This window comes from Anser brachyrhynchus (genome assembly GCF_964034855.1).
Source record: "Anser brachyrhynchus genome assembly, chromosome: 19".
NCBI classification, from domain to species: Eukaryota; Metazoa; Chordata; class Aves; order Anseriformes; family Anatidae; genus Anser; species Anser brachyrhynchus.
The window spans coordinates 2,135,594-2,379,417 of NC_137712.1; the positions used below are offsets into that span (position 1 = coordinate 2,135,594).

Below are 243,824 nucleotides of genomic sequence, written 5' to 3' on the forward strand. Positions count from 1 at the left end.
TTACCCAAAAGTGGAATGGCTTATTACAGACTTAACAGTGTCATGACTATCCTCAATCTTTGAGAGGCTGAGGGGTTGTTTTGCTCCTTTATACAGACAGAAAGCTCTTAAATGCAAACTGTTTCATTTTTCTGTTCATCTTGTTTTGTTCATCTCCCCTCACCCTTTTTTTCCCCCCCTTCTCCCCCTCCTTCCCCACTATCTTGTACTAGTACTAGATAGTAAAGCAATAGATCTCATGAATGCTCTGATGAGGCTGAACCAAATCAGGCCAGGGCTTCAGTATAAGCTGCTATCACAGTCCGGTCCAGTCCATGCCCCAGTCTTCACAATGTCTGTAGATGTTGATGGTACGACATATGAAGCATCAGGACCTTCTAAGAAAACAGCCAAGCTCCATGTGGCAGTGAAGGTAAGGCAGCCTAAAATACTCTGCTAACCCCAGATCTTGGAACATAGAGCATGAAATATGGTTAGAACTAGTAATACTGGTAAAACTCAATAATGAATAAAATTTTAAAACTGAATTTTAAAAATGGATGAAGCTGAGGTGCTACCTGTGTACTTGAAACAGAGGTTCAAAGGTTCAAAGGGCACCAATATTTTTAGACTTGTGGAGAGGGACAATGTGGAAATGTGAAGGAAAAACGTCCCAGGGCTCTGCTCATGTGCCAGAGAATTGAACGCAGTGTTTAAGTTCTGGATTGGGGGGGTGTACGTGCTGGTTTTGTTCTGTTCTCCTCCTCCCTCCTGTTGGCTAGAAAACAGCATGTTGGTGGCTCCCTCTTTCTCCCCTTCCTTCTCTGTGTCTGTCCATTCCTGGGTTGTGAAACTCCTTGACACATGGAGTTGTTTCCTGTCTTCAGTGTTTGAAGAGTACCTTTTGTGCACTGGGATGAACGCTGTACATAAATGATTGGTCTCCAGTCAGTTTTTCAGTAAGACTAATCTCATGCAGTCGCTAGTCAACCTACTGTTGCTTCTTGTAGGTGCTGTACATGGCAGAGCTTTTGTCTGTTAAGCAGTAATAGACTGGAATGCCCAACATGAACACCTTTGTTGTATGGCAAGAGGACAGTTCAGACTGCTAAAGCAGACCGAGCCTGCTGGGTTTCTGGGAAGAAAGGAAAGTTTCCTACAGATTTTTCATGTGAAAGAGAACCTCTTCTAATAGAACTGCACTTATGATAGGAGCAAGCGCATCTGTCATTCTGTGCTTCGTTTTGTGTTTTTAAGGAGAATTGCCTTTTTAGAAGCTTCATCTGGCAACTTTCTGCTTTCTTTTGATTTCAGTTTCGAAAATCCCATTGTCCCTCGTGCTTTCAAGTTCAAAGTGTCCAGAAGTATCTGAGGGATGTGTTGTTCCTCAGGAAAAGCAGCTCTCTGCATGTGTGTCCTTCCAGACCTTCTTCCTCGTACTTTTATTTTACCTCACTCCCTGCAGTTGTTTGGAGGAGAAAAAAAAAAAAAAGATCTATATATAGAGATTTTTTATTTTTTTAACAAAACTTGCCCTGAAAAGCTGCAACTTCTCTGCCATTGAACCTCTCTGTATCTGCGCTGGTACACACCTAGCTCTGTTCTCTCTCAGTCTACACATACACAAATCCTTGGTTGAATTTCAAAACATCCCCAATTCAAGCCAAGGGCAAATGGATGGTGTGTAGATACAATTTTTTTTTTCCCTGAGCAAATCTGGGGCCTTTTTTCCCAGGCTTACAAGAGAGCTTAGTGTAACCATTTCGGTTTCCAGACCTGATCTTTTTAAAACACAGAAGCCTTGAAAATTCACCTAAATACACAGCAATTGTATGGGAGCTGAGTCTGGGATGGCTTCTGTAGTTCTCAGTTCAGTGTTTGAACAGTGATTTTTGCAGGCTTTCTTCTTGGGACTACGTTTTCAAGGGAGCTTCAGGTTGGTTTCAGATTCCCTGGGGCTGTGTCTGGTACCACTGTCCAGGTAGGTTAGGTAGCTGGTTAAAGGAGAGGCTGACGTTGCTAGCGGAGGATGTTTTTGAAGGAACCGATTAGTACCTTAATCGGAGAGTAAAATTTCATTTGGCGTACAGCTGCTGGAAGCAACAAGTAGGAAGTTGTGACATGCTCCACTAAAACTTACTGCAGATGGAGTGGTTTGTTGCTGCCAGCTGGACCCTCCCTCATCTCACAGCTCAGCTCAGGATACCTGAGTTTGTTCCCTGTACACCCACTTTGGAAGCATCTACCCTCCCGTGTTCTGAAAGATGCAAGCAAGGAAGGTGATGTCAGCCCTGTAGCTCCAGGGATACACTTTGCATGACCAGCTGTCACTGCACTTTTCTAGGAAGCTCCAGAAGTGCCATCTTCTAGAAGTGTAGTGCTTTGATTCTCATGAGACTGTTTGTCCTGTTTGCCCCGCAGTCAGTCTATTCATCTGTCTATATACACAGAGAGAGAGGAAAAAGTATGCAAAACAGTCTCCTTATCATACTGTTAAGCAGTACCATGGAGTGGATGAACTTTTTAACTTTACCCTATTATTTTGCATGGAATTATCAAGATGAACGATGTTCATGAGTAATTGCCGTCTTTGAGACAAACATTTCTGTTTGTGTTGATTCCACTTTTGGAAACCTAGGACTATTTCCCCCATTGCTGCTGTGCTTTTCTCCATTTCAACACAGGAGAAAATGCATTTTCTAAGCAATCTGCCTTTATTAAGTGTGTGGTGGCCATTCTTTTGTGTTGTGATTAGCCCTCTATTTGTTTATATTTGTTTTGGTAGCGTTAACCTATTTTACAGTTCATTTCATGTGGTTTTGTTGTAGGTTTTACAAGCAATGGGGTATCCAACTGGTTTTGATGCAGATGTCGAGTGTGTGAGTTCTGATGAAAAATCAGATACCGAAGGCAAAAATGAAACAGTGTCTTCAATCTCAAGCAATAATACTGGAAATTCTACATCTGACACCTCCACTACCCTAGAGGTGAATATTGCATAGAAAAGTACAAGTGATGGAGAGGTGTGGGGTTTTTGTTTTGTTTCCTGTCTTGGAAAAGGATGATGTTTTCTTTATGGCAGCAGATGAGAAACTGAGTCTCAGACCTTCCATAGGCTTTGTCACTGTGCACAAATAACTTGATTTTTATGCCTCCTTTCCTAAAATTTAAGGTGAAGTAGCCATATTATGCTCTTAAGACCATAAACTCTTTGACAGGTGTTGTCTCTTCTACTTTGTTCACATACGGTCCGGTCCTAGGAGTGGGACAGCATAATCTTTTGTTACCTTTGGGCTTTGGTAATGCAATTTTGGTATTTTCTCTCTCGTAATAGGTTTGTCAAACAGGTATAGTTCTGCAGACAGTATTTTACTGATACACCTGAAGACCAATGAAAATAAAACAATTCATCAAGGGATGTTAAGAAATGTAAAACCTAATACCTCTATACATATTGAATGCCCTAGAAAAAGCCACATTGAAGATTACATTGAAATTGGATCATTTATGTTAACTTCAGCACTTGTAGCTGACTGAAGTCGGTTGCTACAAAGAAGTATGCAGTGCTTGTTTCCTCACTGAAGTTGTAAGAAATATGGTATTCCTCAAAGGACAAAATTCCAGTAACTTTAGCAGTCTTGGCAGAATGTCCCCAGAAATCATGCTAGGATGGGTCTGTAGTACATTATTTGCATGTTTTCTTAAAGTATTTCTGGTATTTCTTTTCACAATTGAGAAAGCAGGAGATTTTGAAGTGGTGCTTGGATATCTTCTCCTTTGCCCTTCTCTTTCTGATTTCCTTGACCAATCTCCATAATTGAAATAAGGGATTTTAGAGAATTATTCTGTGTAAAAAGAGAGTAACAGCTTTTATTTATGTATTTGTTTGCCTGATTGTTCTGTGGCAAGCTCTCAAGGCTGTACAGATAAACCACTGTAGATATCTGCTTTATTTTTAGTCGTAATGCTTTTCTCAGACAATGGGGAGGGGTTATACTATGAAACCAGTAATCATTCAGTTCAAGTATTTGTCAACACATTGAAACATGAATTTCTTCAGCTGGAGGTCACTTTCTTTCCAGACAGTGCATATTTACTGATGACTCAGTTTATATATGTTTTTAGTCCAATGACGTATTTCCAGGGAAAAAGTGCACTTGGATCTTAGCTCTACCTTCCTTGCTTCCCGAACAGTTGCAGATACATTTGTTGTAACATGTGACCTGGGTGGAGAGCTCTGCAGTCAGAGCTCAGTAGTGCCAGGATGTAATTAGATCGAGGAGCAGAGATGTGCACAAGGTTGAGAAGGCCAGTCTCCCCTTTATCAGCATTTGATGTCAAGGAACTTGACACCATGGCTTCAGCTTTGGAAACCTCAGGGTTGAAATTCCAAGCACAGCTGGTGAGAAGTTCAGTGATGGGTAGACACCAGACCAGGCCCTGAAGACCAGGCTCACTTCTGGACAGAAACACAGGGTATAACTTCTTTTATGGTATTTTTGTCCCCCTGCCATTCTCTAGAGAAGAGACTTTGTCTGGTATTCTAGCGCATCATGTTACACTGAAGCCAAGGCAGTGTTATCTGTGATACAGGTCTGTTACTGGAGTGTCTACTGAGGCACACGTACTAGGAACAACAAGCTGTTGCGGAAGCTTGACACGGTGATAATGCCGGCCTTCTCTAAGGGGCTGGCCGTTTGACGCTGTAAGCTGTACTGCTGTAGATGTTTGCCATTTGAAGACATAAAGGCTCTAAAGCAACACCATAAATGTGTCTCTAGGTAAGAACTCAGGGTCCTATACTGACAGCAAGTGGCAAAAACCCAGTGATGGAGCTTAATGAAAAAAGAAGAGGTCTGAAGTATGAGCTCATCTCCGAGACGGGTGGAAGCCATGACAAGCGCTTTGTGATGGAGGTGAGCGAAACAAGCTTGTAGAGTTGGTAGGTGGTTTTAGCAACAATGCTTCAGTCTTTGGGGTTCTTGCTGCCATGATTTTAGATTTTTTGTGTTTTGCTTTTTGCAGCGCACAGCTGTAGTGATGTTTTTCAGGCTTTTGTATCTCTTATTACAGCTGTGATGATTAGACTGGGGAAGGGAATGTCTTTTATGCTGTAGGAAAATAAAAATGAGAAAACTGGATTCTGACTGCCCCAAACCACATTAAGTCTTGTCACAAGTAGGAGAAAAGTAGATGATCTACAGTCTGACAAACAAAAAAACCTGATTAGCAAATTTTGCAAATATGCTTGGTAACCCCACAATTTGAATCTCCTGTTGGAGTCTTAGGGGGGTATTTGGAATGACTGTGACAGAAGCTAAACTTGTGCGTCTTCTCTTCTTCATCTACTTGTGCTATCTCTGAAGTAGCAGCTAACTTGGAAAGAGTTATGAGGTAGTGCTCCAGTTAAATAGTGTATATATAGTGTAAGCAAAGGTGTTGTTGTTTGAGGCACTGATAAAGTTGAGGGGGACTCAATATTTGACTGAAATGCCCTGTTTCCCAGCAGTATCGTTTATTTGTTGAGAAGCCCTCACTGTGAGGGTGACAGAGCACTGGAACAGGCTGCCCAGGGACGTTGTGGAGTTTCCTTCTCTGGAGATACTCAAAATCCACCTGGATGCCATCCTGCGCAACGTGCTCTGGGTGATCCTGCTCAGCAGGCAGGTTGGATCAGACGATCTTCAGTGGTCCCTTCCAGCCTCGGCCATTCTGTGATTCTGTGAAGTTCAGGCATACTGGTTAAATTCAGTATCAAACAGATACACTGGTCCTCTTTTAATTGTACTTGTAGTTTCCAGGTTCCTATTATCAGTCATGTAATGGTTCATGTGATCACATGCACACGCTTCATCAGCTTCGTGTTCTTGAAGCTGAAGAAAGAAATTTGTCGTATAAAACACGGAATAGTTTTTGTTTGTTGTTTTTTAACTACTGAGGCTCTCTCATCACTGACCAGTAGGTGCAGCATGGTACTCCCAAGGATAAAATACTAGACATAAATTCATATCTTAATTTTCAGGTAGAAGTAGATGGCCAGAAGTTCAGAGGTGCAGGTCCAAATAAGAAAGTAGCAAAAGCAAGCGCTGCATTAGCTGCACTTGAGAAACTGTTTTCTGGGCCTAATGCAGCAAACAACAAGAAGAAGAAGATTCTTCCTCAGGTAAGAATTGTTACTTGCTTTTTGGACTACTCTGTTATCACAGCTCTTGTGTGGTTTTATGACGTGACTTTCTAGAGGAAGCAAGTAATTTCAGTTTCTTGTCTTGTGCACACTCTGTAAGGTTTCTATTTTTATTCTTATATAGTAATTGTTGTAGTATAGCCATATAGTATGATAGCTGGGACTGTATTGTGCTAGCGCTACTACAAAATATTTTCCTATTATTAAGGGGTTTAACCTAGAGGACACAGAGTAGAAAACGAGGCACAAAGAGAGGTGGTGATTAGCCAGAGGAAATACAATGAGGTCAACGGTTCACTGATGACATGGAAGTCTCTTGTGTATAAGGCCAGAGCCATACTGTGCTCCTCCATTATCTAAGATACATAGACTTAAAGAATAAATCATTTATAGCTTGGCAAAGGCATTAACTCTATGTTCTGGAGTAAGTTGAGATTTTTGCACCAGACTTTTCGAATGAGACATTTTATTTAGTCAGGACGCTTCTGTAATAAAAAGCTTGGTCTTGTCCATTAGGTTTAATAGCCACAATGATTTCTCAAGTCTATTAAGTTTAAGGTTGAACAGAGCAGAAACTATCAACAGTGTTCTTCCTCCAGAGAACTGTTATCAGAAAAAAAGAGAAAAAACCTTGAGGGTTACCATTTGGATCTCTTTTGTGCAAATGTGTTAGAATTAGGATTTTCTTATTTCACAGTAGCAGAATGTATCCCAAAATACACTTACAAAAATTAAAAGTCAACTCTATTTTTGTCTGTAATTACTAAGTCCTCCTCAGTTCACTAAGACTTTCGGTTAGGAGTATTTCCGTTTCCATTACTGTATTGAAAGTCTAGTAGATCAGAAGAAATGGTACCTCACAGGACAATGTTCCACAGGCAGCTAAAATATGAGAATGACTTCTGATTCTGGCACTTACTAAATCTTTTTTTTTAACTTTTTTTTTCTCTGTGTGTTTATGGCCAAACTTGTCTTTGAAATATCTAGATATGCTTGATTTTACTGTTTTCAGAAGGTAGCCGGGGGGTATGTAGTACAGCAAAGCTCTGCTCTGATGCACTGAGCAACACCAGCGTCTGCAGCTCCTTGCTGTGCTCTGAGTTCTTTCACTCTTGACAATGGCAAAGGAAGGTGGCGTTCTAAAAGAAGCTGGTCTGAAGTAATCCAGCATTGTCATGAGGTGGTTTTGTTTTTGTGGTGAAGTCCTCGCCCTGCTGAAGATTTGTGGATTCAGAGTTGTAGGAGAAAAGCAAAGACCACATTGTAGATCAGGGAGAGGCAGTTTGTAAGGATGTGGGAAAGACAGCGGCGAGGCACGTCAGAGAACAGGGCAGAAACTACTCATGTTTGATCATGCCCACGCAACCAAAACTGAAGGAAATAAAACATGGCCTGACTATGCCAACTGCCAGGACAGAGTGAAGTGACCATGCTCTTGGATTCAGAGTGCTATGCAGTCGGTGAGAACAGAGAGCTTTTCGTCTCAGAAGGGACTCGCTTGGTTTCTGTCAGTCTTTTTTTTTAAATGTTACTTCTCCATTTTGTACTCTGTGTTAAATAAGGCTTCTGCAGCAAGCATTCTCAAAGAGATTTGGGAAAGGTGGTGATTTAATGCAGATGGCCTTGTATTTCCAGCAACACTTCAACCTTCTGAATTGCTATTGTTTTTATTACTCTGAGCAGACTAAAGGGGTTGTCAATACAGCTGTTTCGGCAGCAGTCCAGGCTGTTCGAGGTAGAGGAAGAGGTGCTTTAACACGAGGGGCATTTGTTGGGGCAGCTGCTGCTACTGGATACATAACACCAGGTAAGGCATGGCAATAACAGCTGATACTTTAATTCTGACTACCGGTGTGCTCTATTCCATTTGTCAGTCAACTATGCAAGTGACCTCTTCAGCTTCAGTCATCTGAGATGAAGCAGAAGAGAGAATTCATGGGCGTTTTAATAAATCAAAGAGCTGAAAAACTGGCAGTACCTATCCTTTATAAGTCTGCAACTTAAAACTCCATGTGCACAGGGCACGAGTACACAGTTATCCCCATAATGGCTTTCCTGGCTTTATCATTCTATTATCTATCTGTGTAGTTGACTGCCAAACAATTTCCCAAACTTTCTTCCTAGGTCAGGAACCTCTTGGATCACGTGTCCTGTAGCAGTAGGATTGGCTTGCCCAAGAAACCCTTGCAGGGATAGAACTGGCAGTCACTGTGATCCCAGAAACTTTCCACATGAATTGGGCATGTGGGCACAATATCTATCAGTAGCTTCTGTGCTGGCCTAAAAAAACAAAAGTAAAAGAATTTGTGTTCATACTCTGTTAATTCATCATCTGTGTTGTATTGTTCTGAGTAGCAAAGGATCTTTTGAAATCCAAGGGCCTTGTGGTTCACATATGTGGTACTTTCTGTACACAGCAGGTGAGTTGCTAATCAGGTTATTTCACTGCTGATTCCTCAGGGCAGATCTGCAACCATCAGAGGCAAAACTATTTGAGCTTTAAGAGCTGAGGTGCTCAACTATTAGTGGCTGGTACAAAATAGTGATGATTTTTATTAACCAGTAGGTTGCAAGCAGATATGAAAGGCGTACAGAGTGTAAGCTGTTACAATCCCCAGACAAGAAACTTTTAATGAAATGTTAACTTTCTCGTTACTTTCCAAAGTGCGTTGTTTTTTGTGACTCTGCATCATATCTGAGGCTTGCAAGTAATGTGAAGGGAGTCTAGATGTTGTTTTGACTTTGAATATGAATCACAGATTTTTAAGAATGAGATGCTTGGAGATCCCTTAGTCAAAGCAAACCCAATAGCTTCCAAAAGTAGTATGTATACTCATACTCAAGTTTTTAGATTATAGCAGGAGCTCTAATTATACCCTTCATCCATTCACACATGCTAGTAGCGTAGCCCTGTTGTTTGGTAGACCTGCTTTCTGGCACAGTCAACAGCATGATGTCTTCATTGTTCCTGTATGTTGATGTAATTATAAATATTAAAAACCAGTAATTCATTTTTAATAGCTGTTAACATTGTTTTTGGAACTGTCTTGCTGCCTGAGGAGTCATTTATGAGACATTTTAACCTGTCAAGGGCATTCTCATTGCCAGCATGGAATTACTCCAGAAACAGGTTTAATTTCCAAGTCATTGCAGTTGTTAAGCTTTTATTGGTCTTGGCCTACACAGATTATTGATGACGTGGTATCTGCCACAGGCACCTAGCATTCCCCTCTTTATAATGCAAGTTGAGGAAGATGACTGTTCTCTTCATCAGACTGTATTTGTACTTCAGGGGTAGTATAAGCAAATACGGGATGTGTGACTGGATCATGCCAACTCCGTGCTCCAACATTACAGACTCGAGAGCTGAGGTTTAAGGAAGTCATTGGGTAGCTTGTTTGTTAAGACACTGTGTAGAAGGATTTTAGTGTTTTCAGCAGTTTTCACATGCATTAATGTGAGTTTGGTTTTTCCGTGGTCCTTCTTTGTGTACCAGAAAGGGTCCCTGTGTATTGGTGTGCGAATACCAATTGTCTTCAGGTATCACAGGAAATGAAAACCCATTCCCCATCTGTTTATATTGCAGGCTATGGAGCACCATATGGGTATAGTACAGCTGCGCCAGCTTACGGTATGTATAGCCCAGTAATTAACAAAGTAGAAGTTACACAGAAACCATTGTGCCAGTCCAAATGTGGCAGTCCAAGTTGGTTTAGGGTTTGCAGGAGAAACTAGAGATTAAAGCTCTTAAACCATGATGACAACACCTTGCCATAACCTTGTGGTTCTTTTTTGGTTGGAGTAGTTTTTTGCCTATGCTTTGCCTGATCTGTGGAAGGACCGCTTGTTCTAATTGCCTGTTCCCTTTCATACTGAAACTGAACTGAAGTAGTTTTCTTACTTTTTACAGCCAATCTGTGCTCCATTCAAAGACTACCTAAGGGCCTATGTCAGCAGCTCTGAGCAATATTTATCTAAATGGCTTTACAAATAATTGGCAATGTTTGTCTATAAGTTTAATTGGCTTGTGGACCAAGCTCCCTTAGTGCTGTCAACTCTATGAAATAATCTCTGATACAGTAAAAGTCTACATGCGTACAATCCCATCCCCGCCCCACCCCGCTCCCCCTGCTGCAGGCTAAACCACTGCTGCTTGGGACAAGCAGAATGATTTTGTGTAGTTTATATCGCTGGTGATTAGACTGCAAGGAAGCTAGGATACGGTAATTTGCCACAATGATTTTACGAAGAAGCATAGTGAAATTAGGCTGGCAAAGCATTGGTTTTGTTAAGACTGTAAAATAAACTAAAAATCAGCAATGATGGAAAGGTTTTTCTTACCTCAGCTTCTCCCTACCCCCCTGCTTTTTTTTTTATGCTAGACTAACAAAGTGTATTTACCTCTAACCGGCCCTTTTGGTTACTTTGAATGAGGTTTATGTGGCAATGGGAGCAAAGCAGTTTGGAGTCAGTGATATGTCCTGGCACACACACAAAAAAACACACCTGCGCCTACCAGAACCCATCCCACCGTCCTCTCCTGTCACAGGGCTGGAGGGAAATCCTGATACTCAAATGACAATAAGTACATTTCAAGGCCTGCAGTTTTTTCATATGGGAAACTGAGCTTGCAATTTCCTACTCATGTTCTAGCTTTTGTAGTATTTGTAATACTTATTCCTCTCTAATTTGTATAGCTTTTATAGCTTGGGCAATACCAACTCCCCTGATAGCATTATAAAAGTTAGAAATATTTTCAAATGTTTATTTCATTACTTTCTTTTAGAGGTATGAGCTATAAACAACAGAATGCTGCTACTTTATTGAAAACATTCCCTTTGCTTGACTAAGACCAGCTGGCCCTATTCTGTACTCCTGCAGTGGAGAGTGGAAGTACAATGGGCCAATGGGCTGCATTTAACAGTGGGAATTCTCCCTTCAAAATATAAGCAAACTTCACTAGTTCTGCAAATCCTGCCCCGTTGACCGGCCAAGTGCTTTGACAAAATGGCAGCTGACAGCTGTGCTTTCCTACTGAGTGTGCTCTGCATTGTCTTCTGTGTTGTATTACTGAAAATAGAAGGAATAGCTATTTGTTTTTCAAGGAAAAATCAAAGGAAGTTTAGTTTATGGCTTACTTCATGGCATGGATTTTTAAAAAACCTCTTTAGTTCTTTCCAAGCTGTAGTGACTGGCTATAACCAAGATCAGTGGTATATGCACATGCGTATTTTTACAAGCCAGGGACTTGCAGTGACGTAACATGAATCCTTTTCTGGCTGAAGAAGACAGTGCAACTGTTATCAGTGCTCCTGCACCATGAGTTTTACTTACAGCTTTTTTTGCCTTCCTTCACTCCTCCTACTTTTTTTTTTTCTCATGATGCGTATTTTGGGAGCTAGATTTTAATCAATTAACTGTGTATATGTGACATATCACTGACTTCAAAACACTGTGGAATTTAATGCCCCCATTTTTCACATAAAGAGTTTCTGTTTTTAATGTCTTATTATTGTGATGCAAAGTACTGGGATAATGCTTTTTGGCTGTGAGGTAAACATGTCTCTTTGCCTTTGTAAGCTGTTGCATGTTGGGAAACTTCACTTTGATCATCTGGTGCTCTGGAATACCTGCTGTTGCTGCTTTGTGATTTCTAAATGGACACATAGGATAAATACTAGAATTTAAATAGGAAAGAATTATTAAAAAAAAAAGCATTTAATTGTGCAGAAGCTTGTGAGGCCACAAGAACTCTGTAATAACCATGAAATCAGGCAAATATTAATCTTTCCAGATTTGCCACTTCAATACAGGATAGCAAAAGCAAAATAAAGCAGCAGATACAAAATTTACTGTAGGTGCTGGATTATTTGGCTGATCTATGTGGATGCTTATCAAAACTGCTGGACAGTTTCCCTATGAATTTTCTTTTATGCATAGCAGTTCCTGTCAAGAGTATCTGCAATTGTTACTGGCCTGTGAAATATGAACACAGAACAAGGTAGTAGAGATTAATTATCATAAAGATTATGAAATAGCTTCAAGTCCAATCTCTTTTTAACAAAACACACTCTATTTTTGAGACTACTGCTTGCTTTAATTTTAACAAACACTGGGACAAAAATAAAAGCAAACTTTAAGCTAACCATCTGTCTGAAATAGTACAAAGTGTTGAAGTGTTACTGTTTATGGGGCCCTGTACCCTAAAGTCACATTGACTGATTTGGAAAAGGTTAATGAGAACACTACTGTAAGCTCATATCTGACTTTCTTGGATCACTGAACTTATTTGGAGTCCTCTCCCTTTTTTCTCTCTGTAGGTTTACCCAAGAGAATGGTTCTGTTACCAGTTATGAAATTCCCAACTTATCCTGTTCCCCACTACTCATTCTTTTAGCAAATGGCAGAAGCTAATTCCTATTGATTGAACAACACAGTACAGTGCAGAATGTTAGAAGAAAAAAAAGCCTTTTTATCCTGTTTTCTTTGAACACATACTTGAGCAAACTCATTTGTAAAGAAACATCTTTTTCCTACTTTTTGATTTTAACAAAATGCAAATTTAGTTCTCTAAAACTTGAAAAAAAATGTTCTGTGAAATGTTACCTCATTTTCAAATAACTTATACCAGCCTTCTGTTATAGGGAAGAACTAGAAGCTTAAATCTTACGTTTTAAATGAAGTATCCGATTATGTAAAATTAAATTTGTGAAGGATGTATAGAATATAAAACACTGATCACAAATAAACTGTTTTGTTGTAACACAAGAGTACTGCCTGTTTCCTAATGCAGTCACACAGATTCAGTTAGTGACCTGTACTTGTTGTAGGGTTATTTAATGCAGGGCATAGTTCTTTAAAAAAAATATAAAAATAAAAATAAAAAAATAGAAACTTCAGTTAAAATATAACTTTGTAAATATTATGGTGTGTAATAAACTTAGAAAAATATGGGTTAAATATTGTTTTATTTTATAGAGCTAAGCATCAGTATGTGAGTTTCCTTAGAATCTTTAAAATCAGCATCCTGTAACTCTCAGTGACTTTAGAGTCTTAATCATCAAAGAAGGCTTTTCATTTGTACACAGAATACTGAAAAAACAAACAAAACAAAGGGAATTAATCCTAGACTGTCTCTTTGTATTAGGTTACATTCTGTGAAATACATATTAAACAAAGGAAGTTCCCACAGAAGAGCTCATATAATTACAGGGATACACAGTTAAGTCCGTATTGCCCAGAGAAAGGACGTCAATAATGTTACAATCTTGTTCTTTAGAGCTCAAAAGCTGCTTGTTTTCCTTTCTTTTGTTTTTCACCAAAAAAAAATAAAAATAAAAAATTGCACTTGTTCTTGTGGCCTTCTTCACTTTTAAGATTGTCTGCCCACCCTTGATTTTCCATTCACCATTTTTGCAGAAAGCATTTTAGTTGTCAATCTTGTATTAAAACAAAGGGTTCTCCTTTTTCCCCTTACGTTTACAAGAATCTAAAGCAGCAACAAGGTCCCCATGAAAACTTGCTATTTAATTGTCCCAGTTCTTGTTGAGTGCTGCTGTGGAAAGTGACACACTTCAGCCATAGGCCAGTACTTTTCTTAAGAGTTGGTGCTCAAACCAAAAGAATTTCCTTTCAGATAAGGAGTGGGTGCACCTGTCAAATTCCAGGACAGGCCCCAGCTCCGTGCTGGCTCCATGTGTTTTAGACTTCTGCAGAAAAACTGCTGTGGGCTCTACTGAGGGATTCAAGTAGTCTTTATTAAGGTATCACCCCCACAAAATAAGTAGCGTTGCTGGTTGTACTTCTCTACTCTTTTAAGTTGCTTTTCAGGAGGTTTGCTTTAGTTCATGCTCTTTTCAAGACTGCCTTTATACACTGTTCTCCAACAGATTTTGCTGTCGAGGCAGGGGGGAGCTATATTTATGAAGAGGGTGTAAGAACAGTGCTTAAAGCCATGTAAAGTTCCTCCTCCCTTTCATCACCCATTACAGGGAAAGAAATATTAGAACAGCATAGTAAGGGGCAGCTTATTTAGCAAGCTGCTCTTCTTGGAATTAACTGCACCTGTTAAACTAATATGCTTAGAACTGTGTTCATATCTTACATGGTTTTCCTTCTGACATAGCTCTCGCTTTTGTTTGGTGTTGGTGGTACTTTAATAAAAAATGCAGCTCTACTGACAAGTAGCGGTGAGCCTGCTGTTCTCATCCATGCGACAGTGCTGAAATAAAGAGCAGGGTCTTGGGGATGTAATCAAATTGAGCAGTGCTCGTAAGTCACCAATACATTTTGCTGGCCTATGGATGAAAGGAAGCCATCACGGAGCAGAAAAAGCATGGCTGATAAGAGCCCGTTTTTGTTAATAAAATATTCATTAAAGGAATCTTTCCTCTGCACACGTTCCACCCCCTCCCACCCCTCTTTTGGAGTTCCCCTGATTGGCAACTGTTTTCTTTTTTCTTTAATCCCCAGATTTGTAAAATTTCTAACAAAATATTGTCTGAACCAATTCTCTACAATAAACATTTGTATGCCAAATAACTTGTTCCTTATTTCAAAAACAAGGAGGGCGCTATGCTCTTTTCCAACATGATGGCAGTCATTTCAGATGATTGATAGAAGTCTTTTTTTTTTTTTTGTCATTTGTTGGGAGTTACTAACCACATTGTAAACTTGCCCCCTCGCTGCATATTTTACATTTCTCTGCTTTACTGAAAATATGAATGAGCTGTCAGTTCTTTGTTTAGAAAGTGGTAACCTTGGAAGTGTTAGATATTTCAATACCTTCAAAGAATTAGAAGTGCCCATTTTACAATGAAAATTCCACTTGCAGCTGAAAGAGCAGAGAAATTTAAATGGAGCTTTAGCTTCAGCCATTCTCTGAAATTAACATGAAATTTTTGCTTCTCTGCTCTTTTCCCACTGTAGGTGGTTTTTTCATTGACAGTCCCTATTGCCAGCCTCTCAGCATCGCACCTTTTATTATTCACTTGGGCCCTCAAGATTTCTTCTCTGACTTCTAGAACCATCAGGTTGTGTGGCTCCAAATGGCATTTTGTACATGTCTTAAAAGCAAGAACAAAAGTGGCTCGTTTTGAGGTTTCTCAACTTCAGACATGGAATCTGAGGGTGTTTTTTTTTTCTTTTTTCTCTCAAAAGTGTTTCTCACTTCTTGAACTTTGTTCCATTTACTGAAAAGCAATACTTACTTCAAGCCACAGTCCTTTCTTTGGGTACATAGCAATAGATGTGTATATACTTCTGGTTATTTCTTTACACTAGAAGGGAAGGGGGGGGCAACAAACCAAGACTTTAAACCTCACAGGGTGCTTGCTTTAAGCAGTGAACCCACATTTACTTTCACTATTGAAGTATTTTAGAATTTTAATATTATGACTGTATTTGCATGTTTCCTATAAAAACTGCTACAAACAGTTGCAATGGTCACTCTTGAAGCAGTAGTGCTTTGTACCATTGTACATGTCAGCAGACATGAAATGTAGCAAAAAGCTGGAAGAAAAAAAGTCTTTTTTTCTCCAAAATATAACTAAATGTTATTCTTTCTCTCTCTCTCTCTTTCTTTACCACATCGTTAATATGAGGCACAAAAAGGGTAGGCCTGAATTTGACTTTGAAATAGTTCTTCTGTGTCTCTTAAAATCATCACCAAATGATAGGAAATTGTAGTATTTGGTAAATCTTCAATTCAAAATCCTCACTTCTCTAAATTTACTAGTGTGTTTGTTTTTTTTTTTTTTCTCTTAAACTTGTATGTTGATATTCTGAGATTGTGAATCAGTAATCAGCAATAACTGAAAGGTAAATGTCCTTGTTTATTTAAATGGTATTGGAACATCTGTATGTTGCAGTTAAGACTTTTAAGCGATTTTCAGCAGGTTAATACCACTTTATTCTCATTCTCTCCGGACCTCCATAGCCATATGCACTTGTATAAAATAAGCAGAAATGTAATGACTGTAAGCTGAGATCGTGATGTAAAAGGTAAGAAATTTTATTTTAAGCTTAAAGAATATTTTTATTGATTTTTTTCTAAAAATCTCACATACCTATGACAATCTTGTATATGGCAGATTTTTATTATGTTTTGTTTAATTCTAAACATTCAAACAAGTAATATGCAGTTTTGGATTCCAACTTCATGTTTTTCAAGGCCACTTCAAATATTCCAGTTTCAGTTAAAAATATATATATATTTCTTAACACTTTTAAGAAATAGTTTGGTTTTATCAACAGACTGTTCTTCAAATATCTTTCTCTAGCATAGCCTAAAAAGCTGTTTTGATACTGCTGTGTATCAGGCACCGCATTCCTTGCATACTTGTGGAAAACATTTAGGTAGGTACTAAAGCCTGGCCATGGCCCGCACTGAAAGCCATACCATGGTTACAGTTACGTGAAATAAAAATGTGAAGTGTAATTTGTGGTATTATCTAACTAACAAGAGAGAAATTATTTCCCTAAACTAGTAAAGCTGAACTCCAAACTGAGAATGGAAAGACTTTGATGATGTTAGAGTTTAAATCTGCAGAGATCAAATTACATTAGGCCAAATTAATTCATGAAGCAGCCAGGTTTGCTTTCCTCTTGTGGGTGCAGTGGGAGGAGAGGAAGGCAGGCAGGAAAAGATTTAACTCTGCATGAATAAATTGTTTGGCTGTAGTTTTCTAAAGCTAGAAATTAAGATAGGGGCATCCGTAAATAATTATTTTCAGTTCTGTAGTAAATGTTTTAGATGATATTTTACTTGGAGTAAAATGATTTTGGATTATGACTTATATGGTGCACATGATATGTGTAGTTTTAAAATACTTGTTTTTTTAATTTGCATTTATATAACCTTACATTATGCAAGATTGCATAGCACAGTACTGCACAACTGCAGTACCTGCAGTACTTGAAGTTGCTGGAAACAACTCTTTTATATTAAAAAAGAAAAAAAAAAGAAAAAAAAAGGAAAAGGGGGGGGTTGATGATGTATTAGCGTTTTAGGGTCTCAATTCAGACATGAAAGCATTAAAAAACCCTGACTGATCACAGTTTATACTGATGTAAAACAGAAAAATACTTGGTATGAAATATGTAGTAAATCAAGCCTAAACCTTGTTGTTTTGCATCAAAATATAACAGCAAAAATAAACTATATTTCTTTTTCAATATTGAAAATATCAAATTCAGTAAATAACTGCATGTGTAGGTTCTCCATAACTCAGGATATGTCTGGATAAAATACATAGGTTGATGTAGAAAAATAGCTGTCAAATATTGTTGGTTTTAGTAATGTTGGAGGAAACCTGATCTTGCAAGTGGCCTATGTATCTGCACCTGGAGAAATTAAGTTCAGGAACTTTACCAGTGACTTGCCCACTAAAGCACATAACTGATTACATTTGCAGGTGCAATTGACGAGCCATCAGAATGACCTTTCTGTTTGGTGGTGCAGCTTTTCATCTGCTGTTATCTTCAAGGTATAAATATAGGGTTTGGTCTGAAGCTCACTTAATATTCAATTATTTGTTCAGCCTGTAAGGCAAAGTAATCCTGATAGTGGAGCAGCAGGCTGCTCTGTTTCCTCTGAAAGGCAGTGTTTTATATGCTTCAAGGCAATATTAAGGCACATTATAATGAACTTCTCTTGAGTATTCCTTTTGTAGGTTTAACTGATGACAGTCTGACAAGCAGCTTATCTGTCCAGTTCAAGGACTGATTAATAAAATGTCTTGTTGACTTCTTTGATCTCTCTCTTTGTGGCCTGGATTTGGCAGCCTAATCCATTTGTATTGGTTTTCATCAGCACTGTTTTGACTGTGTATTTCCATATTTTTCTGTCATTACCCTCTTAACTCTTACAATCGTAAGCATTCTGCCCTTCTGCTTTTTTGACATTTTCACTTTCTTGGATCTTCTCCTCTTTTTCAACGAAAAGATACTAAATTTCTTTGGTATATTTTTGCTCAGTAGGCAAACACGGCCAAAAATTGTCCCCTTGACTTTGCTGCACGCCTTCGCAGTAGGATGGACACCATTTCCTGACATGAAGTACATGTTGTACTTAAAACTCCTAAATCCTGGTTTTGAAGCCATTTGGAATCAGTGACAAGACCCTACTGTGGGTGCTAAGACTGCCTAGGACTGTCTCATTCACGGTGGTACTTGAGCAAAACATTCACATGTTCTGAAACATCTTTCATGTAGGTTCCACAAGTGCCTAATACATTGGCATTTGAGAGAACTGTTACGGACTGCATTATAACCAGTAGGTTTTAACCAAACCAAAATACCAGGCTATTATTTGATGACTGATTTGGATAACATCTACTTGATCAATGTTGTAACAGCCACTGTTTTGCTAAGGCAGAATTAGAAACTGCTTTCTTTTGCCTATAACACTTGCAGGTTTCCTTTTAAAATCCAACTCACTAAGAGAATGGTCTGAAGTGCCTTTTCTGTGAGATTGAGGTCTGCTATTTGATGGCTACCGAGCTTTGTCTTTCTGGATATATGCAGCAGTCAATGTGGAAACCTGGTTCCATGTGCTTTGTGTAGCTGCTGCTATCTTTGCCAATTCTGCAGTACCATTTATGTGAAGCAAAAATATTTTACAGTTGGAACTTCTGGTTCATGGAAAAGAATTCTGAAAAAGTTCTTTTCAACTACTACATATAAATAGGACACTCGGGAAAGTCTGTATCTATTCACTTCCCACCTTAACTCTAGTTTTAGCTAACCAGATGCCAGTATATATTTTGGGAGATGATGTCTGGCACTTAAAGGATTAAAAGAAACCAGAGCTTTACAATGAAAAACTGACCTGCTTAGTGTGTTACCTGGACTGGAGATGAATGGCATTAACATTGACTTTGGACGAATAAATGTGAGCTTGGGTGGCCTGGCTGGTTGACATGGAGGGAAGTGAGGCTATTTACAGAATTGCGAGATTAAAACACAGGCTGTTCCATTGTTCCAATAGCATTTGTTTGCTTTTAGCTGTTCTGGCATACAAATCCACAATCACACACAGTGGCTTTCCCTTTCTAACAGTTTGGATTTTCTGGAACGATGTGAGGGAGAAATGTATAAGCAGCCTGTTGAGTTGTCAGATTGGTATCTGACGTGGCCGTGCAGGACAGCAGTCTTCACAGATGGAAACATCTAAGTACAGTATACTGCTAACCATAACTCAGCATTTTTCTTCCTGATGGTTGAGTGGCAGCTGGAATGGTTGTCATTTTCCCAGATAGGAAACTGTGACTTTTGAAGAAATAACATATTTGACAAGGGAACTTAAATCCTCCTTTGCCAGCCACATGAAATTTCTACAGGTATGTTCTGTCTACAGACGGGTTTAAGGCAACCAGATCGGTTTGGAAGAAAAGTGTTATCTTGAGCTAGTGTCTTAATTGTACATGATACAAACACCATAGAAAAACCTGCCTAAACCTTTTGAGACATAATTCCATCACCATCCTTTGCTTGAAAGCCTTTACGTTAAAGCACCAGGGTTGAATGACTGTGAAAGGCCTTGGCGAGCTGAAAGCATGGCACATGATGCTTCCTGCCATCGTATCCTCTCTCTGCCAGTGCTTGCTGTCTTCTTTAAGTGTGCATTCTGGAGCTGGAACACGGTGACCTTATTCCTGGGCATTGAGCCATACGGATGGAGGGAGGCCAGCCTATACCCATGAAGGGACTGTGTAACACATGGCCTCTGTTGCCCAAGCAGTTTCTGTTGGACACAGTACACAATCCAGCCCTCACACAGGCAATTTAGTGCCTGGGTAGGTGGTTCCTAATCTGTCTAATTTGCTGTCATGCAGCCAATGTGAGTTAATTAGATGATTCAGCAATTGTTGTGGCTCCCAGTTAATGTGCTGTAAACCCTGCTGCCCTAAGTTTCACTGGAGCGGAATACCTTCGTTTCTGTGAATGCTGTGCTTCCCGCTGCCTTTTCTGATCTCCTCTAGCGTTCCAGTAAATAACCAAGTCTCTAAAGTTACAGAATCTTTATGTAGCTGTTTCTAGATTGTTGAGAATTTCTAATCAGCCAATGAAAAGCTTTAGGGAACAAGTTTTCCTAGAAACTTATTAATGTGCCAATGGACTATTTTTACTCATGTGCAAACATCTGTGAGAAGTATTCTGGTATCTCTGGTCACTTGAAAGGCCACTAGTATTCCTTCTTTAAGAATACTTGCCTTCTGGCAGAAAAAAATAGATTTAATGTTTGTCTTAATTCTAAGATTATTTGTGCCTTTTTCCTTTCATTGGACTACTAAGAGAAATTTCCCTGACCACAAGTTTCTTGCATTAATAGGAAGTAGAAAATGAAGGAGGAGTGGCATGAAGACTTTTCAGGTGTTCCAGGAAAAAAATCTCGTTTGTTGGCTGTTCAACTATGGGACATCAATCTCCTGGCAATTCTAAAATGCCAAGATAGCAATAAATGTGAGCAGCTTCAATGTACTATCCTTGATCCAATCCAGCAATTCGGAGAACGAGTCTGACAGTCCCTGTGTTTTCAGTCACTGATCTCTGACAGAAAGTGTAGAAACACACGGATCCCTTGCTTCATTTTTAATTCTCCATCTGTACTTCAAGAGTCCATGGGTCATCACAGTCTAGTGATGAGATTCCCAAACATCTCACCAGAACTGTGTAAATTAAGAGCTAGCACAACATTACAGTATTTCAGTCTTGGACAAAATTCCAAGTTTCCCTCTGCATCCTTTGCTCTGTAGGCAATACAATACAATCATTCTGTATTAGAACTTAGTGCCTTTAGATAAATCCTCTGTAGTCAGTTGCTTGCTAATAAATAAAGGGAAAAATATGTCTTCCACCTTCAAATGAGTTCCAAGTCACATAAGCAGCTTACAAAAAAAGGCTCCTACTTCCTGAGGCTCTGGGAAACAGCACAAGAACTCTGCCAGGGCGGACTCTTTTGGATACATGATGAGATACACAAATATAAAGTTCAGACTGCTGTTCTCAGTCATGAATCACACTGGGACCTCTCCTCTGGCAACAAAAGAATGAAAGTGAGGTCTCTGCTGGCCTTACAAATTCTGTTAAGTACAGTTGTACTGTCTTAAGAACCAGTAACTGAGCTTGAATTTTCAGGACACAGACCCTCTCAAGCATCCTGCTGAAAAAAACTACGGAAAAATGAGATACTTTGCTGACTTGCTTAAAGAGATGCGAAGGTATATCATAGTTGCAGCCGCTATCCTTAGTATATAGACAGCTTGTCTAACAGTTCATTGGTTCCAGTCTTCTGTTTTAGCAGATCTGGTTTGCTGTGAAACTGAGCCCTACTGTAAAGTGGAAATTCTGTCGCAGTCATTTTAGAGCAATTCACTGAAGAAACTCAACACTGGAGTCCTACACTTACAGGTTGTAGCAGCAGTTTTCACCTCTATTTTCTTTTGAACATTAACCACTTAAGCTGGTAATTAAGTGTTTGACATTAAGAGAATTCACACCACAAAGCTGCTTTATTAATTAACCCCTGAAGTTATGTCTCCTTAGCTTAACTTCTCTCATCTAATTCCATACCTATCTGTGTGCAGGTTCTTTAGTGCCCCAAAACATCTTCCTGTTTCCCATTGTACTCACAGAAACAGGAGTGATTCAGTTACTTACGTGCAGCTGATGCTCAAGATAATAAAACAGCATGAGTGGGATGCATACAGACCTGTTCCTCTAGTCTGGTGTTTTCTAGGAGAGAAGATGCTCTTTCTGCTAGACCTGTCTAATACTGTGTAGGCAGTGCAATGCCTTATTAAAAGAAGTTCTGTGAGCTTTTTAATAAAAAAAAGTTCATCTTATATTAAGATTTAAGTTCAGTATTTTTTTCTCCAATTCCTGTGGCTATGTGAAAACATTCAGACTAAATGCTTACTTTGACACTTAAGAGGAGTCGAGTGATCTAAAGTGCTAAGTGGAGATGTGCAGTTCTAAGTCAAATTTCTTATGTTGTATGTTGTTTTAACTTGTATTTGGTGCCTTAACTCTGTACAATCTAATGTTATCTATACTGTACCACAGGTAGTTTAGTGGGTAAGTGTATTTTAAGAGAAGTCATCAAGCTAGGCTACAGAAACTGTAGCAAGGACAAGCCTTCTCAGTGTGAGCTGTCCTGCATATTTAATTAATAATCCACTGATAAACAAAACCTGAAGAATTTAAAGAACATATAAAATTTTTAACTACAAATTGAGACTGAATGTATCCAATTTCCAACTTCAAAGGTTTGTGGCAATGAGATAAAGGTACAATCTCTTCTATGCTGTGTAAGTAAACATCAAACTGGCCAGAAGTGTGTGTTTGTGAAAACCTATGGACTCTTATCTTTACTAGAACAAATTGCACTAGAAGGTATTAACTGAATGTAGTTTAGAAGGGTATTAATAGAATGTAGTCGATTATCCTTTATCCACTGGTACAGGGGGCTTGGAGTGAGTCAGATTTGCAGTTAATGTTTAAATCCAAAATAGCATGCGGACTTAAGCCTCATTCCTCCCTCTTACCTGAATCTAGAAGCTCCAGGTGCCTTATGCTGCTTTGCAGTTTGCAAGGTGTAGCACAGCTTCTACTTGAATACACATTTGCTTGCTGAATGCACCTGGTCCTGGTAGAATGGACTGAGGCAAAAGAGAGAGAGAGAGAGAAGAAAACAATGAAGGTAGAGTGCTCTTCTCCAGTCTTAGGTTAAGCAGACAAGGAAGTTGCAGGGAACGTTCCACTGCCTTTTCCAAGGCCATAAATACAGTCTCTGGAAAAAATAGGTTTGTCTATTGTGGTAAATCAGCAGCCTTAGTATACTAAGAGCAATGAGGAAATGGTATTGTTTTTTCAATAGCTTGTAAGAAATTAGGTAAGAGATTTAAGCTACCCATATTACAAGCTAAAAATCTGCTAGAGCAGATTATACTTTTTTCCTGCTTCAATAAACAGGTACAGGTTGGAAAGAGGAGGAACAGGAGCAATCCAATGAATCACAGAACAGTTTGAGTTGGAAGGGACCTTAAATATCATCTAATTCCAACCCCCTGCCATGGGCAGGGACACCTCCCACTAGACCAGGATACTCCAAGCCCCTTCTTTATATCTAATCTAAAGCTACCCTCTTGTAGTTTAAAATTGTATTTGCTGATGCAGCGCTATCCGCAACAGGGAGACTCCTCCATGCAGTATATAAAGCATGCAAATGAATTTTGGCAGGGAAAGGAATACTAGGAGTTTTCTCTAAAGGAATACTAGTAACTTATTGATATGATGACCACAGTATTCCAGACAACCTGCTTTTGAAAAGAGCAGCACGGTAACAAGGGAAAGCCGATACTGCTCCCACTACTACATGTTGTAATGTACATACTGCAGGTCACTAATACTGGCATAACTAGTTATGACAAGATCGGTTCATCTTACCAGAAAAGCTTATTTTGGCATTCTAGCTGCTTCTATTTTTTAAGCTACAAGGGAGTTAATTATAGCACAGATCTTTTTCTAAGGCAGTAGAGCGGAAGGTAAGTTTCAGCTTTGTGCTTTGAAGCTGCTGCGAGTAAGCTGATTAACAGTGTTCTGTGGAAACAACCTGACGTACTTATTTATTTTCTTTGTGCTCATTTCTATGTTCTTAGAAAAGCACAAGCTTCTATAAGCATAATCAACACAAAGTTACTCAGGGTACCGTGTCATCTCAGCAGTGGACACCAACTTGCATCTTCAGTCAACAGGCACATATAAATCAAGCTTAATTAAGAGGAACAGAACATCTTGGCAGGTTTGCTTTACTACTGGCACTGTTACAATTTAATGATCTATGCATATGGAAATGTGTGTATTCCTGCACTCCCAGTATAAGTAAGTTATAGTTCTGCAAGATCATCCTGTAACAAAGTAAAATGTGTTTAGTGTAGAAACAAGTATTATTCCTTCATTATTTCCACAAAGGGCTGTTTATAAGCAGTTGCAAAGCGATACTACTCAAAGCAGAATAGCTGTGCGCTGAAGAACAGTAGTCAGCTTTTGGAAATTTAGCAGTGATATAAATTTAATAATGAAACAACTGTACCATACAGATAATTTCCTGTGTTTTCAAACTAGTATCCCTGCTTCCCTGCTCAAAGTAACAGGATAAAGACAAGTGTAGTTTTCCAATAACATGTATTGCATGGAAATGTACTGGATGAAAATGGAGGCTGTACTGCTGAGAGCATATTCTACTATACAGAGCCATTCTCTGGGCAATGCTGCATAATTTAAGAGTGGGTAAATATGCCTTCAGGGACAACACAACACCAAACAGATGTTTGTTTTTAAAAAAACTACACAAAAAAAGTCCAAAAAATCAAAAACAAAAACCAGAAAAAAGCCTTGAAGCTTTGTCCAGTCATACACCTATTCTTCCCTGAAAAAAAGAGACAGGTACATCCATACGTGCTTAGTGAGTTACAAACCAGGTAACACAAAGGCCCTTAAGGATGAGTGTTTTACAGATAGTCTCCTTTTGGCCAGAAAAGAAAGGAAGTTGACGCCGTCTTCCAGTTCCCACAGAGCAGTGTCTTATTTCTGATCCTAACCCTAGAGCAGTATTTATTGATCAAACTGACTAAGCCTTTTAGGTCGGTGAGCTCTCCGCAAAGCAATTCTCTTCTCTCAAGCCTCTGCAGGGGCCAACAACTGGTGCTTAACTACTGCTTCCACTGCAGAATGTCACCTGTCCTCCAGCTGGCCCAGGCGTTCTGGGACACTTGCACTTCTCAGAGCAGCGCTGCTGTGGGGGCACCCACCAGAAGTGCTGCAGTAACACAGCAGCGCAACCCCCGGTGGGCTGTATGCTTTCGCAAGTCCCACCCAGGTCTTAGTGACAAAGTTGAGCATGAAACCTGTACCGCCAAAACTCCTGCCCTTTAATGAGGACATCTATGGGAAGGAGATGTGAAGCTGGCGACTTTGAGGAAAGGTTGGTGTCTTCCAAATCCAACTCATCTTACAAGCCTTTTTTTCCAAACGGTTGAGCTTCCATCCACCGTCCACCGTCAGTCTAATCAGTTCAAACAATTACTGCTAATTTGGGCTAAAATATCCCCCTTGTGTAACCCAAACTACCACCACCAATCCATCTGAAGAATTTTTTTAAACAAAGGGTCATCTGGCGGCAGATCACTGCTAAGAGTATGCATACTGCAAGGCAGACAGGAAATCTGGCAATGCAGTGCAATGCTTCTTTTCTGATGACAGTTACTCCTACAAGACAAGAAAAAGACTGAGGCAGTGCTTTGGGGCAGCGTTTCATGCTCAGCAAGTTTGCAGAAGGAAGGAATGCAATTCTATAAATCACTTGTACTGTATTTCTGTTTCTAGACTTGAATGAATTTCACTTTTCCTTTGTGGGTCAGCATAGTAAACATTAAAGAAAAGGACTATTTTTATAAATCTCTTTCACCAATAGAGAGGTCTGACCTGCAGCCACCAGATGGACTTAATTATCCATAGAGGACAGAGTGTTTATTTTTACACTAAGATTACGTATGATATTGAATAATACAAAATATGGCCTTTGAACTATCTAAACCTTAAATCCTATCACCAAATTCCATAAATAAGTAATATGGTGGACAATTCCATCTTCCTTCCTAATAAATCTCCCTCTCAAAAGAAGTTACTCAGAAATAAATTTCCAAATGAAGTACAAGAGATCCTTGTGGTCTAATTACAGAATACTTTACAAATCAGGAGGCATCTTAAATATTTTTAATAAAGTGAGCTGTATGTACTCACTAGCTAAAAAAGCCTGCAAATGTAAAGTAACTGGAATGCTCTTTGGACATGAAGTTGCTTCCTCATGTGATGCTGTACCCAGTACACTTGGCTTCATTTGGCTTCTGTGTTGTGGTTTATATGCCAGCCACTGTTCTGAACTGTACACAACACCGATATTTGCACTGTAATCTTAATTCATTTGCCACTGATTGTAACCCAATGCTACGGACTTCTCTGTATATAAAACTATAACCATGTCCCATTTGCTTCCAATAGCACACAATAAAGGCTTATCTCTGTAAACGGGAATTATGTCCTTATGACTCTTTTTTTAATTAGTATTTTTGTCTGCAGTGAGGAAACTGGCTTTAAGGATTTTTTGAAGCCTGGGGAGCCAAACCACAGAAGTCTGTTCTGCTTTAGGCAGGAGGCTAAGACAGGCTTCCAGGGCTACGGACTTATCAGAGGCGACTGTTAGCAAAGCTGTGTCCTAGAGATGGAAACGTAAAGCACATTTACACCATCTGTACAGAGCGGAATGCCTTCCTTCACAAAGGTGAATAAAGTATGCAGGACTAATGTCTGACACGCACTGACGCTGTGGAGGGCTGCTGCACAAAAATACTGCTTAGTGTTAGCCAGTGGAAGCAGTAACAGAAAAGCTCAGGAAAGGCTGCAATGAAACTAGGCAGGAAAGCAAGTTGTACTGCAGAATAAACATTGATTTTCTAGCATGTAGTTAATTGGTAAAGCGGGATGCTTATTTTCTTAAAATATAAACTATACAAATGAAAAACCAGTGAAGTTCTTTCTCAAACTTCTATTCTCGTTCCTCTCCCTTCACTGCATTTCCTAGAACATTCAATTCCTGTGGTCCTGGTTTGCCCTCTGAGGTCTGGAGCAAACCCAAGGCACTTCCCTGTCCAGGGCCACTGAAGGCCCAGCTGAGGACAGCGGGAGAACCGTGTGCCTGTTTGCTTGAGGCTGCATCCCACAGCAGGATTTACTGAACATGCGTATGTCCAGGTGCCTGCAGTTAGAGAACATGCTTTTAGTCTAGAAACCAACATAGAGAAGGCGTTTTATCAGATGGCCTTACCTTTCCTTCAAAGTCTTTTTATGGTCCTTAATTCAGCTTTTCAAGTCTAAGTGCAGAGCTCATTAATCGAATTCAGAGGAGCTCAACCTCGAGGAAGGTTTTAAAACCACTGTGAGCTGACTATAGTTGAGAGCGCTCTTAAACATGAGAATTCTGGAAACCCACGGCTTAGCATGTATGGCAATGGGGGTAAGACTCGGTGTGTGACTCCTGTTCTCAACAACACAGCGGGCAGCCAGCTGAGTCTGCTGTTGTGAGGCAAACCAGTCAGTTGTGCACATGAGCTGTTGAGGGACCTCTGTGCCAAAACTGACTAAACCATGTTTCCTTTTAAAATGCAGAGCTGCATCAAATATTTAGCAAGTAAGAGCCATAAAGAACCAGCCTTAGTTAAGAAAACACCATTAACACTTGGCTGAAACAGAGGCCCGCTTTACCCTATGTATTGGCATCATACCGTGCCTCTGTACATGCTTAGTGCTGGCTGGCTTACTGAGAGGTCATTCAGAAAGCTACCTCAGGATTAGCATCGCAGAGGTGCCAGGAAGGCTGACAGCTCTTCAGCCGTAGCCTGACAAGTGCTGTTCAGTGCCAGCTAAAGAAATGCACTGGGCCCGCTCCAGGAGCTGGCGGATAGCTGTGGCCTCAGAGGAATGACAAAAGGTGTAGACAGGAGAGTGGCACATGGGAGGAGCAGTACGATTTGGTTCCAGATCAGTAAGAGAGGCTAGCACGCCATCTTTCCTCCCTGTGAAACTGCCCGAGGTCACCGACTGATGTTTCCTGTCCTGCTGTAGCTAACCTGAACTTGCTGAGGTGGCTGCACGGAGCCTTGCTTAGAACAGGAGGCTGCTCGTCGTGGCCCCGTGCACACAGTACTGCTCCACCTGCTCCCCACCAAACAACCAAAAGGAACCACAAACGAGCACCCAAGTCTGTCTGCTTTCTCTCAGGATAACGCAATGTCTTTACCATGCCAGCACCCAGTGCCACCAAGCTGGGGCTGAAGGCAGGCAGGGAACTCTTCAGCAGCCCACAGTCACTGGACTGCACCAGCCCCGTCCCTTGCGGGCACAGCACCAAAGGGACCATGTGGCAGGAACCAGCCACTTAACGAGCAGGAAGCCCGGTTTCTCTTGCTGCAATCAGCATCACCTTGAAAAACTGTATTTGATACAGACAAAACTGAATAAATGATTTATTGACTGATGTCCATGTAACTAGCAACCCAGCTTGTCGCTTCCACGTGGCCTGATGCATCTCTAAACCTGCCCCAAAATTCAGAGAACCAGCTCTAGTTTCACTGTGCAATAAGCACACAACAAATAACGCACATTCTGTGTCCTACTGCCTCTTAATTTATTGATGCAGTTTGATTTATCCAGGCATCAGTTCTCTTTCCTCATGAATACAGAACAGGTCCCAGCTGCAAATTTTTGTCCCAGGCAGTGGGGATGCTGAAGGCTCCTATTTACTCCAAAGCACGCTTACAGCCTGTGTACAGCAGCCACCCCTCACGGTGGTCTCCTCTAATGCTGGTCTGTTTCAAGAGAATTGGAAAACGGTAAGGAAAAGCAGTTAATGCAGAGTGGAAGTAGAGATCTTGACAGTGCCTCAAACAAGGATGTCTATCTTCCCCAGGCTCACAGATACCTCCCACAAACCTGTTAGAACACAACTCATGCTGCCAGGTTTCCTTGACAAAAGATCAGAAGGCTCTTGGTTCGGCGTTCAGGTCTCTGAAAACCTCCAAAGCCAGCAGTCTGAGCCACACCTCCCTGCCAGCAGAGACAGGCAGCTTGGTTACAGCCCCCACGTGTCACTCACTGCAGACATCAGCATGGGAGCAACCCGTATTGTTGCACAGGGAGCACGCAAGAAGCCCGACCACGGAGCTCCCCGCTGGATGCCAATGTAGCGCTCGAAATGTCATCCTCCATACAACTTCTGCGCTCTGCGTCAGGCCCACCACCGAGCCCCTGCTCTCCCCAGTGCCACGCAATCTCCCTCACCGCTGCACAACTCCTGACCAGAATTTGAGGCTTACTTGAGTACCACCCATCCTCACAGGGCTAGCTGTCAATAAATCACAACTGTAATTTCTTCACCACACCTGTCCCCTCTGCCAAGCTAGCACCAATTCTTTCTGAAGAGCACCCCTGCTGCGAGAAGAGAAATGTCACCTCACTTAATTGCTCACTACTTAATGCTGACTTTGGTCCTCTGCTGCAGATTGAATTCCAGCAAGTCAGCTAGAAAGAGCTCTTTCCCTCTTACCAAGCTGTAAATTATCTTTCCCTTTTGTCAGCCCAGTCCTTGGTACACTCCACTGAAAGAAACTGGAGCTGCTAACATTTTCAGGGCCCTGGATTCATCCCTGCTTTGGGTTATATGTCCCAGCAGATTTGTAAAGGTACAAAAAGCCTGTGTGCGCTCCTGTCACAGCAGTACAAAAAGGCCCTTTATTGCTCCAGACACGAACACAGAGCAAAAACCTAAAGAGGCCTTTGGATCCCCAAAAAGGGTCACACACCCTAGCGCAACTCACACTTCCCTCTACTGCCCCTTCCTTAGGTGCTGACACACACCAAAGATGGGATGTCCTGCTTGCAGGAAGAGCAGACTCAGCCCCCTGCTCATTATAAGTTATTCAAAAAGGATTTTTTTTAAACTGGGCAATTCTGATTACAGCAGAAGACAAACTACAGCTCAAGTAAATCAAATGACGTTGCCCTGCAAAGCAGTTCCAGACTCCTACATTGTGACACTGCAGGGCTTGGCGTAGCAGAATCACTGCATGCAGCACAAAGGAAGCCTGGGGACAGGGCTATCAGTTGCAAAATGCAGGTCAGTTATCCCGGTTTTAATGAAAGATGCTGCTAAATGCTGAAGATATACAGCTTCCTGTGCCTGCAGCCTGGGGACTGCAGAGATCTGTGGGTGCCTCAGTTTCGGCAATGAATAAACAAATCTGAAAGACAAAGGTGAGACCAAGTCCCAGTGACCGGAGTAAGTATGAAGAGAGCTTTCTCCATCTACTGTTAGTCACATCTACTGTTAATACAGTTATTCAAAAAACCTTTCTTATGCTGGTTAAGATGAAAGGTTTAAAACCCCAGACAAGTAGCCTGGTCCAAAGTGACTTGGAGGGCTCTGTTTCTATGTGGTCTGAGAGGAAAGGTGCTTCAGAGAAAGCCAGGAGCCAGTCTGCAAGCCTCAGCTCCACCTGCCAGCTCTCATTCAGGTCAATTTATCTCAGGAAGAGCGAAAGCAGAGCCCTGCCTACACTATGCCTGGCTGAGGAGTGATTGCTCCTACACAACAGCTTTGTACCTGGAGACGGAAGGCACAGAAATCAATAAATCATGTCAGTGATACCACAATGTACAAAAATAAAATTAAATAAATAAATAAAATCTGTCCCTCATGGCTCTAGCTGTACAGAAAGCTGAGCATCACAACTTCTTTGCCCTTATACCAATCTCTCGTTCTCTAATTTTTCTCTGCATACAGCTGAGCTCCTTAAAGGAGGCATCTGTTTACAACACCTAACAGAAGCCCAATGGAACTGGTCCGCCAAGGCTGGGCTGCATGTCCGAGCAGCTATCTCAAGATATTTTACGCTCTATTTATTCTCTCACCTTGCTTGCTATGTTCACAAAGGGCATAAGGATTACTCAGGGCTGTCTGGGACTATGACCGCCTTGTTTCATTACTGGAGCAAAGTACAAATTAAACAGCTGAACGAAAAGACAACATCCTCCCCGCAAAACTTACAGAACAGGCCAGACTAGCGCACACTCAGACTAGGAAAACGAAGCAGTGTTCAAGTGAAAGATGATGAATAAATTAAATTCAAACATGTTACACAGATCTGCCTGGGAACAAATGAATGAAGACTTGGACAAGATTTAGAGCTTTCCAGTTATGCTACTTACCACTGGCCTTCTCACTCTGCCCTAACCATGCGAACCAGCAGAACCTGCAACATCTAAAGACATTCAAATGAGCTCAGAGCAGGCTGCTGAGCACCTACCTGACTAAACGCAGTCTGTTACTGTACTGCTGAGACTGACGGCACCCAGGAGCTCTACAGTTTGCTGTTCATGTCTGTGCTAGCAGCAGCCATCTCATTCATAATTCACAGAAGTCTGGCATGGGCTTCCACAGCCCCTCTGGCATGCTGGGGTTTTCACCGTACCATGCAAAAAGCACTTTAAGGAGATGCACAGCCATCACCTCTTAGGAACACCGTCCCTTCCGCTCCGTGCTAGACGAGATCTTGTTCCACAAGTGATTCCCAGTGGGATTATGCAGCAGCCTTACTACGTCCTGGGCAGGTGGAGAGCTCAGACGCACACTACTCTCTAACAGCCTTCATTCTCCTCCTCTTCCTATCCATTTGATCTGGCACATTGTTATTAAATTACCATAAAACCACTTCTTTAAACTAGCACAAGCCTTCAGGGCACAGAAGGCATTAAGTCACTTCCCTCTTTTCTTGTCAGCCAAGAACTGTGCCAAAACCACAATGGTTTTCTACAGTATTCTAAAAGAACTGATAAAAAACTTTCACACTGTGAAAGCTGATAGCAACACGGCTCTCAGCCTCATCTCAGCAAGTATTTTACTATCTTTTCTCATGCACAGAAGCTGAGTGAAATCTGCAGTTTTCTTTTCCCTACATGGGATAAACTGGCCACACAATAGATCAGAAAACCTCATCAGGAATCATTCCAGTGTCACCTCCCAAAGTTCATTTATCAGCGTGGCTCTGAGGCTCCCCCTTACCCTGATCACAGACAACTCTGTGCATTAACAGATGCTCACAGCAGGGAGTTTAAACACACAACTTTGATGTATTCATGGTTTTACACTAACTGCGCACTCTGCATGAGGGCTTCTGCTTCCTATCTGGCAGGCTGCAAATCTCATCACTTCTGCACCTTTTGGCATCTGAGAGTCCGCAGCGGCTGTGATTCTACCTGAAGTACTACAGAACCTTGCTAAAAATCAAGACATTTGTCATACGAGCTGTTGATTAGGAGAAACTCTGCAACCTTGGAACGAAAACAGTGTGCTCGTTTCTATAAAACAGCCTATACTCTAAGGAGTTACCACCTCTGCAGACAGCCACGTACAGAGTTAACCTGCTCATGGAAGGCCCATACGGCAAGATCACGGTAGAGCAAACAACTTAGGCCACATCACACTAACTAACTCATCACTAAAGCTGATTAAAAAATACTTTTGTCTTAACATTTTAATTAAGCTAATTTTTTTATCATATTCTGTTTTTTCACCATAACGTGATAAACTTTTGCTCTAGTATGCTCTGCCTCATATCTCAAGCAGTACTATTAAAGCAAGAGAGCAGCTGAAAGACTTACCATACTCTAAGCCAAGTCCAAGATGTACTACAAATACATCTCACAGATTTACTTCATACATACTTAAATTTAATCACACTCCATCCCAGCAGATCTTTTACATACAGGGATATAACAACACAGCTTTCAGAACAGAAACTCACAGGAGACTAACATGGAATGCCCTAGTCTTGTAACTACCCCAGGTCATCTCACAGATTGTAGATTTTGGATTTGCTAAAAGGAAATGAGGGTTCACACAGAGGCTTTTGTTAATGCTGGGCACCTACTATCCTCAGATTCCTTGGAAAATTCCAGACCTAATGATTTGAGCCTTTGAGAAGAGCCTAAGCACACATTAAAACTCTCTCTGCTGCTGCAGACTAAGGAACTGATTCCATAACAAATAACCATCAGGCCACAGTTTTCTTTCTTTACCTCTTCTCTGATATCTAGAATTAATATGACATGCCAAGCAGGCTGAATAATACATGTACTAAGGACAAGACAGCACCAAGATAAATATTATCTTGAAATCTGCATCTCTGGCTGGATGCTGTTTGGCATCCTGACAGATCCTGTCTTTTATAGTTCATTGCTTGAATTGCCTAATTGCTGAATTTTATTGAAATAGATTTTAGCTCCCTGCAAGTACGGCAAACTTTTAATTAAGCATTAAAAGATCATTTAACAAAGATTATTTCTGTTAAGAATCTTGTTATTTAACACTGCTCTTTCGAAGTCTTGCAGGGTCCGGAATTTTTACAGTACCATCTGCAATAATTTCATCTATGCCAATTTGGGCCAAGTCTCGTAATATAATTACTCAATTAAAAACAAAAATAATTTCAAAGAATTGCTTAACAAACCGCTTCTGCAGTTCTCAGAAGAAGATCTGATAAATCATATTCGCCTCCCATTACCTCAGGATCAGAAATGAGAGACGTCCTGTCTACAGCAGTTTGTACCCTATAGAAATGCATTTGTATGCATTAGACGTGAAAATACATAGACTATAGATTTTTTTTCTGTACAAAATTAGCTTCTGCATAGAAATAGCTTCCTTTTACACACCCATACAAACATTGTCTCAGTGATTCTAAGATTTACAGAGGTAGAGTTTTTTCTTATTCCAGCTTTCTCTACATCCAGCCTCAGAACACAGCTGACACTCAGCGGAGCCCATGAAGGGAGGAGGAAACCAGGATCCACCTCAACTTGCACAGCGGTTAGCGACTTCCCTGGGTTCTCGTCGTGGGCAGCACAGCACAAGACACCGCTCATCACATCACGAACCAAACGGTTCGAGCGCAAAGCACCTTGTTAGTTCTCACGTCCTAGTTTAAAGCTTGTCACATTAGGAGGCCTCAATTCACCTCTCAACAAAGTTGGCGCCAGAGAAGAACAAACCTGACTGGAACTGTGACAAAATGACATAAAAACAACCCCCCGCAATAGCAGGTGCCGATCCCGCACCACACAAAGACCCAACCCCTTCCTCAACCCAGGGCGCCTACGGCATCATCTGCAGAGGACAAGCACGAGGACAAGGCAATATAAATGCCATGTAAGTTAGAAAATATGTGCATGTATATATATATACCTGTCTTTTCCACAACAGCCATAATGCCCTGTCAACTTCAGCTCGCTTTTCCTCTTTGGTGCTATCACCCCCGGCCCTGCCCCACAGCCCCCACAACGCCCCACTCACCCCGAGGCCCGCTGCACACAAAATGGCGTCGGAGCGAGAGCCCCGTGGGCACCCCTGCCCCGCGAGCCGCTGTCTCCCATAGGCTGCTCCTGACGCCAATCACCGCACGGCCTATCAGGGGCCGCTCTGCCACCCGCGGGACACGCCCCCCTCCTCAGGCGGGAACTAGGAGCGCCCCTGACAGGGCGGCGGCCCGGGGCTCTCACGGCCCCTCAGAGCCCCTCCGCCAGGCTGTCGTAAAACGTCAGCCATGTGCGAGGCTCCAAAGTGAGCTCGGTTCCACTTAGCTCGTGTTCAGCAAGACCTTACACCATTGCAGGAGAACACCTGACTTTAAACACTACAAATACTAAAGACGCTTTCTTAAAACATAGTCATACCCAGTCCATGCTTTCCCACCATCTTAGTGACTGGACTGCAGCTGTGTGCCCACATTATCCTCAGAACAGTCCTTCAGTATGGGATTACACTTTATTTCATTAGCATGCAGAAAATGCAGCAAAATCAAATCCTCATTCCTCAAAGTCCTTTTGGACACATAGCTGTAAATTCCAGTAAAACTCTAAAGGTTTTTGTACAGTCTTGTAGTCTTTTGCCCTTAGCGATAGTGTTAGGGTTAGGAAAGATAACGCACAATAAGAAAAAAAAAGGGGGGGATCTAAACTAGAAAGCAATTCTTGCTGTGCACACAATGCCCTATTTTCATTATTATTTTTTGATTTAAGAAGGGCCTTCATGCAGCTGGTTGCCATTAGCCTCCTCGCTCAGTCACAGCGCAGCACGTGGGCCGGCGTGCCCAGGGACTGCCGAGCAACCCAGGCCGATTAAGCTCTTAAGTGAGGCACCTCCGTGAAGAGTCTAAAGTTAGGTTGGATGAACACGAGCCAAGCTGTTGAACAGATGGAGTGAAATCCTCCTCTTGATAACAGGAACTTTATATCACTGCCATGGATAAGAAGGGCAGCTAAAAAAAGTCAAGGAGATGGTTATATAAATTTCAAGAAGGCTTACCAGCAACACTTAAAGGTAAAGTTTTTGATAGATCTAGAATATTCACTTCCATCTGAAGACCCTGCACAGCCAAGAAGTAGATCTGCAACAGAAAGGAGATTGTAACACTGGAGCTACCAATGCTACAGAACCCTGGGAATGCAATAACACAGCACAAAACACGCAAAACTCGAGCCTGGGCCACACCAAACTCTTAAAAAAAGAAGCAGCATTTGTTTTGAGTTTTGTGCACAAAGCCAGCTGAGAGGCATATGTGAACAGAAAGGTAATTAACTACCAGGAGATAACTAAACATCTTATTAATGCCAAAAATGCTAGTACATTCATTCCTCTTTGCTGACATGTCTGCAAATACCCTTGCTTATAGCACCTTTGACACAATGTTTTTTTTTAACCTTGCTTATACATAGTTTCAAATATCTGTAAATTCATCTTCCTCATCTTCAAAATGACCTGTTTCCTTGTATTTCACATGTAACTAAGATTCTGACGATATGCCTCTCATTGGAGGATCCAATATTCTTAATTAGTAGTGAATATTTTAGATGGAGTCAGATGTGAAATATACTGGTAACATTTATTTCTGAGCATCAAAATCCATGTTCCATGGCCATACTAAAAGGAATATATGCTGCATGCAGTTTTTAGGTTATGTTTACTTAGTGGAATAAAGCAACTTTTCCCCTCCTTTAAGCACCTAATTTTTGGAGGAAAGGAAGCTATATTATTTCCCATTCCCCTTGGGAAAGGCAAATGGATGAATTGCTTTGGTCTTTGGTTGTTTCTTCTTCCCCATCTTTCACCTATTTGCCTTCAAACTTTCTCGAAAAGGTGTAATTACTGAGAAACTGCAGAGCTGAAATTGCCAAGGGATACCAGTCTGCGAAAGACAAAGCAGCAAAGACTACACGCAGCGTTATAATACCATTCTCTTACAGCAAAGTATGGTTAGAAAAATGACAGCGTGATAACAGCTTCCCAGAGTAGGGCTGCTTTCAGAGTCACCTTTAGTCATTTTGGTGACAAAAATACATTTTTACTCCTTGTTATCTCTGCAGAACACACGCAGTTAGGGGAGCCTGATCTGCACTGTGACCCAATTAGTGCATTCATCTAGTTGCACTGCTAAACCCTACATTCAGCTATGACTAGAAGATCCTAGCGAAGATGACGTGAACAACACTTGACCCCACAGAATTTATGTTCCTGATGATAAGCAGAGCTAGGCTACATTTATTTTTGCAGATCCAAGCAGAATTTGGAGGGTCATGAAAAAAAGCATTCTAAATTGGACATATTTGAGAAATACTGAGTCACAAGCCTCAAGCTGCACAAGGTCATTTTTGCAGTTTCTTTTTTCTAAGCAAAACCTAGATTTTATTATATAAAGCAGTGTTGGCAACATGAAGAACATGCAGTCTTTTTTAGCAAAGCCCTTTGCAGCATGAATATAGCTTTGGTCTTACAGAAGCTTGCAGATCCTAATGCTTCTATTTTAAGAAGAAAATTGGTTTCATATTGCAAAATATTTAATGAATTTCCTGTTAAAATGAAATGAAACGACAAAGTAGTTATACAATTTTACTAGTTTATATTTCAATTCATAAAGTATACACACTGCAACTATGCTACCACAATGTCCACGCATCTAATATTGATGGAGTTACAGGTTTTGTTTTGTTTTGGTATTAAACAATAGAGATAATGTATGCAGTTAAGGAAAAAAGCTTGGACATAGCATGTTCTATTCTGTAGTTACAGAGTACATTAGCTAGCATTAGTACAGTAAACAAGAAAAAGGTAGAAATACAAAATAAACCAAATATCTTTATATACAAACCAGTGCCTCTTATTGTTACCAGCTTATACTCACACTGCACACAAAATTTATCCACTGATGCAATAGATACTTCAGCATAACACAAACCATTATAAATTAAAAAAATTACAAGGTGCAAACTCCATTCTACAGCTTTCTGGTGAGAACTCAAGACAATCCAAAGAATAAGAAATCCAATCACGTTTAGCACCTATTAGTGCAACTGCATCGAGCGTGGAAAATGACCTACACAACCTCTGAACATGTTAACAGGGAAGCCAGTTGGACAGCTATAGATGCTCGCAGCTACACTCACGCAGTGATTTTTGCCTCATATATATCTCAGTTTATTGTTTCTTTGTCCCATTCATACCTATGTGCAAAACTAAATCCTGGAAGCTTTCTCAGAGCTTCACAGAAGGCCTGCTACAGCCAGTTAAAAACAAAACAAAACATCAACAACAACAAAACAACAAAAACAAAACAAAAAAACGGACAAAAAAAACAAACAAAAAGACTTAATTGTCAGACCATCCACATAATTAGTACTTATTAGCAGTTCTGGTGTTGGGGATTTTAACGCTGTTGATATGTGGATCAAACAATATGACACAGAAGTAAAACGGAAATTTGCCAAGAATTCTGATTATTCTTGTCTAGCACTTAGACAAGGCTCCCAACCTCAGGTTGTGAATTTGTTTGGCAGTCCATGCCAAAAAAAAAAAAAAAAAAAGCCCAGAGTTGCATAGAATTGATTAGTAACAGAAAGAAATGCCAAACACAGAGAGATGGATGCTGCATCTAACTAAAACAAAGTGGGGTTGCTCCGACAGGAATGCTGAAATCATCATCCCCATTCATAAAGCAAAACATGTCACCTCCTACTCTCCATATCCTACCTCTGGGGACTGCTTTCTGGCACTGATGTAGTTCTTGTTAAAGTTATCTTTTTTTTCTTTTTTTTTTCCTTTTTTTTTTTTTTAAACTTTGTTAGTGACACTTTTCCTTTCAAATAAAATATTAAAAAAGGTTATAACTGTAAAAAAACCTATCATATGTAAACTTAACGATTAGGGTTTGGTAAGTTCTCGTACCTAGTCTGTGAAAAGCCTCCAGCCAGACCGCAGAATGGAGTGTTTCTCTGAAGAGCTTCAATCTAGCTACATCACCTGTTAAATATCAGTAGTATGAAGATCCCGTGTCTAGCAATAAAGCCATTTTTGTGTTTCCATCCTTTTTATCACTGACCTATTGAAATCCTGACATGCTGTGTTTCTATTGTATTTACATTCTGGTCCTCTCATGTCACAGAATTAAACATCTGGCCAAGGAAGGCAACAAAAGGTGTTGTGTTAAGAAGGTGTGTTTGACCGAACTGCTTTTCAACAAGTCTCTTTTCCTTGGACTCCAGTCACTGTTTTTATAGAGCTTATTGTTCTGTTGAACCATGTTTTCTTTGCAGCTTGTACTTCATTCAATGCCAGACCCAAATGGTGTTCCAAATCCTGCAAACAGAAGAGTAATTTCTTTAATTTGGTATGCATTCACAACACAAAGTTACAGGAGTTAAACTTAGAAGGATGTAGGACATCTACAATCTCTTGGCTACTGTAGAAGCTGAACAAGTCTTACATAAATTAAAAGTAATATAACAAGCAGGTAAAAAAAAAAAAAAGCTTTGAAAAGCAAAACAAGCCTTTGTTGTTGCCCACAGTGAAACATTCAGCTTTCTTTAGTACATGTAAATCCATTAATTCTTTCTATCTGAGAAGGAGGTGTTCCCACAAAAAGTGGACATTCTACAGACTAAGTTTTAAGTTTCTGTGAAAAGCACTAACATACCAGTTTTAGGCTAGAAGAAGAACACTGTCATATTTTACACTAGTACCTCAAATATCTGTAGTGCTTTTCATTCATGTTTTAAGAAATATGTCTAACATTTGTCACATTAGTTCTTCATTTAACATTGTGAGATAAAGAAATGCATGGTTCAGTAGTTTGTCAGAACTTGGATTTCTTCCAAGAAGCTGCAGAAGGTCAGTCAGTAAGTAATGCACTGCAGCCAGGCAAATGTCTGGAAGTTGTGGTAGCTGGTAAATACAGTTCATGCGATTTCAGTTATTTTATCTGCATACACCAAGTTTCAGACAATATTTGGTTAAATAAGCCATACAGGAAACAGCAGGTTACAGTTTCAACCACAAGGATCTGTTCCAACCCCTCTACAACAAACACGCTTTTCTAGGAATGCAGACACACCATATACACTACAGAATAAACCCCCCAAAATATTACCTGTATTTTACATTCTGCTTCCACAAGCTGCAATTTGGTCTGGGCCAGCTCAAGCTCCATCTCCCTCAGCTGGTTTTTCAGCGTTTCCTTCTCCTCATCTGTGTCCTCATCTGAACCATCCTTGGCTGAACTAGCAACCTTCACACGGCCTTCTTTATTGAAGAACTCCCGGCAATGTTCACAGTCATCCACTTTTTGCTAAAGTAAATACCTGATTGTGAATGCTTGTACTGAAGCACTGACGATATTATCACAGCCTTTTCCTGCCTCTGCTCTGGCAGAGCAGCACAATGTGAGAGGGACCACTAATGGCCTGCAAACTCTTAACTACAGGGAGCACAGTCAAGTAGGTTGCAGCCATGTGGGCTGTACAAACACTGCTGTATTTTTGGTAAAACTGGCTAAGATAGTGGGCTCTGTAAAAGACAGCCAGAGCAATCTCCTCCAATAAAAAATAAATAAATAAAAAAGACCCCTCAGAACAATTAACATTTATTACTGCCCAGCATGAAAATGTAACCAATATGACATTGGAAAAAGATGACAGCTATCCATCTCTCCTCCAAGATCTCCCCCTCATAATCTTAATTCCAAAACTGTAAGTCAAAAATGAATGCTCTTTCAACCATCATTTTAGTAATGACAAACTATATTCTTTCTGTTATGATTTGGCTAAAAGACTTTAACAATGCAGACTGTGGTTCTATCTGGTCTCTTACCCGTATTTTCTCAATTTCAGCTTTATTTGCTGTTTGTTGCTTTTCCAGTCGCTCACTCAGCTGGGAACAAATCTGAAAGCAAAATTGTGTTACCAGACCATTTATAAATGTACATTTTCTCCAAGATGAATGCTAAAGCACAGATAAGTGCTACAAGAATGTTAATATGGATTGTTTGAGGGCTCTGAGAAAAATCGGAAAATTGGGATACTACATTAAGCTGTCTCATTCTATACATATTCTCCTATGCCTATAGGAAAAGGTGCAGTTTCAACATCAGTTATTGGCCTTTTGTTTGGCCTTGCTAAAGGAATCCAAAAAGATTATGAAAAGCATGGCTCTTCTTATTGTCTTTGGGACAAAAGTCACCAGCCAAGACACCAAAATAGTACCAAAAAAAGTCTAAAAAAAATAAAAAGATGCATGGATTCACTCCCTTGATAACCTGATGATCAGGTGCTTGAATTCTAAAGCAAAATCTTTGAAAAGAAAAAAGACATCTTATTTTCTTCTTAACTGCAATTACCATCGGATTGAAGAAGTGAAGATTGGAGAGCTTTTAGAATAAGCTACAACTTTGATACATGAGAGCCAGCTTGAACAATGTTAGGCTGTCATCGAGGCTGTGGTGACTGGTGATCTACAAATACCTATGTCAGGGGTAAACAGAACGGGCTATCACTATCTCAGCAAAATAAACATAAAGCAAGAGCAAGTTTCCTGCTTAAAATAGCTAAAATGTCTCCTCAAATGCATGGTGGAGAAGTCTCCTAAAGTACCTGAGAAAGTCTTGGGATTAGATTGCAAAGCACATAATCATTAAGTTGTTCTTACCTGTTTGTAGTCACCAATAATAGAGCTGTTCTTTTTGATCTCTGACTCTGCTTTATCTAGTTCCCTACGACACATTTCCTTCAGCTGTAGGAAAAAAGGTAAAAGGTTTGTAATATCTGTACAACCTGAAAAAATAAATGGTTGGTATTTCCTCCTCCTCCTTAACCTCAATACTTTTCGCATAGGGCAGTATTCTACAGGGAACAAGGGTCTATCTCACCTACATGGAAACAGGGAAAAGCTGGACTTTGGTGGCTCTCATTGCTAGAAAAATGACTAGTTTAGAGAAGAAAGTATTAAATGTACTGACAGGTGAAGTCCTATGCTGCCTCTCTGTGCAGTAATCTCTGACACAGTCTGCGCCTTCGCAATTTCAAGTTAAAAATTCACTACTCTATGAAGCACCTGACAGGAAAGCAAAGAATTCTGCTTTGCTGACGTCCTTTACACTACAGAAGAGGCACAAACATGACTTCGAACATTACGCTCTTCCCACGCTTGTCACTTTTTTTTCCCTCTCTCTCTGTACTGCACAGAAATGTGAAAATGACAGAAATGCCCCTAACCTGAGCTGATTCTTCTTCTAGGCGCCTCTTTTCTTCTTCTGCATCAATCAACTTCTGCTTGGTCATTAGCAGTTCCTTATTTAGAGCATCTGCCTTCTCCTCCGCCTGAAACACAGAGAAGTTTATAGCACTAAAGAGAGGATTTCTTGCTGTGCTGATGCTGTGAGGCAGCCATGGGCGGAGGCTCCAATAGGACACAACCAAGAAAACAGTCTTTTAATTCTTATTAATAAAAGTCTGTTCATTGTTACTAATAACAATAGCTGGATTATTGTGGTATTATTTTTATTATAAATAAATAAACATTTAATTGTATTTATTTTTCTGAAAAAGTACCATCTGCAATGGCAAAGCAGCAATAAATTAAAATTAACAGAGTACACCACTATACTCCATCACCCCTAAAGTCTCTCTTGAATTCAGTGATTATTTTTAGCAAAACTGGAGTAGGGCTTGCTCCAAAGAAATCCAATTACAGAATTAAGCTTTGTTTTCTCATCCAAACTGGAAGCTGACCAATACATTTTGAAGACAATGAAAGGTACAAAACAGCTCACAATGCGCAAGATCAATAAACAACTATAATCAGCTTAGACCTAAGTCCAATTTGCAAGCATCCAAACTTGTAATGCAAACAGAATTCATGAAAAATGTCTCTATAACATTAAAAACACACCTCTCTGATGCCTACCAATGGATTTGATACCACCTTTGTGTCACCCAGAAAATGCATGAAAAAATTTAGCTGCCAAAATAAATGTCAGGCTCCTCTCTTTTAAGAAAAGAGATGTCCCACCAGAAAGCATACATTTTTTATTTTTTAACCTTTTTTTTATATTTAGATGTATAGCTGAAAAATCTTTTGCTCTTCATAAGCCACTCAAAACTACCTCTGCAAAGTAAGACATCTTTTTCCAGTCTTGTACACGGCAGCTCGGTACTTCCCAACAGGTGTACGAATTCTACATAAAAATAGATCAATAACTAAAATGATATATAAAATGTTCAGAGAGTAGCTGTACCATTTCCCTTCAAAGGAAGAAAGTCAGAAAGTGAATTTTAGTCCCTTAAAGTCCTGCTGATCCTTTAAAACAGACGGCAAAGGCAAAGAGAATATCCTTTCATTATACATGGTTTTTAAGGCTGTTTTAAAGTTAAAGAAAACTGGGATGGTGAGAGTCTAGCAACAGCAAAAAAATGAAGCCTATTTTCTGGTCTAGTGCAAAGGTTATTAAGGAAATTCTCATATTCCCAAATGCTTTGCTTTGATCTTTTAGGCTGCAAGATTTCAGACACACCATGAAGGTATTAGAAAAGGTGTATTAAACAATGTCCTTTGGTACTTTTCTTTCAGGACATCTGGCTAGTAGAATGAAACTTACCATTTCAGGTTCCAATTAGAAGAATTAATCAGGGTCCTAAAGTAGGATCAAACCTACCAATCTCCTCCTGGGGGATAACCTGAATGCTACCAATCGTTTACCACCTTTGAAGGCATCACTGTTACATATCCACTGGGGTATCTCAAAGATTTTGCTTAATTTTGTTCCTCTCTTAGCTCTCCATTTCAACGAATCAATATAAAAGCGTAACTGGGTTACATGTACTGAAGCAGCCACAAACAACAGCTAAAAACAGATACAAAAAGCTTCTTCAGCACATTTTATTTGCTACAGTCCACCCTCTGAGTGCAACTACCGGGCAGTCTGCGTAGCCTTCTATGAGCTATCTTTAATGAAATAAAAAAGCATAGGTAATAGGAATTGGACATAGCAATGCTTTGTGAAAACCCTGTATGGAACATACTTCTATGATTTCCACATTTTAACATTATAGAGCAGTAGATGTAATAAACCTGAAAGTCACAAAACAAACCTCATTAAGAGCAACATTCATCCATTAGCATCAACATTTACTATGAATATTTTTCTAACAGCAAGTTTCCAGGAGACCGAGGGAAACCTTAATGTTCTCTGCAGCAGGTAACCTGAAACGCTTTAAAGCCTGTCAACTCTTGCACTATAAGATTTTTGAAAGTTATTTTCCTTTGAGATTTCTGAAATGTACTTATCTCAGTACAGAACGAAAATGCCAAACTCCAAGTACTTGAACTCTTCTCTTCATGCCTCTGAGCAGATAGACCAAACGTGTTCTAGCCTACTACATGCAATACAAATGCCAGTATCTTTCTGCCTCTGCATGTCTTGTAAAAAAGCATAACCTGATAAACTCTCTCCCAGACATGACTATGTAAAGAAGGGAATGGGAGAGCAAGCTTAAAAAAAACAAAACCTACAACAAAGCAAACCTGAAGCTTCCTGAGAGCTCTACTGATACGGGAGACAACCACTGACAGTGAGTTCAACATGGGCAGATTTCAACAAGCCAAACCCAAACCACAGTAGCTTTTTCAGAGTTGCCTGAGGTATCTAAGAGCCAGACAGACTCAGGCTTTCAAGTTTATTAGCTACCTTAGAAAAGCCCATCTCCTGTGAGATCATACACATTAAAATATCAGTTGAGGGAAAACAGAACACATGCTATTATTTTTTGTAGCAATTCAAAGACTTGGCTCCTGCTATACTTTCTTTCAACATACATATAGCAGAAAGTAATTACTCAAGTACAGGTTTAGAACCTGTCTTCTTCCTCAAATTACACTGAATGCTTTTCAGAGCAATCAGTATTTCAGTCAGAGGTCCTGTTTCTTGTGGATATCTGACACAGGTCTATATATCACTGTTCTGCAGTAGGAACATGGAGGAGGAAAGAATCCTATCCCACCCAAATCAATACTATCACATTCTGCAGCGCATCAGATACCCTGTAAACATGCCCCCCCCCCCATGTAATGTGAAAAACTGCACCTGCTCAGCCTATGGACCTGACAGGACTACAAGTAGCCCAGTAGTCTCAGAAATAAACATAAAGGCAATCCCTAAGCCCGAAGGCAAGACATGAGTGAAGATACATCCCATAAGGCACAAAGAATAATGGATTTATCAGTCCTGTGAACAGAAAATGCAAATCTACAAAGTGTGAAAACATTCTATGATACCTTCAACGAGAGGAGTAACTAGGAATTAGCCCAGTACTTTGTCTCCACTACAGAGCATAAAAAAAGTCTTACATTGTCTAAATCTTTTCGCAGAGCAATCTTGCTGGTCACCAGTTCATGTGCAAGATCATCATTTTCTTGCTCAAGCCTCATGTTTGCTTCTTGCAGACGACGGTTTTCGCGCTATGGGGAAAAAAAAAAGAAGTCAAGAAAAAAGTCTTACCAGGTATTTGTCTATAAAACACAATGCCTACAGTGCCTGAACACAAAAGCTACCTTATATCTCCAGTATTGAAAGAGAACTCTACCTGCATTAAATTCATTGAGGACAAAAGCAGCTAGCCGTATTGTTAATATAAATTAAACGTAACTCATCTATTACTTGTTTTCCCAGAGAACTGGTTTTGAAGAATGCAATGATAGGGGTGTCTTTCTGCCATCAATATCTTGCAAGGAGGTTCCTACAAAAACTGATTTTCTTGGCTGAAAATAAAATTTGCATGCTAGAAAAAGGTGAGAGAGGATGGTCCTGGGAAGGCCACTCTATATTCTCCTGATACAATTTCCAGCACACAGACAGATGTTAAAGTTTATATACAACTTTTCAGCTTAAAATATATAAACGTATGTATGTGTGTTGATGTGTTATGTATAAGCATACAAAATTATATATAAAATATATTCCTATTTTTTTTGCAAAACAAGTATTTATAAAATTATATACTTACCACAACATACATCATTTAAAATCAGGGAGAGGAGTAAAGGCAAAGATTATAATCAACGGAAAATAGAGTTATAATCAACTAGGAGTTTTCTTTCTGTTCCTGATATTTGGCACAATCAGCACATTATATAAGTGCCAAAACCTGGCTCTAGTGAAACAGTTCTATAAGCCCAAATAAAAATTCACACTATTCCTTTTTCCACTGAGAAGCTGGGCTCACAAGAACCCTGCCACAATTAACACTGCCAGTACAAAGAAGTGTACTTGATGTTCATGTAGTCTATTTTCCTGCTACATCAAAAACTGGTCACAAAACAAAGAAAACAGCTTAAAGGAGAAAAAGACGAAGTAGGAACTTCCTGCAGGTATTCTGTGTTAAAACAGATGGCAGTAGGTAGGCATTACCTCAAATCTTTCTATAGGATCCTCCTGTTGAGCTTGCTGCTCTCTCATGGTATGATATTCCTTTTCATATTTCTTCAGCTTCTTCTGGCTAATCTAAATTAAAGCAGCCCATTAGTTCCTGTCCAGAACATCAATAAAAGAACACACAATTCACAAAGGGTTATGGTACAAGCTTTGGGCAACTCCTGCCTTCTACAAAACACAGCTAACATGTTCACTCAAATTTTGAGTGTCAAACCATTAGACATAGTCAAAAATTCTATTCCACTCAATAGAATCACAGAAGTATTCCTTTCTCTTATCCTTTTGTGAAACAGAAAAGTTTTTAACGGGATCCATTAGAGCATTCTACCCAAATTTTCCTTGGTACTTTACAGCTATTTGATGCTCCAAATACTACAGTGGCTTAGCAAAACAGTTTGCTTTGAGGCTTGTGTGTTTAATTTCTGACTTAGCATGGTGGCGAGGTTTCTTCAGCTGCTTTTTCAGCTGCAACATTCATCATCGTGCAGAAATGTTTGCTTTACTTTGCATGAGGCTGCAAATGCTGAAAGGGCAAGCGCAGGCTCAGCTGACTTTTCTGCTAGTGTTGCTCAAGCCCAGTAGAAAATAATCCAGTCCTAAAGTTGTCTAGGTGTTTTAGGCAAGCAGCAACACCTCAGAAGCATATATGCTCTGTCCCCTGCTGCTCTGGGATTCGGAAGACAGGAATTCTGTTCTTATCTCTGACAGACTGCACAACACTAGGCAAGTGACTCCCTCAGGGTCCCAGTTTCCCTTTCTGTGAGAAGGGAGAGAAAGGTGGTGTTAAATTCAGTGTTTTGTGCACATTGTCCAAGTCCTACAGGGACAGAGAACATGAGATCTACAACAGATCGTGACCAACCTATTTCCGGGGGTCCGCAGCCAGGTGCGCCGTACACCAACATGGTTTAGCAGTACAGGCTATGCTCACACTGCTGCAAGCATTTCACATGCAACGCAGCACCCATCTAAATTAAATTGCTAGTAAGAAAAGCTGCTGAGCCTTTATTGTTATCTTAGTAAACCAGGAAAATTGAACAGCTATGGATACATTTTCCTCTTAAAAAAAGGTTTTGTCTGAGAAACATATTAAACAAACTTTCCATGCATAAATGGCAGACAATGGAAAGCATGCTTTAATTTCTCTTATCTGTGGTTTTTATCACTAACACTCTCACTTGAAATGAGCTGTAGAAAACTGGTAGGTAGGCTCCCCCTAGTGAGAGTTGCACAGAAACATTTCACTGAATGTATTTCAGGTGACAATTTTTTGGAGAAGCCTACCCATTTAAGTGCAGTCAGTCAGCCCCATCACAAGTGCAGAAGGTATTCTTACTAAGCAGCCCAGACAAATACTGAGAGTATTAACCCTACTGACAATACAGCCAGTGACTTCAGGAGATTATTTCACTGCTCTGCTGAAACACTGCCCGAATTGTTGGGTTTCATACACCAAACCTCAAGCTGTGTAAAGGTTAGCTCTTGAAAGTGAGGCATCCAGCTGTGCAAGAGGAAGAGAAGGAAGTCCCACCACTATAATTTCATCCTCTACTTTTCTGAGTGCATTAAACCAGTTTTGCCTCTAGATACTAATAATGAGGTGATCAGGAGAACATTTGCTGTTGTCACCAGTTCTTGACTCTGGAGCCCTAGAGGAAGCCGCGCTCTGGGAGTCAGCAAGGCCTTTGGGTGTGCGTGGTGACGGAAGGCAGAAATGAACGCTGGAGTCCCACCGGTTCTCCAGGGGCACAGAAGGCAGCAGTAACTCTGTTAACATTTGACTGCACCACTGAGGAGTGACTTTAAGAAATTAGTGTTGTCTCAAGCTCATCATTTACTGACCTCCTTTTCAGCAGAATGCTGTTGCAATCACAATGCCTTTGCCAAGCTACTTCTCCCTTCCTATAAATGATTTATTTTGACATCAGACCCTTTTCTGCTCAAAAACACTTCCAGACACAGAGCTGACGATTTCTACTGACAGCAAAGGACTTGTATTTTAGGTCAAAGAAGGCGATTATGTGCAGCACTCCAACCAGAGGCAACAAACATGGATGAGATACAGAAGTGTGCAGCATCTGTGCAGAGCCTGCACAGAGTAGTACAGCCTGCACTTTCTCCATAACTTTCCATTTAATCCCCTGAAAACATGAAGCACTCAAGAAAGCAGTGTACAACCTTGACTGTTTGCCTTAACTACTTCACACAGCACTGAGAACGAAGGGAAATTTGGCAGTGTGGGAAGAGGAACAAGTTATTTGGAAACATGAAAAGCAAATGCACCCATTACACATGATCTTAACCAGATGTATATGCAATGTCTAATCTGTGGCTAACATCAAATGATTGGATGAGCTGAAACAGCTTGCTTACTTCTTGATTATTTGCTAATTTCTACACTAGTGTCATGGAAGACATGCTTGAATTGTATGGAGAATATTGCTACTACTACAGGATGTCTTGAATGTTAACATACTAGGGAAGATGTGTACTTATAAACTGACGCTACAAAAGAATTTCTCCAGTGAATTTTAAGAAATATAAAAATAAAAAAATTGAATCATACCAGTATACTTGACCAAAAGTTAATCTATGTGAAACTATAAAGAAAGAATCACACCTTCCTTAAAATATACAAAATAAATTACCAAAGTTCCATTTTAGAACTCAATCATCCCATCTATTAAGAGGAAACGATACATTTCTTACAGTAACTTCATTCTGAAGTTCCATTTTAAGGGCCTATTCCAAAACGCCAATATAAAGCTTTAGTTAGAATATTTATTGACTATAAAAGCAATTGACTTTCAGCTACAAGATAATGCAATACTTGATGTATGTAACTAAAGTCTTAATGTCAAAGGCTAGAACTTTTATTTCATGTAGTTATACTTAATAAATAGGGCTTAATGGGCAACTGAAAAGTAACAAAAAACATCAAACAAAAAAACTCCACTGCGTACCTCAGCAATTCAAACACACAAGGAAGCCCACAGAGCTCTCTGAATAAATTATCTCAGAAAACAGGAACTACTGAGATTAATTCATTTATAGAGAGAAAATTTCTGGGACAACATCTCTCCAGTCTATAGTACATACTGAACTCTAGTTTCTATTCTGTTCAAAAGAAGGCTCCTATAAAGATCAGAAATGACATATTTTACTATGAAACATGATTTCTGTTCTTTAAGTCAGAAGGCTAATCATTCTCAATATTTTATTACAGTATCACGTGTGCCCAATTAAAAATAGCCACACTCTGAAAGATAACATTTTGTTTGTGCATTATATACTCTGTTTTAAATAAAACCTCCCCCCTTCTTCTCAGTTACAGATACTAACTACCCTTTTTGTGCCTACTACTAGATGGGAATTTCAAAGAACTGCAGCTGTGTCAGTATTTTATTTTAGTGCCATTAGCGATGTTTTTGTTGTTGTTATGTTCGTTTTTTTGTTTAAGTCTGATTTTAGTAGCACTAAATATTGCTCTCTGAAAGCCAGTCTCTCTTATTTCTCCAAGTGGGCCTATATCACTGAAAATCTCACGGCTTTACTGTATTTCATTGCAAAGAATCTGCAATTATTTTCATTTGGACAAACAAATTGTAAAGTTACATATGGAGACTGAAACTGTACCCATTCAAGACATGGTCACAGTTGCTATCACCACATCTTTACCTTCATATTACAGGCTAATTCCATCAGCTTTTTTGCATTTTCCTCTGAACGGTATCTCTTGGGCAGCTGTACACGGAAGAATTTTAAAGCCCCTTCAAAGTCAGTCAGTAACAGATCATCCTTGGTAGTCTAGAGACAAGGAAAGAAGACCCAGTAGTTGCAAAGCAGATTTTGAACGAATACTGAATTCCCAGAGACAACGCAACAACAGTTTTGTAAAGCTCCCAAGAAGATATTTACTTTTTAACCTTCTAAAAACTTTTTGTGTCTATTTCTGCAACCTTCTATTTCCCTGCCACCCCATCCCCCAAAAGCACTCTGTTGCACTCAGTAAACCAGACAACAGCATATGTAATACAGGAAGTTTTTAGCTTTAAAATATATATAATAATTATTATTATTATTAAATAGTTTTTAATAAGCATCTTAAATTTTGATAATGTGCATGATGAAGTATAAAACACTTTAAAAATGGGATACTCACTTTTAATAATCCCAGCGCAACATTAAAAATAACACTTATTCCCTAAAGAGAAAAATAATGAGAAAATAAATTCATTTCTCAGTATTTACAATCCTAGTTATTAAATTATTTGGTGGGTTTTGTTGTTTGTCTAGTTTTTGTGAAGTTGAGAACCAGGATACAAGTTTACACTTGTAGGTAACTACAGGTACTACATTAAATCAAAGGCCCAGAGAATGACTTTGCAAAAAATGAGGAAGGTATTTTTACTGGATTGCCATTATGTGATAGCAAACCAATCTTTCAACACAGGTTTTACTATCTCCTTAGTAGTTCGAAACTCCAGAATGATAAAGCACTGTACTTTATTTTTTAATGACTAGTTGGTCAGCTCAAGGTCATTTAATTTTCATATAGCAACTTCAGAAAACACTGGAGTCAAACGCAGCAATATATGCATGAATATATCAATTTCTGGTATTCAAAAGTTGGAATAATTCTTTTAATGACAAAGAAAGTGACTCACTTTAGGACAGAGTCCTACGTCATCTAACCTTTGCCACTACGTTTTAGAAGTGCTTTATTTAAATTGCCCAATTAATTATGAAAAGTCAACAGTAGCATGCAACTTAGGTGGTACCTTCAAAAATCAAGACACACTGCTGGTATTGTTTCAAGATTGTCTTTCACTTCCCCAATGAATTATTTTTTCACTATTATTTTTAAATGACAAAAAAACCCCTAAACCTTCACTAGGAACACATTTACTATTTATTAATTTAAAATGTGTTTCTAAACAAATAAAACTGATTTTCTAGGTACCATCTGTTACTTCCTATTTCATTGGCACATGGACAAATCAAGCAGCAGACAGATAACAGCGGAAGGGTAGAAACATTGACCAGGAGGTTTATGAATGCTGAAACCCTTCCGTGTAGGAAATGCAGACAAACTGTGCCACTTCACAGCAGCAACTGCAGATCTGGTGAAGAATGCATGAATAATGTTAATCAGCAAGTAAAAAAGTAAATCATTAGTTAACTCAGGGATGCTTCAGTACAAAATGTGAATTGTTCATATATTTTAATAAGCTCCAACTGAAACTACACTACTTACCAACATATCAGCAAATATACTGTTTTAAACATGATTATGTACAAAATCTCAAAGTAAAGAATTTGCTTTCCTCCTTATATGCTGGGAAGTATAAAGAGACTTCAAGTCTCCTGGAAAAAGAGCTCCAAGCTTGTGAGATTACCAGCACAGAAGTTAGCTGAGCAATTTTATATGCAATGACCTTCTTTCAACAGTGTTCTACAAAAAACATTATCATGTATAATACAATTTAACAACCAAAGAAATCTGGAATCTTTCGTCCACATATTCGTAAATTAATTTCCATCCCATGAGCACTGTATGGAATTATACATACAGATTAAACAGTATTCCATGAAATGCAATTTTATAATCCCATATGTTCCCAGTTCATACCTTTAAAATGCTGAGATCTCTTTTTCAGTGCAAAAATGTAACACTTCTACATAAAAATAAATATCACTTGCCTAGCTCTGAAAGAACAGATAGTAACAAGGACATGAACCAAGATAGTAAAAAACTGTCAAAAGTTACTAGTAGTACAAATCTCCAATTATAACACCTACCTCACATAAGAGTAAGTCGATAATATGGAAGACCATGTAGAGAGGGAATTTTGCAGTGAACAATGTAAGGAACCACTGGGAAGCATACATGTGTGCTTCAAGGCTAATGTCCAGAAAGTGGTTATAGAGATCAGGAATGTATTCCTAAGAATAATATTACAAAAAAAAAGTTAATTTACAGTATTTTGGAGCATTAGATAAAATCCCAAAGTAACAGAAGTTGGGTAGAGCCCTTACAGTGACAATCAGTGCAGATAGGCAGGCTTCTGTATCTACTCGTGCCTGACAAGCCAGCTGTCTGACATGTTAAAGAACCTTGCAAGGATGCTGAAGGCATGTCCCAGTGCAGATGCTCAAAAGGCCACTGTATTACATGCACAATGAGCCCAGTCTCCAAGCTCTCACCCTAGCAAGAAACCCAGACAGGAGATGTGCTGACCCTGCAAAGCCACTCTGCGGCGTGCCCGCAGTGAGCTCAGAAGTCACTGGCAGGACAGTCTGTACGAGCGCCACTCCAGCTGCTCACACACCTCTGCCTTCAGACTTACTGCATGCGGCCAGTGCTACCCGACGGTCTCGGGTCAGCACTCTCTAGTCTCAGAAAACCTCCAGTATGGGTAATCCTCACTCTTCATCCTTACTAAGAGGTTACAAACAGCATTCATGGGTAAAACACATTGCCGATTTTGCTAACGGTTTGAGTTGCAGGCTCTGATCCATTCAGTTCACACAAGTTTGAGCACCTACCTGCATGAGGCGCTCCAGCTGGTAAAACTTGCAGTGCAAATCTTCGAAGTTTTGTTTGAAAAGTTCCCTGAGTCCGTAATCAAACATGATTTTGACCAGAACACTGAAAGCTTGCTCTTCAGGCATCTGTGAGAGGAAAGCGTATTTATCAGAGAGCATTTAAATCTTTCATACTGGGTCCATTTGCCCTTGCTGTTTCTCCTCCCTCTTACAGAAAGGCCAAATTATTACTACTATTTAATCTGGCCCAAACCAGTTTAAAAGTAAACAAGAGTATTAACACACAAAATGAGGCCTAGCATTGGAAACTGCATTTCATTCTTATTCTGTCGAATAAACCATCTCCCAATGCCCAACTAAAAACACATCTTTCAGACATCGAGACCAAAGAAGCTTCTTGCCATATTTTTTCTGAATCATGTCAGAATCCTACGGATTTTAAACAGCCTAACTCTGTCACCTATGTAACTAAGACAAAAGCAATACTAGATGATGTTTAACTGGATCTTTCCCTTATTTTTAACTATATATTTACCTTTTAAAATGACATTATTATATTTGATGTTTATTTTTCAGATTCCATGAATACAAGAGCCCAGTAACTGCTACCAAAAGCTCTATTTATCACAACTCAGCATTGGTTTGGGAACGTTCAATATCCCTTTCCTGCCAAAAGCTGAAGAAACACTCATCATGGCTTGTCAGTGTTTAGACATTTCCCCCGAACATCAAAATTCAGTAATAGTAAAGTCTGACTTCAGGTCGATCACTTGTTCCTGTAAAGGCCAGAACATCCATCTCAAGTATTCTATTATTAATCTGCAGATGGAGTCTGTTAAAAATGAAAACTTTGCTGAGACATGCCAAACTGGTAGTGAAGGGCTCCTTTTCTGCAACACTGTCTTAATATTTATTTTCCCTAGCAGCCACACTCCAAAGACTGATTTCAAAGAGAATCAAATAAAAAGAAACTTATTTCAAATTTAACTTTTTTTAATGCATATTCCATTCCCACAGGCAATAATTATCATTAAGAAACAATTCTAGAATAACTCATGGTCCGTTCTTGACAGCCACTCTCTCTAATGCAATGGATATTCAAAAAATGGACATAAGACAATGAAAAAGAAAAAAAAGAAGGCACATATGTTTCAGTAAAAGGGTTCAATTTTGCTATCAGAAAGTATCATCCTTCTTGATCTGTTTCAGGACAGTAGTAAAGGATTAATTGGTCATCAAGCAAATGTTTCAGATTACAGTCACAAAGAACTAAAAGGTTGCTCTGCTTAGTCATTTGCCTAACGTTTGAAAAGAACGGAGTTTACAGGATCTTTGACATCCTCCACCGACTTCATAACGTTGTGGAAAACACTACACCGAAGATCAGACTTCCACTGAAAACTGCAGAGAAGGCTTCATGCTCAGTTCTCACTGGTAGCAACAGGCACTAAAAATCAGCTTGGGAAAAGAAATCTCAGAGCTCTGCTGGGCTTAGGAACTGGTCAGTTTCAACTGCCCATGGCTGCAATACACACACTGATAAAAAGCAGACCTTCCTTTAAAAAAGAACGGTCTATAAATAATTTGTACAGATTTCTAATCCTCTCATATTTCCCAAGCATGAGTGAATCTAAAATTTTTGCTTCTGATTTACGGTAACCATAAATCTCTTGGCTTCTGAACACGCAAGCAATTAAAGGGTATTACTCTGCCGAGGTCACTTTTAGCAACAACAATTAAGTTAAAAAAAAGTATTCTTGAGTATATTAACAAAACAAATATAAAAACTGTTTTATCCTTCAATAACCTCTAAAACCAAGAAGCACAAAGGCCTCCAATGCAGTAGTCCAAATAAAGGCAGCATTTGTAACGAATATCCCAATAAGTTTTAAACAATTTACTCTTCTCAGTCCAAAATCACATTATTATTAACCAACATTTAAGTGGATAAGCAGTCTGCAATCCCGCTAGTTCAGAAGTTACCAATGTCTGTCCCAGACATGTGGAGCAATATTTATTCTTAAGCTTAAGACAAACTGGAAAAAAACCACCACTTACATGTAGAAGCAGCACAGCAGCAAGAAACGATTGGCCTTGACAGTAGCCAATCTCTTCATCATAGACAGAATAGGCCTAAAAAAGGAATCAAAATTTACCGCATATCTGTCTTAACCTAAAAGCACAATGAGAACAAAATGCTACATTAAACACAGCTCCATGAAATTTTCATGAGGCGTTCTGGTGCCAGTGAAACGAGGGGACAACCCATGTGAAGAATCCAAGCGTGGCATGTAGCGGCAGTGGCTGATTACAGCGATGCACCAGGACTACTGCAGCCTCTCCAGGTATTTATCCGAGCGCTTTTACCTCTGACCAGCTGCTACAGGGGTGTTAGGAGATCAGATGTGGAAGATGGAGAAACACAAGAAACACAAAAGAAAGGGTGCTGGAAGCTTAAAACATTCTGGTTGAGACACAAACAACAAGCTGCCCACTTGTGCTGCTAATTTCTGCCTTTTAATAAACGACTCCAGTGCATGCCTGTGGCTTTATAACATAGCTATCTCCAGTCTTAAAGACAGACCACTGTGTATTTTTCCCCAACATCTTTGCACTTTGCTAGACTAGTGTATCTCAGATGACATCCTACAGCTTCATTGGTCATATTTTGGAAAAGTTTCACCCCCTGTTTGGATTTCAGCAGGTTTTTTCAATGCGGAGGTGTGATCTATAGAAAGGCGGTTATCCACATTTGCCCTGTTCTGATAAAAACTCTAAGATGTCTTATTCTTTCTTCAAGGCTGCATTTTGCCTGTGTTTGATGCACTCAAAACACTCAGATATTTCTGTTAGAATAACCACCTGTAGTAGTGTTGGCTGGGGAGGCCTGTCACGAACACACCTACAGGTTCCTTTCACCATCTCTAACCAACTACACTGCGATGAGCAGCCTGCCTGCTGCTATGGGGATGGGCTCTCCCAACTCTCTTTCTCTCACTGCATTTTAACCTTTACCTAAGGATCTGTTGTGTCCCTGTCTCTGCATTCCTCCTAACGGGGACAGATTGCTCCAAATTCAACACAGTATGGCCTGTGTTTTTGTACTTCATTTGAAGGAAAAAACTACACAACTTTCAATGTGGATATAAGGAAAAACATGATGATTTCTAAATTGAAGCTCACTCACTCACTGTAGTTTTTATATCTCCTTTTGAAAAACAGTCACCTGGCCACACAAACTTCGTATCACTCAGCAGGAACAAAGCTCAGGAACACACTTTGTGAAATTACAAACTGATCTCTCGAATTAATTTGCAAATGTTCACTGTCTCCATTTTAGATCCAAAAATATTCGTTAAAGAATGCAGAGAAAGCTGAACAGAAGAAATTCAACATCTTTCATTTATTTCATGTAGATGTTGCGTTCACACTTGCTAGTATACATTAATGTAAAATACATTAATGTCAATCAAAATCAAATTCAAGAGGCAACATCAGCATGATTTCCTGCATGTGTCCCCGGTGTTGCCGGAATCATTTAGACAATATTGACAACCAGGGAGCATGCTAGAGTGACAAGCTGTTCTTGATCACTATGGAATTAGTCCTCATCTCCAGAACAGCATATAATTTGTCCAGCCTGATCCAGGCTGACATGATGTTTCTGTACAAAACAAATTAGTGTTCAGGAATCCAGAGGGCTTACTACTTTAGACCTCCTACCTGAATGTCACTATAACCAGATAAACATCTGCAATGAAGGACCAACCTGAGCCTAGCACCAGTCTGTCTCCACGATACAGTTAACTATAATACCCTACATATTCTTCTCAAGTAACAGAGTTACATCTGTTAATGATTTTAAACATAAGTTACCAAAATAAATGAAGAAGAATTTAAAGAATACCTTGCATATTTTATACAGGGAGTCCTGACCATCTCCCCCAGTATCTTTAAAATAATCATGAGCAGGGAACGTTCGATTGATGTCTCGGGTGATAGCGCTGTCTTGTGGAGATTCCTATTAGACAAAAATAAAAATTCAGGTAACGTAAATGAAAACACATCAAAAGAGACTAAATTACAATATGCTAGGACTGAGAGTTAGGAGACTGGCATTGTGTTCTGTGCACTGTTCTAAATTTAACAAAATACAGTCTACTCAGCCAGAACAGCCTGCCTGCAGGCTGGCAGCTCCAGATCACAATCTTGATAGATTTGGTTACCTAAGCACATCTGGGAACAGTCAGTGAGTGGCAGAAAAAGCACACACAGAAAAGCGTTCCAGGACGTTGCAGTGCAGACAGCAGCCTTCCCTCGCAGTCTCCTGAACACAAATGCTGCCTAGTCACATCTCATTTTTCTTACAACTGCAGAGGGTAACTACCAATTGTAAGCAGCTGCACGCTGCCATCCTAAGGTCTTTCATTCATTCTCTTAAATGTTTTAGCTAGAGAAACCACTCTCCATCCTCCCCAAAAAATTAGGCAAAACAAGAAAAGAAAACTCAGTATGAGCCCAAGGAAGACACTAACCATCCATCCAGAGCTTAACACATGGTGCAACAGCACCACACACCTCTCAGAAGCTACTTCTAAATTCACAAAGGTCAGGAAGGTGACTGGGAGCAGCAACATGGATGTAACAACGGCAAACCACTCCTAACCAACCTCCCAGCACTAAATGGTGAGGTGACTGGAGCTGTGGACAAGGAGAGGCCAGCGGATTGCGAGGCCTTTGACACAATCTCCCACTTTCTCCTTAAAATCAAATTAGTGAGACGTAGGCTAGGTAATTGGAGCAGAAAGTGGGTGGAAAATTGCCTGGACTGCTGGGCTCCAATAGCTGTGAGCAGCGGTGCAAGGTCCAGCTGGAGGCCAGTACCTGGCGAGAGCCCTCAGAGCAGCGCTGGCACCAGCACTGCTGGATGTGGCTCAGGGACGTGGATGATGGCAGGGGATACCCCGCAGCAAGTCTGTGACCACCACCAAATCAGAAGGAGAGGCCATTATGCTGGAAATAAAACAGAAACAAAGCCCTCTGTTTATCTGTAGATACTTCTTTTTTGCCTATAACTGGCCCCTCTTTCTACTGCCAAAAAGAGGGCTTTTTCTAGGCACGGAGCGAGAGCTCCTTGGTAGGGGGATCTCGGCAGTGAGTAACCGCCTGAAAAGATGCCACAACAATAAACCAGCAACCACTGCTACGGGAAGGATCCAGGCTCCCTTACTAGATGGCACTGCCGACTGACTGAACGCTGAAATAAAACCCCGGTCAGCTTCACACCTGAGGCTACCACAGAGCAGCGCGCCAGGCTGCGGCTGCAAACATCCACGCTGCCCCGCGGAACCACACTGAAGAGGTGGGTGTTCGTTGTTGGTCGGTTTACTACAGCCAAATCGCTTGTGGGTTTGTTCGACAAAGGGAAGAAAGTTCAGAAGTAAAATAACTTCAGAGTGCGTGAATTAATCAGTGTGAATACAGATTTTAGTTGATCTTTTTTTCAATGTTGCAAACAGGAACAAAATTACAGCTCTGAACTTGATTTTCTCTTCAGATTTTATCCAAGTTTAATGCTCCTCTCTGTGGCTTAATACAGACATTTCATTAGGAAAGCATTACACTGCTATTAGAATCAAGTTATTGGATTGTTTTGGAAATTATATCAAAAGTACTGTACAGCATTTCAATTTGGTAATAATTAATATGCCAAAGAGGTCCATTTCATTACAAGGAAATCAGAAGCAAACAAAAGCCAATACCAAAGAAATTTCATACATATACACACACACGCATTAAAAATCCTTTTAAGTCAAAGACATTAAGATGATGGCTGGCTGTCAGCTTCGGCTAGTTTCACAAGAAGAGAAAACAAATGCTCAGAAATAAACCAAGAATTTTAAAGCATGTGAATAATGTCTTTGTGATAACTTCCAGTTTCTTAAAAGTTTGCAAGGCTGAATTACAGTGAAGTACCCTTCTTTGCAAGAGCGCAGATAGTGTCCACTGCTAATAGCAGTCTGTGGCACCAAACAAGGGGATTTCCTGGGAGTTACCTGGGGTCTGCTGCAAGGGCAGAGATGACAGAAAATAACCTTAAATCCACCTGCCTTTTAATTCACTTATTTAATAGCAGAAGCAAAAGCATCTGGTTAGAAACTCTTAGGACAGGCTTGTCAAACAAATCACTCATTTTGACTAAAGAGAGCAATTAGTGGTCCCTCTGACTTTGCGTGACTTGTTGAGCACTTGACTCCTGTATTTCAGTACAATTCCTCAAGTAATCTGGAAAGCTAGTTCCTGCAGCTCCAACAGAGCTTGGTGAGAGAAAAATTAACGGAAATGATAAGGTTTTAAAAATGTTTTTCAAACCATGGCTTTGAAATCTCTCCATTAGTACAAACTGCTGCAATCCAAGCATTGTGTAACCTTTTCTTTACTCCTATTTTTATACCTTGCTGTGAGAATTGGCTCAATGGGCAATTTCTCATGCTTTCAGGGGACTGGGAACTGAAGGAAACCCTTCTGAACCCACACCCTTCACAAACTGGGATTGAAAAATAGAAAGCTAAGAATGACAGGAAGAAAAAGAAAGTAATAAAGAAAACAGAATGGAAAACAGCCATGAGAACTGAGGCAAGCGCAGTAAAGATTAAAATTCTCACAACAGTTCACTGCTCTGAAGGAAAGCAGGGAAATATGGATGCTCCGAACACAGCCTTCCTCCCCCTTTCATGCACTTAATAATATTAGTGGGGTTATACTAAAAACTTCCTCTCCAGTTGATGGAGCGTCCCAGGATCTGCAAATTGCATCATGTAGTTACAATCTCGATCAACATCTTCAGAGTGAGACTGTTGCATTGGAAGGCTTTTTCAGTAGCTTAAGACACTTAATCTCGAAGAGCTGGAGTCAGTAGGACCTCTTCACAGGGCTGAAATACTTGCAGATTTCAGCAGGTCGGATTTATTCTTCCTAATCCCGTACATAAAACTGGAAAGACAAAGCAGCAGCAGCAAAGAATTGCTGAAGGGACAAGAGCTGTGATGAAAAAAAACTGAAATAAACCATTTCAGTAGAGGTAGTTGCCTGCTGAAAATGGCTCGCCACTCGAGGATCAACTCCTGTCACACCTGGAGAAATCAGGTGTGGACATAAAACAGAGCCCTTACTGAGACACAGGCTGACTTCAAAAATGACATAAAAGTGGAAAAATGGTAAGGTCCAAAACTTAAGACCATCTCCCAAAAAAATTCAAAATACAGTTTGTTCACTGGGGTGACACATCCGCCCAATAAATGATTAAAATCCTAAACATTTAAAGCTTACCAAAATTAAACCGTTAAAAAAGTTAAGAGAACTAAAGAAATCAAGAAGAATTAAAGAAAACAGTCCAAGGAAAAAGCCGTCTGGACACGTCCCGGGCAAGCTGCTCTAGGTGTCCATGCCTGAGCGCGGGGATGGACCAGATGACCTCCTGGGGTCCCTTCCAGCCTCAACCATTCCATGATTCTGTGAAATGCCAAATAAAATACAAAAATGAAGGAAATTAAGAATTTCCTTGGCATAAACCTGAATTCAAACACCATTCCCATAAGAAAACGAAACCCAAATTCTGCTCAATTCTCACTCTTGGCACCATGGAGTAAATTTTCACGCTGCAATTGCTTCTCAGGAGGTCGCACTGACTTTGCCGAGTTTTTGCCATACAGGCAGAGATTACTGTGGAAAGAAAGGCCTAAAGATTCCATCTGTCGGTCACATTTCAGATGCTTCGGCCAGGGGCTGATCAGCACGCGGCACAGCATTGCAAGGCATTTCGATGCAAGGCACACACAAGACATTGAAGGAAGCAGCACGGCAGCTGACAGCTTCCAGCAGCTCTAACGAGTGGGGGAAAACGAAGCTGTCAAACTTCCATGGACAGCAACAAGGGCAGCGTTACACGCTATGGGTACGTTATTCGGAGATCTGTGCATTTCCAATACACCCTGCAGTATTAAAAGGTCTTTCAATGGCTATTTTGGATGTTCGTAGGACACCACGTCACCAAATTCATTCTGCAGGTTAACGAGGTTAATGGCATTCCCACCATTACTTTTGATAGGGAACATTTACAGCGAGTGTATCTCCTGCGTGTCCTGGACCAAAGCGCTGTGAGGTTTTAGGAAGAGGAATTACACCTGTTACCGAGACCTTGAGGAAGCCCCACAGAACCCACTTTCAAAGCAACACACTGGTTAGCTTCCCATAAGAAATGCTGCCCCCAGAACACGTGTGTTACCTGCAGTCAGCACTCACCAAGAACGCTCCCAAATAAACAGTAGTATTTGTGGAAAACAAAAATTGAATAATGTAGAGAAATTCGGAATGGGCAAACAGCTGCAATTTGATACAATAGTGCATTGATACAGCATACTTTCAGTCCAAATATGGCAATATAGTGCAATTCTAAAAATAAAAGTGAATCCCTTGTGATAGCCAGCCCTTTAGCTGTGTTCATTTCCTTTTAGGGCTCAAGTTTCCCACAGGAAAATTATAGAGAGAAGCTTGCCTACAGTGCCCTGCATCATGTATGGATAAAGCATAAACACAAAACGTATGATGGAAGGTTTTCCTGCTCTTGGCAGTTACGTAAAAAGCAGAATATTTGGAGCAGTAAAGATAAGAGGGAAAAGCCACCCACTCCAAAACGAACACACCTTTATCAGCCCGCTTACATAAAAGTCATCGGAGACAAGACATGAAAACATGTGACATATCATTTATTTCTTAAATGTATTTATGATCCATTCAGACCTTTCAAATAAAGTGTACAAGTGCATTTCCGAATAAAAAACTACACTCTTCACACAGCTCTGTAGAACACTACATTTCATCAAGAAACTTGAAGCAAAAACTTCCTATTAAACCACCCATGCATCCTTTGGCTACAATAATATCACTGATCAACGAGTACTGCTATTCAATTCCAGGTTTCCCTTTAAAGAGAAGGAGCATCCTAAAATATGCTACCCCTTCCGACGAGCTCTCTTTAAAGAGAGAATGTTAAATAAATTAGCTAGGCTTTTAGGCAAAACAGTAAGGCTACGTAGTACTGTTGATGCACGATCCATACATTTGGAGAACAGGCAATCCCAGGCTATGTGAAATGCGTCAACAGCCCTTGAAATTTTAGTAGTATCGAGATTACATCAATCCAAAACGAATGGCAGACAAAAATGTAACCAGTGGAACAATCACTGAAATATGTGCAGTTTTTCTTAGGATGGGAAGTGCTGATAACAGATTCAGAAAAGTGTTTATAAAATTCGCTAAGAACCACATTGACATTCTTAAAATTACATATTTTACAAAGCCCTAAACTGTGTGACTGTACAATTACTGCCACGTTAAATCACTTACTTTGAGATACATACATATCTATGTATGTACATCTACAGCAAAAAGGAAACAAACCAAGAGATGTGTGACACAGCTAGAGTACAGGTCAGCTCAAAGGGAATAATACATTTCTTTGAGTTTTAACAGCTCATAGCAAAATTATCTCTTGGAAATAATTATGCAAAGATTGAGGATCAGATATGTACATACTTCGCTTTAATGCAGTTCCATTTAATTTTTAAAAATACGTAGGTTATTTTAAATCAGTAACATCTGTAATTTTTGGCTTAACTATAGTTTTTCCTATATTAGCCTTAGCTGAAAAATCAGCTACAGAAATGTCTATTAAAATAATTGGGCAGAAGTACCTCTCACCCCTCTATTTTAACAACAATTCTGAGTTGGCACAAAATACACATTTTTGGACTCACAACAATAACTGTTCCTCAGCTGCCGTGAATATCAAAATGCCCATCTTCACTACCTCCCCCTTCCCCTGCAGGGTGCAAAACAGAACAAATCAGGCAGAGATCACGGACATTAAGGGGCCTAGGCTGACACCTTAATATTCCACCCTTTGTCACAACTACACGCAGCATCACCGAGTCTTAAGGGTTGGACTGCCTCAAATTCACCTGTTTTCTTTTCTAATCTGCTTTGGTGGATTTTTTTTTCCCTGTAGTTTTTCATAGCAGGGGTTTCACACTCACACCTCTTTCTCATCTTTTAATAAAAAATAAAAATAAAAAAATTCCAGCATTAAAAAGGTGCACAAATTTCTTACAAACACACATACACACTCTTACGTGTGATTTTGTCTATTCCTGGCCTTTTCACCGACGCTCAAAAGAAAAGTACCAGTTGTAACACTACTCATGTACAGAGCTGGATCGTCTCCCCCAGAAAAACTCCTCGTGACAGCCCTCAGGCAGATGCCCCATCCTGCAGAACACTGAAATTATCTGACCGGTGGCTTCTGCTGTCCCAGTGACTGTGAAGGAGCAGACACAGGTGGAATGTAAGGACAAGAGAGCATCCGTAAAGTAAGATCGCTCCACTGCATTTTGTTCAGCAAAGCAACCTAGAAGCACATGCATGCATAGCCTCCCATGCTTGCAGGTTAATTGTAAACAGCATGTGGAAAAAAAAAAAAAAAACAATTAAAAAAGGTACTAATACAATTTTGAACTCCCTGAAGTAAAAGACATACCCACGAGTATTAAGAACAGTAAGAAAGCTCATCATTAGCAATTGCAAACTCATTTCCATCCTGTTGCATTCATTAGAGGAATACAAAATTGAACCTAGTGTTTACATGCTAGAATTACAATAGAAACTTGATTTCAAAGGTTACACATGGAGAGAAATTTATCAGCATAGCAACTTGCAAAACACTGTGCTGTACAGCATTGCTAAAGACATCAGTCTATGAAGACAATAAATGCGATGGCAAATCCTTTCAGACAGTTCAAAAGCATGGCTGGAGGTAATGCTGCTTCCTGTTGCTGAAAGGATTAACTGCACCATTATTTTTAGTAGGTTCTAACAACAAAAATTTATCCCAAGAAATCCCTAATCCCTCAAAAACTGAGGTGATCAGAACCACACATGTACCTTACAGCCCTCAGGGTTTTATTTCTTTGTACACTAAACATCAACTCCTTTGACAGCATCTACAGAAAATGTTTTAAAAAAATGTTTTTATGAAATACTTTTAATACCCAGTAATGCTAATATTTAAAAATACTTCACAGTGTTGTACTAATGTAACTTCATAAAACAAGCAACTTTAGTCAGCTAAAGCTCAAAGCCTTACATTATATTAAAATTGTCCAAAGTTTTCACGCACACAAATATCACTAACACTATAAATAATACCTAAGCCACTTTAGTGCAAAGTCTGTTTTTGCTTCCCCTGACAAATCCCTCTATATTCCTGCCAGCATATTAAAACATCATCCTTTACTAATCTAATTATTGATTTTCAAGGATTCATTTACAGTTGAAATCCTGAAAGAACTTTTGTTTCCCCCAGTTTGGACAAAAAGCGCCGACTTGTTTTGCCACGCATTTGGCTGCCTGTAGCACGCGACCCTCAGGACGCCTGAGGATGACCCACATATGCACAGCAAGACTTGTCCGAGTTCATCTTTAGGAGGGGCCGCTTGAATTTGTGTAACCTTTTAACCGAAGGACCCCCAGCAACGCCTGAGAAGCCTAGGCTTTGAATTCCAAAGCTCCTGTCCTCGTCTTACACGTTCACACAGAGAAAGCAGCCCAACGAGGAGCGCAGGCCGCCCTCCCTCGCCCCTGCCAGGATTTGGTGCCGTGGCTCAGGTGCCGCCCTCCAAACCTGCCCCTCTGTCGGAACCCCCATTCTAAATATAACCTAACCCAACGCACAGCCCCCCAGCGTTTCTCCAATCCTCACGGCACACACAGCCCCTGCGTACAGCCCCGTGCCCAGGGAGCAGCCCCACGCCACCCCCGCTCCGTGGCACCAGGCCGCACCCAGCTCCGTGGCACGAGGCCGCCCCTCGCGTTCCCAGGCCAAAACAAAGACGAGTACCAACTCGGTTTCTCAATGCCAGTAAGGGCAGGTTCACGAGCTGGAGGATCCGTTCTGACCGGACAGATTGCCCAAGCCCACCACAGGTTGTAAACAAAGAACTTGGGGCAGGACGCGAGAACAGAAGACTTAGGGTAACATTTTCACTGAGTGCCAAAGCCCAAGAGAAGCAGATGTTCCACGGGTGAGATCCGCAAACATTTCCTCGCGACAGCCACTACGTGCACAGAGAGCAGGCACAGGCTGTGCACGGGAATGGGGATAAAAACTGGAAGGCAACAGAAGTCAGTAACGAGCAGAGAACCATGAGTGTAGCTGTCTGTGTAACCGACATCTCACACACCTAGAAAACCCTGTGTCACAGGAAGGAACTGGGAAGCTGGCTATGCCCACCCAACTAAATCGGCCCCTTCTCTCTGGGCAGAACACGTCGGTCACCCAGCACGGCACGGGCCCGCCTCAGCTGCCCCCTCCTCCCCGACCGGGGCTGGAGCAGCCCAGGCCCGGCACTGGTGTGGACGGGATCCGAGCGCTGCGGGTGCGGGGAACCCAAGGCTTACACGAGCTGCCCCTGGAGCACAGCCCAGCAAGAAGGGTAACCTCCGTCTTTAACACGTGTGCCATACGGGATACACCCAGGTTAAATACTCCATTGTTCTAACCCAACTTACATCATACCACCAGCGCAGACACACTGCTGGCCCGCAGGCTTCTTTTGTTCATTTCCAACAGCTTTCAGTTTCTTTCTCTAAATATAACGGCACCTGTTTTTACATATACTAGATTTTAATTTAGAAGACCTTTCCTCTTCCAAAAGCATTTTACTGATATAATTTTAGTATTAAATCATCTGCCTTTGCTTATCTGCAGAAAACGTCTTTCCAAGTGGTAACCCTGCAACACCAAGGCAGTAAGGGAAATAACACGAAAATAAGGACCAGGTCAGCCAAAGTTTAGCAGGTGCTTCAAGTACCCAGAACTAAAGATGTGTTAGAACAACCATAAGATAAAACTTCCAAAATCTCTACCTCCTCATAGAGAATTATAATTACCTACAACAGATGAATAAGGTCACTAGAAAAATTTTAATTGGGCGTTTTGTTTGTAATGTCTAAAGGCAGGCTCCTATGCTCAATTATTAGTTCCTAAGAAAAATACTTCCTAAAGCACCAACCTGAATTAGGAGTAGATGCTTAATCAACTTCAAACCCTGATGTGGAATAAGAGCAGACTGAAAAGTTTCAGGCTTCCTGGCTCAGGAAGGTTCAATACTGCTGTTAGCATCCAGTAGCTGGTGATGCCACAAAACAAATACAAAAAACTACTCATCAATTTCGCACACTGAATATTTCCACCTGACCTTACATATATGCTTTGGAAGTGTCTTTTTCAGAACAGACAAGCTTCTTACAGGTAAAAGCTTTATGTGAAGGGGAAAGGGGCGCTGCCACAGAGATGCAGGGCAAGACTAAAATTTGGGAATTCTCATTCAAGTCTTTGCTCTATGAAAGACCCTTCATGCAACCTTGCACTACTCCTGAGATTCTCAGTGCCTCAGTACTTTACACCACTTTCTTCTTGTAGATTTATGACAAATATTCAAAATTGTGGCACTCAGACACTGAGTAACGTCAGAACTGCAACTAGGAGAAACAAATTTCTGAGTAATAAGCAGCTTAAAAAAACAAGTAAAAAATCCCTAACAGCAAATAATGACTGTAGAAACCAGTAATATTTAATATTAAAAACTAATGGTAGACAACAACAAAACTTTTGCTTCACACAAATTAAAAAATATTGTCACCTGATTCAAGATTACAAAATTAATACTTCACAGATCTTCTCCCAGCCTATTTGGAAAATGACAATACTATCACTGCCTCAACACCCAGTAAACTTTTTTTTTTTTTAATCAAGAGTACTAGATGAAGCAAATTAATCACACTGAGAAGTTGTGCGTATAGAAATCCTTTCCCATGATACTAAAAAAAATGCCACTGAATTCCGTCCTGTAAATTGAACCTTCTAGCAGCTTAATTTGAAAGTAAGGCAGATAACCCTAATAAGAAATAAATGTCGAGTCTGAGATGGAATTTCAAGATTAGTTCGTTTAACTATACTACAACATGCCATTTTTATGAAGACGGAATTTGATTTCTATGTTCTCTTCATCGTGGCACTCATATGTGCAATGCTCTTGATACCAATTTCTAAATCACTAGGCACACTCGAATACAAATAGAGCCAAGAAAGGATTAGCTTCATATGTACAACGATGAAAGCGATCCGACTGGAAAGTTAGCTGCCTAACAACTCATAGCACATATTGTGATGAAAAGGACTACAGTGCCTCACGTTAAGTCCATGGCAAAGGATGTTGAATGGAATGCCGAGCAAACAAGGTAATTCGTTTCAAAATTATTTCTTCCACAGCTGGCACAGTGAGCTAGATCCACCCCCGTGCAGTTTCACTGAAAACAACAGGCTCAAATGTTATGAATATTTAAACCATCTAATCACCTACTGAACTCAACCAACCTTAAATTAATTGACAGGGGAAATTAAAAAAAAAAAAGATAAATTAACACAGACAAAATTAGAAATACCTGAAACTAAACGAACGAGGCTACTGAGGCAACATTCCGAAGTGCCTCTGGACATACCGGACGGAACCTGACCACATCAGCTGGCTGCAGCTCTGCCCTTCACCTCTCAGACTTCAGGTTCTGATTTTCGCCTCTTATGGAAAACACCTGAGCCGATGAAGACTTTGAGATGTGTATGGCAACTGAAGAAAAGCCTAGCTGTTAGGAATATTGACTAGAACTTTAGCTGCAAAGCAACAACAGCTGCAAAAATGCATCTACATCCGTAACAACCACTGCACTGAGTACAGCTCTAGGCTTACAGCTGAAGTAGCAACTGCTTCAACTCGAGTTAAATCTCCATGCCATCGTTTAGAGCCCTTGATTTATTTTAAACTTCCCAACTTTCTCAAAAAGTAACATACAATACTCCTACATAAATCTTTTACTCATGTCACAAAAACTGAAATAAAAGCCACAATATTTGTAGTCCAGCTCCCACTTAAACCTGGAACTGCCATTTTTAGGGTTTTAGGCCCTAGCAGATTAGTTTCTTCTATTAAATTTAATCAAATGTTATTTTACTGCGGGATTGCATCACTTCAAAGACGTGGAAACGTTAGCTCAGGTGAAGAGTCAGAGGAAAGCTACTGAGGAGTCTACCTGAGATGCTGTTCCAAAAGATGCCACGCAGAAATGCTTTGATATTGGTGACTCAAGCCCTTACATTGCCCCCCCCATGCCCTAATACCTACAAAACACTAGGAACAATTAGCCAGCTGGTGTGCCGCGAGCTTATTACACCGTTTACAAGTGACTCACTACACCGTTATGCTCTGCTCCCCCACGGCTGTCTGGCATATTCAGGTGCCTCTAACCAGAAGTCAGACTGCAAGAACTGCAAGAACCACCTCTGCTACGTCTGTGGGAAGGCCACGGCGAACGCCCTCGCTCTAGACGCTGTCTTAATACAGAAGAGCACAAGTAACGTCGTGAAGGCATCAGGATTTAAACAGCCTTCATCCCTAAGATTTCAGATGAACGAAGGAGGAAGCTTATTCGGAGAGGTTTGGGCGATGGATGAAATACTCTGAATGCCGACCACAACGTGACTTAGACACGGTTTGTAGCAGCGGCTCTCAACCCAAACTCAGCAGCAGCAGCCGGGGTCTCCCCAGGAGCGGGACATGTGCTGTGCTTGCGGGGGGACTCGTGCATCAGCGCTTGCTGCTGAGCAGGACCAGGCATGCCGGGAGCGCCCTGGTGCCCTCCTCCAGGCACAGCGTGGAAGACCAGGGGCTGGAGCACGCAGCACATCAGAGCAGGGTATGTAGATGCTTGCGGGAGGGGCAGTGTAGACCACTTTAAAACAGATCATCTCAGTCAATGACAACAGTAGAGCTGAAACCAATTAACAAATACACAGAGTCTTCCCTTCGGCCAAAAGAATTACCCTGCTTCTAAAATATTCCTCTGAAATTTATTTTCCCTATTTTTTTTATTCCTTTCTCTGTATGGCTAACAGCGTCCACCAACAGCAACTCTAACACAAGAGCTCCAAGAATTCCCCCCGGTCACAGCAGTCGAGCACAGGGCGGGAGCACAACGCGGTGACCGCGGGCGGGCGGGCGCAGCACCAGCTGCAGAGCAGAGCTGTGCCTGCCAGGGACCCCCCGGGCCGCAGAGCCGGAGCTACAAAAGGTGATGCAGATGTAATCCATTACTACAGGAAAACGTGGTTCACAAACACTTTCCTATTCCAATATGGCATCAGTAAAGAGACAGAGATATTCTTTAGAAAAACCCATCAAGTGAGGGCCGCACTGCATTCGAACAGCACTACAATACTCAGAAACACCTCACCTAAGCTAGCTTGGAAAAAGTCGTGGTCAATGAGACTTTGTTTCTCAGATACCGTACATTGTTTGACCAGTTAAATATGCGTTTGCCAACAGGATTTAGCTCCTGCTATATTCGAACCATCTTTAATCCCCTGCAGCCTAAAGAAAAATGTCTCTGATTTAGCTCTGTGCACTTATGAATAACTCAAATACTACAGTTAAATTTACAACATAGTTCCCTTAGCTGTTTAGAAGACAATTGTTTTCTTTCCTTTCCCCTTAAGTTCTAGTATGTAAAATATCAGAAGAATTTAGATTAAAAAAAAAGGGGGGGGGGGGAGATGTTATTTTTAAAGTTGTTCTTGAGAAAATTTCCACACAAAAATGTGGCATTTCTCCACTGTTTTGAGAATAATTTTCACATGTTGGCATCATCCTCGAGTGACTGCCACAACTCTGCTATCATAAAACGACAAGTATTTTCTCTTAGCTTATCAAAACACATTTTATTTAACTGCTAGATTTGGTCTGATCCAAGTTTTTCTTCCTACTTCACAACAAATAGGAGAATGCAGATGCCACGCTGATCGCACGCAGGCAGCCTACCAGAGGAAGGGGCACAGAAGCCGGATCGCTCCCCCTACGCGTACGACTGCCCAGACCAGGTTGCTGCACCCATGGCTCAGTAAGACTTTAAGTTCATGCTGAAATGTTCACATTGTTCACTACTGTTCTAGAAATCCTGTCTAGGTAGCACTGAAAAACAAATTGTTTGGCCCCTTCTCTTACGACGCTGGAAAATTGTGTCGATATACTTTGGCATATATTAAAAAATCCCTGTAATACACCATATACCGTGACATTTCCACTTCAGATCTATCATTTACATGTGAAGCACGAATCTCCAAAGAACCTAGTAGAGCTGTAAGAAAGACTACATTTTGCTGAAGCTCTCAGACACCCACTCCATTCAGTCACACCAGCTGGAGAGGTAACTGTCAAGATACAGCTTTATTCTTAAAAATGAACATGGAGGTGAAACTCCACGGCCGCCTCCACAGCAATAAATTTTTAAAAGTGAAATCACAATGATATGTGCTCCTGATTCTTCTATGTCAGCAGCATTTCTCAGAAACCTTTTTGCAAATCTGGACATCTTAAAATCATATTTAATTTTTTGCAATTTACAGAGTTGTCCCTGCACTTCCCAGTCAAGCCGATAGGTGTCTTAGACATGACATCCATTGGAAGATCTTTTGCTCCTAGAGGTAGAGGAGTCCTTAGCTACCCTCTGTCTAGCACAAGAGGCACAAATAGCCCCCGAGAGACGCTTAAGCCCCTTCTGAAAGACACTGTTGGAGAGACTGTAAATGACACAGTTGCAGAAACTGTTGCTAATGGCAAGCCAAGTGGTCAAGAAGGACGCAACGCGGTTACTATAGACATTGGAGCTCTCCAGCAGAAAATAGATGATGTAGGGCAGCCAGAGGATGTAGAAGACACTGGTGATACGGAAAAGAACCATGGCGTAGCGCTTGTCCGGGCAGGGCTGGGCCTCCCCAGTCTCCCCGTCCTGAGAGCTGAAGCGCACCCGCCTCTCGTTGATCTCCTTGGTGTGCTGCTGGCAGATGCGGAAGATGTTGAAGTACGTGAAGCAGACGGTGAAAGCAGCCGGGGCGTAGAGCATCACCACGATGAAGAGAGTGAAATAGGGATCGGTGTTCCAGGAATTGGCACACCACTGAAACACATCCCCGTGATATCCAGGCTTTCCCCAGTGGAAGGAGGGTAAGAAGACGAGGCAGGAGTACAGCCAGATTATCAGGATGCAGATCCGCAGTCTCCACGGAGTAACCAGCGTGTTGTAGGTCAGCGGCTTTGTGATGGCGATGTATCTGTCAATACTAATGCATGCCAAAGAGGCCATGGAGACGCTCTTCAGCACCGACACCACGTAACCGAAGATTTGGCAAACCAAGGACTCACTCAAAACAATGGGATAGTGCAGCAGAGACAAAGAAGGCACCAGACAGCTCACGCCCACCAGGAGGTCAGCATACGCCATGGTCTGTATGAAGTAACTGGTGGTGTGGTGGTTCAGCAGAGGTGCACAGTGAAAGACAAATATCACGATGATGTTGCCCGAAATAATCAGCACCATGAGGAACACGATAACGACCACTTCCAGGAGGCAAAAATTGATGGTCTCCAGATAGCTAATGGCCAGGAGGCAGAAGGGCCGGCCACTCTGGTTGCCGACCAAGGAGGAGTTCATCTTGAGCACTGCAGTGGTCTCCTCACTTCATGCTCCTGCCTGCTGCCTGCAGCCACTCCAGGCAGCCGCTGTCATTGCGGCTGGTGCCGTGTGTGCAGCAATGTCAAAACCGGAGCTCCAGTCCCCGGGGCTGCTCCAGATGCCGCCGCGCATTGTCTGCAGCACAATCCCCCTCGGAAGCCGGCTCCCCGCCGCTGCCGGCGCACCGGGACCCGGCGGCGGGCATGGCAGCAACTTCGTGCAGCCGCACCGGGGGGGCTCTGCCGGCCCCGGGGGGCTGCTGCCGGCCCGGGGTTGGGGGGGGGGGGAGGGCTGCGGGGCCGGGGGGCAGCAGGAGGGACGTTCCCCGGGCCCGGGCGGGACTCCTCCCGCAGCTGACAGAAGAGAAGGGGAAAGCGTTTTACAGCATCATCCCCGCCCTGCTCCCCCGGCCCCCCCCCCGGGCGCCCCCCGCCGGCCGCCCCAGCCCCCCCCCCGGTGCTCCCGTTCCCGGGATGCGCGGCGGGGCGGGGGTCCCGGCCCCTCTCCCTCCTGGCTCCATCTTGCCCGCCGCTTTGTTCCCGGCTCCCCCCGCCGCCGCCCGCCGCCCCGGCCCCCTCCCCCGACCCCCACCCCCACCCCGCTCCCCCCCCCCTCCGCCGCCGCCCCCCGCCCCTCACCTGCCGCCGCCACCCAGCCCCGGCGCGGCCCCGGCCGAGCGCGGCGGCGGAGCTCGGGCCCGGCACTGCGGAGCCGGGAGGGAGGGGAGGGGACGGGAGGGAGGGAGAGGAGAGGAGGGGAGGGCGGCAGGAAGGGGAGGGCGGCGGCCAGGAGCGCGCCGAGGGCGCGGCGCCGCCGGCGGGGACCCGGCAGCCCCCCCCCCCCCCCCCCCCGGGAACCCCCCCGGTCCCCTCCCGCACACGGAGCGGCCTCGCCCTGCGCGCCCCCGCGGCTGCGAGACGGGCGGACGGACGGACGGATTGATGGATGGATGGACGGATGGAGGGATGGACGGATGGATGGATGGACGGACGGACAGACGGACGGACGGACACCTGCCCTGCTCCGCGCCCCCCCCTCGCTGCGTGCCGGGTGCGAGCAGCCCGAGCCCGGGCGTGAAATGAGCGCCCAGGGCTCCGTTGAGGCTCTTCCCCGGGGAACAAACGCTCATTCGGGGGGAGAAAGGAAACCCACCCTGGGTCTTCCTGCCTGCCGCGGCCCGCGTTGCTCAGGAGACACCTGAATGCGAGGACACGAGAGCCCGGCGGTGCGTCTCACCAGCTCGGGGGGGCTCCTGCACCCTCACAGCCACACGCCCGGCTCTCCGACCGCTGGCGGTGCCCGAGAAAACCCAAACCGACCGCTGACGGTGCCCAAAGCAGCTGCACAAACTGGAAAACCTGAGGGCATTCCCGTGGGCAAGCGTGCAAGGGATTCACAGCAGCCCTTACACGTGAATTCGCACCACAGACTAACGCGTCACGCACAGGTAAGCAGAGAAACCTCTTCTGCGCACACCGGCATAGGTGTCACAACAGGATACGGGCACCTTGTCTGCAAAACCAGGGGAAAACACCCAAGAGCCCTCTGCTCGCTCAACGTGCTGGAAAACACATCCCTGCAAGATGCCGAAGCTCACTTTGCAACACCGGACCGACTGCTCCACAGCCACGACGCGGGCAGGCCGTCCCTACGGGAACTGGGCTTTGAGCCCATCAGCCAGCAAGGGACTGGAACGAGGCTCTTCAACAACTGAAGTCCTTTCACCAAAAACGCAAGCACACAGCTGTTGTGTGCCAGTGCAAGTCCACACACCAAATTCCATCGGTACCAACAAGCCCAAGGTTTTGGCTAACGCAAGCCAAGTGTTTGTCGCACTGTGGGATTTCTAACGGGAAAGGAATTCGCCAAAGGGATGAGTCTCAGGGCAATCACACTGCTGCACTTGGGATTTCAGTTGACCTGTAGGCAGAAAAACCATTCTACAATGTATTTGCACTGGCCAAAAACCTTGGTTGGACAACACCGTGACTTGGCAAATCTATAGGCAGTCTCCTGCAAAACTCTGAAAACCAAAATCGCATTTTTGCACCTTATTCCACCCCCCAGCCCCCAAAGATCACTTCACTGTTGTCCTTCATTTCTGTTATAATTTATGGCATTTCTACTCATGGAAAGTTAAGTACTAGAACTGTAGCTAGGAAACATAAACTTTGAATTAAATTTAGGCAAGTGTATTGTGGTTGTACAAAAAACAAGCTCTGATTGAATTACTGCTGGAGAAATGATCTCCTATCTTTCCAAAGCAGGGAATGATTTACATACCAATTGATTCACATAGTATTTCTGGATCCTTAGGCATGAATAGGCACATTATAAACATCTTTAGTAAAACAGCACACATTGAACCTTAAATATATCTCAGATATAAAAGTAAGGTGGTATTGGAAATCCTGAGACTGCCCAAAACAACATCTGCTTGCTCAAATTTCAAAACAAAAGATGTCCCACCAAATCAAAAAGTCTTCACTGTTTTATTTTTATTACTATTTTATTAAGTCCAAGCTTAACTCCTTTATAGCTGACAGGTATTTCTATGTCAGAGTTTTCTCCCTTTAATTGACAGCCTATTGGTTCTTCAACAGTGACAGCTCTGCCCAGAGTCCAAGCCAACTGCTCCATGACGTTACAACGAGAGCTCCTGGGAGACCTACTGCTTCTAAAAGATAATTAAACTTTTATCACCACGTGATCAAAACTAATCAAAGGGAGCTACAAGTTCAGGCACACCAACACCAAGACTGTCATACTTCTATTACGCCGCGATTCACAGATGTACATTAAGTTTAATTTCGACGGATCACACACAGTTGTGGCTCTCTGTACGCCTGAAAACTCAATGGATACTTCTGAATTTAAATGAATATATGGAAACCTGACTGTGATACACGTGGAAAATAAATGTTAGTCACCCACAGCTAAAGTACTGTTACATTTTATGCCACTGGTAAAGCAACAAATTCAGTCAAATAATGGTAGTGACACATCAACCTATTTCTTCCTTAAAAATTCGTATCATTTGCTCCAAGACTCGGTGCGTTTGGTAGAACTTCCATGTACTATAATCCTCTGCTCATGGAGACAAAATAGGGGGAAGATGAGAAAGGGAATAGCGAGAGTCCCGCTCTAAGAAAAATTGGAATAAACTCATCTCTAGCTAGGCCTTGATTTTCTATCACAAATGTTATTGCAGGGTAACATCCCAGGATACTCATTCTGCCACTGTTTTATTATTATTATTGTTTAAATTTGTGCCACCAGATGTCCCTCTCATGTTGGATTTTTCTTAATGTAGTGCATTTATCTGGTTCAACAGTTCATTGTTTCTTTTTTTTTTTTTTAATTATTTTAATCTTTCAACCTTATTTCCTCCCACACAGACCTATATCCAAAAGCTTTTAGTTTCTCCTCAATATTGTAAATGTCAGGTTTTTAAAATTTTGGTATTATGGAGTACTTATCCACTAAAAGACCTCCACTGATCTGAGAGATTCAATAGCTGTATTAATCCTCTTTAAAAACATTGTCTGAAAAGTAGGTGATGCCTATTTTGCTTTGTAACACGATTTATTTATTTTTTTAACTTGTATGGTAGTTTTACAAGTCTTCCATTCAGCACCACTCCCCATCCATCTATGACTGTCAAAAACACAAAGTATTTTTCCTTCAGGTACCCGTTAACACCTGGAGCAAGTCCCCATCTCTCCCCTCCTACTGTTCAATGGCTGAAAGCCTAAAGATTAACAGCCATAACCACGACTGCCAAAGTCCTATCAGGAACAGATGCCTCTCAAAGGATTGTCTAGATCATTTTACCTAGAGTTTCCTTTCTGTCCCCAGTAGGGACATGACCTTAATTCATTGGGCTGGCTTTCATCCACACTCCCCATCACGAGCATGGCAATCTGGAGTTGCTAAAAGCTTTGTTATTGCACACAGATGGTGTGCAAATTCTCAAAAGTAATTTGAAATACCACAGTGGTGCAACACTTCTGCAATAACGAAAGCACAGAGTACAAACCCAACTAGTGCATATCAAAGAAACGTGGAACAAATAATTAATACACGTTGTCACCACGACCAGAACGCGGCACTGCACCTTGAGGCCTGGTTTCAACGCTGGCTTTTATGCACAAGTCAGATTCAAGAAGAGAACTAGATACAGCCTTCACTGGTGAAACCCATTGCAAGACACTTCTCTTTTCATCATTCAGTAGTCACACTTCAGTAGTAAACAAGAAATTATTCTTGCAGCAATTAATTTGCAAAAGAAAGCTAAAAACAGTTCTCCAAGCACCAGAGGCCAGAATTCCATTGGAAAGCATCAAACATCAAAAGAAATACTGGGGAGCCTGCATCCAACACCCTGCTCACAAGAAAAAGGAAAAAAAAAATCACTGAAAGAGACCAGAAGCTTTTGAAGCAGCTGTCAACACAGATCCTTATTAATTTGGGACTGTTCTGCCACATGGGGTCGTGAAAAGCATGGCAGAAATCAAATGCAGCTACAGAAATAGAGGTCAACATTAAGAGAGCAGGGGCACGGGATTAGGAGTGCTCAGACTGGCTTACTGCACCTCCTACCTGCACTGAAGAGCAAAGGTTTTGCATCAAGTCATGCTTCAACTCTGCGCCACAGCAGTTATTTCCTTACAGAACATTTTCAGTGGACATTAACAGAAATAAGTGCACTCCTGCCAGAGCAGGATTAGCGTTAGTGACATGCAAAACATGACGGAGCGTTACGAGGCCAGCGACACAATAGATTAGAAAAGACCCTTGCCTTCACATGACTCATGACTTTCTTTTTTGGACATTCTCTCTTGTGCATTGGTGCATTTTGACTACAACTGAGCTGTTATTTTCAGAGCTGTTATTTTCAGAGCTGTAAGAATAACCAGTCACATCAGAACTCCAAAATTATCAAATAATCTATGAAAGGCATGAAAACAAAAAAAAAACAAGGCCAAGATGCTATTCAGCATTATTATACTGTTGGCGTACACTATATACGATGGGTCTGCAAGCATCATCTTCCCAGGTCCTGAACTCATGTCCTCAACAGTATACGACAGAAATCATATGACTGCAGCAGAGTCTGAAAATAGACATTCAGTGCTTGTTTTCTTTAATTCCTTAATTAGTTTATATGCTGAACGACCACTGCAAGTATAGCCAGTTCTTTTGCTGATCAGTTCATTTGCTCTCCCTTGCACTTGGACTCTAGAGATGCTTCCAACGCATTAGATCCAGGTTATTTCCTTTGTGTCTGCTAAATGTGAGTGAGTGGAAAGGTTTCACAGATTTAAAAACCGTTACACAATTCCTTTTTAGATCACACAGATAGCACCAGTATGTGTCATCAACTGTGCTACAGAGATCACCTCTCTGATACCAAAATACTGAAACAGGAACAAGTGACATGGTCACCTGCTCAACAGGCAATTAAAACAACACAGCAAGAGTAACTCTGGTATGCTCCTTGCAAGAGCACTCAACCTCCGTAATATTTGTATGATTTATGTACCACAGATACAAGTTACAGTTCTACTATGCAGGTACCAATATTAAGGAATTCACATCAAGTTTCTCCTACGTTCAGTAAGCGTGTGTGAGTATTTATGGCAGAACATTTTTAGCTAATCTAACATGATTCATTTGAATCATGTAGGATCCTTCCTACAGGATGCCAGCAGAAACCAAGTTTAAATTCAGAAGCCCTCTTACCCTCAGAATAAGATCTTTAATTGCTCCCCATGAATCTGTGCCATCAGAACATAAATATACAGAGACTGATTCAGTTGTTTTGCTTTTTTAGCTGGTGAACAATTAGTTTGTTATTTTAATACTAAGCCTGCATCATTAACAATGTCTAATATAGTCCTTCTAGACATGAACATTTGATGAAAGTAGTAAAATACAGCTTATCTATAAAGATAATGATCAAATCCAAATCAGCGTATTGGGAGGGAAGAGAGATTTCATTTTGTGACACATTTGTTACTCTAGAACTCTGAGAAACACTGAATGATGTCTGTATCTGTTTTTTTTTCTTTTCCTGTATTATTGAGGTCAGCATTCAAGATAAGAAGTTAAAAAACCGCTGCTAATGCAAAATGTCCAAAGTGCTCTGCTTTTTCTATCTAAAAAAAAAAAACACAAAAACCAAACCAAACAAACAAAAAACCACCCTGCAATTTCAACTAGCACTGGATTTTTAACATAAACATTAAGACAACGGAACAAAATTCAGCCTTCTTTCAGGAAATCCAAACAAGCAAAGGAAATGAGCTTCCTGAATCTGTCAGTTACGAACGCAATTAATAGAATATTAATTTCTGACAAAGTAATTCAGAACCAATCCAAGTGTAACAGAAGCAGAACTATGAAATGAAAGTGTTCTACAAATACTGTAACAACTAATTTTTCTTGTTATTTTTGTTGTTGTCGGGAGGATTGAATTATCCTCACTAGTTCACATATATTCAGATATACTCATGAGCCTTTAAACAAGACGTTACATACTTGGAATTCTCTGTATTTCCATTCATTAACTTATGGGGGTGGGGAGGAAGATGGAAAATAAAATAGCACTCTACCTTTGTGATGAGAATTCGGTACTTCTCCACCAGGTGATCGTTGTTATGACACCCTGCCAGCAGCTGCCACACTTCTCCTCTCAGGGCCTCAGGGACACCACTTCTCACGAGCGCTGACAATGTCTTTGGCCTGACGCTCAGATTGAGGTGCCTGGGTGTAGAGGAAGCCTTTGTTACTATTATCCAAGTACATATAAATGAGCACATGAACAACAACTGAGGTGCAACACCTGACATGACAAATGACAGGAAGCTCAAGATACTCCACATATTGTCAAGAGTAAGTGAAATTCTTCTGAAGAGTGAAAAGTTATTAAAAAAAAAGATTTAGAGAAGCACTCTGCAAACTCTTTCTTTGATTCCTATTAAATTTAAATACAATATAAGCATAAGCTATAAAACACTCAAGAAAACAGAAGTCCACAGCAAAAACTACAACTGGAGGACAGTACCACATTGTGTAAATCCCAAGTGCAAACTGCACGAACAACAGAAAGAGCTTGCAGAAGCACGTACTGCGCTCTGGTCCTTCTATGCCAGAGTAGGCAGGTGACCAGCTAACCTGTTTTGGTAGCAGAGCTATCAAAACATCTTGCAGGGCTTTCTAACTGCATCCATACATTTGAACAGCTTTCACTGTTACACAAGCTAGTCCCATCTAAACATTTTTTTTGAGTGAAACTGGTTGACAGCCCATAAATTACAGCACTGCAAGTTGTAAAAACTAAACTTAATTTATGCAGTTACAGAAAGTGAAGCCGAACAGTCCATTTGTGGCTCAAACATTAAAATCCCAAAAAACAGAGTCCTTCAATCAATCATATTTTTTTCTACAGTTACTGAAAGAAAACTTCTTAGTAAAATGATTAAGAGGACTGATAGACAAACCAGGCAAAAACTGAACTTGTCAACATTGACTGCATTCTATTAATAAACTCGTGCTTAACAATCTTTATTAACAGTCTAACATACGTGGATGATAATTTTACACGTGCTGGGAATCCTTGTTGCCTTCCTCCCGTCTACAGTGTTCCCACACAATAACCTGGAGCCCAGCCATCCTGGACACTTAAATCAGCTCGTACCATAAAGTCCACCTTCACTTTGTTTTCTCTAAACAAAACCAACTATAATCAAGATAATATTTCTATAATAGTTACACTCATATTTATATACATTTATATTTACATACTTATATTTCCTATTTATATGAATATTTATATCAAATACTCACTATACAAAATACTCAAATCACAGAACAGTTTGCAAAGGCCTATTAAATGAAAGATTTACCTTAATCTTAGACCAAAATAAGTACAACAGTAGCTCTAATGAATACAGCCATGAGCTATAAGGCTGTGATCACACACTACTAGATTTTTCCAAACTATTTTGAGATAAAAAACCTGACTCACCAGTTATAAAACAAGCCAGATATTAAGAAATCACAAAATACCAACACATTTAATTGCTATACAAATCGAATGATAGGATTCTAAAAACCTAGCATGAAACTACCTGAACTCTGATTTTTATGATTTTCAATCCTCTTATGTTAAAAGCTCAAGGATCATTACTTCCAAATGCTTATTGTTGGTTAAGAAGGAAAGCCCTTTAACACATATTAAAGCTGTTGTTGCCAGCATTAGCAAAGAAGCACTTCATATCCTCTTAAAGCTGCCAAAACATTTTCAATGGGAGTCAGGTGGCTTAATTATCTTTCAGCCCTTGGAAGAATTACAGAAAATGCAAGTTGAAAGAAACTTTCCCATAGCAGCAGATGCATAGAGCTCATCTGTTAACGATGTTCTTACAAGTCTAAGAAAGGGAAGAAAAAGGGATCATGTATCTTTTTAGCACAGCCTTCCCCTTCTTACAAAGGTGTCCATATCAGACGTGCCCTTTCCTATCAAATTAGTGCAACACAGTAGTGCAAAACCAAATGGTAGCAAAAGCACTTACTTAAATAAGCACTAAGCAATAGCAAAAATAAGAAATAATACCACGTTGTGATAACCTTAAATTAAAGGCTGATGTGACCTCTTAGCCTGGTCATTTTCCCTCATTTAAAGTGCATGACTTCATTTAATCTCTGCTCTCCTACTCCTTAGATCTAACACTCTGTTAAGACCTTTGGTTGCTGTACACTCCTTGTCCTGCTCTTCAATAACATTAGGAAGCAGAAGGCAACAACTAAAGCAAGAGCTGAAATGTAGCACACTGGAGCTCAATCCAATGTTGTGCTTGTTGTCCTGTTTTGCCAAAAAAAAAAAAAAATTTCAGTAATTAGCATCACTTTCTTAAAACTGCTCAGGCTACTTCAAGGCGACTAAAAGATCCTTCACGAAGGGAAGGCAGGTGTTGCATTAGCAACTTGACTGTTGAGAAACGTGCTTCTTGTAAACTGGCATTTTGGAGGAAAAAATAGAAGAACTTATATACTTCCTTCTTGGCAGGCTCTGGAGCCATCTCACTTCAGAGAAGGGAGGAAAAGCATCTTCTGTCCAAGTACAAATCTCCTGTACTCTTAAGCTGCAGTTACTAGGATATGACAGCTGCAGGAAAAATGGCTGTGAACTACATCAGAATTACAGACAGGAATGGAAGTGATCTATGCAAAATAAAGACAAAAGAGCTGCATTTTCTTTATATTATTAGTTTAGATTCTTCTTCCAAAGAGTTTTAGTCAAGCTTACATATAAGTAACACACTTATTTTAAGAGATACAAGAAGCTAAAGAAGCAGCATAAGTGAATTTCTGTGCTGTATTTAAACATGCACTCAAAATGAAAATACTTGAAACACTCTGAAGAAATCAGAAAACACAAAGCCAGAGAATATGGAGTGTTCTGGGGATAAAAGAGGACTAAATCCATAGTCATCTTAACTGGCTTCTGGAAATACGAAAAAATCCAGGCAGAAGGAGCAAACAGGCTGAGAATATTCAGAATTTTAATTTTCAGAATGCGATTTTGCAACTTACCATTTGGACAGCAGCTCTCCCCACGTCTCAAGAATTTTTTCTGCACACTCTTTGGAAACATCTCCAGAACCACTCAAGAGAGGTTCATCGTTGTCTGCCAGCAGAATAAAGGAGATGCTATGAGATCAAGAACCATAACGCTACCTCTGCAGGTATAAATATTGCTCTCCTAAGAATTCCTCGTTTGTGGATGCGCTGCTTGTGCACTCAGCCCAGAAAAGCCAGAAGTCTTTTCAAAGGAGCACAGATGTGATAAAACACAGAAGGCAAGCTTTAACGTGAAATTCTGGTTAAAAAAATAAGGTAAAAAAATTACCACAAGGGTGTCCAAACACCTGGACACAAGGACCCAGAGAGGCTGTGGAAACTCCATCATTGGAGGCTGTCAAAATACAACAGGACAGCCCTAAACAACCTAACTAGCTGGATTCACACTGAGGCAGGACTAGAGACCTCCACAGGTCCTCTCCCATACAAGTACTTCTATTATTCTATCCCAGACTTTTGGACGATTACAAAAATTGTCCAAGAGCACAACTCTCTGTATATATATATATATAAATAAAAAACACAAACTAAAATAATAAAAAAACTAAAAAGACAATAAAAGCAATATGGTTCCACTGACCAGCTGCAGGCTCAGCCCCGTTGTTGCAGATCCATGACAGTCCACAAGCTGTTTTAACTGTTTTGTAGTTTTACTTTGAAACCTGGTACTTTTTGATAACATCCCTGACTTAAAGTAAACAGCCTTTTGAACCAAACATTTTCAATTGGGGGTGGGGGGTGTACAGATTAGCATAATCGCAGTAATTCTTTTCTTTTTGAAACCAATATTAAACTGATGTACTCCCAGATATTTTAAAATGCTAATAGCAGGTATCACACACAAAAACTACATTTCATCAATAGAGTAGTCAATATTGGTTTTGTGTTATTCAGGAAATAGCATAGATTTAGTAAAAAAGACTGTATCTCAGCTGACACCTGAAATTGTCAGCAAACTCTTGCAATACTGCAACTTCTGTCTTCTGCAAACAAAATACCTATGTTCCTGGTCTTGAAAAGAATGCCACTGTGGTAACACACAGAGGTTGGAGAATCCTTATGAATAATACTTTGCAAAAGGAGTTAAATTTCAAACCTTTTTTTATTTTTTTAATAAAGGGAAGGTAAAGCACAGAAATGAAACAATTCACCTAAGGTCACACAGAAGGTCAGCAGAAAAAGCAAAAAAGCAGAAAGTCATCTGCACTTCAGCTCAAAGCTGTAAAGCCAGATGTTTATATACTCAGAACTAGTCCATATTTTGGCTTAAGAGAATAAAAAAATAAATAAAGAAGCCAGAAAGATATATTGAAAATGCATTAAGGTTCAGACTAGGCAGCTCCTGATAGAGTTTTATGTATTACAGATGTCTGTATTTTTCTCTCCACTAAAAATGCTGCTTGCTTACATTTCTAAATATCAGCTTCTCATTTTCACTCTCAAATCTTTTCACAGCTGCTCAGGGAGGGGCAGAAGCTACATGATAATCCCAAATTTTTAGCAGCTTCTTTTCACATTGTTCCAAATATATCACACACGAGGCTTCGTGAGGCCTGTGCTGAGCAAAGCACAGACAGCACAGAAGCGGCAGACAGGGGAGAGGCCGATCCAGGAATGCAGGGGTACTGGTTACTGAATACTCACAGCATTAAAGCAAGATTTAAACAAGAAAAACAAAACAAACAAACAAACAACAACAAACTATCAGCAGGACAGAGTCTGACTGGAAAGTATTCAACAAGTTTCATAGCTATTACTTAAAAGCTACCCTTTCTTTTGAAGTATACAAAGTACGCAATCCACTTCTTACCTTCCTCTTCATCATCCTCTGGAGGAGAAGGAATCATCGAGCCCTGCGACCCAGACTGGGGCAGGCGAAGAGAAGGGCTTGCTGTAGTTTTTCTTCTCTCCCTCTCTGATTCACTTTCTAGACACACAACTTCATACAGCGTGTCCGAGTTATTCTTTCTGTCCTTTTGCTTTATCTAGGAAAAAAGAAGTTTCCTTTTACCAAGAAAAGGTATACAAATCTCCATATTACTTCATAAGGCTCTACCTCCTCTTTTTAGAATAGGAGAGCTGAGACAGAAACAATTTTCATCACATTCTGCAGTGAAAAACGTTCAATCTGTGCAGCACCCTCAATGCATCATGCCAGCCTGTAAATGTTCCCATCCCTAACGTTGTGTAACAAACCCTAAGCATGCTTTCATACCTTTCAAATGCAGTCTAATTTCTCTTTTCTAACTTTCTGGGCATACTGGCAGGAGCAAAGGGAGAATTCTAATAAGAATTGTTCACATTTAGTTTCCCAACGTGACGATGTCCTTAGCAATGCCTCCAAGTCAGCTATCTGTGCATATGTATTGCTGTGGACAATACAGGCACACAAACTGGTGGGTCCCCAGGTTTATTACACGGACCTGTTTCATCCTTAATTTTCAATGTTTCACACCTTCCTTTCTTTTGAAATGAAGGTCTTTCTCTGTGAAATTGTTTCAGATTTTTGATGCAGTCCAAGAATTTTATTTTTTTTTTGTCATAAAGTAATAAAACGGAAAATAGAAAAGGAAAGGTGAAGAAAAGAGGAAGATAAGATTTATAATCATTAAGCTCCCTGTGCTCAATTTTATCCCTTGTAGTACTTAAAATGAAGAGAAACGCATCAAAACTAAACAGGACTAAATCACTAAATGTACTCTGAGAAAATAAAATCCCTCTGCTTTCACCATTTCCGAATAAAGAAACACTGCCAAAGTAAGATAAGCCAATTCTACACAGCTGTATTTTAATAGGCTAATCATGACTCCATAGAAACAGGTTTCCCTTCCAGGCTTATCAGGCAGTACATTCTATATTTGTTGCTTCCACTATGAATTTTGATAATCTTCCATTAGTAAACACTGGAAGTTGGACAGCCTGACAGTGCCTGTGGAAAAAAGAGAATCAGCTAAGATAAGTCACAATGCCTGTGAATTTGGTGAGACAAAAGATACAGAATTAGCTAAGTAAGATAAACTTCCTTTAAACTACCAATCCGAGAAGGTGTCTGCTGGAGGTAGTAAATTATTTATAGTTCAGCAGCCTTATCAGCTCAACATCTCCATGCTACACCTCACAAACGTTCCAAGTAAAAAGACTGATCTCAATCACAAAGATTTTTTCCACCTTACGTTTTGAAGGAAATTTTGAAGGAAAGTTTCCAAAATATTTATTCATATTTTACATAAAAGATAGGACATACCCAAAAAACGAATCCTTAGCAAACCTCATCTTTGTTACTACCAAGAAATAATGCCACTATGTGCTAGCACTGTAAGACAAGTGCACACACAGATGAAAAAAAGCTCACAAAAGCATCTTATTTCATTCAAAACGTCTTTAAAAAAAAAAGAATACTTATCAAGAAATCAGATGGACTCCAACCTTGCTTTTTCGAGATTCACTCAGAATTATTAAACCTTGAGAGAGTACATACACCCACACAGATGTTTGCTTCTATCTTTCAATTCCTTTAAACAGGACTTTCAGTTCAGAACAGTGATTTCTAAAGCAGGAGAACTTCAAGTACATCATCTCCTTAGTAATGTGGACCTTCAACTTTCCAGACTTATTTTGAGACTAAGTTATTGCCTTGTATTGTTATTATGAATATTATAGACAGAAATATCCTTTCCTTTTTAGTAGATACGGTTAAAAAAAAAAGTTGGAAGAAACAGTAAAAATTTTTAACAAGTTCTAGGGATTTTTTGTGGTTGCTTAGATTTTTTTTTTCCCCCAGGGGAAACTTGGGGTATGTGTGAAATCTCTGCTCTCAACCATGTACAAGTGGGAAAAGAGACTTTCACATATGTCTTTTTCCCCCCTAATTTCAGGTGGATGTTTGCTCATAAAAAGAAAAGTTTAGTTTGTATGATAAAATAATTTTAGTGTCATATCAGATAGCATGTCACCAGGATTATGTTAAAAGCTTTTTCTCCCCCATTAACCCTTTATTTTACATGTTTGCCCTATGTAACCCAAACACAATCAACTCTTGGCACAGCATTGGACTGCAGATAAATCCTCTGTTCCTTTTATTTTTGAGGTTTTGCTGGAAAATCCATAAGCCTATGTATAACTTCACAGCCTCATCAAAGCTGTCAAAATTTGCTTTGAAATGAAGACACCCAGCTCTTTATGGGAAGTTTAGATAACCAGCAACAATTAGTGTGATGATTTTAGCTTTTCTAAAAAACGAAGACCATTTATTACATCTCTATTTCAGGAGAAAAATGCTGAAATATAAACATTATATTAGCAAGGGTTTTACCAATCCCAGGGAGAAACAACCGTAGTGAAATTTTGATCTGCTAACAGGCACCAGTAAATACAATTCTTTATCTTCAATGCATTTGCATTTATTCAGCATTACACCGTAAGTTTACCTCTCAAGTTCCCAAACAATCTAATTGACTGCACCACAATTAACCTTGAAAATCAACCCAGCAAAATCCCAAATTAACTGTAGATTATTGTTTTTCAAAGTGTTACCTGTTTCAATTTTAGGAAAAAATTTTCAGTCGAGCTACGTTTGCTGAAGGGCCAGAACAATCTCTCGTTAGGTGAGCAAACTCTGACTTTAGTCTCCAGAATGAATCGAACAGGTTCCTGAACCTCAGTTATCACCAAATCCACAGCTGTAGTCATGAAAAGTACTTTATCTAGAGAGAAGAACCAAAGCATTAGTATTAAGAGAAATATTTCAAACAAAGTACTCTGTAATCTCTTTCCTAGTAACATGAAAGTACAGAGTAAACTTTTTTTTCAGAATTCTATTTTTTTTGCGTAGATTAACATCTTCAAAACCCAGAAGTTTCAAAGAAGATGGAACAGGAAAATACAGTGACTGCACACTACTCATTAGGGAGTAAGTATACTTAAGTCTTCAAGCCAAGAAAATGATCTTGTTAAAGAGAACAAATATTTTTGGTTTTCAAATCCCACTGAAATGTATCGGAAGTTTGTGGGTATCAAGGTTTTGATTTGTATATTAATGCCACAGCGCAGATTTCTTGCCACCTAGCCTAATTACATTTTATCTGTTTTTGAAAATAAGTTACTTAAGTCCCACCGTACTAAACAGTGTTTAAGACCACTTCAGCTGCGCGATTTAGTACATTGGCTATATAATATGATGCTCCAAAAGGAGGCAACTGGACCCAGAGACTTATGAGATCTCTTCCGGTGCTAAATAATACATGATGTCCTTTAGGTAGGATGGCATCTCATCGAGCAGCAGACTGTACCCAGCTGTACCAACCAGCTGACTTTTATGACTCTGCTCAGTCAATTCCCAAGAACTTCCCCAACCATCGGTACCTACCTGTGACAGGATTAAAAAGATGATCAGTCAGCTGACATCTTAACAACAATGACAGATCTGTTTCAGATCTCTTCTTGGGGTACAGTTGTTCTTACAAGGGATTATTGCTAAACACAGGACTTTTCTTCTAGCCTTCTATTTTGTTTCTGAGAGTATATTACACAATATGAAGAAAGTTTTTTTTTGCAGGATTCATCTTAAAAGAAAGGAGAATTGAGCCAATGCTCCCTAGATAAGTCATCTGCCCTAACTAGGAATAAAATCTGGCAAGGTTCATACCTTTTGGTGTTTCTTCATTTACAAACTGGAAGTGTGGAGATTTTTGATTCCAGCTCCCAGTGATCACGTATGATTTCCCATCAGAACTTTTACCCATGGACTCCTGTAAACAAGGAATTTTATGCAACTTTATTTAAGTCACAAGAACCTCTACATTACAAGAGTCTCAGCTGCATAAAACAGCTCCTGCACTAGCTAGAGAAGGGCAAGCATGTGTAGTCCATTTTACGTAGTCCTGTAACAGAGATCATCTCTGAAGGTAAGAGCAGAGTTCCCATAGAGTCTTTGCTCCTTTGCTGAAGACACAAAAAGGCCAACTACTGATAACTGTTCTGTGTGTGTGTAGTACGAACATCTGTCTAGTGACACCTGAAGATCAATAGCTCATTTTGGAGGTGGCTATTTGACAGCAACTTTAAGCTCACCAAGCTGTAGGTGCAAGTACACCAGTTCCCCAAGCTTCACAGGTTTTGCTCTTTCTTTTTTTATTTTTCCCCTGTTGCTGCTGTTGCTTGGGGAAAAAAAATCAAAAACAAATAAAAGCTTTTCAAACTTCTTTTAAAGTTCTTTTTCTGGAAAATCCAAGGCAATCCAGTTATTCTGGCCTCATTTTGCATCATGAGTCTCTGAATGACAGCTGCCTGACTGGCAAAGCATTTAAACACATAAAGCTTTAATCACGCACTTAAGGAATGTAGTTCATTGCTTTTAAAAGAACAAAATAAACCAGAACACTGTCCTACAAGCTACTGAACTTGTAAACTTGGCAGATGTTTCACATCAACATCCCTCTACTTCGCTATCATGTTTTAATAAACTAGCTGTGTTTTATTTTATCCTAAATAGCTATTTTATAAAAGTAAATTTTACTCTAAAACATCTTGAGATCCAGCTTCATTCAGCAAACAAAACATGTTGCTCAGCTATTAGGAACCGAGTCAGTATTTTATCTTTAGTGTTCAGTGTATCTGTCTTCCTATCAACCTTATTTTCTGAGCAACTCAAAGCCTGGTAAAAAGTAAAATCATTCATGAAGTATGGGATCATTTTGGGTGGTCACTACTGCAATAAGTATGTACTTCATAAACACTAACCAAGTTTGTTTTTACAACACACTAGTGAAGTCAGACAATTTCTAACATCATTTTATAGATGAAAAAGTGAGTTGTAATAACAAAGCACCCACTAATTCTCAGAGTTATAAGTGAAGCTCTCAGGCCTTGATTTTTACAGCAGTAAGTATGCTGTAAAACTTTATAAGTTCAAGGCACAACTCTTCAATATTCAGTACTTCCAAAATAAAATGTATCATGGAATGGCTCAGTTGGAAGGGACCTTAAAGATCATCTAAATCCCCCCCCCCGGGGGGATGCTTGCATGTTTCTTATTCCAGGCCCCTAAACAAGAACAGTCATGGCTGACTGCAAAATTGGGCAACTCCCTTGACCAACATTATGTCATGTCATATAACTCTGTAGCAGTAGTGATTCATCCCAGTTTCACAGGGCTACACTCAAGAGCATACACTACAGCATCAACCCAAAACAACAAGTCTGCCTAAGAAGCTCAGTCTTTTCTGTCTATCCTGAGATCACAAGCAATTGTAATAGAAGTTGTTATAGAATTTTGTTAACAAGAGATCCTTACCAAATCTAAAAGGTGCATGTCACCACTCCGAACATCTTTCCCACGGCTCAGGAGGAGGCCAAAACATCTGCAAAACCAGACAAAAAATTAACCTGCAAAAATTACTACTTATGAACAAACCGTTAGCATTCCTTATCTGAATATTCTGTCATACACCACAAGCAGCCCATGAATGCAGTAACAAATGTCAACAACTCTTGACATTTGAGAGTAGTATCAAGCATGTACACCAAAACAATGTTAAGCCAATATTGAAAATGTCAAGAAAGATTTCATGAACATATTTACAGTGTGATTGTATCCTGCCTGCAGTTGCCTCCAAACAAAGATAACTGTCAAACAGACTCTGCTCATGATCCCTATCCTGTAGGTAGGGCAACACTGCCACCATTTCTCTTCCCTTATTTTATTTTATTTTTGTTGTTGTTTTGTTCTGGTCTGATACATATTTGCATACAATTTAACCTTTTAACAGACAAGAATCAGGAAATTCTACATGAAGTGCACGGACCTGTCTTCTACGGGTTTAATTTGGAAAGACCTTTGGCCCACAGAGATATTCCACTTCATCCTCTGGTTTACCACACTTTCTGAAGTTCCTACATTTTGTGTCAGACTGTAGAGTCTGGCAGAAGATGCATCTTTTCTCTGTATCGTGAGCAGCGCAAAACTCTGGCAGTAATCAAAAATTGCTAGTTTATTTCCAAGCAGCAAAAGATTTGAAGTCTGAACTCTCCACTCCCTACACAGGTGCTTCATGTTCTAGAATTCCACACTGCAGCAGATTCAAAGTGTACGTACCAAGATATTCTCAGATGCAACTGAGAAAAAAGGAAAGCAAAATACTTTAAATAATTCAGTCACTGATTACAGCCTCTGCATTTTAGACATATTGACCATTTAAAACGGAAATAGTACATTTTTATACAAAGTTTTTGAATGGGCTAGAGTAGATATGACACTGACTCAACAATCAGATCCACGCAGATTCCACTGCACCTGCACTGTGCCCTGCCACACACGTGTTGAACATACCAACGAAATCTTCCGCACAATCCCGCTCAACACAGAGGTGTTGAACTAAATTACATAAACAGAGTATTCATGGAACAGGCAGTAAGCTGCTGCCTCAGAAGAAAGAGCACAAAACATCAATTAAAGATATATTTTTTTAAATCAATAAAATTACCTCTCAATAGCAAGTTCCTTATTAGTTGTCTGTTGGACGTAAATCACTATCTTCTTATCAATTCCTTGGCGGAGTTTAAAGCATTGCCTGTCCTTGTCTTTGGGAACTGCGCTGTTATTTACCAGAAAAGGAAAAAAAAATAAAATAAAATTCTCAGAGCATCATTTAACTGTATTCTTTTTATGCATTAAAAACAGCATCACACACTCGGTGAAGCCAGCTTCTTACACTAAAGCACTTAAGACCTTTCTTCCTTGCACACTGCTAACAGTTACTTGGAAGCAATAGCCACATAATAGGTGTCGGTATTTTATCGCAATTAGGTGAAACTTTCAAAATAAAAACTGTATTTTTTTATATTGCTTGGCTTATTCTTGTGAGACCTCCAGCAGCATTTAAAAAAAGTTTCCAAATACTGACTCCCCATATAACATGGGATTATCATCTGTTAAGTAATTGCTTACAAGCGGCAGCACATCACTTTCTTTCACAAGGGAGATGAGCACTGGGGCACGTGATAAGTCAACAAGTCAGGAGAACATTATGATCTTTAGGCCATTTTTTGTACTCTTTTTCAAGAGAGAGCACCTTCTCCTAAATGCTACCAAAAGCAGTGATAGTGCATTGTGGTGGGCAAACCTAGAATTATATTTCCATCCCAATATTGACGGTAAAACCTTAGCATCTGTATTCTCTACTGAGCAGCACAGTCACAGTAAAAGCTCAACAGATTGAGACTGTTGGGTTTGGACTTTCTTTCAAGACATCCACATGCTCACTTTTCCCTTGGACATAAAAATATTCTTTATTTTAGTTCAGACTTCTCAAGCTAAGTATTGTGACCCCTGAGAGCTGCAAAATGGGATATGCAGTATTGCCCGTAGTTTAACAACTCCAAAAGAATTTGGGTTTATTTTCTGACAGCAGGTGCTTACCCAGGGAACAGCAGACTACCTTTAACTGGAGTACTCCGGAGTTTTGTCTTGGAGCAGGACAGTGGATTTACACTTACGGCCAGTACATGCAGTCTGAGCTCACGTTCCCAGTATGACAGAAATGCACCACTACTATTGACCCATGGTGAGCAATGATGGTAAATGAACCAGGACAGGCTCATCTCTGATAGCAGACCAGTTATGTGAAAGAGTTCTCTTACTTTCCACGTGAGTATGGGTCTGCACTTGAAGGGTCATACAAGGATTAGTGTCAAACAACTAAAGCTAGCTGAATTAAAGCTAAAGCTAGCTTAAATTAAAACCTTTACAGTACACCCAATGTAGGTAGGACAAAAAGTCACTTCTCTTTATTTTCTGTAGAACGGGTACATAGCTTATAAACAAATGCCCTGTTCCACCCCTAAAGCAACAGAACTGTTGCGGCTGAAGAGATCTTTAGGCATCTCTCCACAGCAAAGGCTGAGGTTCAGTGCAGTCCATGCTGGCGTACCTGAGCTGGCTATGACTGAAGCAGCTCTTGGCAGCATGGTTTCTGAAAACCACTGCAAGCGCCAAATCCTAGGGACGGCTTACACCACCCGCACAGCTGTGACTACACTGTTACTGGTACCAGGCCAGTGAGCCTGAACATCACCTAGAGTACCGCTGTGTGCTGCAGCCACGCACCCTGGCAGCTGCTGCTGCTGCGCCCAAGAACCATCAGTATCTTTCATACTCAGGCTCTGAGCTAAACCATTTTTCTGTTGCTAGCACATGAGCAGTCTTTTGGATTGTCTACAATGGAAGGTGCTGAATAAATATTGGATTATTAGATGTGATTTATTTATTTATTTAATAAATAAAGCATGAGCTGGATGCAAATCCAAGAGGAGAAACATTGCTGAAGCTGTGGCTAGGAGCCAATGTTCTCAACAAGTCAGAGTATTTGGCAGACATGTTGTACTGTAATAAAGACACTTCAGCAATTACAGAACACTATAAATGGTTACATAAAATATCTAAGGGCACTGTGTATAGGCAAAGCAGAAAAAAAACTTCTAGCAAAAAATTTAAAAAGTCTTTTTAGAAACCAAGGTTATCCATTAGCAGACTTCACACGAAAATGGCACTAACTAAAACAATGTTAGAGACACCCTCACCCTATACCACTTGCCATAGCACCTGGATCAAGAAACAAACAAACCTACCTGGGAAAAGATTTATGGTATTTTGAGAACTGGATCAAAAAACAAAAACATTCAGAAACAGAAGCAACATTTGTTTGTAAAGCTTTTTTGATACAGACAAGGAAGCACTATTTTACAGATCAGAACAAGTGAGTATTTCAAATAAATGGATCACAGCAAAACTAAGGAGAATCAATATTGGTGATTTTTTATAATAAATTTAATTTCTGCCTTCTTTTCTGCTTTCAATAACTAACATACAGATCAGCCCTAGGAAATCACAGGGAAATGGATAAGGATGACCAATTTAGCCTTCCTAAGCTTAAAAATGCATGATGTAACTAAAAGTTGCAAGCATGAGGGGAAAATAAGGAAAGCTGGGTTCTTCCTAGGATAAAAAATAACAGCACGTCTACACAGGCCATGTCATTCAAGACATTTACCTTTACTAAGCAGCACTGGAAGATCAAATGTTGGACTAGATGATCTTAGAGGTCTTTTCCAACCTGAATGATTCTATGATTCTATGATTTCGGCTTGGACTACTCAGCTGAACGCAACTTAAAACACATTGCACAGAAAAGGTTTTAAAGACAAAAGAAGAACACAAAATAGAAACAGCACGTTGCAAGTCGCATCAGGTTCAAATGAATGAAGAATCTATACCTGAAATAACCTTTGCCATCGTCTTCTTTGATTTCCAGCGACACAGAGAAGGTGAAAATATCACTGTCTGGAGTCTGTGGGGTGGCGATGGCTGAGAGTGGAGTTTGTTTGGCGGAACGACGGAAGGCAGTGGCAAAGCTGTACAGTATTCGGCTCACCTGCATTTAGACAGCACCAAAGAAAGTTCAGAAAGATACAGGTATGCAGAATGTAGCAGCTGAAAACCTACCTGAACTTTCACTATATAACACAATGAGAAATAAAGATGCTGGCAGCTTTAGCATCTAACTGTTTTTCTACACTTTTTTAAAGAATAAACCATTAAACGTGTTCTCATTTCATATCCAAGATTTCTAAAATTATCTTAACTTGGGGTATAAAAGAAACAAAAAGTCATGAACTGAATTACTTCTGAAGTGCCTGACATAATTCTGCTCTATCTCAGTAATAACTTTTACGTTTACATAATAATTATTTGACAAAAAGATTCAACTTACAGCCTCTTGGATTTCACATCGGAAGACATGAATCCTAAAGAGTTCTGCATTGTAGTGGCTTTCAGTGAAAGCAAAGCAATCACTTTCAGGGGTTCCATCATGCCCTCGTACACAGAAAAGGATTTTATAGATTGGATAATTTGCGATTTCTGTGTTTGTCTGAGGATCTAAAAGTCTGTTAAAAGAGAGAGAGAGATTGGATAATTTGCGCTTTCTGTGTTTGTCTGAGAATCTAGAAGTCTGGGGGGCAGGGAGAGAGAGAGAGAGAGAGAGAGAACCTGCACCTTTAGACGAATTATTTCAGCCAGCCAATAACTTGCAAGCCTCAACAATTTCATAGCTACTGGAGAATGTACGTCATGAATAAAATAACTAATATACAGCAGTGGATAGCCTCATCCCTGTTAAGCCTAATGTACCAGCAATATTCCAGCCCTACAGACTAAATACTTCTCAGGCTATTTCCAAAGTGTTCATCAATAACCACTCCCACTGTAGCTTTTGGGACACCCTGGATCATCACAGTATTTCATACTGATTCTTGGGCAAAAAAATGTCTTTAGGAAACAAAATCAAAGCATCACTTTTGACAGATCTCTTTAAAATCCACTTTTTCCACTAAAAGAAATGCTAAGTTGCTCATGACTCCTCACAGATAAATTGGTAAATTGTTTCTTTTGCTAAAAGAAAGTAATATTAAATGCACAAAGTCAGAGTACGCTTGAATTAGCTTTGTACCTCACTGTTCCTTCAGAGACATTAGGCACTGACAGAGTCACATCTAAAGAAATCTGGCACTGGCTTCGTAAGATGCACATCATTCTGAGGGCTTCCACTTCACTCCGAGGAGCATTCACAGAGGCACAGCCTAAGTAGGTGAGCTTGCTAAACACCACACTGTCCTCATCAGTCACAGGTGTAAAAGGGCTCAAATCCTCACAGTCTAGGGTAAGACACAAAGTTGAACATAAGAAGCAAGACTAGGTTTACAGCAGTAAATTATCAGAGACTGACTAACTGCATGCAAAAAGTGACTAAGAAACATATTACAGAAAGTCAGGTCAGGCCAAAATACTACAGCAAAACCTGCCTGAAAGGAAGTTACTGATTGCTAACATTGCTACCCAAACTCTATAATCACTTCACTCAGACACCTTTTCGATATGAGTGCACCAATTTTCACTACAGCAATAAGATGCATAGACAAACTAAACAAATTAGTATTTTATACAGCCAGACAAATAACCATAGTATTTTTGCACAAGGCCAGTACAGCAAGTGTTTTCAGAAGAGACAATGTTTCAGCATATGGTAACTCTTGCATCACATAACCTGCACTAGGTGATTATAGTGGGAGAAATGGGGAAAGGTAGACGGACACACCTGTACCTAAATCCTCCTTCCTTTCCCCAGATAAAGCTAGTTCAGAAGATACCACCAGGCATTCCCCATTTTTTTCTAACCTCCCTGGGATGGTTTCACCGGCAAACTCATTTCTGGTTTCTGGAGTCCTGCCACCGACACTGGGTTAATGGTAGAAGATGCTGAAGCTTCAAGGACAACGGGTTCTTCCCCATCGCCATCAGTCCTAATTTCTTCTCCATGGTCCCGGTCACTTGACTGATCTTCTATGGGTGGATCCATCAGCACGTCCTCAAGTTCCCTCTGCAGCTGCTGTTCGCTTCCATTCCCCACAATCTAAGAGCACAAACAGAGTTGGGACACACACACAAGAAAAAAGACTGTTCAAATGAAAAAGAAAAAAAAGAAAAAAAAAACAACAACCACCTTTGGGGTACGTGGTCATTCATATGGCTGCCTCCATCAACCAAAACAGCAGTTAACAAATTTCATCTAGTTACAACCGTAAACACAAATTGCAATGAGAAAACGTTCACCAGTTCAGATTCTATCCCCCTCACTTTAACAAACTAACAAAGGGAGCTCAAAGCAGGAATTTTCTAGTACTACAAAGACTAGCTTATGGCAGAGGAAACTTAGAGAAGTCCACAGTTCACTGGTCTATTACAATTCTCAGAATAGTACCAGGAAGGACCAAATATAGTTAATATGCAACGTGGTTCATGGGGAAGATAGCAAGGTTCCACAGGAAGAGAAGAATCTGGAACAAGATGATGCCACCATGCTGAGGAGCAGTGTTGGTTTATTTCCTAGCACTCATCTGCAGCCTGACCTTGCACTTGCTGAAGTCAACAGGAAAGAGTGCAGCAGCCCAGGTGGTGCAAAATCAGGTCCTAAGCTAGAAAGAGGATGAAGATATTAAGTGCTACTGTTTTTGTTCGTTTTTTTTGGTTGGTTGGTGTGTTGTGGGGTTTTTTTGTGTGTTTTTTTTTTTTTTTAGTTTGTAGGCAATATGCAGGGAACTATTCGTGTTCACTGAAGAGAGAGAGAGAACTGGAATTCCTGCACTACCTCCTGTTGACAAAGACAATCCAACTCTATTGTTCTCTAGTCACATCTGGGCAGAGATGTTCAATCTTTGTGCAAAAAGACCAAAGAGGCTCGAGATATACGAGGTTCTGTCCCTTACGGAAGATCAGCATAGGCTGTAACAGTGGGCTACACTAACAGCAGCATAGGCAGCAGACACAGGGATGTGGCTTTCTCCTCTGCTCAGCTTTCCTAAGACCACATCTAGAAGGCCACATCCAGTTTTGGATTCCCCAGTGCAAGAAAGATCCCCGTGAGCTGCAGCAGGTCCCAGAGAGGGCCACCAGGTTGGACAGGGAGCACTTGCTCTACGAGGAGAGGCTGAGGGAGCTGGGCTTGCTCAGCCTGAAGGAGAAAAGGCTTTGGGGGTCCCCAACAGCAGCCTTCCATAGCTGCAAAGGATGAGAGAACCAGGCTCTTCACAGTGCTGCACAGCAAGAGAAGGAGAGAAAGTGGCATAAACAGCAAGATGTTCCACCTGGATAGCGGGAAACGTTCCTTCACCATGAGGACAGTAACACATCGAATCGTGTCACCCAGAGACGCTGTGCAGTCTCCATCCTTGGAGGTTTTCAAGACCTGACTGGGTGACAGCCACGACAACCTAACCTGGCCTGACGCCACACTGCATGCTGCTTTGAACAGGAGGCTGGACCTGAGGCCTCCTGAGGTCCCTTCCAACCTGACCCGGAGACCTGTGCTCTGAGCAGTCTTCCACAAGCAGTCTTGGTCAGAAACAGGCACTGTAGCAAGCGATCCAACTGGAAGGATGCAAACATTTCTGTCCCAATGAACAGGAGCTCTTTAAGAGCTTGCGTACCGAAGTCACATAAATGCAGGACACCAGTCACAGCAGTAGGACCCTGCGTTCCTGCAGTTCCACAGAATCACAGAATGGCCAAGGTTGGAAGGGACCACTGAAGATCATCTGGTCCAATCCCCCTGCCAAGCAGGATCACCCGGAGCACATTGTGCAGGATGGCATCCAGGTGGGTTTTGAGTATCTCCAGAGAAGGAGACTCCACAACGTCCCTGGGCAGCCTGTTCCAGTGCTCTGTCACCCACCCAGTAAACCTCTAATTTCAGGAAGCTCTCAGATACTGGATCTAAGGAAATGCTTTGCCCATTCCTCTGCAACTAATAGGAAGTGAGTGATGCTTTACACGGTTTAGAAATTAAGCACGGAAATGGAGTTTACTGGAAGTATTTTACCAGATGGCAGCCAGAGCAACGCACCTGATTCCAACACTACAGCTGCTGGCTGCTGGTTATTGTTGTTGGCACCAAAACTCACCCTACAAGCAGATACGCATTTCTATGTCCTTATGTTTCCCTAAGCTTATTGACTTAGGGCGCTACATGCAAGCTAATAAAATCCAAATTGTGCAACCACCTAAAAAGACTGCAAGACAAACCTTATTAAAGAAAATCTGTGTTCTTTCTTTTCTCTTTAAAATAAGATAGTAAAAAAAAAAAAAAAAAGAAAATGGTTAAAAGCAGGAGGAAGAATGCAGGGCAAACAGACGTCTACCCATAACACAATCTCAGTATTAAAGCAAACTCCATCTGCCTCAAAACCCGCATTTCATCACAGAAAAATAAATTATCTTAAAAGTATCTGAAACAATGGACAAGGTTCTCATACTTTAACAATAAATAAATAAATAAATAAACACTTTAAAAAACAATGAACATTTATCCTCCTGAAGCTGATGCTCGAACAGAAACTAACTTCCTAGTACGGATTAAAACTTATTGACGTGCTATCTGGGATCACCTGCCAGGAGTAGAACAGAGGAACTGCTTTCCTCGACTGTAAACACACAGAAGCACCTGTAACCTGTAGCTAGTTACAAATATGGATTCACATTCCCCCCCACTAATGTCAGGATTCTTTTCTGTGATTCACCACAGAAGCAATGACAAAATCTTGCACAAGCATGTGGTCAAAGACATAATCTCTGTAAGTATCAAGTTTATTATTCAGGTTTGTGCAGGCTTTCCTCAGAAAGATGACGACGATGATGGAAGATGCTACATGTTGGTTTACTGCACCCTGTTTATATGGCTTGCAACAAAATATAATGAATCAATTAGAGAGTTCCACCAGTCCCGTTAACGCCTGTAACTTCTATTTTACAGGACGGGTATTCTAAGGAACAGGAATTCAAAATTCTGGCACAAACCTGCTCCTCACATGCTTTTGTTCACAAGGATTAAACAGACTACAGTTTGGGGAGGGATGGTGGGGAATTTATATCCAAAGAGAATTAAATATTGTAATGGCCTTAACATAAAACGCAGGTGAAAAAAGTTCCATTCCATCAGGCTTACAAGACAGAGAACTCTGAATGCTGACCTACTGTATTTGGTACAACAAATTGTATTAAAAAACTATACCTCGATACTGCTCTATAAAACATGATCTAAAAAGTTCATGAAAGCAGCAGGGACAGGTAAAACGTGAGTCCAGGTTGTTTACAGCGCGACAGTAAACAGGCACAGGAAAAAGAAGAAAGGGCTAGGGGAGATTTACCTAAAATGCAAAGTAACCAAGAAGCAACAAAACTCGACTCCGAGGCACTGCTTGGATCCAATTTAATATTTAAGCTATGTAAAGACAAGCAAAATCACTGCCTGCTTCCATATATTTTAAGATCCAAGGTAAGTCTAGATTTAACTGTTCTAACAAAAACATAGATAAGTAGACAAAAATAATACAACAACATACATGTGAAGCCCACAGCATCAGCAGAGAGCAGCACAGCCCACTGAGGAGACTCTATCTAGCAAATATTCTAAAAACTCCAAATCCTCATTTAAAAAGTAACTCAAAATGCCTCCAAGAAGGCCCTCCTTCTCAAGCCAGGCACTACTTTCCAAAAACAACTCTAAAAGCAACATCAGTGACACTTCTGGACTGGAGGCCTTCTGTTCTCACAGCTTAGCAGCCAGTTGCAACAAAGGAGCTGCCCAAAGGAGACCTAACGTCCGAAGTACGGCCGACTTCGAGTGAAGCAGAGCCTCTTCCGCAGCCGTAACAACCACCACCTCATGGGGAAAGCGAACGTTAGGCGAACAGGCGAACCTGTTTGAAGCTCTGCTGCAACCCCAAAACCGGTAAGATGCGGCAGGACAGAGTGCAGCAGAATCAAGGGCAGAAGGGGAGAAGAAACCAAGTGGATCTAACAAACGCCTTCACGTAGGTCCGCTTGAGACGGAAGAAAGAAACCATTTAGCCTAGACAGCGTTTCCTCCATTTCTCACAGCACTGAAAACTAGTTTGACTTAACTTTTAAATAGTATGCAGCCTCCTTCAAAACTTCCTTCACAACAACACAAAGGATCTATTAGAAGTGTAGTCTATTCCCTTCTCCTTACTTATGCACTGCTGGCCTCTGCTGTCAGAGAACTTGAGGAGTTAGTGGGCTCCAGAAGCAAGGCTTTTGTAAATCCAGTTCAGTCCCACTCGCAGCAAGCAAAAGCAGACACAGAAATAATACTGGAAAGCAGAGACAGCTAGCAAATGATATTTCTGGAAACATATCAGTGACAAGCCTGTTCTGTAATTGTTGAATCATGTTTCTCTGTATAAAAAGGCAAAGAAAAAATACAAATTACAACCAACTGAAGAAAAACATCACTATTCAAAAGAAATATTTATCTGTCTGGACTTGAGAAAGACCAAGAATAAAACTGTGCATTAGTTCAATTCACAGTGCTATTACTTACAGCACTAGGTTAGCAAAAAATGCACAATGAAAGGCTCAGATTTGATCTACAAATCTGACAGCCTACTGCATTCAGCCAACACAAGCCTAAACTTCTAGCACCATCGTCAGACTGCATTTAGCAAATGTTTTAGGATCCTCAAACTGCTCTTCTAAAGCAGCAGAAAAAAGACAAAAGCTCAAATACAAACCTCAACTTATTTTCTGCTTTTCTTGGTGGGCTCATCATGGCAAATGGGTTTTGACATCTACAATTTAACTTATTCTACATACCAAAGCAATTGCTTCTCCTTGAAGGACCCTTCTCCCTGTTTGTCCCTATGAAATGCATAACCTCATGCTCGTTTTGTAGTCACGTTAATTTTCCATATACCACTGAAATACTTTTACCTATCACTGCGTCAGTACTTTTAACACACCTGACAACCTTCAAAACTCCATTTATCTATTCACAAACAGTTCAATAATACAGTAAAAGTGTCTACTGAATGGTTATCAGCAAACTAAAACCAAGAAGATATCAAGAACAAAGGTGCTTTCCGGGGCAGTATCTCTTTTCTTGCAGAACAGTACCAGAAGACAATTTGTGTCCTTAAGGCCAGCTAAAAGATCTTCCATTTCTGATGGTAATTGTTTTTACAACCTTAACCAGAAGAAAGGAGGTTAACAGGAAAATTCCTGCATGAGAGAACTTACACTGCGCACTGCCTGCTTATCTCAGGTGTTACGTTTCCACTAACCACGCCGACTGCAGCCACTAACAAAACAGCACGCACTCAAACGGCAGAACGTGGAAAGGCTCAAGGTGAATCACTCTGTTCAGGGATTGTGCTCAGTCTTGGCACCAAATTCATAAAGAAGCTTATCTTTAAGACCTGTGAAGCTCTGTCACATTCAGTGCCAAGCCAGGGAACAGCGTAACTTTCCTGCTGGCTGCTGATCAGCAGAGGCAGCAATGGTAACGGCCTTTCCTCATCAAGAGGAACAGCGTGCCTGCAGCCAGCATTGTGTAACTGCTTTGAAAGTAAACATGCAGAAAATTTTACTAGTAAGTTTCAGGAGTCAGTCTGAAATTGATTAAGGATATTCTTCACAAATATCCATGTGCTTTAATGAAGATGGTTTCACATACGAGTCTCTTTAATGTCTTTGATTGTACTAAACAAGATATGTCCTGTCAAACTATCACAACGGGACAGCCACAACAAGGCAGTCATTAGACCAACAATAGACCAACAGCTCCCTTGTGGAGCAAGGAGTGTTGCAGACTAAGGCATTTCATGTTTCCAAACCTTCTTTGGGAATAACAAGATGAAATGAAAACTCTGGTAGACCGTGTCTATCTCCTGGGGTCTCAAATGATGCATTTTGACTTCGGGAGCTGGACCACACACAACTACCACATAAGTATTCTCGAGGTAAGGAGCACTGTGGAGACTATTCTGAACTCTTAAGTACTTATAGCTGCTGGTACATGCAGAGTCTAGAAAGATAAGCATGAGGTTACAGTCTTCCAGCAGGTTTTACAGAACATCAGGCTGATTATTCAAGAAAATTTCAAACTTTCGTAGACTATCCTTCTATGATCTTCTGCAACTGCAATAAAATATAAGTGAACGTTTTTGCCAGACTAAATAAAAGATCTTGAGACTTATCTCACAGATTTAGCTGGAAGTCTTATGTAAAAGAAAACAGACCCTATAGTGGCCCATCTTGTGTGGGGCTCAAATCAATGCACAAAAAGCAAATACGGCCATTGGAGGTAAAAGCAAGATGAGCACAGACATCAAGAAATGTTCAGTAAAGTCTCTGTTCCAACTACTGCTAAGGAAAAGAGGAATATACAGTCTACCAGCAGAACACAATTTCTTATCATCTTTGAAGACACTATTTTGAAGACATAGATGTGACCGTAGGTTTCAGTTTCTTGCAGTGGTGGAATGTCTTTTCGTCTCCCACAAAGAACACACCAACTTGACTCGTTCTAGGAAACATCTGGTTTTGAACAGGTTAAAAAGACAGAATTCTGAGTGACCACCTTACTGGCGTCACTTTGCTTAAGGGCTGGTCAAATACATACTGGAATGAAAGATTTTCTTTAAGTAGACAAAAAAAGGAAAAAGAGTAACAAGGGTCTCTTTCCAGAACAGCACTTTTAAAAGCGAGAAGACGTCAATACCCTTCCAGGTCACACAAACCTACCCACGTAGGTTTGTATTCTCAGTTTCATGCCAAGTTGTTAGTTATAACTACACTTCTACGTTTCTTAAAGAGAACATTTCACATTGGGGAAAACTTTAATATATACTTTGAATTAACAGATACGTTCAAATCAAGCGTATGTTAATATTGCTTTCTACCTGAAATCTGTGAGGAAATCACAGTTCCAAGCTCTTGACAGTCTCTTTCATCCTAAGCACTTCATGAAGGATTAAGCGAAGTGGGAAAAAAAACCCCACAGGTAGTGATGGAGAAAGCTCTTACTCAAAACCTAATTATCACCTTTCACATCAGCAAAAGTAAAGCAGAAACTACTGGCAAAATCAATTCTTGAATAAGTTCTCCTTTCTGTCAAGTTTTCCACAATAAAGAAGTCCCTCTTTAAGCTCTTCTATGGTTAGTTAGGTTTAGAAGAATAGAGAACAAACTCAGATTACTGATTCTTACCTTCAGTCCTGTTTTTTCATCATCACTACCATTATTTGTAGATGGTGTTTCATCCCCTTGCCTGGAAACCAAGACAAAATCTTCACTGTTAAGAGTGGATACCGAGTCTGATGAGACACTGATTTTTCCAACAGAAGCCTTGTCATCCATGACTTAAAAAGGAAGTTCGACTCATGAATGAGATTAAATATTTTATAAACTCCTGAAAAACAAAAATCATAAAAATACTTATATAAAACTTCATGCTAAAATGCTCGAATGTTTCTTTACAGAAACCTGCTGACTAGTTAAAAAAAAGAAAAGGAAAGCAACACATCTGACAGCATAACCACGTTACAACTCTCCTGCCAGCGCACACTCATTGTCCTGCTTTGATTTTGCTAAGAAGCACACTGCTATTAGATCACTGGTTTCCACAGCTCACAGCTGGGACGTTAATAAACCTTTTTGCAGCATTTCATGATTGTGTCAGACACCACACACAGCACAAACCAGGCCCTCGGAGCACCTGCTACACCTGGTGACAAAGGACTTGTCTTAGGGCCGGAACTATTCAGTCCATTTACTTTCTTCAGAGAATTTGTCTGCCTTCATCTACGTTCCTGCAAAGTATTTCTGTAGCTACTGGAGCACGCTGCACGTACAGTCACATCCAACACCCCTCCCCAAAAAAAGAGTTAGATCCAACTCGTGACATTTTGCACTGAGGCTGCTCTAGAACCTTGGGCCGAACGGTATGCTGTGAATCTGTGCTGAATCTTCTGTACTGGAAGGAACAATAAAAGATTCCAAGAAGCAGGAAGAACAGCGTAGGCTGGATCAGTACTGAGAATCAGAGCCAAAAGAGAATTTTAAAAGCTGGAACTGGCACTGAGAGGCAGCTGAAGAAAGGAACAAAAGGTGAAGTTCAGCTGCACACCTTGAACTCTACAGCACAGGTTCTCAGAATCCGTGGCTCAAAACAGACTGCCGTGATAAAAACGGCTGATTAAATTTCCCAGAAACCCAATTACACCCTTATTGCGATGGCTTGGGTCTTTGCTTGCTCCCGAGCACGACCAAACCCAGAGGCCTTTTCAACCTCAAGCTCGGCCTTCCACTCGGGGAGCGCTGTCCCAACCTGGCTCCCAGCAGAGCAGCCAAACAACAAAGGCACCTGGCCTAGCCACAAGCACGGCTCATCACATTCCTCTCTGAACCAAGAACAATGCATCTGAAAATAGCAAAGCCTGCTTTTATTTCTGTCAATACCCTTCTCCACAGCTACCAACAGGACTTGAAAATCTGCCAGGACGACAACAACATTTTTTTTCCCCTGGGTTATTTTTAACCTGATTACTTTCCCAATCGAGTCACTTCGTGGTCCTGAAAACGTTCGGCTGGACATCTGAAGCAGTGCGTAAGATGAATAATGGATGTGGGTTGTTCGTGAGTAACAACATACCTGTGATTACTGGCTTGCCTTTTCAATTGCACGATGTTCACATATCCCTTTCAAAAACATTTTAAGATGCGCTGGCTTTCCATGAAAGTTACTGGCTGAGAAAGATAGACAGTTTGTAAAGTTTTACGCACTGCGTGTGTCTCTGATATTACGTGCAGCTACCTTAAAGGTAGGGCATCGTTCTCATTTTTAAGTTGGTATTGTTTAAAATGTTAGTATCAAAACAGTTCTCAAGAAGCTCCTTATCGCTCCATCTACATAATACACAGATTATCTGATGCTAAAATCAAACGTATTGAAACACAGAATAAAAATAAGCTTAAAACACTTTATATGCCCCCAGCTTTACTGCTTTCATTCAAACAGAGCAAACTCGTCTGCCACACTAAGACGCACGAGTAGAAGAGCTGGCTTTGATCACAAGTGGCGCTGAAGATCACCCAGGCAAGGATCAATTCAGCAATTTATTTTGGCACAGAGTGCCTGTCTTGAAGCGTTAATTTCACCTACTTCCAAAGTCCTTCAATCTGTCACCTTTCACCAGCATTAACCTCAATTAAGGAAAAATTATGCTGTGCTTTTGCGTACTCCTTTTTGTGGTAGTGTGGTGGAAACAGACGGCACCCGTGGTCCTGGAGCACAGCTGGCTTAGCCTAACCCCCGCAGCGGTTTCACAACACAGAATTGCAACAGCAGAAGGTCCTGATTAGCCCAACTTCGCCAACCTCACGTTGAGCAAAAGTCTTACAGAGATTACACAAGATAAGAAAGCACAGGAAAGGGGAGAACGTAGTAGGTTGTTGGACGAAGCTTCTGTCCCGTAGCGACGTACCGGCAGGCGAGGCTCGATTACCCAACCGCTCTGGAATCAGCAGCAGAGGTTCATCAGATTGACACCCAAACAGAGGAGTTGCAAAAGCACTGCCTTAAATACTAAAAATACTGCAACATTGCCTCAAGTTAACCCAAACGTGCATAATCCCGTACCTTCCGCACGGACCGTTTTACCCGAATCAGGAAACCGACAGCGGCAGCACCCACACCCCAAAGCCCACGAGCTCATTAAAGCACACCGGTACATTGGGGCGCGCATCAAAGACCAGCAGCAGAGCAATTACGTGCAGCAGGCTTATGGCTCCTCTGGAATCAAAAGAAGAGCAAAGGACAGTGACAGCGCTCATTAGTGCTATCTGCAGCTCGTGACGAACCGAAGCTTTCTCTGCTGGCAGTTTTGGGAGTTAGGAGAGAAGACCTCCAGCCCACCGCAGGCCTCAAGTCGTAGCGTTTCCCAGAAGCCAATGTCTCATCCTCTACAAGGAAAGGGACTGGTGCGTTTCAACACGAGTAAAACGGGAGCTTTCAAGTTCAGCGCAGCTTAGGCCCGGACACAAACCTACACCTCAGCAATGTATTTGCCCGAAGGTGTCTTTACACCTCCGTGGGAGTCAGAATGTCTGGGCAAAACGCATACCAAGAGGCAAATTTTTATTAACTTCTTTGCTCACCTGTTAATTAAAGGGGTATCCCGGCCCCTCCCCAGGTGAGAGACCATTGGAAACAGCTGCGAACTGAGACAGGCACCACGGCCGGCTCTTGGGCCACTGCCTTCAGCTTTGCTTAAAATTCTGGTTCTCAGGACAACTCACCCTCACTCTGCGCTTGCTCTCGTTACACAACGCGCGTCCAAGAACCAAACTCTCTTTTAAGCAGCAGTCTCGTTTGCCACCAAAGCAACCAACCAGCTGAGGCAGCCCACCTTACTCTCACTATTTAAGGTAACGTGCAAATGGATATCAAAGACGCCCTGCACCGTGTAAGATCTCAAGCAAGGGGGAGACAAACCTACGAAATTTCAACAGTAGTTCAGCAGATTTATAAGACATTTATCCTTTACTTTCCTACCGTCTTCCCAAGTATTTGCCACCTGGCCTGCAACTTGAGATCAAAATTCTCCTCGCAAGTACTTCAGGAATGAACTTAAAAGAGCTTCAAGCCAACAGGATATAAAAAATAAAACCTTCCATCTTACATTGCTGTGAGACACGGAGGCCTGAACGCCACCGTGAGAGCCGAGCACTCGTAACTGCAGCTGGTTTCACTCCACGGAATGCCAGCTTTCCAGTGTTTAGGAAGTCCAGAGCCACACCAAAAGGCAGGAGAGCAGCAAAATCAATGCCGCAGCTGTGAGCTTCCCTGGCTGCTCAAAGCAGCAGTTACCTTTACGGCAACAGCACGCTCAGCACCGAGTTTAGAGGCGAACACAATACAGAACAATTTGGGGAGGGGGTTCAGGGCAGGAGAGAGAAGCAGCATGAGAAGGGTGTGCAAGCTAGAGACAAAAGGTGATTTTTTTCCCCTTTCCAAACCTCTCGGCTTTTATCCGTCAGCAGCAGCTCCTTTAGCAATCCCATGGTTAGAGCGCAGCTGATGAACGCACCAGGTACAGAAGAATGATACAGTAACGTTAATTAAATTACTGAAGAAGATTTTAATTCAAGAAGCTGCCTGAAACAACAAAGCTAAAAAGCTCCTCATGCAGAACAAACCTATACCCTCTGCCCCCTACAAATAAAAACCCAGTAAGTGTAACATTAAAAAACATGAAAAAAGAGGTAGCTTACAGCCAGGAAACTGAGGTGACTGACTCAGTACAAATTCATTCACTGAAAAGTAACGTCTTTTCTGCTTCTATTTCTCGGCCTTCGCTTTCCTGGTTTGCAGCAGCAGCAACTCCGTGCAAGTGAAATGTGGAATTTGTTGTAGAGTTCAGAAGCTTTAAGGTACACACCCCAAAGCTGGTTTACGACAAATAAGCCTGCATCCTTTAGGATTTCTAGCTCCTTACAGGCTTTGACAGCTGTGATTTTTTCTCCCGCCCAATTCAAATAGGCCATAATTATTATCTTTATAAATACAGTGAGTGAAAGAGTGTGGAAAATGCTACAGCAGGATGCTGTCACTGCAGGCGGTCATCCAGATGTTTCTGTCTGAGCAGCCTAAGAAATTTTCAGAACAAAACTGGTGTCGCACTGACAGACGTGGGAAAGGAGCTGTGGTTCAACTTTTCCTGAGCATATGCACAGAGCCTGGATTTTACTGCAGCTCTGGGAAAAAATCATACAAGGAAGATCAATCACCAGCAACCTTCTTCTTCTCACGTATCATATGATTAGTCTGCATAACCTTACGTTTGATCTTTACCCACCGCTCTTTCAAGGAGACAGCTACAGCCTTTCCTTCCCCGGGCAAATCATTCTCAAAAGCACCGAGAAGTATTTTAGCGCTCCAAGTGAAGCAAGAGAGTCGGTGGAACACTGCGTGTGAAAAACCAAGATTTAGGATAACTGAAGAGAGCAATTAATTAACAAAATAGCAACTGCAATACTAAATTTTCTGTTCATTTTAAAAGACTGACAGCCACAGATGTTCCCGCTAACCTCAAGAGACAGGCGGAAAGAGGTTTTTATCTGCAGATAACGCTGCCTCCGATGTCACCACCGCTCCTCGAGAGCAGAGCACACCCATCGCGGGGAAGCTGGCGGAATCACTCCGCATTTTACGCGGAGCCAGGAATCGGGCAAGCACAAGAGTTAAGCTAACGCAATCTTTGCTAACAATCCTTAGCAGATTCAAAGTTGGTGCCAAAACCATTTTGCTTTTACTCTTCCTTTGAACTATTTGCTCAGAGGAGAAAACTGTCATTTCAGGCTCTTGTTACAGGCCGATTCGCAACCCCAGGAACATGCTGCAGGCCCTGGGAAGCCGTGGCTGGTGACAGAAACGCTGACGCTGCCTCAGCTCGCCCGTCACAAGAACGTGGCCGGGATGAATTAACCCCAACATCCACACCCTGCGGCCGACGCTTCGCCAGCATCGGGCACATCCAGGGGCTGCCTGCGCGGGGCTGGACACGCGGGACACACGGACGGTCTGGTGGCCGGGGCAGAGCGAGAGGCAGCGCAGCCGGTGCTGGGCACGCTCTGATGATCACAGTCCGCATACTTCCGTGGCTCGCTCTCGCCAGGATTCAAAGAGAAACGCAGCGTTATGCTTACCGGGCAGACACAGCGCTTTAAAAACGCGCTGTGAAAGAGCTGGAACAGGAGTTAGGTGCTGCCAGAAGCTGCCTGCGCTTGGATGTGGAAAGTGAAAGGAAAGCCCTGCGCCAAGCTCAATTTGTTAATTTATTTACTGTGTACACAAAACTAAGTTTGCTCAAGTCCTTGACCTTTTAACGTTCAGTAGAGACCTTTAAAAAAAAATAAGTGTTTCTGTAATTTAACCAGCAACGGGGAAGTCTGTGCAGCTCTGCATTTTTTAACAAAGCAGCTACAAATCCCACCCGGGTTTAATACAGCCCCGTGAGCTGGGTGGATTTGGGGGCACCGATGGAGCTCTACCTGCACACCAAGGCAGCCAAGCAGCACCCGATCTCCAACGCCTACTTCAGAAGAAAGGCGCTGCTTCCCTGCTCCCAGCCGTCTCGGTGCTTCAGCTCCCTCTCCTCTCCCCAGACGACTGACCGGGCAAAGCGGGGTGAGGGACACCCACCGATTTTACTTCCACCGCCCCGCTTTTCGCTCCGTTGCCAGCAGCCCGCGGTTCGGGGTGGCCGCGCACGGTGCGGCCGGTGACCGTTCCCCTCCCCACCCCTCCCCGGGCGGACCCGAGCGGCCGGGATTTACCCGCGGGGGCCGAACCGAGCACGGACCCGCGGCCAGCACGGGGAAGCCCGAGCGAGGCTCCGAGATTGCGGCCCGCGCACCGAGCTCGGCGCTGCGGAGGCCGAACGGCCCCAACGGCCCCACCGCCCCCCACCGCCCACCCGCCCCGGAGGCGGCCCCGGGGCGCTCGGCGCGGCGGGAGCGGGACGCGGGGCTCGGGGCACGCCGAGGCAGGGGCGGCTCCGGGAGCGGGGCGGGGACCCCGGAGCCCCGGGCACGGCCCCGCCGCCACCCGCTGCCGGGCGGCTCCCGGGCCCTGCCCCGTGCACGGCCGGGCTGGGGCCCGGCGGGGAGGGGCGGGAGGGGGCGCGCCGGTACCGGAGGGGGGAGAATGGGGAGGGAGGGGAGGGGGCGGCCCGGCGGAGCGGGCGCGGGGCGCGGCCCCCACCTACCCCGGCCGCCGCCGCCGCCGCCGCCTCCCGGTGCCGGGCCTGGGCCGCCGCTGCCGCGCCCCACGTGACCGGGCCGAGGGGCGGGCGCCCCGCGAGGCGCTTCCGGGTGCGGGGGGCGCGGGGCGCGGGGCCGCTTCCGGCGGCCGAACAATGCGGGCCCGCGGCGCGGCGGCGGGGGCAGGCGGCAGCTGTAGGTGCAGCCGCGGGGGCGGCGCTGGGGGCAGCGCTGGGGCCCGGCCCCGGGCCCGGCGGGCGCGCGGCGCGCGGGGGGCGGCCCCGAGCGGGGGCCCGGAGCGGGGCGCGGCCGCCGCCCCCGCCGCCGCCGCCCCCCCCGGCCCCGCCGCCGCCGCCGCCTCCCCTCCCGCCGCCGTCCCGCGGGCGGCCGGGCCCGGCCGGGAGCGCGGGGGGGCGCGGGGCCGCCCGGGGGTTGCGGCCGGGCCCGGCGCTGGGGCGGCGCGGTGCCGGCCGCGGGCGGCGGCTGACGGCGGCTCTCCTCCTCCTCCCCTCTCTAGGTCCGTAGCCGGAGGCCGCGGCGGGGGCGGCGGCAGCGGGTGCCAGCGGGGGGACGCGGCCCGACGCTCCAGGTACCGGCCCTGGCCCCTTCCCTCCGGCCGCTGCCCCGGCGCGCTCCTGCGGCTCGGCCCGGGCCGGGTCGGGCCGTGCCGTCGGTTCCCCGGGCCCCGGGATCCGCGCGTGTCCGGGCCCGGCCGCGGCTCCCCGGGGCGCGGCTCCCCGAGCGGGCAGCGGGCCCTCGCCGGGGGGGCACCGGGGGGAAGGGGCTGGCAGAGCCGTGCTCCGGCAGCGTGACGGCACCGTGCTTTGACGGTACTTCCACTGCCTTATCCCGCGTAACCCGAGGCCGGCTCACTTGTAGGCTCCGTTGCTTCCTACAGAATAATGAAAAGAAGTCGTTTGATATTTCTTGAAATTCACCGAAAACGTTTGCTGCAGCCTTTTTGCCCTGCAAAGCAGATGAGTCAGGCAGTGCTGGCCACAGGGTGACCAGGAGGCTTGTGGCTTTACCTTCTGTAGATCTAACAGAATTGTGCTACAAACAGCACTGCCGCTGTTTCTGAGCGCTCAGTGCCTTGTTTCTGAAAACTCTTGAAATCCTTTTGTGGTTTTTGTATGTCACGCACTGGAAGGTGTGCTTGATGCATTTGCGTAGTAAGGCTCAGAATGATATCTGGTCAGGAAACTGAAACAACTTAGACAAAAGTATCACCAAATACTGCTAAAAATGTTCTTGGTACCCCGTCTTGTTCATTCGTTCATTTACACTAGGCGTGACTCCATTTCCTGTTGTGTTCATTGACCTAATATTTCATGCCCCAAGAGAGCAGCATCTGCTTTTATCTATAAACTTCAAAGCTTCTTGTCAAGCTTTATGTGGTGTTCGTAATAGTGGTGAGGTGTAAGTTTTGCTTTGTTTTGTTATTTTATCTCACCAAACCTTGCATCATTTAGTCTCCTGTGATTTCTTCACTTCCTGCAATCCCAGTTCTCTGGCAGGATTATTTAACGATTTCATCTGAATCAGTGTAGCCTTATAGGTTCTTAAGAGAACTGTTGAAAGACAAAATATTGATACTTGTCTTATGGAAGATTACTGTTCTTCATTCCCAAATACTATCAGAGAAGAACAAACTTCCTAGAGGAGTGGTCTTTCAAAGAAGAAGACAAGAAACAAGACTTCCTACATTCCCCAGGTATTCAAAATAGGGAAGCTAGAAGATGTGATTTATATAATGAGGGGTCATACAGCAGAATTTTTCTTAAATCTTAAAAAACATCAGACTTATCCCCCTGCCCTCCCCCCCCCCCCCCAAAAAAATCCTCAAAAAAACTTCAAGGCAATGTAAAACAGTCACTTGAACCCAGTGCTGCAGATACTGAAAAGCTTGTGTAGTCCTTTCTGCCAGAAGACAGGTTAGCCAGAGTTAGTTACTTCCAGTGAGACAATTTCTCCTATGTCAATACTCCTGAAAATCATGAAGTGTCTTAGAGGAACTGTAACTCTTAGGAGTAGTAGGTAGTAGATAGACAGTTAAGAGGGAATTCTCTGTCTGGCAGGTTCCAGGTTCCATCTCACCTTGAATTAATGTGTTATGAAAGCTATTTAGCGCAAAAGTAAATCAAGCTAAAGAAGCTAAAGGAACATTGTTGTATTTGGTAAAGACAAAACCTCTGAAGAGTTGCAACGTGGAAGCAAAATTTAAAAAGAGTTAAGGCTGCTAAAAATACTTCCAGAGTTTCCTTTTAAATTCCGTACAAGGAGTGTGGAAAACATCTTAAGTCTTTAAGATACTGCCTCAAGAGGATTTCTGTCATCACTTCTACTTCGTATTCAGACTGCATCAAATTTAAAAAAAAATGTAACTGCAAGGCAACGTGCAAACCTGATTTTTTTTTTTCAGTTTTAAAGTCTAACATGCTTGACTGTTTACCTAGGGCAAAACATGATGTCTTGTTGAGCACGCTTTACTTTAGAACCTTCTGACTTGCATTCTAGAAACTAACAAAGTTCTCACTTGTTTTTTTTCTTTGCTGCTTTTCTCTAGGTGTGCCAAAATGTCAGAAAGATCAGACATTCTTCACTTCAAGTTTGACAATTATGGAGATTCAATGTTACAGAAAATGAACAAGCTGAGGGAAGAAAACAAATTTTGTGATGTTGTGGTCCATATAGATGATGTTGAAGTTCATGGGCATAAAATTGTATTTGCTGCTGGCTCTCCCTTTTTAAGAGATCAGTTCTTATTAAATGACTCCAGAGATGTAAAAATCTCTATACTGCAAAGTTCAGAAGTGGGGAGGCAGTTGCTTTTATCCTGTTACAGTGGCATTCTGGAGTTTCCCGAAATGGAACTGGTCAACTACTTAACTGCTGCAAGCTTTCTGCAGATGAGCCACATTGTGGAACGCTGCACACAGGCGCTCTGGAAGTTCATCAAACCGAAGCAGCCATTGGAGAGCAAGGAATGTGAACAGCAAAGTGACTCCTCTGAGCTGAAGGAGCATCCAGAAGACGAAGACTCTCTGCAGCAAGATTCACCTTGTATTCAGCCCTCAGAAGACAGTATGGACATGGAGGACAGTGATATTCAGATCATCAAGGTGGAGTCCATTGGGGAGGTAACGGAAGTTAGGAACAAGAAGGATCAGAACCAGTTTATTTCTTCTGAACAAACTGCTTTGCATTCCTCAGAGCCTCAACACTTTCTAATCAACTCCACTGTTGAAAACAGAGCAAGTGAGATAGAGCAAAACCACCTCCACAACTATGCCCTTTCGTATGCCGGCAGCGATAACATCATTCTGGCCTCTAAAGATATGTTTGGGCCTAACAACCGAGGTATAGACAAAGGCCTCCAGTGGCACCATCAGTGCCCAAAGTGCACGAGAGTATTTCGTCATCTGGAAAACTATGCTAATCACTTAAAGATGCATAAACTATTCATGTGTCTACTGTGTGGCAAGACATTCACTCAGAAAGGCAATCTCCACCGGCACATGAGGGTGCATGCAGGCATCAAACCGTTCCAATGTAAGATCTGTGGGAAAACCTTCTCTCAGAAATGTTCCTTACAGGACCATCTCAACCTGCACAGTGGGGACAAGCCCCATAAATGTAACTACTGTGACATGGTTTTTGCGCATAAACCCGTTCTGAGGAAACATCTTAAACAGCTACATGGTAAAAATAGCTTTGACAATGCCAATGAAAGAAACGTTCAAGACATAACAGTGGACTTCGATTCATTCACTTGTAGCGCTGCTACAGACAGTAAGGTCTGTCAGCAAGCTGACGCAAGCCAGGTACTGGATGCAGGGAAGCTGCCTCAGGCTGTGCTCAGTTTAAGAAATGATAGCACCTGCGTCAATTAAGCAATTAAAAGGAGCCCTTTGTGGGGATCATGACTGAGAGGAGCAAACAGTTGGCTTGGGCTCTTACCTAAACTAGTGGTTTGCTCTGAAAGGCTATGGATAGATGGATGGATGGAGGGTTGGATTGCAGAAACTGGCAGGTCTTCAGCCATCGTTCTTAGTCTTACTTGATATCTTCTGTGAATAACAATCTTCCTTCAGGTTTCTGTCTGTGTCTCTACTGTGGATTAAGAGGTTAATTGTTTCATTTCTCTCTGATCAGGAGACTCAAGACTAACACCTTTTGAAAGACTGTTGCTGTGGGCTGCAAGTAAGCCATCTGCTGTACAGTCAGAGGCTTCTCTGTGTCTGGGCAGATGGAGGAAAGAGCAAAGAGGACAAGTCTGTGAGATAACCCAGTTATTATTTTTTAAAGCACTGGATCACTGAAAAAGCACTCCACATAGTGCTAATTTGTTTTAAACTTACCTCTTAAAATGATCTTTCACCAATCTTACCCCTAGACCCCTACAGTTGAAATGAAGTATTTTTGCGTCACTTTTTTGCCCTTCCTACACTATTTCAAGAAACTACTACTGCCAATCAACACTATCTTAAAAGCTCTCAGGGTTTTTAATGTTGGCATGTGTTTTGAAAAGGTAAAACCCTGAATGATTTGGCAGGGTTAGCTGATGGTTGCGTAGAACTGTTTGAAGTAAGTTGCAGCTCTGGAATCTGCGAGCGCGGCACCTGGAGTGCCGGTATGACCTATTTCACAAGCCGTCATACCGAGGGTCGTTAAAGGGCACTTACCGTTGTATGTACTGAGACCAGCTAAGCACTTCAGAACTAGAAGTTATTATCTATCTTCCATAAATTTTGCTTCAAATAACCACAACAGTTGCTACTTTCCTAATTGGTTTTAGAGCAAAGTTGGAATGGAGAAATACTGCTTTTTGACACTGTGAAAATAATCTGTTTTTTAAAAGCTGCAATGTATAGTAACTCCGTGCTTTTCCTTTTTTTTTTTTTCCTTAGTTCTTGTATATCTCTCCTCGATAACTAGTAAGGGCCACATGTCAGTTAAATTAAAAAAAAGAAAAAAGAAAAAAAAAAAAAAGAAAAGTACCTGCCACAGGAACATTAACATGAAGTTTTTTGATTTCTTGGATACTCAAAGAACACTTCTTTTTTTTTAAGTGACCTACATAGTTCATGACCATTAGTGTTTTACAGAGCCTACGATGAGGTATAGGTAGCACAATTTCTGTAGTTTAGTGTATCAGCTATTGACTGTACTCAGCAATACCTCTTGTATACCGCCTTAAACATCAAATGTAGCGGGAATGGCATATTAATTGGGATTCTAGGATGATACTGTATTACTTCTCAAAAGTGCCGTGGAATTATCCACATCCCAATTGGGCTGAAAGAAACTAATTTCTCATCTGAAGGACACCATTCCCAGTAGAAAAGCACTCATTCTGTTGAAGTGTAGCATAGACTAATAATCAAGTGGCAGATCCTTGGTGGAGAACTGCTGTTTGTATTTGGAATAAGTATTTCTTCCAATGCAGCTCTTTTCCTCAAGGTTTGCCATGAGGCTGAGATGATGCTTCCTACCTAAAAGTAGTACTGTCTGTGTGTCTGAATGAGGGGTAGGGGTGGGGGGAGGCTGCTACTGTATGGTTAAAAATGCTTAACAGGTATGACCAAAGGTATGTTAGAGCAAAAAATGTTTTGTACGTAATTATCAAAAGTTGGTCTTGGTCTTCAGATACGTGTATGTAGAAACCAGGATTTCTTTATGCAGACATTACACCGATGGACAGTAGAAAGTGTTTATCTTGCAGAACGTTTTCAGAAATCCACATACCTTCGAGTAGCAAAGCAAGGTGATTCTGTGAATCAGTTTTTGCAATTGAGTTTTTAAACTACTGTACTTGACTGTTACATTAACTATTATTACATGGACAGCTATGAAGTAAGCAATGGAAATGGAGTCAGGGCATTACGTCTTTCAAGTTGTAGCAAATATATTTAGGCCTAAAATACAACTATTTGAGACTTTTAAGAATTATTGTTCAGGTTCCAGGGGCAGAAAATGGGTAGGCATGGGAAGAAAAGCTGTTTTTCCTTTTCAGTAACCTGCTTTCAGAATCACTTTGAGCTAAAACAGACCGTGACAGTTGCATCTGACCCTTGTATTCTGACTTCAGGCAGAATCTTCCGTGGCGTTGTAACATTTTTATAACGTTATCTACTACATGGAAATAAGTTACAGCTCTAATGTCAAAAAGAAGATAGAAACGGAGAATAAGAACTTGCAGGGCCAGGTCAACATACTGTAAGGATTTAGTGACAAATCTAACAATATATGGATACAGATACGATAAAGAAAATGGTCTTCTGCTAGAGAAAGGAATAGAACTGCAAATGCTAGAAGAAAAGTGGCAGCAAAATGGACAGTATTGAGAACTTTGTCTGGGAAGTTTCTTCATGGAATTACTGAGCTGTAATGCTACTGCAAGGAGGACATAGCTTGTGGAAGTAGCCATGGGCGACCTGAAGTTGATTTGAAGAGACAAGGGGTTATCCTAAGAAACAAAAAATGATTTGATCAGGACATCCAGGTTTTCCATCCACCCTGTGCTGTGGTGATACCAGCTTCTGAGAAGGCTGAGACTGTTGGCTGTTCATTTGAAAGGCTGCTTGTGTCATTTGGTGAGACCGTGGCAGAAATAAATGGGAAAAAGCAGAAATGCAGAAGACTGCTTCTTCAATGAAGGCAAGACAGATCCGTTGGATGAAAGGTGTCTTCTTGCAAATGTCTGTGCTTTTGGCCTGGCAAAAGGGTGCAGACCAAAAGATTTATTCAGGAGACAGCGACGTAGCTCCAGAAGCACTAGAGATTAAGAAGGCAACATGCTGATGGCACAATGTGAAGTGTGCCAGTGGTAAGAGTTCATGTAAGGTTTGCCCCTATATGGAACAGATGAGTGAAGAGTACAGAAGAGGCATTAGAAAAGCAAAATCTGGCTATTGCCTCTTCACTGAATTAAATTAAAATGGAGTGAAAATTATTATAAATGGAATATACAGAGGCAGTGTGATTATAGAATAAGATGAACTTAATTGTCCATGTATGTAAAATGTTGTCTTCATTGCAATGTTCCAGTTAGTGAAAGACTAGATCCAGTGGTTGTTGCTGCTGATGCTGCGTATTCAGACAAGGACTATGGCAGTTATAATCTGTGTGTTAATGTGTAGAATACTATTTGCTGGTAAGTGGATAGTCTCACAACTTAATGTGCTGTACAACTTCCTGCATATCCTAAAAATAACTGGTCTATTACAAAAATATTTTAATAACTCCTCGAATATAATAGGATTTTTTATGTTGGCATTTTATTTATTTGATATAGAAGAGAATTCTTAGAACTCTTAGATTTACCAGAGGCTGAGGCTCACCGCCCTGCTGAGGGGTGGTAGCTCGTGCAGCACGCGTCCCCGCTGAACGTGGGGCAGCTGCACGGCCTCCTGTAGAGATCAGGGATGAGTCTTTCCGTCATTTTTCGTTCCGAGGACGTGTTTTGCAAGTTACTAACTGATGTAATCGAAGCGTCAGTCTCTCTTCCCCAGCTTTTTGGCAAAACTTGGAAAGCTGCCGCTGAACTCCTGCTGAAGTAACTTTAAAATGGTGTGGGGCCGGTTTTGGTTCTGGAGTCGTTGGGAGGAGCGAAGGCGAGGAGGGAGAATCAAAACTTGATGCGGACCGAGCCGTGAACGGATCTAAGGTCGCGTTAAGCCTCGCTTACACAGAGAGGAGAACGAAGGAGGACAACGGCCGGCGCTCGTCACTCGGCGAGGGCGGAGGAGGCCGAGCGACGCCGTGCTGTGGGACTGCCCCCGCCGGACCGAGCATCAGCTACCTCTTCAGGGACCGGGCAGGAGGCTCGTCCCCAGCGGCGTTACCAAAGCAGGCGGGCCGGGGCCGCGGGAGGGGGCCGCTGCCTCGCTACCTCTACCGGGCGTGCCGGGCGCTGCGCCCCGCGGCCGCCGCCGTAGCAGTGCCAAGTCCCGCAATAAACGTGCTGCTAACTCTGCCTCCGCCGCCTCTCGTTTGTCCGCCGGGGAGGGGCGGGGCGGGGCGGGGACGCTTCCGGCGCCGGTACCGGTACCGGAAAGGGCGGGCGGCCGGGGCGGGGCCGGGGGAAGCGGTTCCGGCGGGCGGGCGGGCGCGAGGGCACCGGGAGCGGCGGGGAGCGGCCGGGGAGCGGAGCGGGGCGGCGCGGGGCGGCTGGAGTGGGGCGGGCGGCTCCGTGGGGCTGCGAGGCCTCGGCTCAGCCCGGCCCGGTCGTGTCCGGTCCGGTCCCGTCGGAGAGAGGCGGCCCCGGTGCCGGCGGCCCCCCGGGAGCGCCGCCATGGCTGCGGACTCGGAGGTGCTGCACTTCCAGTTCGAGCAGCAGGGCGACGCGGTGCTGCAGAAGATGAACCTCCTGCGGCAGCAGAACCTCTTCTGCGACGTCTCCATCTACATCAACGACACCGAGTTCCAGGGCCACAAGGTGATCTTCGCCGCCTGCTCCACCTTCATGCGCGACCAGTTCCTGCTCAACCAGTCGCGGCAGGTGCGCATCACCATCCTGCAGAGCGCCGAGGTGGGCAGGAAGCTGCTGCTCTCCTGCTACACCGGCGCGCTGGAGGTCAAGAAGAAGGAGCTCCTCAAGTACCTCACCGCCGCCAGCTATCTCCAGATGGTTCACATCGTGGAGAAGTGCACCGAGGCGCTGTCGAAGTACTTGGAAATCGACGCTTCCATGGAGAACGGCGGCCAGGCTGCGGAGAGGTGCCATTCTTCAGACACGGAGCTGAGAAGTAGGGACGAAGTTTTGGATAAAGATTGCGAAATAATCGAGATTTCGGAAGATAGCACGGCTAATTTAGAATTCTCCATTAAGGAGGAAAATGGGGATGTCTCGCAGCCTGCAGCACAGAGCTTGGACTCGGAAAGAAAGGAAACAAAAACCCCAGAAATATCAACAGTTGAAATAGGATATAAGGATGACGAAATTTGTATCTTCAGGATGGACTCTGTGAGTGTCCCTAGCGTAGAAAACGATCACTTTCCTCAGCCTTGCACCTCCTCTAAAACAAACTTATACTTTCCAGAAACCCAGCACTCCTTGATAAATTCTACGGTTGAAAGCAGAAATACCGAAACGTCAGGAAATCACTTGCAGGCTTTTGTCAATGACAACCCAGAAGGGACTTCGAGTCTGATGAATGGGTTTCAAAGTCTGGATGATTCCGGTAATTCATGGCGGCACCAATGTCCAAAGTGTCCGAGGGGATTTCTGCATCTTGAGAACTATCTTAGGCATCTAAAAATGCACAAGCTCTTCTTGTGTTTGCAGTGTGGTAAAACGTTTACACAAAAAAAGAATCTCAACAGACACATCCGGGGGCACATGGGTATCCGCCCCTTCCAGTGCATGGTGTGCTTGAAGACGTTTACTGCCAAAAGTACCCTCCAGGACCACTTGAATATACACAGCGGTGACAGGCCCTACAAGTGCCATTGTTGTGACATGGACTTCAAACACAAGTCTGCTCTTAAAAAACACTTAACGTCTGTTCACGGGAGGAGCAGCAGCGAAAAAACAAACCTGAGTGCTATTACAAAAATTAAAATAGACTATGATGAATAGATGGATGGCTGTGGAGCTGGGTTACACCAAATGCTCCCACCTAGTGAAACTCTAGATGTTTAACAGATTCCCACATAATGGAGAGAAGGACAGATATGTGACTGGTGAGCAAAGACAGGTCCTGAGAACAGCGATCTTGCCTGTTGCATTGAGGCTGCTATCGCTGTAAGTGTTCAAAATGCGTTTACTGGTTGAAAGTAAACCATAAAATAGGGGAAAATGTTTCATGCCTCTAGTGTCCCTGAAGTATCTAATTTTTATGCAGCTAATCCTGTTTTGTGCTCTCTTGTTTCATGGGTGGGCACTGCCAATTTTCAGACTCTTACTGACATTGCAATAATTTGAAGCCTGAGCTGTGACGCTCCTGATCTATAATGGCTAAGGGAAGGAGATATTTGTACTTATTCAGCGAGTCAGTCGCTCCCACCCTGTTCGTGTGTCACTCACTTATGGTGAAATCATCTCCTTAACTTGACCAAACTTTGCTGGATCTTTCACCAGAAGAAAGGCACATTCTCATACTCAAATCTGTGATATTTAAGAAAGAACATACAACAAACAAAATAAAGGAAGCTTTCAAGTTGCCTTTTGCAAATAGGGAGCTGGTAAAATAGGGAAAAAAAAGTATTGCCTTGCAGTTCATTTTTTTTTAAACTGGATAGTCTCATTAGACTGACATGCATTCAGTTTTATGAATGAGTTCTGAATTGTTCTAAACTTTTGGTTGATTATTTTTTCTGTCATACCAGTGTTTAGTGCCTGTATTTGACTTATTAAGTTAGTCCTATCTACTGAGTTACAACATTTGTCTTTTTTTCTTTTACAGATCTTAGATACATATACTAATGTGAAAACTTAAACTGTATGCTGTTACATAATAACGTTTGCTATGTTCATTTTGAAAAACAATTCTTTTATATCTTGAAAGGAACAACATAGACATAGAAGTCTTATATACTCTGGTTCTGTGATACAGTAAAACAGTAACTGCGTGTGTTTGGATAGCTGTGTTTGTACTTTGTCAAAGGTCATTTCAGTTTCATCATAAGTATTGAAAGCTCTGTAATGCAGAATCTTTATCCAGTACCTGTCTTTGACTGGCATATGTTTCTTTCACTTAATGTGATATGAATAAAGAGTCAATTCAGTTTCTATTACAAGATAATGGTACTTACATTAGATTCTCTCCAATTAGCAAAAAGCAGTAGTTCTTAATCTTGTCTGTATCACGAGGGTACACTTTCCTTCAAATTTCAGAAGTGCTGCTGTGAAGTTCTTGATGAGTCCGGAAGTGTGACGCTTGTGCTCCATAGCTTGGCTGTTTTGAAAATAAAAAACAACAATTTTTAATGTCGATTAACAAGTTTAACTTACTTTACTGTGACTGTACCAGTTGTTGTTTGGGGTTTTAGTTATCAGTTATGTGAGGGGTTGGGTGCAGTTTCCTGGTACTACCTGTAATGGGAACAATCAGCTATGCCAGCGTTAGCATTGTCATCATGTATTAGAAACTTTCATTGAGGAGATTTTAAGAACTTGCTTCACAAGGTGTTTTTTAATCTCTTAATTTGATATTATTCACCACTTAAAGTACGTATTAGTTGGACTGTAATATTTGCAAGTCCCAGTTCATAGTAGGCCTTATGTGTGTGTGTGCCTTCCTCCAATATCATGGAGTCAAAACAGGCAAGTACTGTGTTCTGAAGCTGAGTGGGCCACCAGTGCGGTATTCCTTCAAAAATTCACAAAAAGTTTAACTTGTTTAAGTTTTCTTGTGAGTGATTCGATTGTATTGATCCGTTGGAAAGTCAAGTCACACGCATGCTAAGTCTGCCTACCTGGGTGTCTGTATGAGTAGGGACAAAAAAGATGCACCCAAGGTAAGTAGCTGTGTAACTGGATTAAAGTCACCTGTTTTATCAAGTACTTTGAGCATGAGGCCCTGCCTTCAAAATCTCTGTTCTTACTTAACGTTAAAAGGTGATCGTTGGTTTTATTTTGGTGATTTTTATCTACAGTAATTGTCATGCTGAGATTTGGGAGCCATCTTGTTTACAGTGCAACTGCCTCACATTTTGGGGAAAAAAAGCATTTCTGAGCAATGTCTTTTGTTTGCATTTGTTACACTGTCACTGTCAGCCTTTTTGACCTTGTGATTAATATTGAGTTTGCTTGTTTTTCACAGAATGCCATTAATTTCTGGTTCTTAATTGCATCAAAATTACGAGCCTGACCTTGAAAAGCATGCTAATACCCTGCACTCACCCTTCCTGTATTTACAGGTATTAACTTGGGTATATGTACAGGTTTGTATGTAGCTTTTCCTTTGTGTCTACATTCTTATTTTAAATAAACTTCTTTGTCCTTGAGAGAGGTCATAAAACAAGGAAAAAGTTTATTTCTCCCCCACACCCCAACCTTTTACGCCGGGCTGCCATTACCCTTCAATAAATGTGCAGTTATGGGACAGATTTGGTTCAGCTGTGCTTACATTTGTGCTGTGCATACTCACTTTTGACAGACGCATGATTATCATTGGTAATCAGACCAACGAAATACAAGGAATGATGAAGTGTTCTCAGAGGCGTGTGAAGGGTATTTCCCTGCGTCAAAGGGAAAACAGGCCGACTTTTGAGGCGCACCTTTGCGGGGAGCGGGACTGTGAGGTTTTTGCCCCGCTGCTGCGCTGTGTGTGACCGTGAGGGGCAGTTGTGTGGGGCCAGGGGGGTTCCGTGAGGTGCCCGCAGCGTCCCGGGGAGCGTCGTGAGGGAAACATTTTGCGCCCGCCTTCACACGGAGGGCCTTTCCGGCCCCTCTCCGTACCTGTAACCGCCAGTCCCCGTCACAGCGCCGCAGGAGCCGCGCACACGGCGCTGAGGAGCGGCGCCGCCATTTCGCGACGCGCCGCCGGGAGGCGCTGCCGGCGGCCGCTCTGTGGTGCCGCCCCCTCCCCCGCCCCTCCGCCGTCACGTGGTGCCGCGGCGCTCTCGCGAGAGGGGCGGGGCGGGGGCGGGGCGCTCCCGGCTGTCAGCGCGATGAGGCGGCGCCGCCGGGGCCCCCGCCGCTGCCTCCGCCGGGCCGCGCCGCGCTGCCCGCCCCATGGCGTCTGAGAGGCCGGCCCGGCCCCCAGCTCCCGGCCCCGCCGCCGCCCGCGCCTCGCAGGTAGGAGCGGGGCCGCTTCGCCTGGGCTGGGCTGGGCCGGGCCGGGGCGGCGGCGAGGGAGGGGGGGGACGCGGTGACCCGGCGGGGCCCCGCCCGCACCCCCCCCCCCCCCCTCCCCTTCCCGGTTCCCGTCGCTGCGGAATCCGGGCCCCAACCGCCGCCCTCCGCCCCCCCCGTGAGGCGGCGGCGGCCATTTGGGGGCGGCTGCGGAGCGGGGCCGGGCCCGGGGCAGGTGTTGGGGCCGGGCCCGCGGGCGGCGGCCTCGGGGAGCGGGGCGAGGCGGAGCCCGCCCGCAACGGCCCCGGCACGGCCCCGGCACGGCCCGCGGAGCCCTCAGGTGCCGGGGGGAGCGGGAGCCGCCCCCGCGGCGCCTTGCTGCGGGTAATGGTGGAGGAGCCGCGGTGGGAGGCAGGCCCCGGCCCCGCGTCGCCATTCGGGAGCCTTAAATAAATAAATAAGTAAATAAATAAATAAACAACCGCGGGCAGGAGCGGCGGGGCTGGCCCCGGGGGGGCCGGGGGCTGGCAGCCAGCTCGGGGGGCCGGCCCCTGCCTGCCGTGAGGTAACGGCACGGCCCCGCTGACAGGGCTCCGGCGTCGGCCTCCGTCCCCTCGCTGTCGTTAAACGCCCGCTGAGGGTTTCTGTGGGGAAAGGTGGCTCTGATCGCAGCTCCTGTAGTTGCTCTTCATGCCCGTCACAGCCGTGTCACAGTGCTGGAAAGAACGTTTAAAACAAGCCTCCGATTCACACGTTGTGAGCTTGTAATAGTGGCAGAATTTTCATTTTCAGTAAGAACGTACAATTTAAATCTCCCGAATCAAAATGCTGTTATTTGCCCTTTGCTCTGTGTTAAACATCTGTGGAATTTCTAGAAATTGAATCGTGTATTGGTAGCACAGGTATTACCCTGTGAAGCACTAAATTCTCAATTTCTGTAATTAATCACTTTCCCAAGGGCTGCGTACGTTTTTAATGAACTTTTTCTTATATCTGCAGCATGGGCAAAGCTTTCCCCAAGAAAAGGTTTCTTATTAAATCACGTTGCTGTCTTGTTTGAGGTCATGGCCGTTTCTCTCACAAATATTAAATTCTAACAATTTTACCGACAGTTCTTGGGATATCCTGAACTTAAGGCATGGCGTTGAATATTCATCTTCTTTTATTTAAGGTTTTGCTGGTTTGCAATATTTACAGTGTCCAGAGGGTAATAGTTAGTAGCGTTTATTTTGCCAGGTGTATGATACCGAAGCTTCCCCCCAAAAAATGTAATTCTCTTAGTGGGATGAATAGAAGTGGGCTCTCTTTACTGGCTGGACCTGATGAAAGGAATAAAATTTATATCCATGGGAATATTAGGCCATTCTGTACAAATTTAAAAAGGCTTTCTGCCCCTTATGGAAACCCTCTGTTTTCTTGCTAATGTCTCAGAAAGGAATTAGTATTTCATTAAAATTATAATTGAAAAATGTTAGACCATGGAACCTCTTTTGTAAATTTATCGTTGAAGCATTGCAATGGAGATGGTGTTTAAAAAAACAAACACCCCAAGGATTTGAAAGACCTGAGGAACTAAGCCACACGTGAGAGTCCTCATTCTCTGAAATTACTTGTGAAGAATAAGGAATCCTTCAGCATATCTCTTACTGGAGTAATTGCGTCAATGTGGATCTGCTTAGAAACAGATTCCCTTAATCTGCCTTTGGTGCAAGTTCAACCAATTTTGGTGGCAAAGAAAATTGTTTGTTTATTTGCCCTTCAGCTAGTTCTGAAAAGGCGATACTGTTACAGGAGCTGAATTCATCTCGAGCTTGTGGCAAGGGCAAGCTCTCCTCTCAGTGACACCTACAGAGCACAAAAACCCCACGGTGGCATTACATAAGTATGTAGGAAACTTAAAATCCAGTAGCAGGACTTCTGCTGGCAGCACTTGAACAGGAACGAGCAGGTGTTGGCTGCCAGGGATACGCCGACTCCAGTGCTGAGCAGGGTGGGGAGATTTACATCGGAACCGAGTGAACTTTGGCCACCACTGAGTATCAGCGAACCGACGTTTCTGTTGGTGAATTGTGCTGCTGTTTGTTGTGAATTATTCTTCAGCCACGCGTTTAGGGAGGGCGAGGCGATCTGTTTTAATTTCTTAAGCTGGCTAGTGAAGCATCTGGTGGGCGTTTTAGCTAAACGTAGTGTAGGTGAAGTTACAGGTTCAGAGATGTCACCAGGTCTTCTTTTGGTGATAACTTTTCTGGAGTTGAAGGTAGGCTGTAGTATTCCCAGTACCATTAATGTTCAGTGGAAAAAAAGGATTGAAATACCGTCTCCAATGGTCGCTAAAGACTTTCCTTCATATAGAATCTGATGTGATATGAAGAGATTTACCTGTGACAGATTTTATGGAATGTAGAAATAAGTAAGTCTGCTCTGCAAAGAGGATTTATTTTAATTTCAAGTCATCACCGCTGAATGGTGTAAAGCTATTATGAGGGTAGCCCTTTTCTAAGCCTTTAGTGAAGCTAGTTTTGTAGATCTGTAGATGATGGCTGCTGAAGAGAAACGAACAAAAGATTCTAGCCTTTGCAGAGAATAATGCCAATAACTTAATTATGTGGGCACTCTAATTTTTTGACCCAGGCAGGATGCTTTCAGAACTGCCTAACTTGGGAAGGAAGGCTTGAAAAAGTTGGTCCTTGCAGTGCGAGCAATCTGCATAAATGGAACGTTAAAATGGAGATCTTTAAAAAAATAAAAAATAAAATAAAAACCATGATCTCTGCAGTCAACATTAAGAGCAAGTCAATATCAAAGACTATTTAATTTAGAGATTAAAAATCAATTTATGTCTGAGATTTGGGATTAAATCCACAGTGGGCTGTACCGCCTTTGTTTGTGAAAGCTCCATATAATGAGCCGCCATAAGTTTTTTAAGATTTTCCTTCATCTGCAGAGAAGACCCTCCTCCATTCAGCCCTGTCCATTCTCATACAAGATCTGCTTTCGGCACCGTCCGTTGCGGGTGTTCCACAGGGGACCCGAAGTGGCAGGCCAGGGCAGACCTCACGTGGTGCTCCCAGGCTGCTGGTCAGAAGCTCGGCAGCTCCCAGGCTGCTGCTCTTTTTTCTTTCCTAGGCGTTTGCCTGGGCTGTGGGGAACTGAGTTCAAGCCTTCGACCTTTCCTTGACCAGGGCTGGTACTTGCACACCCTGTGCTTTGGTAAATGCGCTGCCCCGGTGGTGTGCGGCCTTGCAGGGGAGCACCTCGGCCTCGTGTTGAGCTTGAAGAAAATAAAGCAGTCATAGAACGAGACGTGTGCTCACCGTGCCACCCAGGAGTTGGGGCACCTAGCTGGGGAGGAGGCGCTGGCTTTTTTCTTCCTTGCTCGACGAGCTACACCTCGATTTGGTGCAATGGCTGGCTGGTCAAAATGCACAAAAAATATTTAAAATGAGGAAAATCCAGGTGGAGGGGCTGAAATTGCTCTGTCTCAAGGCGTGTGTGTTTGGCTGCTTTTTTGGAAGGTGGAAATGTGGGTTAAAAGCATTTAAAAGGAATTGGGTTTGTATCTCTGTGTGGGTGAGAAACCTAGTCAGTGAATTAAAATGTAAGGCACCAGCACCGCTACCTGAAGCGTGTCCCTTTCTCTTCCTGTGTAATGGTCGGCCTCCTGAGGTCGTTAACGTCTGCCTTGGAGAAGTGAATGGCTTCTGGTGTGAGGGCTCCCAGCCCTGGATACGGATAGACTCCCAGATAAAGCGCTGGCATCAGAGTTTCTAATTAGCTAGCCCTGAGCCTGCTGCTCAGCGCGGTGCCTCGCTGTCCTCACGGTTTGAGTCCTGTTCTGAGCACCAGGCGTTTGTTGCTGTTCTCCACAGATCCGCCCTGCCTTCACAAAGCCAGAGGTCGCCAGTGGCTCTGCGACAGGGCAAACGTTGGAGTTCCCGCAGAGTTGTCCCAGCCCTGCCTTCCAAATGGTCCTGCGCCGTAGTGGGCAACGTGGGCTGGTGGGGGCTGGGTTCTGGCTGGTAGGCCAGGCAAGTAAGAGCAGGCAGAGAGCTGCTGCGTGTGGTGCCGTCGCCTGTCCTGAGATGTGTGTGGACCTGGACCGGTCTCTGGATATTGACTTTTATGAAATGTGAATGCATTTCAGATGTGAAGCATCCCTGTCGTGTTTACGTGAAAACTGCCCAGCGGTCCCAAGGCTCCTTTGGGAGGGGAAGATGCTGACAGAAGTACGGTCACCCAAGCTTGGCTTCCCTAGGAAGCCAGGCCTACGTGCTGCTTATGGGGCTGCTTATGGGGCCGTATCGAAAGGTTGTTGAGTCAGTACGATGGCTTTGATTAGTTGCAAAGAGTGTCATGGGATTAGGATTAGGTAGCTAAAAGTTAATGTAAAATAACATCCGAATCTTAAAACTTCCGTTATGTGAAAGTTGTACCGCTGCGTGAGAAAAGCTTTGGGGCTTCGCACCTGCTCCCCCCATCCCTGCTTTCAATTCCATCAAGCATCCTGTCTAAAATAATGATTAATCACTGACTTTCTCCTGATTGTTGTTATGCTCCATTGCAACCTTTACTGCAATGGGAAGACGTTATTGTGTTACAAACAAAATGACTCAACTGTAATAGTTTTTATTTATTATGTAACTTTGAACTTAGGCACTTGTGTTTTTCAATTTGTCATCTGAGATTGCTCTTAATAGTAATAGTATAACATTTATTGGAGTGATAGTATGTAAATATATTTTAAGTAAAAATTACCATTTCTTTTCAAAATCTTTACTTGTATATTTGGCCAGTTTCTGTATCAGACATTTCTTTTTTGCAGGGTGCTTCAACTTTGACAGGGAAGAGAAGCCTGGTGTTGTGTGCTGACATAGCGTATCTGACAGAATGAATAGATAGACCAAGGTGAATTCTACGGAGTATATTTTCCATTTTTTAAAACACAACACAAAAAAAACAATGCCACTGATTTCTCATTCACCTTCTTTATTGTGTTTCCTTCCTTGTCTTTGTTCAGTGTAGAGCACTGGAGCAATTTGTTCTTCAAGAGAACATCCCTGAAATGCGTTGTTTTTGACAAGGAGCAAGAGTCAATTAAACATGTGGCTTATGCTTCTTGTAGAAGTCAACATGATAATTAGTAGATGTGAGATTGTTTTCTTAACACACTGGAGTGCAAGAATGGCAGGATATCTGGCATGTTTAATAGAGTATGGAGACTTCCTCTGTCTATGGCTGCTCGAAGTTTTCAGAGTTCAGAGCTTTCCCCAGCTGTTGGCTGATTTAATTAGACTTTTTCCTGTCAAGAAATATGAAGGTCAACACATGCTTAGAAGAATCTGTCATTTATGATGATTAAATACTCAGAGACAGATCTTCAAAAATCAGTGGTGCTCTCTTAAAGAATCTGTTTTGTTTCAGTTCTGAGCTGGCCTGGAAAACAAACAGCTATATTGTAGAAGCTTGTAAATAGAGAGGTGGCTGTTTGTGCAAGGCTCTGAAGTATCTGTGGAAACTGAATGTGGCTACTGTGTCAGAGAAGGGATTCCTGCATTCGAGTTAGTTAATGAGTGGTGTGGAAATAGAGACTGTTTATTAGGAGGTTGTCAGTGCCCAACAGCATGTTAGCAGTGGAGCTGCGTGCGTACTGGCCTTTCCTTCAACTTTTCCCTCTGTGAGTCACGGTGGCAGCACACTTCCCCACGTAGCCTAGGCCGTGCTGCTACCTGCGCTGTGCAGTCAGCTGGCTGGAAAGCCACTGAGAATTGTTCTAGGTCAGCAGTAACATTGCGTTAGTACCTTGATGCTTCTGGTAACGCTGGCAAAAAGATTTAAGGACAGTGTTTACTGCAAGGCTTTGCACTACGATTCTGTGCATCTCGTCCTGCCGTTTTGGTCGGGAAGCTGGAGGAAATGGTGGGATTCTTTACCGAGGAATTAAAAATCTTTCCAGGCATGTTGGCTCATTGTTTGTTTTTGCAATTATTTACTTGTCGTCTGCATTTCCTTGGTTAAAAGACACGTGTAGCAGTAGCGGATTAAAGATGAGTGCCTTTTTCACCTCTGCAAGAGCTTTGACTGTGCTTTTGTAGAAGTTGGATGAAAATCTATTTTGTCCAGTGGATGTGAGTATTCTGGCTGATGCTGCAAGCATTGTCTCAGCAGTCTGGCTTTGGAGGGACAGGTTCAACTTTCAGTTTTTGTTTTACGTTTACTATGGGAATTCATTTGGGGAGGGAAAATCTCTGCATAATATTGAAAAGCTCGCTGAGATAAGGACATCCTGTACAAGTATCCTGTTACTTAAAGGCCACTGAATGTTCGTAGTACTAAATAGGATTTCTAAACAGATGGTCATAATTAACATAAAATACATCCACACATCAAGTCTATTTGGTGTTCTGGTAATTATTTCAATGGTCCGATACTTTAGCATTAATTAAACCGTAGCACAGCCAACAATGGGATCGCAGTGACAAGTCACTGAATTCAAATGCAGAGGGGAGAGCTCAGCTTCCCTTTTTCCATCATTGGAAAAGAAAAATAGAATTCTAAACGTGTAATTAAAACATTTGTGTATTTGCATTTCTAACAAGCTGCTAGGGTAGGCTTGTTCATTGCCTTGAAGTGAACTAACTGGTCTCTGGGTTGCATGGAAAGTCAACATCGCGGCACATTGCAGGGAAGGGTGGGGCTGCTCAGCTCGTAGATGAAGCTGTGAATGTAAATCTTCGTGCCGAAAGCTTTAGCGTGAGCGGTTTCGATGAACTTCTTAGGCCTGTTATCTTTTCCGTAGAACTTAAGTTATATAAAATTGTGTATCTTTCAGAACAATTTCTCTGTTTTTTCTCTGGAATACGCTTATGTAAAAAAATTGCATGATACTGCTAGACAGAGTACGGTGCTGATTTTTGAGACAAAAGACTTAATAACAAGCCAACTGAAGTTGTTGCTTGCTTTATCATAAGTGTTGTCCAAAATGCCTGGATTTTCAGTATATCGGGTATTTTCTTTCAAGCTTACTGAAGTGGAGTCGCGTTGCTGTCAGGTAGAGATGTGAAAAGCAACGCTGAACACCGATATCTCTGCCTGGCAGAAGAGCCCTTTGGAGGGATTCTCAGGACAAAAGGGGAAATGGCATAAGAGAATCATAAAACTAATCTCTTGCGCTTTTAGTATCTTCTTATTCTCAACAGAAATGCCTTAGAGAAACAGAAAATGCTGCTTTAAAAAAGTAAAAGGCAGTGTTTAGTTTGGTGTCTGATTAAATCCGAATAAGAACTTCAGAAAGAAGGGATTGCTCTACTTCAGATGAAAGCACGTAACGTTTTATACTCCCTCATTTTTTGTGCCGTCTCCCCAGGCCCATTCTATAATCAAGGAACGTTTTCAGCGTTTTGAAAATTTGAGTTTAGGTGGGATTTATTCATGCTTACACACTTTCTGAGCCAATAAATGTCTTCCTTTTCCTCCGCTAACGATGTATGTAATCCCATGAGAAGAACTTTAGTGCCGTTTATTGTGAATATGTTTACATTTAATTTCTGGTAGTCTGCATTGATTCAGTTCATGAGCCTTTTTCGTAGAGTTATTAAAATAAAGTTGTTTTTTTGACATAAGGATTCAGTTTTATTCTGTAAAATATTGAAATTGTATTTTTATTAAAAAATATTCTAAATTATCAGAAGGCATGTTTTAAATAATCTGTTATTCACTTACAGCTGCCAAAACGTAGTACAGTGAAATAATGGTCTGCTAGCCTGCTAAACAAGTGTCCAGCTTCCACAATGCCTGTGCAGGCAGCTCAGTGGACAGAATTTCTGTCCTGCCCAATCTGCTACAACGAGTTTGATGAGAATGTGCACAAACCCATCAGCTTAGGTTGCTCTCACACTGTCTGTAAGACCTGCCTGAACAAGCTTCATCGCAAGGCATGTCCTTTCGACCAGACTGCCATCAATACAGACATCGATGTGCTTCCTGTAAACTTTGCACTCCTCCAGTTAGTTGGAGCCCAGGTATGATTTAAGCAGCTTTTTGTTTTGCCACTCCATGTTATTAGCATTTACGTGCAGTACATGTGCTGATATTTTCCCCTCATTTTAGGCTGAGAAATGGCAAGGCTTTGACTTTGTGGTATGTTAAAGTCCATGTGTACCCTAAAAGGAACCACACCATTTTCAGAACCATCCGTTTCTCAGGAAACGAAAACATATTCTAGTTGTAAGCTGATTTCTGGTGTAAAAAGGCTCTTGAACTTTGACTGTAGAAAAATGCCTATTAGGGTATAAACAATTATCTGTCACTAGAAAAGCAAGCCTGCAGACTGCACTCGTTCATTCTAAATTTTCTTGCAAGGAGTCTCATTTCTACATGTCACATGTTCGAAGTAGCTAGCTGTTCAACCAAGTTCCAGAAATGTGTGTGTAATTTTTTTAAATATGCATGATGGCTTTTCAGTTGCATTTTCAGATACTGGCTAATCAGGCCAGGAATGTTCCCTGTGCTGTCTCGTAGCAGTGGCAAAACAGCGATTATATAATCAGTACTGTGCGTTATGGGGACTAAATAAGTCTGTTCACCTTATGCTGATTCATGTGTTTTTTCATTTTACGCTGGTTATAACACCTAGGTGATGCAGTAAGGACGCTTTTTTACTTTGCTTTTTAATGCCTTATCACATGCCTAGACACAACTATTGGTAATAACACTATATGTCAGTGTTCTTGTTTCTCAAATTCATCTGTTCCTTTCTTTTTTTTTTGTTTCTAAATTTGTGTCTAGTCACTGCCTTGATCTTAGAACGTTTGTTTTCCTGGTGTCCTAACTTCTTGCTACGTCTTTCAAACAATTGACTGTATTGTGACTAATGTTCCTTCTATTTTCATAGTCTGACCTTGTTAATCCACTTTGAGTTTTTCCACCAGTTAAGTTTGCTAGTTCTTCTCTTTGAAGACTTCAAAGCTATTTGTATGTCTATGTGCCTTTGTGCTTAAATTATTTTTTTTAACTTTGTTTTTGACTTTTTCATACTGTATTCTTGCCAATTTATTATAACTTCCCTGTCTGTAGTAAATCATGCTGGTCATCTCACAAATCTTGTGTTCTTCATTTATCTGTTAACTACATTCTCATGAGGCCTTGGTTATTGTTTTTTTTTATCCTACCTTTGTTCTTCATGTGTTAAGTACTAACAAAAGTAATCTTTCATTACCATGATTTTTGTCTTTAGTCCTTTCTGTTATTCCTTATTGCATTCCAGACAACATGGGTGGGTCCTGTCTTCTCTAAAAAGCATCGTACATCTGCAGTGTTATGTAATTAATGGTAGTGATGTTGGTACCATCATAGGCTTGTCAGATGGATATGTATAATTTTTTCTACCCTCTCCCTTGCATTTTTGTAGGTACCTGATCATCAGACAGTAAAGTTGAGTAATGTAGGAGAGAACAAACATTATGAAGTAGCAAAGAAATGTGTTGAGGATTTGGCACTCTACTTAAAGCCATTAAGTGGAGGAAAAGGTGAGTTTCTCCTGAACAGCAGAATTTTGATGCAGCAGATTGGCTTACTTTTAACAGCATTATGTTTTCAGCACTGATTTTAGGCTTCAGTGGGATAATTATCTCATTTTCATAATAAAATTTCCCCTATGTCTTTAAAAGCTTATTCACACCTGTGACACTTGGTTCTTAATTTCAAGTTTACTAAATACTCTTATTTAATAATATTTCCATGTACTAACTTTGTATTAAAGCAGAACTTTCCTCAAAGGAGGGGTTTGACGTCAGTTTTAAGACTCTAATTAAAATTCTTTTTGATAATGAGTTACCCAGAATTGCCCAAGAGAAAGGAAGATACCTGTGATTACATTCAAGTCCTAGAGACATACATATACTATTAGACATTTTTGTTTGCCTTGTTTAGATTAATTTGCCTGATAAAAAGCAGTAGTTTACCTTTTCTTTCCTTCCTTGTAGGTGTTGCTAGCTTGAATCAGAGTGCACTGAGCCGTCCAATGCAAAGGAAGCTTGTGACACTAGTGAATTGTCAACTGGTAGAGGAAGAGGGTCGGGTTCGAGCTATGAGGGCAGCTCGATCACTGGGAGAGAGAACTGTTACAGAACTGATCTTGCAGCACCAAAATCCTCAGCAGCTTTCTGCCAACCTTTGGGCTGCTGTCAGGGCACGGGGATGTCAGTTTCTAGGGCCAGGTAAGGTAATTGCAGAATCTGCAACAGGCTATGTTCAGCTGTACCTTTTCTTAACACAAAAACATTCCTTGGAAATTTCTTCTGTGCAGCTGAAAGTGCAATTACTTCTGGTTTTCAACTTTAAGCTAAGAAGAAAGGGAAAAAAAAAAAAAGAACTACAAGTTAAGAGAATCTGCTTTCTTGAAAGGTTTGGGGTTTTTTCTGCCTTACTGACTGTTCTTTGAAATGGTGAAGAATTATTTCAAAACTGGCAAAGAAGAGTAAATAAACATGCTTTCAGCACAGCCTGTAATGCAGTGTAACTAACATAGATTAGTTGTAATGCTGCCTGTGATCAGAATTTGATAGAAAACTGCAAATGTTCTCTTGTTCATCCAGTAGCTGTAAGAACATTCAACCTAACTTTAATTGCAGCATACTTTATTTTTAAATTTTATAGTGATGGTGTTTCTATCTTCAATACAAACAACAAGGTCTTAAAGTATGCTGCAAAAGTAAGCACGGAGATGAGAAGGAGGTTGTGTTTAAACTGGAAGTAATCCTCTCATGATTCTGATAATTGATGATAGCATTGCTGTGCTGTTCTCATATTCTATACAGCTTCATGGTGTAGCGTTGTTGAGATGTCCAAAATGACAAAGGCTACAAGACTACACAGTAGAGAAAAGTATAAAAGGTGCACCAATTATGCTTTTATTACTGAAAATCAGTCTTAGCTCTTTAAACCTGCTGTGTTTAGAGTGGTTCTAAATGCTCCTAAATTTCTTAAAATATGTGTGCAAAGCTTTTTTTATGATTAGTGAAATAAAGTAATAACGAATTATATTCAAGATAATTCATATGTTCCTACTTAGGGTGTTGATATATGATAGCCTTACTGTTTTTTGGCAACATATTTCTATTCCTATCTTATATTTTTGTGTTAAAGCTATGCAAGAAGAAGCACTGAAACTTGTATTACTGGCATTGGAAGATGGCTCTGCGCTCTCAAGAAAAGTTCTGGTACTTTTTGTTGTGCAAAGGCTAGAACCAAGATTTCCTCAGGCCTCTAAAACAAGCATTGGTCACGTTGTGCAGCTACTGTATAGAGCATCATGCTTTAAGGTAAAATACCTCAATTAACTTCAAAATATTTGAAGTTTGTTACTGTGAACTAGTGCAATTCCAAAGAACCCTTCCTGTGATTAATCTTTCATCTGTAAAATGTTACATAAATTCAGTTTCTACACATTTGAATAGTGTAGAATATATAGCATAAAACTGACATGAAGTAGTTTAAGAATTGAAGTTCTCTGCTAAAGGAACAAATAGTCACATGTGGAATTAGCTGGAATCAATTCTGGAATTACCACTCTCATTCCTAATTGCTGTTCTTCCTCTGGAAATTCTCTCCTAAATACAGAGGCATGAAACATGACACTCCCAGCCTGCTTCAGGAAGAAGTAAAATATTGTCATTTTTGGCTTTGTTTATTTTTGTTTGTTTTTGAATCACAGTTAAGAACACGGTTATCATAATATCTAATACTTAATGTCACTAAACAAACATGAAATCTGTTACCACCTTTTATGACAACTGTCTTAATACTTATAGTGGCCTCTCAGGTAAATATTCTACTCCTTAAATGCCACTATCTTAAATTTTTTCTTCCCTTGTATCATTTAAGTCAATTCTAGAGTCTTTCTTGTTTCTTTAAGTCATCGTCTAATGCTGGGCAGCACCAGCTACTGGTAGAACTACTAAATACCTTACCATATCAGATAACTGATTTGTGTGTTCTGTGACTTAAGATAATCTGATTGGCTACTAAGTTGGAAGTAGTGGAGTTGATATCACAGTTTTTTTACTAGTGATCCTGTAAAATCTTGAAAAGCTGGTTGTTTTGCCTGTGTGCCCTGCTAAGCAGATAATCAAATGGAAAAAAAAAAGTATAAGGTAAATATCCAGCAGTAATATACTTCTGTGTTTTGTGCTGGGTAGCTCTTTTTCTGGTAGTCTTAGAGATTTTTTTTGTTAAAGGAGTGTGTACACATCACTGTTTATTAGGTCACTAAAAGGGATGAAGATTCTTCTCTGATGCAACTTAAAGAAGAGTTTCGGAGTTACGAGGCTTTGCGGAGAGAGCACGATGCCCAAATTGTTCACATTGCCATGGAAGCAGGACTTCGAATATCACCAGAACAATGGTCTTCCCTTCTTTATGGTGACTTGGCACATAAATCACACATGCAGTCCATTATCGACAAGGTTTGTCAAAGGATGGTTTTAGTATCTTTGTAGTTTTGTGTTTGACTGTTAAATGTTATGCTAAAAATCCAAGGACTGCTTCAGTTACTTTTTTGTCTTTGGTTGGTTAAAACTAGAATGAAGGCTTTTCCTCACTGTAGTGTATTCTTCATATAAAGACATTTTGTTTTCTAGTACAGTGTTTTTTGTGTCTTATGATGAAGCTTCATAGGGCAGATTCTGAGTTGAGAAATAAAATTTCTCTCCACTGATATTTGCTATGTACTATCTGAAGACACTACTTATTGCATTTAGGAACCAATTTAATGAAAATCTTCTTAAAATTAGTAGTTCACAGGTGTATGATGCAACACACTAATCCTTACTTTGTTTTCAGCTCCAGTCTCCAGAGTCTTTTGCGAAGAGTGTACAAGAATTGACAATTGTCTTGCAGCGCACGGGCGATCCTGCAAACTTAAACAGGCTCAGGCCTCATTTGGAGCTCCTGGCAAACATAGATCCAAATCCAGGTATGCAAATGAATCTTATTTTAAGATCTCTTCACATTCTTCGTATCTAGCAAAGTAAATTATATAAGATAACCTCCATTCTTAGTTTCAAAATTCCTATTATTAATGTAGCGTATCATAAACTCTTCTTCAGGATTCTCTGAATTCTATCGTACTTTAGTGTTTTGGTAGAGTTGTCTCATTTATGATGCACTTAGAATTATTGACAGAGTGACAAGCCTGCTTTTTAATAATTTTAGATGCAGCATCTCCAACATGGGAGCAGCTGGAAAATGCAATGGTGGCTGTAAAGACTGTGGTACATGGATTAGTGGATTTCATTCAGAATTACAGTAGAAAAGGACATGAAACTCCACAGGTAACTGTATTTGACCATTGTGTGGTATGTCTTAATCTACACTTCTTGAAAGATGCAACTTTGAAAAAAATAAGGTTAACTTGAAATATTTATGGCATTTTCTGTGGAATTATCAGTGGTACTGTTATCTGTTGCATTCAGGTTTTGAAAACAGCATTTCTGAATATGGAATACACGAGAGCTCACTGAAAAATTTTAAAACTTCTTAAATGTGTGTATTTCTATGCTATTTTTGTCTGTTTATTGGAGTATAAGTGGAATGTCTTTTATTTGTGTTTCTTAAGCCACAACCAAATAGTAAATATAAAACAAGTATGTGCCGAGACCTTCGACAGCAAGGGGGATGTCCAAGAGGAACCAACTGTACTTTTGCTCATTCCCAGGAAGAGCTTGAAAAGTGAGTATAGGAGACTCTTTTTTCCCCAATTTAAATCCAAGCAGTTTCCTTAGAACTTTGAAAATGGTTTCTTCTATGCATTTATTCATTCTGAATGGGTTCATGAATCTCTTGAATTGACAACTTCAATGTGAAGTTGAAGGTGCAGTAAAGCAATGCCTGGAAACTAATTGCATTTTTATATATATATATATATATATATATATAAATTAAAATTTTATTTTATGAAACAGTGTAGGTTCAGTCTGTCAGGGATTGGTTATACGGTCCACAGGGGAGAGAATGTTAATTTTATTTTAATTAAGTAGTAAATTGAGTTATTTAGGTAATATGTAACACATGCATTTTTGAAGCTGTTCTCATGCAAATCCACTTCCAGAGAACTGCAGAAGTCAATCTTCTAAGAGGAGGTGGTCTTTGGTTACAAGGAAAATGCTGATGTTCTACTTGCAGATTCGGCCGAACTGTTGAAAATAAACGCCAGTGTAAACTCCTGTAAATTTTGGTTATAATGTTTATCTCAATCCCTATCTTTAGTCAGTTTTACAAATAAATTAAACTGCACAATAAGCATTTCTTTAATCATCTGTCTTTTCTGTGTTTGCGTACGTTTGTTTGTAGATACCGCCTGAGGAACAAAAAAATCAGTGCAACAGTGAGAACGTTCCCCCTTCTAAATAAAGTCGGCGTAAATAGCACTGTCTCGACCACTACAGGAAACGTAATTTCTGTCATAGGAAGCCCCGAAGCAACAGGGAAGATGGTGCCGAGTAGTAATGGAATAGCTAATCTAGAAAGTGGTGTTCCCCAGTTGATCCCTCGCTGTGCAGACACCTCCTTGAGAGCTTTGGAGAACACCAAGAAGGGAGGGAAGACTGGAGCCAATGGCCAGAATGTTTCGGGATCCCCTACAGAATCACTACCTGAAAAGTAGGTAACATTTTTTTCATAAAAATAACTAAACACAATATTCTGTCTTTAGGTTATCAAGGCAAGAAAGCTTGTGATCAGAAATAATAGGTACAATTCTGGTCCTGGCTTCCTGTTTTTGGTGGTGCTCACTGGCAGCAGAGTTGTGCAAGATCTTGTACTGCAGTGCAGACATCATACAAAATTTGGATTCAAGCTGTCAGAGCCAGCATCAGTTGTTTTAGCTGTTGAATAGTTCTATGTAATATAAATTTGCAAATTTCTCCCTATATCTTTTATTCTCTTGTTCTCAACTGGTATATAACTTAGTATTGGGCTATTACATAAAAACAAAACAAAAAAACTAGTACTCAAAATTTGATATTTCTTGGAACCAAGAAGAATTCATGCAGTAGTTTGTTTGTTTTTTTTTTTCCTTAAATCAAGAAAAATCCCTTTATAATAAATCCCTTTATAACCCTGGAAACCTTCCAGGTTTTGGGTTTTTCCTTAAAAATGCTTAGGTACTTCTCTATGAAACACTGAGCCTCTAAATTTTTCAAAGCCTTTGTCTTTACCAGAATACGCTTAGAAGTAGTACGTAAGCTTATGAGTATATACCAGCACCATCTATATATGCTTTTGAGTTCTCTTATGAGAGAGTCTGAGATTTGATAATACCATCAGTTTGGGGTATTAGATTAAAATTCCAGAGGAAATGACTTTACCCAACTTTTCACTATCCATAGGAGTGTGTACACAGAGAGATGATTAACTGAAATAAGTAAAGGTCTGCTTAACAATTCCTTGGTAATCCTTTTTCAGTAAAATTGGTTCTCCACCCAAGACTCCTGTAAGCCAGGCAGCAGCTACCTCAGCTGGTCCTCCCAATATTGGAACAGAAGTGAACTCTGTGCCTCCAAAATCCAGCCAGTTTGTTCCCAGAGTACCTGTCTACCCTCCACATTCTGATAACGTTCAATATTTCCAAGATCCCAGGACTCAGTTGTCATATGAAGTTCCACAGTACCCCCAGACAGGTGAGTGAGATGCACACTGAGACGATAGGTCTGAATTCTCATGTAGGTAAGCCTGCATGTTGTGTGTTAAGAAATAACTTTGGTTTCATTTTAGTGGATTTCTTTCAGTTTTGTGGATTTCGTATCAGCTGAATGTTCATTTAGTAGAATACCGTTCCCCTGCTGAATATGGGAGGGGCCTGTAGTCTGCTTCCAGTATTGGTGATTCTTGTCTTGAGTGCTGTATATTATGCAACTTGTACCTTGATAATCCAGAACTTGAACCTCAAGGTCTCTCATCTACTTTTTCCTTATTAGCATTTAAACAGGTTTAGTTAGGCTCACTCACCTTGTGCCCTATCCATGGAGGATATCTAGAGCTGAGAGTCAGACCCAGAGGCATAGCTTGCTTATAGTAGTGTTTAATAAACAAGAGAAATACCCTGCTGGATTACATGTATTATTAGGAGTGATATTTTTTCCTGCTTTAGTCATTCAGAGTCGTGGGGAAGAACAGTGTTTTCATGTATTATGACGCTCTTACCTCTTTGTATTTGCTCAGATGTTTTTGAAAGGTTTCAGTAATCTTTTTAGGTTGCCATATGCATGTTTATTAAGATTTTGTTCTAGCATCGGGTCATTCACAAGCTATCAGAACAAATGTTAGAGGTGTTCAGACAACTCTCTCCAATGAAAAGGAGTAAACCAAGTGTGAAATGGTTACTTGGAAACCTTTGAAATTATTTATTTTTAGCAGTATAGCTTTTATTTTAGAGGTGCTATTTTAACTGTGTATATAAAGAAGTGTTTAAAATGCAGACTTTTTAGTTACATAGATAGTTAAACCATAATATCTGGGAGCAATGGCAGAGAAAGTCGGTTTTCCAGATTGGGTCATGTTAGTAAAGGGTCAGCACTGCATCTGCAAATGTGGTTGTCATACATGAAATTATACTCCATTAAAGAGATGATAGGGTCAGTAGTGAGTTTGTAGAAATGTGATGCTTCATTCTCTAAAGGTGTAATGCTTTACTTAATGCTATTTGGAGTTTTAGAAGGTGTAAAATTATGGGTCATTTGTGGTCACATTAAATATACCTTTTTCCAATTTTCAAGGATATTATCCACCACCTCCAACAGTACCAGCTGGCGTGGCTCCCTGTGTTCCTCGCTTTGTGAGGTCCAATAATGTTCCAGAATCCTCCCTCCCACCTGCTTCCGTGCCATATGCCGATCATTACAGTACATTTCCCCCTCGAGATCGACTGAATTCTCCTTACCAACCTCCTCCTCCGCAGCCGTATGGACCAGTTCCTCCTGTCCCTTCTGGAATGTATGCTCCAGTTTATGACAGCAGGCGCATCTGGCGCCCACAGATGTATCCACGAGATGATATGATTAGGAGCAATTCTTTACCTCCCATGGATGTGATGCACTCATCTGTCTATCAGACATCATTACGTGAGAGATACAACTCTTTGGATGGGTATTACTCTGTGGCTTGTCAACCCCCAAATGAACAGAGGACTGTGCCTTTACCAAGGGTAAGTGAGAGCCAGAAAGGGAGGGATTAAGGCTTTATTCTAAAGGTCGTTACTGAAGAGTTGGTAAATAATTAGCATAGGCCTCCTCTGTTTAGTTGAGGTTACAGAGATAAGAAATTAGACCTGGACAAAGTTTTTGTTCTGTTTTATAAACAGAATAAGATGAGCCTGTGAAATAGATTACTGTAATCTGGATTAGGACCAGAGCCATTCTGCCTCTGGAATTCCTGTACAAGTTGATAGAATTCATTACGTATTGATTGAATACATTACATATTTTAAGATTTGATTTACTGTACATGGACTGCGTTTTCCTCCAGATCCTTGCAGGATTCTTCTAGTGATATTGCTGGAAAGTTACAGTCCCAAGGGAATACATTGTCCAAGTGTGTCTACTGCAAGTATTTACCTTTCGGTTAGAGTATGGCAGAATGAACAGAACTATCTTTATTATTGCTAGGAGCCTTGTGGTCACTTGAAGACTGGTTACGATGAGCAGTTAAGACGGAAGCCAGAGCAATGGGCACAATACCACACGCAGAAAACTCCTCTTGTGTCGTCAGCCCTTCATATGGCAACACCTTCTCCAACACCACCTTCTCCTCTCTTCAGCGTAGACTTCAGCACAGAGGTGGGAAGCCAAAGAACTTCTTTATTTTCCTTTCCTGTTTCTGTAAGATGCCATTTAATATTTCTAGTAAAGATTTTCCATCTGCCATCTGTTGTTCAGAAAATGAATTTCGTCTTTTAGCAAGAGGAGAGTAGTATCTAATAATGAATACATTCAATTTGTTATTAAGCTGATGCTAAACATGATTGCTGAAAAACTTCAAAAAGTGAAGAAGTCAATTCAATTTCCTTTCATTAAAGGAAATATAACTATATTGAACTTGCTTTGTGAACTTCACAGAGTTTGGTGTTTTTTTTGTTCTCCACACATAGGAAACAATGGTTGTTTTCCACTAAGGACCTTCCTTAACATATTCAAAATTGGCAGTATGGCATGACAAGTAGACTGAATCAACCTGCAAAAATGCTTGTCAAATCCCAGAGAATATATACCCATTAAAAGTGACAAAAGACACTGGTAGAATATTGTGTACCTATGCGATACAGTTCTGTAAGCAAGAATGGAAATCTACCAAATAGTAATAGTGTGCTTTGAGTGTGGGGGGTAAAAAATAAATAAAAATCATTCACTGTTTTCTATACATGTAACATAAATGCATCCAAGAAATTCTTTGAGAACCACTGTACCAAGCACTCTTTGCTGTAGATTACTGGTTTCACTGTTCACACTTGAGGCGTTGTACTGTAATTATTCAGAATAGGTCTTGTAAGGTAGATATACCTGAAGTCCTTCATGGGTGTATTCAAGGTATATCAGGATTTAGGTCTTCATCCAGGCTGGAGTGTTCTGAGTCGTACTTCTATCTGCCACTGGCTTCTACAGTAAAGAAAAATGCATGGCTTCCTCTGAATTAACTTACTGTAGGTAATCACGTGAAGAAACCCGCTACCAATATAGCGACACTGATTTCAGCCTCTTATCTTGGCAGGTCAGACAGTTACTTGTACTGGGAAAGCCTACCCTTCTTGGACAGCTGTCAGCTGCACTGGTTTAAAATTTGATTGTTGAATGGGTTATGCTGTCCCTGAGTCAAGTCTTGAACATGGATATACCTCCTTGGTTGACTTTTGATATAATATGATTAAATAGCAGTAAATGTCTTTTCTTATTTTAAGACTGAATGCCCTGTTTTTCTTATTTATTACTTATTTATTCCCTTTTCCGTAGTTCTCAGAGAGTGTCAGTGATTTGAGTGGAACTAAATTTGAGGAAGACCATCTCTCTCACTATTCACCGTGGTCTTGTGGCACTATTGGCTCTTGTATAAATGCTATCGACTCAGAGCCCAAGGATGTGATTGCCAATTCAAATGCCGTGTTAATGGTAGGGGTTTTCTGCATGTTATCTCATTAGTGTAATGATACTTACATGCTGAAGTGTCTTCTGTTTGATTAAACAAGCCTTTTTTTTCTTTTATTGATAGCTTCTATTCTTAGTATTTTAGTTTAAAGTAGCTTGGCCCATTTGAAATTGTTTGGAGTACCTCTTCCTAGTTTTGTAAACAAACTACATGTTTATGTCAGTGACAGGATGTAGTGCCAGGAATAAAATTCTCAGACATCTGAAACAACCATGTTAATAACACATCTCTATAAATCAAATATGTATTCAAAATGTTTTGAGTAGAAGGTCTGTAAATTAATAGGATTCGCTGATTTTTCTTAATGTGTTCTCTAATTATCAGAGTGATGGGATAAAAATTTTGACTTTTCAATCCTGTCTCTTTTATCAACTTTTTATCATCTGACTTCCATGAGTGGGGGAAAAAAATGAAGTACTTCAGGAAACAAAAAAAGAAATGTAGTATGAATCATGGCACACAGCTTACTTTTGGAGGGCTGAGAGCTTATGCTTTTTAGAGAAGAGATTACCCTTTTTAGAGCCTTTCTGTTATACAGTGTAGCAGGTTACCTTTATGTCCTATGTAGGACATAGAACCAAATATTATAATTTCTCAAGTCTTTTTAATACTTCTTCCTAGTACAGGGAATGGTACTGAAGGACCTTAAAACAATAGTGGAACATTTTCTGCCTGGAAATACTAGCTTGGAAAAAAAATACACTTCTAATGCTGGCAATAGCTTTCTGATGGTCAGTTTGCTGTTAAAAGGCAATAGTGAAATCATCGTGGTCCATCTTGGCTCTCTAGTGGAATTGTTTTTCATCACTGTATTCAGCAACAGTAGTCAGAAAGTCATTCGCCAACCGAGTCATATGAATGACCTCAAACAAGTCTGTGTATCTCTTTCTGTTCCTTAAATATATAGGATTTGGACAGCGGGGATGTTAAAAGGAGAGTGCATTTATTTGAAACTCAGAGAAGGGCAAAAGAAGAAGATCCTATAATCCCATTTAGCGATGGACCGATCATTTCCAAGTGGGGTGCAATCTCCAGGTCATCCCGTACAGGTTATCACACAACAGATCCTATTCAGGCCACTGCTTCCCAAGGAAGTGCAACTAAGCCCATCAGTGTATCAGGTACAAGTACAGGCTTCCTATTGACAACGTAGCATATATCACGAGCATTTCTTCTTGTTTATATTTATTGCAGCAGTGAAGATGTAAAGAACTAAAACACCTGTATGTCCTACTTTTTAAGAACAGATATATATATATATATGTATATATATAAAGATAAGGTAATGCAAACATATTTTAAATTGTTATAGATTACGTCCCTTATGTCAATGCTGTTGACTCGAGATGGAGTTCGTATGGCTCAGATTCCACTTCATCAGCACGTTACGCAGAACGGTATGGACTTGTCCTTGGTATACGCAGTTAACAGTGTTTTCTATAGCTGGCTAATGTTTAATATCCCTGAATGTAATTTAAAAAAATAATTACTAATAGACCTTCTTAATTTTTAAAGCAACAGATTTTTTCTACCCATTGTAAAGCCTTTGAAAAACTAAGTTAAAACTTGTGTAGTCTGTAATACTAAATGCAGGTAATACCAGATTACTAGCAATGTTACTCTTGAGACACCTAATCAAAGAATTAGTCAGGTACTGCCAAGCTATCCAAAATCTACGTCCAAATCTGATCTTGACTTTTTCAAGTTTTCTTGCCGCTTCTTACCAGTAAGGATGTTTGCTTCATATGATGCTTTAGGGTACTGTTAATATACCCCTTTCCTCCCTTGCCATGAAGATGAAGAGCTTGTTACCTTAGTCATGTAGTTTGTCCAAAAACCTGATATTGATAGACTGTTTTTTTTGTGTCCTTTGATTTAGAAAACTTGCTTTTAATTCCCAGTTTTACCTTCTTTCTCTTAAAGGGACAGATTCATAGTTACAGATCTGTCTGGTCACAGAAAGCATTCCAGCACTGGAGATTTATTAAGTATTGAATTACAGCAGGTAAGATCAGATATACCATGTGCTTTAAAAAAAAATTTTATTTTTACCAATTTATTCTTGATATAATCTACAGAAAACAGTGCAATTAGCAAGGTGGTCGGTGAGTTTCCTAGACATGAGTACCACGACGCTTCGTGGGGTGCATAAGGACAGCTAGTATGAGCTGTTCCGTTGACATCAATAAGACCATTTTTGGGATAAAGTAGTGGACTTGGTAAATGTCAGCAGATGCAGAGCAAAATAGATGTTGGACATCAAAGGAACACATAATTATCCATCTGGAGTGAGAGCTGTTCTTTTTGTAAGCTGATTTTATATTGCTGTTTGACAACGTGTTCTAAGTGTACTTGTAGGTAACGGGTATGTTTCTTTTCGTAGGCCAAAAGTAACTCGTTATTACTTCAGAGAGAGGCGAATGCACTAGCCATGCAGCAGAAGTGGAATTCTCTAGATGAAGGCAGTCGCCTTACCTTAAATCTTTTAAGCAAGGAAATTGATTTGAGGAATGGTGAGGTAAAGCAAGGGGTAATTGGGATTAAACAAATCTTTGGGTTTTTTTTTGTGTATATATGTACATACGCACACATGAACACCCTCTCAAATCTAATGCTCCCAAACATTTATAATTCATTCTATGCAAGTTAAGTTGCTATTGTTATTACACCCAGTTATTTCCCAAGATCAAGTAGGTACACCTGCTGTGCTGTTGCTCCAGTCATCCACTTACAAAATGGGAAGAATGTGTCCACTGATTTTCATGTGATCCTTTCTCTTTGCTCTACTTGTGCATGTTAAAAATCTAAAACTTCTGTCAGTGGGCTACAGAAATTTCAACTCGGTATTCATTGTCTATATCACTGCTTTGTGAACAGATTATGCTGTGTGTTCTGTCTTGCCTATACCTGAAGTTTTGTGTTTAACTAGCTCTTCTGTATCATAGAAATGTTGTGTCCTAGACATGCACCTTCTGTTTTCACTTTAGTATTTGAGTGTTGTGTGAAGCAAGTGAAAAGCCAACTTGATGTTTACAGAAAGTATTTTATTCTTTTCTAGACTGATTATACTGAAGACTGTGCAGATGCAAAGCCAGATCGAGACATTGAATTGGAGCTGTCAGCCCTAGATACGGATGAACCCGATGGGCAGGGTGAACAAATAGAAGTAAGTTAACAATCTGTGTCTAAAAAGGTCGCTGGGTTCTTTCATTAATTATTCAAAAAAAATTAACAATTTTTCGTACACTAGTAGAATATGTTGATAGCAAAGCCTTTTGTCTTACTCTTTGTACTGATATCAAGCATTTGTCTTACTTTAACACTAGGGATCTCATACTTCTCATTCAGATACGTGGCTGTTAATAATACCCAATTTAAAAGCCAGCTCACTGTTTTCTGTGGTAGCTTTCAGCTTTTTACTCTTTACCTTTTGATAGCATTAGTCATGCGGGGAATCTGTTCCTTTCCACTTCCTTTCCAGCATTGAAGCTGTAATTTAAGAACGTTTTACATTGAAGATCACATTTAAATGTGATCTTTAATTTTTTAAGATCACATTTTATTTTTTTCATCTTTAGTTTTTTTTTTTTTCCTTTTTGATACTGTTTGTTTGAAAAGGACTGAAGAATTTGGAAGCTATTTTCCTTCCTTCTTATACAAATAATTGTGTAAGGACAAACAATTCTGTATCCCTTATGAATTCTAATAAACAGAATGTGGTGCCTAGACTGCTGGGATTAGCTGTAATTTCAAACAGGTGATCAGCATGTAATCTAGATATGATCTGATGATCTCTTCTGTAATCTGCCTCTTATGTCAGCTTTATAGCTGGAAAATGATGGAGATGGTCAAAGCACTCCTGAAATGCCTGATGAGGAGGTCATACCTGCAGCTAGGGAGCTTCTTTAAAAAGTTCTGTTTGAATTCCAGTCCTCTTAGGAATTCACAGTTTATATCACATTACTTCTATAAAAAACAAACAGGATAAAAAAGCTATGTTAAAGATATCTGATGAAGTGATAGGCAAAAATGAAACATGAGCACTTCTATATTAAAATGTGATAGACGTACCAATAGTCTGAAATAAGAATCAAAAGTCACATGAAGACACTCCAGTTTCCAGCAGCTTAATGTAGTGGAACATAATAGGAGAATTTGAAGTTGTTAGCAACAGTGTTGATGGACATTTCTCCTTTTCTCCTGTAGGAGATTCTGGATATACAGCTAGGTATTAGTTCTCAAGATGATCAGCTGCTCAATGGAACAACTGTAGAGAACGGGCATCCACTAAAGCAGCACCAGAAAGAATCTATGGAACAGAAGAGACAAAGTTTAGGTGAAGACCTTGTGATTCTGTGAGTGTTAGACAAAACAGCAGTGTCTGCCAGTATTAGACAAACAGCAGCATCAAAGTAGATGAAGTATGGTTGTTTAAGGATGAACTACATACCTTCTCAGACTTGGGGTAGACATCTGCATTGTGTATACATGGTGAAGTGAGAAGAACCTGTTAAGAAATCAAGTTAGGTCACAAATGTGAAAGTCACAGGATGGTACCATTGTTTGTATGCATTGTTGTTATCATATATGCTGAAACGTGTCACAGCTGTTAAAAATACCTTTCACATGTTCAGTAAGCAAAAAATGCAGAAGTATTTTTATAGTTGCCAGAAATTTTGAAAAATTTCAAAAGGTTAAGTTTCAGACTGTTTGCACAAATCTCCATAGAGAGGTAGTTTTTAAAGTACACTATTTTAGGTTTACATGTTCTTTAGTTTTTAATGTATAATTGCAGCCCTTGAAAATGAGGCAGACTGCATTTAACATCTTGAGCATACCCTTCCCTAGTAAGATGTTTTATTCCTGTTGCTAAAATTGAGTTTGTCAGTATTTATTTAATGCACAGAAATTCAGTTCCGGATACTTGTGCATGTACTTGTTTAATATTTGTAACTTATTTTTCTCCTCAGGGAGGAGCAGAAAACAATCCTGCCCGTAACTTCTTGCTTCAGTCAGCCGATCACAACATCTGTTAGCAATGCAAGCTGCCTGCCCATCAGCACATCAGTCAGTGTTGGCAGCCTCATTTTGAAAACTGCTCACATTATGTCTGAGGATAAAAATGACTTTTTAAAGCCTGTTGCAAATGGCAGGATGGTTAACAGCTGAAAGGCATTCATCTTTCCAGCTTGTGACCACACCATGGAAGCATTTACACTAGCTTTTTATATATATAATATATATTATATAATGTATATTTTTTTTAAAAAAAATAATATTGGGGTCATGCATTTCCTGTGGACTCTTTGATACTTCAAGCCCCTCTCGCATTAGCATTCTGAAGAAAAAAAACTTACTTTACTAGGGTAAGGCGTTCACTTTCCACAAATGAATGGAATTTGGACATTGTTTTACTTAAGCTTAAAGCAGCTTTTTATGAGTTTGTAGCAATCCGGTGCGGTATCTGAGCCATTCTTGTTTAAAATGGCTTCTGTAGAAAACTAACAACTCAGTTATTTAAACTAGCAGGATCCTACAATGATACATCTAGTGAAAGGAAGACTAACTTATTTGTCTCTATTTTGTTTCATGAGAGAAGAACTTGTGTCTTGTTGCAGCTGCTTTTTCCTTAGTTGTGGAACTTTGCATGGAGTATTGTTTCCTGTTTGAAGACTGAGAGGTGGGGATTTGGACTTGAGACTTTTTACAGGGTTAACACACCATTAGCTTTGCACTGCTGCGTTATTTGCAGGTCTGTGGTGCAGTGCTTTGCTGCAGCTTTTTGTTTCCATCCCCCCACCTAATTTCTGCTTTAGTACTGTAGATACACATACACAGGCTACTTGTCCAAGTAAAGTCACCAGAAGTAAACCAAGTGCCTAAGTCCTCCAGCTAATGTACTAGGTATTGATCTCCCCAAGTTATACATGAAACAATTTTCAACTATTTTGAGAGGTTATGCACTAATGTAACAGCATTTTTTTTTATTAATAGTTCTCAACTTGCAGATTATAGAATCCAGATGACTTGGCAAAAAGTATCAGGTGCTCTTGGCTTTCCTTTGAAAACCCTGTATGTAGTGTTTGCACTGACTAACAAGATGGTATTGCTGTTTTTGTACTGTTTTGTTTTTAATTTAAACTAAATATTGGGAATTTAAGGCAGTTATTACCTTTTGTTTAATGTTGTTAATCATTATTTTGTATTCAGGTTTAATTTTTGCTTGTTCAGTGGCAACTTATTTTCAAAGACCTTGAAAATACAATAATATAGCATTATCTGACCTTCAGAGTACGGAACAGTGTATGAATTTATGCCCTGTTAAGATGTGACTGAGAATCATGTTAGACATGTCAACTGAAAAGAGTTTTTCATAAACACACACAAACTAGAGCCCTGGGCATATTTTTTTTAAGAAGCTTAAAAATTGACTTTTTTTGGAAAAGAAAGCAGGACTCTCCCTCCTGATAATTACTATCTTGTTTGTCCTCTTACTTTTCTTTGTGACAAGTTTTACTTTTTTTTTTTTATGTTTTATTAACTTCTGTGAAGTTGTTTACTCTGAAAATTGTACTGGAATATTTTAAGCCAAGCTGATCTTTCACCAGGTGTACTGCATGTAAGGGCTTTTCCTGCTAGCAAAATGCTTAAAGAGGATCATGTTACTGGTCGTCTGAGTTGTTATTTTACAAAATCACAGCTATGTGGTCGGGTAAGATTTTGATAACTGTTTTGTGCACGTTTCTGGGGGGTGGGGGTTGGCATTTCCCTGAGGGTTACTGATTAGACTAAGTAAATATTGGTGTTTGATATCTCTCCTAACGAACCTGTCCATGAAATAATTATGTTGTAAATATACCTGAAAATCCAAGGGTTAGTTTTGATATTCTGGTGTCAGTATGGAAGATCTTACACATCTATTTAATACTCAAATGTTAAGGAATGTATGTAGAAAAACAGTCAAGTAGTCTTCTAGTGTCCTCTGGCTGTTGCTGTACCTTCCTATAGCCAGTGCCACCTCATAGCTAGGGTTAGATTGATGCTTTGTTTCACTTGCAACTCAAAGTGAATGGATACAAGAACCAGACCACCTTTGTCACCTTAACTTATTTCCTATTGATGTTAAATTTAACTTAGAATGTTAGACATAAATATGATTGTTGTATATTTTATACCAAGACCATTCTGTAAATATGAATTTATATTACTTTTGAAATGCTTCTGAGATACTATTATTTGCTGTACAATGTAATTCCAAAACAGATATGCAAACAAGTATGTCTCTTTCATGGATATTTAAACAGTGAGATCTTCCATGTTGAAGGTGATGTAATTTTTTTAAAAGATTTTTAAATTTTAAATTGCTATTTTGTTACAAAAATAGAGAAAATATAAAGGTTTGAGAAGTCCTTATTTGCCCTCAGGGAAAGAGCCCTCTGTGCACCAGAACTCCACAGAACATCTTCAGCATGATCTGAGGGTGAATATATACTACATAAATTGATTGTGTATTTACCTTAACTTTTTAATTTTAAAATTGCAATTTTAAAAACTTGGTTGTGCTCTGCTGGAGGGGGATTGGGATAAGCTGCTTACACACATTTGCCTGTTTGTCCAGTGAAGTTACATAAGCCTAACATATTCCTGCCAACCATATTGGCATATTTAAGAACAAATGTATCTATATACTCTTGTCTGCAGCAGGAGGTCCCATGATAATAGTATTTCTCTAGGATGACCATACACTTCATACGGAAAGTTGGTTCTTAACTGAGGCTAGTTATTTTCTCAAATTTTTAATATAGAGAATGAAAGGCAAAACATTACTTGGGGGTTTAAATAGCATGTCAGCTTTTGTCTTGCAGTTTTAACACTGACTATGTGATTTTTGCCATGAAACTATGCCCTCCAGTGCCCTGACAAGTAGAAGCTACAGGTGGGAACCTAGTTCTGGCTTTCTTCTTTGGTGGAGTTTCATCCCTTGACCCTATATAAACAAGTATGTATTCATTTGTCTAGTTGCAAATCAGGTGCCTTTGGGCTACGGAAGGGCTTATTTTCTGACACTGAGATATAGTGACTAATCTTCGTGCATTAATAGCAGTGATTCCCATTTAGGTTTTGGCCTTTGCTGTCAGAAAAAAAAATAAAATAAAAAAAAAAATAAAAAAAGAAAAAAGGCCCATAGCGGATTGGGGAAAAGAGATTGGCTCTTTTGCTTTGCTTGGACAAGCATTTTTTTATTATTTTTGTTTTTGTTTGTTTTTCCCCACCCCTGCTAGGGGTACAGCAGGGATTTCACATGCAAGAGATACAGGAGTTATTAGTATCTAAGTTAATTGTGTTGCCTCACTACCTGGATTCATTCCTTGTTTTGCCTCATTTCCCACATAGGTCTTAATAGAGACTAATGCTTGTGCTGGGAGAATGCTTGTATGAAAAGTAGTTATCTGTACATTCTTAACATATAATTATAGCAGAGTGATCGCCCTGCTACTGATACTTTGTTCCTGTAAACAGGTGACAAGAAATGAATCTTAGTGTTTATGCAGATTTTGCATTGTAGAATGTATACTAGACCCTTCAAAGGAAAGGTTAGACTCTTTGCAAAGCAAACTGGCGTTGGTTCTTGGTAGTCTAGTACAGGGACGCTAAAGTTTGACACTTGATTTCAAAAAAGAAAGATTGTATACAGCTGATTATGTTAAATAAGCTCTTCATTGCTCATTGTATAAGTCTAATTTGGGAGGTTTTAGTGCTTTGATAACATGATTGAGATTTTAATTTATCCTGTACTCAAGAGCTGAATGCTGTTCTTGTATAATAGTGTACTAGGCTGGATGAGGTACAAAATAATACACAGTGGTCATAAACAGCTGAGGAAAGAACACTTAAAAATAACTATCTAAACTCAGAATAGTTCCAAACATGTTTTTTGTTTGCTTTCTTAAAGCACAAGTTGTCAAGTTGTGCCTGTTGCTGTACATAAACACTGTATGCCAGCAGCTCCTTGATCATATTTGTGAACAGATTTTTCATTATTATTAGACTTATTAAAGGAAGATGCTGAATTTGAGAGTGTAACAAAATGAGAAATGATTGACTTATAGTATGTAAAAGTCCATTCTTTATGTTGTAGCTTAATCCCTTTTGTTAGGAAATTCCCTCTAATTGAGGGACCTCTTCTGCAAGCAGAACACAAATGTGCTTTTTAAATGACCCAATTTTCCAGTATAAATGAACAGCTAAAATTGGCAGTAGTCGTCACTATATCTCTTTGCTTGCAAGGGAGCACAACGAGGGAAAAGAAGTGGCAGTGATGGGATAAAAACAAATGTGAATATTCCAAATTCCCTGTATCGAACCGTAGCGCTACACCCCGTTATTTGAGGAGTAGGTTTGTGGAAGCTTTTAATCAGTCATTAGGTTGCTGTAAAAGCTGAAATAAAACAGAGCCTGCATTCACTACTGCCAAAAGCCAGGGTCATTTGCACATAGCCCATCAATTTATCCAGAGTAGATCTCAGTTAATCCAAGGCATGGAAATGCATGCATTTTCTTAGCTGGGCAAACAAGTACATTATACGGTAGTTGTGATACAACACACGTGGCTTTTATTTGTACTGCACATACCCACTGTACAGCCACTCAGAAGTATTGTGGTTAGCTTGCAGCATCTGCTGTCCGCATTTATACTGTTTACTGCGTATTCTTTTCCCTGGAAGTTTTAAGGAAATTTTTTTTCTTGTTGCATTGATTACATTTTATAAATTTGCTTAGCTGGAAAGTTTGGGAAAAGAGGCCTGTTTGTCAATTGTACAACCGATTGTGAAGCTCTAGTGTGAATATTTTTACGTCTGTATTAGACATTTTCTTTGCAAATCTATTGTTCGATTGAAATGTAAATGAAATAAAAGATGGTGTACACCCATCATGTATAAAGCAGGCACCATCGCTACGATGGATTTAATGCTCATTTTTATGGCGCATTCTCAGCTTCTATTTAAAACTATAATTTAAAATCTGTAAAATGAAATGGGGTTATATGGGGGAGTAAATTCTATTCCGTTTATTTCGGTTTTATTCCCGACTTGTACTGTTTCCCTTTGTGTTAGAAGTAGGGCAGGGCCCGGCGGGGCGCTCTGTGCGTGTTTGCTGTAGCACTGAAGTGAAGAGGTTTTAGCTTTGGCTGGTCACAGAGTAGAGCATCATGGTTTTCAGTGTTTGAGAGAATCGATGGAAGAAGTTTGCAGTATTGACATGTATTTGCATGCACAAATAAAAATTATTTGTCCACCTTCACCGCCTCCGTGCCTCAACCCGGGGAAGGGCGGGGGTGTGGGGGGGGTAGGAGGTGGTGCGGGCCGGGCTCCCCCCGCCGCGCGAGTGGTAGCGCCCGGGCGGGCCCAGTCCCTGCCCGCGGGGTGGTGGCGCCCGGGCGGGTCCATTGGGCCTGCGGGGGGGGGGGGGAGGTGGTGGCTTCCCCTGTTCCGCCTCCTTCCCGGCCTGCCCCGCGAGCACCGGAGCGGCCTCGGCTGGTGGTGAGGGGACGGCGGGGCCGGGACCGGGACCGGGTGGGGACGGGAGGGGGGGGGCAGCGGCCGGCCCGGGCTGCTGGGCGCTGGTGGCGGGGCGGCGCTCCCGGCATCGCTGCTGGGGACGAGCGCGGCGCCGGGCGGGGCGGGGACAGCGGCCGCCTCCCGGTAATCCGGGCACCCCGGTAATCCGGGCGGTAATCCCGGCGGTAATCCCGCAGCCGTCACGGAGCGGGCCCGTCAGGCGGGGCCCCGCCGAGCAGCGCTGCGGTGGAGGGGCGCTGAGGGGGGCGGGAGGGTTCCGAGGTAGCGGCCGCTGCCTCACCGGCCCTGTCCCTGCCCACAGGAGCCGGCACCGGCGGGACCATGGCAGCCGCGGAGACCTCGCCGTTGGTGCCGTGACCCGCAGCCTGCAGCTCAGATCCGAGGTCGGAGCCGTCAGCACCGAGCGTTTGCGTCGTTTGTCTCGGTACTTAGCAACTACGTGCTCCCTGTTCCAATAACGCGCTTATTTGAACAGAAAAAGCGGTCGTATTTCCTCTAAACGTTTTTCCTTGCATGCGTTATGGTGTTTAAATGCGTGGGCTGCCCGCAGAAGTTTTCATGAGCTTGTCTTCAACAACTTGAACTGATACAATCTGAAATTTCCTCCTCCAGGTTTGGTTAGAAGCTTGTTCCTGAAAGACTGGAAAGGAATAAAGGTCGGAACGTTTGAATTTGATTAATTATATAGAACATTTCTCAGCTCAGAGGAATCATTGTTAAGATAATTCACATATTATTGGAAATTGAAATGTAAATAACTGGGAATCAACCTAATGAAGCTGTCTGATTGGGGCTTATGAGACTCCCAAATCACAGTTAAAAAACTCATTCTCCGTGGGTAAAAGTATTTAGATATATACTAAAGTACACTGTAGTGCAGAAACAGCTTTTATAACAGCATTTTTTTTAGTAGTGAGCCTCAAAGTAAAGCTTTGTTCATAAAGGTTTTTAACTTAGATACGTTTGAAATTGTGACCGAGAATTAACTTGTGACTGACTGCTCTGTAGACTGTGATAGTGGGCTGTTACCTTCTTACACGGCTAAAAAACTTCTCTGAAAAAGTAGAGTACTATTGTTACACATTTCAAGGGGTTTCTTGTGCTGCATGTTTGAGTAAGAGAAATGTCTGTTTTGTTAATTTATTTTTTAGAACAAAATGACTACTTTGGATGATAAGCTACTTGGCGAGAAGCTCCAGTATTATTACAGCAGTAGCGAGGGTGAGGATGAAGACAGTGAGAAAGAAGATAAAGAAGGGGAGAGCTCCATTCCTGAAAGTGTTGGGGAAATAGAGCTTAGCAGCGATGGAAGCGCAGTCAACACAGGTATTATTACATCAAGCTAACTGTTTTGTGAATACTTTGCATATTGGAAGTTTTGTGTGTTTGGTTTTTTTCGGTAATGAAAGTTCTATTTTCCTGTATACTTGAGTCAGAGATTGATCATTTCCTGGTTATAGTCTAACCTTAGTTAATAGCTGGTTCTTTATTTTAGCGTTTGCCTTCTCCTTTGAGAGGCTTTGACTTTATATCTAGGACAGTTAGTCTCTGCAGACTAAGGAGATTTATACAATTTGGCTGATAATCCATAAATTTCTTTCCTGTAAGCCAGCAGTTGTTAACCACTAGCAGTCCTGATGTAACAGATGTAGGTGCTGAACAAGTATGCGAGGAACAGAAAGTGGCCAGGCTCTCCTAAAGCAGCATTCTGTCCTGCCACTGCCAGAGGCACAGTACTGATTTGTGCAGACAATTGGTGGGATCCAGAGGGTATTTTTTACATTATATATTGGCCGTCTGTATTTCACAGTGTGTTTTCTAAGAACAATAAAAAAACTTTCTTATGTGTGTTCCTATCCATTACCTGAGAAGGAAGAATGGAAGAATTATGGTACTAAACTGGCATATTTAGAGAGGACCTGAAAAAGTACTTCTTTCCACAGGGCCCCAGCAGCATGGTAGCACATTGTAAGGTGAAGTCTGTGAGAATTAACACAATTGTACATCACAGAATGTACGTCTGTACAGGAATATCGGCAAACTTAATTATAGTTTCCCATCACGTTGTTTTTGTTCTTATGAAAAGTCACACAGTAGTGGAATTCTTGAGGGCTGGTGATTCTATTTCAAGAGCCCAGATATTAATCTTTGAAATAACCCTTGGGACAATTATGAGAGTAGCCTAGTTAGATAAGCTTTAGTCTTCCTAGATGTACCCAAAAAAAAAGAAAACCCATCACCCAGATACACACTCAAGGACATGTAAATGGTAAGTTACTTTTATTTCATTTCATTACGGCATTTTGCACAGTGTATAAGAAGTTTATGACAGGCCCACTATTTTACTGCTGACTTGGGTAGTATTACTGTACTTTTAAACGAGAGATGTAATCGTATTACACATTACGGAATGATGTTTGTAATTTTGTAGTAAATGCCATCATATTTAATTTCAGGTCCGAAAGGAGTCATTAATGACTGGCGAAGATTTAAACAACTGGAGACAGAACAGAGACAGGAGCAGCGCAGAGAAATGGAACGACTCATAAAGAAGTTATCTATGACTTGTAGATCTCACTTAGACGAAGAGGCTGATAAGCAGAAGCAGAAAGAGCTCCAGGAAAAAATCAATGGAAAGGTAACATGGCTCGGAGGAATTAAAATGCCATTTAAATGTTTGACATTTTTTGTTTCATCGTTTGTGTACGTGAAGCAGATGGGAATCCTTATCTCAGTAGGTGTATTTAACAGAGCAGGTGAACAGACAAAATGCAGAAAATCTTGTTAGTTTCAGTTCTAGAGACAAGATAGTGCATTTGTTTTGGCAAAAGTTGTTTACTGAAAAACTAATTGAAAAAGCTGATGAGAAAGAAGCTGTTTGACAGCGTAGACTGAGGTCAGGCACAGTACCCAAAGCAGTGCTCATAGCTTAGTGAAAGCACATAGCTGCCATTAACCTGAATTAAAGTGGGAGCATGGAGCAGCCACTTGTGTTATTAGTGCAGCCTGTGGAAACTGGAATACCCAAGGCTGAAATCACAGTTCCCACTGAACGCAGTTTCTAATTAGATCAAAATGGAGTGTAATACAGAGGGTGCTTGAGCCTTCGTGGGTTGCACTTTGGTATTATTAAAGATGAGCGACCCACATTAATCCTCTTGACTTAAATCAATTATGTAAGTGACCCACATAGTGATGTAGACCTTTTCTTTTTGTCTTCTATCTTTCTATGTATTTTTTAGATGACATTACAAGAATATAACATGATTCACAACGACGAAGATGATGAGGAATTCTTACAGCGATACAGGAAGCAGCGGATGGAGGAGATGAGACAGCAGTTGTACAGCGGGCAGCAATTTAAAAAGGTTTTTGAGATTACCAGTGGAGAGGCGTTTTTGGACACAGTTGATAAAGAGCATAAAAGCACACTGATCATGATCCATATTTACGAAGATGATATCCCTGGCAGTGAATCCCTGAATGGCTGTATGATCTGCCTGGCTGCTGAGTATCCAACAGTTAAATTTTGCAGAGTAAAGAGTTCGCTCATTGGTGCCAGCACCCGCTTTACTAATAATGCCCTGCCGGCTTTGCTGATCTATAAGGCGGGTGAGCTCATTGGCAATTTTGTGCGAATCACTGACCAGCTTGGAGAAGATTTTTTTGCTGTAGACCTGGAGGCTTTTTTGCAGGAGTGTGGTCTGCTTCCAGAAAAAGACCTAGTGCTCCTGACTTCTATACATAATCCATCTGCATGTTACAGTGAAGACAGTGATCTGGAAATAGACTGAACCACATACGCCGACGGGCCAGTAGGTGTAGTTGTACAGTGGGATGTTGTTGTGCTAGGGGCTGGTTTCTTCCTTTCTTAGCGTGGGTATATTATTCTTCCCTTCCATGCACTTTGACTTTTGCTTGTTAAAATTTTGTTTAAAATAATACGAGGAATTCGTAACATTTTCTTAAATTAATTCAGTATAGTACACGCTAAAACAGTCTTGCTTTTTTGCAGTTCAAATGTGTTTTACTAAACCTGAATTTCTAACACAATTCAGTAAATTTAGGAAATTATGTATTCTATTGTCATCTCTGTTTTCCAAATCACTTAGATTTTGTAAACATGTTGTTCTTGGATCAGTTGTTTATAGTCAGTCTCCTTACAGAGAGACATACAGCGTATGTGAATACCAGTTCACATACAGCATATGTGAATACCCATTCGATCAGAAAGTGGGTACCTAGTCACTAAGACAAACGTGTTTTTAAGTGCTCAAATCTTTTATTAACCTGGAGTTGAACTGCTGCCAGCAAATTAACTGTGCAAGGTCCTATCTTCCATTTGTAGTCCCCTTCTTGGAAGTACCATTGTTCTAACAATTGGCATCAAATTTTTGTTCTTTTCTCACTTGCAAATAACAACAGCTCCTGACTTGATCCTGAAAATTACTTTTCAGATGGAGAGGGTTCTTCTTTCTTTGACCTTACCCAAGACTTAAATGAGAAAATCTTCCTTCTGTTACAGCTCTTACTGTATTCTTGGGTTTTAAAATACCTACCATTAGTTCAGAGTAGTTACTTCTGCAGAAAATAAGCTCTGCCTCTTAAGAGAAAGAGACCTCTTATAAAGAGCTCCAAAGTATGTACTGAATAGCATCAAGGAGAATTTTGTTGACAAAATGCAGAATTAGGACTTGAATAGCCTCAGAATTTCGTACATCTCTAAAATTGTTAAATCACTGCCAATGTTCATTTCTGTCTTCATATTATGTGCTTAAGCTGGGTCTTCAGCTGCATTTTGAATATTAATAACCCCTGGACCTGACAGATGACTGGAAGGCTTTGTGGGAAATCACCCTTGAGCCGATAGACCAGGTCCCTAAATAGGCGTTCAGTAGCACAGCTGATTCCCTTGTCTGAAGCTCAGGGACTCATTCCTGCACAGAGGGTTTGGCTGGATCAAAACCATGGCCACTGTCCTGTTCTTCCTCTGATGGCAGCTCTTCAGGAGCACGGCTTTCTGTACAGCGCATCAGTGGAGTTCACTAACAGACAAAATCTTGTGGGGTGGGGTTGAAACCTTTGTGGAGACTGTAATTTCTTCACGTGTCTTTTGCTACAAACAAGAAAGGTCTCTCTAAAAACATCACAGCTCTTTCAGCTGCCCAGTGATGTTGATCTTAAAGTTCTCCTCTCCCCCAGAACACAGGGTGGCTCCTACTTCTGGACACAGGGTGAAAGCCGTGCAGCACTGGCTGAGCCCGTTTGTCTTTTCATGAGCATTATTGCTCCTGAATGCAAGAGCTGTATATTGCGCCTTGTCATTACCATTTGTTAGTGGTTATGTTTTTATTAAAGTGTTTGTTTTGTTTGTGCTCTACTTACTTCATATATCAGAGGTAATACGGGGAAGTAATTTTCAGGGTTTCTAGTACGTTACGGTTCACCCTGACTCCAGCAAGTCTAGCGCTACGTAGCTGTGAGATAACCTGAGTAGCATTAGAAACCATTAGCAATTTAGAGTGAGCGCCAGCATGAAAACCTCCAGTGATGCAGAGCAACGCAAAGGCTTTCCTGGCCAGGTTATGGCTGAGTTACTCAAACAATGTACCTAGTACAAATGAGCATGTTGAGTGTGTGCACTCTGTACTTAGTTGTTACTGAATTACGTGTCTTCTGCATACTTAATTGGATGTTACAACACTTCTGCTTTCTCATGCATTCCTTATTTTGCTTGTTATTTTTTAATTGTGAGGAAAGTAGACTATCGTTACCTGAATATATGACCCAATGTAATGCCATGTTTAATGATTAAATTTAATTGTTTTGTTTTGTTTTTTTTTTAATTTCTGTTGTTGTTTAGTTTAATTTGCAAGTAGAAGGCACTTCGGAAAAGCAGGAAGAAGTGCAAATGTCTGTGTAAGCTCTTGGTTCATAGTAAGACTAGATCTTAGTACAGAAAAATAAGTGTTGGCAATTCTATCTATTTGAACTATATTTTTAAAAGTACTATGAGCAGGAAGATAAGTAATTTGTAATTAAAATTACTGAATTGGCACAAATTGTAGCTGTTTTAAGGAAACTGGCAGAAACCCAAATTTTAAAATGTGGTAAGGGAATCTTCTTTTTCGAATTGCGGAAAAAAAAACATGAAAGTTACATGAAATTAAATCATTGAGCGTGGGTATCAGCACATGTAAGAAAAAAGTCGAAGTAGCTGTAATTTGTATTTAGGAGGAGGTTCAGTGAAGTCTGTAGCACAGACAGGGTGCGTATTAGCATCATAATAAAATGATTTGGAGGGGGCAGAGCTGACTGCTTGAGGTGCTTTGAAGTTTTATTTGTACAAAGTGTTTTTTGTTTGTTTTTGTTTTTTAATCCGTACGTCAGTAAAGCTGTAATAGGATCAAAACCTCTCCTGCTCTGTGTCAGATGGCCTGCAGCAAGGGGACTCGGTTATTAATCTGCAGTGCTCAGCTATTTGACAGATGCTTTATGGTGCCAATAGCAAAAGGGAAAAAAAGGTGTGTGGGAAAGAAGTCTGAATCCAATTAATCACTAATCTTGGAGAATACAATAAGCATAAGGGAGAGAGGGATAGAGAGAAGGTGTGTTACGATGCTGCTTCTCAGCAGCAGCACAGACAACACAAACCTGAGGAGGAGTCAGAGGTTGGCTGCTGGAGCTGCTGAGAAGCGTTGCGGGCAGGGCTGGGTACTGCCGCTGGTGCTTTTGCCCGTACTTGAAGCGAAGTCCTCCCAAATCTACCAAGCGGTAACTGTGTGCCCGAAACCCAGCATCCTTCATGAACATTAAACAACGTGGCAAAGTGAAATGAATTTTAGGATAGGTTAGCTATTGGTTTGTTAGTGTCTGTCCCCTGTCCATTCAGTAGAACTCAAAACTACAACTCCTGTCTGTAAATGTTATAGTTGGAATGTTGAAGTCTTCTTTATTTATCTAATTTTTTTAGATAAGGCCCTGACCAGATTAAAAACTGGAATGTATTTATGTATATATATGCTTTAGAGGACTGAAATTAAAATGAAATTGTACCAACACCTACGTACAATAAAACAGTTCTGAAACATCCAGTTTGGCATTGGGAGCGTCAGGTTTTTGGTTTGGTGCAGGTGCCTCTCCTTCCCCCAAAGCTGTTGCATTCTGTCACCATCAGAACTGCATTCATGTTGATGCGTTCTACTAAATGGTTTGGTTTTGAATAAAGGATGCTTTTTAATTTTGTCGAAGATATTTCATCGATCTTTTCTGGCACAGCAACTTCCCTAGCACAAAACGTTGCTCCTGGCAGAAATGTGTGATGGCATGTTTGGTACCACGAATGGCTCTGGTGCAGGAGGTGGCAGAGAGAAGCTGGCTGCGGTGTCCGGCGTGGGTTGTCTGAATTGGGTTATACACTCGAATGTTTTGTCTCTAGCAGTGCACCTTATCTTGACTGGGCCAAAAGTCCTCTGTGTGCTGCTAGGGACCAGCAGAAGCTGGGAAAGAGTTCATCTGCCCAGCTCTCCCCGCTAGCCGAGAACTGCCTCCCGGAGGGCTCGGTGGGCAATGCAGAGCCCGGGGCTACGAAGCTGGGCAGGTACCGGCCTGAGAGTGACGTCCCTTGAGCTCTGCCAGTTGTTCCCTGCCCCAGCTACTGCCACCAGCAATTCTGTTCCTTTTATTAGTGCATCTGATGAAACCGGTCTGAACTATAAATGTGAAAAGTTGAGGGAGGCTGGGGCGTTACTGCAAAGCGACTGAGGTTGGTTGCCTTTCTCGTGCCGTGGCAGAGCTTGTGCGGGCACTGCTCAGGTTTTAACATTTTGGGATGCAATTCTATCAGTATCGAATGGAAGCAAGCTTTCTTAAATCCGTTATTTCAGTGGGGCAAGAGAGCTGAGAAAGAAAACAACTGGAAAACAAGGTTGGTACTTACTACATGTAAATGTTTGTGATATTTGCACTAGTCTGTGTATCTGAAATATGACAGTAAGTTAATGCATGGCGAGGATTCGGTGAACAAGACTTCTTCCTTCTGAGCTGTTGTGTGCTCTGTTTGCAGTCCGTCCTTTCTATGTCGCGTTTTCTATCTGCTGCTTCTCAAGCCTAGGACAAACATGCAGATACGGCCAAGGTGATTTTGGCTTTTCCTGCCTGTTGGTGTAGCTCTGCTTAGTCCTGCGTGTACCCGTGGAGCCTGAAAAACCACAGCTCCCCTGACGGACTGTCCGTTTGCTTGTCTCCATCTGTCTCTTCTGGTCATGCAGCTACATTGCATCCCTTTTGGAGCGCTGGGGGTTTATTTGCAGGGACACCAAAAAGTGAATTAGTACTGTAAGGTTCGGTGGTGTTTTATCGGAGCCAGACGATCAGGTTGTCACCCCAAGGAGCTTAACTCAGATGTTGGGTCATGCGCTCACCTGGGTGCCAGACAATGAAGGATAAGACTGAAGAAAGTCAGTCTGATTTCATAAAAATAGCTGATTTTTTTTTTGCCTTCAGTATAAAAGTTACGGATAAATATCTTAACATACCTAAAAAGTGATAGATGCTCATTGATTTACATCTTACTAAAAGCATTCAAAATGTGCCTTTCTTGAAAAATCCAAGCAGACATTCCTGCTCTGGTGCCTGGTGAAGTGCCCCAGCCTGGCTGAAGAACTCATCGGACGAGGGTGAAAACGCTGCTGGACGCCCCCGATCCCACCCAGGTGATGGCCGTGTGCGGCTCGCACCTTGCGGCCCCCTTTGCGTGGAGCAGCGCTGCGGGCAACTGATCTCCTCCTCCTACCGTCCACTCCGGTCGTTGTCGTGCTCGGTGAATCACTGCTCCAAAGGTCACACAAACACGGGCAGATGTGCGCGCTGCCGCTTCACGCACCGCACGTACGCAGCACCAGCGGTCTCCTGTCCAGATCGGCCCGCGGGCGAGCTGCAGCTGTGCTCCCCCAAGGCGCTTGTTTAAAAAACGGTGCTTGTTTAAGGGCATCTTCTGGGCTGGCCAGGAGCAGGCAGAGCAGGGAGCAGGCAGAACAAGGAGTCTGTCGGAGCAGGGTGTCCAGCAGCCCCCGGCTCCACGCTGGACCCTGGGTGCGTGGGGCAGCCCCCTGGGCGATGCTGGGGAGCTCCAGGCTAAACCCCGCGTTCCAGAGCCGCAAGCTGCTGTCGTTTGTACTATGTCAGGCTTGGCAGGGCTGCCTCAGCTGCACTATTCCTGGCAGGATGTTCCTCTGTGGTGGCAGGGAACACCTAGGCAGCAATCCTTGTGTGCCTGCCGGGCCGCAGCGCGCTTATCAGCTGGTAGCAAAGCCGTGCTGGCAGGCTGCGATAGCTACAAACAAGAGCAGGATGTTTGTGGTCTAACTGAAACGAGCCGAGCTTGTGCTGCTAACCAGATGCTGAAGGATGCTCCGAGGCTGGAGCTCTGCACGGCGAGGGCAGTCGCGTGCGTGCTTTGGAGGTGTCGTGGGAACGCGGTGCATGGCTCGCGGGGTGCGTTCCCCTAGGGGGAGATGCCAGCAGCCAGCCTGGGTGCTGCTTGCTCTGGTTTTGAGCGCTGCATTGCCACCTGAGCGAGGGCTGGGACCCTCTGGTGGGCTGGCAGCCCCCGGACCACAAAGCCACCGCACCGTGTGTGTGTCACCGGCACGCAGCGAGCTGCTGCTGGGAGCTGGGCGCGTTGGTGCCCGGGCGTTTTGGTGCCCAGGCATGTCCTGCATGCCCGTGCCTTCCTCAGCAGCAGCGTGTGCAGTGTGGCAGAGGAGGGGTCTGCAGGGGACTAGGACCTCCAGATTGAGGGACATGGTGGGACAGCTGCTAGTTTTTTTTTTTTGTGTGGAAGTTTTCTCACCCAAGAGCAGGAGCACTGTCCCACCTAGCGGACGGTACCGCGAGGTTTCACCGGTGAATTGGCCACGTGCCGCTGTCTCAAGCCCCATTGCAGGGGCTCACCAGGACAGAGCAGAAGCACAGGGCCGGGGCCCCTCCAGCTGCTCCTGCAGCACAGCAGGGAGCTGCAGCCTGCACCTCACCTGCAGCTGGGGCTGTTTGTGCCCTTGGGTGGATTTCACATACAAATACCCGGTGCTGGGCTTAAGCTCTGCATCACCAGCAGCAAAGCGCAGGTTTGTGGGGCAGTGGTGGCTGGTGGGAAGCAGCGGGGCCAAAACCTTCACGGAGGCTGTGGCACAGCCCCTGCCGAGGCACAGGGAGCCGGGAAGCTCCGCTTGTTTCTTCTCACGCAGCTGGCAGTGACACGGGCACGCTGCTGGTGAGCACGGCCCGCATCGACAGCCCGGCTGAGCACTCACCTTCCAGCAGCGCCGCTGAGACGTCTGCTCTCCCAGCTCCTGCTGGCCCCGGGCACCCTGCCTTGGCCTGGCTCTGCCGAGTGAGAGCTTGAAAACTTGCTGGAGGAAATGAGAGTGGTTTTTAACATTGTTTATTCGAGAGGTCCATTTTCTGGGATCTGACTGGGACCAAGGCCAGCGACCCTGGCTTCCAGCGATCGCATCACGTTGTTGGCGATGGCTTACATCTGCGAGCTGTGGAGCGGGACAAGCAGGTTCTGTGTGCCTTGGGGGACGTCATTTACTGAGCTATTAATGCAGGGCAGTGTAATGAGCATAGGGTGCAAGAGCCTTAACAGGTGGTTGGCACAGAGGTGGCATCGTGCTCGGAGCAGCTGTTGTCGTGGCTCCGGCCAGCCCAGGCCAGCCGTGCGTGACGGGGCCAGCGCGGTGCTGAGGGCACAGGGGCCTGGGAGTCCCACCGAGACCTGGGGCTGGGCAGCTGGCACGGCCACACCGCTGCACCCGGCGTGACTGGGACTCTTTGTTTGTCCCAGGCCAGGCAAATGAGGCTGCTGGGCTGGGCTGGGCCGAGCCAGTGCTGAGCGGGCTGCAGGAGAGCCAGGTGAGAGCGCAGCCCGAGCTGGGCCAGAAAGGAAGGAAGGACAGACGGACGTCTGCAGCACATCATCCCCATCTCTCCCTTGCTGCCGTGTGCGGAAGACAAGGCTGGGAGGGCTCCCTGTGCGCCGTGCCCCTCTCCATCCGAGTGGGGACGCCCCTGCAGAAGAGGGGCTGCTGGTGCTGGGAAGCAGCGGGAGCTGAGGGTGAGCAGGAGCAGAGGAGCTGGGAGCACCCCAGGGTGCTGGGGGTCCCCGGAGAGCCCCGAACGTGGCTTAGCGCAAGGCAGGGGCTGGGAAGAGGATGAGGTCTGCTGAGCACAGGCGGTGGCAGCTCTTCTCCCTGGGCTCTCGAGCTCTTCCCAGAGGGGGCACCAGCCTCTCCCCACCGGCGTGGGGCTGAGCTGGAGCCTGCCTGGGGCGGACGATTGTTGATCCTGCTCCTGCTGGGCACGGGGTGGGCAGGGGCCCCCAGCCCTGCCGCTGCCTGCAGGGACAAAGGGGACACTCAGCACTGAGCGGGGGGCTTGTTCCCCCCCCCAGCACCTGGGTGAGGACAGACCCTACCTGCACAGGCCGTGGAGGTGCTAGAGCTCCGTAGACGGCCCACCGCCCCGGCTGCTGCTGGCCGTGCCTCCTGCCACGGCGTCCGGCACCCGGAACGCCACGTACGGGCACTTCTTCACGTTGAGGCACACGAGCTTCTCCAGGGATGCTGTCTTGACTATCTCAAAGCCAGTTGCTCCGCCAAAGGTACTGGGTTTCCAGTACTCTGGGGAGCAGATGGGGTTTCCGAGAAGCCCCTTCAGGGAAAACGGAGCTCCGATCTCCACCATGCTTTCTCCGAAAATGCCGTTGGGTTGGGGTTTCTCAAGCAGCAAGCCCGGATAAAACTCCAGCGCATCGATGTCTCCATAGAGCTCCTCCAGCTCTGCCGCCTTCTCCTCCTCTCCTGCACCAGGTGAACACCAGACGTATCAGCAAGGGTCCGGCCTTGCGATGGGGCACGGGGACGTGGCAGGAGGGAGACCTGCAGGCACCGCACTGCCCCTGCCCACCTCCAGGCGAGGCTTGGATGGGGAAGAGCCCAGCAGGTCCCGAGCTCGGCTCAGGACAGCAAAGCCTCCGTGCTGCTGCAGCCAAGCCCGGAGAGCCCCGGTGGCAGCTCGGTGCTCGTACCTGTTAGCTCCTGGAAGGACGTGTAGGGCTTCATGCCAAACCTCTTCCGATACTCATTGAAGGGCTGCAGCCTCAGCTGCCGCGACTCCTTGATGACCCCGACGGCCACTTTCAGGACGTTGGCGTTGATGGTTTGCCCCCCGCCGATCTGGAGGGCGAGAAGACAAGGAGGGACACGCTCACGTGAGGCACGCGGAGGTGCCGGCCTCCACGGAGGCACAGCCCGGCCTCCCGGCCCTGCCACGCTCCCAGGTGCCCACATCCTGGGCACGGCACGGCCGCAGCAGGACGAGGGGGAGCCAGGGGCAGTGCCAAAGACCAGCGGTGGCACAGCTCGGGCTGGAGCCTGTCTCCCGCAGGAGAAGGCCTGGATGGCAGCGTCCCACCGGCTGGGGAGGAGGGAAGGGATCGCGGGGCCTGGGGTCGTAGAGGGAGCCTGCACACCCCAATAGCAGCAGGGCTGCGTGTCAGCCGTGTCGCTTTGCCCAAGTCAGAAGCGTTGATGTAATCACTTGGAAGAAAACATCCATGTGATGGCAGCAAAGAACAGCGCGAGACGAGCTGTTCCCATGCCCGGGCTGCTGCACGGCCTGGTCTGGGGCACGGAGGAGCCTGGCTGCACCCAGCAGGGTGCCGGCTTCACCCCGATGCTTATTCCAGTGTCCCAGGATCAAGCAAATGGGGCTGCCAAGACCCAACCTCGCTACACTGCTCATGGGGGGGTGCTTTCAATGAACACACCACGTGCTGCCCTTGGGAACAGGCTGCGAATGCTGCACACAACCGGGACATTTGTTATGGGTGGGCTGTGGCTGTGCTCTGGCGATGCCCTGGGCCCGGGGTCCCGCAGCCCCCCGTGGGACGTGCTGCAGAGAGGGCAGAGCAGGACCTTACCATCCCCGCAGCCTGCTTGGAAAAGGACTCCACCAGGGCCTCCACGCCATAGTCCAGGAGCATGGAGGTGTTGTAGAGAAACTGCTCGTAGCTGTACTCTTCCCCCTGGATGACGAAGGAGTCCGGCATCAGCCCGTGCCAGTGATAGAGCTGGTTGAACTCCACCGCGATGCGATTCCGGTACTGGAACTGCCTCCCGAACAGCAGCTCGGGGTCAAACTTGAGGCTCAGGAAGTACCCGCTGAGGTGCTGGACGTAGTCTTCAATGACGATCTTGATGGTCTCCCCTGGGCAGGAGGCGAGAGGAGGAGGTGTCAGCTGGCAGCAGGAGCAGCCGCAGCCCCGGCCGGCCCGGATCAGCCCCGGCTTCCCCAGGGCTCGGGGCAGCCCCGGTTACTCATGTGCTGTGCAAGGCTCCCCGCGGCAGCCTGTCCCCGCAGCAGACTGTCCCTGCGTCCCCGCACCCTCTGCCGCCCGGACCTGCCTGACATTGGGCTTGCTGTTGGCTGGGAATTTCTGTCATTTATCTTTTCACCGGGAAAGGTCAGCTTGCCAAAAACAAAATGGTTTCATAGAAAGCTGACCCCGATCTGGAGCTTAAAGACAGTGTGGTGGCATCGTGGGTCTTTCATAAGTCTACTGTAAATTCACACAAAGTCACCTCCATCCAAAGTCCAGAACATTAAGATGGAATAGTTCAAAATGACAGCTAAACTGCTCAAAAATAAATTTTCTGATGGACTAAAGCCAACGATCCCCAGAAGGCTGCCAGAGGAACTCCTCCAGCCTTTAAAGCCGGGCTGGCTCCCGCAGAGCCCGACAGCACCAGGTCACCGGGGCTCTCCCGGGAGGTGGGACGCGGGGACCCGCGGTGCGGCCGGCCCTCACCGATGAGGATGAGCCGAGCCGTCTGGAAGAGCTGCTCATCGCTCCACGTGGGGTGCTCCCGCTTCAGGATGTCGCAGACGCGGTTGTGCTCGCGCAGCCAGAGCGTGGCGTACATGCAGAGCCCCGGCAGGAGCCCGAACACCTCCTGACCCATCGCCAGCTGCTTCTCCTTGGGGATGGCAGGCGGGTACACCATGTGGACCGGCGCTTCGATGACCGAGGGGGGGTACACCTCTCCATCCACCACCTCGGGGAGACAAGAACGGGGTGGCAGAAAGGGAGAAGGGGAGAAAACCACCCTGTCCTGGCGGCTGCCAGAGGGACGTGGGCTTCAAAAAAACCTCGGAGCCTAGGGCTGAGATGCGTTTTGGCACATCGTGCCACGTGGTACCTGGAATTTGAGCTTCCCATCCCTGAAGAGCCGCAGCTGGTGCTGCCGCTGCAGGTTGTCCCCGTACAAGTGCCCCAGGTCCACCTGCGAGACAGCGCGGTGTGACGGGAGCGCCAGCCCGGCCGTGCCCACCCCCGGCCCCCCTCGCTCCGCGCCGGCCGCCCTCGCATCGCGCCCTCACCCCGTGCCCCAGCGCCTTGGTGAAGCCGCGCCCCATCTTCCCGGACGTCTTGAAGAACTGGTGGGTGAAATGCTGGGCGAAGAAGGCAAACATCAGGTTGGTGCCCCGGGGATCGGCTTCAAACTTGTGCCGCAGCAGGAACCTCTCCGCCAGGAACTGGGCGTCGGGGAGCTGCCGCTTCCCTGTGGAGGATGGGGATGACGCCGGTGCCCCGGCGGGTGCCAGCGGTGCCGTGCGGGCTCAGCCCCACAGCAAGGCATGGGCGCTGGGTGGTGGTGCTGCACCAGGTACGGGTACGGTACCAGGTATGGGTACGGTACCGGCTATGGTACCCGGTGCTGCTCTGCAAACCCAACCATGTTCATCGCCTCGTGGTGCTGGTCCTGCGCCGGGCACGTACCTTTGGTCCCCATGGGCGTGGGGCAGTCGTCCGGCACCGGCGGGAGGATGCGGGTGTAGTAGCTGACGTTGGCGTAGGCCTCCCAGCTGATGTAGCCGTAGTTGGAGTTAAAGGTGGGGGGGCTGGGGATGAGATTGGCACGAACTGGAAGGAGAGAGCAGTCAGTGCCGCGGGGCAGCACCCAGATCCCACTGGCATCCCAGGAACCAGGAGGTGATGGGCAGAGAGCCCGGCCGCATCCTGCTGTGCTGTGCCCCCCACACACCCGGCCTTTTAGGGGCTGCAGTTCCCTGCAGGAGCAGGGGGGTTGTACTGCTGCACTAAGTGGATTCCTGCTTGATGAATTAAATGACAAACACGCAGAAATGGGGAAACCAACAGCCGGAGCCTTGCGAATGTGTTCCTGCAGCTCCAAGAGCTGGAACCTAAATATTTACGCAAAGTGATACATGTAGGGACAGAAGTAACAAGGGCCAGCTCCATATTTCCACCAGCTGCTCCCTGTGTCTGTTTGAGAGCCCTCTGGAAGGGGAGCGCAGCGTGCTGAGAGCAGCTCATGTGTCTCAGCTGGCCCCCAGCCCGCTGCGTGCGGGGCTCAGCCTGCGGCCCCGCGGCCCCGCAGCCCCTGGGCCCCCGCTGCTAACGTCCCCTGCGGGCCGGCTCGTGGGGAGGTGGCCCCGAACTGGTGCCACCGGGAGATGCTCGGCGGCTCCGCTGCCCCCTGCCCGTGCTGGTGCTGCTGGAGTCCTGCTCGGCCCCGGGGACCTGTCCCAACCCCTCCCGGGAATCGCCCCCCGCACCTGTGAGCACGAGCCTCATCAGCGTGTCCCTGATGAAGGTGCTGTTGATGATGTCCCAAAACCACCTGAAGTGAGTCAGGACGAAGTGGTAGAAGGCGGGACTGGGCTTCAGCAGGTTGTGGAGGCGCGTCCAGAGTTCGGCTGGGGGAGACAAACCCGGGCACGCCGCTCAGCACCGGCTGCTGCAGCGCTCGCCCCGCTAACACAGCCCGTGTGGCGCCGGGGCTCCTCCGGGAGGGGGACTTACGCGAGGTGCAGTTAGCCCCGAAGTACCCCGTCCGCGTGCAGTCGCACTCGTAGCCTTCCAGGCCGACCCGCACGCACACCCCTTGGTGCTGGCAGGGGTAATAGCAACACGGGTTCACTGCGGGGAGAGAGACAGAGAGGTCGCCGGCCATCCACGGTGCCACCGCTGCCCCGAACGCAGCTGAGAAATAAAGGCAGAAAGGTGCTGCCAGAGCATCACACGTGGGGTTCCTGTGCCCCGTGAGCCCGGGAGCTGGCAAACCCCTACAAACACGATGTCAGCATTGTTAATAATGGCAATTGTCTGGGCTGGAGTTTGCTTTGGCAAGCGGCTGCTTTGCCCCGGCCCCACGGGCGGGTGGAAGGGGCTGACCGCTGGGCTTCTTCCTCCCGGCTCCAGCCCTGGCCCTGCCGCTTCCTCCGCAGCCACCTCTTTGCCCGCGCGCCCCAGCTGCAGCCGCCAGATAAGGGCCCCATCCTGCCCTGCCTGCATCCACCGGGGTCCCAGCAGCTGCCAGTGCCCCCCCGGTGTCACCCGGGCACCGCAGCTGGGGCCGGCTCCTGCAGACGCGTGGGCGGCCTGGAGCCGCTGTCCCCCCGCCAGGACCTTCCCCGGCCGCCCTGCGCGGCGTCGGCGTGGGAGGAGGTCGGGGCTCGGAGGGACGCGGCTCCAGCGGCGCTGGCACCCCGGTATCTGCTGCTTTCCCTGCCCCAAACGGGGGGCAACAAAGCTGGAGAGGAGCAAAACCACATTTCGCTGCCGGAGACAGAGCCCAGTGGGATAAACCAGCCCCTGCGTGTAATGGAGGGATGGGGCACAGGGGTGGTGGGGGCGCGCGGGGACAGCCGCGGCACCCATGTGCAGCGCTCTGCCCCGGTGCCACCCAGCAGAAGGCTCCGGGAGCTGTGACCGGCGGGTGGCCGCAGCATCCTCAGCGCTGCAGGGCTCTGCCCAGCCGGCTCCAAGTTCTGCTGGAGGCCGGAGCCAGGCTCTAACGCCGGGGGAGGTGGGCAGGCACAACGCGCAGCACATTTTTCCGTAGGAAATTGAAGCTAGAAATTAACATCTTTGAAAAATCAAGCTCATTTTGCAAAGTCTCCCAGTTTCCCAGGCAGCTCGGGGCCGGGACAGGGTGGGGGCTGCCTGGGGACCAGCAGCTCTCACGACTGCTCTCAGCCCTGGGATCCCGAATCCCTCACGCTACAGGGGACGGCTCGCAGGGTTCAGCTCCCAGCCCTTCCTTCGGGCTCCCTTTCATCTCAGCTCTTTTCATGTATCCAGCCTCCGTTACACATCCAGACGGGAGGCAGCAGGCAGGTCCTTATTTATCTCGGACAAATTAACTTCAGACCACCCGCCTGCAGCTTTTTGTAGCATGGAAACTTTTACCGTGCTGCAGCGCAGCCAGAGCATCCCCCGAGCAGTTCCCGCGCCAGTAGCTCTGCGCTTGGCTCCACCACAAACATCTGCAGGAGCGGCCCCGCTCCCTGCCCCGGCCAGCTCGGAGGGGACACGGGAACACCGCGGGTGCCACGGCCGTGGGGCCGGGTGGCTGCTCCGTGCCAGGGCCCCGCGGGCAGCTGCCTCCTGCCGGGGTCACAGTGGTGTCAGTGCCGTGGGGGCCCGGAGGTGGGGCGGGAGCGGCATGTCCCAGCCACAAGGGCACGAGGGGACGCGGCGTGTCCCAGCCCGCGACAGCCGCCCCCCGCGGCGCTCCCGGCCTCTCTCCACCCCAGGCAGGAATCCGGCCGGGACGGCTCCAGGTGTGGGGAAAGCTGCTCCCGGCCCCCGCGCTGGATCGCGGCCCCCCCTCCGTGACGGCTGAGCCGGTGAACACGTGCGATCACCGCTGAAAAATGCCAGATTTTGGGGACGACATCCGCTCCGCGAACCGCAGCCAAAGCGACGTGGGGTGAATCATGTGCGGGCTGGAGCCGGGCTTGCCCGGTGGGACATTCCCGTCTTGCGCACGGCTCCGTGGCTGCGGGCTGCGAAGACAACAAACGGCTCACACGCTTGTTTTTCTGACTGGGGATGGTTTCCTTGGGTTTTCCATGAGCTGCTCCCAGCCCGCGCGACGGAGCCAGATTGTCATCTGCAACCACTTCTGGCCGCACCGCCAGCGACAGCAACCTGCCAGGGCCGCAGCTGCGCCGCACATGGGGCTGGCGGCTCCTCCTCCCCGCACCTGCGGCCAGGCGCTGGGGGCTGCTTCCAGCAGTGGCACCGGGGCTGGCGGGGGGGGACATGGCCATGCCACAGCAGCGTCCCCTCTCTGTGCCCGTGCTCTGCCGTCCCCTCCATGCAGCGGAGCCGAAGCCCCGCGAGCGCCGCCGCGGACGGGGCAGGAAACCCGACCGCAGGTGGCGGAAATGGGCACAAATCAAAATCGGCTCTGCCGAACGCACCCGCGGGGTCCGAGCCCAACCTCCCTTCCCGTGGTGGGACCCCGGGCACGGTGGTGACATCCAGGGGCCCTGAGGCAGCAGTGAACGGCGTGGGACCCCGATGAGGAGCAGCTGGAGGGACCGCGGGGTTGTTTTGTTGGAGCGTTTGCTCTTGAACAAAAGCACAGCCCTGAGGGCAAGGCAGCAGTCAAGATCCCAAGGGCAATATCCATGGGGTAAATGGAGAAATACCACGGGACCAGGCTGGCTCAGCTCACAGCCTGGGAAAACCTCTACGGGGAGCAAACATCAGTGCTCTGAGGCAAGGTGGAGCCTGCGAGGGGCTGAGAAGTGCTCAGAGCAGCAACCATCATGTGGGCAGGAGGCTGCAGGCAAAGCCCAGCATCCTGTTATTCTGTCTTCTAGAGCAGATCTGAGCACAAGATTAAGGCCGTGGTCCTCCAGCTGCACGCCTCCCGCAGCCCACCTGCTCTGCTGGCAGCACCTCGGGGCACGGCACAGTTCCCCAAATTTCTCCATCAGGTATCTCCCTTGCTAATTAAAGCTTGGAGGAGAGCCATCCTTTTGCGTACATCCCGGCTACGGGTCCTCTCCCCACCTGGTGAGCTCTGCTTTGGCCCCGTCCTGCAGCCGGCAGCTCCGGGGCTGCCCACGGCTGCACCAGCCCGGCGTGTGCCTGTCCCAGCCGCTGCAGGCTGGGTGTCCCCAGCCGCTCCCTGGGGCCCATCCTGTGGCACCCAGTGCGCTCAGCCCTGCCGACGGGACCCGCCGCAAGGTGCCACAGCCCCGTGTCGGTCTGAGTGCTGTTCCTCCTCCCGCAGCACTCGCTCCCATGCCTCGAAGTGCCGTAACCCCCAGCTCATGTTCCCGTTTCGGACGCACACGCTGCCGAAAGAGGGAAGTCTCCACCTTAGGGGCATTGTTTCTGGGCAGGAACAGCCGCCTGAATGCCGATAAGTCCCAGCAGGATGGCTGCGGGGAGGGGGTGCGGGGCAGGGGGAAGGAAGCCGTGCCCTGTTCCAGCAGCCCCCTCTGCCCCGCTCAGCCCGAGCCAGCTCCCTCTGGGTTGCTGCACCCATGTCCTGCTGCCCCCCCAGCCCCGGCCCATGGAGATGGGGCCACCATCGGCACCGCTAGCACCAAACGCAGCCGGAGCCCCGCCAAGGGATGCCAACCACGTCCCTGCGCTGGCTGAGCGGGGAGCTGCAAAACCCGAGAAGTTCCCTGAGCTGGACCCGGGGTGGGCTTTTCTCCGTGGAAGGGAGGAAAATCCCCTCCCGGGAGCGGGACCGGAGGCAGCGTCCCCCCGGGGACCTGGAGGAAGCTGCTCCGGGGGAGCACGTGGAGGGAGGTGGATCACGACGCCGCGAGCAGCGGTGCCATTGACGCCCCCGAGCCCCCCGAGCAGCCGCGGCGATGCCTCGGGGGCACCGGAGCCGTCACGCTGCGGCCAGGGGCTGCGGCCCCGGGGGGGCTCCCACGGCCGTGGACACGCGGGGGCTCCCCCAGCCCCTGCCCGTGGCCCCGGGGGGGCGCAGCAGAGGGGGGGAGACCCCCGGGACCCGGCTCCTTCCCCCCCCTCCGTGTCCCGATCCCGCGGGGCCGGGCACCAGCGGGACGTGGGCACGATCCTGCCCCGGGACCCCACGCGTGGCCCCCCCCCGGCCCCGGCCAGCGCCGGGAGCACCGAGGGGATCCGAGGGGGGCCCGGGCTCTCCCCCCGCGCCCATCCCGGGGGCAGCGCCCCCAGCCCCGCGCCCCCCCGTCCCCCAACATCCCTCCGGGACCCCGGCCCCCGCAGGATCCCGGCCCCGCTCCCCAACCCCAGCCGGGTCCCCCCGCATCCCCCGGCCCCCCCGCCCCGCCCGGTCCCGCATCGGGCTCCCCCCCCCCCCCCCCTCCGCCCCGTACCGGTGCCGGTGCCGGCGGCCGCGGCGCTCCCGGCGGCGCAGAGCAGCAGCGCGGGGGCGAGCAGAAGCCGCAGCCCGGCCGGGGGGGCCCGGGGCCGGCACCCACCGCCCATGGCGAGAGGCAGCTCCGCCGCGGGCCGCCGCTGCCCGGCCCGGCCCCGCCGCCCCCGCCCCCGCCGCGCCTCCGCCCGCCCCCGACGGGACGGGGCCGCCTCCGTGCCCCGGTCCCCGCGTCCCCGGCATCGCCGTGCCCACCCCGGGCTCTCCGCGCCCCCCCCCCCCCCCCCCGCCCCGAGCATCTCCGCCGCAGGGACAGCACCCCGGGGGGGCAGCGGGAGGGAGGGGCTGCTGCCCCTGGGGTGGGTGAGGGCAGCACGGGCTGTGGCACCCCCAGCGCGGTGGCACCAAGAGCCTGGTGGCACCTGGAGCGTGGTGGCACCCCAAGCGTGGTGGCACCAAGAGCCTGGTGGCACCCGGAGCACGGTGGCACCCAGAGCACGGTGGCACCATGAGCCTGGCACCGTGCCTGGCCGCTCGCCCTCTCCCGTGCTGGCAGAGGGCCGTGGAGGAGCCCCAGGGCACGTCCCGGGGGTTTTGCCATCACCCCCCGCAGAGCAGCAGCAGCCCCGGGCACCTCAGGGGTGGCCGCGCGTTTCCGCCACCCGCGGTGGAAGCGGCTGCGGCGGGGCGCAGCAGGGCCGAGCCAGGAGCCTGCTGAACTGGAAAGGGAAAAAGTGGTGCTGCTGGAACAGCCGACTCCGAATTGCTGCTGGGAAGGAGCACGCGGCTCCACGGCGGCTTCTTGCCGCAGTCGTCCCTCCTGGCGGTGACCTGCCCGTGCTGGGGGTGGCCAGGGACGGGTGGCGGAGGGGCTTGCGAGTGCCCCGTGGGCAAAGGCACCAGCCTGACCCGAACGTGAGCTGAGCGTGCCCTCGGTGGGCTCCGGCAGGGTGGAGGTGCTGGCCGCTCCTGGTGAATGTGAGCTGGCACCGAGGGACCGACACCGAGGGACTGGTTTTGCTGTAACGGTGCAGCCAGAGCCGTGGTGCTCTCAGCACCCCGCTGGGCAGCACACATACTGAGCTCTTGCGGTGTTTCTGCTCCCCAAAACGAAATGCGGCCACGCTGCACCAAACCATCAGGCGCTGTGGGGCCCTCCTGCTGTGCCCAGCTTGGAGCCCTGGTAGCAAAGTGCTTCGGGCTGAGCCCTGCAGCCCAGCACGGTGGATTTGGAGGCTGTTTCTGCGCGCTCCCATCTGGCAGCAGCAGGGCAGCGGTGTTTCCTGCCCCTCTGGCCCCCAATGGCCCCACGGCACTGCAGCCCTGCGGTCTGGCTCAGGAAGCCGAGTGGTTTACCCCATACAGAGGCTCTTTTTCCCCATCCTGCCAGCTCTGGTGCCGTCCCCCTCCCACAAGCCCAGCACCCAGCTGCAGCACGTGTAGGACCCGGCCAAGTCCATGGCCCTGCAGCCAGCCCCACGCTGCCCGCGCTCCGCACGGGACCGGCCGATGCCGACGGCCCCGCGTAGCGGCGAGGGAGGCGTCCAGGGCTGGCTGCCCACAGCGTTCACATCTCCCGCTCCCTTCCCTTTCATCAGAATTCAATAATCATTTGCTTGCACAATATGGGAAGCAATTGCAACAGCCCCAGCCCCACTGTCTCGGCAGGACTTTTTATAACCTGCGCCGCGCACAGGCTGCGGGAGGAGCGGCTGCGCCCAGGGCGAGGGACGCTCTGCTTGTCCCATGGCACAAGTGGGAGGTGGGGGGCACCGCAGGGCATCCCAGCTTCTCGTGGGCTCTGAGGGAAGAAATGGGGCAGGGGCAGTGCAGATGTTAGAGGTGGAGCTGGAGCTGGCCAGCAGGTGCACCGACATCGCTCCTCCGTGGCCAGGGCGGTGGAAGGGGAAGCGCCAGCGCGGTGGCAGCGGCACGGTGCTGCTGGGACACTGCTGGCATCCACGGTGTGTCACCCAGACAGGGGGGTGGCCCTGGTGGGAAACCAGGGAAGTTAAAAGGTTTCTTTTGGCCTGAAGAGCCTCATCTTTGAAGAGGTCTGTGCTGGACCCCATAGGCAGGGGGCTCCCCGCCTCGCTGCGGGCTGGGGGTGCCGATGAGGGAGGCACAGGTGGGAGGGACCCCCCGGCTGTGCTGGTCCCGGCACCGTGGCCTTACCAGTGTCCCCAGTTTCACTGGTCACAGGGCTGGGAAATGGAGCGTGCGAGTTCCTAAAGTGTACAAACAGCCTGGGGTTTGCACTGGGAAAATAACATCAACCCCCCGCCCCCGGTGACTTCAGAACGGCTGCGGGAGCCTCCCTGGAGCCGGGCGGGAGGCGCAGATGTGGCCGCAGCTGGGCTGAGCTCACAGCTGCATCGGGGCCGTGGTGCTGAGCCCTGCCCCGCACCCTGCGGGGAGCGAGGCGCCGCGGGTCCTGTGCCGTGCCCTCTCCGCGCCCTCTCCATCGCAGCGCCGTGGCGAGAGGGCACGGGCTGTGCGACACAGGCAGCCTGGAGGGGGGTCAGGGTCTGGCCGGAGGGTTTCAGCCCCACACGCTGCTATCCTGAAAACCTCTGAGGAGCCCCAGGGGTCTCCCCTCTCCTCCTGTGCCCTCCCTGTGCTGTTTTCTCACCGCTTTTCCACTTTTCTCAGCAGTGGCCAGGGGTCACAGCTTTGCTCCTGTTCCTCACACGCCTTTTTTCCTCCTTCGGGAGGCATCTCCCAAGTTTTGCTTCCTTTTTCTTTAGCCCCCCCTCAGGGTGGGCACGACCCTGGCCCCACTCTGTCTCCGGCTCCATCGGGTGCTTCCTGGCCATGTGTCCCCGGGGAGCCGCAGCGGCACTGGGACACCCGCCGAGCCCCTCCTGCGGAGCTGGGCCTGGGACCCCCCCGGGAGTCGCTGCGCGGTGCCCCCACCCCATGTGCGTGTCCCTGGGGCTGGGACCAGGGCCCCCAGCGTGGGCTGGCCACGTGTGGAGGCCCAGCGCTGCCGGCTGCGTCCTCCCGTAGGGAGGCAGCAAAACACCGTCTATGGCAGCGCGCAGCCGGCCGAGGAACAAGGAAGGCTCAGAGCGAAGCTCGTCCCCAGCCCGCTGCGTTCCACTTCTGCCCGGGTCTGCAGCGATGTTTTGTCCCCCTGTGCCAGGGGTGGGATGGCAGGACCCCCGAGCCCACCGCAGGCTGGCACCGCAGGACCCCTCCTATCCCCGCTGCCGCATGTCCCCAAACCGGCGGCAGTGGGGCAGCGCTGGGAGCCCCTCCTGGAAGGCTGATATCTGGGGGGGCAGGCATCGAGACCCCCAGCCCCTGCCGGTCCCCAGTGCCCCTCAGCCCCCTGCTTGGGGGTGGCTGTGCCTGGAGGGAGCGTGGCTCCCCCGCAGCCCTGGGAGCATCCCCAGCCCGCCCCGGCTTCGTGCACCCCTCTGAGAGGCGCGCTGGGTGGGGATGTGCCTCGGGAGGCAGACCTGTGCCGAGGCGTCGTGGGACAGAACCGGCCTGGTTCTGCCTCACCCCGGTGGAGGCTGAGGGGACTCGTGCCCAGCGCCCCGTGCCAGTGCTTGAGGCCGACACGGCGGCACAGTGAGTGCTGATGGCCACAGCCCCCCTCGTGGCACTGCTCCCGTGCACCCCGCATGAGGCTCAGTGGGATGTGTGGTGTATGAGGCCGGGTGGCAGAAGGACAGCCGGGGGGGCACAACCCTCCCTTACATCCAGGCAGGGTCTGTGGTGCCCACGCTGAGCCCAGCCCTCACCTCGCTGCCCAGCCCAGCCCCTCGCCCAGCTCTTCGGGGCATGGTGACAGAGGACCGAGCTCTTCCTCCATCACGGGGAGCTGACGGGCTGTTTGGGGGGCTACAAATCAGAGCTGAAAAGCCCAGGCTGGACAGGCTGTCTGGGAACTCGTAACCTGAGCCCCAGGAAAGAAGGACTCAGGAAAGCGCTTTCAGCAATCATATTCATCATCTTCAGCCCAGGCTCATTAGGCTCGCCGAGCCCAGCCCCGCCGCTGCCAACGCCTCCCGCACGCAGATAGAGCCGCCGGCCCAGACAAATAAATGCTTCCAGCTTCCCGGTGGATGCGGCAGGTCAGGGAGCATCTGATGCCAATTACCTGCGGTGTAGGGTTCCCCGGCCGCTCTCGCTGGCCCCGCACAGCGAGGCTCTCCCGCGCTCCAGCCCCTGTGCCTGGCTCTCCCTGTGGCCTTGGGGGTCCCGGCCCCTGCCCAGCCCTTGTGCTTTGGGGGCCAAGGGGGGAGTTTGGGTCTCCCACCTCTTGCAGGTGGAAGAGCAGCCCCGTGCCACTGGTGGTGGGCTCCTCCATGATGGGAATGGGGACCGGTGCAGGGGTCGCCCACCCGAGCATTTCAGGGGACAACCCTCTGTGTAACCATCCCCACCATGGCTGGAGCACGTGTCCCTGCCGGGGCTTAACTCCCCCAGGTCGTAACCGTGGTGGGAGCAGCCACAGGGCCTTGATGAGTGCTGCTGTGAAATGGGTGCAGGCGGTCGTGCTCACACGGCGGCTCTTTGGGGCGCTGCATATTTCCACCGCTCCGGGCTGCCGTCGGCAGGGACGTCCTTAATGGGCCCAAAGGTCGGCGTCCCCGCGCCCGGGGCCACGTGGCGGAGGGACCCCGGGCAGGAGCTCGGCACGGATGCGAGTCACTCAGCATCAACGCTGGGGGCCAGGAAATTGCAGCGGACACAAACCTAAATACACCGTGTGTCGCCCCCAGGTAATCAGGGGCTTGGCCAGATTCCGGCTGACAGCTTAAATGCTTTAATTCTTCGGACGCTGCGTTTCAAGGGGGTCCCGTGCGCCGAGAGCTTCTCCCAAACGGTTTTTGTGCTGGAGATTTGTCTGTAATTGGAGGCATGTTTCATTCCCCTGAAACTAGCCAGGTCCCTGCTGGAGGAGGGGGCTGCGGGAAGGCAGCAATTTCCCTTATGGAATTATTTACCTGATTAGAGAGTTTATTTTATCAAAATTGCTTCAGAATGGGGCCACTCAGTGTGTCCAGCGCGGGGAGCTCCCTGGTGGGGCTGGCGGCCTGGAGACAGGTAATTTGTGTGGTTAATGGGACTAATCCACCAGGCAATTACACCAATAGATTTCACGGCTGCAAAGTGCTGTGTTCCCATTAATTAAAAATCTGTTAAGAAGATTAGCACGTAAAGGTATCAAAAGAAACCCAAGAGTTTCTTTCCCCACCGGCCCCCGAAGGCGAGTGTGGGAGTGCTGGATTGCTCGCATTAGCACAAAAATTATTCTTTTAAAGGTAAGGGCTCCACATCCAAAGTAACTGCTGACAGTTTTCCCTGACTTCCCCACCAAGAGGTCCTTTATGTTTAATTATAGTTTGTTTAAATTAGCCCTGATTGTTAGCATGGAGTGCTAGTTTAAATATATTCCGAAGGCATTGTTCGCCCTGCCGGGATGTGGGGGTTGCCCCCGGCCGAGCCCTGTGCCTGGGGCAGGTGCCCCCGCGCCCAGTGAGGAGAGCGGGGACGGGGGTCCCGTGTGGGCGCGGGGATGGGGGCTCCCAAACTGAGCATCCCCTGCCCAGGCCAGCCCCGATGCAGCAGCAGGAGCCCCACGGGGGCCCAGCCACCGAGCCCGGCCAAGCACCGGGCACTGGGCTGCAGTGGGCTTCCCCCTGGCACGTGGTGTGCCCGTGCCCCCCGGAGAGCCCCGTGCCCCCTGGAGTGTCCCATGCCCCCCAGAGGTGCCCAGGCAGTGCAGCAGCACCCACTCCATCGCCCCGCGGTGCCGGCCGCATCGCCCCAGCCCTTCGCTCCCAGGGCCGCTCCTGGCCTTCATCCACAGCCAGACAACAAGTGAAACAAAAGCGAATTCCCCGGCAGCTGAAGGTGCCATTTTTACGGCTTGGCTGAGCAAGGAAGTATTTTTTTGATCTCTTAAAATCCTGAATATTATCTGACAGTTTATCTTGTTTCTCCGCATCCGTGTCTTTGCAGCAACGCCAGCTCATTTACATGTGTATTGCGCCTGCCTCCACGGGTGCTGAGGTCAATTGAAACTCAAGAAAAGAGGAGAAATTTATGCAAAACTGTTGATTGCATTTGTATGTAATGAAATCATCCAATATTCATCTGACTATAGACTCTAATCTGAAAGGAGAAGTGAAGGACATAAGAGTCACTGGAAAGCAATAATGAGCTTCTGTAGTGATTAAAAAAGCACTTGAGCTTTCTGAAAATCCAGCCAGAAATCGTGTCTAATCAACACGGAATATAGGAGGCAGAGATTACATTGATACATTTTGCAAAGCTCACTGTTGAAAATGTATGCGAGCTGTAAACTCTGACATGCCATCCATGGTCTGTTTTATACAAATCCGGGAGGCACACAATCAGAGCCCGGGCTCGTCCCTGGCACAAAGCAATCTTGGTGTCTCTGCTCGATGACTCATAAGGAGTGCAATCACATCTATTTTGAAGAGCAATGTTGTTTTTTAACTGTGTCGAGAGCTTCCAGCTTCCTCGGAGATTTTCCTGCCTTTCGCTTCCACCCCGCTTTCCCCGCGGCCGCAGCTCTCGGCGTGCGGGTGGCGGGAGGCCGACGGCGCTGCTGCAGCTCCACCGAGCCGCGGCTCAGAGGGGAGCAGAGCCCGGAGCCGCCATCCTCAGCCATCGTGCCGGCACCCACGGCGCTGGGGTAGGGCACAGGCATCTGCCCGGTGCCATGTGCGGGGCTCGAGGCCCTCGGAGACCCCACGGAGCTCACCAGCAGCTGGGGCAGGGACAGCAGGGACCCAGTGGATGCCCAGAGCTGTGACAGGCACTTGGAGGGGAGCCCTGGGGTCAGGTCTTGGGGGTCTGGGCACAGCCCCCCTCACGTCCCACCACCCTCCTGTGAACCCCCCCAGGGGGTGCTCGCTGCTGCTGCACCCAAACTGTTTGGTGGCCAAAGCAGCTTGCTGAAATCAGCGCTGTTACACCCAAATGTTTTCTGGCTGCGGTCTCTGCTCCTCCTGGGTTATTTGGCGCAGCTGGAGCTCCTTCTCCACCCTCCAACAGCATCAGCTGCAGCTTCTTATCAGCGCTGGGCACAATCCAGGCTCTAGCTAACTGAAGGGTTGCTGCTGGCACCGGTGGAGGAAGCTTTTGCCTTTTTATTTCCACCTTGTGTTGCTGTGTGCGGGAGATGCTGGTGTGGTTGGGGCAGCAGCAGAGCAGATGTTCAGCAGGACCAGCCCAGAGCCACTCCTGTGAGCCCGCTGGATGCGGTGACAGTAAGTGTGGTGTCCCTTGTCTCTTCTCCTGGACTAGCAGTGACCCTGCTGCAGGCTGCCTGTGCTGTGGCAGGTGTGGGGCGGTCTCCCTGCCCTGCGTGTGGTCGGTGCCATGGTGGTCCTGTGCAGCTGGAAGGTGCCTGGGCTGCAGCTGGTGCTTTGTCTGCTTGTCCTGCTGTTCGAAGGACAGGTGAGTGGTGTGGCTCTGGCTGGTGTGTGCTGCTCCCTCAGGGCTGGGGCAAGGGTGGCTGCTGGTGGCTGAGCACTGGGGGCTGTGGGAGGACATGGGGGCTGCCTCCCCCATTTGGTGCCTTACTGTGTGGTGATCAGCTGAAGCTGCGTGGAGAATGGGTCTCTGTCTCTATTTTCCTGCACTAAATCTACCTTTGCACCTGTGTTGCTGTGCCATTGAGGCCTGCATCTCCCCCCTTGCCTCCTAAAGGCCCCGGGTACCCCACAGCAGGGACAGGCGGCCCTGTTCCCAGCAGCATGTGGCTGCTGGCACCTGAGGGAGGCCCGGGGCAGCCATTTTGGATGGTGCTCAGGTGCCTGTGCTGCAGCTCTGGTTTTACCCCCGCTTTTAACTAACCTGGAGTGAGGTGCGACAGGAGTAGCAGTGAATACTTGGGGAATTCCCTCATGTAATGGCTCCCTGCAGGTTTGCTGCCAACCCATCACCACTGCCTCGAAGGCTGGAGGAGCCCCTGTGCCCTGCCTTCCAAGTGCACGTCCCAGCCACAATGGCCCCAGGCAGGTACAGGGGAAACCCTTCAACCCCAGGCTGCTGCTGGGATGTAGAGGCTGCAACAACAGCAAAAAAGCCCAGTTGATAAATGTCAGAAGAAATACAGTAATCAGCTGAAAGCAATTTACTGAGCCATGTAACCGCCCTGGGCTCGCCATTTTCCTTTATTCATTTATCATGGTAAGTGCTTTGGCCAAAATACACAAAGCAGAGAAATTGTTGACATGTGGGGCCCTAGCAGAGCAAATCCTTCATCCTCCTCCCCTTCCCCACTGTGCACAAACTAACTTTTTGGGAGTTGTTTATTTAAGGACTGCAGAGGCTTGGTGCTCTTTGAACCCAAATACTTTGGGAGTGGGGCTGTGGTGCCGGCCACCACCTTCCCTCCCTCTTGCCATTGCCTGAGGCTGCTTGCTGCTGTTGGAAAGTACCTGCTGGTAACTAAGGGTTATAGTATGTGCTCAGGACCATGTTATGATTCTACCTCCTCTAACCCTTGGAACGTGGTACAAGCAGTGCATGCGGGAAGATGTTGGCTTTGTAGACTCCTGTGCTGACTTTTGGTTGTCTTACTCCTAGCAAAAACAGCCACACTCACAGTATTAATTTCAATTCTCTATCTATGAATCCTAGGGAACTGTAAAGCCACGGTTCCTGCTGGCTGGTGTGTAGCAGGTGGTGCTGAGCTGCCATGTACCCTCCAGGAGCGGCCGGTGGCCAGGCCACAGGTAGCTGTGCTGGCCCAGCTGCTCCTCTGGAGAGGAGTGAACTCAACTTTTGCTTTATTTTAAGCAAGAATAAATGACAAGGGTCACAACAGGAGAGTGTCAAGTTCCTCCTGCATGTGGTCCTTGCTTCTACCAGCCCTAGGCTGACTGCTGCTAGAAACACAACCAGGCTGGGGTGCGAGACGATTCCACAGCCCTGCAGAGGGTAGGGCGTGCAGGAAACGGGGCAGCAAGGAGGTGACTTGTCTGGTGGTGTGAGTTTCACCCACTCCTGCTGAATTGATGCCTAAAGCAGAGGGCAGTCTTACCTCCTGGGTCTCAGCTTCTGCTGTGGGAGTCCTTCTAACAGCCTCCAGTCCTCCTCAGTATTATTTTATTTTTAATCTTACTTCACCCAATTCAGTTGATGCCTGAACGAAGAACAGCAAGGAGAGATTCCCCCTTCCCTTCAGCACAGTCCAGGTTCAGGAATCCCAGCGGCCAGGGGATCCCAAAGCCCAGATCTGCTCTGGAGGTCTGGGAGAGCCGTCCCTGCCCATCACCTGAGTCTGCCTGACTCCAGGCAGGGATGGCCAGTGGGGTACGTGGCAGTCCGTTCTTGCTTGTGGGGGGGAGAGCATGTCCATACGGATGACACTTATCCAAGCAGCTCCTTGGTCTTGGCTGCCAGCAGCTTGTCCATCTCTGCTGCAGCGTTGTCTGCCATTTGCTGGATCTGTGGCAACACAGCACAAGTCTGAGTCACGTACTAGGTAATGTCACAGCTTAAAGGAAAGAAACGACCAGACCATTTCCTGAAAGAAAGCCTAAAGCCCTCATAAAATCCAAAATAGTGCTTGGGCAATAGCTGGCTCCTCCTAGAGCTCGCAGCTGCCCTGTGTGAGTCTTTGCCAGTGTTACATCTGCACAGTGATAACAGGGATCAGTCAAAGGCTCTGAAAAGAGAAGCTGAACATGGACTGTCTATGCAGCTCCTACTTACTGCCGATAGAGGCTTGGATGCTGGCGTACAGCATCGTGAGGGATCTGGGGGACTTCCCCATCAGTGCTCTGTTGTTTCAGTTGGACCTGCTCAGCGCCCAAAGATGTCTGCACGTGCAAATGCCCTGTATCTAATTTATACTTGCTGCAATCCTTGCTCTCCTTTCCAAGGCTCCTGGCAAAAATCTTGGCTGTGCTTCACAAGTTACTTGGTCAAATCCTTATTTACTTCAGGGAAAGGCAGAGTTAGAGACCAGCTGGTGTCAGCACCAGAGCAGAGGGCTTATCTCTGCAACCTTCTATTATTAGAACAGACCAGGTCACAGCAGGAGCACAGCCTTAGCACACTAAGAATTCACACATCAAGTAACAAGTCTGTTTATTTCTTGTAAAAAAAGAAAATTCTTGTAAACTGTGCATTTCTTTTCCTTGTGTAAGAAATTTCTTGTAAAAAGAAGTAAACAGCTATTGCTAAAGACCTGTTCATTGATCACAGTAACATGGGATGGACAAGGCAAACAGTTCCAAAATGGGCACGTGTGTATTTGAGTGAGTGAAGGGTGCATGTGCGGAGAAAGGTTGGAGCCTCTGGGGGTTTTGTGTACTACTTTTATAGGACTAATTAAGATGCACTCGATTCCAAGGCATATGAGTATATGACCTTTCCTCATGCTGAAAAATTTGGGTACAAGTGAAAATTAGACTTGAGATGCTACCTCTGTAAATGCAGAAAACCATCTGTGTGCTGTGGGACAACTGCTTCCCAACAGGATTCAGTTACAATAGCATGGCCATTTTTCCTGCTTGCACAAACGCTCTGTATATCAATGTTTATTTTTGTGAGCGCACAGAGAACAGTTCTGAAGCATTTGCAACGTATCTAACTTTAGCTGTTAATAAACAAACAGCTAAAAAGTAATGGCCTGCCTTCAGAGGCATCAATTCAGCAAAACACTTACGCTTGTGCCTGAGTTTTTGCCCAAGTAATTGACTTTAGTGACATCTGCTCTTAGGGAATTAGGCGTGTGCTTAAGTATTTTCCTGAATCAGAGCCAAAAATCTCCTAACAGAGAATCTTGCTAGCCTTTTCGTTAACAACAAACTGGAGCAATCCTCATTAATGCCAGCTGTTTTCTCATGTCCAGGCACTGCGTAAGTGGTGGTAAAACTTTGGGTAGCTTTGCTCCCCAAGATCAGCTGGTTTGTGTAACAATCCCTTGGACTACAAAAGCTTTCGGGGAAAATGTTTTTTCCTGTTTCAGCTTATGGTTCATACCATAAATTTGGCTTTGAGATTCAAGCCTGAAATCTCACAAAGAAAAAGCAAATACAACAGCTGTTGCCTACTCCAAAAATTCAACCCAGGGTTACTTCTTTTCCAGCCAGGTTCTCAGTGCTGGAGGTTTGTCAGCAAGCTCTGGCATAAATGCTCACTGTGTGTTCACACTACTAAGCTGTGAAACGTGATATGTTAGAAGGAAAAAAATTACCTGCTTTTCTAGCAGCCAGATGGTATCTTCAGACACTTTGCTCTTGAATTTCTTTACCTGGTTCATGCTTTTGCTTCGCACCTTTCTCAAGGCGTCTTTGGATTTGTTGGTGGACTGTTTGGCAAGCTTGGCCAGGCTCTCCCTGTGCTCTCTGGTGACCCTATCAACGAAGAAGGAAAGAAAAGTGTAATGTGTAGCACAGCCAGATTTATCTCCTGCAATTGGCAGACTGGGCTCTGGGTAAATCCAGTGGCCATCTCTGCTGTGGCACCTCTCGGACAGCTCCCCAGCCTCCTATGGGGCTGACGGGCTGAGGCAGGCCTGCCACGTGGCGCTGTGCAGGTGTTACGATGGTGCTGGCTCTGTGCGAGGCCTCGCATCGCAACGGCGCTGCCCAGGGCGTGCTTTTATCCTGCGTTGGTCACCCTGAGCCAGCTCAGCTACCTCTGCACATCTGCCATGGCAACACATCTCGGCACAGAGAGTCTCGAGCCTAGAACAGAAAGTTCCCAGCACAGCTCTAAGCTGAGGGACTTGGACCGAATCTCACTTGTTTTATGGTGGTTGCTGCAGTGCCTGAAAGTCATGCTGAAATGTTTAATTTCTTTTTTCTCCTGCCAAAGCATCTGTGGGGAAGAGGGAAAATGCAGCTCCAGACCTGAGACAGAGCTGAGAAGTGTAATTTCCCTGCAAAGCTGAGAGGAAACCTCCATCCATTCCTGAAACTCAGAGCGGTCTCCCTGCAACTGGAAGAGGCTGAATCATGTATCTGGAACCTACAGAGCTTGTATTTCACTTGACCTTATTCCAGCTCATCATGACAAGGCATCTCCACTGAGACCACATGTAACACCCTGTCTGACAAGGAGGTGAAATGGCTCCTTCACAAGGAGGTGGCTCTGATGTGAGCAGCTCGTACAGCCGCAGGTGACGTGGCACAGACCTCCAGCTCTCCCCTGACACGGCGCCAGTCACTCTGTGCTGCCACAAGAAAACTTTCAACTTTCCATCCCAAACTGAAAACCGAAGGTGATGAGGGAGCCTGAACACAATGTGGGATCGGCTGACATCTCGTCTTAGCTGCAGTAATGTTCCGGCACCTACAGCTGATCACTGTCAGCATCAACTGTTAGTGCTTAACAATAATATTGTAATTATTTTCATGGCTATTGCGGTTTCCACATCACCTTGAGAATAAACGCAGTGCTCTCACTGAGACTTGCTAGGCAGAGAGCTCCCGTCTGCTCGTGGAAGATATTGCAAAATAAACATTTCACGCGAATATTTAGAAATTGGCTGCAACAGCCTGGGTCACCAAAACACTGAGGCCAAGACTCTTCCTGCAAAGAAGTCAGGAAACGTGGGGCGAGGGCTCCCGCAGCAGCGCCAGCTCTGCCCCCTCGCGGGTATTGCTTACGGGGAGGCTGTCAGCATGCATCGGCCTGCGCCTCTCGGAGCTTGCTGCAGCCCTGCGCGTCGCGCTGGCTTTGGCACCGTCCTGCAGCAGATGTTCGCAGGGGCTCCGACCGCTGCTCAGCACCGCCGGCTGTTTTTACTTTGAGGTACAGGAGGGAATAAGCTTTCCCGAACTGATCAGCGACTGCGGGGACTTGGTATCCCTGGAAAGGCTGACAGACGTAGAGCTGAGACCCAGCTGCGGCACTGCGGTGCCCCCTCGCACCCAGGGGACACCCTGGGGACAGCGGCGTGGCCCCGTCCTCGCTGCCGAGGGGGGCGAGCAGCGTGCAGACGGCGAGGGGCTTCTGGGCAGCGCAGGCTGGGGCTGGGACTCGAAGGCCTAATTAGAAGCGAGCGGGGTTACTTGTGGTTTCCTACGCATCCCAACGCCGATGCCTTTAGGGCTTCTCTTGTTCAAAATCCCAAGCCAGAGGTCCTGCGGCACATGCAAAGCCAGCTCATAAACAGAGGTCTGGGTGAGGTCAGGTTCTCAGGCAGCTTTCTGAGGGGGCAGGGAGGGAAAAAAAAAATAAAATAAAATCCATGGCTGCTAAACCGGGAGGAGGGAGCTGGAAACCTCTGCTCTCCTGCTGGGCGGTGGGGTGAGCTGGTCCATGAGGACTGCCTCGGCCGGGGGAGGCCGAGTTTGCCCTTCGCTTTTCACCTCCCCGCTCACTTCGGCTTGTGCGAATTGTGCTGAGGGTATCACTCGCCTGCTTGGGGCTGCTGAGCCTTTAAGGAAATGTTTTTGTTTATGCAGGGCTGCCAGATTTCCTATGCTTCTTGGCACAGGGTCACAGCTTTCGTGCCTCCTTGTCTGTCTTTATTAACACCAATTTCTTTTTATCACTGCGCAGTGCCGTGGAGTTTCTCAGCGGGTTTTACGTTCCAACCAGACCATATGTAAATTCTCAGCAATGCTACCACCGATGCCAGAAACGGACACTTTTTCAGTCAGATGCTGTTTCTGGTTAAGGAATCCATCAACATGAGCCAGGCCCATGGTTTTTAAGGACAGTTGTTTATTCCTGTACCCAGATCTGGGACTCTTAAGCTGTCTAGTAACTGTTGCAGCTGCTTCCTCTTTAATCCCCCAAAAGCATGAAGCAAACCTGGGGAAGGGGTGCCAGAAGAGGGGTGCAAGGACAAGGTTCCCATCCAGGGGCAGCTGCAGCATCTTGTCAGGTAAAGTAGCAGGAAACCCTGTGGGTTTCCAGGGACAATCCTGCCCTGCCAGGACCATGACACAGCCTGGTGACTGCACACCAGCGCGTTCAGAAACGCACCCTGCACCACGGGTAACGTCTCTTCTGTTTCTGCTTCAGTCAGCAACCAGTGGTTTAAGCACTGCAGCACTTGGATGCTCCTTTCCCAGCATATGGCATGAGCACACCCACAGTGAAAACAATGCAGGCCACATCTCATCTCCAACACAAGGCGTTTATGCGGGTAAGAATAATTTCTGTATCTTAAATGCTAGGAATTTCCTGTGAATGAGAGGGATCGGTTCAAGGAAAGTAGGCTTAACTAGATACTCTGCATGCATAATTGCAGATAAACATAGGGTGCAAAATATATTATTCAACAAAAAGCATGAAAGAGACCTATTATGATGAGCGATCTGGAGCAACGCAGCTCAAACAGCTTTGTTTTCTTCAAATGAAATTTCTCAAGTCCTTTCTCCCCATAGTAGGTATCTTTGCATATTTCTTAAAGGGCAAAGGAAAATAAAAGCTCACAATGAGTCATTAAACTTTCAAATGAGTCATCTGGCTTTCAGTAAAGCATGTGTAAAAATATTACTAATTTACAAACAATATCCAGTGTAACACAATGGGTCCAAAAAAGATGAATCTAAAAATGAGGCAATACCATAAAAGACACAAGGTCAGGTCAAATTCGGCCACGAGATCGACCAATACAACTGTTCCCATGGCTGTGGTTTTTTTTTTCTTTTTTAAACCCTCAGAGAATAATTTTTATACAAATAAATATTGCCTATGCAGTGCTAGCAACACAAACAGGCTAATACCTTAGGGAGTAGAGGGGATCCTAGCAGGAAGCAGAAATAAACACCAACAAAACGGTGTATTTTTAAAACTAGCATATGTTTAAACTGCAATGCAAAAACTTACCTAATAGAATAAATACTGAAAAGTAAATTTCATTTTTAAATACTCAGTTGAAACAATCTCAAGCCCTGATGTGTAGCTGCACATATGAGGCAAAATATAACGCATAGGCGTCCACCTGATAAGTCTGATTAAAAAGTGTTTTTAGTAACAGGCAAAGATTGCTCATGTTTGATTTACTTTTAATGTCTCCCCTCATGAAAGTATCACTTTTTGCAGACACCCTGTCTCTTCACTGTTTGCCTGTTTTGCACACCTGCCCTAATTTTGGTGATTTCACTGCCTCCATCTGTTGTATGTTCTTTGCAAATATTTTTAGAGAGTTGAGAAAATTAAATATTTTGGAAAAAATAGAAAAAATCAATTCAGAGATATAATATTAAAGAGTAGTCTCTGGCAGAACCTGCCTATTTTTCTTCCATTTGCATTAGAAGCTTTTAAAGATTGAAACCGTCTGCTTGTCTTCTTGGTAAGTGGAAGAAACTCTGACAGATTCAGTTGTGTCAATAGAGCGGGTCAGAAAATGGAACTAGAGGAGCCCACGAGGGCAGACCTGCAAGGCAAGTTTTCCAAGCTGAAAATCAATTTAACTTAGGACTCCCTGGGCTGCCGATTGTCCAGGAAGAAAGGGACCAAGCACAGCAACCCTTGTGCACCAGAGGAACAAGGGAGCATGTTAGACAGATCTGTCTTGGGGAGAGAGAACCTGGTTTTGATCCACGACACCACAAAAAGTGACAGAACGTACATATTTGTTTGAAAAACAATATTTTTTTGTAAAGATTGAGATTTGTAGTTTTGGAGTTTCCTCCCCTGCAATTCATATTCAAGGATGACCCAAGTGCCCATTAACAATCAAACCACTGTGCAGCAACCCGGGAGCCTCAGCAATTATGAAGATAATGGTGCCCTCCTCCTCTGCCTCCTCTCCTGAGGAATGGGGGAAGGGCAGAGAGCACAGGGGAAAAAGAAAATCAGCAAATAGAATGATAATGTCATTCCCTTTCACCGACAGCAACAGAAAGCTGCAATTAGACTTCTCTTGAATTTTATCTAGCATTTTGATCAGAGAATTTCTAAAGTAAATCTAAGGCATGAGAAATACTCGGTTCATCTTTACCTAGCAGTCACCTGCTCCTAAAACGCAGCGCACGTGTGCAGGGTTTGTGCGAGCAGCCGGGCGTGCAGCCGTCCCTTTGTGGGAGCTGTTCACGGCACCCCAGGGCCACGTAACCCTGGGCTGGCAGATCACACAGCGGGGGCTTTGTGCCCCTGCGTCTGACTGGGGCATTTTGAGGGCTCCGTCACTGCAGGGTCTGAGCGCCCACAGGTGCAAGGGCCACTCTGGTTCCAGGAACTGCACGTGGGTGAGCTTGCCCTCTGAAGGGCCCTCGCTGCAGCCCTCTGCGTTACCTTACGCGAGGGTGAACTTGGGCAGCCGTGGGCACTTACTTTGGAATCGGCACCCGAATTAGCGTCCCATCCACTTCCGGGTTCAGGTTCATTCCGCTCTCCCTTATAGCCTTCATAGCTGCAGCTGTGCTCTGTAAAACAGATCAAAAGGTAAAGAGAATTAGGAAATAATCATTCCCATATGCCAGAACTCTGTCAATAGTTGGCAATCCATCTCCACAGAACATGGAAACATTTACTTCTGTTACCAGTAAGATCAGGAAGTTACATTGGTGCGGAGAGCTTTGATCAAACTGAATGGGAAACTATGGCTGCGCTCGGTATCGGGGTAGGAAGGGCACGAAGGGGGGAGAGGGGAAGGGAAGCAACAACAAAAGAAAACTGTTTTGCTTCTTTGAAACTATTTGAATGGTTTGAGGCAATGCAGAGTGAAACCACAATAAATTCCCTAGGCATAGCCTGACTGTGGCAAAGGAGATGAAAGATTCTGAGCATTTAAAAATTCCAGTTGAATGTTTTCCACTAGAAATCACACAGTGCCAATTTAGAAAAGTTAACTAACTTAACCACTTCAGCACTACGACCTAACCACACTACATCAGTAGCAGTTGGCTGAGAATGGAGCCTGTGCCCAGCTCTATGTTTATTTTACAGCTTATTACTTAGGATTAAGTTTTCAAAACTCCATCGCTGCTGACTGACACTGCTCTGCTTAAAAGGTGAGGTGTGCAGGTTTGCTTGGGAACTACAAAGTGATTAAAATGCTTCCTTCCCCATTTTAGAGCGCTGGTGAACTTTCACACAGCATCAAACGTTACGGTTAAATCACAGTTTTGCTGGGAACTCCCACAGTGCTCTGCCAGTTTGTTTCGTTCTTTGACATTGACAGTAACAAGACCGTACTAGTCTATTCCTTTGGCACTAGTGTGGCATTTCCTACAAGGAGCATTGCTATTTCTGATATTCTTTCCCATTGTTAACTTTAGCTCCAGGCTGCTACACTAGACCGCGTTTATGAAGCTCAGTTTCTATCAACCGAGGCACAAACTAAAGCTCTGCATATTCATTTAGCTCTGCAATGCATGATGTCACTGAATGAAATTAATGCTGGGCCAGTGTTCTGTAAAACACAATGGCCATGCTCTAAAACACAAATAGTGCAGAGAAAACATAACAAAGATTTCAGCATGTTAGGACTGTAACGTGTTATTGTACGCACAGCGCATGCTTTGTAGCAAGAGAAAGCTCACTAGAAGTTGTATTGTTTAACGTACATTCTAGAGGAGATAGAAATAGTGAAAATATTGTCCCCATCTTATCGCAGCACATAAAATAGCCGTAGTTAAAAGACATGGTCTTGTTTGTTTTTGTAACTCTTGGGCAAACGGGATTTGGCCCTGTAAGTCCTCTTCTATAATTATTTTCTTTTCCAGACTCTTCAGGGATTTTTATTTGCTTTTCAATGCTATGAAGTATTGGCTATATTCTATAAATAATGACATCACATGAAAGTGAGCATAATGTTATTAAGCAGTTCAGCCTATCCATGGAACAGTTGTGGTATAAAACATCGCACTGTGAGAAATAGTTACAGCTCTAGTTCGAATGAAATATGGTCCTTTGGCTTGGAAAGCAAATGTAGGCAATGGTATATGTGACGATATTGATATCTTGATCTCCTGCCTGGACAGAGGCTGCATCATGGCACGGCTCCTCCGGCCCTCTCAGCTCCAGCACTCTGAGGGACCTCGCTGCACTCGCTGATGAGGGGCCTTCAGTCTTCGAAGTCATTATACGTGCTGGATACACTTTAAGAAACACTTAGGCATCAAGTGCCTTATGCTGACCTCCTCTGAGACTTTGCTGACTTAATTAATTGGGGAAAGCCTTTGCAAAATAAATAGAGATAAGCTTTGGCAAGCCTCCAGACCCGGAGCGGGATGAATAGCTAACCTTGCGGTCGCTGCCGCTCGCATCTGCAGGAGCCCGCTGCGTGGGACCACTAATGCCTGATCCTGAGGTGTGATTTGTACTTGCTGCCTAATTTGGAGGCTAGTCTAAGCCTCCTGCAGAAGGCTAAGGGAAACTAACCCTAATTTAGGGGTTCTGATCTGAAGGTGCTGTTGATGGAGGAGCTCACTAACTACAGCAGGGCCTGTGTTAGGCCTTGTTCCTGTTAGCCCAGGCCCAGCTCAGAGGCAACATCAGCAGCTGCTTTCCATGCGCTTCCAGAGGGTGCCCTCAGCCTCTGTGCTCAGTAAAGCAAGCTTTATAGGAGTTTGATGGTGCCCCCAGCACAAGTACAGACTATTCCAACTGCTCTTATGGTTCGGCACATGGCCGTGTCTCCTCAAGGCGCTGCGCTGATATAAATCATCAGGGCAGATCCAGCACGGCTCCCACATGTGGAGATCAGGTCGACCAAAGGAGAGGGTGCATGCACAAGACTACTGGGTGCAGAAAAAGCAGGGGAAGCAGGGACCTGGCAGGGCACGGTGTGTGCAGGTGTCCTGCCAGCACTGCAGCGCCCTAACTTACAGATGCAGCTGACGGCAACCTAACCCCCAGAGCAAACTGACCGGTCAGTGGCGTGCTCTGGGTATGAGCCTGAGGGCCCTCACGGCCTGATGTGCAGCACACCACTCCTGTCTGACCCCAGTGCCGCCACACGTGGGAGATGCTCTGCTCCAGACGGTGCTGGAGAGTCACTCGCCCCGCGCAGCGTGCAGTCAGCAGCAAAACACGGCTTCTGTTTTGTGTCAGACAAGAAGCGATACTCAGCGCAGTCAGAGCTCCCCGACCCTGTCCGATTTGATTGATTTTGTCCAATTGTCTCTTTGCTCGGTATCAACCTGTTTGTTCTGTCAGTGATTACCTCCCTTTGCCATGCCATCAGTAACGTGTCCTTACCTCTGGAAAATTGGTCATGTTCACTATGATGAGCTGAGGTGACTTCAGTGAGATTTGCCCAAGCTGGTTCAGCGGAAACTTCCCATCTTTCGTCACGACAATTATGTGATCAAGGGCCCCTCAAAAGAACCAAACACACGGGAATTTCAGTACGATACAGCACTTCAGGATGTTGCTGTTGTAAAAACATGAACGGAGTGTCCCAGTTTCCTTATGTTGTGCAAAATATAGACGTTACAAAAGAAATTATATATTTTTTCAGACTTCAGGTGCTATTTATGTTTATGCATCCCCTGCGGTATTTGCAAGTTAATTATTTTAACACTGCTGTAGAGCACAAAAACGTGAAAGCAAAACTCACTTGTTTTTGTTAGTAGAATAGGAAAACTAAACAGATTGCGAAGAATAAAAAGGAAATAAATATTTTTTGATTCTTCAAATTTAAACATTAAAATGTTATTACAAAGATCTGGAAAATGATTGTCTTTAACTTAGCAACGTTCCCTTAAACCCCTCATTTTTTCCAAGTCCCAAGAGGAGGTGCTATACACTGCCTAATTTAAAGTATTCAGTTTCTCCCTGAGCTACTCTTAATCTGCTCTCTTGTTTCTGCTGCAAAATGTTAACAGGCCAAAAGGCACATGGGACAAGAGGTACTTTATCAGTGCAATTAAAAAAAATACCTATGGTTAAAATAAATAGTTAAGAGACTGAGCTACACTTTCCAACTCCATTAAAAACTGAAGTGCCCCTGCCAGAGCAGGGGTGGTGAATGATTCAAATTTGGTCATTGTTTAATGTTAAATTTTATCCCTGAAACTTGATACTACTTACAAATACATATGTTCAGAGTGTTATAGTAACTGTAGCTTAGTCAAATATATTCACGTTTCTTCCTGAAACACAAAATTCAGTAAGTGAATAAGGCTTGTAAAGGTCAGTAACCACAAAGATGCATAGCAAAAAAAAAAAAGTTTGTATATGCCAGACACCAGCCTGATGGCAATTTCCAAAAGGCTAATTTAATGGCAATTGGATTTTTCCTGCCCTACTGCACCATTAGCTGACAACCTGCTTCTTCATCACATCTGCAAACAGTTCAGTTAGACACTTTTGACATCTCCCACTTAGAAAAGCTATTTCCAGGAAGCTATTAACAAAAATAGATTCTTCCTGGTCAAGCTCAGGGTGAAGAGAGCCTTTAGTTGGGGACGTCAAGGTTGTAGTAATCGGGTGCCCAGTGAATAACTCAATAAAAAGAAAATCAATTTTGAAAAAAACAGACTTCTCTGTTACTAGGACGGGTATCCTTCCTTACAGGCAACAGAGCATCGTACAAGAAATTTACCAACCTGGCGAGGTTCTAACGCTGACATTTCTGTTGAAATCTTCTTTCAGAGCTTCTACCACTGCCTGCATGTCTTCATTGGTTTCCTCCAAATTGATAATATCTTCAACTAAGGCAGCGTTGATATTCACTTTGGCTTGAGTCTGCCCTTTACCTTTAGCTGCAGATTACACAAAAAATAATTTCTGTTTCTGAGAACACTTAGTAGTTGTATTAGAAAGTAGAAAGAAGACGTTATGACCACTGTTAGATTCAGAGTTGAGTCTAAGATAAACTGATATTCTTAAATGGGTAAATAGGCCAGCACTTGAGCGCAGAGCCGAGATATTTTTGAATGCCGCGCTGTGTGCACGAACTCTTAACTCCACAGCCTGGCTGGTGCCGATGGCTACTTGCTGCTGCAGTGACAGCTCCGTGCAGCACTCCTCCCTGAGGAAGGACTAACGACTCCTGTACCCTGCAGTGCACTCGGGAAAACTAGCTCCTCCAGGGCAGTGTTCTGCCTAAGTTGGAGCGATACTGGTACGGGAGAGAAAAGGAGTAAGAAGTTCTGCTTTCAGCAGTATCTGGCAACACCTCCAGGGGTTGCAGACCCGGCCAGAACTGCTGCCTGTACCTTTTTTGGTGGCCAGCTGCCGGGTCAGCATCACCTGGCGCACACACTGCCTGCAGCCCTCCAGCAGCGGGGCCGGGCAGCCCGCAGCAGCCTGTGGCAGCCTCCTCATCATGGCCAACGGGGAACAATACAGCAGGGAGTGCAGGTGCCGAAAGCATCTCAGTGCCATGGCCATCGTTTACAGCTCGCCTTCAGCTCACCTGGAAAGAGGAAAGAGGGGTGAGGTGCTCAGCTCGCTGAGCAGAAACGGCTTCAAGTCTTGGCTGTGCGTGTCAGGGCACGGTGACAGCTCGGCAGTGACAGCGGAGAGGTGACAGCGGAGAGGTGACAGCTGAGTGGGGACAGCTGAGTGGGGACAGCTGAGCACCGCAGGCTGCTCCCGGTGCCCCTGCAGCTGCGTGGCTCAGGCCCAGGCACACGGCGCTGTCCCGGCCACCCGAAGGGCACAGCCCGGGGAGCCACAGCCGGGGGACGGGGTGCTTGTGGAAACTTTGGCTTCCATCCCACCAGCTCTGAGGCTGGAAGGCACTATTATTTTAAAGCATTTATTTCAGACCGTTTACTGCGGGGAGCCCTGAGGTGTGATCGCAGCACGAGGGCAGGCTGGGGCTCGGAGGTCCGAGCTGCAAAAGCGCGGAAGGGGAAGCAGGTGGAAGCCCGGCTGGGCTGAGCTGGGCAGGACTGGGCTGAGCTGAGCGGGGCTGAGCAGGGCAGGGCCGTGCGGGGCTGTGCAGGGTGTGCAATGCAGAGCCGTGCCGAGCCCTGCAGGGCTGAGCAGGGTGTGCAATGCCGAGCCGAGCCGAGCCGAGCCGAGCCGAGCCGAGCCGAGCCGAGCCGAGCCGAGCCGAGCCGAGCCGAGCCGAGCCGAGCCGAGCCGCGCCGCGCCGAGCCGAGCCGAGCCGAGCCGAGCCGAGCCGAGCCCAGCCGAGCCCAGCCGTGCCGCCCAGGTCGCGCCACCCGCAGGGGACGAACCGCGCCCCCTGCCCCGCGCCCCCCAAGCCCCGCCCCCGACCACGCCCCCTCCCCATAACCACGCCCCCCCCCCCCCGTAGCCCCTCCCCTCCGCGACCTCGCCCCTGCCGCCCACGCCCCACGCGGCCCCGCCCCCTCGCGTAGCCCCGCCCCTTCCGCTGGCCCCGCCCCTCCCGGCCCGTTCCCCTCCCCCCCCCCCTCCCGTTAGGGCCGTGCCGGGAGCCCCGGGGGGGGGCTGGGGGGGCTCCGGCCGCCGCCGCCTCCCCGCTCACCGTCGCCGGGCCCCGCGCGCTGCGCTGACGTCACGGCCCCGCGCCGCCTGCGTCACCGCCGGGCGCCGAGGGCGGGGCGAGGCCTGCGCGGGGCCGGGGCGGCGGCGGCGGCGGCGGGCGGAGGAGGGGGTGGGGGGTGAGGGGTGATGGTGGGGGCCGGTCCCGGTCCGCCCCGCGCCGCCATGGAGCCGGGCCGCCAGGCGCTGCCGCTGGAGAACGCGTCCATCCTGTGCGAGGGCGCCCTGCAGGACGGGCACCGCCTCTGGATCGGAAACCTCGACCCCAAGATCACCGAGTGAGTGCCGCGGGCGGCGCCGCTGCCACCCCCGCACCCCCCGGTGACACCCCCGGTGCCACCCCCGGCCACCCCCTGGCCCCCAAGGTGTCCCCGTTCCCCCTCCTGGCCACCCCGACCCCCCCCCGGCACCGTTACCCCCCCCGGTGCCCCCCCCGTTCCCCCCCGTTCCCCGGTGCCCCCCATTCCCCGGTAACCCCTCCCGGTACCCCCCTGTAGCGGCCGCCCCTGAGGGCCTGGGGGCTGCTCTGAGCCACGGTCCCGGGGGGGCACCGGCGGGTCCGGGGCTGGGAGCGGGGCCCGCGCCGTGCTCCCGCCGAGCACCGGAGCCGAGGCCGCGGTTGCCGCCCGGTGTTCGGGCGTTGTGCCGGGGCTCGGCTCGGTCCCGCCGGCACCCCGCGGACCGGCGCGTCCCTGCCCGGCCGCTGGCCGTCCCGCTGCCGCCCGTGCGGGCCGAGCTCCGTCCCGGGGGGGGCAGCCTCGGAGCTCTGAGGGGACGCGGTGGCGGAGCAGGGCGGGGGGTGCGCGCCTTACGCCCCTCGGTGCCTGCCCGGCCGCCAGCCGTGCTCTTCGAGGCGCTTTCGGCCCCACGTCGCTCCTCCGGGTGAGGCCGGGCGCCCCGCAGCTTCGCAGGCCCAAGCGTCCCGCTTACGGGGCGAGCGGGACGGGTCGCGGGGGTCTCAGCCCGCCGCTCGCACCGCTGGCGGCACCGTGCCCTACGATCTGTGCTCCCGTGCCGCTCGGTGCCTGCCACAGGGTTTGTAATTCTGGCTCCAGACCCGCATCTTTTGCTTTTGGTTTTGCTTTAAGAACGGCTATGCCCTTCTGAAAATGGCATCGCAATCTCCGTTTCCGTGTGAGGAAAAGAGGGGAAGTGCCTTTTAACGCGTTGTCAGCACGGAGAAAAAAGAACGTTTGTGTCAGTTGTGCAAATTCTTATAAATCGCCCTGACCCGTGCTTTCTTGTTCTGAGGCTTTGCACCCCTGCCCGTGCTCGCTCACCTGAATTATCCCCGTTGAGCCAACTAATCGCGTGGCTGAAAACACGCACCTGAACCCTAAATAGCTCTTTCTGCATTTGCCGCTTTTATCTGATTTTAGAGGGTTGCCCCTGCAATTTCTATGTTAGATTCCCTTAAGATGGAGTAAAGTTGATTGGGTTGTTAGTAGGGCTAATAATTGGTTGTGGCTTCCTCGAGCAGAAATGAGTTCAGAAAGTCTTGAATTAATCCAAGACTTCCGCTTAGCGAGCAACCTATAGCTGCAATCATGCACTGGGGAGTTAATAGGTAACGTACACATTTGAGCACAAGCTGTGGTAATAGGAATTTATAAATGTAGGGCTGCCTGCAAATTACAGCCTGCAAGCCGATGGCTTTCGGGGAGGTTTTCGCGCGTACCGAGCAACTGTGACTCCAACGGGAGGCTCGGAGGGGGTCGAGCACTGATGCCCCATACGTGGCGGGGTTTGGGGCGCCTTCTGGTGGGCTTCCGTACTGGTAACGGTTACTGGGGGGCTTCCTCTGGGTGGTCAGGTTCTGGGTTTGGTGTCACTGAGCAAGGAGGCCGTAGGGTTCCCCCATCATTGTGGTAAGCGTTGTCTGGTGCAGGGTTTGTCCCCCGCTGGGGCAGGAGGTGCTCTGTGCCACGGCCCTGTGTTCACAGCACTGCCTGGCGGTCCTGGCCTGTGGAAACAGCACTCGTGTTACGTGTCCCGTGTCGCAAATGGAGTGGAACTGCCGCCTCTGCCAGTTCTTGTCGGCAAAGCCTTCAGAGACTCATATTTTGTGTGTCCAAATGCTGCGTTTCCAGTGCTGCAGCTACACATACGCTGTCTGGTCTCCAGTAGCCTTTGAATGACCATTAATTGCCTGCAGGTATGAAGTCGTGTGTGTCCAACTTCCTCGGCTGCTCTGCCGCTTGTCTGGGGTCCCATCTTGATGAGTCTCACCTCGAAAACAATGTGTGCATGAGTTGTTGTTGCGGACTCCTCCTGGCTCCCAGTGGGGCAGAATTCCTCGCAATAATAGGTTTAGCATGTGGCCCGGTACCTTCGCGGCATCCTTGGGACGGCATTGTTCAGAGGAAGCCTTGCCGGTGTTTGAATAGCACTCGGGGTGCCAGGAGGAAGGCTGGAGGAAAAGGAAACGGGGGAGCTGCTGGTTTGTCTCGCGTTCACATCAGATGAGAGGAAGTGGAAACTGGGGCTGGCCGCGGTGCTCCGCGGGGCCGCATCTGTGCGAGCAGCTCTGAGGCTCTGGGTAGCCTGGGTCGCTGCCATAATAACGCTTCTGATGCGTTCACACTTTTTTTTTACACTTGGGGTTTTCCACGACAGGTCTCCCTTGAATACTGAAGTCTTCTTCAGTTGGAGATGAGTCAAACTGCTCTTAATGCCTCGCTGCGTTAACACCGGCTTGTAGTCACAGCCTGAAACTTTTGGTTGCACACAACTTGAGGTCTGAGCAGTTCCTTGTAGCGTAGATGACTTCCAGTGGTAAAAATTGTGTGTCTGGTTTGAAATCCGTGTTTGTATCATCTAAGATTTAAAGCTTGTAAATTAAATGGACTATGTAGGTCGTTTCCAGGCTCTTCTAATAAAACGTATTTTAAAGGAATGACTTCTGCTTTGCTGCCAAGAAAGCAGAAGTAAATGCTGTTCTTTGAGCGCAGAGGTGCACGGGGGGACAGCCACCACCACAAGGTAGCTGCAGGGGTGTCCCTCCTTGCTGAGCAGAATGCAGAGAGGAGCCTCGCTGCCCGTCCCACGGCTGCCATTGCAAAAAGGCAAACAGCATCCCAGCAGTAAAGACTTCATTCCCGTACTGCTGAAACTGTAAGTGCTTTTTGTAGGAATATGTTCACAGACAGAAACCTGGGGCATTTACGTGTTTTGGAGGCTCTGACAATTGGACACGTGGGATTTATGTCACATCTCCAAAGCTGGTGCTTTTACTGGTACGTCTGTGCCTGCTTGTTGGTAGCTTGAGGTGCAGCGGTGACGCGTGGTTTCTGCGTAACTGGCTCCCTTCTCTTCCTGCTCTTGTTTTTCTGTCTCTCCTGCCTGCTAAGCAGAGGCTGAGTGTTCACGAGCCTCTTGGAAGACCCCAGCACTTCAGTGCTCCTTCTGTATTCTGAAGGACGTAGGAAGCTGCCCCTAATCAATTTCAATGTGTTTGTTCCCCTGGAAGATAACCTGGCCCTCCTGCGCTGCGGGCCTGAACACTTTCTGTACCTTCACCTCTTTGAAAGTGCACATCCTGAACGTCCGCCGTGCCCGTGCTGGGAGATGACTCACGTTCCTGGAACTTTCTTGCTTGGCTCCTGAAGCATACAAAGGGCCACAGCCCGTTTCAAACATCCTATCGGGCTTTATTAGGAAAAATATTGTCTGTCCTTCCCGTTCGGACTATCCCTAAAATTACGTGATGCACTTGGGTGTTCTGGGGCACTGCTGATCTCTGTGCCTGGACACGCACTGTTCTGGCCAGTGCACCAGGAGTTGTCCCGAGGGACTCGGGAGCTGCGACTGTTCTCTCGTCAGGGAAGCTGGAAATTGGGCTGGGGTTACACGCCTGCTAATGCTATACAGCTAATTGGCAGGAGTAGCTGAGTCCTAAGATGCCCTTTGTAAGCCCTTGGACAATTCTTGGTCTCCAGGTTCGGGGTCAGCCAGTGACTGCCCTGACAGGTGCGGTTTGCCTTGTGGGTCAGCCAGCGGTGCTCGGCTTGGACCGAGGGAACCAAAAAAAGCCGTAAGGAACTTCCAGGTTTAGATGTGGCCTCTGCAACAAACAGGCTCCCGATTTTAGGCTGCTCGTTGCACTAGATGCTAAGCAGACAAGTGTACTCAGGCTTTTCCAGACGTGTTAAAATACCAACATGCGGGGAGAGGGAATAAAGGAGGGGGAGCTCCAGGCTGGAGGGGGGCAGCTTACGGTTGGAAGTAGGTGTGGTTTTTAGGCGAGAGGCAAAGCCCTCCCAGCCCTCTGGGGAGCCGTTGCATAATTGCCCAAAAGGCAGCTATTAATAGGTCTCCTCGGCTGGCACTGCGGGAGGAAGGCCGCGTGCCAGGGGTTTGGAGCTGCCACCGAGCGCAGGGCAGCCCGGAGCCGTGGGGCCGAGGCGCTGCAGCACGCAGCGCCCACCCCGGCGGGTGGCTGGGCACTGCTGCGCCACACCACTGGCAGCTGGTGGGGCCGAGTGTGAATCGTGTGCCTCTGCGTGTGTGTGTCCTTGCTTTCCAAGTACTGCTAGGTGCATTAAACGTCTCCTTTCCCCTTCAGGTACCACCTCCTCAAACTCCTTCAGAAGTTTGGCAAAGTGAAGCAGTTTGATTTTCTCTTTCACAAGTCCGGTGCTCTGGAGGGGCAGCCGAGGGGTTACTGCTTTGTGAACTTTGAAACCAAACAGGTATGTTGCTTTTATGTGGAATTTTGTTTTAAATGACTGGCTTCTTTCCCCATCTCTTTTCTGTCAATAAAAAGCTAAACCAGGAAGGGATAAATTAAATACCTTTCCTACACAAACCTATAGGCTCCAACAGCCTCACTCTGTGACCGCTCCTGGAAGCAGCGGTGATTTCCTTTCTTCTGTGCCATCTATTCCAGAGCTCTGCTTTCTCGTGCTGATTGCAAAGGGCCAGTTCTTTGGTTCCTTTCTGTAGTGAGCTGGTGGGGGTGTACAGTGGTGGAGCTGTGATCCATGCAGAGCCTGGGATCAGCCTGCCAGACCGCTCGGAACCCAGAACTGCTCAGAAGTCCTCCCAGGCTTCATGAACATGCAAACACCTTGTGTGATGCTGCCGGATACAGAACATGCTTCATCTGCAACGTCCTGGAGGGAACTGCCTCTGGATGCCCGTTTGGGGTTTTAACTCTTGCAGTCTAAAATTCAAGTCAGGCTAGCTGTAACACCAGAGCTATAGTTATTTGTCAAAATTCTGCTAAATTGTTAAAAAGTTAGGAAAAACAACGTTTTTGGAGATTGCTAGTGATTGTGTGCCCTCATCTTTTTGCTGTGAAATCCTCCCTGAGGATGTCAGAAGAGCCGTGATGCGGTGCCAGAGCTCTAGAAGCTCTGCTGGAATGGTTATTCATAGCAAGGTGGAACAGCATTGCAACGCGCGTTTTTAACTGCTGTGAACCAAGTTTTATGGGAGTGTCCCAGAAGTGAGATTTCACTACTTAACGTAGATCAGGGCCAAGTGGCTAACATCCCCAGTGTGCGCTAGCAAGATCTGGGATAAGCATAGGTAGGTGTTTATGAGACATGTAATCACTGTAATGAATCATAGCATTTTCGAGAGAAACCCCTGTAGCACAAACCTCCTTCAGCACGCTGTTCCAATAGCTTCTGCAGCTGAGCTTTTCAAAACTTGTGTTCGTCTTCCCCATTTCCTCCCCCCAACAACTGAAGGAGTCTGCCCTGCTGGTTTATAAAAGTCTGGTTACTCAGATGGGTGTGGGAGGCTTCCAGATATTCCTGGATTGGGATACAATGGGATAAACTTTCTTTGCTGTCAGTTAGCTTTACTTACAGAAGACTGATTTACAAAGAGGAAAGGGTCTTTACATCTGCGACAGTTTTGACTGAAGACTCGGTTTGTTTATTGAACTGTCTTCCTGTGCGTCCTGTGCAGGAAGCAGAAAAGGCGATCCAGTGCCTCAATGGGAAGCTGGCCCTTTCCAAGAAACTGGTGGTGCGGTGGGCACACGCACAAGTCAAGGTAAGCCTCTTGCTGTAAATAAGAACCGCGTTTAGTTTGCAAAGGCAAAAATCTTTAATATTAAGGAACAATTCTTATCAAGGCCACCTTATCCTGGCAAGATAATTTCAGTCTGTTCTGGGAAATAATTCTCATGGAAATAGCATGAACGATCTGCCACTCCTCTCTTCCACCTAAGCTGTGCTGGATCAGCTGTGAATGAGAATAGGCCGTTTAACCTGATGTTCTTTGTAAAGGAGCTTCTAATCAGAGCTCTGTGAACAGGTTACTCTGTAAATGTCTGCATTTCAACTTTTCCCAAAGGTAGTGAATGATTGGCTGAAAGTCTGTATCCTTCCCTTTGTGGTTTTGCTCCCTTTTTGGATAGGAGATGCATGGAAATTCCCAATTACTAGGCACTCTGTTACTTTGTTCCACTTGTGAAAGCACTTATGTGGCAGCAGCTCTAATTACTTCTGACTTCTAAAGCAAGGTAGCTCGCTTCTAAACTAAATATCATTTTATTGCTTGCTCTATTGCATAAAACATTAAGTTTTTAGTATTAACTTAAGCAGTACCTTCTGGAACATCCTTGTTTTAATGTCACTGAAGTCTTTTCTTGTTTCTCTTGCAGTTATTGGCTAACTGGTATTTGGTAAAGCAACGTGCTGTGAATAACTTTCTTTGCAGAAAGATTGTTGGGGGGAGGCAGGGGAACCTGCTTATTGCTATTTACCTGGGGGTAGTTTGCTTTTAACATGTGTTGATTGTCTTATAGACGACTTCCTAGCCTTTCTCTTATTGAGTATACCAATGCATTTGTTTTTAGAGTCTTGGGAAGGGAAAAGGGAAGAAAAAAATGAAAAACAAGGGCAGGTATCTGTGTTAAAGGAGACCGTGTTGTTTTAATTACTGGCTGTGAGGGCTCCAGGCTCTTGTCAGCACATCCAAACGTGTGCAGATCCAGTCTCCGTTTTCTTGGGCACCGTAGGCACTGGAGCCACAGGCACCTCTGGGTGCCTGACGAGCGTTCGGGCCACAAAGGAGCTTCAGCCCGAGGAGCGGGCGGCCGCTCAGCTGGGACTTGAGCGGGTAGCTCAGTGCTTGGCTGGCCAGGGTATGGCGAAGAGCATACATAAACAAGCAGTTCAGTTTGCATGGCATTTTCTAATCTGTGACTGGAAAGATTTAACAACGCAAAGCCTTAGCTTATTGCAACAAGTGTTTATTTTAGGCAATAGCAGCACTGTGCTAAGTAGTTTTAAGATGAGCAGCCAAGGCTTACCAGACACTGTCAATTTGAGCAGCTCTGCTGAAAAACAAACCTGAATTTGTGCCAAGCGAAACAAGGAAGCGGAGCACTGTGAATAGTTCAGGAGGCCCGTTGCCCGCAGAGCAGACAGACTCACAAGCTGCTTTTTACGGAAAGGAGGTGGTTCCCAACTGATCTGGAATGCGTTTTTCTTCCAGCACTGCACAATTCAGAGGAGTTGGGTGCTTGGGTTATCTTCGCACTCTGAACAATATCTCTATAAAGGGTGTAGTGATGCAGTGCAGTAGTTGCCTTAAAATTTAACATCTTTACTTTGTCGTTTGTATTTGTGAACAGGAAGTAATAAAACAGGATGAGGTGTAAGGATCTGTAGTACAATGTACATAAGTGTGCAGTATGTACGCATCATGTTGGTACTAAACAAACATCATGGTTAGGGTTTGTTGTAGTGTTTGGCCATCAAAATCACTCAGTGAAAGATTCACAAAACCCAAGGTGATATTAATTCAAATTTAAAGCGCATCCGTAAGCAAATGTTTTTGTTTGTAATTCCAGTTGACTTGAATATTGGTTTTCTGTTTGCAGAGATATGATCATAATAAAAATGAGAAGATTCTTCCAATCAGCCTGGAGCCATCTTCCAGCACGGAGCCACCCCAGTCTAACCTAAGGTAGGAGATGGAGTGGGTGAGAGGTGACCAAATTGTGGGAGTGGTAGGGAATTAGGTTGTCTTAGATTTCAGTAAGATCTAGAGTTGGCATTACCTTTGTACTAAAAATCTAACATTGCTGTAAAGCTGTTTGTAGACGGGCAGCATGCTACGAAGTGTCCCAGATGAGTTACTTAAGACTTGATGTTCATTTTCTAATGTATTAAACTGCTAGGACACTTACGGGAGAAGTGGTAGAGAGAGGAATTGGAAATGTGCAATACTTTAGCTCATTTGGCCAGAACGTGCTTTGTACTTCTTCACATGAATTTCAGTGAGAGGTTTTGTACTCTACTAATTTCATTAAGCAAAATGCTTATGAACAAGGATTTCCTTTATAATGGTGAAAGATTTTTTTTAAAAAAGATTTTAAAGATTTAAAAAATCTTTCTCCATTAAATTACAAAAAAAAATAATGCTGCCAGCATTAGGGTTAGTAGGTCTTGTCTGTGGGATGCGGTTAAATTCTCCAACCCCAGGGCTGCTTTGGTTTACGGTTTGGTTAAAGGTGTGTGTGATTTCCAACCCCACCCCCCAGTGTTCTGTCAGCGGAACCTTATAAGGAACCAAGACTTGGGATAATTAATTTGCCTACAGATAAAATGAGATTGAAATTCAGAAGTACCGTGCTAGGAAAGTAATGAGCAGAGAGACGGAGTCATGCAGATTGCTAGCTACGTCAGTGACACAAAGGAGCTGTTCAGTGAGGACGGATGCCGCCGCGGAGAAGGGAACATTCCTCAGCCCGTACCCAGCGGAGGACAGTGGATAACAAAAGTCCTAGGAATTTGGGGTGTAACCTAGGATAGCTTCTCCCTTTGGGATAAACTCTGGTAATATTGAAATAATGTTTCTTCCTGACCCAATTAGAGTCTGGGGTTTTCCCATCCCGAGTGGTCGTGTAGCTGGGAGGAAGTCTGGCTTTCATTTCTCTGCTGCTTCCAGCAGCCTTGTCTGAGCTGCACTCTGCTGCACATGCTCAGACCTCCTCAGATGACTTCATTTTGCGTGAACTAGGAAGCCCTGTTCTCATCTAGCTCAGAATCCTTAAGAAAGTGCTGAGTAGGTGCAAGGACTGCTGTTTCGTGGTGCTGCGTCGTGTCATGGAGGGCCTTTCCTAAGCAAATCCCTGCTGAGAATTCAAGTGAAATAGCGTGGGCATTAGGCTGCTTCCTGATCTCGCACTTGCGGAGGCAGTGATGGGGTCTGCCCAGCTGCTCCTGGTGCAGCTAGGTATTCAACTGTCAACAAAACTTTTGGATTGCTGTAGTGTGATTCCATGCTAAGATCAAGCTCAATTTCTCTTTTTTTCCCCCTCTCTTTCCAGTGTCAGCGCGAAAATAAAGGCCATTGAAGCAAAGCTGAAAATGATGGCAGAAAATCCAGATGCCGAATATCCAGCAGCCCCTGTTTATTCTTACTTCAAACCACCAGATAAGAAAAGGACTACTCCTTATTCCAGAGCTGCCTGGAAATCTAGGAGATGATGCTTACGAATGGATGATGGTAGCAAGAAACACTGCTTTGTATATCTGGAATCCTCCAATGCTTTTGTACTCTTCTAGAGCGAGAAGGATACTGCCACCTGAGCACAACACCACTGTACATGGCACAGGGCTTTGTAACACCTTAGGTGGTTTGCTGAATACTCCTTACTGCCAGTGTAGCTTCACAGCTGAATGCTGTTCAGAAAAGTAGGTTGCATTCAGAGCCTCTGATGAACATCCAGACAACCTCTTGTTAGCCCGCATTCATTAGCAAGATTAGAAACAGTAACCAGTGTGTGGAGTAAAGCACATCTGAAATACTCCATTTAACTGATTATTTTTTAATTTTTTTTTAACAAAAAGTATTCCAATTCATGTTTTAAATGGAGGGGAAGCACTTGGTTTCGATTAGCGTTCTGTAGTTATCATGGAAAACTTCATCTTAATAAAACTCATTTTAAATAGACTTTGCAACACTTTTAGTAACTGTGCATGCAATAGTTTATATGCACCAAAGCAAATTTACTTTGCATTTTGACTTGATAACTTTAAGATAAGTCATGACACAGCACGGGTATTTGCAGTGCCATTTGGGCTGTAGGTTTGTGCCTCTGTGTTGGAATTGGGGTATTTACACACCACTGAGGTTTGTTCTGTGCCATAAGCTTCAGAGTGCAGCAGTGGCATATCTGATGTTTGCGTTCAGTAATCCCCTGTAGTGGTAGCTCTTCATAAACCAGATGTGACAGCGTGAGAATAACGTTGCAGCCTCAGAGACATCTGTCAAGCACATGACCTCAGCGCTTGCCCACCAACCAGTCCAACTCCTGTACTTTTCACTGGCTGGTAAGGGAGGTTGATTGTCTCTTGGTTTAACTAAAGTGACCCAAGTGTTTGTGACAAAATTGCTTCTGCTGCCTGCTGAGGCTCACCTGTGCAAGGTGTTTAATGTAGAGGTCTAATGGGTGGTGTTTTACTGAAATCATTTGATCTGCAGCTCATGCTTTTCCCTAAATGTTCTCTGCAAAATTGAAAGATCTGAAGAAGGACCGCTCTGGCAGCGTTTTCTCGTCTGTGCACATGGTACTGTGACTGCGTGTGCAAGAGGGATATAGGAGAACTTGTGTTTTCCGGTGTGGGAGATATTGTTCTGATTTTGTCGATGTTCACTTTCTCAAGTCCTTTTAGTGGTGAGTCTTTACCTTGTCTGTCACTCTTGAGTTGCTTCCCCAAGCTGGCAAACAGTGGTCTCAAACAAGAGGAAGAAAGTGATTTTTAAACAGCCACCATTTCTGTGCGCAGGTGTTGCTCACTTGTATAGCAAAGTAAGGTTTGTATTCCCAAAGCGGTGCACCTGCCTTCAAGTGCTGAGCACGCTTCCTGCTTCCGAACTTAGCATCTAGAATGAAGCTGTGCATGTGTATGATGGATAGATTAAAAGCCTGAATTGTTAAAAAGTAGGTCTTGTACTGTTAAATATTTGCTTTCTAATTTTCTTTGGGTACCTGAGTAAAGAGAAAGTAGTGTCATTTGGAGTTTGTACCCCTGTGAATGTCAATAACACCCATTTACATTCCTCTGTGAACAGCCTGTGTTTTGTTCTTACGTGGTCTAACACTTGTACTCCTCAGGATGTGCATCAGCATTATTTCAAACAACAGTTTTTGTTTTTAATAAGAATTTAGAGAGTATCTGAATTCAAGTCAGGCATGTGGTTGCGTTTTCTTCAGAAACATGCTTTGATATTTATTTGTATTTAAATTGAACTTGTTGAAATTCTTACCGCTCTAAATAAACGTCCAAAACGCCTGTCTTCTCCCAGGGCGGTGAGGGTGGTAAGCAGGATGTGAGGGTGGTAAATGCTTGGCATCAGCCGCAGCCCGCTGCTACGAGTCCGTGTACAATAGCAGCAGTCATTTTTTTCCCACTGCCCCCTCGGTAACAGAAGTGCCTTGTGTGTCTGTCGGCCAGACCCAGACCTGGGGGAGCTTTACTGCAGGTCCCTGTCTGTCGGCCGCCCGTGCTGCCCAGGAATGTCGCGGCCTCCTGAAGGCAGCCGCCGCTGACGGCACGGCCAAAGCGAGGAGTTTCTCCCATGGGCTGTGGGAGGGGGTGAATGCTCAGAACACTTCTCACGAGCATCAGCGCTCAGGCCCTGTCAACCATCATGAGCTAGGCCTGAAAAGCACCTGGAGACACGGGAGACACGGCACCGCTGTGCCTTTGGCAGAGGATGCGGCTGGCTCTGAAGCTGTGAGTACGGAGGGTCGCAGGCGGGCGGTGAGCAGGGGAGCAGAGCTCTGCGGCCGCTCACTTGAGGCCAAGTCTGGGGGCTTTAACCTATGGTCCTGTCCTGTCGGGGTTTCTCTAGCTGCACCCTATTGCCAGCCAGGTGGGATTCCAAGGAACACGTTTACCATGTCCATGATGTGGGCTTTTCCTCAATATTTCAGTTTTCCTCCTGGTGGTGAGACCTGCCCCTAACGCCCCAGACCAGAGATCCCATCATGCTTTCACTTCTGGGGACACGTAAGATGACTGACCTGAAGTCTCAGGGTCCTGGCTCAGTCGCTCATCGCTGCGGGTGCCCTGTCTGTGTTCCTGTGGTGGTGGTGGGGAGCCCAGGGAGGGGTGAGGCTGGGGCTAGGGTCGGTGTGAGCACCTGGCTCTTGGGCTGCTCTGCCTGCCCCGGGCACTGCGGTGCCCCCAGCTCTGTAACCTGGGCTCCAGCCCCTGCCTGCTCTCATCGGGGCCAGGACGTGAGCCAGGGGCTGGGCTGCACCTCAGCCTGTTCTGACTTCGCTGGGCCCTTAGTGCTTGGTGTTTAATTTGGGTGTACAGCCAGCCCCGGCGTTACTGTGTGACGGCGTGCCGGGGCCTTACAGCCCTGCGTCCTTCTGGGCTGCAGGCAGAAGCCGTCCGGCCCTGCTTGGGGGCAGGCGGCGTTCACTGCTCTGTGAGAGCTCCTCCGTGTTCCTGCTGGAGCAGCAGGGGCTGACTGCATCCCCCGGCGGGGCTGAGGGGTTCCCAGCGGCCTTCCCAGCGCTCGGCACTTGCCCGCGTCCCTCCCGCGCTGCGGTGGCCCCGTGGGTCGCGCTGCCGAGGATGGCGGGGAGGATCCGCGGGCAGGCCTCAGGTTGGGCTTCCTGGGGTTTTCGTAGGCTTTCGTACGGCCTCGATGTTTAAACCTAATGTCTTGTATTTATTCTGAAATGGCTTTCATCTGATTTTCCCTCTCGGTTAACAATTTAGCTGTCAAAATCAATAACGGCGAGGATCCATCCCCAGCCGCCATCAGCTCACGTTACCGTCCTCCAATTACTCCATGGTGGAACCGCTGCTGGGGCTTTGCCGGGGAATTATCAGGTTACTAATGAAGCCCGGGCAGCGGCGGGCGGCGAGACACCGCGGCGGTGGGTGCGGGCCCGGCTGCGGCACCCGGCCCGGCCCCGCCGGGGGGGGCTCCGGGGCCGAGGCCGCTCCCGGCGGGGCGGCGCTGCCCGCGGCGGGCCCGTGCGCCCCGTCGGGGCGGGCAGCGCCGGGGCCGGGAGGGGGCCCCGCAACCCCCCCCCCCCCCCGCACCCCCCCCCGCGGGCGGTGCCGGTGCCGGTGCCGCCGCAGGTAGCGGGGCCCGGCGGGGCGGGCGGCCCCCGGGGCGCGGCGGGGGGGCGCCGCTTCCTGCCCGGCCCGCGGCCGCCCCCGGCGGGGGAGCGGGGCCGGCGCGGCTCCCCGCCCTTCCTGCCGCGGCCGCGGGACGCGCCGCCCGCGGGCACGGAGCGCGGCGGCGGCGGCGGGCGGAGCGGGGCGCGCCCGCCCCATGCACCGGAGCCATGAGGGCGGGCAGCCCCGGGGCCCGGGCCGCCGCGCCCCGGCCGGCGCCGAGGCGGGCAAGGTGAGCGCCGTCGGGGCCGGGAGCGGGGCCGGGAGCGCGGCGGCGGGGCCGGTACCGGGGGCGGCGGGGCCGGTACCGGGGCCGGGCCGGGGCCGGCGCCGCTCGCCGCCTCCCGCGCCGAAGGGGAGGATTTTTCCATCCCGGCGCTTTCTGGGGCGTTTTGTGCTCGGCGGAGGGAGAGGGGGAAGAATTTCGATTTTTAATTACTACCATTAAAAAAATCAAATTTGCAATTCTTTGGGTGGCCTGATGGATTCCCTGATTGACAGCCGGAATTGACACTCTGGGTACCTCTTATCTCGGGCATTTACGGCAATTTCTAATTGCAGGTAGTTTGTGGGGTTTTTTCAGCGCTTTGGCTCGCATGGGAACCGAGCGATTACTTCAAGAGGCCCGGGTTAAGTGCAGGCAGGGAGAGAATTCAATCCACATTCAAATTGCTTCATTAAAGAGACGCAGCTTTTGTTGCAAAGGATTTAAATGGCCACTAGAAAGTTCTTATTTATTGTTTTGAGGCGGTTTATATAGGGTGCCCCGCGCTCGCCCGGCGCATGGAGCCGCAGCCTCCCTCTCCCGCTCTCTCCCGCAAGGTGATGCCGCCGGAGCCGCTGCCCAAGGGGAGCGCCCGCTGCCTCGACCCGCACGCCCGCGCCATGGTAAGCGGGGCCGGGGCCGCGCCGGGGCTGCCGGGGGCACCGGGACCCGCCGGGCCGAGCCGGGCCGGGGCCGCGGGGAGAGCGCCGGGCCCCTGGGGGGGGTCGCGGGCGGCCGAGGCGGGGCCGCGGCTCACGGCCCCCCGGCTGTGCCCGCAGTCGCAGCCCGACGGGGAGCCGCTGCCCGGCGCCCTGGAGAAGGAGGACGCCCGCTCGGCGCCCAGCACCCCGTCCACGCCGTCCGTCTGCTCGCCGCCGTCCTCCTCCTCCTCGTCCACGCCGTCGGCCGGCAAGAACGTGTGCTCCAGCTGCGGGCTGGAGATCCTCGACCGGTACCTGCTCAAGGTGAGCGGCGGGGGCGGCGGGGGAGGCGGCGGCGGCAGGCGGCGGGCGGGCGGCCCCGGGTCTCAGCCCCCTTCTCCGCCGCAGGTGAACAACCTCATCTGGCACGTCCGCTGCCTCGAGTGCTCCGTGTGCCGCACCTCGCTGCGGCAGCAGCACAGCTGCTACATCAAGAACAAGGAGATCTTCTGCAAGATGGACTACTTCAGGTAGGGGCCGGGCCGCCGGGGCTAAGCGGGGCGCGGGGGGCAGCGGCCCCGTCGGGAGCGGAGCGGCCGCGCCGGCCCCGGTGCTGCCGGGGAAGGGGCCGCGAAGCTGCGGGGCCGCGGGGCAGAGCGCCCCGGGGCTGCTTCGCGGCGGCCGGGCGAAGCGGCGGCTCCCCGGGCACGGCCGAGGGGCCGCAGCCGTTCCCGTGCCCTCGGCGGCTCCGGTCCCCGCCGGCCCCGCGGCGCCCGGGCAGGGACCGGGAGGCGTCGGACGGCACCGGCCCGGCGGCTGCGGGCAGGCTGAGCCCGCACCGAGCCGTCGGCAAGGCTGAGCCGTTGCTCCAAGCCTTTTCCCGCCGCGCAGCACCAAAAACCGCGGCGGCGTCGTTGGCGTTAGCGGGAGAAAGCCGCGAACCGAGTCCCCGGCGGCGGGGAGCCCCCGGCCGGCACCGGCTCCAGCGCGGCTCGGGACCCCGGCGGCCGGAGGAGCGGGTCCCGAGGGGCGACCGGTTGTTGGGGCTGCGGCAGCCTTCGGGTGGCGAACCCGAAACTGGGAATGCTCCCCTGGAAGAGGCGCGAGGGGATGCAGGGTTCCCGAGCTCCGCGCCGGGGTTTGACTGTCGGCAGCGCCCCCCGCTCCGGCTTTGCCCATCTCGCCCGCCGAGGGAATGCAGTTTGCCCCAGAGGAAGGGGAAATCGCAGGCAGGAAATGAGAATGACCCCGGCGGGGCTGCGCGGGGCTCGCCACGACGGCCGCGGCTCGGGGCGGCAGCTCCCCCGGGCAGAGGTGCTTCGGGCAGGGCGCGCTCCGCGGGCAGCGTGCTTTAGGTGCCTCCGGGGGCTTTATTTTATTTAATTTGGTTTTGGTTTTATCTCGATTTCTTTGAGAGGGTCTCCAGATGCGGCAGGAGGGGGGCCGTGCCCCCCGGCCCTCCGGCGCGGTGCTCCCGGTGCCCGGCGGGGCAGCCCCGAGCCCGGCTCCCCCCGCGCCCGCCCCGGCCCCGCCGCGCCGTTGGCCGCGAGCAGCCGGCGGGGGGAACCCGGGATCCCACCGGAATCCTCCTCACCCGCGGCGGAAAGCACCGGGGCAGCCTGGGGTGCCTTTGTGCCGCTTCGGAGCTCCTCCAGCGCCTTCCGTTAATTAATAACCGTTCGCACGACATTGCTATTTTTTAAAGACGGGCGGGTTTTTAAAGACGGGCTCCGAGCAGCGGCTGAGCCTCGGCATCGCGGCGCTCGCCGCCCGCTCCTCCGGGGACGCTCCGGGCCGGAGCCGCTGCTGGCCGGGCCGGCCCCGGCTGCCCGCGCTGGGGCGGCCGCAGAGCCGGAGGTGGCGTTTGCCGTTTGCACAAAACGATTTTAATTTTTATTGCATTTTTCTCGCGCGCGGAACGACGCCGGCGGGGCCGCGGCCGGGTGGGGACGGGGCTGCCCCGCTCCTGGCCGCCCCCGGGGCCCCGCAGCAGGCGGGCATCGGGCTCCCGGCGGGGGACTCAGGGCGCCGGTTTGGGCAGTGCCGAGCCGTACCGAGCCGTACGGGGCCAGGCATTGCCGTGCCGAGCCGAGCCGAGCCGGTCCCCGCGGCGAGCCCCGGGCGGTGCCGATCCGCGCTGCCGCTGCCGTCGGTGCCCGGGGGCGGCCGAGCCCCGGCTGCTGCGGGGCCGGGGCCGGGCTTCAGCGCCGCGATCGGGAGCCGTGGATGGCCGGGACCCCGCGTCTCGCGTGGGTGTCCCTGGGGCTCCCCCACCGGCAGAGCGGGGCCACCGGCGGGGACCGCCCGGGCTGGGGTCCCGCAGCCCCACGGGGAGCCCCCGGGAGCCGCCGGTGTCCGCGGAGGGCCTGCAGCCCCGGGCAGCAGGGACCCAGCGCTTGGCCGGGGACAAATCCGACTCTTTCGACTTTCTAAATTATTATTATTATTTGCTGCAGCCGAAGCGTGTTTTTAAAAGCGGAGCAGAACTGTCCCACCGCCCCTTCTGTCCCCCCGTCCCTTCCCGTTCACACGAGGGGCTGTGCTGGCGCTGCCACGGCCCCGCAGCTCCGTGCGCGTCTTTAAGCAAGCGTCGCCGTTTCCTGTGTCTTGTCAAATAATTGCATTTGGCATCCAGGGCTCTAGTGCTTCGAGGAGAACCAAATTAAAATCGGAGCTCGTGGAGCTCCGTCGGAGGAACATTGTGTTCCCGGGTGATGCGAGGGCTGCTCGCGGCCAAGCTCCCACGGCTGCGGTCTCGGGGAGGGCCAGCACCCCGCCGTGGTCCCGGTGTGACCCCCAGGGCACCCGGCCGTGCTGGGCAGCTCCGGGGCACAAAAGCTTGGGGACCCTGCGGGCTGGGGCAGTGCAAGGCCCGCGGGTGGGCCAGGGCCAGCGTGGGCTCTGTCACCCCCAGCCTTTGTGCCCCTGGGGTGCCTTTGTGCTCAGGCCCAAGCGCAGCCGTGGCTCGCAGCGCAGGCAGGCTCGCTTCGGCAGCGCGCTGCTGCTCCTCTGCGTGGTTCAGCACGGATCCTGGAAGCCGCAGCCATGGCTGCTTCTGGGGGCTGTGTTAGGAGCTTCCTACAGGGCGCACCCAGGGGGAACGGGGATGTGGAGCTGTCGGTGGCCCTCACCCCAACCCCGCAGGCAGGGGGGTGCCAGGGCTCGAGGAGCTGCAGCACCCGGGTGCCCGTGAGCCTGCACGCACCAGCCACCCTCCTGCCTCTGCTCTTCCCGCAGCCCAGATGCTGCGGCCGCCCGGAGGAGGCAGGATGAGTCTGGGATGAGTCCCTCGCGGTAATGTCGCTGCTGCTTTCTATCTCCCGGTGGTGGTGTGGAGAGCTGGCAGCATCTGCTCACCCACCACAGACCACACGTGGGGTCGGGGCTGTGTGTCCAGCCGATGCTGGCGATGCCCCGGCCTGAGCTGCTGTGCGTGGGCCAGGCTGCGGAGCTGAGCTTTGCCATCAGGGAAACCGCCTGGGCTTGGGGAAAACCTCCAGCTCTGTGTCTCCTGCTGCAGCGTGGCTCCATCCTTGTCCCCTCCCTGCCAGGTGGGCAGCAGGACCCCAGAAGCCCCTCGCCTGCTGCCCCGCGGCTGCTGTGTGCTCGGGGCTCCCTGGGCTCTCACTGCCCGGCAGCAGGAACAGGCTCGGTGAATTGAAGTCAGTTTTATTTTTGAAACATCATTTCCCATAGCGATGGGTCAGGGCAGTTTCTCTCCTCACGGGTGGTGACGTCCCTGTGGTGACAGCCCCTGCTGGGTGACAGTGGGTGCCCGTGCCCGGCCCCGGCTCGGTTTGGTTTCTGTCAAAACCCCCCAGCTGCAGCCAGTGCTGGAGGCAGGCGCTGGCGCGAGAGCTGCGGGCGCAGCATCGGTGGCTGCCGGCACTGCCTCCTGCACGGCCCCGTGCCCGCGTCCCCCTGCGGGACCACGGGGTCTGCGTGGGGCGAGCCCTCCCTGGTCTGTGTGGCTTGCTGAGGGGCCTCTGCCGGGAACCGCCACCGGCCGGGGACCCTGCCTGGCCATGGGGACACCGTGCTGCAGGTCTGGGCCACCTGGGTGTCCCCGTGGATCCCAGCCCCTGTGGGGACGTGTACTCTTCCCGGGCCCTGCCCATCCCAGCGCACAGCTTGGCCTGCTCCGGAGCAGGGAGCGATTGAACCGGGGAGAGGCGATTACCACGTGTTATTAGTTCGTTTAAGCCTGCCCCCTCGTTTGATAGCGTTCAGCAAATATGACTGTTTATATAGCACATTGTTCAAAGTAATTCGACTTACAGGAACAATCTTTACTTCTAAATAAAAAATTAATACAGTTCTTTTGTTTGTGCGTTTATATAAACGAGCTGGCACAAAGTCAGTTTACAATGTTCCCATCTGAAGTAAATTAGCGAAGTCTCTTAGCTAAGTCTCTGTATAATTTCAGCACAGAAATGTCCTCTCTAAAGCAGCCTTTTTTTTGTTGGTTGGGTTTCGTTTTTTTTTTTTCTTTGGTCAACTATGGTCAGGCTGAAAAATTTAAACCTCTCTCTTCCTCCCAAGTAGTTTTGCAGTTAGTGCCTCTGTACAGGATGGCCTTGCAGCATCTCCCCGAGGCCACGCGTGGCAGGCAGCTCTGGGACGGCTCAGCCGGGCTCGTGGCACGCGAGGCTGCGGCGTGCTCCCACCTGGGGCTGTCTCAGGGTGCCCGGAGCGGTTGCGGTCGCTGCCACCTGCCCAGCTCCGCAGCCTCGAGGCGCTGCAGCGCGAGGTGCCCTTGGTGCAGTCCCCTCGGTGTTCCCTGCCTGCAATGCAGGAAATGCTCGGGCTGTTCGGGCAGGGGACGGCACCGTCTGCTGCTTCCCGGCAGGGACGGGGACGAGGAGCGCGGGGCCGGGTGCGAGCCCCACGATGCGGTGGCTGTGCCACGGATGTGTGGGGACGCGCGGTGGCTGCGACCAGGTCTGTGTCGGGGCCAGCGCCAGCCCTGCGGTGCTGGAGGAGACACTCCTCTCTCCCTGCTGCTCACTGCTCGTTGCATGTATTTTTTTTTTTTAATGGTTTTAGTAAAACTAAAATGCGAAAACCCACCCATGTTAGAGGAGGCCGTGCCTGCGCTGCGGTGGCACCGCCTGGACTCGGTGCGGGGAGCGGCGGCCCGGTGGAGCTGCCAGCAGCGGGGCGCTCAGAAGCGTGCGCCGAGGCACGGCCCCCCCAGCGTGTGGGGATGCGGCGGCCTCGTTACCTTTTCATTTCACTGAAATACTTCCTAGCATAAATAACTTGAGCGCGATCATCATCTTCTCGCCGCGAGGAGACCTCCTCGTAGGAGGAAAAAGCAGATGCGTACGTCTGTGTGTGTTAGGAGAAAACACATGTTTTGATTTATTGCAATAGGGGAAAAACGGCTCTAACAAAATTTCCATCTGAGTGTCACACTGCCTGTTATCAAAATAAAAAGCCCACGAACTTGGAAGCCGATTCATTGCACTGCGTGACCTCAGCGCTCGCTCGCACGGCTCAGCCCCGCGGCCGCGCCTGGTGCTGCGGGGCCACGCTGGGCCCCCTGCCCGCGGGTAGCCCCCGGGGGATGTTTTCCCCGCAGCCCCTTCCCTGCGTGGGCTTTGTGGGGTTGGGGCTGGTTGGGGTGGGCGATGGGGCGGCGGAGGCTGCCCGCCCTCACCCTGTCTCCTCTCCTCCCGCAGCCGGTTTGGTACCAAGTGCGCCCGCTGCGGCAGGCAGATCTACGCCAGCGACTGGGTGCGGCGGGCGCGGGGCAACGCCTACCACCTCGCCTGCTTCGCCTGCTTCTCCTGCAAGCGGCAGCTCTCCACCGGCGAGGAGTTCGGCTTGGTGGAGGAGAAGGTGCTGTGCCGGATCCACTACGACACCATGATCGAGAACCTCAAGCGAGCGGCGGAAAACGGTACGGAGCCGCGGTGCAGCCGTCGGCACGGGCACTGCGCGGGGCCGTCGCTGCCATGGCGAGGCGTCGGGGCCGGTCCCGCTGCTGCTGGAGGCATGCGGAGAGCGGGATGGTGCCTGCCCAGAGGCTGCTGCTGCCCTGGGGTGCACGTGGGTGTGATGGGCTGGCACTGCTCGTGGCAGAGCTGCGTGCCGAGGGCAATGCCAGGCACAGCCCCTGGTCCTGCTCCCACCACACCGCCTGGCCTTGTGCCGCTGCGTGCGGCGAGTCAGAAAACCGCAGGGATTTTGAGGCTGTGAGTCATAAACCTAGAAGGTGGGAAACCTGGCGGGCAGATAGACTGCTCCCGTCTATTTCCACCGGCCCTGGGATGGGTTTCTAAGGGCTGGACCGTGCTGTGCGCTGCCGTCCCTGCTGCGGCACGTCACCAATGGCCTCCGTGTTCCCACCCAAGTCCTGCTCTCACGGGGCTGGGTTGGTGCCACCAGGTCACACAGCGCTGCGGCTCCTCGAGTGCAGCCTGGCCCCAGCGCCAGCCCAGTGCGTGCTTGGAGGAAAGAAGTGTCTTTGGAAGGTTTGCGAAGCCACGTCGTGCCACGTTACCACCGGGCTGGGCCAGGAGGGAGCCCAGCCAGGTCCTGCCCCACGTGCTCGGGCTGCAGCTGCCTCTGGCTCCCTCCCGTGCTCACGGCAGTGGTGAGGCGACGAGCGAGGGCTGTGGTAGGGCTGTTTGCTTTTATCATGTTGGGCATTGAGGGGCTGCCCATGGAGATGCTCTGCGGCCATGGGAATGCCAAGAGAAATGACCAGGGACCCCGTGGGGCTGTGCTGGGGGCACTGCTCAGCTGGGAGCATGGCTCCTGCCCGCGCTGCCCCTCGCTAGCACTTCACGGGCACGGGGAGGCAAACGCCGCGTCCCAGCCCATGCAGCATGTGGAAGCTATTAACAACCTGACACGAAAATAATCAGTGTTTCTGTTTACAGCATTTGAGTAAGAGAATGGAAACAGCGTGCCCTGTCGGGCTGGGAGGGTCCTGGCCGTGGGGCCGGTGGCCGGCTGGTTGTGGGGGCGCGGGGCTGAGGCCGGGCGCAGGGGGTGGCGGGGAGAGGCCGCGGGTCCGGGAGGAGCGTGGGGCCAGGCTGCTGCTGGGTCTGGCTCTGGGGCCCCTGCAGAGTCCTGGTCCCGGCCGTGGGCTTGGTTTGCACTGCAGGGGGGTCCCTGCCAGTGTTGGGGAGCCCTGCAGAGCCAGGGCACGGGGCAAGTGTCCCCAGGCAGGTGCCCGGCTCCGAGCGCAGTGCCCCTTGGCTGCAGGAAGGGATGGAGAGGCTCTGGAGAGCAGCGTTGCTGCAGAGTTAGAGGGCCACGGTTTTTTCCCCCTCCAGTAATTACCCAGCAATTTCTTCAGCACATGAGGTTTTACACACAAGAAAAATAAACAGATGTTGCTGAAGTCAGAGTCCCATTCATCATCCTAAAAGAACAAGTCAAACTATATGAGAAAGTCCTTCAACTCAAGCCAAGACAATCACAGCCCGGTCCAGCTTGCAGAGCAAACGTCGTGGTGTGCAGGCACATCCTGGGAGCGGGGTGAGCGCCAGCCCTGCGCAGGCACCCTCCCTCATCCATCACTCCTCCGGGCAGGACGCAGGCTCCGGTGGGGTCCCCATGGCAGGGCGTGGGCCCTGGCCCTGGCCGTCCCCCCCGCTGGCTCCATGGCTGCGTGAGCGTGGCCAGGCTCACCCCAACACTCTGCTTGGGCAGTGGGGGACGGTCCCTGTCCCAGTGTGTCCTCCTGCTGCACGGCTGCTGCTTGGGGTGGTGGCACCACACAGAGCAAGGTCACCGTGGGCTGCCGTGGGGCCCAGAAGGTGGTCAGGGGAAGAGCGAGGAGCCCATTGAAATGCACTCTGAGTGAAGGGGATGGGTGATGGAGGCAGTGCTGCAGTGGAGACGGGGCCACGGGGCACAGTGTGGGCTCAGCAGCATCCAGGGTCCTCTTCTGAGCTGCTCACGGGTGGACACAGCCTGGTGGTGCCGCAAGCTGAGGACATCAGTGTGTTCCTTTACACACCGCGACGTCCATCTTCCCTCTGTCCTTTTCCCATCCCTCATTCCCCAACTCTTGCACAAAACGGCCGTTTTTTCCAAACTCATCAGGGGCAGCATTACCCCTTGGTGACAGACTGACTTGGCAGCCCCTTACAGCTCTGGGTCAGTGCCACTGCCCCGTGCCGCGATGTCCCCGGGCAGGGCAGGGCAGGGAGGACGCTGTGCGTGTGCTGGGAGGCACACGGCTGTTATTCAGCTGCCCCAGCACTGACTGCAGCACTCTGGGCTTCTCTCCACAGGCAACGGGATCACGCTGGAGGGGGCCGTGCCCTCAGAGCAGGACAGCCAGCCGAAGCCGGCCAAGAGGGCCCGCACCTCCTTCACCGCCGAGCAGCTGCAGGTAGCGGGGCTGGGCCGGGGGCGGGGGGGTGCCCGCGGCGCCCGGCTGCACCCTGACCCCTCTCCTCGCCGCCCGCCAGGTCATGCAGGCACAGTTTGCTCAGGACAACAACCCCGATGCACAAACGCTTCAGAAACTCGCAGACATGACGGGGCTGAGTCGGAGAGTCATTCAGGTAGGGGCAGCTGCAGGGTGAGCGTGCGGGGTGCGGGCGAGGTGCGGGCACCATCGGCCGTGGGCACCAGCACCCCCCATGGTGGATGGAGAAGGGGGTGGAGGGGGGCACCAGTGCCCCTGTGTGATGGGGACACCGGTGCTAAATGGGACGAACGACCCCCTGGCCCCTTGCTCCCATGCTGGCCTCAGTGCATGCTGCATCCAGCAGCTTCATGCCCTCTCGTGAGCACGTTGGCTGTGCTTGGTCCCTTCGTGATGCCGGCTCCATCCTTCCCCTTTCTCACTCTTTGGTTTTCTGTATTTTTTTCTCTTTTTAATGCAATGAAAAAAATAGAGCCTGGGCCAGTCCAAACAAATTACAGGGTAGGGAGCTGCCCCTAGCACACTGGCTGCAGCACTCTGTCGCTGACATGGGCGCAGGCAGGACCGGTGCTTCCCCAGCAGCGAGCTGCCGGTCCTGCGAGGCTGCACCGTTGGTGTTGGGAAGTTTCAGGAGAAAGGGGGGCAGCAGCAGCAACGTCCCCGCTCCTGTGCCGTGTGTGAGGGGAGGGAGAGCGGTGCCGGAGGGGTTGGGAGGAAAACGCCACCTCTGCCGCTCCTGCAAGCCACCCCAGCCGTGCCCTCGGCCACATTTGTGCTCCTCACTTCAGCGTGCTGCTGACATACTTTCTGCATACAATGAGAGCACGAGTGATTAAAATAAACTTGGGGCTTTCATCCAGGATTGTTTTGCCAAAGACTCATTTAAATTTCTAGCGCGTGAAAATCTGGCTCGAGCCTCAGTTATCGAGACTCTTCATTTAGAGAAAGATCAACTGGTCTACACGCTGGGCTGTTTTTTATGTGGATATTTTTTAAAGGTGCTTCGAGCAGGAAACAATTTGTCAAACGCGTGTGACTGTTTCCTTCGCATGGTCTGGTGTGCGTGGCCTCAGGGCGCTGATCTTCGCTGTGACTTGTGGAAGGTTTCTAGTCCCAATTATCCTTCAAAAATTAAAGCGTAAGAAAGAAAACACCACGTTAGCATGGAAAAAGCGTCCATGCATGTTTTAGTTCTAGGGTGTAGTCCCCTAACTATTCCTTTAATTAAGAGCAGTGAGATATGGTCAGAAGGCTCCCGCCTGCTGGTGGATGCAGTAGGGCTGTCTCCTGTCGTACCTTCATTTCTCAGCTTTATTGTGCTGCTGATGTGGTTTCTGGACACAATAACCACAAGACATTAAATCGTTTTCATCATGCCTACGGTCGCAGACGCAGCTTGCTGCGGATGTGCTGTCAGTGCGGAAGGGAGCGGTGTGGTATTTAGCCTGAGCTCCTGCACAGCCCGGTCGTGGCATTTCACTCAGCGACTCCTGCGCCAAGCATGAAAGTTTTCATTGCCTTACTAAAGAATGGTGTTGGTTCTGACCACGCCAAATTAACCGTAATGGTGCCACTTCAGGCATGCTAATGTCTGTGCTTTCTGGAGACAAAAGTCTTCCTCCAGCGAGTGCAGAAAAAAGCAGTGGGAGGCAGCGGACGCTAACAAGGTGTTTCAGCGCAGAGATTTCCAAATGTGATTCCTTTTGTAAATACCCTGCAGAGGCAGCCCTCACAGGGTCTTTGTGAGTGACCGCAGCTCAGCCCAATTACCTCTTCACTCAGCGTCTGCCGCTTTCCTTTCAGGTTTGGTTTCAAAACTGCAGAGCCCGCCATAAAAAACACACGCCCCAGCACACGGTGCCGCCCTCGGGGGCCCCCCCGTCCCGCATCCCCTCCTCGCTCCCCGAGGACATCCACTACTCGCCCTTCAGCAGCCCGGAGCGGGCCCGGATGGTGACGCTGCACGGATACATAGAGAGTGAGTGCGGGGCCGGGGAGGGGCTGCGCAGTTTGGTCCCACGAAGGTCCCTGCCATGGCTTGGCTTTAGGGTCCTCGGCCTTCCTTGGGTTCCCTTTGTCATGAAGAGCAGCGTGGGTGCGCCCTGCGGAGCTGGTGCTCCCCTGAGCAAGGTCGGAGCTTTTCCTAACAACTGCTGGGTACCGATGGACCATTTGCGCGTAGGGTGGTGGTGTTGGGGTGGGAAGGGTCACCAGGATGGAGTGTTTGGGCTCCGTGCAACCTGTGAGGTTTCTCCCCACCCTCGTCCACACCAGATGTGGCCCCTCAGTGCATGTCCCTGGCTGCTCCCTGCCAGCAGCCCGGCCGTGCCGCTCGCAGGGCTCGTGTTGTTGGCAGTAACGGGGCTGAAGCCTCTTCTCATCCACAGGTCAGGTACAGTGTGGACAAGTGCACTGTAGACTTCCCTACACTGCTCCACCAGTGCACCTCAAAGCAGACATGGAAGGACCACTATCTAATAGGGGTGAGAAGGTAATTGTACTCCTTGTTTCAGGCTTTGGGGCCAAACTGCTGCTTGTGTAATGTCGTTGCCACGGCCTGCTCAGGCCAGCAGGGCTGCCTCTCTGTGATCTCCGGCAGCTGCCAGCTGCTCATGGTGTTGCTTAATTCTGGTGGCCCTAGACTGATGTACCAGCTGTTGGTACATGGCGCCAATTTGTTCTGCACTAAATTCCCCTCGTTGTTGTGATGTGCTGGGTGGGATGCTCTGCCTGGAGCCACTCAAGTCTCTGACCTCCCCCTGCCTTAGCTCCTCTGTTTCTGGTTTCTCCCTTCCCTGTGGTCATTCGCTTCCTTCCCTGCTCTGCTGCCCGGCTGTCGGCATGCTTGGTCTGCGAGCAGTGCACGGCTGCTAGCGACTGCGCGGGCAGGACCCACGCCACGTGCTGACTTCCAGTTCTCCATGAGCTAATAAGAAGAATTCATTTCTCGGGGATTCCAGTATTGCTTAAAAAATAACAACAGGCCATCATCATATCTTAAATAGGAATGTTATTTCACAATGCCTGGCTAAGAAACAATATTGCGTACAGATTATTTTTTCTTTTCAGTACCTAAGTATCTGCCCATTCTAACATAGAGCTCATTTTTGGGGGAAGGCTCCTGAAGTGATGTATACATGCATAGGCTCATAAGATTTTATTTAGGATCCCAATTTAAGTGACTTCATTTTGAGGAAACACTGAGCCTTTGGCAACTCTTACTGTTTTAGATTTCATCTTTACTTTTAGAAGCTCTCAGCATCTCTTTCCAAATCTTTCTCTATTCAGTGCAGCAACCAGAGATTGTTGAGCTCTTCCAATAAATGCAAGCAGGGGCACAGCAAGGTTACTTTTTTGGTCAAAATGCTACCATTTTATCATGATATCTACAAGAAAACTGGAGAGTTTTCAGAAAATATTACTCAGTCCTGACGTTGTCATTCAAAGAAACTCCCCAGCAGCAACTGGCTCCTGTGACTTCAGTGCAATTACTTGTGGATGTTGCAGGGCTGGATTCTCAGGACATGGAGCTGCCCCCCAGAACCAGTTCCTTTTCCAAACAATTCCTGCCGTGCTCAGTTCTGGAAACCTAAAGCAGCATCTTTTTCCTCATAATTTTTTTTTAAAGGCGGTGATATCTGAGATCCTGAAAAAGCAATTGGATAGGCAACACTAAGTCTCCCCCTCCCCGTGAGGCGTGCGCCCACCTCCACTCCTCGTGGTGCCCCGGGGACGAGGGCAGATGCCGTGTTTGGGGGCAGTGAGGTGGGATGGGTAGCCTGTGGTTTGAGGGATGCCTGTGGTGATTAGCAAGTGAGGTGTATGGAGTAAGGACACCTGGTACTGCTCTGCATCTTTCTTGGTAGCTGTCGTATCACAGAGCAAACAAAATACCCACTGGCTGTGCTGCGCTGCGCAGTGCAGCTCTGCAGGCTAACAGGGAGGTGGTGACTCCCTTAGGGGGTGCGCTGCTGTGCTCCCCTTATCTCCTGCTTGTGATGCCTCAGCTGCATGCTGCCTTCCCTGTGGGCTCTGGTCTGTGGGGCTCGGGGGCAAGAGTGGCTCCAGAAAGAGTTTGTCCCACGGGCAAGTCGCTGCCTTCCCTTTCGGCTGGGCACGTGTGCTGCCTGGCTGTTCCCCGAGAGCCCATTTCCGTGGTGAGGGCCGTTTATCTCTGGAAGAAGCTAACGCTTGGTTCACGTTTCTCCTCCCAATAGGTCATCCTCTTTCAGTACTGACTGCGCGAGCTCTTCCTCATCTGCCCACGGCGCTACCAGCACCACTGCCCCTCAGTCGCTGAAACAGCGTCCAGCCCGAGGCAACTGTTCTCAGTCATGCAGGAGAAACTCAGATCCAGCACTCTCAGTTGTTCCCATTGACCAGCATCTAACATCCACTATTATTTCTCCAGCAACACTCTGTGTATGTGTGTGTCGAGTGCAGAGTTACATTTTTCACTTGTTTCTTGTGGACTTGTAGAATGACAGTGAGTCTCTCCAAGGCAATGCCAGACACAGCCAAAATTAGTGACTCTGCTGTGCTTACGAATCCTGCTCCCCAGTCACAGGAATATGAACAGATCAGTTCACGCTGAGTCACAGGGGGTTCGATGATCACCTATGAATATAAAGAAAGGAGGAATTTACGTGGTTTGGCCTGATTCTCTTTTTGCACCAGTGAAGCAGTGTTGGTTCCCGGACGTCCCTCCTTATTTACACTTGCATGTGTGAAATCCGAAATGGGCTCTTTGGCTCAGCAACTCAATATACACACAGGACTCCTGAGCCAAAGCCACAGGTAGCTGTGGCTCCACTAAGTGGAAAACATGATGCCAGCTGGAAATAGGCAGTTTTCCTTCCTCCTCAAAGTGCTTTAGAATCACATGTCCTTTGATCACTCTGTAAGGTAAGTAAACCTTAGCGTTTTCCCCCCTCATTTTGTAGGAGGGGAAATGGAGATGTCCTGAATCGAAAGGAGCGGTGGGGGTTGGTGGCAGGGCCAGGTTTAGCTCTCTGAAGGTTTTGATTGCTGACTTATTCTCAGAGCACTGAATATCTCTCTCCTCTCACAGCCATCTGCCAAATCTTTTATTATTGTTTTTATTATTAGTCTCATTTTTTATTAACAAGCTAGTTTATTTCCGTGGAGTCATGTTGGATCACAAATGGGTGTACCTACACAAAACTTAGACACTCCATACACTGGGACTGGGGAATCCTGAAAGGAAGCTGATTGTAAATGCGTAGAAAAGTTTTGCCCTGGTACGGACCACAGGAGAGGGACCCAGCACCGTGCCCAGTGCTCACTGAGGGCAGCAGGGGAGGAACCCGGGAGCAGTCAGGGAAGTGCAACCGGCGGTAAGGCCGGCAGGAGCGGTCCCCGGCCGAGCGGCAGCAAGGTGACGGCGTATTCCTTTGTCTGGCAGCGTCCGATTACCTCTGCCCTTGCGTTGTTCCCCCTTCCCGGAGCATGACTGTTGCTTCTGCCACGACTGGGATGGAGGCGCAGCCCCAGCCGGCTGCTTGCAGAGGAGCAGGCGATGCGGGGCTCACCCTCAGAGGCAGTCTCACTGCAACAACAAAGGAAGTACTCGGCCCTCTGGCCCCAAATCAGGAAAAAGCCTCTGAAATGATACTTCATTGACAGTAATAACGAAAGTAAACAGCTAGCATTTGCCAGCCCTTCTCAGCTTGCACCAAGCCAAGAGCAGGCCGATAACAAAACCTCTCTCCACGTGAGCGCGCGGGGTCTGTCTTGCTGCTCGGTGTCTGCACGGCATTTCCAAGAATGTGAAAGCCTACCATGAGCCACAGTTAGTGCGTGACGTGACTGAGCGGTGCCTGCGGGACAGACGACAGGAATCCATCAGTTGCATAACTTGTTTTCGGTTCAAGCCGTAGATACATGTGTTTTTCTCTTGGGGAGATCCATCTCCAGCAGCCCGTGGCGGCTGAGCCGGGCGGGTGGCACCGGGCCAGGCCCGCTGGGCGCTGGCGGCCCCGCACGGTCACCGCGGGCTGCTCAGGGACTTGTGTGAGGAGACACGGATATCTGCTGAGGTGGCCACCGAGATCTCTCGATTTGAGGAATAACCGAATACAAGCACACGCTGATACATGTTGGAACAAATACATACATACCTCTGTGTGTGTGTACGTATATAAAGCAGGGAGAGTGATGGTAGTATTCAGACAGTTAGGCCAGTATTCTGTCTAATTGCAGCTAGCAGCTCTACCCCCAACTTAAAACAACATTTGGAAGGAGGGAGGAAATTAGGCCCGCAAAGCATTATCGTCACCTCCTGACATGCCAATAACCGCTTCCAGTGTGTGTGACCCATGACAAGGGACTCCCACCCGTGTGGCCTGGCAGGAACTACCACTCCAAAATGTCTCCGTGGGGCAGGAACAGTCACAAGCTGCTCCCGTTCCTGCCGCTTTTCTCCCTGTCTGTAGCGATGAGCGAAAGGACTGGCAGACCTTTTGTTGGCTGTGAGTGCTGCTTTCTGGCATGGGTGGCTGCGGGGTGTACGTGGCATGCTGTGTCCGCGTGAAATGGCCTTCAGATGCTGGGGGTGGTCGGCGGGGTCACCAGGGCCCCACTTTCTTCTCCATTTGTGCTCGCGCATTGGAATGATTGTTTAGTTGTGGACTTAGTGCTATAAACTAATGGGTAGCTGTCCAATTTAAGGCTGAAGGAGAGACCTCAGGCTGTAACTTGACCTGACATCCCCCAGTACTTGAGATTTCCACAACTGTTTTGTTGAGGGAGAAAACGGTCTGTTGCATTTATCTTCTGTCTCAGCGGTGCAGCGAAAGGGAGGCTATTAACTATGTATCTGCTAAATATCAGCTTAGTCACTGACCAAGAGAACCACTTGTGAAATGTACTGTATGTCAAAGTCTTTGTAGCTGATACCACGGACGGGACCACGTGCAAAGCGCAGGGTAACGCGGAGGTCTCTCCCCAGCCGCGCTGTGCTCACAGCGGCCTGCACCGCACAGACCCTGCCCGAGGGCAGCTCCCCCCGTAAGTAGCCAGGAGCAGCTTTGCTAATTCAGAAATCAGGCTCTGTTCATATTAAGCCCAAATTGTTCGCAAAAACTGGAAGCAATTCAGCTTGTGCAGTTTTAGAGCTAATTACGTGTATGGAAAATACTCAACTCTACCAAGAATGTAAGAAATTCTCTAATTTATTCAATACGTTGTTTCACAATATATTTCACACTGACTATTGCCACTGAACCAAACCTTATCTCAGGTCATTTGCATTCATCTCCTGTCTGTAGATTAAAAAAAAAAAGAAAGAAAGAAAGAAAAAAAGTAAAACTCATTCTCATTTTCTTCGTTTATTCAGTAATTGCCAAATAAGTCCTGGTGCAGCAATGCAGACTCCATGTATTAAACTTTTTCCAGTTGCTATTTACAAAAACTTTTGCAGACAAAATCCAGTGAAGATAGGCAGTGAAAGGCTTTTCACTCGAATTTAATAAGGTAACTAAATATGGCGAGGGTCTGAAAGTGGAATGGTTTACAATTTTATTGCCTTTTTTTTTTTTTCTTTTGGCTCACGCTGGTTAACCCCAATGCCCTAGCTAAAGGTGCTTACACAACTTACTAGTTGGGATGGGGGAGTGGGAATCAATCCTGCACTACTATCAGTGATATATCTGTAGGATGCCAACTATAGACACATCGGTTTTATTTCATCAGCCAATCATTTTGTTGTAGCATGTTGCAATTATGCATGTCTTGGCTACAATGGTTAAAAAATTCTCTAAATGAGTGGACAGTCAAGACTAATATTTATTTTAAAAATTAAAACTAAATTGTAAGCACTTTTTTGTAAAACCAATGTCTGTTTTGTTACATACTTTTAATGTTGTGCTTTGTAAATGTCTTATTTGTGTAATAAATAAAGTTAATGCAAGTAGAAGTGCTGGCACTTACATCCAGAAAATGATGTAATTCCATTTTATTTTATTTTTAAATACTTTCTGGCTTACTAATCAAGCAGCAACCCACCCAGTTTTCCTCTTTTATTATTTTGTTAAACTCTGGCTTCAGGAGAGTTCAACAAACGTTCGTAGTAAATGGATATAATTTCCTAGTTAGCAAACCAGTCATTAAAGAATACCTCTGGTGTACATTATTACAATGATCAATCAATATCAAAGTACTGAGCAAAAAGAGAGGAAAGGAATTCACCAGGACAGCTAACTAAAATCTGGGAAAATAATGTTGATTAAGATGGATTTGAATGACTTCAACACTGAATCTGAGGCACTCTTTTTAACAAATTGTTTTCAAGCTTAATAACGTGTATATATACTACACTACACACCTCTCAGGAATATTACTGTGAGTACAGTCTGCTCTTTTTCCATGGCTTTTTCTCAGCAGGACTGATTAAATGATTATTTCCATTTTTGTTTATGCTGACAAAGATGACGAAAAGATTATATTCCTGCGGAGGGAAGGGGTGATATAAATCTGCGAGGACAAATTAGACTTATTGTGAATCAGATTACCTGCTTTGGATTATTATTGTCTAGCAAAACCCATTTTCTTGGTTTAGGTTTATGCCCAGTTTTTTCATCCTCAGCTTTCCGGCAGGTCCGAATGATCCACTCATGCTCATCATCATCTAAAAGGGAGAGAAAGAGAAGGCCAAATATCACCATTTCACACCTGCTTTTTGCATTACCAGGGTTCAGCACAAACATTTTTTCCTTTGAGGAAAAAAATATCCGTTCTTAGCCATTGGCATCTCTCAGAACACATTTTTGTTTCTTGAAAAGATTTTGTGCTGTTGTGTTGGAATGTGTCAAGGCAGGAGACACCGGATACATGGCAATGATTCTGAGTACTCAGCTATTTGATAGGATTAACTTGGGCAGAACTGAAATTTATGCTTTTTTTGGACTTTTTATGACCATTTGCAGGAAATATGTTGAAAGTATCAGAAGTGAACTTACACGTTTTTGAATACTATGTCTGCATTGCTTGTCAGGTTATGAAAAGCGAAGGTAATGAAAAATCTACAGTCAAAGCCTAAGTTCTTCTCTTTCAGTTTTTCTTTCGGTGATGTTTTTGAAATGTACGTTATGATCGGTATAAATAAGCTGATATAGTACTGATGGACGTGTTATAGATCATCTTCTGTGTCCCTTGTTAGTATTCATGTCTGTCATATTCTCAGAGAATAATAGCATGAAAAGAAAAAAAAAAAAAAAACAAAGACAATGTAGGAAAAAACAACTGTCCAGCAAAGTTTGAATAGAAATTTTGTGTATGATTACAAAAAAAATAACATGGCAAATATAAGTTGTGGCTTCTTTATTCCAGGGACTTAAACAGTCTTGTCTTCAAAAACTGTTCTGCAGACTTTTCTTTTTTCACTTGCTTAGGGGAAAAGTGATCTGTCTAGTAGACCAGGAAAAAACAAACTTCAAAAAGCCTTGGGTAAAATCAAGGTATTGCTTAAAACAATACCTGTATTTATTTTTGTATAAATGAAATATATTAGAGCTGCTTCTTGTGTTTACCACTCTCTTAAGAAATTCACATTATCTGCTTGTGACATGTGCTTCTCACTTGCTTCCTCCTAAATTGTAAGGTTTTGTAGCAGCCTTTATTACCTGAAAGCCCAGATGGTTACAAGAAAGATGGAGCAGAGGGAGCTGTAATCGTGGTGCTGTGAACACCACTTGGCATAGCTCATGATCCCACCTTGCACAGCTGAGAGCCCTGCTCAGTTAGGTCAAAACAGATCAAGGAGGAAGAATGCTGCTTGTAAGGAGTCAAATTTTCCTGGAAACCTTTTGACTGGGGAGTTGTACCTTTCAGTTAAAGTGACATGGTAGCATTTTAAATGTAAAGGTAGGAAGGTCCTGGGAATGCAACTGTGCTCATCTCAGAAGTGAATGGTCACAGAAGGGTATGTGACAAACTAGTTTTGATGTACAAGAGTAAGCATGTGGCTAAGTCTTATTTACTCCAGTGGGTTTTGAATCAAGTCAGCTTTGTCTCTCTTTTTTTGTTGTCGTTCCTTTTTTCTTTTTCTTTTTTTTTCTTAATGCTGCCCTTCCCTATTTCTCCTTTCTGTTCAAGTGAGCTGAGTGCAGGTCTTCCCTTCTCATAAGGTGCTGCTCACGAGGAGCTCTATTGGCATCCTGGTAAAAGCATGCTAGGGTGAGGTCTGTGCCAAAGCATTCATCCCTTGTCTAAATGGCAGCACTTGTCTGACACCCTTGACAAACGGTAGTCAGAAAGGTCTGTGAATCTCAGGAGGTTTTTGGACCACTAGGAGCCACTTCCCCAGTCTGGTCTTTGCCTGCAGCCACTGGTCTCTAGTCAACGTGGCTGCTTGTGCCGGCTGACCATGCCCCAGTGACCGTGCATGGGGTAGGGAACACCCTTGGACTGCAGTTGTTCCAACAGCCCAGGCTGTAGGCTTGCCTTAGTGACTGTAAAAGAGTTACCATTTTGACAGAGTACCTAAGTACTGGTCTTTCTCTGTGTCACTGATGTGATACCTCTTTCACCCTCTGTGTTATTTACTTTGAATCAATGGCTCTGTAACAATACACCCCATTTATGGCACATTTCTTTTTCAGGCATAAACTAGGAGAAAATAAATGCTGGAAAATAAGCTAAAAAGAAAATGAAAAAGATAAGCAGAGAATCTTGCTTAAAGACCACACAATCCTTACGCAGGCAGAGATTCCATTGAGGGCTGCAGCAGGAATGCAAATGTGGTCCTTAAGCTTTCTTAAAAACAACATCAAAGCCATAATCAATGTGCTGGCTTTTGTTCTATGCACTAGGTGTTCCGGCTCTGTAATGATGTGATCACGTGAGCCTAGGCTATGACAGACGTTGTCCAGTCCGGGTATCTCTGCGGTTTTAGCTGGGATCTCCCTGACTAAGAAAAATAGTTTAATCTGAGCTTGTAATAATTGCAAGGAAATGAAACTTTGCCTATTTCCATCACAGTGAAGGAATAAACAAACTCTACACATGCTACACGTCAGCACTATCTAGCTCGTATTTGGGTAATGATATAATTGTCTCACCAAGTACTAATCAGTTCACCTTCCTAGTGAGAAATGTGTTGTAGTCACATCAGCGTCAGGGCTATAGGCACTAAGAAAGGCAGATGCTACACTTGGCTTTGTATCACGGATTTCCACCACATCCTTGCTTTGCCTAGGTTGTTTCCTTCTGCACTCTATACTCTCATGATCTCCTAGGAAAGCACACAAGGCAGATTGTGGTAGGGCTTTTAGCCTCCACAAACCAGTCTCAAAACATCTCGGTTCATGCAGCAATCTGAGCCCAGGCAAATTAAATTCATGTTCATAAACACTGCTTAACTCGCATATAGTTTAATCAGCTGCAAAAACTGAATGAGCTATATGAATTTCAACTTTATATGTGAAAATGAATAATAGATGTAATGACTTAATATTGAAAAAAATAATCTAAAGCAAATCCCAGAGCTGCCATCCAACCCAAGCCCACTGCACAACTGCTCCTTGGTCTAGGTAAGGGGAAATGAAAGCTTTGATCCAGCATAGCTAGAAGAACCACAAAACCAGACATCAGAATGGCTCCGGGGCTAGCTATGTGAGAAGAGGCAGAGAAATATTAGAATGTAAAGAGTTAAGCTATGGTAAAACATACTTTTGCTACACTAAAGAAGACTGGTTGATAATTACTGTAGTTTTAGGGCTATTTGAATCAGTGCAGCTGCAACCTCTTCAGTAGTAACCCCTGAAACAAGACAAACTGGGTTTATTGTACTGAACAAGTCTTAAAGCTCCTCCCTGATTGTTAGTAATTGGCAGCAATGGACTTAACAGCCTCTTGACTACCCTTTTTACACTCTACCTGACTGTGCAGCTAACAATTTAAATCACAGATGCCGATCCTTCTTTGTGGCAGCTGCTTGTTAACTACACGTTCCTCTTTTTCTGTCACTGGCTGCTTCCATAACCCTGCAACACCAGGGTTAGATTGGAGAATCACATTTCATCAATATTTAAAATGGAATTAAACCTTGAAGTTTGATTAATGCTACCAGATAGTGAGTTGTAATTACTATTTTGCAAATTGCGATTGTTTGAATATGTTAATATGATTGTCTAAGCACATCTTCACCTTCAGAAGTAATTTTCCCTTTAAAAAAGATTTGAAAAAAATACAAACTCTTTAATCAGTGGTAAATTATCACCCTGTGCACAATTAGGTAGTATGGGGTTCTTCACGTTGTGCGCTGAATTTTGTGTCAGCATTTTTATCTTTACAAGTTTATCCATTTTTTTAAGATTTTCCTCAGTAGAATATACAGTCATGGAACAGACTTTGCTGAAACAGGACTAATCTTTACGTTTGAAGGTAAAGAAAACAGGTTTGGCTAAAAATTTTATTGCAGTCTAGTGTCTCCCTGTTCAGTTAGTAAACAGTAACAAGTTATTTACTCAAAAGTTAGTGAAATATAATGATCATTATCATGACATACAACTGAAATCTTCAAAGAGAGAGATATTGAGTTAGATCTTAACGGATGAGCTGCTAGAATATATGTAAGTATTGATTGATTCTTGTGAATTATTTCCTTATGCCTCAACCAAAAAAAAAAATCAGTTTTCTACAACCCACAAAATATATTTTGAATATTGTGAGCCACATCCTCAGCCAGCCCAAACTGAGACAGCTCCTCTTTAATTTATATGATTAATTCAAGCTGTTTTCATTAAGCAGGCCCAAAGCATATGGGGCCAACCCTGCTAGCCACCTGCACAACCCATCCCCAGAACACCATCTTTCCCCAGTGGATGATTGCCTTGGGGTGGAAATCCTAGTGATCTGCTGTTAGATGCTGCCTATGTGGTCAGCAGGTCAGCTGGGACAGAGAATTTTTAGGCAACTTAGACCCAATTAAGCCTGTTGGTCCTACTGTGTTTCCGTAAGTAGCCACTTTTGTATTAGTTCTTCTTAACTACTACTTTGCAAGTTTCTTCTTTGTTCTGAGCGGCTTTAGGGGAAGCTGCAAATAGCAGCAAAATTCAAGCAGTGTCTGTCAGAAACGCTGTTAGGTGTGTTCCAAGGTGAGCTCAAACTGCATCCCCCTCAAAACAGTGGATTTAAGCTCAGTGTTTCTGCAAAATGAAACCACTTGCTTAATTTCCAATGTTCAGCTAATAGTGGCAGAAGAGACTTCCCCAACTACACACTCCATTTTCTCTCTCAAGGGGGATTAGAAACAGCTGAAAATTCAGGGTGGGCTTGCTTCAGGGTGCTTCCAAAGGATGGCTTGAAAATACACTGTAATTTAGGTGCATTTAGTCTTTCTATATTAAATGCATATTGCAAAGTTTAGAATGGTTTTCTCCTAGCTATCGCATTTCTGTATTGCTTCTGGAAACCTCAGCTGTGAGAGATTTCTTGGGACTCTTCGTGCTTAGGTGTCTGCCGTGATGCAGAGTGCAGACTGCCAGCAAAGAGCACTGTTGTCTGCAGGCTTCAGGATTTGCCCTCTACCTAGTGCTTTCTCAGGAAGCCACCCAGAGGTGCACAGGAGGATGCACTGCATTGAAACTAGAACGCTTAGGGGCTCACCCAGGGAAAAAGCTATACTGTTCACCTGAAGAGCCTTCCACACGCTCTGGTCTGACTGCGTTAGGCCTTCATACTGCACTTTGCAGCTGCATGTGGTTCTGGTGTCTTAAAGGCTTTATCTACAGCGGAGGCTCGATGTGCTACCCCTGCTGCACTCCAAAATTCAGATCCTTGGCTCCTTCCTCTGCCCAATGGTGAGCTGGGACCAGGCGTGAGTGTGCATCGTCCCTTTGTTCTCTCTTGCTGCTATTCAAAGCCGTGTGAGCCAGGAGGGAAGTAGCTGTGCCCTGATACATCCCTCCATCGGGACAATCGGAGGCTCACAACTCCAGCACACCCCTGTAGCTGTGCAGGCACGGCCGTGTGTCAGAGCAGCTTTCCATGAACACGGTTTGTCAGAGCGGGTGTTTACAGTAGACAATCCTTGAACTAGAGCTGAGTTTCCTCTCTGTTTGTAGAGGGCCAGGCACACACAGAACATTGTAAACAACAATATCAGTTAATTCTTTCACATGCCTGACTCCTCCCATCACCCGCAGTGCAGTTTATCATGTTCTTCCACTGCACAATTACAATCATATGTGATAGCATCTCAGCCATGGATTCTGCCTGCCTGGCACACCCCTTTCATTTCCACTGCCCCTCTGGGTCCCTAGCACCACTTTCCTTACTGTGCCTGACCTCACCAACATCAAGGCTGGCAAGAAAATGGAAAACATGTTTTCAATTAACCTTTGCTTCCACCCACAAATTCTCACCCTTCCATTTACATTTAATTACTGTAATTCCAAAATGGCCCAAAAATGAACTTTCCATGTCTTGTAAAACTTGTTTGCGCATGAACTGTATAGCTGACTATAAGTGCCTATAAGAATTGTGTATAACCTGTCTAATGGATTCACAATGGGATGGCTAGCACACAAACAAAGTTGTTTTTCTTGGCATACCACTATTCGGAGCTGAAAGTTTCACAGTTTTCAAAACGATAAGTATTTTAAGACCAGGAAACCACAAGGAACAACATATTTGCAAAAGCTATAGCTACTGAAATGCCTGTAATGACTTGTATCATGATGCATATATTAATATTACTGTTGCTGGTTATAGTGTTAAATATAAATCATGTTGTTTAATAATCTATTTTACTGAATGGAGGATATTTTTTATTAAAACACATAAACCAAATTTAATATAAAAATATTTTCTTGGTTACACAAACGAGGGGTCTCCAACTATGCCTGTCACCTGAATAGACTTCGATACTGAGAAGGACATAAGTATGCATTTTGCAATGGCATTCAAAATGTGCCTGATCTTAATGCATTTCTATATAAAAAAAAAAAGGAAAAGAGCAGACAAAGGGTAGGAGAATCAGTCCAACATTAGAAAAGGTGTTTAGGGTAGAATAATAAAAGATACTTCTCTTAGGAGTTGGGATCTTCTCTTTAAGCGGACTCGATTTCCTTCTGCCATCTTCTCTTCAACATTCATTCTCTTGTCATGCCCATTCAGCTGTCTCCAGCACGATATGTGCTAATGTTCTGCCTCTCTGCCTCCTAACATTTGAGTCCTCAACTAATTTATTTGTTGAGCACTGTGGATTATTTAGGTCCAAAGCTCTCATATCGGGCCAAAAGCTACCTATCTAAAAAAAAATAGCAGGAAATAGGCAAGAGACACTTGGAGATCCAGATGAAAGTGTTACGATAAAATTTCTAACCTTCCTCTTAGTGTAATATTTTTCAAGGCTTCTGACTATCACAGAAGTAATGAGTCTGGAAAGCAAGTACCAGAAAAGTGCGGTTTTATAGGAATGTGGGCAGAAAAGCTATCCTAGGACTAACTGCAAGGGAAAAAAAGTATATGGGAGATGGAGGAGACAAGACCAAAAGGTGAATTTGTATGGATTTGCGTAGAACCTTGAGGGTAAAAAAACAAGCTGAGTGCAGTGGCAGAGAGACAAAATACTTCTTGCAAAGGTATTTTGGAGGAATTTGTATAAAACAGGCCAGAAAGGTGGGTCAGCAGTAGTCAGAGGAGAACAAGAGAAGGACAAGAGCTTCAGCTGTTGGAAGAAAAGCAAAGGGCTTCTGACTTTCACATGTTTGACTGGTGTAAATGGAGAGTAGTATTGGCTCTCTATTTTATAAAACCCTTTTTTCAGAAATAAGTTTGCTAGCCAAAGTAAAGAGAAAAAGATCAATGGAGTGCAATAAATGGCATTTATCATAAAAATACATGAAATTTACAATTCAGTTAACTTGTCAAATGTTAAAAAATCAGCAAACAATAGACACAATTTGTTTTGTTCAGAGCCCAGAGGTAGAGACCAAATTCTCTAAATTAATTTCTGCAAAAGCTGTTTTTTTTTTTTTTTTTTCAAACAGGTCTGGATCCTATTCGTTGTAGAATATACTGATTACCAACTATTTTTAAGAGCTTTACACAAACATTATTTCTTTTGTTGTGTGAAATGCAGAATCAGCCATCTGGCAAATGCCCCAGAGCTAAAATCTTTTACATGACATATAATTCAAAATGATTAAATATACAACAGAAAATAGCTATAGCATTGCACTTAAAATAGCATGAACTTTTACTGCCGATCAAAACTGATTTCTTTAGCTTAACAAGTATCCAAAGAACAATTATTTGAAGAGCTTTTAAGAGTTTCAATATGTAGGAACTAAACCTCATCTAAATTCAGTATCTTAAGTCAAATAAAAAAGAAACAAATGTACAAAAGATTAAATGGTCCTGTGTTATAAGTAGACATTTAAATCTATGGGAAGCTAAATTCATTCGAACAAAAATACTATATTCCCTGTGTATGTGTATTGCTGAGGCTTTCCTCTCCACTGCTAAGGGCATCTGCCAAAACAACTCTTACATTCTTAGGCAATGACTAGGGACTAGCCTGGAATCAGACTGTTCATCCACTCCCTCCATCATCAGAATGGGCAATTTCAAAGAAGAACAGGGAATAAAGCTCAGTGCATGATCCCTTAGTGCAGTCAATCTTTTTTTTTCCCTTCCTTTCTTTTTTTTTTTTTTTTTTTTTTATCCCCTGCACCACAGTCAACTTTAACTTAAACTTGCTGTCTTCTCTCCAGAAATACTCCAGGCCTGAAAAATTGCCAGGTCCTCATCCCACACCCAATTCTCCAGTAGTTTATGAGAAAGAGCACGCAAACATCTGCATGTATTTGGGGTACATGAGGGTAGGTACAGAAATATTACCCTGCGTAATTATTGAGTGGTTATGGCTCTGTTTCTGCACTACATTTTTCAGACAAGTCAAAGTCTACTTTTCTCAGAAAGCACTTGGTGCAAGTCACTTCTGAGCTTTAAGACAAAAAAAAAATAAGTCTAAATGTAGATTTATCTCATGGATTTACATACTTGGATAAACCTGAAATGGATTAATAGATCTCTGCTGACTTTCAAAAAAATTGCTTCTAAATTCTTTCAGACCAAGCATGAGAACCTTCATCCCAAGGTAACAATGTGAGGAAACTCTAAGGCCATGATTACTAAGACTTAGAATTAAAATGTGTTCTCAAACTTGCCTGTGGAGTTGGGTCAGCCTCAAAACCAAGGAACCTCGGTTGTCCTAAAACCAGTCGTCTTAAAACTAGAATAAAATTATATTCTTGAGTCTTGACCTTTTCAGGTTATAATGATTCCTGAAGCAGCATGACTTTCCCTGCTGCTTTTTATAAGACTTTCAGGCCTGTAGAAATCCTAAACTGATTGCTGGCTGGTTTGGGACTGCAGCAACACCAAAACCACTCTTCCTAATAGGTACTTGCCTTGGTTTTCTGGGCCTAATCCTGCTCTTAGTTACATGTATATTAATTCAGATACCTTACTGAGTTTAAAGTGTAAAGTCTGACTCTGGGTCTTCCTGTTCTCGATCTTATACGAAGAGATGCACATATTTCAGGTAACATTGACTGCAGTATAGAAAGCCACCCTATGCACCATATTCATACTAATTAAGCCTAAAAGTGGAACATGAAAATAAAAGCACAAATATTATCATGCTTTTGCTCTTTGTAGTATGATTTATACTATTTAACCCAGCATCAGGGTAGGTGCAGCAGAAACATCAATTTTTATCAGACGTATCTTTGCTTTTCATCAGAAGAAATGTGACTCAGGCAATCTCCTATCGTCCTTTCCTCAGTAGAACAAGATTTCTATTTCTGACAGTATTTTCTCTTTGAAAATTATGGGACTGTCCAATATTTGTGGGTCCTAAAATCTGAATCATTTCTCTTCTTGTACCTCCCTGCTTTGAATTAAACATAACGTCACATATTTCCTACTTTTCACTGAAAAAACGGGAAATCTTCCCATCTTTCTATTGACCGAACTCGGTTACAAAGATGCCAGGAGTCCAATTTTTTTGAGGGGGGATACTCTGAGTGAAACAGGAGGCTTGTCCCAGAGCCTATTCAAAATAAACAACGTATCTTCTTACAAATGAGTATTCCTATTCTTATTTATGTGTCCAATTTTGTGTACTTCACGATACAAGAAAAAAAAAAAAGAAAAGATTGAAGAACACATGAGGAATCAAGAGAAATTTGAGCATCCCCAAGGAAACGGAGGTTTAGGGATGGAGTAATAACTGCAGGATTGCAATGAGAATTTGGAAAACTTTGCTAGATAAAAAGTATAACAAAACTGTTGCTGTCATTTCGGTCCCTGGACCTGATTATATTTTCATGATGGGCCTTTGCACTGCTTTAACAGTAAGAGCTTTAAGTAAATGAGGATCAGACCTCCATGCTAGTGAAATGCAAAGCTTGCCAAATTTAACAGGAGTCTCTACGGTACTCTACAAACACTCATCCTGACAAAGAAGCGGTGGAAGCAAACTCAGTAATTTCAAATGGAGTCTATTTGTTTCTCTTCTGGAATGATACCTGGATGCTGCCAATTTGGCAGGAAAGCCAGTGCCAAGGCAGTATGCTTCCTTGCCCTGTTTCCCCAACAGCCAAGAAACAATCAGCAATTGCTTCATAATAGGGCCAGGGTGAAAGGTGAGAACTGGAGTATTCTTAAAGCCTGCTTCCAGACCTGAGGAAGATAGTGTCATTTTGGTAAACCTGTCAAGCTGTTGTAAGAACTTCCTGAATGCTTCCTACCATCTGCTTTTGATGCTTTCAAGATTTGGCTGGAAGCCTGGAGGTTTTCCTGCTCCTTCCTGCCCAACCTATAATGGAGTAATTCTGGATCTGTTCCCTGTCATTCCAGCCTCTTCCTCAGTTTCTTCTGCTTACAGCTGGGGTTTTTAATTTTTTTTTTTTTTAAACTGCAGTGGCCTTGTGCCCTGAATCATCTCTCCTGGGGCAGTAAGAGTTCCTCTGATGTTGAACAAGTGCCGGGTTTTTCAATTGTGTTCATGTTCTTAAGAGGAAGGGTCTGGCCTACATGACACATTCCTTCTTCACGCTCACATCAACAAGTTTAACTGTGTGTACACGGTTCTCAATGGAATGGTCACACAAAGCACACCTCCAACAACTGTGTCAGGCTGCATGCTGTGCTGGTCTGGTTGGTGAATATTGATTGATATGATTTGTAGAGTTTGAGATAAATGTCATCAAGGACAATGAGTTCAAAGAACAGATTAAAAAACAATAAATTGAATTCCAAGGCGTTCCCTCCTGTACTAATCTGTGTAGGTTCCTGTGTTTTTGGAAAGCATGTTGCTTATCTTCCTCATCAGTAGGCCCACTGCATTCCAGTATTTTGGATCAATGCCATTTGTAATAATCTAGATCAGTTTTTATTCAACGTTTATAAAACAGGCCATGTATCATAGGGTATATTTTATAGCAGATGGTATCTCCAATTCATTTTAGCCCCCCCCTTCACTTCCCTCCTCCAATATCACAGTGCATGCTTATAAAAGCTCTTGAAAGTAGAGCTGAGCATATTTTTTTTTCAACAAATAGTAAATTTGCTGAAAAATAGTTTCCAAGCAACCAAACGGTTAAACTGTGGCACACTGAAACTGAAATGTTCTGTCTTCTAGAAATACCACGTCTTCCAATTTGGACGTTTGGGGAAGAAAAAAAAAGTGGGTGGTTACTTTGAAAAGCATTTTCATCTAAAAATAATAATAATAATAATCTGCACTTAAAAAAAGTGATAGGTTAAATAATCAGAACACAAAGCATTTGCTTCAGGTCATATTACATTTTTGAATTATCCCTGTGTCAACCATTTAGGGATCTTCTGTGTGTATTTAATTTGAAAAGTTTCTCTTTTGGCTTGATGAGAACTAATTTTCCTCAAGGTTTGTTAATTTGGGGACTGATCCACAAGACCTAATATTTGCCAGATTCTACTCAAAACACAGCTCTAGAAGGTGCCAAGAAAGTTTCCTATTCAGCAAGGTATTTAAACATAGCCCGAAGACCCATTTAAATAAAGTGGACTGTTCTAACATTTAAAGATAAGTGCATGCTTAAGCTCTTTGCTGATCGCAACAGAGTTTATTAGTTTTCAGGGTCAATGATGTACATCTTAGTACAGTTCCTTTGCTTGAGATTGTAATGGAAGGGATTGAAGATTTTCCTGAGATTAAGATACTCAATGGTAATAACCTTTATGTATTACTTCATTGTAATTTTGCAAAATATGATTTGTACAACTCTGGGGATACATAAATAGCTGATAAAATTAAAACCTAAGAAATATTTTAGCTCAGAACCCAATCATGGACTTTTAAAAAACTTCAGCTTTAATCATACATCGTAGAAGATATGACAAATATACTTACTGAAATTTACCTTGCAGAAGTTAATCATACCTGCGTTTCTCAGAAACCTCAGTTTGTAGTCAATGACAATTCTGGTTTCAGGGTTATAGAATCCATCACCACAGTCGTAACATCCTGCTGGGATTTTTCTAGGAGGATCTAGATTTGTAAGCTGAGAAATGCCTGAATTAAAAACAACAACAACAAAGGATTTGCTTTGTTTTGCTTTTTTTCTGTACTCATGCTTTTGTCTAGACAAATAACAAATGTTACATCGCCATGGCATTTGCTATAAAAACAATATAATTGGTTTACAATAAATTTTATAAAACATTTTTTCAATTTTGCAGATGTAGAAAATGAAAGTGGCGGAATTATGCACAAAACTTATGGGGTAAAAATACATCACTTTGATTTCCTCAAAGTCCTGTGACTCAGACCACTCAGCCAACATTACAAATATGAGTCCAAACTACAGAACGGGGCCAGGAGAGTCTTGCTGGCCTCACAGAACTACTACATGTCATCCCTAAAATATTCTATTTATAAAGAGTATGTTATGTATTATGTTACATGTTTCACTCACTTGTTACTTGCAAATCTTTTCACGTTTTAACTACGGGAAAATATGTTTCTAAAGTCTTTTGCAGAAATACAGACTAGACATACACGTTCATCGTGGTTTCTGCTAAAAAGCTATGCGAGGTAGGTGCGTTCAAACTTTATTTGGTGTTTGGTGCTTGGGTGTTAACTGCTTCTGTTCAATGTGTCTATATTGAAGGCATGTGGTTAATGTAGGGGAAAGTGGAATCCATTCATCGGGGTTTGGCGAGGCGCTGGTAAGGCCAAAAGTGACCGCACGCTCTGGCTGCACATCGCTCAGTGGTCCTGGAGCAGAGCCGTGAGCTTGGCTCCTTCCTCGGGACCACAGATACGGTTACCGGTACCTGCGGGCTTGAGGCTGGAGCAGATTTCTGTGTAAAACCTCCTGTCGTAGCCGTCGCAGTAATGCCATTTCTCGTCCTCGTACTCGAGCCCATCTGCGAAAGTGTATTTCCCCTGCGAACACAAGCGGGGAGTCATGGCTGGGGGGGGGGGGGCAGAACAAACTGGGGGGGGGACAGAACAAACGGGGAGGACATAGGAGGAGCTAGGGGGGACAGGACAAACGGGGGGGGGGACACGAGAGGAGCCGGGGGGGGCAGAACAAACTGGGGGCGGACAGAGCAAACTGGGGGGGACACGGGAGGAGCCGGGGGGGGGCAGAACAACCGGGAGACACACGGGATGAACCGGGGGTGGGGCACCGGACGAGCCGGGGGACAGGGAACCAGCGCCAGCGCTCCGCACCCGCCCATCAGCCCCGGGGATCCCGTCCCCACCACCGGTACCTCGGCGGGCACCCCGCGGTTCCAGACCGCCTGGTATCTGCCGCCGCCGGGGAAGAGCAGCACGCCCTCGCCGTGAAACAGCCCGTCCTTCAGCTCGCCCCGGTACTCGGTGCCGGTGGGCAGCGTGTAAGAGCCCCGGCCCTCCATCCTGCCGGGGCGCACGGGGCTGTCAGTGAGGGCAGTCCCCCCCCTCAGCACCCCGTCCCCGCCCCGCCGCCCCCACCTGCCGCGCACGGTGCCCCCGCAGCACCGCCCGCCCGTCACCTCCATGGCGGCGCCTCCGCTGTCGCCATGGCGACGCCGCCGCCGCCGGGGCGGCCCCGAGCCCCGCCCCCCGCGCACGCGCCCTGCCCCGCTCCCCTCCCTCCCGCCCCGCCGCCGCGCATGCGCGGTGCCGGGCGGGCGCTGAGGGGAGCTCAAGGAGACGGCGCCGCCATGGCGGGCGGCCCGGGGCTGCCCTCGCTGGACGAGCTCGAGGTGCCCGAGGTGAGTGAGCGGCCCCGCGGGGCGGCCCCCGGCCCCCGCCCGGCCCCCATTGCCGCTCTGTCCCGCTGCAGGTGAGAGTCAGCTCGGCCGTGCTGAAGGCCGCGGCCCACCACTACGGCTCGCAGTGCGACCGGCCCAACAAGGAGTTCATGCTGTGCCGCTGGGAGGAGAAGGACCCGCGGCGCTGCCTGCGCGAGGGCCGCCAGGTCAACCAGTGCGCCCTCGAGTTCTTCAGGTGAGCCGCCCTGCCGCCGCCTGCGGGGGTCTCGCTCCCGCAGCCCTGCTCCTGGAGGTATGACCGGTGCCCTTGAGGAGGGGCGCAGTCGCCGAAGAAAAGGTTGTGCTCTTATTTTATTACTTGCGTGGGTAAACCTCGGCTTGTCCTTTCACTCAGAGCTCCGTGGGCTCAGCTGCAGGGTGAGCGGCTCCAGGGGCTTGTCAGGTTAGCAGAGGAAGGCCCTCGGGGGTTATAGGCTTGCTGCTTCTGCACCTTGCAGCTGTGTTATGGGATGTTGGAAACGAGCATAAATTTTACTTTGTCCTCGGTTTTGTATGTATGCTGTTATAGAAACTTAGGTAGGTTTGAAATCGATGTCTTGTGACAAAAACATAGGTCATGGTATGTGTTGGTATCTTACCTTGCTGGTAAAGGGCTGTGTTAATTAGCTCAAAGTTTGTCCTCCTCCAGTGCAGCAGCCAGTCAGTAATGAAAAACCTCTGTCCTAAGTGTGTCTTCTCAAGTTCAAGATTTCCAATTAATTTGGAAGTATTAGAGCACTGTGTAACATGCACTATGTTACCTAGCAAAGCAAACACCCAATACAGGGGAGCCACGTACATCTGTGTAGGAAGAATACCTTCTACGTACTGGTGAAGTTGTCGCTATCCCGACTTGTAGCTACAGTGCTACAAACTGCAGGGACGTTGGTACTAAGTTCTGTTTAATGGTGCTTTAAAGACTGACTTCTGAAGATTCTAAGTGTTCCTGAGAACAACAACTACAAAAACATTTTAGCACAAGTTGAGGCTTGAATGAGCAATAGAGAAAACATGAAAACTACAATGGTTGCTAAACGTTTTCTTTCTGTGTTGTCTTGCAGGAAGATTAAGACGCACTGTGCAGAGCCATTTACTGAATACTGGACATGCATTGACTATACCAACTTGCAAGAGCTTCGTAGATGCCGAAAGCAGCAGGCAGTATTTGATAACTGTGTGCTAGAGAAGTTGGGTTGGGTGAGACCTGAGCTGGGAGACCTCTCTAAGGTAACTTCCTATCTTTTGGATTGGATAGCCAGGTTCTTCTTTCCTTATGTGCGTTTTTCCAGACCGGGTCTCAAACTTCCCACACCTAGAAGGTGATGTATGATCTCAACACTGGAAAACTGTGGATTTTACTAAATGCAGGACTCTTGTAGCATTCTCTAGAGTTGGGAGTGCATGCATTGCTTTCCTGGAAGACCTGCACTTTTCTCGCACAACTCCAGTTACTCTTTTTGCTTTTCCTAATGCAGAGACTTTTCCTTCAGGAGTGAGGCTCACATGTTTGTAGAACTACAACGTAGCTATGAATAAAGTACCCCTCCTCTCTGTTTATTTAAAGTACTCTGCAGATAGGAGCTCTCATCAGATCAGTGATGTATCCCTAGTGTGGTTTGGTGGTACTTATATTAAATTCTGACTTAATCTAGCTTTTCTGTTAAATGCCGTGAGAAGTTGTATCATTCCTTTCTTTTTCTTTCCAGGTCACAAAAGTGAAGACGGACCGACCTATCCCTGAGAATGTCTATCATTCTAGGCCTAGACCAGAGCCAAATCCACCCATTGAAGGAGAGCTGAAGCCTTCTCCATATGGCAGTAGGCTCTTTTTCTGGTCCTGGTAAAGTGGGCAGACTGTCCTGTAATTAAAATGCAAAGATACATTGCTCTCGAATGTAAATTGTTCAGTACACGTTGGGTATAACTTTAAATGTAATGATTAAAAAAAAAAAGTTACATGGCTTAGTAGATTTCTTTAAACGTATCTTTTAGCGACTATGATGTGAGTATCTCCCTGTTTTGTGCTATGGTCTCTGCAGTCCTATAGCCTTTGGGACCATCTTAACACAGTGATGTCAGTTGCCCGACGGTGGCTGCCAGGCTTGTCTGAGAGGCTTATGAATATAGCCTGAGTCTTTGGCCACTGTTTTAAACAATCGAAATGGTGTGAGGCTTTATTTGCTTATTGAGATCCCTGTCGCTTGCATCAAGCAAGCTTTAAGCACAAATGAGTCATCCATGTCTTCCCTTACAATCTTGCAACCAGTAATGGTGCATTTTTTCCAAGAGACTACTTCTGTATAGATTTTTACCTAAAACCTGTCTTGGAGCAAGACCTTAGTCTGGGTGGTTTTGGGTAGATATGAGGTCAGTACTGTTTTTGACATACAGATCCTTATTCTAATGACCAGCTACTTCTCCCGCAGACAGGTTAGCTGCTTCCATTGGTTTTTAATGGGGAACATAAGCTACTTCCCCAGAAAAATCACAGTAAGCTTTCAACTCCTTTAAGATGATCTTTTAAAGGATTGCATTGTTCTGTTGAGCAGTGTGAGAAGGTCGCTCATCTGCTGACTGAAGGGCCTTACATGAGCGGCTTGGGGCAGATCCTTCCTGTAGTCTCACCGTGATTCTTCCTGGTGGAGGAGTAAGGCAGCTTCCTCCAGCTGGTTTGTCTGCAATATCCAGAAGTTGCATGTTTCGTGGATCTAGTCTTTCCTCTGCTTTTCCCCTCCAATAGCAAGAACCTTATCACAAAGTTCAGAAAAAACAAATGAACTTGTTTTCACAAAGCCATGTGCAGTTCAGCTTGCTCTAGACCAGATGTAGTCTGAACCATAGCAGGCTCAAATAGTATTTTGCTCCTCGAGTAGACTAGCAGTGAAATTAGGATCTGAAGATTTACCATCCCCTTGTTTGGGGTAGGATTAAGTTGTAGTGGGTCTGTAGCTGCAGCATATGTTTCTGATCCATGGAGCTAGAGGGAAAATTGTATAACCTTTATCTAAAAATAGCTCATGTACTGTGTGGCTGATGGGTTCTTGCTACTTCTGTTTGGGCATGTTGACTGAAACTCAGAAAGCAGGTGCTATGGCATACATGTTTGCATTTTAATGTACATATCATGCTCTCTTAGCACCTCCTTGTCTAAACCTTCGCAGTTTTTCCTTCCAGATGACTGCCAGCATTTCAGAGCAGCCATGTATTTCTGAAGAAAGATAACCTCTTCTCTAGAGATCGAAATCACAGCAAGCTTGAGGTCTAATTACATTCAGCTGAGTGAGTGAAAATGAAGTTTGGCCAAGTAGAGGAAACATTTTTTGGGGATGTTAACATGTATCACATCTGATCTCTGCGCTGACCCATTCTAACACTTAGGCAACCCTGCAAAAAAACTTTAGATACTCCGTTTTGTTAATAACTTACTGTTGTCAGCATAATGTATGAAATACTGCAGTGCTGAACATCTGCTTTTGAATAAACAGGCATAGGCATTCCCATAGTCAGTCCCTAATCATAATTAAAAAGTATTTTCCATTAAATTCATTCTGAACAGAATGACATTCATAAATGCGGGGGGATGACATTTTTTAAACAGCCTCTTACAAAACCCAACCTTAAGTTGGCTAGTACTGTAAGGAGAAAAAAAAAAGGTGACTTATGCTGCAGTCTCAAAGGTTTAAGATTGTTCATCTTTCATGACAGCTGAATCTACTACCTCTTGGATTGGAGGTTGTTGATCCTATAATGATGCATTGATTATGTTTAAAAGTCAGAATTAACTGCTTGCTTAGATTCCCACGTGAGTTTCGTGCAGGGGTGGGAAGGTGAATGAACAAAAGAGAACAGCAGAGGAGGACAATGAAGTGATCATAAAGTCAAGTAGAATTCAGCTGCACTATGAGCACTTCTTTCATTAACTTCTTTGAGATAATTACTTCTTGTCTCTATCTCTTGGCTGAATCTGCAAAAAAGTCTTGCCAAAGTTCTGTTTCTTGGTGCTTTGGACAGTGCCTATATGTAGCTATTTCTGTTCAAAATAGTTGTGTGGCTTTACTCAAACATAGATCCCCCTTTGGAGCTGTAATGTTTTTTTGGAAACTTTAGAACAAGTGAATGTCAAGATTGAGTAAAGACCATAAAACTATTTTTGAGGAATGTATCTTGACATTTTTTTGGCAGATGGAGAGCAGACTCGCACAGATTCAACACAGATATTTTGCTGGCAATGTGAGAAGTGTTATTTGTTATGTTGTCGTCTCTAAGCTCTGCCAGAGCTTCTAATCACATGTGAAATTAACAAAATTTCAAGCCAATGTCATGGTAGCTTGCCCCGCACCATAGGCTGGATTAGGCAGAACCTGCTCCCTGTCAGATTATGGATGGGAAGAGAAAAATCGTACTGCAATTTCTAATCTTAGTAAGGGAGGAGTGTGCATTTCTAGCCCAGCAGTTACTGCGTGGCACTAGCATGACAGCATTGTTCCACAGAGAGTGGCCCCCTCCATGACACCTGGCAGTTTGATAAGCTCCGATCTCAAGTGGTTCTGTTTAACTCGCAAGGCAAAAGGACTGGAGAAGATGTACCGTTAGCCAGAAAGACCAGAAACCCAACAGCAATGCCCGCTCTGCTTATAGCCACCAAATTGTTCATCTGAGAAAGCGGTGGAAAGGAATTGATTTTATTTAGCTCTCCGAACAGTTTCATAAATCTGTTGCATGCCATTGTCACTCCTGTAAAAAAAAAAAAAAGTCAGTTTAGGTGGAACTAGCCTCCTGAGCATATGTAAACGGAGATTTGCTAGGACAAAGCCATTCATGTATTCTTCCCCTGCCTTCAATTTCAATATGGTTCTAGCATGGAGCTACGATAAACGAGATGGATTTTTTTTTGCCCATTCATAAGTAATGAAAAACCTTCAAGAACCTTTACCTTCAGAGCAAGGATACTTCTGTGAATCCAGAGAGAAAGATTTGGAGTTTGAGATGACTTTGTAAAACCCTTTTGAAAGCTTGCTCTGTACTTTGTACTAAAAGCATTTTGAAACTAGAATCCATCTGGATATTAATAAGAGATTTAAGACTCCCTCTTGTGGCTGCTTTAAGCTGGTCTTGGGCATTTGTGATGAAGATTTTGCCATCGTGCAAGTCCTAAGGCTAATTCAGTATTGCTAATAGAAAATTGATTACGGATTAAAGATTTCTCTCTGCTACAAGCCTCAATTGAACATTGTCTCAACTTTGTTTTTTCTACATATGGAAGAAACTCTTGAGTGAAATGAGAAGAGGAAGAAAAATTGGTTGAAAAGTTCTGATCACCTCAATTACATTTGATGTGAGTTCAGGAAGTTAAGACAGCTAAAGTAGATGGAGGTTGTTGGGAAATCCCAGTGCAATTTCCATTTGCTTCTCTGAATGCAGAGAAGAGGCGTTGGTGGCACTGCAGAGGGCAGGATGGTGCTCAGTTCTGAACCTGCTGGGCCAGCGTTAGCAGTGGGTGACAGGCAAACACAGGAAGCAGGTTAATTGCAATATTTAACTTCATGTAAAAACCCATTATTTCTCTTTATTCTATGAGGAATGGACGTGACCTTACCAAATGGTCTTAATAATGTAACCTTGCCCTCCTGTTAATAATTTTATGGCTGTGCTTTTGCATGAGCCCTTCTGGGTGGGGTCTCGATGTAACTGTTCTGAGACACCTCCTGCGTGGCTGAGAGCGGTTCGAATAGTGCCTTGGCAAGAAGAGCTGAGAAAATACAGCCCAGCAAACTGGAAGCAAAAAGTCTGCAGGGTTATTTTGGCTATTAAGGCAGTAAATCAGCCCAGCAACCAGATGCTGTGCAGGGGGTGGTTCCTGAGTACCCGAGGCACGTCAGCATCACTTTGCTTGGCAGTGCAGGGGTTATTCCCTTTTTTTTTTTTTTTTTTTCTACAAAGGCAAGTTTTTCCACTCCCTTACATACATTGCAAAAGCGTTGGCAAGGCTAATGTGTGCAATGGTGCAGGTTCCTCCTGTGTGTGATATCTGGGGTTGACAGCAGCGGTGCCGCGTTGCCTCTGTGCTCTGAGTCTGCTCAGCTGGTCGCGTGCCGCTCCAGGCTATCGCGGGGCTAGGGCACAAGCAGAAGCTGGTGGGAGTGAAGAGCTTTGCTGTATCTGACTGCATCCAGGAATAAGAGGGCTCGGGGAAAAGAAATAAGAGCATTTGATAAGGTAAAAGCTCCTCTTGCCTGCATCCCAAGCATCTCGTTGCTGCTGCCCTCACTGCCTGGGAAATAGCTTAGATCACGTTTGTCTGCGTTTGCCTACTGCAGATGCCCAGACAAAAGGATTCCAACCTGCGTGTTCTTGTGCTCTTGGCTGGGCTGGCAAATGCGGATGGTTCAAGCGAGTATTTTGCT

General features: G+C 45.6%; 14 protein-coding genes and 1 long non-coding RNA gene across 80 annotated transcripts in view; 9 read left to right on the forward strand and 6 right to left on the reverse strand.

The window, feature by feature from the left end:
• STRBP (spermatid perinuclear RNA binding protein) overlaps positions 1-22,008 on the forward strand; it is a 66,640-nt gene extending 44,632 nt beyond the window's left edge. For 9 of the 34 annotated variants that reach the window (XM_080561958.1, XM_080561957.1, XM_080561956.1 and 6 more), the window contains 8 exons: positions 213-412; positions 2,808-2,966; positions 4,761-4,895; positions 6,002-6,142; positions 7,847-7,970; positions 9,750-9,794; positions 15,092-15,195; positions 16,101-22,008. In XM_080561958.1, the coding sequence (XP_080418084.1) occupies positions 213-412; positions 2,808-2,966; positions 4,761-4,895; positions 6,002-6,142; positions 7,847-7,970; positions 9,750-9,794; positions 15,092-15,186 (899 nt within the window). In that variant the 3' untranslated portion in view covers positions 15,187-15,195; positions 16,101-22,008. Of the gene's footprint in view, positions 1-212; positions 413-2,807; positions 2,967-4,760; positions 4,896-6,001; positions 6,143-7,846; positions 7,971-9,749; positions 9,795-12,483; positions 12,927-15,091; positions 15,196-16,100 lie in introns of those variants that run through there. The other 25 variants (XM_080561962.1, XM_080561964.1, XM_080561963.1 and 22 more) reach the window with 22 other exon arrangements.
• The window catches only part of CRB2 (crumbs cell polarity complex component 2), a 147,323-nt gene extending 112,208 nt beyond the window's left edge, over positions 1-35,115 (reverse strand). For 3 of the 8 annotated variants that reach the window (XR_013940917.1, XM_080561904.1, XM_080561909.1), the window contains exon 1: positions 22,711-23,830. The gene's annotated coding sequence lies outside the window, so the exon portion shown is untranslated. The other 5 variants (XM_080561907.1, XM_080561903.1, XM_080561908.1 and 2 more) reach the window with 3 other exon arrangements.
• A 1,597-nt stretch (positions 35,116-36,712) lies between these two features.
• Positions 36,713-107,722, reverse strand: RABGAP1 (RAB GTPase activating protein 1). Of its 3 annotated transcripts, none has more exons than XM_080561953.1 (26): positions 107,632-107,722; positions 101,072-101,273; positions 93,686-93,920; positions 92,961-93,165; positions 92,223-92,397; positions 91,726-91,883; positions 88,938-89,048; positions 87,749-87,815; positions 86,102-86,204; positions 84,991-85,160; positions 82,268-82,442; positions 80,410-80,503; positions 77,427-77,577; positions 56,042-56,155; positions 54,193-54,267; positions 52,135-52,260; positions 51,388-51,531; positions 49,748-49,789; positions 49,264-49,392; positions 45,562-45,654; positions 44,502-44,612; positions 41,372-41,476; positions 40,806-40,889; positions 39,972-40,043; positions 39,253-39,450; positions 36,713-38,462 (listed from the first exon to the last, which is right to left on the reverse strand). In XM_080561953.1, the coding sequence occupies exons 2-26, from the start codon at positions 101,219-101,221 to the stop codon at positions 38,340-38,342; spliced, it is 3,210 nt and encodes a 1,069-aa protein (XP_080418079.1). In that variant the 5' UTR covers positions 101,222-101,273; positions 107,632-107,722; the 3' UTR covers positions 36,713-38,339. The 3 variants fall into 3 exon arrangements, with proteins under 3 accessions (XP_080418079.1, XP_080418081.1, XP_080418080.1); XM_080561955.1 differs by having other exon boundaries at positions 101,072-101,270; positions 107,632-107,711; XM_080561954.1 differs by lacking the exon at positions 107,632-107,722 and adding an exon at positions 102,516-106,512.
• On the reverse strand, positions 60,880-70,929 carry GPR21 (G protein-coupled receptor 21). Its single transcript, XM_080562004.1, has one exon. The coding sequence runs from the start codon at positions 70,786-70,788 to the stop codon at positions 69,742-69,744; it is 1,047 nt and encodes a 348-aa protein (XP_080418130.1). The 5' UTR covers positions 70,789-70,929; the 3' UTR covers positions 60,880-69,741.
• ZBTB26 (zinc finger and BTB domain containing 26) lies at positions 107,719-115,604 on the forward strand. Of its 5 annotated transcripts, XM_080562000.1 has the most exons (4): positions 107,755-107,821; positions 108,144-108,215; positions 109,268-109,340; positions 110,193-115,604. In XM_080562000.1, exon 4 carries the CDS (start codon positions 110,203-110,205, stop codon positions 111,517-111,519), a length of 1,317 nt encoding a protein of 438 aa, XP_080418126.1. In that variant the 5' UTR covers positions 107,755-107,821; positions 108,144-108,215; positions 109,268-109,340; positions 110,193-110,202; the 3' UTR covers positions 111,520-115,604. The 5 variants fall into 5 exon arrangements, with proteins under 5 accessions (XP_080418127.1, XP_080418128.1, XP_080418126.1 ...); XM_080562001.1 differs by lacking the exons at positions 107,755-107,821; positions 109,268-109,340 and adding an exon at positions 107,719-107,737; XM_080561999.1 differs by lacking the exon at positions 109,268-109,340 and having other exon boundaries at positions 107,762-107,821.
• A 131-nt stretch (positions 115,605-115,735) lies between these two features.
• ZBTB6 (zinc finger and BTB domain containing 6) lies at positions 115,736-118,361 on the forward strand. Its single transcript, XM_080561976.1, has one exon. It carries the CDS (start codon positions 115,923-115,925, stop codon positions 117,207-117,209), a length of 1,287 nt encoding a protein of 428 aa, XP_080418102.1. The 5' UTR covers positions 115,736-115,922; the 3' UTR covers positions 117,210-118,361.
• A 1,848-nt stretch (positions 118,362-120,209) lies between these two features.
• Positions 120,210-150,792, forward strand: RC3H2 (ring finger and CCCH-type domains 2). Of its 6 annotated transcripts, none has more exons than XM_080561914.1 (24): positions 120,214-120,371; positions 125,191-125,273; positions 128,090-128,386; positions 129,775-129,892; positions 130,349-130,582; positions 131,511-131,686; positions 132,629-132,829; positions 133,206-133,338; positions 133,578-133,696; positions 133,981-134,093; positions 134,715-135,023; positions 135,828-136,042; positions 137,138-137,565; positions 138,026-138,196; positions 139,364-139,519; positions 140,464-140,677; positions 140,869-140,953; positions 141,480-141,561; positions 141,940-142,074; positions 142,615-142,722; positions 143,763-143,911; positions 144,527-150,097; positions 150,438-150,560; positions 150,749-150,792. In XM_080561914.1, the coding sequence occupies exons 3-22, from the start codon at positions 128,156-128,158 to the stop codon at positions 144,723-144,725; spliced, it is 3,576 nt and encodes a 1,191-aa protein (XP_080418040.1). In that variant the 5' UTR covers positions 120,214-120,371; positions 125,191-125,273; positions 128,090-128,155; the 3' UTR covers positions 144,726-150,097; positions 150,438-150,560; positions 150,749-150,792. The 6 variants fall into 6 exon arrangements, with proteins under 6 accessions (XP_080418043.1, XP_080418039.1, XP_080418041.1 ...); XM_080561918.1 differs by having other exon boundaries at positions 143,763-143,892; XM_080561917.1 differs by lacking the exon at positions 125,191-125,273 and having other exon boundaries at positions 120,210-120,371; positions 143,763-143,892.
• Positions 150,464-157,386, forward strand: PDCL (phosducin like). The gene is made up of 5 exons (XM_080562007.1): positions 150,464-150,560; positions 150,749-150,792; positions 151,288-151,462; positions 152,593-152,774; positions 153,379-157,386. Exons 3-5 carry the CDS (start codon positions 151,294-151,296, stop codon positions 153,928-153,930), a joined length of 903 nt encoding a protein of 300 aa, XP_080418133.1. The 5' UTR covers positions 150,464-150,560; positions 150,749-150,792; positions 151,288-151,293; the 3' UTR covers positions 153,931-157,386.
• A 3,178-nt stretch (positions 157,387-160,564) lies between these two features.
• PTGS1 (prostaglandin-endoperoxide synthase 1) lies at positions 160,565-170,523 on the reverse strand. Of its 2 annotated transcripts, none has more exons than XM_080561975.1 (11): positions 170,348-170,523; positions 166,029-166,145; positions 165,782-165,922; positions 164,982-165,125; positions 164,582-164,763; positions 164,401-164,484; positions 164,010-164,256; positions 163,122-163,408; positions 162,228-162,375; positions 161,616-162,000; positions 160,565-161,535 (listed from the first exon to the last, which is right to left on the reverse strand). In XM_080561975.1, exons 1-10 carry the CDS (start codon positions 170,457-170,459, stop codon positions 161,636-161,638), a joined length of 1,827 nt encoding a protein of 608 aa, XP_080418101.1. In that variant the 5' UTR covers positions 170,460-170,523; the 3' UTR covers positions 160,565-161,535; positions 161,616-161,635. The 2 variants fall into 2 exon arrangements, with proteins under 2 accessions (XP_080418101.1, XP_080418100.1); XM_080561974.1 differs by having other exon boundaries at positions 166,029-166,208; positions 170,348-170,516.
• A 4,899-nt stretch (positions 170,524-175,422) lies between these two features.
• On the forward strand, positions 175,423-189,922 carry LOC308180592. 5 transcript variants are annotated; one of them, XR_013941043.1, is made up of 6 exons: positions 175,423-175,625; positions 176,326-177,792; positions 182,170-183,108; positions 183,862-184,189; positions 184,330-184,453; positions 187,983-189,922. It is a non-coding gene; the product is annotated as an uncharacterized lncRNA (long non-coding RNA). The 5 variants fall into 5 exon arrangements; XR_013941044.1 differs by adding an exon at positions 187,204-187,268 and having other exon boundaries at positions 175,435-177,792; positions 187,983-188,940; XR_013941045.1 differs by adding an exon at positions 187,204-187,268 and having other exon boundaries at positions 175,435-177,792; positions 188,241-188,940.
• MRRF (mitochondrial ribosome recycling factor) lies at positions 178,467-192,797 on the reverse strand. The gene is made up of 7 exons (XM_080562544.1): positions 192,668-192,797; positions 191,424-191,623; positions 190,812-190,967; positions 189,460-189,578; positions 186,589-186,680; positions 181,547-181,706; positions 178,467-179,790 (listed from the first exon to the last, which is right to left on the reverse strand). The coding sequence occupies exons 2-7, from the start codon at positions 191,596-191,598 to the stop codon at positions 179,713-179,715; spliced, it is 780 nt and encodes a 259-aa protein (XP_080418670.1). The 5' UTR covers positions 191,599-191,623; positions 192,668-192,797; the 3' UTR covers positions 178,467-179,712.
• A 16-nt stretch (positions 192,798-192,813) lies between these two features.
• RBM18 (RNA binding motif protein 18) lies at positions 192,814-203,724 on the forward strand (the record flags this gene model as incomplete). Its single annotated transcript, XM_080562545.1, has 5 exons — positions 192,814-192,962; positions 197,249-197,375; positions 198,604-198,690; positions 200,528-200,613; positions 201,980-203,724. The coding sequence occupies 5 exons, from the start codon at positions 192,814-192,816 to the stop codon at positions 202,137-202,139; spliced, it is 609 nt and encodes a 202-aa protein (XP_080418671.1). The 3' UTR covers positions 202,140-203,724.
• A 2,174-nt stretch (positions 203,725-205,898) lies between these two features.
• On the forward strand, positions 205,899-224,419 carry LHX6 (LIM homeobox 6). 6 transcript variants are annotated; one of them, XR_013940940.1, is made up of 10 exons: positions 205,899-206,031; positions 206,547-206,687; positions 206,844-207,235; positions 212,390-212,610; positions 214,961-215,061; positions 215,141-215,236; positions 216,904-217,078; positions 217,488-217,591; positions 219,318-220,005; positions 220,526-224,419. XR_013940940.1 is itself a non-coding variant. In XM_080562048.1 (10 exons), the coding sequence occupies exons 1-10, from the start codon at positions 205,957-205,959 to the stop codon at positions 219,336-219,338; spliced, it is 1,242 nt and encodes a 413-aa protein (XP_080418174.1). In that variant the 5' UTR covers positions 205,899-205,956; the 3' UTR covers positions 219,339-224,419. The 6 variants fall into 6 exon arrangements, 5 of the variants coding, with proteins under 5 accessions (XP_080418174.1, XP_080418175.1, XP_080418173.1 ...); XM_080562048.1 differs by having other exon boundaries at positions 206,844-207,029; positions 207,114-207,235; positions 219,318-224,419; XM_080562049.1 differs by having other exon boundaries at positions 206,622-206,687; positions 206,844-207,029; positions 207,114-207,235; positions 219,318-224,419.
• Positions 220,470-237,240, reverse strand: MORN5 (MORN repeat containing 5). 5 transcript variants are annotated; one of them, XM_080562062.1, is made up of 6 exons: positions 237,119-237,240; positions 236,896-237,043; positions 236,452-236,563; positions 235,526-235,687; positions 223,632-223,747; positions 220,470-222,383 (listed from the first exon to the last, which is right to left on the reverse strand). In XM_080562062.1, exons 1-6 carry the CDS (start codon positions 237,163-237,165, stop codon positions 222,363-222,365), a joined length of 606 nt encoding a protein of 201 aa, XP_080418188.1. In that variant the 5' UTR covers positions 237,166-237,240; the 3' UTR covers positions 220,470-222,362. The 5 variants fall into 5 exon arrangements, with proteins under 5 accessions (XP_080418188.1, XP_080418184.1, XP_080418185.1 ...); XM_080562058.1 differs by having other exon boundaries at positions 237,160-237,226; XM_080562059.1 differs by having other exon boundaries at positions 235,556-235,687; positions 237,119-237,226.
• On the forward strand, positions 237,177-239,376 carry NDUFA8 (NADH:ubiquinone oxidoreductase subunit A8). Its single transcript, XM_080562057.1, has 4 exons — positions 237,177-237,381; positions 237,453-237,616; positions 238,482-238,647; positions 239,127-239,376. Exons 1-4 carry the CDS (start codon positions 237,187-237,189, stop codon positions 239,262-239,264), a joined length of 663 nt encoding a protein of 220 aa, XP_080418183.1. The 5' UTR covers positions 237,177-237,186; the 3' UTR covers positions 239,265-239,376.
• The last annotated feature ends 4,448 nt before the right edge of the window (positions 239,377-243,824 follow it).

Excerpts from the sequence above, each read along its gene's own strand:
- LHX6 (XM_080562047.1), top strand. The coding sequence starts at position 205,957 with ATGCACCGGAGCCATGAGGGCGGGCAGCCCCGGGGCCCGGGCCGCCGC. Across the intron at positions 215,237-216,903 it reads TGAGTCGGAGAGTCATTCAG|GTTTGGTTTCAAAACTGCAG; the intron begins GTAGGGGCAGCT and ends CTTTCCTTTCAG. Across the intron at positions 217,592-219,317 it reads TATCTAATAGGGGTGAGAAG|GTCATCCTCTTTCAGTACTG; the intron begins GTAATTGTACTC and ends TCCTCCCAATAG.
- GPR21 (XM_080562004.1), bottom strand. The coding sequence starts at position 70,788 with ATGAACTCCTCCTTGGTCGGCAACCAGAGTGGCCGGCCCTTCTGCCTC.
- ZBTB6 (XM_080561976.1), top strand. The coding sequence starts at position 115,923 with ATGGCTGCGGACTCGGAGGTGCTGCACTTCCAGTTCGAGCAGCAGGGC.
- NDUFA8 (XM_080562057.1), top strand. The coding sequence starts at position 237,187 with ATGGCGACGCCGCCGCCGCCGGGGCGGCCCCGAGCCCCGCCCCCCGCG. Across the intron at positions 237,382-237,452 it reads ACGAGCTCGAGGTGCCCGAG|GTGAGAGTCAGCTCGGCCGT; the intron begins GTGAGTGAGCGG and ends GTCCCGCTGCAG. Across the intron at positions 237,617-238,481 it reads TGCGCCCTCGAGTTCTTCAG|GAAGATTAAGACGCACTGTG; the intron begins GTGAGCCGCCCT and ends GTTGTCTTGCAG.
- MORN5 (XM_080562062.1), bottom strand. The coding sequence starts at position 237,165 with ATGGAGGTGACGGGCGGGCGGTGCTGCGGGGGCACCGTGCGCGGCAG. Across the intron at positions 223,748-235,525 it reads CTTCTGCAAGGTAAATTTCA|ATGATGATGAGCATGAGTGG; the intron begins GTAAGTATATTT and ends TCTCCCTTTTAG. Across the intron at positions 222,384-223,631 it reads ACAATAATAATCCAAAGCAG|ACAGGAGATGAATGCAAATG; the intron begins GTAATCTGATTC and ends TTTAATCTACAG.
- MRRF (XM_080562544.1), bottom strand. The coding sequence starts at position 191,598 with ATGGCCATGGCACTGAGATGCTTTCGGCACCTGCACTCCCTGCTGTAT. Across the intron at positions 189,579-190,811 it reads CAGCGTTAGAACCTCGCCAG|GGGCCCTTGATCACATAATT; the intron begins GTTGGTAAATTT and ends GGTTCTTTTGAG. Across the intron at positions 181,707-186,588 it reads ATTCGGGTGCCGATTCCAAA|GGTCACCAGAGAGCACAGGG; the intron begins GTAAGTGCCCAC and ends CTTCGTTGATAG.
- RABGAP1 (XM_080561953.1), bottom strand. The coding sequence starts at position 101,221 with ATGGATGACAAGGCTTCTGTTGGAAAAATCAGTGTCTCATCAGACTCG. Across the intron at positions 41,477-44,501 it reads TGCGAAAAGATTTAGACAAT|GCGGAGGAGAAGGCAGATGC; the intron begins GTAAGACTTTTT and ends TCTGTGTTTCAG. Across the intron at positions 40,044-40,805 it reads TTATTGGTGACTACAAACAG|ATTTGTTCCCAGCTGAGTGA; the intron begins GTAAGAACAACT and ends TTTTGCTTTCAG.
- PDCL (XM_080562007.1), top strand. The coding sequence starts at position 151,294 with ATGACTACTTTGGATGATAAGCTACTTGGCGAGAAGCTCCAGTATTAT. Across the intron at positions 151,463-152,592 it reads TGGAAGCGCAGTCAACACAG|GTCCGAAAGGAGTCATTAAT; the intron begins GTATTATTACAT and ends ATTTAATTTCAG. Across the intron at positions 152,775-153,378 it reads AGGAAAAAATCAATGGAAAG|ATGACATTACAAGAATATAA; the intron begins GTAACATGGCTC and ends TGTATTTTTTAG.
- PTGS1 (XM_080561974.1), bottom strand. The coding sequence starts at position 170,459 with ATGGGCGGTGGGTGCCGGCCCCGGGCCCCCCCGGCCGGGCTGCGGCTT. Across the intron at positions 166,209-170,347 it reads GGCCGCCGGCACCGGCACCG|CTGCGTTCGGGGCAGCGGTG; the intron begins GTACGGGGCGGA and ends TTTATTTCTCAG. Across the intron at positions 162,001-162,227 it reads GTCCTTCCAGGAGCTAACAG|GAGAGGAGGAGAAGGCGGCA; the intron begins GTACGAGCACCG and ends CACCTGGTGCAG.
- RC3H2 (XM_080561913.1), top strand. The coding sequence starts at position 128,156 with ATGCCTGTGCAGGCAGCTCAGTGGACAGAATTTCTGTCCTGCCCAATC. Across the intron at positions 129,893-130,348 it reads GCCATTAAGTGGAGGAAAAG|GTGTTGCTAGCTTGAATCAG; the intron begins GTGAGTTTCTCC and ends CCTTCCTTGTAG. Across the intron at positions 138,197-139,363 it reads GCGTAGACTTCAGCACAGAG|TTCTCAGAGAGTGTCAGTGA; the intron begins GTGGGAAGCCAA and ends CCTTTTCCGTAG.
- ZBTB26 (XM_080562001.1), top strand. The coding sequence starts at position 110,203 with ATGTCAGAAAGATCAGACATTCTTCACTTCAAGTTTGACAATTATGGA.